This window comes from Thunnus thynnus, chromosome 18 (assembly GCF_963924715.1).
Source record: "Thunnus thynnus chromosome 18, fThuThy2.1, whole genome shotgun sequence".
NCBI classification, from domain to species: domain Eukaryota; kingdom Metazoa; phylum Chordata; class Actinopteri; order Scombriformes; family Scombridae; genus Thunnus; species Thunnus thynnus.
In genome coordinates this window covers 30210093-30498450 of record NC_089534.1, presented here as the reverse complement: position 1 = coordinate 30498450, position 288358 = coordinate 30210093, and the positions used below count along the sequence as shown (strand labels likewise).

Below are 288358 nucleotides of genomic sequence, written 5' to 3'. Positions count from 1 at the left end.
AAAAGTGACTAGTTTGTGTCGAATAACACTGAAATTGATAGAAACATATGAAAATGCATATACTGTATGTGCTGTGACTCTGCTAGTACAGTCAAGCCTTAGGTGTGAGTCTGGCTCAATTTTGATGAAAAGTGACTAGTTTGTGTCGAATAACACTGAAGTTGACAGAAACGTGAAAATGCATATACTGTGTGTGCCGTGGCTCTGCTAGTATAATAAAGCATTAAGTGTGAGTCTTTCTCGATTCTGATGAAAAGTGACTAGTTTGTGTCCAATAACACTGAAATTGATAGAAAGAGATATAAATGCATATACTGTGTGTGCCGTGACTCTGCTAGTACAATAGAGGGTTTTGGATGAGTCTGCATCGATTCTGATGAAAAGTGACCAGTTTGTGTCCAATAACACTGAAATTGATAGAAACATATGAAAATGCATATACTGTGTGTGCCGTGACTCTGCTAGTACAATACAGCGTTTTGGATGAATCTGCATCGATTCTGATGAAAAGTGACTAGTTTGTGTCGAATAACACTGAAATTGATAGAAACATCTGAAAATGCATATACTGTGTGTGCCGTGACTCTGCTAGTACAATAAAGCATTAGGTGTGAGTCTGGCTCGATTCTGATGAAAAGTGACTAGTTTCTGTCAAATAACACTGAAATTGATAGAAACATGCATGTGTGCTGTGACTCTGCTAGTACAGTCAAGCCTTAGGTGTGAGTCTGGCTCGATTCTGATGAAAAGTGACTAGTTTATGTCGAATAACACTGAAATTGATAGAAAGATATGAAAATGCATATACTGTGTGTGCTGTGACTCTGCTATTACAATCAAGCCTTAGGTGTGAGTCTGGCTCAATTCTGATGAAAAGTGACTAGTTTGTGTCGAATAACACTGAAATTGATAAAAACATGTGAAAATGCATATACTGTGTGTGCTGTGACTCTGCTAGTACAGTCAAGCGTTAGGTGTGAGTCTGGCTCGATTTTGATGAAAAGTGACTACTTTGTGTCGAATAACACTGAAATTGATAGAAACATATGAAAATGCATATACTGTGTGTGCCGTGACTCTGCTAGTACAATAAAGCATTAGGTGTGAGTCTGGCTCGATTCTGATGAAAAGTGACTAGTTTGTGTGAAATAACACTGAAATTGATAGAAACATGCATGTGTGCTGTGACTCTGCTAGTACAGTCAAGCCTTAGGTGTGAGTCTGGCTCGATTCTGATGAAAAGTGACTAGTTTGTGTCGAATAACACTGAAATTGATAGAAAGAGATGAAAATGCATATACTGTGTGTGCCGTGACTCTGCTAGTATAATAAAGCATTAGGTGTGAGTCTTTCTCGATTCTGATGAAAAGTGACTAGTTTGTGTCCAATAACACTGAAATTGAAAGAAACATATGAAAATGCATATACAGTGTGTGCCGTGACTCTGCTAGTACAATACAGCGTTTTGGATGAATCTGCATCGATTCTGATGAAAAGTGACTTGTTTGTGTCGAATAACACTGAAATTGATAGAAACATCTGAAAATGCATATACTGTGTGTGCCGTGACTCTGCTAGTACAATAAAGCATTAGGTGTGAGTCTGGCTCGATTCTGATGAAAAGTGACTAGTTTCTGTCAAATAACACTGAAATTGATAGAAACATGCATGTGTGCTGTGACTCTGCTAGTACAGTCAAGCCTTAGGTGTGAGTCTGGCTCGATTCTGATGAAAAGTGACTAGTTTATGTCGAATAACACTGAAATTGATAGAAAGATATGAAAATGCATATACTGTGTGTGCTGTGACTCTGCTATTACAATCAAGCCTTAGGTGTGAGTCTGGCTCAATTCTGATGAAAAGTGACTAGTTTGTGTCGAATAACACTGAAATTGATAAAAACATGTGAAAATGCATATACTGTGTTTGCTGTGACTCTGCTAGTACAGTCAAGCGTTAGGTGTGAGTCTGGCTCGATTTTGATGAAAAGTGACTACTTTGTGTCGAATAACACTGAAATTGATAGAAACATATGAAAATGCATATACTGTGTGTGCCGTGACTCTGCTAGTACAATAAAGCATTAGGTGTGAATCTGGCTCAATTCTGATGAAAAGTGACTAGTTTGTGTCCAATAACACTGAAATTGATAGAAACATATGAAAAAGCATATACCGTGTGTGCCGTGACTCTGCTAGTACAATAAAGCTGTTTGGATGAGTCTGCATCGATTCTGATGAAAAGTGACAAGTTTGTGTCCAAAAAAACTGAAATTGATAGAAACATATGAAAATGCATATATTGTGTGTGCCGTGACTCTGCTAGTACAATAGAGCGTTTTGGATTAGTCTGCTTCGATTCTGATGAAAAGTGACTAGTTTGTGTCCAATAACACTGAAGTTGATAGAAACATATGAAAAAGCATATACCGTGTGTGCCCTGACTCTGTTAGAACAATAAAGCTGTTCGGATGAGTCTGCATCGATTCTGATGAAAAGTGATTAGTTTGTGTCCAATAACACTGAAGTTGATAGAAACATGTGAAAATGCATATACTGTGTGTGCCGTGAATCTGCTAGTACAATAAAGCATTAGGTGTGAGTCTGGCTAGATTCTGATGAAAAGTGACTAGTTTGTGTCGAATAACACTGAAATTGATAGAAACATATGAAAATGCATATACTGTATGTGCTGTGACTCTGCTAGTACAGTCAAGCCTTAGGTGTGAGTCTGGCTCAATTTTGATGAAAAGTGACTAGTTTGTGTCGAATAACACTGAAATTGATAGAAAGAGATATAAATGCATATACTGTGTGTGCCGTGACTCTGCTAGTACAATAGAGGGTTTTGGATGAGTCTGCATCGATTCTGATGAAAAGTGACCAGTTTGTGTCCAATAACACTGAAATTGATAGAAACATATGAAAATGCATATACTGTGTGTGCCGTGACTCTGCTAGTACAATACAGCGTTTTGGATGAATCTGCATCGATTCTGATGAAAAGTGACTAGTTTGTGTCGAATAACACTGAAATTGATAGTAACATCTGAAAATGCATATACTGTGTGTGCCGTGACTCTGCTAGTACAATAAAGCATTAGGTGTGAGTCTGGCTCGATTCTGATGAAAAGTGACTAGTTTGTGTCCAATAACACTGAAATTGATAGAAACATGCATGTGTGCTGTGACTCTGCTAGTACAGTCAAGCCTTAGGTGTGAGTCTGGCTCAATTCTGATGAAAAGTGACTAGTTTATGTCGAATAACACTGAAATTGATAGAAAGATATGAAAATGCATATACTGTGTGTGCCGTGACTCTGCTAGTACAATAAAGCATTAGGTGTGAGTCTGGCTCAATTCTCATGAAAAGTTACTATTTTGTGTCCAATAACACTGAAATTGATAGAAACATATGAAAAAGCATATACCGTGTGTGCCGTGACTCTGCTAGTACAATAAAGCTGTTTGGATGAGTCTGCATCGATTCTGATGAAAAGTGACTAGTTTGTTTCCAATAAAACTGAAATTGATAGAAACATATGAAAATGCATATACTGTGTGTGCCGTGACTCTGCTAGTACAATAAAGCATTAGGTGTGAGTCTGGCTCGATTCTGATGAAAAATGACTAGTTTGTGTCGAATAACACTGAAATTGATAGAAACATATGACAATGCATATACTGTGTGTGCCGTGACTCTGCTAGTACAATAGAGCGTTTTGGATAAGTCTGCTTCGATTCTGATGAAAAGTGAATAGTTTATGTCCAAAAACACTGAAATTGATAGAAACATATGAAAAAGCATATACCGTGTGTGCCCTGACTCTGTTTGAACAATAAAGCTGTTTGGATGAGTCTGCATCGATTCTGATGAAAAGTGATTAGTTTTTGTCCAATAACACTGAAATTGATAGAAACATGTGAAAATGCATATACTGTGTGTGCCGTGACTCTGCTACTACAATAAAGCATTAGGTGTGAGTCTCTCGATTCTGATGAAAAGTGACTAGTTTGTGTCCAATAACACTGAAATTGATAGAAACATATGAAAATGCATATACTGTATGTGCTGTGACTCTGCTAGTACAGTCAAGCATTAGGTGTGAGTCTCTCTCGATTCTGATGAAAAGTGACTAGTTTGTGTCGAATAACACTGAAATTGATAGAAAGAGATGAAAATGCATATACTGTGTGTGCCGTGACTCTGCTAGTACAATACAGCGTTTTGGATGAATCTGTATCGATTCTGATGAAAAGTGACTAGTTTGTGTCGAATAACACTGAAATTGATAGAAACATGTGAAAATGCATATACTGTGTGTGCCCTGACTCTGCTACTATAATAAAGCATTAGGTGTGAGTCTTTCTCGATTCTGATGAAAAGTGACTAGTTTGTGTCCAATAACACTGAAATTGATAGAAACATATGAAAATGCAGTTTGTGTCCAATAACACTGAAATTGATAGAAACATATGAAAAAGCATATACCGTGTGTGCCCTGACTCTGTTAGAACAATAAAGCTGTTTGGATGAGTCTGCATCGATTCTGATGAAAAGTGACTAGTTTGTGTCCAATAACACTGAAATTGATAGAAACATGTGAAAATGCATATACTGTGTGTGCCGTGACTCTGCTACTACAATAAAGCATTAGGTAAGAGTCTCTCTCGATTCTGATGAAAAGTGATTAGTTTGTGTCCGATAACACTGAAATTGATAGAAACATATGAAAATGCATATACTGTATGTGCTGTGACTCTGCTAGTACAGTCAAGCCTTAGGTGTGAGTCTGGCTCAATTTTGATGAAAAGTGACTAGTTTGTGTCGAATAACACTGAAATTGATAGAAACGTGAAAATGCATATACTGTGTGTGCCGTGACTCTGCTAGTACAGTCAAGCCTTAGGTGTGAGTCTGGCTCAATTTTGATGAAAAGTGACTAGTTTGTGTCCAATAACACTGAAATTGATAGAAAGAGATGAAAATGCATATACTGTGTGTGCCGTGACTCTGCTAGTACAATAGAGTGTTTTGGATGAGTCTGCATTGATTCTGATGAAAAGTGACTAGTTTGTGTCCAATAACACTGAAATTGATAGAAAGATATGAAAATGCATATACTGTGTGTGCCGTGACTCTGCTATTACAATCAAGCCTTAGATGTGAGTCTGGCTCAATTCTGATGAAAAGTGACTAGTTTGTGTCGAATAACACTGAAATTGATAGAAAGATATGAAAATGCATATACTGTGTGTGCCGTGACTCTGCTGGTACAATAAAGCATTAGGTGTGAGTCTGGCTCGATTCTGATGAAAAGTGACTAGTTTGTGTCAAATAACACTGAAATTGATAGAAACATGCATGTGTGCTGTGACTCTGCTAGTACAGTCAAGCCTTAGGTGTGAGTCTGGCTCGATTCTGATGAAAAGTGACTAGTTTGTGTCCAATAACACTGAAATTGATAGAAAGAGATATAAATGCATATACTGTGTGTGCCGTGACTCTGCTAGTACAATAGAGGGTTTTGGATGAGTCTGCATCGATTCTGATGAAAAGTGACCAGTTTGTGTCCAATAACACTGAAATTGATAGAAACATATGAAAATGCATATACTGTGTGTGCCGTGACTCTGCTAGTACAATACAGCGTTTTGGATGAATCTGCATCGATTCTGATGAAAAGTGACTAGTTTGTGTCGAATAACACTGAAATTGATAGTAACATCTGAAAATGCATATACTGTGTGTGCCGTGACTCTGCTAGTACAATAAAGCATTAGGTGTGAGTCTGGCTCGATTCTGATGAAAAGTGACTAGTTTGTGTGAAATAACACTGAAATTGATAGAAACATGCATGTGTGCTGTGACTCTGCTAGTACAGTCAAGCCTTAGGTGTGAGTCTGGCTCGATTCTGATGAAAAGTGACTAGTTTGTGTCGAATAACACTGAAATTGATAGAAAGAGATGAAAATGCATATACTGTGTGTGCCGTGACTCTGCTAGTATAATAAAGCATTAGGTGTGAGTCTTTCTCGATTCTGATGAAAAGTGACTAGTTTGTGTCCAATAACACTGAAATTGAAAGAAACATATGAAAATGCATATACAGTGTGTGCCGTGACTCTGCTAGTACAATACAGCGTTTTGGATGAATCTGCATCGATTCTGATGAAAAGTGACTTGTTTGTGTCGAATAACACTGAAATTGATAGAAACATCTGAAAATGCATATACTGTGTGTGCCGTGACTCTGCTAGTACAATAAAGCATTAGGTGTGAGTCTGGCTCGATTCTGATGAAAAGTGACTAGTTTCTGTCAAATAACACTGAAATTGATAGAAACATGCATGTGTGCTGTGACTCTGCTAGTACAGTCAAGCCTTAGGTGTGAGTCTGGCTCGATTCTGATGAAAAGTGACTAGTTTATGTCGAATAACACTGAAATTGATAGAAAGATATGAAAATGCATATACTGTGTGTGCTGTGACTCTGCTATTACAATCAAGCCTTAGGTGTGAGTCTGGCTCAATTCTGATGAAAAGTGACTAGTTTGTGTCGAATAACACTGAAATTGATAAAAACATGTGAAAATGCATATACTGTGTGTGCTGTGACTCTGCTAGTACAGTCAAGCGTTAGGTGTGAGTCTGGCTCGATTTTGATGAAAAGTGACTACTTTGTGTCGAATAACACTGAAATTGATAGAAACATATGAAAATGCATATACTGTGTGTGCCGTGACTCTGCTAGTACAATAAAGCATTAGGTGTGAATCTGGCTCAATTCTGATGAAAAGTGACTAGTTTGTGTCCAATAACACTGAAATTGATAGAAACATATGAAAAAGCATATACCGTGTGTGCCGTGACTCTGCTAGTACAATAAATCTGTTTGGATGAGTCTGCATCGATTCTGATGAAAAGTGACTAGTTTGTGTCCAATAAAACTGAAATTGATAAAAACATATGAAAATGCATATTTTGTGTGTGCCGTGACTCTGCTAGTACAATAGAGCGTTTTGGATTAGTCTGCTTCGATTCTGATGAAAAGTGATTAGTTTGTGTCCAATAACACTGAAGTTGATAGAAACATGTGAAAATGCATATACTGTGTGTGCCGTGAATCTGCTAGTACAATAAAGCATTAGGTGTGAGTCTGGCTAGATTCTGATGAAAAGTGACTAGTTTGTGTCGAATAACACTGAAATTGATAGAAACATATGGAAATGCATATACTGTGTGTGCCGTGACTCTGCTAGTACAGTCAAGCTTTAGGTGTGAGTCTGGCTCGATTTTGATGAAAAGTGACTAGTTTGTGTCGAATAACACTGAAATTGATAGAAACATATGAAAATGCATATACTGTATGTGCTGTGACTCTGCTAGTACAGTCAAGCCTTAGGTGTGAGTCTGGCTCAATTTTGATGAAAAGTGACTAGTTTGTGTCGAATAACACTGAAGTTGACAGAAACGTGAAAATGCATATACTGTGTGTGCCGTGGCTCTGCTAGTATAATAAAGCATTAAGTGTGAGTCTTTCTCGATTCTGATGAAAAGTGACTAGTTTGTGTCCAATAACACTGAAATTGATAGAAAGAGATATAAATGCATATACTGTGTGTGCCGTGACTCTGCTAGTACAATAGAGGGTTTTGGATGAGTCTGCATCGATTCTGATGAAAAGTGACCAGTTTGTGTCCAATAACACTGAAATTGATAGAAACATATGAAAATGCATATACTGTGTGTGCCGTGACTCTGCTAGTACAATACAGCGTTTTGGATGAATCTGCATCGATTCTGATGAAAAGTGACTAGTTTGTGTCGAATAACACTGAAATTGATAGAAACAGATGAAAATGCATATACTGTGTGTGCCGTGACTCTGCTAGTACAATAAAGCATTAGGTGTGAGTCTGGCTCGATTCTGATGAAAAGTGACTAGTTTCTGTCAAATAACACTGAAATTGATAGAAACATGCATGTGTGCTGTGACTCTGCTAGTACAGTCAAGCCTTAGGTGTGAGTCTGGCTCGATTCTGATGAAAAGTGACTAGTTTATGTCGAATAACACTGAAATTGATAGAAAGATATGAAAATGCATATACTGTGTGTGCTGTGACTCTGCTATTACAATCAAGCCTTAGGTGTGAGTCTGGCTCAATTCTGATGAAAAGTGACTAGTTTGTGTCGAATAACACTGAAATTGATAAAAACATGTGAAAATGCATATACTGTGTGTGCTGTGACTCTGCTAGTACAGTCAAGCGTTAGGTGTGAGTCTGGCTCGATTTTGATGAAAAGTGACTACTTTGTGTCGAATAACACTGAAATTGATAGAAACATATGAAAATGCATATACTGTGTGTGCCGTGACTCTGCTAGTACAATAAAGCATTAGGTGTGAGTCTGGCTCGATTCTGATGAAAAGTGACTAGTTTGTGTGAAATAACACTGAAATTGATAGAAACATGCATGTGTGCTGTGACTCTGCTAGTACAGTCAAGCCTTAGGTGTGAGTCTGGCTCGATTCTGATGAAAAGTGACTAGTTTGTGTCGAATAACACTGAAATTGATAGAAAGAGATGAAAATGCATATACTGTGTGTGCCGTGACTCTGCTAGTATAATAAAGCATTAGGTGTGAGTCTTTCTCGATTCTGATGAAAAGTGACTAGTTTGTGTCCAATAACACTGAAATTGAAAGAAACATATGAAAATGCATATACAGTGTGTGCCGTGACTCTGCTAGTACAATACAGCGTTTTGGATGAATCTGCATCGATTCTGATGAAAAGTGACTTGTTTGTGTCGAATAACACTGAAATTGATAGAAACATCTGAAAATGCATATACTGTGTGTGCCGTGACTCTGCTAGTACAATAAAGCATTAGGTGTGAGTCTGGCTCGATTCTGATGAAAAGTGACTAGTTTCTGTCAAATAACACTGAAATTGATAGAAACATGCATGTGTGCTGTGACTCTGCTAGTACAGTCAAGCCTTAGGTGTGAGTCTGGCTCGATTCTGATGAAAAGTGACTAGTTTATCTCGAATAACACTGAAATTGATAGAAAGATATGAAAATGCATATACTGTGTGTGCTGTGACTCTGCTATTACAATCAAGCCTTAGGTGTGAGTCTGGCTCAATTCTGATGAAAAGTGACTAGTTTGTGTCGAATAACACTGAAATTGATAAAAACATGTGAAAATGCATATACTGTGTTTGCTGTGACTCTGCTAGTACAGTCAAGCGTTAGGTGTGAGTCTGGCTCGATTTTGATGAAAAGTGACTACTTTGTGTCGAATAACACTGAAATTGATAGAAACATATGAAAATGCATATACTGTGTGTGCCGTGACTCTGCTAGTACAATAAAGCATTAGGTGTGAATCTGGCTCAATTCTGATGAAAAGTGACTAGTTTGTGTCCAATAACACTGAAATTGATAGAAACATATGAAAAAGCATATACCGTGTGTGCCGTGACTCTGCTAGTACAATAAAGCTGTTTGGATGAGTCTGCATCGATTCTGATGAAAAGTGACAAGTTTGTGTCCAATAAAACTGAAATTGATAGAAACATATGAAAATGCATATATTGTGTGTGCCGTGACTCTGCTAGTACAATAGAGCGTTTTGGATTAGTCTGCTTCGATTCTGATGAAAAGTGACTAGTTTGTGTCCAATAACACTGAAGTTGATAGAAACATATGAAAAAGCATATACCGTGTGTGCCCTGACTCTGTTAGAACAATAAAGCTGTTCGGATGAGTCTGCATCGATTCTGATGAAAAGTGATTAGTTTGTGTCCAATAACACTGAAGTTGATAGAAACATGTGAAAATGCATATACTGTGTGTGCCGTGAATCTGCTAGTACAATAAAGCATTAGGTGTGAGTCTGGCTAGATTCTGATGAAAAGTGACTAGTTTGTGTCGAATAACACTGAAATTGATAGAAACATATGGAAATGCATATACTGTGTGTGCCGTGACTCTGCTAGTACAGTCAAGCTTTAGGTGTGAGTCTGGCTCGATTTTGATGAAAAGTGACTAGTTTGTGTCGAATAACACTGAAATTGATAGAAACATATGAAAATGCATATACTGTATGTGCTGTGACTCTGCTAGTACAGTCAAGCCTTAGGTGTGAGTCTGGCTCAATTTTGATGAAAAGTGACTAGTTTGTGTCGAATAACACTGAAGTTGACAGAAACGTGAAAATGCATATACTGTGTGTGCCGTGGCTCTGCTAGTATAATAAAGCATTAAGTGTGAGTCTTTCTCGATTCTGATGAAAAGTGACTAGTTTGTGTCCAATAACACTGAAATTGATAGAAAGAGATATAAATGCATATACTGTGTGTGCCGTGACTCTGCTAGTACAATAGAGGGTTTTGGATGAGTCTGCATCGATTCTGATGAAAAGTGACCAGTTTGTGTCCAATAACACTGAAATTGATAGAAACATATGAAAATGCATATACTGTGTGTGCCGTGACTCTGCTAGTACAATACAGCGTTTTGGATGAATCTGCATCGATTCTGATGAAAAGTGACTAGTTTGTGTCGAATAACACTGAAATTGATAGTAACATCTGAAAATGCATATACTGTGTGTGCCGTGACTCTGCTAGTACAATAAAGCATTAGGTGTGAGTCTGGCTCGATTCTGATGAAAAGTGACTAGTTTGTGTCCAATAACACTGAAATTGATAGAAACATGCATGTGTGCTGTGACTCTGCTAGTACAGTCAAGCCTTAGGTGTGAGTCTGGCTCAATTCTGATGAAAAGTGACTAGTTTATGTCGAATAACACTGAAATTGATAGAAAGATATGAAAATGCATATACTGTGTGTGCCGTGACTCTGCTAGTACAATAAAGCATTAGGTGTGAGTCTGGCTCAATTCTCATGAAAAGTTACGATTTTGTGTCCAATAACACTGAAATTGATAGAAACATATGAAAAAGCATATACCGTGTGTGCCGTGACTCTGCTAGTACAATAAAGCTGTTTGGATGAGTCTGCATCGATTCTGATGAAAAGTGACTAGTTTGTTTCCAATAAAACTGAAATTGATAGAAACATATGAAAATGCATATACTGTATGTGCTGTGACTCTGCTAGTACAGTCAAGCATTAGGTGTGAGTCTCTCTCGATTCTGATGAAAAGTGACTAGTTTGTGTCGAATAACACTGAAATTGATAGAAAGAGATGAAAATGCATATACTGTGTGTGCCGTGACTCTGCTAGTACAATACAGCGTTTTGGATGAATCTGTATCGATTCTGATGAAAAGTGACTAGTTTGTGTCGAATAACACTGAAATTGATAGAAACATGTGAAAATGCATATACTGTGTGTGCCCTGACTCTGCTATTATAATAAAGCATTAGGTGTGAGTCTTTCTCGATTCTGATGAAAAGTGACTAGTTTGTGTCCAATAACACTGAAATTGATAGAAACATATGAAAATGCAGTTTGTGTCCAATAACACTGAAATTGATAGAAACATATGAAAAAGCATATACCGTGTGTGCCCTGACTCTGTTAGAACAATAAAGCTGTTTGGATGAGTCTGCATCGATTCTGATGAAAAGTGACTAGTTTGTGTCCAATAACACTGAAATTGATAGAAACATGTGAAAATGCATATACTGTGTGTGCCGTGACTCTGCTACTACAATAAAGCATTAGGTAAGAGTCTCTCTCGATTCTGATGAAAAGTGATTAGTTTGTGTCCGATAACACTGAAATTGATAGAAACATATGAAAATGCATATACTGTATGTGCTGTGACTCTGCTAGTACAGTCAAGCCTTAGGTGTGAGTCTGGCTCAATTTTGATGAAAAGTGACTAGTTTGTGTCGAATAACACTGAAATTGATAGAAACGTGAAAATGCATATACTGTGTGTGCCGTGACTCTGCTAGTACAGTCAAGCCTTAGGTGTGAGTCTGGCTCAATTTTGATGAAAAGTGACTAGTTTGTGTCCAATAACACTGAAATTGATAGAAAGAGATGAAAATGCATATACTGTGTGTGCCGTGACTCTGCTAGTACAATAGAGTGTTTTGGATGAGTCTGCATTGATTCTGATGAAAAGTGACTAGTTTGTGTCCAATAACACTGAAATTGATAGAAAGATATGAAAATGCATATACTGTGTGTGCCGTGACTCTGCTATTACAATCAAGCCTTAGATGTGAGTCTGGCTCAATTCTGATGAAAAGTGACTAGTTTGTGTCGAATAACACTGAAATTGATAGAAAGATATGAAAATGCATATACTGTGTGTGCCGTGACTCTGCTGGTACAATAAAGCATTAGGTGTGAGTCTGGCTCGATTCTGATGAAAAGTGACTAGTTTGTGTCAAATAACACTGAAATTGATAGAAACATGCATGTGTGCTGTGACTCTGCTAGTACAGTCAAGCCTTAGGTGTGAGTCTGGCTCGATTCTGATGAAAAGTGACTAGTTTGTGTCCAATAACACTGAAATTGATAGAAAGAGATATAAATGCATATACTGTGTGTGCCGTGACTCTGCTAGTACAATAGAGGGTTTTGGATGAGTCTGCATCGATTCTGATGAAAAGTGACCAGTTTGTGTCCAATAACACTGAAATTGATAGAAACATATGAAAATGCATATACTGTGTGTGCCGTGACTCTGCTAGTACAATACAGCGTTTTGGATGAATCTGCATCGATTCTGATGAAAAGTGACTAGTTTGTGTCGAATAACACTGAAATTGATAGTAACATCTGAAAATGCATATACTGTGTGTGCCGTGACTCTGCTAGTACAATAAAGCATTAGGTGTGAGTCTGGCTCGATTCTGATGAAAAGTGACTAGTTTGTGTGAAATAACACTGAAATTGATAGAAACATGCATGTGTGCTGTGACTCTGCTAGTACAGTCAAGCCTTAGGTGTGAGTCTGGCTCGATTCTGATGAAAAGTGACTAGTTTGTGTCGAATAACACTGAAATTGATAGAAAGAGATGAAAATGCATATACTGTGTGTGCCGTGACTCTGCTAGTATAATAAAGCATTAGGTGTGAGTCTTTCTCGATTCTGATGAAAAGTGACTAGTTTGTGTCCAATAACACTGAAATTGAAAGAAACATATGAAAATGCATATACAGTGTGTGCCGTGACTCTGCTAGTACAATACAGCGTTTTGGATGAATCTGCATCGATTCTGATGAAAAGTGACTTGTTTGTGTCGAATAACACTGAAATTGATAGAAACATCTGAAAATGCATATACTGTGTGTGCCGTGACTCTGCTAGTACAATAAAGCATTAGGTGTGAGTCTGGCTCAATTCTGATGAAAAGTGACTAGTGTCTGTCAAATAACACTGAAATTGATAGAAACATGCATGTGTGCTGTGACTCTGCTAGTACAGTCAAGCCTTAGGTGTGAGTCTGGCTCGATTCTGATGAAAAGTGACTAGTTTATGTCGAATAACACTGAAATTGATAGAAAGATATGAAAATGCATATACTGTGTGTGCTGTGACTCTGCTATTACAATCAAGCCTTAGGTGTGAGTCTGGCTCAATTCTGATGAAAAGTGACTAGTTTGTGTCGAATAACACTGAAATTGATAAAAACATGTGAAAATGCATATACTGTGTGTGCTGTGACTCTGCTAGTACAGTCAAGCGTTAGGTGTGAGTCTGGCTCGATTTTGATGAAAAGTGACTACTTTGTGTCGAATAACACTGAAATTGATAGAAACATATGAAAATGCATATACTGTGTGTGCCGTGACTCTGCTAGTACAATAAAGCATTAGGTGTGAATCTGGCTCAATTCTGATGAAAAGTGACTAGTTTGTGTCCAATAACACTGAAATTGATAGAAACATATGAAAAAGCATATACCGTGTGTGCCGTGACTCTGCTAGTACAATAAATCTGTTTGGATGAGTCTGCATCGATTCTGATGAAAAGTGACTAGTTTGTGTCCAATAAAACTGAAATTGATAAAAACATATGAAAATGCATATTTTGTGTGTGCCGTGACTCTGCTAGTACAATAGAGCGTTTTGGATTAGTCTGCTTCGATTCTGATGAAAAGTGATTAGTTTGTGTCCAATAACACTGAAGTTGATAGAAACATGTGAAAATGCATATACTGTGTGTGCCGTGAATCTGCTAGTACAATAAAGCATTAGGTGTGAGTCTGGCTAGATTCTGATGAAAAGTGACTAGTTTGTGTCGAATAACACTGAAATTGATAGAAACATATGGAAATGCATATACTGTGTGTGCCGTGACTCTGCTAGTACAGTCAAGCTTTAGGTGTGAGTCTGGCTCGATTTTGATGAAAAGTGACTAGTTTGTGTCGAATAACACTGAAATTGATAGAAACATATGAAAATGCATATACTGTATGTGCTGTGACTCTGCTAGTACAGTCAAGCCTTAGGTGTGAGTCTGGCTCAATTTTGATGAAAAGTGACTAGTTTGTGTCGAATAACACTGAAGTTGACAGAAACGTGAAAATGCATATACTGTGTGTGCCGTGGCTCTGCTAGTATAATAAAGCATTAAGTGTGAGTCTTTCTCGATTCTGATGAAAAGTGACTAGTTTGTGTCCAATAACACTGAAATTGATAGAAAGAGATATAAATGCATATACTGTGTGTGCCGTGACTCTGCTAGTACAATAGAGGGTTTTGGATGAGTCTGCATCGATTCTGATGAAAAGTGACCAGTTTGTGTCCAATAACACTGAAATTGATAGAAACATATGAAAATGCATATACTGTGTGTGCCGTGACTCTGCTAGTACAATACAGCGTTTTGGATGAATCTGCATCGATTCTGATGAAAAGTGACTAGTTTGTGTCGAATAACACTGAAATTGATAGAAACATCTGAAAATGCATATACTGTGTGTGCCGTGACTCTGCTAGTACAATAAAGCATTAGGTGTGAGTCTGGCTCGATTCTGATGAAAAGTGACTAGTTTCTGTCAAATAACACTGAAATTGATAGAAACATGCATGTGTGCTGTGACTCTGCTAGTACAGTCAAGCCTTAGGTGTGAGTCTGGCTCGATTCTGATGAAAAGTGACTAGTTTATGTCGAATAACACTGAAATTGATAGAAAGATATGAAAATGCATATACTGTGTGTGCTGTGACTCTGCTATTACAATCAAGCCTTAGGTGTGAGTCTGGCTCAATTCTGATGAAAAGTGACTAGTTTGTGTCGAATAACACTGAAATTGATAAAAACATGTGAAAATGCATATACTGTGTGTGCTGTGACTCTGCTAGTACAGTCAAGCGTTAGGTGTGAGTCTGGCTCGATTTTGATGAAAAGTGACTACTTTGTGTCGAATAACACTGAAATTGATAGAAACATATGAAAATGCATATACTGTGTGTGCCGTGACTCTGCTAGTACAATAAAGCATTAGGTGTGAGTCTGGCTCGATTCTGATGAAAAGTGACTAGTTTGTGTGAAATAACACTGAAATTGATAGAAACATGCATGTGTGCTGTGACTCTGCTAGTACAGTCAAGCCTTAGGTGTGAGTCTGGCTCGATTCTGATGAAAAGTGACTAGTTTGTGTCGAATAACACTGAAATTGATAGAAAGAGATGAAAATGCATATACTGTGTGTGCCGTGACTCTGCTAGTATAATAAAGCATTAGGTGTGAGTCTTTCTCGATTCTGATGAAAAGTGACTAGTTTGTGTCCAATAACACTGAAATTGAAAGAAACATATGAAAATGCATATACAGTGTGTGCCGTGACTCTGCTAGTACAATACAGCGTTTTGGATGAATCTGCATCGATTCTGATGAAAAGTGACTTGTTTGTGTCGAATAACACTGAAATTGATAGAAACATCTTAAAATGCATATACTGTGTGTGCCGTGACTCTGCTAGTACAATAAAGCATTAGGTGTGAGTCTGGCTCGATTCTGATGAAAAGTGACTAGTTTCTGTCAAATAACACTGAAATTGATAGAAACATGCATGTGTGCTGTGACTCTGCTAGTACAGTCAAGCCTTAGGTGTGAGTCTGGCTCGATTCTGATGAAAAGTGACTAGTTTATGTCGAATAACACTGAAATTGATAGAAAGATATGAAAATGCATATACTGTGTGTGCTGTGACTCTGCTATTACAATCAAGCCTTAGGTGTGAGTCTGGCTCAATTCTGATGAAAAGTGACTAGTTTGTGTCGAATAACACTGAAATTGATAAAAACATGTGAAAATGCATATACTGTGTTTGCTGTGACTCTGCTAGTACAGTCAAGCGTTAGGTGTGAGTCTGGCTCGATTTTGATGAAAAGTGACTACTTTGTGTCGAATAACACTGAAATTGATAGAAACATATGAAAATGCATATACTGTGTGTGCCGTGACTCTGCTAGTACAATAAAGCATTAGGTGTGAATCTGGCTCAATTCTGATGAAAAGTGACTAGTTTGTGTCCAATAACACTGAAATTGATAGAAACATATGAAAAAGCATATACCGTGTGTGCCGTGACTCTGCTAGTACAATAAAGCTGTTTGGATGAGTCTGCATCGATTCTGATGAAAAGTGACAAGTTTGTGTCCAATAAAACTGAAATTGATAGAAACATATGAAAATGCATATATTGTGTGTGCCGTGACTCTGCTAGTACAATAGAGCGTTTTGGATTAGTCTGCTTCGATTCTGATGAAAAGTGACTAGTTTGTGTCCAATAACACTGAAGTTGATAGAAACATATGAAAAAGCATATACCGTGTGTGCCCTGACTCTGTTAGAACAATAAAGCTGTTCGGATGAGTCTGCATCGATTCTGATGAAAAGTGATTAGTTTGTGTCCAATAACACTGAAGTTGATAGAAACATGTGAAAATGCATATACTGTGTGTGCCGTGAATCTGCTAGTACAATAAAGCATTAGGTGTGAGTCTGGCTAGATTCTGATGAAAAGTGACTAGTTTGTGTCGAATAACACTGAAATTGATAGAAACATATGGAAATGCATATACTGTGTGTGCCGTGACTCTGCTAGTACAGTCAAGCTTTAGGTGTGAGTCTGGCTCGATTTTGATGAAAAGTGACTAGTTTGTGTCGAATAACACTGAAATTGATAGAAACATATGAAAATGCATATACTGTATGTGCTGTGACTCTGCTAGTACAGTCAAGCCTTAGGTGTGAGTCTGGCTCAATTTTGATGAAAAGTGACTAGTTTGTGTCGAATAACACTGAAGTTGACAGAAACGTGAAAATGCATATACTGTGTGTGCCGTGGCTCTGCTAGTATAATAAAGCATTAAGTGTGAGTCTTTCTCGATTCTGATGAAAAGTGACTAGTTTGTGTCCAATAACACTGAAATTGATAGAAAGAGATATAAATGCATATACTGTGTGTGCCGTGACTCTGCTAGTACAATAGAGGGTTTTGGATGAGTCTGCATCGATTCTGATGAAAAGTGACCAGTTTGTGTCCAATAACACTGAAATTGATAGAAACATATGAAAATGCATATACTGTGTGTGCCGTGACTCTGCTAGTACAATACAGCGTTTTGGATGAATCTGCATCGATTCTGATGAAAAGTGACTAGTTTGTGTCGAATAACACTGAAATTGATAGTAACATCTGAAAATGCATATACTGTGTGTGCCGTGACTCTGCTAGTACAATAAAGCATTAGGTGTGAGTCTGGCTCGATTCTGATGAAAAGTGACTAGTTTGTGTCCAATAACACTGAAATTGATAGAAACATGCATGTGTGCTGTGACTCTGCTAGTACAGTCAAGCCTTAGGTGTGAGTCTGGCTCAATTCTGATGAAAAGTGACTAGTTTATGTCGAATAACACTGAAATTGATAGAAAGATATGAAAATGCATATACTGTGTGTGCCGTGACTCTGCTAGTACAATAAAGCATTAGGTGTGAGTCTGGCTCAATTCTCATGAAAAGTTACGATTTTGTGTCCAATAACACTGAAATTGATAGAAACATATGAAAAAGCATATACCGTGTGTGTCGTGACTCTGCTAGTACAATAAAGCTGTTTGGATGAGTCTGCATCGATTCTGATGAAAAGTGACTAGTTTGTTTCCAATAAAACTGAAATTGATAGAAACATATGAAAATGCATATACTGTATGTGCTGTGACTCTGCTAGTACAGTCAAGCATTAGGTGTGAGTCTCTCTCGATTCTGATGAAAAGTGACTAGTTTGTGTCGAATAACACTGAAATTGATAGAAAGAGATGAAAATGCATATACTGTGTGTGCCGTGACTCTGCTAGTACAATACAGCGTTTTGGATGAATCTGTATCGATTCTGATGAAAAGTGACTAGTTTGTGTCGAATAACACTGAAATTGATAGAAACATGTGAAAATGCATATACTGTGTGTGCCTTGACTCTGCTATTATAATAAAGCATTAGGTGTGAGTCTTTCTCGATTCTGATGAAAAGTGACTAGTTTGTGTCCAATAACACTGAAATTGATAGAAACATATGAAAATGCAGTTTGTGTCCAATAACACTGAAATTGATAGAAACATATGAAAAAGCATATACCGTGTGTGCCGTGAATCTGTTAGAACAATAAAGCTGTTTGGATGAGTCTGCATCGATTCTGATGAAAAGTGACTAGTTTGTGTCCAATAACACTGAAATTGATAGAAACATGTGAAAATGCATATACTGTGTGTGCCGTGACTCTGCTACTACAATAAAGCATTAGGTAAGAGTCTCTCTCGATTCTGATGAAAAGTGATTAGTTTGTGTCCGATAACACTGAAATTGATAGAAACATATGAAAATGCATATACTGTATGTGCTGTGACTCTGCTAGTACAGTCAAGCCTTAGGTGTGAGTCTGGCTCAATTTTGATGAAAAGTGACTAGTTTGTGTCGAATAACACTGAAATTGATAGAAACGTGAAAATGCATATACTGTGTGTGCCGTGACTCTGCTAGTACAGTCAAGCCTTAGGTGTGAGTCTGGCTCAATTTTGATGAAAAGTGACTAGTTTGTGTCCAATAACACTGAAATTGATAGAAAGAGATGAAAATGCATATACTGTGTGTGCCGTGACTCTGCTAGTACAATAGAGTGTTTTGGATGAGTCTGCATTGATTCTGATGAAAAGTGACTAGTTTGTGTCCAATAACACTGAAATTGATAGAAAGATATGAAAATGCATATACTGTGTGTGCCGTGACTCTGCTATTACAATCAAGCCTTAGATGTGAGTCTGGCTCAATTCTGATGAAAAGTGACTAGTTTGTGTCGAATAACACTGAAATTGATAGAAAGATATGAAAATGCATATACTGTGTGTGCCGTGACTCTGCTGGTACAATAAAGCATTAGGTGTGAGTCTGGCTCGATTCTGATGAAAAGTGACTAGTTTGTGTCAAATAACACTGAAATTGATAGAAACATGCATGTGTGCTGTGACTCTGCTAGTACAGTCAAGCCTTAGGTGTGAGTCTGGCTCGATTCTGATGAAAAGTGACTAGTTTGTGTCCAATAACACTGAAATTGATAGAAAGAGATATAAATGCATATACTGTGTGTGCCGTGACTCTGCTAGTACAATAGAGGGTTTTGGATGAGTCTGCATCGATTCTGATGAAAAGTGACCAGTTTGTGTCCAATAACACTGAAATTGATAGAAACATATGAAAATGCATATACTGTGTGTGCCGTGACTCTGCTAGTACAATACAGCGTTTTGGATGAATCTGCATCGATTCTGATGAAAAGTGACTAGTTTGTGTCGAATAACACTGAAATTGATAGTAACATCTGAAAATGCATATACTGTGTGTGCCGTGACTCTGCTAGTACAATAAAGCATTAGGTGTGAGTCTGGCTCGATTCTGATGAAAAGTGACTAGTTTGTGTGAAATAACACTGAAATTGATAGAAACATGCATGTGTGCTGTGACTCTGCTAGTACAGTCAAGCCTTAGGTGTGAGTCTGGCTCGATTCTGATGAAAAGTGACTAGTTTGTGTCGAATAACACTGAAATTGATAGAAAGAGATGAAAATGCATATACTGTGTGTGCCGTGACTCTGCTAGTATAATAAAGCATTAGGTGTGAGTCTTTCTCGATTCTGATGAAAAGTGACTAGTTTGTGTCCAATAACACTGAAATTGAAAGAAACATATGAAAATGCATATACAGTGTGTGCCGTGACTCTGCTAGTACAATACAGCGTTTTGGATGAATCTGCATCGATTCTGATGAAAAGTGACTTGTTTGTGTCGAATAACACTGAAATTGATAGAAACATCTGAAAATGCATATACTGTGTGTGCCGTGACTCTGCTAGTACAATAAAGCATTAGGTGTGAGTCTGGCTCAATTCTGATGAAAAGTGACTAGTGTCTGTCAAATAACACTGAAATTGATAGAAACATGCATGTGTGCTGTGACTCTGCTAGTACAGTCAAGCCTTAGGTGTGAGTCTGGCTCGATTCTGATGAAAAGTGACTAGTTTATGTCGAATAACACTGAAATTGATAGAAAGATATGAAAATGCATATACTGTGTGTGCTGTGACTCTGCTATTACAATCAAGCCTTAGGTGTGAGTCTGGCTCAATTCTGATGAAAAGTGACTAGTTTGTGTCGAATAACACTGAAATTGATAAAAACATGTGAAAATGCATATACTGTGTGTGCTGTGACTCTGCTAGTACAGTCAAGCGTTAGGTGTGAGTCTGGCTCGATTTTGATGAAAAGTGACTACTTTGTGTCGAATAACACTGAAATTGATAGAAACATATGAAAATGCATATACTGTGTGTGCCGTGACTCTGCTAGTACAATAAAGCATTAGGTGTGAATCTGGCTCAATTCTGATGAAAAGTGACTAGTTTGTGTCCAATAACACTGAAATTGATAGAAACATATGAAAAAGCATATACCGTGTGTGCCGTGACTCTGCTAGTACAATAAATCTGTTTGGATGAGTCTGCATCGATTCTGATGAAAAGTGACTAGTTTGTGTCCAATAAAACTGAAATTGATAAAAACATATGAAAATGCATATTTTGTGTGTGCCGTGACTCTGCTAGTACAATAGAGCGTTTTGGATTAGTCTGCTTCGATTCTGATGAAAAGTGATTAGTTTGTGTCCAATAACACTGAAGTTGATAGAAACATGTGAAAATGCATATACTGTGTGTGCCGTGAATCTGCTAGTACAATAAAGCATTAGGTGTGAGTCTGGCTAGATTCTGATGAAAAGTGACTAGTTTGTGTCGAATAACACTGAAATTGATAGAAACATATGGAAATGCATATACTGTGTGTGCCGTGACTCTGCTAGTACAGTCAAGCTTTAGGTGTGAGTCTGGCTCGATTTTGATGAAAAGTGACTAGTTTGTGTCGAATAACACTGAAATTGATAGAAACATATGAAAATGCATATACTGTATGTGCTGTGACTCTGCTAGTACAGTCAAGCCTTAGGTGTGAGTCTGGCTCAATTTTGATGAAAAGTGACTAGTTTGTGTCGAATAACACTGAAGTTGACAGAAACGTGAAAATGCATATACTGTGTGTGCCGTGGCTCTGCTAGTATAATAAAGCATTAAGTGTGAGTCTTTCTCGATTCTGATGAAAAGTGACTAGTTTGTGTCCAATAACACTGAAATTGATAGAAAGAGATATAAATGCATATACTGTGTGTGCCGTGACTCTGCTAGTACAATAGAGGGTTTTGGATGAGTCTGCATCGATTCTGATGAAAAGTGACCAGTTTGTGTCCAATAACACTGAAATTGATAGAAACATATGAAAATGCATATACTGTGTGTGCCGTGACTCTGCTAGTACAATACAGCGTTTTGGATGAATCTGCATCGATTCTGATGAAAAGTGACTAGTTTGTGTCGAATAACACTGAAATTGATAGTAACATCTGAAAATGCATATACTGTGTGTGCCGTGACTCTGCTAGTACAATAAAGCATTAGGTGTGAGTCTGGCTCGATTCTGATGAAAAGTGACTAGTTTGTGTCCAATAACACTGAAATTGATAGAAACATGCATGTGTGCTGTGACTCTGCTAGTACAGTCAAGCCTTAGGTGTGAGTCTGGCTCAATTCTGATGAAAAGTGACTAGTTTATGTCGAATAACACTGAAATTGATAGAAAGATATGAAAATGCATATACTGTGTGTGCCGTGACTCTGCTAGTACAATAAAGCATTAGGTGTGAGTCTGGCTCAATTCTCATGAAAAGTTACTATTTTGTGTCCAATAACACTGAAATTGATAGAAACATATGAAAAAGCATATACCGTGTGTGCCGTGACTCTGCTAGTACAATAAAGCTGTTTGGATGAGTCTGCATCGATTCTGATGAAAAGTGAATAGTTTATGTCCAAAAACACTGAAATTGATAGAAACATATGAAAAAGCATATACCGTGTGTGCCCTGACTCTGTTTGAACAATAAAGCTGTTTGGATGAGTCTGCATCGATTCTGATGAAAAGTGATTAGTTTTTGTCCAATAACACTGAAATTGATAGAAACATGTGAAAATGCATATACTGTGTGTGCCGTGACTCTGCTACTACAATAAAGCATTAGGTGTGAGTCTCTCGATTCTGATGAAAAGTGACTAGTTTGTGTCCAATAACACTGAAATTGATAGAAACATATGAAAATGCATATACTGTATGTGCTGTGACTCTGCTAGTACAGTCAAGCATTAGGTGTGAGTCTCTCTCGATTCTGATGAAAAGTGACTAGTTTGTGTCGAATAACACTGAAATTGATAGAAACATATGAAAATGCAGTTTGTGTCCAATAACACTGAAATTGATAGAAAGAGATGAAAATTCATATACTGTGTGTGCCGTGACTCTGCTAGTACAATACAGCGTTTTGGATGAATCTGCATCGATTCTGATGAAAAGTGACTAGTTTGTGTCGAATAACACTGAAATTGATAGAAACATGTGAAAATGCATATACTGTGTGTGCCCTGACTCTGCTATTATAATAAAGCATTAGGTGTGAGTCTTTCTCGATTCTGATGAAAAGTGACTAGTTTGTGTCCAATAACACTGAAATTGATAGAAACATATGAAAATGCAGTTTGTGTCCAATAACACTGAAATTGATAGAAACATATGAAAAAGCATATACCGTGTGTGCCCTGACTCTGTTAGAACAATAAAGCTGTTTGGATGAGTCTGCATCGATTCTGATGAAAAGTGACTAGTTTGTGTCCAATAACACTGAAATTGATAGAAACATGTGAAAATGCATATACTGTGTGTGCCGTGACTCTGCTACTACAATAAAGCATTAGGTAAGAGTCTCTCTCGATTCTGATGAAAAGTGATTAGTTTGTGTCCGATAACACTGAAATTGATAGAAACATATGAAAATGCATATACTGTATGTGCTGTGACTCTGCTAGTACAGTCAAGCCTTAGGTGTGAGTCTGGCTCAATTTTGATGAAAAGTGACTAGTTTGTGTCGAATAACACTGAAATTGATAGAAACGTGAAAATGCATATACTGTGTGTGCCGTGACTCTGCTAGTACAGTCAAGCCTTAGGTGTGAGTCTGGCTCAATTTTGATGAAAAGTGACTAGTTTGTGTCCAATAACACTGAAATTGATAGAAAGAGATGAAAATGCATATACTGTGTGTGCCGTGACTCTGCTAGTACAATAGAGTGTTTTGGATGAGTCTGCATTGATTCTGATGAAAAGTGACTAGTTTGTGTCCAATAACACTGAAATTGATAGAAAGATATGAAAATGCATATACTGTGTGTGCCGTGACTCTGCTATTACAATCAAGCCTTAGATGTGAGTCTGGCTCAATTCTGATGAAAAGTGACTAGTTTGTGTCGAATAACACTGAAATTGATAGAAAGATATGAAAATGCATATACTGTGTGTGCCGTGACTCTGCTGGTACAATAAAGCATTAGGTGTGAGTCTGGCTCGATTCTGATGAAAAGTGACTAGTTTGTGTCAAATAACACTGAAATTGATAGAAACATGCATGTGTGCTGTGACTCTGCTAGTACAGTCAAGCCTTAGGTGTGAGTCTGGCTCGATTCTGATGAAAAGTGATTAGTTTGTGTCCAATAACACTGAAATTGATAGAAAGAGATATAAATGCATATACTGTGTGTGCCGTGACTCTGCTAGTACAATAGAGGGTTTTGGATGAGTCTGCATCGATTCTGATGAAAAGTGACCAGTTTGTGTCCAATAACACTGAAATTGATAGAAACATATGAAAATGCATATACTGTGTGTGCCGTGACTCTGCTAGTACAATACAGCGTTTTGGATGAATCTGCATCGATTCTGATGAAAAGTGACTAGTTTGTGTCGAATAACACTGAAATTGATAGTAACATCTGAAAATGCATATACTGTGTGTGCCGTGACTCTGCTAGTACAATAAAGCATTAGGTGTGAGTCTGGCTCGAATCTGATGAAAAGTGACTAGTTTGTGTCGAATAACACTGAAATTGATAGAAACATGCATGTGTGCTGTGACTCTGCTAGTACAGTCAAGCCTTAGGTGTGAGTCTGGCTCAATTCTGATGAAAAGTGACTAGTTTATGTCGAATAACACTGAAATTGATAGAAACATATGAAAATGCATATACTGTGTGTTCCGTGACTCTGCTAGTACAATAAAGCATTAGGTGTGAGTCTGGCTCAATTCTGATGAAAAGTTACTATTTTGTGTCCAATAACACTGAAATTGATAGAAACATATGAAAAAGCATATACCGTGTGTGCCGTGACTCTGCTAGTACAATAAAGCTGTTTGGATGAGTCTGCATCGATTCTGATGAAAAGTGACTAGTTTGTTTCCAATAAAACTGAAATTGATAGAAACATATGAAAATGCATATACTGTGTGTGCCGTGACTCTGCTAGTACAATAAAGCATTAGGTGTGAGTCTGGCTCGATTCTGATGAAAAATGACTAGTTTGTGTCGAATAACACTGAAATTGATAGAAACATATGACAATGCATATACTGTGTGTGCCGTGACTCTGCTAGTACAATAGAGCGTTTTGGATAAGTCTGCTTCGATTCTGATGAAAAGTGAATAGTTTATGTCCAAAAACACTGAAATTGATAGAAACATATGAAAAAGCATATACCGTGTGTGCCCTGACTCTGTTTGAACAATAAAGCTGTTTGGATGAGTCTGCATCGATTCTGATGAAAAGTGATTAGTTTTTGTCCAATAACACTGAAATTGATAGAAACATGTGAAAATGCATATACTGTGTGTGCCGTGACTCTGCTACTACAATAAAGCATTAGGTGTGAGTCTCTCGATTCTGATGAAAAGTGACTAGTTTGTGTCCAATAACACTGAAATTGATAGAAACATATGAAAATGCATATACTGTATGTGCTGTGACTCTGCTAGTACAGTCAAGCATTAGGTGTGAGTCTCTCTCGATTCTGATGAAAAGTGACTAGTTTGTGTCGAATAACACTGAAATTGATAGAAAGAGATGAAAATGCATATACTGTGTGTGCCGTGACTCTGCTAATACAATACAGCGTTTTGGATGAATCTGTATCGATTCTGATGAAAAGTGACTAGTTTGTGTCGAATAACACTGAAATTGATAGAAACATGTGAAAATGCATATACTGTGTGTGCCGTGACTCTGCTATTATAATAAAGCATTAGGTGTGAGTCTTTCTCGATTCTGATGAAAAGTGACTAGTTTGTGTCCAATAACACTGAAATTGATAGAAACATATGAAAATGCAGTTTGTGTCCAATAACACTGAAATTGATAGAAACATATGAAAAAGCATATACCGTGTGTGCCCTGACTCTTTTAGAACAATAAAGCTGTTTGGATGAGTCTGCATCGATTCTGATGAAAAGTGACTAGTTTGTGTCCAATAACACTGAAATTGATAGAAACATGTGAAAATGCATATACTGTGTGTGCCGTGACTCTGCTACTACAATAAAGCATTAGGTAAGAGTCTCTCTCGATTCTGATGAAAAGTGATTAGTTTGTGTCCGATAACACTGAAATTGATAGAAACATATGAAAATGCATATACTGTATGTGCTGTGACTCTGCTAGTACAGTCAAGCCTTAGGTGTGAGTCTGGCTCAATTTTGATGAAAAGTGACTAGTTTGTGTCGAATAACACTGAAATTGATAGAAACGTGAAAATGCATATACTGTGTGTGCCGTGACTCTGCTAGTACAGTCAAGCCTTAGGTGTGAGTCTGGCTCAATTTTGATGAAAAGTGACTAGTTTGTGTCCAATAACACTGAAATTGATAGAAAGAGATGAAAATGCATATACTGTGTGTGCCGTGACTCTGCTAGTACAATAGAGCGTTTTGGATGAGTCTGCATTGATTCTGATGAAAAGTGACTAGTTTGTGTCCAATAACACTGAAATTGATAGAAAGATATGAAAATGCATATACTGTGTGTGCCGTGACTCTGCTATTACAATCAAGCCTTAGATGTGAGTCTGGCTCAATTCTGATGAAAAGTGACTAGTTTGTGTCGAATAACACTGAAATTGATAGAAAGATATGAAAATGCATATACTGTGTGTGCCGTGACTCTGCTAGTACAATAAAGCATTAGGTGTGAGTCTGGCTCGATTCTGATGAAAAGTGACTAGTTTGTGTCAAATAACACTGAAATTGATAGAAACATGCATGTGTGCTGTGACTCTGCTAGTACAGTCAAGCCTTAGGTGTGAGTCTGGCTCGATTCTGATGAAAAGTGATTAGTTTGTGTCCAATAACACTGAAATTGATAGAAAGAGATATAAATGCATATACTGTGTGTGCCGTGACTCTGCTAGTACAATAGAGGGTTTTGGATGAGTCTGCATCGATTCTGATGAAAAGTGACCAGTTTGTGTCCAATAACACTGAAATTGATAGAAACATATGAAAATGCATATACTGTGTGTGCCGTGACTCTGCTAGTACAATACAGCGTTTTGGATGAATCTGCATCGATTCTCATGAAAAGTGACTAGTTTGTGTCGAATAACACTGAAATTGACAGTAACATCTGAAAATGCATATACTGTGTGTGCCGTGACTCTGCTAGTACAATAAAGCATTAGGTGTGAGTCTGGCTCGATTCTGATGAAAAGTGACTAGTTTGTGTCGAATAACACTGAAATTGATAGAAACATGCATGTGTGCTGTGACTCTGCTAGTACAGTCAAGCCTTAGGTGTGAGTCTGGCTCAATTCTGATGAAAAGTGACTAGTTTATGTCGAATAACACTGAAATTGATAGAAACATATGAAAATGCATATACTGTGTGTGCCGTGACTCTGCTAGTACAATAAAGCATTAGGTGTGAGTCTGGCTCAATTCTGATGAAAAGTTACTATTTTGTGTCCAATAACACTGAAATTGATAGAAACATATGAAAAAGCATATACCGTGTGTGCCGTGACTCTGCTAGTACAATAAAGCTGTTTGGATGAGTCTGCATCGATTCTGATGAAAAGTGACTAGTTTGTTTCCAATAAAACTGAAATTGATAGAAACATATGAAAATGCATATACTGTGTGTGCCGTGACTCTGCTAGTACAATAAAGCATTAGGTGTGAGTCTGGCTCGATTCTGATGAAAAATGACTAGTTTGTGTCGAATAACACTGAAATTGATAGAAACATATGACAATGCATATACTGTGTGTGCCGTGACTCTGCTAGTACAATAGAGCGTTTTGGATAAGTCTGCATCGATTCTGATGAAAAGTGATTAGTTTTTGTCCAATAACACTGAAATTGATAGAAACATGTGAAAATGCATATACTGTGTGTGCCGTGACTCTGCTACTACAATAAAGCATTAGGTGTGAGTCTCTCGATTCTGATGAAAAGTGACTAGTTTGTGTCCAATAACACTGAAATTGATAGAAACATATGAAAATGCATATATTGTATGTGCTGTGACTCTGCTAGTACAGTCAAGCATTAGGTGTGAGTCTCTCTCGATTCTGATGAAAAGTGACTAGTTTGTGTCGAATAACACTGAAATTGATAGAAAGAGATGAAAATGCATATACTGTGTGTGCCGTGACTCTGCTAGTACAATACAGCGTTTTGGATGAATCTGTATCGATTCTGATGAAAAGTGACTAGTTTGTGTCGAATAACACTGAAATTGATAGAAACATGTGAAAATGCATATACTGTGTGTGCCGTGACTCTGCTATTATAATAAAGCATTAGGTGTGAGTCTTTCTCGATTCTGATGAAAAGTGACTAGTTTGTGTCCAATAACACTGAAATTGATAGAAACATATGAAAATGCAGTTTGTGTCCAATAACACTGAAATTGATAGAAACATATGAAAAAGCATATACCGTGTGTGCCCTGACTCTGTTAGAACAATAAAGCTGTTTGGATGAGTCTGCATCGATTCTGATGAAAAGTGACTAGTTTGTGTCCAATAACACTGAAATTGATAGAAACATGTGAAAATGCATATACTGTGTGTGCCGTGACTCTGCTACTACAATAAAGCATTAGGTAAGAGTCTCTCTCGATTCTGATGAAAAGTGATTAGTTTGTGTCCGATAACACTGAAATTGATAGAAACATATGAAAATGCATATACTGTATGTGCTGTGACTCTGCTAGTACAGTCAAGCCTTAGGTGTGAGTCTGGCTCAATTTTGATGAAAAGTGACTAGTTTGTGTCGAATAACACTGAAATTGATAGAAACGTGAAAATGCATATACTGTGTGTGCCGTGACTCTGCTAGTACAGTCAAGCCTTAGGTGTGAGTCTGGCTCAATTTTGATGAAAAGTGACTAGTTTGTGTCCAATAACACTGAAATTGATAGAAAGAGATGAAAATGCATATACTGTGTGTGCCGTGACTCTGCTAGTACAATAGAGCGTTTTGGATGAGTCTGCATTGATTCTGATGAAAAGTGACTAGTTTGTGTCCAATAACACTGAAATTGATAGAAAGATATGAAAATGCATATACTGTGTGTGCCGTGACTCTGCTATTACAATCAAGCCTTAGATGTGAGTCTGGCTCAATTCTGATGAAAAGTGACTAGTTTGTGTCGAATAACACTGAAATTGATAGAAAGATATGAAAATGCATATACTGTGTGTGCCGTGACTCTGCTAGTACAATAAAGCATTAGGTGTGAGTCTGGCTCGATTCTGATGAAAAGTGACTAGTTTGTGTCAAATAACACTGAAATTGATAGAAACATGCATGTGTGCTGTGACTCTGCTAGTACAGTCAAGCCTTAGGTGTGAGTCTGGCTCGATTCTGATGAAAAGTGATTAGTTTGTGTCCAATAACACTGAAATTGATAGAAAGAGATATAAATGCATATACTGTGTGTGCCGTGACTCTGCTAGTACAATAGAGGGTTTTGGATGAGTCTGCATCGATTCTGATGAAAAGTGACCAGTTTGTGTCCAATAACACTGAAATTGATAGAAACATATGAAAATGCATATACTGTGTGTGCCGTGACTCTGCTAGTACAATACAGCGTTTTGGATGAATCTGCATCGATTCTGATGAAAAGTGACTAGTTTGTGTCGAATAACACTGAAATTGACAGTAACATCTGAAAATGCATATACTGTGTGTGCCGTGACTCTGCTAGTACAATAAAGCATTAGGTGTGAGTCTGGCTCGATTCTGATGAAAAGTGACTAGTTTGTGTCGAATAACACTGAAATTGATAGAAACATGCATGTGTGCTGTGACTCTGCTAGTACAGTCAAGCCTTAGGTGTGAGTCTGGCTCAATTCTGATGAAAAGTGACTAGTTTATGTCGAATAACACTGAAATTGATAGAAACATATGAAAATGCATATACTGTGTGTGCCGTGACTCTGCTAGTACAATAAAGCATTAGGTGTGAGTCTGGCTCAATTCTGATGAAAAGTTACTATTTTGTGTCCAATAACACTGAAATTGATAGAAACATATGAAAAAGCATATACCGTGTGTGCCGTGACTCTGCTAGTACAATAAAGCTGTTTGGATGAGTCTGCATCGATTCTGATGAAAAGTGACTAGTTTGTTTCCAATAAAACTGAAATTGATAGAAACATATGAAAATGCATATACTGTGTGTGCCGTGACTCTGCTAGTACAATAAAGCATTAGGTGTGAGTCTGGCTCGATTCTGATGAAAAATGACTAGTTTGTGTCGAATAACACTGAAATTGATAGAAACATATGACAATGCATATACTGTGTGTGCCGTGACTCTGCTAGTACAATAAAGCTGTTTGGATGAGTCTGCATCGATTCTGATGAAAAGTGATTAGTTTTTGTCCAATAACACTGAAATTGATAGAAACATGTGAAAATGCATATACTGTGTGTGCCGTGACTCTGCTACTACAATAAAGCATTAGGTGTGAGTCTCTCGATTCTGATGAAAAGTGACTAGTTTGTGTCCAATAACACTGAAATTGATAGAAACATATGAAAATGCATATATTGTATGTGCTGTGACTCTGCTAGTACAGTCAAGCATTAGGTGTGAGTCTCTCTCGATTCTGATGAAAAGTGACTAGTTTGTGTCGAATAACACTGAAATTGATAGAAAGAGATGAAAATGCATATACTGTGTGTGCCGTGACTCTGCTAGTACAATACAGCGTTTTGGATGAATCTGTATCGATTCTGATGAAAAGTGACTAGTTTGTGTCGAATAACACTGAAATTGATAGAAACATGTGAAAATGCATATACTGTGTGTGCCCTGACTCTGCTACTATAATAAAGCATTAGGTGTGAGTCTTTCTCGATTCTGATGAAAAGTGACTAGTTTGTGTCCAATAACACTGAAATTGATAGAAACATATGAAAATGCAGTTCGTGTCCAATAACACTGAAATTGATAGAAACATATGAAAAAGCATATACCGTGTGTGCCCTGACTCTGTTAGAACAATAAAGCTGTTTGGATGAGTCTGCATCGATTCTGATGAAAAGTGATTAGTTTGTGTCCGATAACACTGAAATTGATAGAAACATATGAAAATGCATATACTGTATGTGCTGTGACTCTGCTAGTACAGTCAAGCCTTAGGTGTGAGTCTGGCTCAATTTTGATGAAAAGTGACTAGTTTGTGTCGAATAACACTGAAATTGATAGAAAGAGATGAAAATGCATATACTGTGTGTGCCGTGACTCTGCTAGTACAATAGAGCGTTTTGGATGAGTCTGCATTGATTCTGATGAAAAGTGACTAGTTTGTGTCCAATAACACTGAAATTGATAGAAAGATATGAAAATGCATATACTGTGTGTGCCGTGACTCTGCTATTACAATCAAGCCTTAGGTGTGAGTCTGGCTCAATTCTGATGAAAAGTGACTAGTTTGTGTCGAATAACACTGAAATTGATAGAAAGATATGAAAATGCATATACTGTGTGTGCCGTGACTCTGCTAGTACAATAAAGCATTAGGTGTGAGTCTGGCTCGATTCTGATGAAAAGTGACTAGTTTGTGTCAAATAACACTGAAATTGATAGAAACATATGAAAATGCATATACTGTGTGTGCCGTGACTCTGCTAGTGCAATAGAGCATTACGTGTGAGCCTGGTTCGATTCTGATGAAAAGTGACTAGTTTGTGTCGAATAACACTGAAATTGATAGAAAGATATGAAAAAGCATAGACCGTGTGTGCCGTGACTCTGCTAGTACAGTCAAGCCTTAGGTGTGAGTCTGGCTCGATTTTGATGAAAAGTGACTACTTTGTGTCGAATAACACTGAAATTGATAGAAACATATGAAAATGCATATACTGTGTGTGCCGTGACTCTGCTAGTACAATAAAGCATTAGGTGTGAGTCTGGCTCAATTCTGATGAAAAGTGACTAGTTTGTGTCCAATAACACTGAAATTGACAGAAACATATGAAAATGCATATACTGTGTGTGCCCTGACTCTGCTAGTACAATACAGCGTTTTGGATGAGTCTGCATCGATTCTGATGAAAAGTGACTAGTTTGTGTCCAATAACACTGAAATTGATAGAAAGATATGAAAATGCATATACTGTGTGTGCCGTGACTCTGCTAGTACAATAAAGCATTAGGTGTGAGTCTGGCTCGATTCTGATGAAAAGTGACTAGTTTGTGTCAAATAACACTGAAATTGATAGAAACATATGAAAATGCATATACTGTGTGTGCCGTGACTCTGCTAGTGCAATAGAGCATTACGTGTGAGCCTGGTTCGATTCTGATGAAAAGTGACTAGTTTGTGTCGAATAACACTGAAATTGATAGAAAGATATGAAAAAGCATAGACCGTGTGTGCCGTGACTCTGCTAGTACAGTCAAGCCTTAGGTGTGAGTCTGGCTCGATTTTGATGAAAAGTGACTACTTTGTGTCGAATAACACTGAAATTGATAGAAACATATGAAAATGCATATACTGTGTGTGCCGTGACTCTGCTAGTACAATAAAGCATTAGGTGTGAGTCTGGCTCAATTCTGATGAAAAGTGACTAGTTTGTGTCCAATAACACTGAAATTGATAGAAACATATGAAAATGCATATACTGTGTGTGCCCTGACTCTGCTAGTACAATACAGCGTTTTGGATGAGTCTGCATCGATTCTGATGAAAAGTGACTAGTTTGTGTCCAATAACACTGAAATTGATAGAAACATATGAAAATGCATATACTGTGTGTGCCCTGACTCTGCTAGTACAATACAGCGTTTTGGATGAGTCTGCATCGATTCTGATGAAAATGCAGTTTGTGTCCAATAACACTGAAATTGATAGAAACATATGAAAAAGCATATACCGTGTGTGCCCTGACTCTGTTAGAACAATAAAGCTGTTTGGATGAGTCTGCATCGATTCTGATGAAAAGTGATTAGTTTGTGTCCAATAACACTGAAATTGATAGAAACATGTGAAAATGCATATACTGTGTGTGCCGTGACTCTGCTACTACAATAAAGCATTAGGTAAGAGTCTCTCTCGATTCTGATGAAAAGTGATTAGTTTGTGTCCGATAACACTGAAATTGATAGAAACATATGAAAATGCATATACTGTATGTGCTGTGACTCTGCTAGTACAGTCAAGCCTTAGGTGTGAGTCTGGCTCAATTTTGATGAAAAGTGACTAGTTTGTGTCGAATAACACTGAAATTGATAGAAACGTGAAAATGCATATACTGTGTGTGCCGTGACTCTGCTAGTACAGTCAAGCCTTAGGTGTGAGTCTGGCTCAATTTTGATGAAAAGTGACTAGTTTGTGTCCAATAACACTGAAATTGATAGAAAGAGATGAAAATGCATATACTTTGTGTGCCGTGACTCTGCTAGTACAATAGAGCGTTTTGGATGAGTCTGCATTGATTCTGATGAAAAGTGACTAGTTTGTGTCCAATAACACTGAAATTGATAGAAAGATATGAAAATGCATATACTGTGTGTGCCGTGACTCTGCTATTACAATCAAGCCTTAGGTGTGAGTCTGGCTCAATTCTGATGAAAAGTGACTAGTTTGTGTCGAATAACACTGAAATTGATAGAAAGATATGAAAATGCATATACTGTGTGTGCCGTGACTCTGCTAGTACAATAAAGCATTAGGTGTGAGTCTGGCTCGATTCTGATGAAAAGTGACTAGTTTGTGTCAAATAACACTGAAATTGATAGAAACATATGAAAATGCATATACTGTGTGTGCCGTGACTCTGCTAGTGCAATAGAGCATTACGTGTGAGCCTGGTTCGATTCTGATGAAAAGTGACTAGTTTGTGTCGAATAACACTGAAATTGATAGAAAGATATGAAAAAGCATAGACCGTGTGTGCCGTGACTCTGCTAGTACAGTCAAGCCTTAGGTGTGAGTCTGGCTCGATTTTGATGAAAAGTGACTACTTTGTGTCGAATAACACTGAAATTGATAGAAACATATGAAAATGCATATACTGTGTGTGCCGTGACTCTGCTAGTACAATAAAGCATTAGGTGTGAGTCTGGCTCAATTCTGATGAAAAGTGACTAGTTTGTGTCCAATAACACTGAAATTGATAGAAACATATGAAAATGCATATACTGTGTGTGCCCTGACTCTGCTAGTACAATACAGCGTTTTGGATGAGTCTGCATCGATTCTGATGAAAAGTGACTAGTTTGTGTCGAATAACACTGAAATTGATAGAAACATGTGAAAATGCATATAATGTGTGTGCCGTGACTCTGCTACTACAATAAAGCATTAGTTGTGAGCCCGGTTCGATTCTGATGAAAAGTGACTAGTTTGTGTCGAATAACACTGAAATTGATAGAAACATATGAAAATGCATATACTGTGTGTGCCGTGACTCTGCTAGTGCAATAGAGCATTACGTGTGAGCCTGGTTTGATTCTGATGAAAAGTTACTAGTTTGTGTCGAATAACACTGAAATTGATAGAAATATATGTGTCACAATACATGAAAAAAACCAGTGTTATGAAAGTTAGTCACAGTTATTAGTTCTAATGTACTGAGTTACAAGAAGTTGTTTAGTGTTATAGAAGATAATGAAAGTTGTTAGAGACCATTAATTGATTGAAAATAATATGCTTTCATGTAAATGTCAAAACAATTAGCAGGACACTGCAGGGAATTGAACCCCATCCCAGTAAACCAGGAGTACCATTACAAGTGCCTTTTGCTTTTTGACGCTACATGGAAGGTAAAGCAAAACCTGCATTAACAACAGCATTTCAGTGACAAGAATTTTTATTATGACATAAAAGTATTGTGGATAATTCTGTAATTAGTGTAGTTTAAAATCGGCGATATATATGAGCTAAATGTTTGTCAATACTTTACTTGAAGTAGCATTTGTGTATTTCCACATTTGTATGAGTGACAGTATTTCATAATATGGCAAAATTGTACCTGTGGATAATTATGCAATTAGTGCAGTTTTGAATAAGCACTATATATGAGCTAAATGTTTGTCAATACATTTAGCATACATAGCATTTTTATATTTCATATTTGTATATCTCAATCGTATAGAATTCTTTTTTTTTTCATTATTCTTATTACTACCATTATTGTCATTTTTATTCTTATTATGTTATTCTAATCTGTATGTTGTTATCGTTGCTGTAAAAAAGAAATTTCCCTCTGTTGATTAATAAAATACCTGCCTACCTATTCACCTACATACAAGTTTTAATTATAAATGCTGTTGTGATGCAGAAAAAGAAACCTGTTTTAGTAGCAGTGAAATCACAGCAAAAAAGTTCAAGTTCAGAGGTCAATGTCTCATCATTATATAATCCTCTTTGTATATTTGACCACATAAAAGCTAACAATTGAATAGAGTATTAATTTTGGTAATTGTATGGCGGAGTGACAGTACCACTGCAATACAGCTTTATTTGAATCAGTAAAGATAAAGAATCCCCAGTGATGTGAACCCTCTATCGCATTTGTTGTCAAACAAAGCTTAACACATGAGTTAAACCTACAGCTGTTACAGCCTGAAGTTATTTCACCTTGTCATTTTGGAAAGTTGTACATTTAAAAGAACATACAATCATGATCAATTAGCATGCCTTACTCTGTTACGGGTGTTGTGACATGTTGAACATGTCCTTTGTTTGTTATAAACTTGAAGATTGCTGATGATTTTAAAATGTCATCATTGAAATCTCTCATAACAGCAATTGTGTTTCTTTCTGAATCTAGCCAATTAAGTAACTTGCCTAGTTTGCCATAGTTACAAACTAAACAATCCAAATTGACATGTGTTACTTTGATAATGTTATATGCCACATTGTCTGCAGTATACATGCCAACTCACCATGCTGTTGCTCTTGCAATGAGATCAGCTTTGGGTTGCTGCTACTCTATGATGAACTTTGTGGACAGTTATGAAAATTATAGTCATTCATCTTTATCTTTTCAAAGGAGAAAGCTTCAGTTAGCCATGTTTCTGCTGTGTACACAATGCCAAATCTGATACATGACATTTCAAGTTTTGCACATTCATCAAAAACACAGTAAAGTATATGTATTCAATGTATGTCTTGTAATATTTTCTGTCAAGACGGGGGGCATACTCTGAATTGTATCCTTAATGCTGCCATTACAATATATGTCCTTGTCTTAAAAATATTTAATAATTAACTGGCAAACTGACAAGCTTCTAACTCAACTTAATGCGACACATGCCTGTCCAGCTGCAAATATTTTCTTCAGGGATGCAACAGCTTCATCAACAGTAACACCTTGTACTTTATGTACTGTACAAGCCCAAGCAAGTTTAAGAGGGAACTGTTGTTGCAACTCACCTTTATTACTGACTTTTCCTTATTCTGCTTCGATACCAATAGAATTCATTAAGTCTGTTGAGGCATATGCACATTGTTTCTTCCTCTGAGTGCCTTGTTTGTCATCAAATTGAACATACACTGTTTGAGGAAACTTGTTTTTGTTAGAACCAGCTATATGTGTTACTGTGCCACATACTCCATTAACCAGACCATCCATAGCATCTATATATTTCCCTAAAATCAACTTTTCAGCCAAACATGTATTATATGTTTTGGCATGATGTCCTTTGTTAGTGTTATTATTCACAAAATCCTGAGCATCTCTACATATTCAGGACAAGTTTAAAATAACAGCTCAACATTATGCTTGTTCACTTGCTTATTTGTCGGGAATATGTATAAAGCTGAGCTGTCTACACCAGTTTCACACTGTTTCAATATTTCAATGTCACTGTTTAACATGGGTGTCCCTTTGGAACGTGTTCTCAACCTGTTTAACAACGTTAATCTTTCTGCCTATCAATTATTTGCAATTCAACAACTTTAAATACACTAGACCACAAGTTAACACCTACCTCATCTATATACAGGGGTTTCTCTTTCACTGAGGGCAACTGGAAAAAAAATCTCCAACACCAATTACACTTACATTTCCAGATGGGGAAACATCAGCACTTTGTCTTATCTGTCTTAATCTACCATGAATATATGCCAACAGTTTGTTATCAACCATGGATTTTCATCTATTAAAATTTGTAGATTACTATATTTAGCACATAAAGAATTAAGCTTCTCTTCACCCAAAGGTGTGTAAGGTAAGCATGTCTCTTTTTCAATGCTAAATGTGTGGTGAATAGTGGTTGCATGCAAATTGTGTGCAACAATCCCTGTAGGAGCAGTTAACACACAAATCTTGTCAGGATGCTGACACACAGTTAATAATAACCTCACTGCTTCATATTGAATAGCCTTGATTAAATGACTTTTTCCTGTCCCTGTCCCACCACCTGTAATAAAAACATATAATCGCACTTGCTTTTTCCCCATGACTTTGTTTAAGCACCATTGTCTAATTTGATTAAAAAAAAATAGACAGCTGTGTCTCATTCAAAGATCTAATCAATGCCAAACTGTCACGTCTGATGACACATGATGTTATTGTTTTTCTTCAAATGTGCAATTTCTTGACTACTAACTGCTAAATCTGGAATGTTCTCCACAAGTTTGACCAGTATCTGTTCTTTTTCTTTCTGTTATTGTTCACACTCTAAATGTTCAAGTTCCTGTTCTAGGCACAGCTCACACCAAGCATCTTCAATCACACCATCACACCATTATCATCAGTCGAATTTTTGATATTATCCAATTCACCTACATCAATTTCAAACATGTTTCTATTTCTGTAAATGACTGACTTGACCAAATGCTTTGAGCCATCAATAAATGTTACATGACCATTTGTAAAACTGTTCAAAAGATTCAAAGCTTGAAGGTTTTAGTTCATTATCTTCATGATATAGCAGGAACATTTGCAAATTAGTTTGTTAAAATGATTCTGGATTCTTTGTCACAGAAAAGCATGTATGACATACAACTGCTGGTTGTATTCGTCTCCTTTTTATAACATAACAAAAATCTTTTTTTAATTTAATCCTGTTTTGAGATGTTTCATTTTTGTACAAAAAACAATATTCTGATATTAATGTTGCAATACACGTCATTGAAAGTAGCATCTTTTGGCCTGTTTTTAAAACGATCAACAGTGCTAGTCATCCACACATCTTCTGTGGTAAGGTCATGTGATGACGCCTTTTTCAATTCTCTTAAAGGCTTACTAATTTTAACTATTGTTACCTGTTGGCACAAAATCTACTTTTCTAGAACATTCTATTAGATGCATATTTATCAATCTATATACAGCTTCTTGAGCACAAACATTTCTGCTCTGTAAATGAATACTTCTAGTGCATTTTTAGTGCATCTTTTGCATTAAGATTTCATCCTTTAGATGCTTCTCTTTGTGCATTTTGTAACAACATTTCCATTATATTTTCTGCTTTACTAACATAAGAAACGATATATACTACACATGCGTATGCATCAACAACATATTGGATATCTATGTTAGCATTCCAACATTTTTACAGTGGTTTGCTATATTGATTTACCCAAACATCATTAATCTGCCTTTTCAACAATAAGGCAGACTGTTCTCCCTTCCTGTTTCAAAATACTATAGAGAAGATTTCTCCAGCGCATATCAGCAGAGGAAAACGAAAAAAACCAAGTAGGTATACCAAGTTGACTAATACAAGCTAGCAGGTCACTCTGTGCTCCAGCCAAAAAGCTGGAGTACCTCTGATTGATCAAAGTAAACAAAACCCATCATCAAACTGCAACCTATTCCTTAAAGATTTTTCATTGTTCAACATATCACAAATTTTTTGAGATGTACAACCTCCTTTCCCTTTCCTTAAAGCTACTGATACATTTGACACAACCTGTTCAATCTAGGACATGTATTGTGTAAATATATACTCTACATTTTGTGCAAACTTTCTGTCAGCATGTAAAGTTCTTTTACTGAAATAACAAGACAATGGTACTGAGCAGCAGTGCACACAACTCCAAATCTTGAGATTGTATCAGGTGCACAGTTGTGATAAAGACTAAATAAACAAAACAAAACAATAGCCCTCATCTTCGTGTGTTTTTTAATTGTGGACAGTCCACAATTAAAAAACACAAGAAGATGGATTAGTGAGTGCTGTTGTTTTGTTTTGTTTATGACAAGACAATGTCAATTGATACTGGATGTAATACATACCATGATACAGCCATGGTATGTATTACATCCACGTGGAAATAACACAGGGAAGCATTTAGCTTCATTTGAATGATATGAGAGCAATTTAACTGGGCTATTCCCTTCTGCTGGAGCCAGATTCAATATATCATCAAAATACTGATCCAGTGCTTCCTGACCGATATCAACAGGCATGAGACATTTGTCCTGAAAAATACAATGTTGCAGTCTATCATGTAAAAGCTCGTCTTCATTAACATCTGTAGGTGTTTCACCACCTTCTACATTGGAGCCACTGTTCTTTATAATGCACATTTGTCTGTTTTAAATATTGCAATGCCTGCTTTATGTGCATACTGTCAACTACATGGAGAGTTGAATTACAATGGTTTGTTTTGCAATGGCGAAACATCAAAATTCGCTGCATCACCGCGGCAACGGTGTTCAATGAAAACTCACAAGTTTCACAATATGGCATCATCAACTTCTTAAGGCTTTTCTGACCAAATTTGAAGTGGATCTGTTAAACCTACTAGACAGAGGTCGTACAAGTATAGCACCTGTAACTTCCTGTTTCCAGTAGGTGGCGCTATGACTATAACTCAATATTGACACATAGATGTGTTCAGGTTAGAACCCCTATGAAGCATGAGAAATTTGGTGCAGATTGAACGATGTACTTTTGAGTTACAAAAACTTCCTCTTTCATGGCATAAAAGCGAGAGAGAGTTATCAAAAGATTTTGATAACTTTTCATCACAAAGATCTTTAGATGACACTGACCAAATTTGAAGTCGGTGGGGTTAAATCTCTAAGAGAAGTTTGTTAAAATACGCCTGGAAATGGCTAAATCTGCGCAAGAATTGAAGTTAAATTCAAAATGGCTGACTTCCTGTTGAATTTAGGGTATGGCTCTAATAGGCTTTTTTGGACAATCTGGACAAGATACATGTGCATATCAAATTTCGTTAATCTACATGAAATTGAAAGGACGGGCTTCAGATTTTAAATTTAGTAGGGCACATTCTTGAACCATTTTGCCACGCCCCTGTCCAACACCCATAAAATATTAAATTATTCACCACTTCTGCCGAATGTGCAAAGTTTTAGAGCATGTTTAGGCCCTCAAAAATGTGTTTCTTTAGGAAGAATAATAATAATAGAGAAGACTTCCTTCAATTACAAGAGGGCCTTCTCATCATTCGATGCTCAGGCCCTTATAATTAAAGCTGCAAGCAGCAATGAATGGGCCCTCGCACCCCATGCACATTGGGCTGTGACATGGTCAGTGGGTCTGCATGTGGACTTCTTCATACGCAGGCGTTTTTCGGACAGTGCATGAAGTGGTGAAGCTATTTGGAGCTAGAAAACATCCACAAAATAACAAACACACCTGTGAAATAAAGGTATGTTGTGGTTTATGTTGTTTAGAACATACTATATAATATCATGCTAAACTGATGATGTGTGTTGTAAGGCAGACTTTCTGTGCACAGTAGGTGGCACTATGAGAAACAGACAATACAGAAGCATAGTGAGTTTGTGTCTAAAATAAATTAATTTCCTAATTTTCATCAAGTCTATTTTTGGAAAAGTAAAGACTTTTAACCCACATGACCTGGTCAAAGTTTGATTGAAATGTGTACTGTCAGGTGTGTAGAGACAATATGTAACCGCAGCTGGACACAGAAAAATACTCATATATTTGAATTCTTTTCTTGCTTCTCCTGTTATTTTATAATGATTGTGTATTGCGAAATGTGTCACAGCACTGAGGAAGTGACATGACGAGGAGCAGTTGGAGAGGAGAATTTTAGAGTACACTTCTGGTTAAATATCCTCATAAATCCCATTACTTTGGCCAAATCTTACATTAAAAATCATATTTTAGCAGGGAATTTCGTGGCGAATCCATTGATACAGGTTTGAAAGTTGTCAGACTTATAGTTAAGATGTCAGAAGCCTCAGTTTGACACAAAGTCCATGCCTCCCCCATTGTTTTACATTGTAAGGGGTAAATTTGATGTGATGTGGCGCTGCAACTTTCAGGGCTTATAAAATTCAAACCGTTTGAGTTATTACAAAGTTTTTAACAACTTTTTTTCAGCACAGTGTCAGAAGTCATCTATTAAAGTTTGAAGCCGATACCATTAATGCCCTCGAAGGAGATAGCATTTGTTCGGAGGCCAAAATTGAGGCAAAGTCTTATTTTGAAAGGCTAACTGCAGACTTCCTGTTGGTTTTGGTCAGGGCTGTTAGTGTATGATTTGTAGGTCTTGATGAGACGAATAATTGAATTTTGGTTTGATCTCTCTACAACATTCCTACGGGCCGTGGCGGCCAGTTAACCCTCCTGTTGTCCTCGGGTCAAAATTGAAATGGTTTCAAAAAAGTATCCTGAGCATATTTTGGCACTTTGGGGTTAATTTTTACATTTTATCAAATTTTTCACCAGACCTGATATGCGTGCCAAATTTGGTGAGTTTTTGAGCATGTTTAGGGGGTCAAATGTAGGTGTGAAGTGGCGTAACAATAAAGAAAGACAGAAACAAACACACAAAATACAATAGGGCCTTTGCCTTTTGGTGGGCTCGGACCCTAATGAAGAAAGAAAGGAACAAACAAACAAAGGACTGGACTCTTATCGAACATGGAACGAAGGACTTAAATATCATTTTCTGTGTCCACTCTGTGCTGCTAGAGGACACCCATTAAGTATACATCATGTTGCTGTTTTTATCAACTGTAGACCACACCTTGAAAATTTCATGTGAATCAGATGATGTTTGTCATGTAAGGCTGACTGCCTGTTGTCAGTAGGGGGTGCCATGACAGTGCCTCAACACTGACATGTAGAACAGTTCAGGACAGGATTCTTATCAAGTATGAGAAATTTGGTGCAGGTTGGACAATGTACATTGAAGCTGCAGCAACTTCCTGCTTCATGGCGAAACGTCAAAGTTTGGCACATTGCCACGGCAAGAGCGTCCAGCGAAAACTCAAGATTTTGATAACTTTTCATCACAACCTAGTCTTGATGACACACACTGATTTTGAAGTTGTTATGATGAATTCTGTAGGAGTTCGTTAAAATGCAAGGCATGCAAAATCGCCAAAATTGAGCAATAAATTTAAAATGGCCGACTTGGGTTTAAGCTATTGTTATAACTGTTGACATTAGGTGGCGCTCTGCCTATGACTCAATGTTGTCATGTGGATGTGTTCAGGCCAGGACCCTCATCAAGCATAAGAAATTTGGGGCAGATTGGGCAATGTATGTTAACGTTGTAACAACTTCCTGTTTCATGGCAAAACATCAAAGTTTGCCGCGTCGCCATGGCAACAGCGTTCTGTGCATCTGGCAATGATACATGTCCCTACCAAATTTCGTTCATTTACATCAATTTTGAAGGAGGGGTTTCAAATTTGAAATTTTGTAGGGGGTGCCTTCAAGCCATTTTGCCACACCCACACTGTTCGGTGCTCAAGCCTTAATTATTCCTTCAGATACAATGGGGCCTTTGCACGGCTAGGTGCTCAGGCCCTAATTACAAGAGGGCCTTTGCACTGTTCGGTAGTCAGGCATCTGTTGACAATCATATGACAACGTACCAGTAACATTACACCTTGCACTATGGTTTCAATGTCTATATCTGTAGGAATATGTCACAGACATGAAGTGTCACCACTGCGGGTCAGCCTATGCGGTGCACGCCAGGGCAGGGAGCCTCTCTGGCAGGGAACTCCAGTACAGAGAGTCGGTGACACATGGAGCTTCAGCAATATAATAAATAATGAAAAAAAAAAACACGTCTGTTTTGAGGAGTGTATGTGGCTGACAAAAACAGCCCCAACCACACAGTGTCCCAGGTGTCTCCTGAATGAAACATATAAATGATATTTATAATTAAATGATATGAAACAAGCTATTATTGATGGCCATTATCAAAGCCAAACTCTATGTAGAAAGATAGAGCTGGCAGCAGAAGCACCGCAGCAGCAACGCTGTCTGTGTGGATGCTTCAAGCGTGCGAGACACAGCAGTTAAGCGACACACACGCACTGCTGAGGTTCACACAAGCTGTGTTTCCCAGGCGTTACTCCAGACAGGAAAACCTGAAAATAACTCCCAGTGATAACATTGGATAATAATGGTGGAGCCACAGGGTCATGACTAAAATATTAATATCTTCCTGCTTGAAGCTTTATAAAATCACAATAGTGTTCAATTTTCTTACCTATTAATTTCCACCTCTAACTGATTTTTATTCTTTAAAAGTCTTAATACTTTCAATAAGAATTCTAATAAGACTGAATCCAGTCTTACCTGAATTCCTATTCATTTCTGATACTGTGTTTTATGGCACTGAAGACATTTTTCTCCAAATGTATCACAAATAAGTCAAATTAGAACCAAACTTTATTTAAAGGCTAAATAAATTGCTTAACTTCAATGCATTACCTATAAAGATACACATCATAATATATGTGAAGAGTTAAGGGACACAAACCAAGCACCAAGGAAACAGAATAACAAAAAGCATGTAAAAAATCTGACATATATATACAGACAGGTGACAAATTAAAGAAAAAACCGGTGGGGGTACTGCGGTGGGGAATGGTCTATTCCAGGATGACATTGCCCCAATTCATAGGGCACAAGGGGTCACTGAATGATTTGATGAGTATGAAAATGATGTGAATCATATGCTATGGCCTTCACTGTCACCAGATCTCAACCCAATTGATCACCTATGGGAGATTTTGGACTGACGTGTTCGACAGTGCTCTCCACCACCATCATCAAAACACCAAAGAGGGAATATCTTTTTGGAGAATGGTGTTCCTCAGCCGTGGCATTGATTCTACAAGTCTCTAGAACTCTTCTGGAGGGAGGAACACCATTCTTCAAAAAGATATTCCCTCATTTGAAGATGATGATGATGATGATGATGGTGGTGGTGGAGAGCGCTGTCTAACACGCCAGTCCAAAATCTCCCATAGGTGTTCAGTTGGGTTGACATCACATCATTTTTATACTCATCCAAACCATTCAGTGATCCCTTGTGCCCTGTGAATTGGGGCATTGCCATCCTAGAGGAGACTCCCATCAGGATAGAAATGTTTCATCATAGGATAAAGTTGATCACTCAGAACAACTTTGTATTGATTTGCAGTGAAACTTCCCTCTAAAGGGACAAGTAGACCCAAATCATGCCAGCAAAATGCCCCCCACAGCAACAGAGCCACCAGATCCCCTCACTGTAGGGGTCAATTCAGTCATTCAGACCTATACCAGTTTTTCCTTTTATTTGTCAGCTGTCTGTATATATGTATATATATGTGTGTATATATATATATATATATATATATATATATATATATATATATATATATACACACACACATACACACATACACACATATACATACATATATATATATATATATATATATATATATATATATATATATATATATATATATATATATATATATATATATATATATATATATATATATATATATATATACATATATATATATATATATATATATATATATATATATATATATATATATATATATATATACACACATATATACATATATATATGTGTGTATATATGGTGTACTCATCTTGCTTTGGGCCAGAGTAACACATGTAAGATCTGGGCACAATAATGTATTCAATCACTATCTTTGCAACAGCACATTGATGAGGCCTGTGTTGATTCAACTCACTTACTAGTTTAGATTTATGGTTGGTTGTATTTTACTGCATTATACTGTGAGGTGTTCCTGTCAAAACACAATGTGTTACAATAGAATGTAACGCGACACAATAAAGAAAACAATGACAGTATATGGTGTACAGCAATTAGTGTAAGTTGAGAAAGACCCCATTCTTAAGAATGACTGTACTGGATTACATTATATCATAACAAGTGTTATTGTGCCCACCTCTGTATATTCAACATACAGTACCATGCCCAAAAATGTCAGTGCTGGAACAAGGTTAAAAAGCTTTGGCGGGATAACAGGGGGTCACTGGAACATCTACATTAAAGTCACAACCTAATATTTAGAACATAATATCAGGACAGGGTTTTGAGTTCATAGACTAGTATGAAAAGTACAGTCACTGAAATAATTACACTGTCCTAAAGGACTTGGGAGAGTATTTGCAATGTAAGGCATTCAATGTTTTGACATGCTTTTTTGTGTTTACATCAAAAAAAAAAAAAAAAAAAAAAAAACTACAAGAGGGAAAATGACCGTCAGTGTTAAATGGACATATGGCATTGTCTTCATTGTTTGTTTTGCTGAATGCTGACTCTGAAGGGCCTTATGACTTGACAAGGACCCCCTAAAAAAATTGGGGATGGGAGTACTACTAGGGCTTTATAGGACATGAGTTGTTGAGAAAAGAAGGCCGCGGTTCTAGATTGGATTTGGGGGAGCCTTTGAAATGGTACTTGTCAGACCTTTATGACACATTATGCTTTGAAATACCAACTTCAAACGAAGGAAACCCCCAAAGTGAGAATCAGCTAGAATTATCCGTTTCTTCTCAGCCACTGTTGCCAAAGTCCAAGAGACCCTCTCTCACCAGAGGGTAAATTCATCACCTGAAAGTCCTCTATTACAGATTTCCCAGTTGGATAAGAGGGAAAAAACAAACAAAAAACAGAATACTAATAAGATTGTTGGTTTATTAAGTAAATGTACGTATGTATATTTGATACACTATAACCATAAAAAAAATTCTGCATTTTAACGAATCTGAATTTCAATTTAGAGCCAGAAGCAGCTCCAAAGAAATTTTGCCCACTGTTTTTTAACTTTTAGTGTATCCATTTATGTGGTTTGATACGGTTTTAAATGTGTTTCAAAAAAGTTTGAAAAAGGCAGGATTTGATCACATTTTCCTATTTGATATTTGACAGGGTTTTTCCAATTCAAAATTTTATTTAACATCTCATTTGAAGCATGAAGCATGAGCATGAATGGTCTTGCTCTTGCTAGCTAAAGTGATCACATCTGAGAAGGTTAATAGATTTATTCTCTTTTTTTTAAAACAATGAGTATAAAAATTCTCTGCCATTTTTCATTCACTTTCTCTTTAAGATATTTTCCTAGCCTCTCCCAGAGTCCCTATAGGACAATATACTGTAGTCTTGTCATAGTGTTACCAAGACCAGATGAGTAGCTATACAAACAGAAGCAAAACACTCTTCAAGTGTCCTGAAAAGTGGCCCTTACAAGTATTTCTCAATAATTGGTAATCTCTTCCTCCCTGATGTTACTGTGCCTCCATGACAGCTTGATGACTTCTCCTTTTTCTGCCATTTTCTAGCATGCAGCTGTCCTGTTAATTCCCATTAGTATCATAGCTAAATATCAAATTCACACTTTCAGTGTGTTTTCATCCATTTAAGTAACCAGGTTATTTAGAGAAACCAGGTAATATCAGCAATTGGGGAACAAGTTTACCTGCGCTCTTTACTGTGCACTAAAGCATGGCTTACTGATTTTAAGTGTATTAGTGATAGAATACGCTACTTTCTGACTTTGTGTGTGTGTGTGTGTGTGTGTGTGTGTGTGTGTGTGTGTGTGTGTGTGTGCGCGTGTGTTTGTGTAGGAGCTAACTGACAGAGTGACAGAGTGAAGCTTTTCCTTCACAGCACAAATATGTCTGAATTTAACAGACCAACTTATTTAGACTTATACAGGCCACTTTGAGTTAGTCGATCTTTGGATGGAATTATTTTAAATATGAAAATGCATCACTCCATGTAATTACCTCTCCTTTCATTCAGCCACTCCACTTACTTTCCCTGTCTGCAGTCTTTTGTCACATGCATGCATACATGTAAAAAGCCAATTAGCAAACTGGTAACATGTATACATAGCCAAGATACATAGCTGATTGCATGACAGTTAAGAAATCAGCTTACTGGAGAAAGCTGACTGTAATCTGGTTACTTCAGTGCATGTTAACAGACTGATTACCACATGCCCAGACTAAAACCCCAAATCCCACCACACAAGAATACCAAGAGGAAAATGGGAAAAAAGAGGGGGATTGTTTCTGCTTGTCATAGAATTCTTTGATTCAGTTCTTGAAAGGGATTTTTCCACCAATCCTGTTGCTATCTCCCCTAATAACGATGGCTTGGCTGGGACTCTAGGAGGAGAAGTCAGTGTCAGGAGGCTTCGAAGGGGTTTCCTCTGAAGGTGTCTCACTGGAGATCCCAGTATCTCCATTCTCTGGTCCATTGCTCAGTGACATCTTCTCCAGAGCTGCAGGTTGGACACAGATTCAGATGTATAATAAATTATATGTTGTTGTACATCAACCAGAAAGCATCCCTCACAGCAGAGTTATTGACTCCTGCTAATGAATGTTGGTATTTGGGCACTACACTCTGTGTCACTATTGCCAAATGTCAGCTAAAGTGAGCTGTGATTTAAAAAAAAAACAACACAAACAGTTCTGTTGTACCAGTATTTCCGTGCTGGAAATTGAGTTTTTAAAAGGATATAACCAATTCCTGATACAAAAAAGTTAATAAGAGATTGTTAGAAAAGCAGCAAAATAACTTAAAAACATCCATCAATACCTCTCAGTCTAATCATGGATCATTATTCAACTCTGGGGTATCCAACTATAGGCTCTTTACATCCCAAACACATGTATTAAAACTATAGAGGAAGAATATTGAGAAGTCTGTTTAGCATGTGTTAGCACTATGATAACCTGGGGTCCTTAATAAAAAAAATATGTGCTCATCCCATTTGTTTAAAATTTTTTTTGTAAAGAAGCTAGCTCAATTCGAGAGATATTTGTAGTGGTGTAAATGGTTATATGTCTCGTTTTCAACCCGGGACTTAATTTCTCTAGTTTCTGCCATTGTGACAATGGTGTCCTCTGTAAAAAAAAAAGTTACTCATAACTCCAACTGTCAGATAAATGTAATTGAGTAAATATATTATTTCTCTCTAAAATGTTGTAGAAGTATAAAGCAGAATTACATGGTTCAAGTGGCCCTCTTTCAAGAATGAATAACTACCATTGGTAGTTATTCAGACAGACAGTGACCTGTCTGAAAGCAGCAATGGCACCAATGTCCAGGATACACTAACTCTATAACATAAAGTGTGCTTGTGTGTGAACTTATACACAATTACTACAATTAACACCATACAAGTTAAAGTTCTGCTTCATGGTCTGTCAGACTTTTAAAAGGACAGCTTTTTACATTTTCAGAGTGAGTGAAGGAATAAGGAGAGAAGAGATGAAAGTGAGGAAGAATCACAGGATGTAATATTAATGGTGTTGAAAGAAAAACAAGGAGAAAGTGAAGAACTGATTCAAGAGGGAAGAAGGTGCAATTGATTCAAGATTTAAAGAAAGAGTTAAGGAGGAAAGAGAAACACATAGAGGCAGCCCAGATGCCAGGTGATGGAGAGACATGAACAAATTCAAAGCAGGAGGCAGAAACAACTGGTAAGGTCTGACTTACACCTCTAGATAAATGAATGTTCTGGTAAATATTTTTAAAAGCACAGTCTGTTATCCAAATGTAAACATGAACCACTAAAACCACACGAACAAGGGTGTCTACTCAAAATAGGGCTTGAGGAGATTCACATGACAGACCCTGGTCTTCTGTCTATGCTCTGGAGTGCTGACAATGTAACAAATCCCTCCTTGGGCTCCAACAATTTCTCTTTTGCCGTCTTAGGAGGAATTTAGTGGGTGAATTAACTGGGTTCAGCCCATTTGAACTTGTGTATGGGCATGAACTGAGAGGGCGGCAATAACAATGGCATGGCTACATCCCAGTCTCCTGGACAATTCACAGTGTAGGCTTTTATCATGGTCTTGAGAGTCTGATGGTAGCATTCAATGCCACGTTGAGACTGAGGTTAGTAGGCAGAAGGTATAATCTGCTTGATCGCTAGTTCATGCACAACTTCCTGGAAAAATCTTGAGGTAAAATTCTTTCCACAGTCATGCTGAACCTCAACTGGATGGCCTTGGTATTTCTTAAGGTTACAACTTCAGGGAATCTAGTGGCTACATCCATGATAGTCCCTAGATATTTGTTACGTTTTTCGGTTTTGGCCATGGTCCCCACACAGTCAGTCAGGACAAAGGAAAACAATTCCTGCATTATTGGTGGAGAACACAAAGGTGCTACTGGAATCACCTCATTGGGTTTACCAACCGACAGGCTTGACAACTTTGGCAGAATGGAAGCACAGCATAGTGCAATTCTGGCCAGCAGAAATTATCTGAAATTATCATTATCTTCTCCTGAGTTTTTTCATATCCCAAGGTGACCAGCCATAGCAGTTTCATGAGCCAAGCGCAACGCTTCCAGCCTAATATTTTAGGGTAACACAGTCTGAGCTACTGTGGTCCAGTGCTTATTGGCAGGATGGCCCAGTGAGATCCACTTCTCATCAAGACTCCCTCCTGAAAAAAGAATCTTTTTGCCACACCCTCGACCTTGCTCTGACATATGGCATCAAAATTGAACATTTAATAGTTTTTCCACAAAATCCTATTTTATCAGACCATTACTTAATGACTTTTGAATTCCTGTTACTAGACTACTTGCCATTAGACAAAAATGTCTTCACTAGATGTCTATCTGATAGTGCTGTGTGAATTTAATGCCATGTATAAATACAAGAGGACTCTTATGCAAATTTTAGTCCCTCCCAAATTGATCATTTTGTTGATAGTGCCGCACCTCACTAGATACTGTTCACTGCAAATGACACTCAACTCCATCACCCCTTTAAAAAAGAAGATAATAAAACAAAAGTGGTTAGCTCCATGGTATAACTCAAAAACCTGCAAATTAAAGCAAACATTGCTAAAATTTCAAAGAATATGGTATTCCACCTGGGAACGTTGCCTAGGAGTTATGCCCAACGGGTCTACTGCAATTACTCTAGGCTGAGTTGCAAGCAGAGCAACTGATTTTCCTTCTTTTCTTTTCAGAGCAAAGCAAATGGACAGTAATAATGCTAATGCTAACGCTAATTTCTGCTGTTGAAAAACAGGCCTAAAACCATTAAAACAAAATGTACTCACTGGAAAAACTGAACATCTGACTCCTTAGAGGGTCTCAGATTAAACAACCAAATGCTGAACAAGACTTTTTTAGGTGACCAAAATGTTATAATTAATTTTCATGAACTGAAAACACACTGAAATAGCGATGGCTATTTCATATTTCATCTATAATACAGCTATGCCTATACTCTGTCAAAATGAACATAATGATGCATAAAAGAAGACCTGAAACTAGCAATTAAGACCATAAACTCATTAGGAAAGTGTTTACTGAGGTAATAAATGAAGTGAGAAGTAGGGTCACTTTCTCATAGACTTCCATACAATCAGACTTCTTTTTGCAGCCAGTGGAGTCGCCCCCTGCTGGCCATTAGAAAGAATGCAGGTTTAAAGCACTTCCACATTGGCTTCACTTTTCAGACCGGGAGCTACCTGCTTGGTTCCACCAAAATCAGCTGACACAAGTCTTGGAATGTAAAGACCTAACATGCTGCTAGCCACCTGTCAAAAGCTGCTCCCTGCTGCTATGCAACATCAAGGTAGGTCTCCCCTTGCTTCTGATGGAGTGACCTAAACTTGTGCTTTACCTTCAAGCACACTCTGAATAAGCAGTGTCCACTTATTCTCTGGCCGATCCAAATGTTGCATCATTTTTTCAAATGCCTCAAAAAATTACCCAATTTCTTCCTGGTTAAACTTAGGCAGCAATTTCAAACAACTGTTAACATCAAATCAAGCCTCATGTTTCCACTGGTGATTTTGTGCAGTGTGTTTTAGTTTGTCGCTCTCCAATGCAGTCTTTGCAAATTCAACCTGAAGCTTCTGCTTCTTTATTTTAACTTGCCATGCACTGTCCCTTTCCTGCTATTCCAGCGGAGGATCTGGCAACCATAAAATTTCTACAAGGACATCAATAATCTCTCCTTTTTACCTCCACTTCAAAGACCTGAGCCACTGAAAGCAATGCAGGATATTCCTAAGCAGAACACTGTCTAGCTTAATGAGTGGGGGCTTCCATAACACCCAATAAAATATCCAACAACACCATTATACCAACAGAACCAAGGATGGAACTGTGCTAAAATGTGTGGCTAAACACATAATTGTATAACCACTCCCCTTCTTACCCTGGGACGCTCCCCCCCCCCCCAACAATCAGAATCTCTCCCCCCGCGTTCTGATTGCCTCTCCTCTTCCCCTTTTTTCAAACCACGAGACTATTGTCAAAGAAACCTGCATGCTTTTAAAATGCTATAACACCATTACTTGTATGTGTGTTAAAATCAAGTAATTAATATCTCAATAACCATTAGAGATAAACATGTGCTGTTTGGTTGTAAACCCCTGAGCATAAGAACATCAGATTTTTAGTTATGGTCGTTATTTAGTAACAAGGTACAGTTGTATAACAGATGGCTTTAAACACACAATATGTAATTTCTGCCAATAGGGTTTCTCAATCAAAACAATAACAAAAGATGGAAATTGATGACGCTGTGATGAAGCATGGGATCATGGGATTTGTTGTCTTCATTGTTAAACAACCGGCTTCTCCGAGTTAGGATAACTTCAGTGTTCATCGTTCAGGGTGTTTTTACCGGGAGCCAAATTAGCCACAGAGGTCTTGTCCTCACCAGAACAAACAGACCTGGTGATTAAAACTGGTAAAAACACTGTATAAAGCAGTTTCACATAAAAAATAAGTGTTTCTCTGATGGTATTCCGTGGGCACAGGACATCCAGGAGGGGTTGCTAGGCGAGCTGCTGCTAACGTTTGCTCAGCTTGTTTCTCTGATAACTTAAGATCCAGATGTCTGATGACTAAAATCCTCCATCCGGTTAAAAGATATAGTTAAAAAATACCAAGATCTAAAAAGTTTATCATAAAAATGTGGCTTAAAACTAAATAAAAGTCAATTTATGCTGACGTATTATCTTATATGCAAATACTCTGTGGTAGACGCCATTTTGGCAAATAGCCAAAACACCAACGTATTATCTTGTAAACGTATACTCTTTGGGAGACACCATTGTGGCAAACAGCCACAATGCCGACATACTATCTTGTATGCCTATACTCTTTGGCGGATGCCAGTGTGGCAGACAAACCACAACACCGACTCATGCATCTTGTGCACGTATATTCTTTGATAGAGGGGGTATGAATCCATTGACAAGCGACCAAATGAAAAAGACAGTTAAAATGGATTAAACTGATTAAAATTACAGATTTCTCTGGGTTTGAAAATTAAAGGAAACATTTGGGATAATCAACAAAATGTATAACACAGGTCTAGTTGTTTTTCAGATGCTTTAATGTGGAATAGTTACATATTATAGCTTTAAAATTAATACAAATGATCTGACCTCCAGTGGAGGCATGCCCTATGAGGGGTTCAAACACTGACACCACCCCTGGGGGGGTCAGCACATCCTCTGATTGGTCAGATGCTTCTCTGAATTCCCTTACCAAACTGTGCCTATACAAGACTGTCACTGGAATGCAGCAGGGGATTCTTCTTGTTAACAGTGCAAAGTGTCCCATTCTTTCTCTGCGTTAAAACTAACTTTAACTGACGAATCTTCACCTCCACTTCCTGCAGTGACAACACCGTTTACATCACTCCTGATGTCACTACACTGCTCAGCAGCCACCAGCCCACGGACACACAAGTAGCACACTTCTTCTCTGCTAAGTGGGTGAATTCAGAAATCCTAAGTTGCGTCTCTATCAGAACTTGATTCCAAATTTGCCATCCCGGTTTACCAGCTGCTTCAGGTGACGGTCACTAGTCCTCTTGTGTTTATTCATCTGCTGCACACTTTCCCTGACAAACTCCAGTTCTGCATTCATTTATTTCTTCACTGTGGGGTTACTATGTTAGGTCAGTCTGTTAGTAATTAATGTTTTGTGTATAAAGTCATTGTCTTTGTTTTCTTTAACTTACTTTAAGTTACTTTACATATCCGATTCCTTTCCCTCTGTCTACCTGAGTGCAAGTTAATTCCTTCCCAAAGCTGATTTGTGCATTAAAGATTTCCTTGGCTGATCACCAAGAGAAATGATTAATTAGAGGTGTTATACTGACTCTGAGGTTATATCACTGGATGAATAATTCAAGTGGTTCTGTGTAATAATTCTGATTAACACTATACTTTCCCAAATTCAGCTTAAGTTTCCCTTAAGCAACTAGTCTTTCTTAAGTTTGCACAAGTCACTACACTCAAAGTCAGTTTGACAAAATTTGTTCACTTGAAAAGTAGCTATCTTTACGAACTTAATACTAACACAGAAGCCAACACAAGTGACAAGTTACTGAACAAAACTAGCATATACGCTACTCGAAGTCATCCACGAGTTGCAGGCAACACCAAAACAGCCCCCACAAAATTCGATACTTGAACAAAACAAAACAATTTCACCCCGTTGTCCAGCTAATAAGACACACCTCCATGAAATGCACACAACCAATATGTGAATGTTAGCTAGCACACCTAGCCTATTCTCACTCAACACAATAATGTGACAACCAGTATACACCACTATATGACATCAGCAACTAACTAAATACTTGCAGTGCTGATATATGTCAGCCTAACTGGAGATAAGTTCTCTACATACAGACATCCGTTTTAGCAACACTCAACACAGCATAGCTAGTCCATACTCCATACGCCTGTCTACTCTAACAGCCTCACAGTGTATGATTCTTTGGCAAGCTGAATGCAACTCCAAGTATCACTGTCTGCAGAAGGAATGCCTGTATGTCACTAGCTACTGTCTGTATGTCACAGCTACTCTAACAAGGAGCAAAAATCTCCAAGCTAGAGCAGTTAACCAAAATCAGCATAATGAACAGATTCAAGACAAGCCCTCAAAAATGTTTAAGAGAATGACTGGCAGCTTGGCTCCTGACACTCATCTAGGCTATGCTCATTCTCTAACTAAGTGTGTGTGTGAGTGTCAGAAGAGTAATGTTAGTAATTACAGTGAAGGAAATAAAGGCTGTCTGGCAAGAGTGCTGCCCATGAGTGACCAGCCCAAACGCAATTAGCAGAAGAAGTTCTTGCTCAAGTTTTTTTTTTTTTTTGGTGGTTGGTCCACCAAAACGGAAAGGAAGCTGGGGGTAGTCAGCTTAACAGTTCTCAAGGAAACAGATGTTTTGCAGGACTGATTCTCGGATGTTAGCTCTTTCTCTGTCTCACAGTAGTTCAGTGCCAAAATCACTTCCAGGACACTACTACCCAGAGCCTTATTACACCTGGACCACTGGATTAATTGATAAGTCCCACCCACTACCAGCCAGCCAGAGGGAAGAAGGATTGATAATGTGACTAATCATATGAGCCTACTACTCAATCCAACACATGGTAAAGACAGGCGGTGATGCTGTTGAGCTTTGATTTTGTCCGCAGGCATCAATGACAACGAAAACTCTTAAAACAGAGTTTATAAAATACCATTATGTATATACAGTGTGCACTTCTATGCAGGCCTTTGCCTGTGTGACAATTAAGTTCAACTTAAAATGTATTGTAATATACTGGCACATGCATTGCCTTTTATTGTTTGGCATTCTTTGCCTTTTCCTGAATGCCTGAATGACTGAATCAAGTGAAACTCAGTGACTTGTTTTATCCTTTTGCTGAGGGAGGAAGTACAAAAGTCTACTGAAATTCAAATTGATACCGCCAATGCTCCAGCAATTTTAAGATGAACCCCTATTTCAGCCCCCATTATTCAGGTGACATGATGATTTCATCAATACTGACCTAATACGTCCATATAATTACATAAAATAATTATATATTGTTATATTATATATTATATATTATATATAATATTCTGCTGTATACAACTACAACAGAATCAATACCACAGTGAAAGGTATTAAACCAGTTCCCTACCAGAATATTCTTAGTCTACAAATCATTTAAAATACAACTGGCAACAACATTACCAATACCAATGCTATCACAATATTCCCTTCTTTACCTAAAGAAAACCAGTAGTAAATCCACTTGGCTGCATATAGCAGTACATCTCTACTATATATCCTCCAAATTGCAGTTCCAATATTTGCTGGAGAAGTTGAAGGTATAGTAAGTGACTCTATCTTTTTGAATACATCCAAAGTGGGAAATGTTCTTATCAGTACAATTGCCATATTAAATTTGCAAGCAAGCCTTAAACTAGGGAAATAAGGGCAACAACAATGAAGAAAAGCAATAAGAAATAGAAAAACAACTACACATCCAATGAGCAGGAGGAGAGTGAACAATACAGTTTCTTAGTTAATGAGAAATTCCAGTATTCTTCAACCTGAGTTATCTTTTCTTAGGACAGTGTACAGTTTTTAACATAAATGATGCACTGCACCAGAGTTAGCTCAAAGCTAATTTACTTCTGCAGTCCCCCACAATCAAAACATTCAACAGCACAACAACAAACAGTACAAAGTAAGAAACAAATTAAAAGCAAGACTACCTGCGCTAATGAGAAGACCATAGATGAAATTTAGATTCAGTGGTTACAGAGCTGAGTGGTTTTTAGTACATTTTTTAAATTGGTTTTGAATGTATTGATGGAATTGCAGCTCTTCATATCATCAGGTAGGGCATTCCACTGAGTTGTGGCTTTCACAGAGAAAGCTGACTGCCCAAATGCAGTGCAATGAAATGGCATGGTACAAACTGTCTGTCTGTCTTGTCCTTCACCTTTTAATAATAAAAAATATCAATGATACATTGAAAAAACACAATATTTCTGACTGCAAAAGGAGATGATTAAATGTGATTTTGCTTGGACAATTTTTTCAATACAATAGTCCAGTGCCTCAGAGAAATTACTAATAATACTGTAACTGCGGAAGATATCCACTTTATTTGACTAACTCAGACGGCTAAAGCTTTATATTATCTTCTATTATCTAAAAACTTTTTTTGGTTTGTCCATCACTCACATTGTAAGTACATTTGGAGGATCTCCTGATGATCAGAATGAACAGAATGAATGATGAAAGCTCAATATTCTTATGGGCACCCGACTATTATTTTAAGACAGACTTGAAAAATGGTGTTTAAGCTTTTCATTTTTATCTATTAAATTTAAAGCATTCTGAAAGGCCTTTTATGGATGTGTGAGCATCCTGTTTGTGGTAAAAACAGGTTTTGAAAACTTACCCTGCAGCGATGCTGAGCTGTCACCAGGTGGCGCTGTACTACCATCCTCCAGTTCATCCAAGTAGAGTCGGTAGCGATGGCCACTGTCATCTTCATACTCCACATTCTCATCATCGCTGTCCACCTCTGGAGCCACATACACCACCTCAAACTCTATCTGCCCTCCCTGATACCCAGAATGAACACTTTGAGAGAAACAGAAAAACAGTGTGGTGTGGTGTGCGTATATGTGTGCACACCTGTGTTACCTGCTGAGACAGAATGGTGACAGCCTCCTTGTGTTTGGCATCACGCAAATTGATGCTATTGACGGCAAGAATGGCATCTCCGACATGCAAACCTCCACATCTATCTGCAGGCTGACCAGGATGGATCTCTGAAATTAGAATGGGAACACCGTGCTCCTTCCCACCCTGACAAGACAACAGACATACAAAGGTTAACTCAGCTCATTTGGCCAAGTACTCTTCCTTTTAGGTTATTTTATGGTAATGTCAAAAAATATCTAAGTGTGAGATGTGCTGACCAGCCAATAGAAGTGCCTCACCCCAACTATGTTTACTAATCACTCACAGCAAATTTGACTTCAAGTGTTGAACATCCCAAATGGGCATGCACCCCAAATGGGCATACATGTAGGTTTGTTTATAAATGGCTGCAATTATATAATGCTTTCAATATAGCGTTTCTGCTGGCCATTCACGCATTCACATTCACACACTGTTGGCAGCAAGCTACCATGCAAGGTGCTGGCACAACCATCAGAAGCAATTTGGGGTTCAGTATCTTGCACAAGGACACTTTAATTGCAGACATGAGAAGCTAGGGAATTGAACCACCAACCTTCTGATTAGTGGGCCAGCTCTACCTCCTGAGCCACAGCCGCCTTGTATATTGTTTGTTTTTGCATACATGATCAATTGACAGGCAACATGATCAGACATTATTTTAATCTTACAGTTCATCTCAACAGTTCTACTTAGTTTCCAAAAGTGCCTTTAGACAATGATCAGTTGTCGTTGCATCTGCTGCCTGGTAACACTGAGGTTCCGTATTTTGCTTTGAAGGCAGCAGGGAGAAGCTCCCCCACTTCCAGCTACCTCCAATTCTACTAAAACCCATCATCAACTCAGATAGCAGTGGCAAATGCTGTGCATGTTAACAAGATCGTCAGTGATTCCTCCCTCTCCCAATGGCTGCCATCATGTGTACATTGAAAACAGTGATGGCAGCAGGAGCTGGCTGTCTGAAAGCACCTTTAATGCTTCACGATATGGAAATCACAAGCTTGAGGCACTTTCCTTGCAGTGTAAGGGTCAATTTTCTTAATTCCCAGATCCTTTGTTAGCTACTTAGAGGATTTTCTACAGCTTTTTAAACACATCTTGATAAGTTCAGAAAAGCCAGGACTATGCACGAAAACTTGCACAAACATGATCTGTATGGAATAGTTAATTAGGACATGTTCCCTATGATCTATTGACAAAAGACTTCAATGTGCACTTTTTGCCTACAATCACAGCAGATAGAAGGCTCCTCTCCCAAAGCTACTAAGCTACTGAAGAATACTGCAGCTGAAAAGACATTACAATATTACAACAAGACATGCCTCAATCAACAACTCACAACAAGAACAAGAACTCTTAGAAACACGAGAAATAAGGTATGATCTAAGGTACTGTCTTTACAGTGCCTAAAATTGACTGATTCTGGAAAATGTTGAAACATGGTCTGCTTCTTGCAACTGTGAATTCTTGTATGTCTGAACTCTTGGACATGAAACATTTACTGTTCTATTGTTGAATTTAGCAAATGTCATTGTTGTGCATTAGAGTTAGCAGAAACATTTTGTGTTCAAGTTTATTCCCTGCTGCTTGCACATTGTTAATGTTTAATTTGAAGTAAGGAGGTTTGCATCCATAGATCTTAGGTGCAACATCAAGAGGCTGTCAGGAATGAAAAAACAAACAAAAAAAAAAACGATTGTGACTTCTTACTGTGATGGAGATTCCCAAGCCCTCGTGGTCATCTTTGACTAGCACCACCTTTCTGATAGGGCCTACTCCCTGGGTTTTCTTTAACATGTCTGAGTCCTATAATCACATAAACAAATACAACTTTGAAAGCACAATTAAAGGAAATAATATATCAATATCAATATATAATAATATATCAACAGTTTCAACTGCTTTGTATTTTTACACTCACATGCCCTACAGGAGAGGGAAGAGGTTTCTTAGGATCATTGCGACCCCTACATGCTCGGATGACAGTCTTATGGCGGTGAAGGTGAATCTCTGCCTCCAGTTGGTTCCACAGCTTGTCATGTGCTGGCCCTTTCATGTCACGACCCAGTAATTGGATCTGCTGCACCCTGAAAGACAAACCGAAACATACTGCTGTCAAAGCAAATTTCAGACAGTCTATCCATTTTCTTGTAGAACAAGAACTCTGCCCCCTCCACCTACCAGGGATGGAATAGAATAGAATAGAATAGAAAATACTTTATTGTCTACCTTTTGCATGCAAAAGGCAGAAATTTGTCTTTGGCTTGCATGTGCAAAAATCCGCTATTAAAAAGAGTGCATTAAAACACCTATCACATTCAGACAAGACACATTTAACACATTTACATAAAAACACAACAGAAGCTACATTAAAGGGAGCACCAGATACTTGATGGTGAGGACTGAATCAGCGCACAGTTCCAAGCCATGGGTCGCTGACAGTGTTGCGCCCTGGAGTTGAGATGGTTGAGATTTACTGTATTCCCACTCATTCAACGAGATGTACTGTGTTCTATGGCTGTACACAAATCAGAATTTTCCAAGTTTAATTTGATGGGCTACTTTGGGCCATCATTCAAATACTGGGGTGGGGAAGATACAGTAAAAATATTAAAAATTAGTGACACATTTTCATCAATATGCCTTACATGCAATAAGGAGAAATATTGTATTACTCATGGCCTCCATGTATTACACAACAGACCAGTGCGGGCACCCTAGACTCAAATAGCTTACATATTAGGCATGTCTGTGTGTTGGAGGATGAAGGAAGAGAGATAATGCCTCAACCAAGTAGACTTCATCTTACGATATGTGGCCCTGTGTTGTTTACTGCCCTTCCAGTGCGTATAATGTTGTAAAGAGGCTAATTAACACTCAGATGGACTAAGATTCTAATAAACTGTATGAAATTGAAGTTCAGTATCAGAGAGTTTGAGTAGTGTGTTGAATTTTGTTCTAAAAGTGAGTATACATGCACTTGTACACGAGTAAATGATTCCCGGTTATTGTTCAATGTATTGTTAATAATGTAATGTATTGTAACATTCTAACCTCATATCGTTTTGGCAAACCCACACCTTTAATCTAGAAATGTTATGAGATCTAGTTCATTACCTGCCAGCCAGTTCCTTGTCCAAATATTTTGCAGCCAGTCTGGCTCCATACACTTCAGCCTGAAGTACTGCCATGTGCCTGCGAAGGGCCTCATTTTCCTTCTTATATAGTCTCACTTCTGCCTCCAGCCTTGCCTCTGCTAATTTTTCTTTCTTGCTGGCCTCGAGCTCCTGTTCCTAGAACAAGCACATCACATGTGAACACCACACACAACAAGCACCATAAACACGGTAAGTGGATGAGTAAAAATCTTGCTAAACTCTGTAAGCACCAGTTAGTGGAGGTGGTTGTCACACCATTTATAATTTAGAAATTTTAATTCATACATTATTAGTTTTAACAGAAAAAGTGGTAATCAAATAAGAGTATTACTCATTCATATTCAGATTATGGTTGAATGTTTTCCTGTGATTTAAATGTATTACTTCCAAGGAGGTAATTCCTTTTGAAAACTAAGAAAAGTAATGGGCTACAGCTGAAAAGTTGATCCAGTCCATAATAATTGCATGTCAATGACAGCATTTGGCTTTAACAGTTGTGTAGTATCCTTAATGAGGTTTGGAGAATATGTCTTTGTTTCAGTACATACAATGGTCTTCAGTTCATGAGCACACAGGGCACACAGACATACATAATCCTGGGATTCATGGTAATTTCACAGGGAAAAGGGAGTAGATTCGGTGAGAATTCTGAGTAAATGCCAGGATCTCGGTTTTCGGTATGAAGCTCTAGCTGAGATTCCACTTATGTTTATAATTTTAATTGAAGTTTTATGTATCAAAAATGTGTTGAAGCAGAATTCAATGATTTTTAAAAATTCATTTAAAAAGAGAAATTTTCTTTTAGTTCTGGTTTGGTCTCCACCAACTCCTGAGAAAGATATCTCTTTAGCTGCTAAATTCCCCAATATGGTTACCAGCTGGTAAAATTTTGTCATTCAGGGGACTGCAGAGTTGGTGATCATTCTCTGTGGATTTGTTATAATGACCTGTTTTACAGTACACAGTCATTTGACCTGTTGTTCATATAAATATTAAGTAGTTTTGTTGTGCTGGGACAAAGTCCAGCCCACTGTGAACCTGAACAGGATAAGCAGTTTAGCAAATGAATGGATGTCATTAGAGAGTATTGCTCTGTGGGCTGTAAAGTATGGATTATCAAGAGGAACCAGAAAATTATTCATTTTATTTTTATTTAGGAAGGATGCATCACAATTTTCTTTAGCAGCAAAAAGGCTCAGTCAGCAGAATCAAAGACAGAATCTAAGCAAATAAAACCGAAACTAGTCAAACTCCACTTAGATGTACAAGAGAAAATGCAATATATGGACAAAGAGTAAATCAATGTGAATTACAGGGGACAGTAAGCGGAGGCTTTACAAGTTTTGTCAACAGTATTCCTTAAAGTCCAATATGGTTAATGGTAACGTTAATAGAAAAGTTTCCTGGTTCATCATATTTGTTAAACCTTGATTGCCGTCTAGGGTGGTACTCCAGTATCATTTGGGCTACCACTTACTCTTATCAAGATCCTTGTTTTACAAAAACAGTAAACCTGATTTTTCACTTTTGGCTGGCAAGCTGAGCACAAACTGAGCATTCTTTCCCCCTTCACCATAAATATATCAATTACATTTAGCTGCGTATTTCAGCCTAATTCAGCATCTGTAATTTAGTTTTTCTGACATAATTCAGTGGTACACATACTACACCACATAGGAAAATCAGTTGCATCATGATTAAATAGTACTTACAGTCAGAAACAAGGACTCTCAGAAAAACATGGAACATGTAACATTACATTACACTTTCATTATGTCTTCAACATATGTTTTCCATTATCAGTGGACTTCCCCTTAGTATGTTGAATTATGATATGGACCTGTGAACATCTCAGACATCTTGGCACCGTTCCTATCAAGCTACTGAATTTACACATAAGGGCCCCACACTAGATGTTATTCCATGTTTGTCTTTATGACACATGAACATAGTGCCTCAACTAAAGGTTTCTTACATTCCTTAAGATGTATGCAACACAAAGAAAATACCTAATATCAGTAGCGTAGCTCATTTAAGGAATAGGGCAGTGCGGAATGGATGTGCATGGCGAGTGTGTGGTTGAGTGAGTGTGTGTGGCAAAAAAGTGATGGTGAATGCTAGCAGAGCAGAGGAAAAGGTTAGCATGAAGTTGTCAGTCTGGCAGTAAGTGTACAGGATAGACTACAGTGTGTCAGTTAATAAATGCTGCAGCTTCTCAAGACAAAGAAAAGTCTTGTCTGTTGATTCCCTGAATTGCTGGAAGGGTGTTAGCTCCAAAGTTAGTGACAATGGGTTTGCCTAACCTGACCAGGCTCACTTAAGGTGGACTGACCTTAAAGGTGGACCAGCTATTCTCATTTTAGTGTCAATCTCACCCGCCCTAAACAGAGGACGTAGAAATATCTGGCTGCCGAGTCCCTCCTGAGTTTTGTTCAGCGCCCACCAATCCCCCACAAACTTTGCATCCATTTTTGAACCCGTAAATATTTCAATTTGATATTGTAATTGGGCTTGGGCAAGGCATGTCGATGCGACGGGTGCTCGAAAAGTCACAAATTTTTGCACATGCATCAGAAGTGGCAAAACTTTTACAAAAATCCCCCACCTTTAAGTTTGATGTAGATGAACGAAATTTATGTGGGCACACGTATCATGTCAAGCCTTTTGGAGCCATATCCTAAGCCCAACAAGAAGTGAATTTACTTTGCAATTTTGGTCCAGTTTTTGCCATTTGCAGGCTTATTACTTGAATGAACTCCTCCTAAAGAATTAACCAGAGCGACTTCAAATTTGGTCTCTGGTAAATGTATTGCTGCATCACTTTCCTCTGCAATAACAGCACTTCATCTGTGGCGCACCGCAACATGCATGAAGGTGTGAGGGCCAGATCATTGCTGGTTGCAGCTTTAATTAGGGCCCGAGCAACGAATGGTGCGAAGGCTCTATTGTATCTGAAGGAATTATTATTATTATTTTTATTGTTCGCGATGAATTGCATTTTTGAGAGTTTAAGGCTGCTCTAAGACTCAATAAACTTAAGACATTCATCAGAAGTGGGGGGATAGTGTGTCTTTTATAGTGATTGGGCTTGGGTGTGCCCAGTGGGCTCAACAGCGCTCCCAAAAATGCAGGGCCATTTTGGAACAAAGTTGCTTTTATGTTCATGGGTTCATTGCTCTCATCATTCTACCCAGAAGACTTTTTTTTTTAATTTGTTGTGCCTTGGTTACAGGTTTGGCTGTCAGCAATAATTAGTGATTATCAAAGATAATTATTAATTATTAAAATCAACAGAAATTATTGACAAGAATTAATAATAAGGGGACACCACCCTGGGGTCAGGGAAAAAGATAGCCAACCAACTGATTCAGTCTCATAAAATTTACTAAGCTATCAATTTGGAACTAGCTAGTTAAGGTTGAAGGATTTTGGAGTTTTTTGCAAAGCAGAGATTGGCAGTATTCATTCTTGTAAAACATTAAACAGACCAGCAGGTATATTCGAAAGCATTTATTAAAAGATAAAAGTAAAAACACACAATATGTAATCCTCCTAACTGTACTTAACTAAGGGATAAAAGAGAATAAAACACAGCATCTGTAAGCTAAATGTGTCTATATAGAAGTTTATGTGTGTATATACTGCACCAAGAGAGGACAAAAACAAAATGGCGGAACTCAGACCATGTGCTGACTGAAATAAAGGAAACTACAAAGATGGCAAAATCAAAGATGGCGCTGGAACCACAATTTCTTTTGCTCTGTGAACAAGGGAAAACAAAGGCAAAAGGGAGTGTGTCTTCTTTCTTCTGCCTCTGAGTGTTCGAGCATGAACATGTGTTAGGTTAGAACAAAGAGTTTATAAATGTGTGTCTATGTTAAAGCCAATTTGTGTAGGATATGATGGCAAGTTAGTAAAGAAGATGCATGCAATGCCCAGTAGTCACTGTATGTGAAGCATGCTAACACCAACTTCATGGTGTGGCTATCCAATAAGCTAACTATGAACAGACATCACAACAAAACAGCTCAATGAATAACATTAGCCAAATCAATACATGTACAGTACATTAATTAAATTAAACAGTCCTGTGCTTAAGCCATGTGCTGTTATATGCTATGCCCAGTACACTACCAAGTCCATGTAGAGAGAGATGCTTTGGTTTGCTGCTTTGTTGAGTCCAGCGAGTCTTTGCTAGGCCGATCATGCAGCCTTTGGAAGAAAACCAGTCGCTCCTTTGTCCTGCTTACAGAGTTGGCAGCTCGGTGCCAACTTGCTTTGTGGCTTCTGTGGCTTGTAGGGTCAGCTGGCAGTGTCATAGCAGCTGCTGCTAAACTTGGCCGGCTCTGCATTACTGCCATTCAGAAGAGAGAGTTCTTTGCAGCTACAGGCTGCAGGAGAAGCTAGTAGCTCCTGCAGTTAAGAGCATGAACGGGGGCCCATGCTGCAACGACTCTGCTGCAGGCTGAGCCATGAGGAGAAAAAAGACAGAGAAGAGGGGAACCTCTACTTTTGTTAGCCTGGGTCCATGAGTGGAGTTCACACTTGGGTGCAAACAACAAAGGACTCTGGCGAATTGAGTTTCTTAAGGACTCCCTTTGGATGAGAAACATGCGGTCTGGCCTGTGAGGCTAAACATTTTTTTCACCTAACAGGAAGTCAGCCATTTTGGATTTTGTGCGTCAATTTCCATTTTACAAACACGTTTGAGGCCTTTAGGATGCGCAAAAACTCACGAAACTTTGCACCCATTCTCAAACTAGTGAGTATTTCAATCAGATATCACAATTGGGCTTTGGCGTGGCACTTCGGCTCTATAGCGCCCACTAATTACTTTTAGCATTCTTGAGGTACTAGGGGTGCTTGAAAATACACGAAACTGCACATGCATCAGGAGTGGGGAAACTTGACAAATGATATGGGTCTTGAGCTTGGACTTGCAAAATGGCTCGATAGCACCTAATACTAAATTTCAAAGTCAAAGCCCCCACATTTAAATTTGATGTAGATGAACGAAATTCGATAGGCACATGTATCATGTCCAGACACACAAAAAAGCTTCTCCTAAGTCCAACAGGAAGTCAGCCATTTTGAATCTACTGTGAATTTTTTTTTTTCCACAAAATGAAGCCACTGACAGGCGTTGTACTTAACAAATTCCTCCCAGAGATTTAACCCAAGCAACTAAACTACTCTAAAGACCTTTGCAATGCTAAATTGCAAAGCTTTTTAGTTTTCATGGAACACCCTTGGCATGGCATGCAGGTTTTGCATTTAACAGGAAGTTGTTGTAACTCGACTTAACATACATTGTTATACCTGCCCCAAATTTCTCATGCTTGATAAGAGTCCAGGCCTGTACATATCTACATGTCAATATTGAGTTATAGTCATAACGCCACCTATTGACAACTGGATGTCAGCCTTATGAGACAAACATCATCCGATTTACATGAAATTTACATGGTTTGGTCTACACATGATATACAGCATCATGAAGTATAATTAGTGGGTGTCCTCAAGTAGCACATAGTGGACATAGGAAGTGATAGTTATCTCCTACACGCAATTTCCAATATTCATGAAAATGTATATCCATGTCAGTTGCCTTCTGGTGAATGTATTGCTGCATTAATATTTCAGTTATGTAGTATTGTCTACGGGCAACAGGAAGGTAAGCCTAAATGACACATAGTTCATCAAATCTATACACAATATCCAATATGTCATCTCCAACGCCACATACTGCAGACAGGAAATAATATTTTACCCATTCACACAGTGTCTGATAATCCTGAAAATTCAGAGCCATATCGACCCACCTCCAGGTGTGATACCACGGCTGCTTCTCCTCTGACACCCGGACCATTCATTGCTGCTTGCAGCTTTAATTTTGGTATTTATGTATTTACTGGGACCATGTACAGTGTTAAACATAAATATTAACATTTGATGTACTGCACGAGAGTTGGCTTATAGCTCATTTTCATCTGCAGTCCCTTACAATTAAAATATATAACAGCACAACAACAGACAGTACAAAGCAAAAAACACAGGACACATTATACAAAATACAAAGCTACACACAATAGCACATCACATACACCGACAATGTCAACTAGAAACTAATAATGTAAGCTTGTCAAATTAAAAGCAAGATTACTTACATTCATGAGAAGACCATGAGATGAAATTTAGATTCAGTGGTTACGGAGCTGAGTGATTTTTAGTAGATTTTTTAATTTGGTTTTGAATATACTGATGGAACTGCAGATTTTAACTGTATTGCTTTTACCATCATTTATTTGTTTATGTTTTTTGCAACTCAGCAAGGTAACACTGTCAAAAGATGGGATTTTGTACTGTAATTTAATGGTAATTGTAGCTCTGTATGATCAGTCATACCTTTTTTTTTTACTTTGTACTAAAACTGACATGGTATGTGAGCTAAACTATGATGTGTATTTGTGTGAGGGACAGGCCTCATTAAGCAAGTGTGTCCTAGTGTGCTCTGAAAAACCTCTACATGGTTATGGTCTTAATGTGCAATTGAGCACTGTCGCTATTAAGTACCAAAAACATGTCACACAAGTAGACACATAAGTAATTGCAAATACTGCAAGTATAAGTTCTGAAATAAACCCATGGACAGCTGAATATTTGGTTGTGTCAGCAATAGGATTGCAACAGTATGAGATTTTCAAGATATAACCATCTCAGAAATTATCATGGTATTTCACAATTATTAGGGCCTGAGCACCTAGCGGTGCGAAGGCTCTATTGGATCTGAAGGAATTAAAGCTGCAAGCAGCGTTGAACGGGCCCTCGCGCCTCTGCGCACGTCGGGCCACGACGCAATCGAAGGGCTTCTGTCACGGGTATGTAGATGTCTTCAGACCCGGGCTGTTTTCAGACAATGCAAGAAAGAGATAAACATCACTTCCTTTGTCCGCTATTATTCCTGCTGCTGAGGCTGCTTCGCTGAAATTTCGTAACTGTGAGATTTGTGATCCGTTGCACCCCTAGTGTTAACATGTCAGCTTTGTAGACTATATTTTGTATGTCGTGCACATAGATAAGAGTGTGTAAGTCATGTATTTGATACATGCATTAATACTTTCTGATGTGAACCTACACTTTTAGATCTGTGAATGTTTTTAGTGTTCAGTCTTTCTAGTATTCAGCACTGATCTGTTCCTGTATCACATTATAAGCTTTGTGGTATTTTATATATTTCTGTATACTAAGAAAATACATAGGAAATACGTGTAAATCATGTGATATTTTGTCTGTCTTTGATGAGAACATAAATCTGTTGTCACAATAGAACAATACTATAAATTTGAATTTCACTTTTTTGGTAAAATCACACATCTAAACCACTCAATGACTAAAATGAGCTCTTCTTTGTTTAGAAACAATGTGTATATGCTAAATGTCTATAAAGAAGCAGCCTTTACACCACTCAGGGGTTTTTGTTTTTAAAAGCAAATTGTTTTATTGGCATGTAAAATTCCCCTCCACCCCTCCGATTTCATCAGGTGGTGGACAATGAGGCCGATATAGTTTGATAAGGTTTGTTGTAAGATTCCATGTTGGTTTTCCTCCTGAAAGTACACATTTCAATCAAACTTTGACTAGGTCAAGTGGGTAAAAAGTCTTTACTTTTCTAAAAACAGACTTGATGAAAATTAGGAAATTAATTTGTTTTACAAACAAACTCATTAAGAGTTTTCAATTTACTAAATGACACGGATTGTCATAGAAGAACAGAATTCGGTATGCATATGTATCACGACCAGACGCAACAAAAAGTCTCTTGGAGACATACCCTGAGTCCAACAGAAAGTCGGCCATTTTGGATCAAATTTGCGATTTTGACGCCGATTTTGCCATTTCCAGGTTACATTCTTCAACAAACTCCTCCTAGAGATTTGACCTCAGCAACTTCAAATTTAGTCAGTATCATCTACAGACCTTGGAGATAAAGTTATCAGAACAGTGAGTTTTCGACATTGCCAAGGGGACGTGGCCGGGCAGTAAATTTCGATCCTTCGCCATGAAAATTGAAACGGCCATAACTCCGGCATACATGATCCTAAGAGACCCAAACCTTTTGTGCTTGTAAAGAGTCCCCCCCTGAACACATCCATGTGTCAATATTGGATCTGAGTCATAGCGCCACCTACTGGCAACAGGAAGTAACATGTTTTACGCTTTGACGCCCTGTGGGTAGCACGGTGATAGGATCCACCTCAAATTTACTCAGAATAGCCTCAAGCAGGTTAGTCAGAAACACATCAAATTTGGTAAGCCAAGGTGTAAGACCTTGATGATGATAACTCCTGAAGCCTTTGAGTTTTCATCAAAAGTCGTTGCCATGGCAACACATTGTTCACCACAAAATACAAAGCTGTTTTTAAGGGCCAAGACATGCTTTAAAACTCACAAAACTTTGCACACACATGGCAGGTCTTACAGTCTATAATATCGTATCGGTGGCGGACATAAGTGTGGCAGAATGGCACTACAGCGCCCTCTACGATATTTCAACAAAGCAGCCCCCGCGCCACATTAAACCTACATGTATGAAAATCGGTACACACATGTATCATGCCAGGGTGCACAAAAAAGTCTCTTGGACCCATAGCTGAAACCCAACAGGAAGTCGGCCATTTTGAATTTAGTTGTCAATTTGTCTTATATTTTAACGAACTCCTCCTACACAATTCATCATAACGACCTCAAAATCAGGGTGTGTCATCTAGACTAGTTTGTGATCAAAAGTTATTAAAAGATTTACTTATTATTGAAGTGTGTGGCTGTGGCGTGGCGTTGAGTTTTGATGTTTCGCAATTACAGAGGAAATTGCTATAACTTTAGTGTAAATGCTCTAATCTGCCCCAAACTTTCCATGTTTGATAAGAGTCCCGGCCTGAACACATCTACATGACAATATTCACTGAGTAATGCAAACTGGCTCCAGAGCGCCCCCTATGAAAGTTCAAGGAAGCTGCCAGCAAGCAAAATAGAGGACAAAGAAAGTGATGTTTATCTCCTTCTTGCACTGTCTGAAAACAGCCTGGGTCTGAACACATCTACATGCGAGTGACAGAAGCCCTTCGACTGCGCCACGTGGCGACGTATACAAGGGTACGAGGGCCCGATCATCGCTGCTTGCAGCTTTAATTCTCTATTATTTTTCGTCCAAAACAAATGCATTGAGGGCCTAAATGTGCATGAAAAGTTGTTAAACTTTGCACATACATCAGCAGTGGTGAAAAATTTGATACTTTATAGGTCTCCAACATAGGCGTGGCAAAATGGCTCGATAGTACCCTCCAGAAAATTAAGAAAATTGAGCCCCTTGACACGGATTGTCGTAGAAGAATGAAATTCGATATGTATATGTATCATGATCAGATGCACTAAAAAGTCTCTTGGAGACATACCCTAACTCCAACAGGAAGTCGGCCATTTTGGATGAAAGTTGCAATTTTGACACCGATTTTGCCATTTCTAGCCCACATATTTGAACGAACAACTCCTAGAGATTTGACCTCAGCAACTTAAAATTCGAAATTTGAAAACTCTGGCATACATGATCCTATGAGGCCCAAACCTTTTGTGCTTGAAAAGAGTCCCGCCCCGAACAGATCCATGTGTCAACACTGGATCAGAGTCATAGCACCACCTACTGGCAACAGAAAGTTACATGTTTTACACTTTGACACCCTGTGGGTAGTGCGGTGATTGGATCCACCTCAAATTAACTCAGAATAGCCTCAAGACCTTGGAGATTGTATATTCTGTAGTTGGTGACTCTCTGTTGAAAGGTGTTTCCATTACGACGTGGTGCATTCCATGTTTCACCATGAAATTTCAAAGCCTTATAACTTTACTCCACATGGTCTGATCTTTTCCAAATTTCATATGATTGTTAAGAGTCCCAGTCTGTAGACATTTAGAGGTCCATATTTAGTGACAGTCATAGCGCCACCTACTGTCGACATGAAGTAACATGCGTCATACTTTGTCTAATTACTCCTTGTAAGTTTGGCTGATGCACCTGAAATTGACTCAGCTAAGATGTAAGACCTTGGTGATGTTACATTCTGCAGCTCATGACTCATAATCAAACGCCGTTGCCATGGCAACACATTGTTCGCCATAAAATACTAAGCTGTTTTACGGGGCTACACATACTTGAAAACTCACAAAACCTTGCACACGTATGACAGGTCTTAAAGTCTGTAATATTATATAGGTGGCGGGCATGGGTGTGGCAGAATGGCTCTATAGCGCCCCCTACAATATTTCAACGAAATAGCCTCCACGCAACCTTAAACCTACATGTATGAAAATTGGTACACACATGTATCATGCCAGGGTGCACAAAAAAGTCTCTTGGACCCATGGCTTAAACCCAACAGGAAGTCGGCCAATTTGAATGTGCTTAATTTTGGTGATTTTGCATGCCTTGTATTTTAATGAACTCCTCCTACAGAATTCATCAAAACGACTTCAAAATCAGTGAGTGTCATCTAGATTAGCTTGTGATCAAAAGTTATTAAAAGATTTAGCTATCGTTGAAGCGTGTTGCTGTGGCGTGGCGTTGAGTTTTGATGTTTTGCCATGACAAAAGGAAATTGCTATAACTTAAGTGTAAATGCTCCACTCTGCACCAAACTTATCATGTTTGATAAGAGTCCCGGCCTGAACACATGTGCATGACAATATTCTGTCAGTGATGCACATTGGCTCAGTAGTGCCGCCTACAATATTTCAACTAGCCAGCCCCCGCCACACATTAAAACTAGATGTATGAAAATCGGTACACACATGTATCATGCCAGGGAACACAAAAAAGTCTCTTGGACCAATAGCTTTAACCCAACAGGAAGTCGGCCATTTTGAATTTACTGTTCAGTTTTTGTGATTTCCATACACTATATTTTAACAAACTCCTCCTAGAGATTTAACCTGACTGACTTCAAATCTCTGTCATCTAAAGACTGTTGCGATGAAAAGTTATCAAAATCCTAAATTTTCATTGAATGCCCTTGCTGTGGCAACACAACAAACTTTGAGGTTTTGCCATGAAGCACGAAGTTGCTGTAGCTTGAATGTACATTGTCCAACCTGCACCAAATTTCTGGTGGAGCTCTCTTGAACTATTTTGTATCCAACTGCAACTTATGATTATTTTTATTATGGATTAATCTGCAGATTACTTTCTCCATTAATCAATTGTTTGATTTGTAAAAATTCTCAAAATAGTGAGAAATACCGCCACAAGTGCTCTGAACGATTATCAAAGTAGTTGCCAATTTATTGTATGTGTGCGACAGCACAGCCAGACTGATCCTGAGGACAACTCCATGTTTGTTTTTGCGATATCCAAAATATTCCCTTGCTGTTGATTTCAACTTATTTTTGGGAGGATGGAGATTGGTGGCAACAGTTTTGAGGTCTCTATCGTTTTCTCTGCTGCATGTGTGCCAGTTGCCGAGTCTGACAGGCAGTCAAGGAGGAAAGGAGATGTGCACATGCAGGTGAGATTCTCTGTTCAGTTGCATTTTTTACAAAACCAGCAATAAGCAAATGTACATGGTTTGATAACCATCAATTTCCATACCATGGTATACCGTGAAACTGGGATACTGCTGCAACCCTAGTCAGCCAGTAGGAAAACAGCTATGATTCATGTTCCAATCCTTCCTATGCCAACCTTCAAGAATCACTGAATCACTATGAGTGTGAAGTGTAGCTAGGCAATTTATTTTCAATCCAAACAACTTATTTTAAAATCAATTTTTTTGCAATATACACCCATACGCAAACTTACCCTCTCACCCAGTGTTGGTGCAGGCTTTGGTGGAAAAGCAGCAAAGGAAGAAGAGAAAGAGGTCACAGGTTAGAGAAATTCTAATTTCAAGCAACAGAGATGGTAAGTAAGTAAGTAGATTCAATACAATTGTATAGCAATAAGCACATCAGTACTGAAAAAAGTAACTGAAAGCAGTGGAAGCAAAGGGAAAGCTGGAGTAAGGAGCACCATAATTATATGAAATTTTGTCTCCTTGGATTCAATACTGTATATCAGTTGTTCTCAACCCTTTTTGAGCACTTGATGATATGGAATGAGTGGACATCCCCTCCCTGAGGCGGTACTAAAGTATTCAAGTCCTTTAGCCTGTTGAAACATCTGTAGATAAACCAAGCATCCACTTCTGCTGTAAAGGAATGAGAGTGCTCAAAAGGGAAAGGGTACTTTTTTTCTACAAACTTTGGTAATTGACAAACTATTGCTGGGGGGTTGTAGCTTAGGGTAAATTAAGACTCAAGAGTGAATTACTGCTTATAATGTGAATTTAAGAGATAGGCAGGAAGACAATGAGACAATACTGAGTTAGAAGTACAGTACCAGTGAATAAAGTGGATGTCCTCTGGAAAAGAGGAAAAAAGGAAGGGAAACCAGGGGGCACGAAAGTGCTATGTTGATACCACAGCACCCTCAGATAAGTCTTTATGTCGGAGCCTGTCCCCAGTTAAACAGTGAACCCAAGCTGGTGAAAAGGGACAAATGCAGCCATATCTGCCAACAAGGCTATTCTAGTGTTAACATTAGTACGGTCACAGCTGGAGTGCCTGTCATGTCTAAAGTAACCCTATCCGAAAAAAGCTGCTCTAAATTTGATGCGATAGTAGTCACAGCTTTTAGTTTTTATTTACATTATTTTAATAAGTTACAAAGCAAGCAAACTTGTATTGTTTTGTTAAGCAGATAGAGCATGTTTACAAAGTAAAATGTTTACATTATATCATTCTATTTTTTATGTTAATAAACTATTCTAAAGTTTAACTAATGAACCCTCTGGTTTTCAAACTGGCAGCATTATCAAATTACATATTGTGATAAATAGCAATATTGATCAGTATGGAAAAAAATATTGTTATCCCATTTTTTGCCAGTCCTATTTGAAGCCCAAACAAGAACGAACAATATTGCAAGATCTGGCTGCTGAAGTTCCGGGTACTTAAAGATTGAATACTTGGGAAATGCTTCTAATGCACATTGGAACAGCAGCTGAGATATGACAGCCATGAAGCAATTGAAACGCAATGTAGCAACATGCAGCAGTTTTTCAGATGCATTTTTTTCCCCCATTCGTCTCACGTATGTATGACAGAGCAGATGTGCTTCAGTTTTAATCAAAACAGTGGTCTACATTGGCCCCATAACAGCAACTTTATGCACATAATTGCAAACTGAAATATAGTTTTAGGCTTCATGTCAATTTTCTTCTGACTCACGAATTACCTCAGTGATTGTGTATGTTAAATGGACTACATTTATATAGCATTTCCTAGCCTTCTAACTACTCAAAGCACTTTACAACACATGCCAACATTCACCCATTCACACACACATTCATACACTGATGGCAGAGGCTGCCATGCAAGGTGCTAACCTGCTCATCAGGAGTGATATAGTGCTTTTTATACAAAGTGCTTTATAATGTTTCTAATGCTCACTCACCCATTCACACGCACACTCACAATTTGGGGTTCAGTATCTTGCCCAAGGACACTTTGACATGTGTGCTGGAGAAGCTGGGGATTGAACCACTGATCCTCCTGAGCCACAGCCATTCCATAATGAGCACTGTCAAAAAGCTTCTTGTACACAGCACTATTGTGGCTGATCATTATTGTCTTACTGAAACCTGGCTGTGTCATGAAGAATATGTCAGCCTTAGTAAATCCACTCCCCCGAGTCATATTAATACTCACATTCTTCGAGATAGGGGCTGAGGAGGTGAAGTTGCAGCCATCTTCAACTCAAGCCTAATTATCAACCCTAGACCTAAATTTAATTATAACCCATTCAAAATCCTAGTTCTTAATATCTCTCACCCAACCTGGAAACCTTTACAGCCAATTCTGTTTGTTATAGTGTACCATCCTCCTGGCCCATACTCTGAATTTTTATCTGAATTCTCAGAGTTTTTATCAAACTTAGTCCATAGTACAGATAAAGTAATTATAGTGGGTGATTTCAATATTCACATGGATATCGATAATGATAGTCTTAGCACTGCATTTATCTCATTATTAGACTCAATTGGCTTCTCTCAGAGTGTAAATAAACCCACTCACTGTCTTAATCACACCCTTGATCTTGTTCTGACTTACGGCATCGAAACTGAACATTTGATAGTTTTTCCACAAAATTCTATTTTATCAGACCATTACTTAATAACTTTTGAATTACTATTACTGGACTACACATCATTAGACAAAAATGTCTTCACTAGATGTCCATCTGATAGTGCTGTAGCTAAATTTAAGGAAGCAATTCCATCAGTATTGAATTCAGTGCCATGTCTCAATACTACAGAGGACTCTAATGCTAATCCCAAATTGATAATCTTGCTGATAGTGCCACAGGCTCACTGCAAATAACACTTGACTCCATCATCCCTTAAAAAGGAAAATAATAAAACATAAGAGGTTACCTCCATGGTATAGGCCTAACTCCCAAACCCACAAATTAAAGCAAACATTGTGAAGATTAGATAGGATTTGGCGTTCCACCAAACTAGAAGAACCTTGCTTAGGCAGGATAGTCTTAAAACATATAGGAAGGCCCTGTCATGCCAGAGCCACCTATTACTCATCATTAATAGAAGAGAATAAAAACAGCCTTAGGTTTCTTTTCAGCACTGGTCAGGCTGACAAAGAGTCATAACTCTATTGATCCAAGTATTCCTATAGCTCTCAGTAGTAATGACTTCATGAGCTTCTTTAATGATAAAATTGTAACTATTAGAGACAAAATTCAACCTCCTGCCCTCAACAGGCACCGAATTATCCCCAAACACAAGAACCTTAGAAACAGCTGTAAAACCTGATATATATTTAGACTGTTCTTCTCCAGTTGACCTTCCTGAATTAACTTCAACGATTTCTTCATCCAAACCATCAACCTGTCTCCTAGATCCCATCCCAACAAGGCTGCACCTACAAAGCTCTTAATGGTCAGGCACCATCATATTTTAAGGAGCTCATAGTACCCTATTACCCCACTAGAACACTGCGCTCCCATAATGCAGGCTTACTTGTGGTTCCTACAGTCTCCAAAAGTAGAATGGGAGGCAGAGCCTTCAGCTATCAGGCTCCAATCCTGTGGAACCATCTTCCAGATTTGGTCCGGGGGGCAGACACCTCCTCCACGTTTGAGAGTAGGCTTAAAACTTTCCTTTTGAATAAAGCCTATAGCAAGGGTCGACCAGGCTCACCTTGGACCAGCCCTTAGTTATGCTGCTATAGGCCTAGACTGCCAGGGACTTCCCATGATGCACTGAGATCCTTTCTCCTCCTCTCCATCTGTATGTATTCATTTACCATTAATGCATGTTACTAACTTGGTTTCTTCTCCAGAGTTCTTTGTGCTTTCTCATCTGTAGGAAACCCCAGGGACTGGGCTATGGGCCTTCGCCACAGGGATATCCTTCTCCAGCTGTTGCTGCTGTTTGTTGTTGCTAGTCATGTATCTATTGTTGTTGTTGTTGTTCTGCTTCTCTGTGTCTCCCCCCCGTCCCTCTTTTTTTCTCTCTCAACCCAACTGGTCAAAGCAGATGGCCACCCACCTAGAGTCAGGTTCTGCTTGAGGTTTCTTCCCATTAAAGGGGAGAATTTCCTTACCACTGTCGCCAATTGTCGGGTCTATGTAAATTAAAGAGCACGGTCTAGACCTGCTCTATGTGAAAAGTGCCCTGAGATGACTTTTGTTGTGATTTGGTGCTATATAAATAAAATTGAATTGAATTGAACTGAACTGAATAATCGTTTAAGTAATTTTAAAGCAAAAATGCGATACGTTTGCTGGTTAAAAGCTTGTGGGAATTTGTTTTCTTTGTGTTACATTGCTGTAAATGTAATATTTGCAGTTTTGAACTGTTGGTTGGACAAAAGGACAAATAAGACATCCCCTTGGACTCCAGATTACTTAAAAGGGTGTTTAACCATTTTCTAATGTTTTACTGACCAAATGATTAATCTGAGAAAGTAACTGCCAGTTTAATGGATAATAAAAATATTCATTAGTGGCAGCCCTAGTCTAAATATTGTTGGTTGTCTTAAGGAATGAATGTTAGATAATTCACACTGAGTGCCTTTTGTTATCCAATTAAGATAATTTCATTAAGCAAATAAATTATATTAGTTTATGTCAAATTTTAATAAGCAAAGATCAGTTATTTATATTGAAAAATCTTGAATGGACACAATGCAATAGCCTTCTAGCATGTAAAGGCATCAGCATCAGATGCATTACACATTCCTATCAAAGAAAATTGCCACTCTGCCAAAGACATGTACAAAAACTGCAGGAACAGAAGATGTACTGAACACAGACTTCAATTTGATTGTATTCCTTTCAGTAAATATCACAGAGATGTATGGACATCAGCACTGCAGAGGGGAGGAAAACTGTAGAAGAAACCAGCTGTTGTGGTTAAATTTAGCACCCTGAGTTTGCATGTCTCTGCAGTGATCATGTTATAAATGATGACTGATATTAATGATAGCTGTAGATATTCTTTGAGAAACAACATTTGGATTTGTTAAAGACAGTGTAATACAATGAGTCAGGAAACATAGGCTACGGTTGTTTATACAACAGGGCTCGTCATGTAGGATGAACCGAAACTTATATATTGATGAGATGTGGAGACGCGTCAATAGCTGCTTGATATGTATAATTTAGTTTTTATTTCTTTTTCAATTACCTTGGCAGCGTTTCCTACTTACCAGTCTATCTTTGATGGAGTCAGAGTCCTCAGCTTGGCCTTGCTTGGCATGGATCTGCAGCTGGAGAGCATGAAGCTGCAGAAGTTGGTCATGGACCTCTCTTTCTACCACCACACGCTCAGCCTGAGCTTCAGTAAGCTCAGAACGCAGGTCCAACAGCTGAGCCTGGAGTGAAGAAGTGGATGAACAGAGGGAAAGAAGTATGGACCAAGGGGGTATGGGGGAAGGACACCAGAAGCAGATATGTTAGGTCAGAGTCAACTGTGTTGGCTTTAGACAATACAGAACAGTGTGACTCCCTCTCACAGGAGATTTGACCGGGCTATTCTACTCACAGAAGCACCATCCAGAATACGCAACTGGCAGCGCCTCATTATGACACGCTGTGAGGTGATCGACACCCCACTGTTCTGAGTGTTATGATGAGCTCTGAGGAGAATCCACACAAATCAAACCAGTGTTCAGCTGGAACAGAAGTCCCAAGAGATGCACAAATACTGTCACTCCAACTTTATCTGGAAATTTGTCAACATTTAGGCCTTCTGCCACCACTAATATGTAAAGCAGAGGAGTGTCACTTATACAGTTCATCACTTTAGTTTTTATTTTTTGGAAGCATGCTTAGAGGACGAGTTCCACACATACACAGTAGATCGGCATACATTGATTGTAGCATAGGCTGTTGTTGTGACCACGCTGTCACAACAAATTAGTGGTACGCGGATGTCCACACAGAGCCTAAGTGTGCACCCTGTGATGGCAAAATTTACATCACGCGGACCCTCACGTACTCACGGACGTGGAAAGTATAACACCGGCTGAAGTCTCGGTTAGCTCGCTAAACCAGACAGCCATCAGACAACAACTCCATGGATTTTCACAACTTTATGCTGCAGTGTCCATCAACAGGACTGCCACAGTGAGCAGAGCAAGGCATACTGCAACTTTTTTCTTCAGGTGGCAGGGAAGTGTGTTTGTTTTACAATTTGTACGGCCCTTACAGGCGGTCACCAAACACACCTGTAACTCCATCTCATTAAACAGTAAGGCGCACCAACTACTGGTGCAACCACTACAGCAAATCTACCGTACAGTACAGTTACACCAAAAGTCCCTTGTCTTCTGGATCACTGGTTAATATATTTTTAATCTATAAAAATATTAATGCCAATTAATCTGTAATTGATTAAACATCAAACATCCTAGTCTGTAATGTGTGTGAAATGCAAACTTTTTCACCACACTTTGTTTTGATAAATAAAAGTTTGTGTGTGTAAAATTGTGTATGCATAGTTTTTGCTTGTATGCATCATCTACACATCTAGCCACAGATCTTCTTTCCAACTAGGGTTGCAAACCAAATTATTCCAGTAAGAATTTATGTATGAAATTAAAATAAATATCCCTCTGGAACAATGGGCGTTCAAAGTCTGATTCACCAAATTCTCTGCACCAAGCTGCAAACACTTGTGGTGAATTGATTTGACTGAGCTTGGACTGAAGCCACCTGTCCATGAGGAGGTATGCATTTGTGAGATTGGATCAGTCCCATAATTGACGTGCCTAAAATTGCCATATAAGGCTACCTGTTCCCACTCCAAATGTGGGCAAGTGTCGAGTGACAAAAAGAATTTCACTCTGCGGGCCTTCAAGTCTACACAAAAATAAAAATCTGCCATTTACCACATATAAGCTGGTATTTATAAAAATAGAATGTGCATGAGAATGTGTTCACCTCATGCAGAATTCATAACAGCATACACATGTTCTTCCAAGGCCAGCCACGAGTTATGTAATAAAGTGGAGGTTGAGATGGGATAATAAGGTGAGAGACAGAATCTAAAATATTTTTCAAGTTGTTAACCAACTGCGCTGATGTTTGAGTTCTATACAACGATCTGTAAAATGCCAATCAAAGGTGCATTTATAAACTTACCTGCAATAAAACAATAACAAGTATTATCTTGATATAATTTTCCTTGATAGACATATAATAAATGTTCAATAAATGTTATAATTAAACTGAGAGAGAAAGAGAGAAGCCATCGCTAACTGCTACGCTATTGCTAACTGCTACGCTATCGCTAACTATTTACCTTGCCATTTTTATATAGAGGGTGCACCAAACACAGTAACTCCTAACTCTAAAGTAATATCATTTGGTGTGGTATAGTGTTTCTGATGGCTGGGTTTAAGAAGCTATGGAGCAGTGATGCCAGTGAACATTATGCTATTTATACACATTTTTCAGAGCATCACTCATTAAGTATTCATTATTCTATGTATGGTTAAACCTTTGCTTACCTATCTGTGACAAGTCAAAATGGCAGCTGTGCAAAGGGCAAATGTTGAAAGAATCGACAGATCTCAAGGAACTGTTTGTTTTGCCTCTCCATAGATTAAAAGATGGAGAGTTGACAGCACAACCCATGACATAGAGCATGCCATGTCTGACCACTTAAAGCATGCTCCAGGAAGAGCAGGGGGTGGAGGGAGAAGGAGGTAGTGGTAGCACCAGGCAGTCCAGATTCTTTTTGATTAGTTCAGTAGATTGTTCATCAAACTTAAAGAACCAGTACAATTATATTAATTCAGTCATAAATATTCTATTGTGGAATGTTAATGTCAGCAGTCTCATATTTTCAGTTTCAGATGTATAATTTCATTGTTATAAGTGTTTTAGTACACCCTCTATGAGCACAGCCAAATCTCAGTATGTTGAGTATGTTGAAAAGTTGAAGACTGCACATTGAAACAATGTGTACCTTGTGCGTGACATTGTGGAGGCGTTTAACACTGCAGGTGAGACGACATCAATGTTGCAACCTGACGTTGGTTCAACTTTCATTTTGACTATAAATATTTCAGCCCCCTGACAACATCTAGGTTTAGAGATCGTTTCAACTTTTTTTTTTCAACATCAAAATGTTTGCTGGGTTAATAATGATGAATTACTTTTGTGTATCAATTTTATCACTCTTCAAATTTACATAGGAGGCATCATCTCACTCTAAAATATCTTTTTTTTATCCTTAAAGGAACAGTGTGTAAGATTTAGTGGCATCTAGCAGAACGGATTCGGCAGAAACAGAATAAAATATTTGTAACTATGTTTTAATAAGTCTGTAATCCCATGAAAATAAGAATAGTGTTTTTTTTATCTTAGAATGAGCCCCTTATATCTACATAGGAAGCAGATCCCTCATAGATGTATAAAGAGAACTGGATACGGCATTGGAGTGGGGCCCCATTCACTCTTACACAAGTTGCTCAGTGGCGCATGAAGCCAAAAAAGCCACTTTGCGCTGCAAAGGAATTACCTTGATGAAAGCACATTGCGCACACTCTACGGGCCCCAGCACCTTTAGAGCATGCTCACTAGATACTTCCGTAGGCCGAGACAGCCAACTTCCAGTTTACCCCTGTGGCTAACTTGAATGGGAATAAAATACGTCGATCATACAGCTCTTCTAGACTTTCCAAATGTTATCGACCCAAATGGATCAAATTCTGATACTGAAACAAGTAATTTTGTGAGGGTTGTGAGGCTCAATAAAATATCCACCGTTTTACAGCTGCTTCTTTTCCAATGGTTGTGTGTGGGCAAAATGCTTTTTGGGTCCCTGTCAGACCTGGAAGCTGTAATTCCACAGTTTGGTCACCATGTTAAAATCGGCTTCAAAGCCTGTTGCAATTCCGGGGAACTTGGAGCATGGATGTATGAAGAGAACTGGATACAGGAACAGCGCTGGGCTTTGAAGCAAATTTGACATAGTGGCCAAACCATGTAATTATAACATCACCTGATGCCCACTGGCCCAAAAAGACTTTTCCCCACAGATTTACATTGTGAAAGAGACGTCTGTAAATCAGCAGATACATTTTTCTGAGCATCACAACCACCAGGAAATGACTCGTTTCACTATCAGAATTTGACCCATTCAGTCTGATCACATTTCGAAAGTCTAGAGGAACCACACGATTGCACTGTTATATCCCTATTCAAGTTAGCTATAGGGCTAAACCAGAAATTAGCGGTGTCAGCCGGTGGAAGTCTCTTGTGAGCATGCTCCATGGGCACATGCAGCCCATAAAGCGTGCACAGTATGTTTTCATCCAGTTATTTCTTTACAGTGGCAAGTGGCTTTTTTGGCTTCATGCACCACTGAGCAACTTTCATAGGAATCGACACAGCTCCACCTCCAACGCTGTATCGAGTTCTCTTTATAAATCTATGGCTTGGGGTCATGGATGTATGCTTAGGGTCCCCTTCCACAGAGGCTGCTATGTTGCACCGCCATGTTTCTACTGTAGCCCAGAATGGACAAACAAAGCACTGGCTCTAGAGAGAACCTTTCGCATTTTCCGCGAGTTTTGCGGCCACCATACATTCTCCTACATGCGTGGAACGGGAGGTGGTAATCATTTGGTTGCAATCTGCAACCTCACTGCTAGATGCCACTAAATCTTACACACTGGTCCTCTAATTGGGACACACACTTAAGTCTTTTTCAGAATGAGCACTTCAAACTAATTCTTGATTACATTGCGGACTTTTAAGAATAATAACACCGCTGTTGATGGTTAACAGGTCCATGTGATGAATTAATGATATGGACAGTACAAATAACGTTAGCCGCTGCTATGTGACAGGCTGCTGCATACTAATTAGAGTGGTAACGTATACTATCCACTTCGACCTCGATCAGGCATTCTGTATGATGACAACCTTCACAAATAACTTTGAGGTGTAAAAACCGTGAATCATAGAAGAGTCATACTAACCTCTAGTTTATGGTTGAGTTGGAAAACCGTCTGGGTTTTGTGACAGAGCTGAGCAAAACAGGAGCTTAGGCTGGTCATCTTCTGCCGACCCTCGTACGTAATATCGACTTGATCTGGGTCTATTTCTCCGAGCAGCAGATCCACATCCACGAAGGCCTTGTCAAATTCTTTTTCCAGCACTTCTAGCCAGCGAAACATAGACATACCGGGACCAAGGCCCGAGCTCTGGCCCGCCGGGGAGCATCCAGCTGAAGCGGACATGGCTAGAGCACAGCAGAGCCTAACGTTGACGTTAGCTCACTAGCTAACTTTGACGAGTAACGTTAATGAATCCTCTCCCTGTAGACCACTGCGAAATATCACAATTGGAAATGATATTGAAACCTGATGACTGAATTGCACATTAGTTTAGAAAGAAGATGTCTGACAAATTGTGTTCTCTAATTCTAATAAAAAGCACTGCCCGACCAGGAAGTCCAACATCGGACTCACGATTGTATCTGTGGGACAACTACTACAGTCTGCCTGACTCCAGTGAAAAGCAATAGATAGCAGAGCGAATGTTGCTATTTCTTTTGCATTTAATGAACCGTACTGGCTTTGTTCTGGCTTTATTAACTAGCCATATTCATATTTCCCCTTCCCCGACATGGAAAATACCCCTCCCCAACAACTCAAAACAATACATTTGTGGCAAATTCTCAGAATGACGAATTTTTGGTCGTAGCCTAGTTTTAAGACTAAAGTAAAAGCATTCCTTCTATCTCCGATCTCCTCGTGTTCTAACCTAGGAATTTCCAGGACATGGTGTTCAGGCAAAAATATTTCGTGAGAGGAAAGATGTTTTATGAAAGCTTGATGAGAATAAAAATATTTATTTAAAGGGGAACATGCAGCTTTGTAACGGTGATAACTGAAACTTTGGTCGCGCTTATACAGATATTGCCCGTGTGAGAGCAACTAAAACTACGGGGCACCGAATGTAAAAATTCAGTGACAATTTTCTAGCTGATATATTTTGAATATTTAGCTCGTTTTCCTCATATTTAAGACAAAAAACGTATATGAACACAATAACATCTCCTTGGCCGGATATAGGCTAATGAATGTCAACAGATCAAACATTTTTTTTAGGGTCTTATATTGGCTATGTTCATACCGTGCATTTTCCAAGACTTGCATGGCCATCACATAAAAAAGTGGCCGTCATGCAGGGAATAGAAGTTAAAAGGAGGTGTAGTTCAACGGGAATTGGACAGTGGAAGAGAGGATGTCCTTGCAGCAATGTGACGGCTACTATCCTGTCTTTGGTTGTGCTGTGCATTATAGACAACCTAACCTTTGAAGGGCAAAAATCCCCGTTGGTTACAAATTATGTCTTTGCATAGGAAATCACTCCTATCTCTGTCGATTTTTAGCAGAGCTACAGAGGAGTCCTGACCTTAGTTTCCAGAGATTTTCCGTGAGAGCAGAGATATTTTGTGAAAGCTCGATGAGAATAAGCGTATTGAAAGGTCGCTTTTACCAACAAAAAAAGAAAAGAAAAAGAAAACCATACATACATGGAACATACATGCTTTGTAACAGTGATGAATCAAACTTTGAATGCATTTACAGACATTGCGCACATGAGAGCTCACTAAAATATGAACACAATCATGTCCACCTGGCTGGACAGGCTGATTTAATTTACTTCTGGACAAAATAGACATGCATATCTGATTAGCTGATTTATTTGCCTAATCATTATACAATATAGGAGACAGCAAGCAAATTAAATGGGTCCTGTTCTTCAAATGTGTTTTAACTAATTCAGGCTGTTGATGCTGTTATCAGGCTAAAATAAACTTCTTAATTCTCATCCAGCTAATTTGCTTTTTTGAAGGTAGTTTGAGGATAGATTTCTTGATCATCGACATATTGAATAACAAAGGCAGAATGAGTAGAGTTGAAACCATGATCAGCATTTATATGATTGCTGATCCTGTGACTGCAATTAAATGAGGTAGGTGTGTTGGGAATCCTGCCAGCATTCACTGGGTTTCCAGATTCATTCACATAAGTCTCATTCTATGTGTGTTCCTGCGTTGTTACTGCTGTTATTTTGTGCTCCACAATGTTTCTGTTCATTCCACACTATCATCACTGTTAAACAATTAGATTGTTTAACATGATTGTTGTATCCCTAACTAAATTTTTTCTAGTGTATTTTCATGTATATTTATCATGTCTAAGTATAAATGTATTAATTCTTCATTATGGAATTGAATTGGGATGATTATACCAGCTAATCATAATGATTTATCATTAAACTGTATGTTCTCATCTAAAATCATAATTATATCATCATTATTTTATTATAGGTCTTCCATTATAAAAGTGAGACATTTGGATATGAATAATTAGTTCTTGAGGTTAACCCTAAAATGTTTTGGTCATGATCTAGCTAATTGTCAAAGAGCTGTGCTGTAGCAGGTTTGGGTTTAAGGACTTGTTGCTCTGACAACGGCTCCAGATGGAATTTAAACCAGCTTCGAAAACCACAACCAAGATCCAGACTCACATTAATCGTTAAAAACATCCTAATCTGGATGTCTATGTATCTATAAAGGAAGAACTGGGCACAGGTGTATTTGAAGAAGATAATCTAATCAGGAGATGTGATTGATAAACTGATCATGAATACAGGCAGCCTATATGTTCACTTCTTAAGCTTTACCTGAGGAAGATTATCTGTGGTTGAAATAATGTCAGTCATATCCACATAAAATAAAAGAAGTGTGAAATAGACAGTAGTGTGCCATTTTTTTCTTTTTTTCCTTTACTCATTAAGTTGCTCGCTACTCAAATCGTTTTTGCATTAGATAATCAGATACTCTAACTCATTTTTTTTTTAAATTTCTTTATTTTGATGACTACTTCTACTTGAATACTTGTTTTTCAAAGTAGTACAGTTGAGTACAGTTTCTGGCTACTCTACCCACCTCTGTAGGTAGTGAATGGCTATATAGTGAATTGGATTAGCACTGATTCGAATCCTGATGCTGTGAAACTTGAGAGTCAATTCAAAGAATTGTCAATGATATGTAAAACATACTGTCAGTGATCTGTACAGTAATTGTGTCCAGCAATGGACACTATGATTTTTTTAAGTGGACCTAAGAAAGAAAACAGGAAAAGAGGGGATAGATGAGATGGGGAATGATATGCAACAAAGGTCCCCAGCCAAAGTTGAATCAGGGTTGATGCAGTTCATGGTTGACGCCTTAACCCCTTGGCCATTAGGGTGCTCCACCTAGTCACCGTGGTGAAATCAGTTTGAAGTTGGATATTCAACAGACATTCAGCTCAAAAGACCTCCGGACAGCTGGTTTCTCAGTCTGAATATGGCAACAAGACCATACCTACCCCAACCATGATAACATTAAATTAGGGACCACCTGTAAATAATTACTGTGACTGAAATGTCACATAGGCTATTTTTAATACCTATAAGCTGATTTGTGTAACAATTCATATTTTTTTAAAAACATGTTACAACTTAATTTTAATTGTAAACTTTTCATTTTGTTAATTTACATAAATATTACATTGGAAAGTTATTTGTCAGTAGATCATTAATGGTATATCACTACTTTGACTATTATTTTAATAGAATGATTATGACAGTTTTTAAAATAGCTTCCAGTTATGTGACCCAGTGGTTCAAAATATATTTCTAAAATATGTAATCACATGGCCCACAGGGGGCACACCTGTTCATGCTAGATATTAGTACTTTGTCTATTTATTAATACTTTTTTAATAGAAATGTGATCTTTTTCTCAATAGCTTCCATGTCAAGTGACCCCGTAGTTCAAAATCTATTCTAAAGTGTTATCACATGGTCCACCGAGGGCACATCCTTTATCATTGGGTACTATCTATTTTCATTTCTTTCACTAGCTTCATTTGACCCAGCTGACAAGAGCATAAATGTAATTTCAGTGTATTCCTGGGTATTTTAGAATGCCTCAGTACTTGTTTTTCCTTTACGCTGTTGCCAAGTGCTTGCTCATGGCGGAATTGTTGGGTCTCTGTAAATTAAAGAGTACGGTCTTGACCTGCTCTATGTGAAAAGTGCCTTGAGATGACTTTGTTGTGATTTGGCGCTAAAAATTGATTGATTGATTATGAAATGGGGACCCTGTTGTGTCCATTGCTAACATAATGGGGGGTTACTGATGCCAGATTTCTACTCTTGCCAGCAAGTATTGTAGTGGATAAGAATTGACCTCATTTGTAAATGGACTGTACTTGTATAGCGCCTTTCTAGTCTTCCGACCACTCAAAGCGCTTTTACACTACAAATCACATTCACCCATCCACACACATTCATACGCTGAATGGGCACAGGGGCTACCATGCAAGGTCCCAACCTGCCCATCAGAGGAAACTAAGCATTCACACACATTCATACACTGATGGCACAGCCATCAGGAGCAATTTGGGGTTAAGTATCTTGCCCAAGGACACATCGGCATGTGGACTGGAGGAGCTGGGAATCGAACCGCCAACCTTCCAATTAGTGGATGACCCGCTCTTCCTCCTGAGCCACAGCTGCCCGTTTTGTGTATGCTATTTGCAGAATGATGTGGCTCTTGCATTCTTAATAGTATAGCATAAGATCAGATAGTTATGTACTATTTGTTATGTAGCTGATAAAATGTGATAATGGATATTGGCATGTCTCTTTAGGACTTGATTTTTGGAACCTCAGCATAATGGAGTACACCTCTCAGCCTCAATGTTTGACATGCTTCTTGAAATAGGATGAAATCCATTATATCTGGTTTCTCCCAAGTTGTGATCGTTTCAATTTAAACCCAACACTACTGTTTGAACCATTTCACTGACAGCATATTGTGTAACTAGCTTATCAACATGGTCACTGTGAGATGTTTGCAAGATAACCTAAATTACAAATTTCTAAATCCTGAATTGTTCATCCACCAAGATGGTGACCTAATTATGTTTGTGACACCTGACTTACGCATCACTAACTGTATTATCTTTTCGTCTCAATTGGCAAAGCATCTTTTAATACAAAGAAAAACGCGGCATGAATTTGATTTCAAATCTATATCTCTTTACATCTTTATAGGGCATCAAGGCCATCTCCACAGGCCAGTACCAATGGCACCTGTGTCCTTCACCCTCTCCCCTGTAAGTCTGCGCTACTGTTGGAAATGAGCTGATAGTGATCATTGTGGATGGCCCAACACTACTACTGACATCTATTTTAACACATAAGCTGTCCCTCTTTATATTCCCTTTTCTTATTATGTTAACCAAATTAAGCTGAAGTAATTTTGACTTATTTTATGGTAAACATTTGCTAGATTTGATAAGATTGATTGCATAGATATGATTTTGATTATTTTTACTTTTTAGGTTACTGCATTGTTTATTGTATGTATGACCTTTCTGGGAAAGGGATCCCTCCTCTGCTGCTCTTCCTAAGGTTTCTTCCATCTTTTCCCTGTTAAAGGTTTTTTTTAAAACAGGGATTTTGTGTGTACAGAACAGACCAAGAAAGCAAAATTACAGAAATACAGCATGGAAAAATAGGATGACAAATGGATGGATTAATAACATATATGAAGAATCTGATTAGGAGGACGTTGAGCAACTTCCTGGTGCCACCAAAAACAGATAGGACTTGGGTCATGTGACCTTGAAAGAGGACAGACTCCACATACACGAGAAACTCACAACACACCATGTGTTACACATTTGTTACAATTATGTGGGCACAAAATCAAGACTTATGTTTTCAAATGAATAAATTAGAAATAAATAAATCAAGAAAGTTATGTTTGTTTCAAATAATTTGAACCAGAAATTATGAGAAAGGCATAAAAATCCCCCTGGCCTCAGTTTATTTTCTTATATTCACTTGCCATGCTGCTGCAGCCAGGTTCTCTTGTTTTGAGACCCCAATTTGGGTGATTTGGGTCAATGTGTTACTTTGTTTCATGTGTGAAATCTGTAGCATTTGAAAAAATAAATAAATGAATTTAGATTTATAGTTTTATTTATTTGCACAGAGGTTACAATAAAATATTACACAGTAAAAAAGTTATATTAATTGTGCAGGAGAGGAAGGAAGCCCTGAGGGCTTATACAAAGTCCTCCCCTTCATTTCAACAAGTCATTAAAAACATGGTCAAAAAACAATAGAACATCAAATAGACAAAAAAAAAACAGGTATAGCAGAAAAGAAAAAAAGAAATATAGAAAAAATAATCAAAACAGAAATTTGAACACTTTACGTGTGCAAAAGGTATAATACATACCAGTCACAAAAAATTCTATTAAGATTTTTTTTTTTTAAATGTGTTTTCAAAGTTATTAAAGAAGATGATGACCTCAAAGTTGTACTTAGTGAATTCCAGAGGTGAGGACCTCTAAATTTGATAAAAAATTGATGACTGGAAGTGTGACAATAAGGTAAATGAAAGTCCTTTGAGTGCCCCATTGAATAAGAGTAAATGTCTGATGATAAAAGGAAAAAAATATGAAATGTATCTGGGAGGTTTATATATGAATTTGAACATAAACACACATACTAAAAGAGTATTCACAGAATAAATTGACAAAAGTTTAAATTTCCTAAACAATGGTGCAGATGGCTCTTGGCTAGTGGAGTTTGAAAACATTCTTAAAAACCTTTTTTGGATTAAAAGTATCTGATTGAGGTGTGAAAGATATGTAGCAGCCCAAACAATATTACAATAATTGATATATGGATAGACTATAATACAGAGTTAAATTAGAAGAGGGATGAATCAGAGAACAAACTTTCCTCAATATTCTGTTCATTTTCACTGACCTTTTGCATCACATGTTCAATGTTTTTTCCAGGTTAGTCTTTCATCTACAATAACTCCAAAGAATTTAGTAAATGGGACTTGAAACATTTCTGTATCATTAATGAATATTTAAGCGTCATGTTTAAAATATTTTGTTTTTATTGCAAAATATCATAAAATTTGATTTTTCGACATTGCATGAGTTTTTTCATCCAAAACCATTTTGAAATTAAGGACATTCCATTGTTTGCATGCTGGATTAGTGCTTTGAAATCATCATGAGTGGCTATGAGATTAGCATCATCAGAAAATAAAATAGGAAAAAAATCTTTGCAAACTATGGGCAAGTCATTCATTTCAATCAAGAATAGAAGTGAAATCTATCTAATCTATCCTCGTACAAAAATGAATTTTCTCAGTTATGCTCTCAGCAGCTTTAGTATCAGTCTAAAAGGATAACAGCCATTACATTTTCAGTCTAAGCCACTGCGCATGCGCAGGACTGTGGTTCTGACTAGCATCGCTACCTTGTTGTGCTACATATGACAACCTCTTGACTTTGTACTGAAGTTCTTTGAGAAATTTACAATGTAGCACAACTGCTCTCCTGATACTGAAAATGTGATCGCTATTGAGTTTTTGGAGCTGTTTCTAAACACACTACTGTAACCACTGTCTTTGGGGTGAAGGAACATGTCACCCAGTGCAATGGTGTAGCTCACTGATGTGTTTTTAATAATTTTTGGATATGATATATCAGGCTTTGGATACACACACACACACACACACACACAATACTTAAAGTAGGATCAGTTCATTGTTAGTTTGGCTCTGCACATGAGATTTGTTGACAATAAGAAAAATATAGAAAATCTCCAGCCTTTATCTTTAACAGGAAACTTTGCTTTTTTCTTGAACTTTTAGTGCCATTTAGGTGGAACTCCCACAGGTAAAATGACACCCTTTGCATTAAGTAAAAGAAGCAACACTACGAGGTTAAAATACTGCATTACAAGCAAAACCCCTTTATCTAACAAAAGATATAACACACAATGGGATTAAACAATGTTTTTATTGCCATACACTTGTTGGTAAATCATGTTCTATAAACTTAAAGTAAATACAAGTTTGCATTGACAATTTATGTACTGATGATGGTATCTGTCATGGTGGTTACAGGCCAATAGAAGTGTGATATTCAGACACACGTGTAGTTTTCATGCCTAGGTGAGGCAAAACATGACACTGACACGGTGGACCAGGGGGTGTATTACATGCTTTGGCATGATACCAGGTTGAACAGTATCACTGACAATAAATAAACACAATCATCACAGCTGGACTGACACATTAAAGCGATGACAATGATACTCAGACCCAAATTCACTGAAGGTGCAAAAGAAAGAACAGTCAGGTCACAGACTTTGGAATGGAAATATAAAACCAATCCTAGTGTACTTCTTTAAGTCTTCATTATGCCCCAAATGGATTTGCAAAAAATGTAAAATATCAAGCAACTATGGCAGCAAAAACAAAAACATAGGGAATCTGAACCTGAGCGTAACAACAGCACATTTGATTTTCTCGTCAAGTACAACACTTTAGTCATACTCGCTGTCTTTGTTTGACTTCTGCCCAGCAAACGGCCGTCTGTTCCTCTGAACCTGGAGCTGAAAACAAAAAACAGGGAGAATGAACTCTGATATGGTATATATATCATTATCTTTCAGGTTCTGCCTATGTCATTAAAACTCATTTTTAGCATGATTCCTAAAAACATACTTCTTTGCCTACTTTCCATTCATGTTTCCGTCAGATGTGTTTTTTACAACTCTGAAAATGCTAAAATTTGTTTAATGTTGATCACTGTCAAAAATATATAGTGTAATTACATCTACTGTAACTAAATTTGTATTATATTGTATTTGTATTATATTTTTACTATACTGTATTATCATTATAGTTTAGTGCTATCTCTTCTTAATACAATTCCATTTTATTACAATGGAAAGATTGTCATCATTTCCAAGTGAGTATAAACCAATTTAAATGTACAACAGAACTTTGAATATCAGGGACGAACATAGACAACTAAAAGTTAATTTGTTTATTTTACTATTCTTGATGATGATGATGATGATGATGATGATGATGATGATGATGATGATGATGATGATGATGATGATGATGATGATGATGATGATGATGATGATGATGATGATGATGATGATGATGATGATGATGATGATGATGATGATGATGATAATAATAATAATAATAATAATAATAATAATAATAATGGTCCAAGGATCCCAATGCAATTAGGACCCAAAGCTTCACTGATCCAAGGTAATCAAGAAGCTAAGAGCACTGACCAACAAGGCTTTAAAAGGTGGTTCAACTCCTTGTATATTAAGCATGCTCTAATCTCTATAACAGATATGGTAAATGGTAAATGGACTGTACTTATACAGCGCCTTTATGGTCTTCCAACCACTCAAAGCGCTTTTACACTACAAACCACATTCACACACACATTCATATGCTGAAGGGGTACAGGGGCTACCATTCAAGGTCCCAACCTGCCCATCAGAGGAAATTTGATCATTCACACACTGATGGCACAGCCATCAGGAGCAATTTGGGGTTAAGTATCTTGCCCAAGGACACATCGACATGCAGAGGAGCCAGGAATCAAACCGCCGATCTTCCGATTAGTAGACGACCCTCTCTACCTCCTGAGCCACAGCCACCCCTGCATATGAATGCAGAATGTGTAGGCAACAGGACAAGATTTTGGTATCACAAGCGTTCTGTTTTCCATTTGTAGTCCGAGTAGTTTGACCAATCACGTGTGAGCTGCCTTTGGCTGCATGCAAGTAAACAGGCGAACAAAAGAGGTGGAACACATTGGCCAAAATGCAATCCCGGAACTCACTGGCTATCATCTCCTGAGAATTTCCCTTTTTGTAAGCTTTTCCTTTCATTTATCTACATTCATATGCAGATACCTGTTTACAGAGATTAGCCGTAATGTCATCTGGACCTAAAACACCTGCAAAAAGTTGTTGATCAAGTTGTGAACAATGAACCGCGCATGGTGGAGGAAGTTTTGGACCGAATATCCATTATGCAAGAGTAAACAGGATGGATAGCAAAACAGCAAAAGCTACCATTATGCCGCTACAGGTACTGAACTTGCAATGTCTGGCATGTAGTCAGGACCACTATCCATATACCGACGACACTACACTAAATGAAGAGAGTATAGCAAAAGAATGCAAAAGAGGACCATGGGATCAGAGCCCTAACAGAAAAACATGTGTAAATGCTTTCTATCCCCTTACACAGTGGGCAGCTGCAATGACAGCATGAGACCATGGAATTACTGTCATATTAAATATGAAAAAAAAGTATGGTTAGAAGATAAAGTATACTTATATTAGACTGAAAATATAATTTTCATATTCCTCTAAATATGATTGGAAAAATTAGAACATCCTAAGAATAATATAAGGATTGTTAATCTATTAAAAAAAAAACAAAAAAAACAGCATCTTCTTCAAATGCCTGGCTCAAGATGGAACTGAACCATTTATCATTTATGCATTCATGATTTAGATAGTGACACAAGTGTGAATACTCCCACAGATCAAAATGAAACTATGTTAGTTATTTTTCACAATCAATACACCCCTTCAAAAAGAAATGAAAATGGAAAAATGTGTTCAGAAAACCTTTTTAGTAGAAGTTCAGCTTTCCAGCGATGCCTTTATGAGGGCGTTGTAAACTAATAATGCATTTCCTGTGGAAAATGCATGTGAATGCTGAAAGCTGAAATAAATTGCATAAATTAAGTATTGCTGAAAACACTACACACTTGTTCAGCATCCCCATCTGTACAATTTTGCAGAATTTTGTTACCATGGCATATTACATTTAAGAGATATGGCAGTTATAGTAAACAATCGTGATCTTAATATTGAGCAAAATAATGGTGATTATAATTTCTGCCATAATCAAGCACCCCTGAAGACAACATAAATTTTGATTTACATACACACACACACACAAAGAGTTTAAATATGTATGTGATAAATTGTAAATATGTATTTAATGAATTGTTTTCTTTAATAAACTGTTACTTGAACATTTTTTAGTGTGCTCCAAAATGTGTATGTGTGCTCCTCAATTTTTTCCATTCAGGAGCACATGTACTCCTTGAGAAAAAAGTAAGCATAGAACACTGCTGTCAGATGTGTTGAAACAATAAGTAACTGCAGCTGGACACAGAAAAAACTCATATATTTGAATGGAGAGTGTAAGAGTGCTAGGTGCTTGGGCCCTAAGAAAGGAAAAATTGCAGTACAGAACTACAAAATTTAATTTTGATTGTATATTTCTATAGCACTTTATCACTAAACTGTCACCCTCATTCCATTTTTCCCTTCCCCTCATAGTTTCCCCACTAATGAATTATACATATAAGACCTATAATTATTGTAAAATACATGATCATAACACCAAACTTCATACAAACTTTGTATATAATGTACTGTATGTCTATAGACATTTCTGCTTTATCCTACACAAATTACCTCTATTCAACTGTTACACCCATCCCCCCCTTTCTTCCTTGCTATTCTCTCTCTCTCCCTCTGAGTTGGAGAGGAGGATTTTGAGTACTCTTCTTGTGAAATATCCCATGACTTTGGCCAAATCTTACATTAATAATAATATTTTTGTAGGAAAATTCGTTGCGAATCCATTGTTACAGGTTTGAAAGTGGTCTGACTTATACTTTAGACATTAGAATCATTTCTTTGACACAAAGTCCATGCCCAGAGATTGCCTCCCCATTGGTTTACATTGTAAGGTGTGATGTGGCACTCCAACTTTCGGGGCTTATAAAATCTAAACCGTTCAAGTTATTACAAAGTTTTTAATAACTCTTGTTCAGCACAGTGTCATAAGTCATGTATTAAAGTTTGAAGCCGATACCATTAACTCCCTCGGAGGAGATAGTTTTTCTTGGGGGTCCAAAATTGGCGCAAAGTCGTACTTTGATGGGTGTATTGTGGACTTCCTGTTGGATTTAGGTCAGTGGTGTCAGCGTATGATTTGTAGGTCTTGATGAGACAAATAATTGAGTTTTGGTTCGATCTCTCTACGACACTCCTATGGGCCGTGGCGGCCATTTTAGTGACATGGGTGGCGCTGTAGAGCACATTTTGACACTTTGGGGGATCATTTTTACATTTTATCAAATTTTTCACCAGACCTGTTGTGCCAAATTTGGTGAGTTTAGGGGGTCAAATTTAGGTCTGAAGTGGAGAGATGATAAAGAAAGAAAGAAACACAACAGATACAAGAGGGTTAGGGTTACATAATTTTGTCTCAAACAAATATGTAAGATTGGATAATTATCCCCATTAAATGAATGAATAATGTAATAAGTAATGTTTTTGTCCATTTGCTTAATAGGGTTTCTCTCATCTAGTTTTAGGATTAGGAAATATGATCACGTTTTACGTCATATATATGCAGAAACAGAAAAAAAATTCTAAAGGGTTCATAAACTTAAAAGCACCACTATATAAGGCTGGGTTAAACCCCCGAGTATCTGCTCTTTGCTTGGGCAAGAGTTGCCTTGAAAGGTAAAGATGGTTAGGGGTTAGGCTGAACAATTTAGAAAAAATATCTAATTGCTATTAGTAGATTGGCTATGTGTCAGACAGATAGCCAATCAACTGTGAAATATTTCAAATGACAATGCAGTGGGGTTTCAGCGCGAGCTTGGAATTTACAGTCAGCAAAAAAGAGGGCAGACTTTCTTAGCTACACCAGCTAACTTTAAAAAATTAAGTGTTTGCATTTGTTTAATTGATGTCTCTTTATCTAGTTTTTGGACTTGCATGGAAATCTGATCATGTTTTAGGTCATATTTATGCCTAAATTGCACTCTGGTGGATGCCAACTGCATCTTGTTCATTGACAATTAAGTTGAATCTAATCTAATCTACAGTAATACAATAATTTAATATTTTATGCATGTTTTCAATGTTTAGTCTAAACATTTTGAATATTTTTGTTTCCAGCCTTACTTACTATCAATTTTAGGCTACCGTTTGAGTTTTTTGCGCAACCTTCATCAGTGTTTCCTCATCAACTGCAGATCAGAATCACATAAAACTAAGATATACTTAGTAAAATATTTACCAAGATCCTTGTGTCTATGCATGTTTGTAAATATGTTAAATTTTGCTATGTTGTATTAATTAAGCTTCCAATACCCACAAGACCTTGCCTTAATTATTAAGATAATTCACTGCATTTTCTGCAAGGCAGCAGTCATCTGTTCATTACTGCTGTTAACTTTGTATCCTCAATTGATACTCTTTATTTTCATGTCATTCCTTGTCACAGCCATATGTACATACTATACATATCCACCACCAACTTCAGTGACCTCAGTGATATATTTACCTTGGTTCCCTCCAGTATGTGTGGGTCTTTCTGCAGCGCATTGTTCAGTCCTTCCTCTGTTGTGAATCCAATCCAGCAGAAGCCTCTGTGGAAACCTGTGTCTTTATCCTGGTACAACACAACACAGCACAGCACACACAAGTAACCCTTACAAGATTTTGCAAGTTTGGCAAGAATAAAGATAGACATTATGTTCATTGAAATAGATGACTTTAAAGTTTCAAGTCTCCATATGTAGATTTTTAAACCATACAGCAATAAAAAGGAAACAAAACGCTGCCTGGAAGGAAGAATACACTCACTAACCAAAAACATATATAATGAAAACAGTGTTTCCCAAAGGACTTTTTAGGGGGGGTTGGTAAGCCACCCGAAACTTACTCTTTTTGGCTTTTTACTCGCAACGTTTTATTGAGCTTACAGTAACGAACGTCCAGCTATCATCAACTTGAGTAAAATGTTATCTTTCACTTCTCCACCTCTCTGCCCTGCTGTCTAGTCTGTGTGTGTGGGGGGCTTGTCACAGATAAAGATATGTGGTGTCAACAGTGTTGTCATCGATATATACAGTAAAGCAGTTGTTCATGTCAGTGTATTTCTCTACACTAAGCTGAAAGGAATCAAGTGCCCATAAATTAGGTAAATAAACATTAACATCAGGTTTCAGTGCGAGCCTGTCACGTACAAGCCTATCCTCCCGCTATCCTGGGGGGGGGGGGGGGGGGGGCGTTCAAGGCAATGGTAGGGGAAACACTGGAAAAGTATTTTTTATTTGGAGTAATAATAGTGGCATTGGTAGTGAAAGATCATTTTAATTAGAATTATCTTTATTGTCGCTGAACACACAAACATAGGCGCCTGGGCAACGGAGCAAATGCACCCCCATTATTCAATTAGTTGGAGCAAAGTTATGGTTTTACGATGATAAAGTTTTTTTTTTTTTAAAAATAACTTTATCATCATACAGTCCCCGCAATAAGGTGATTATATTTAAGCAGCCTATATCAATGATATTTTTTCTATTTTCAGCAACTGACAAAAACAAGTAATAAGAAAATCTGCATCCTTGGTTGGTTCAGTCCAACCCATCATGAGAGACAGACAGACAAAGAGGAGCTTTTCTTCACAGCGTCAAAGTGTCTGAATTAACAAACAGCCAGATGTTCAGCAGTGGAAAGTAACTCGTTTAGACTTCCGCAAACTACTTTGCTTTAGTTTCAGTTTTAGTCAGACTTTGGAAGGAATTATTTTTAAATATGATGATGCATCACTCCATGTAATGATCTCTCATCCAGCTTCTCTGCGCTGTGCTTTCATTATTATGATCAATCTTTCATTTTCTTATACAAGGTAAATGAGAGCTGCAAGTTTACTGTTAGGGGGAAGTAAGGTCTAGTCCTCAACTAAAATGGCCCATTTAAGTCTTGAGGAGCAAAAGTCACCTTCTGAATTGTGCATTAAAATAGTCCCTGATTTAAGTTAATGTAAGTTAAAATAATCAGCTTTTGAAGGTATGATTATTCATTCCTGTATAACAATACAACTGCATCAGCTAGTAGTGCTAACAGCTACCACTAGAACCTGTGTGTAGGATTGGTATTAGATAGTTGTTGTGAGGCCGTTTCATTCATCCAAACTGTTGGTACTTTGTTGCAGTTGTTAGACTTTGAAGATGGCCTTGTGAGTTTTGAGAATAGCAGTGCTCAGGTTTAAGAATGTTTAACCAGGTTAAATTATCCTAATCATATTGTGATGTGTTGTAAGACCATTTGTTTGATATGATATGAATGGTTTGTCCTTGTTTAAGCTTGACGGTGGCCTAGTAGCCTGCAACTTACTACCATTTTAGGCTATATGTTTTTTATGAATATAACATCGCAATTTTTTTTTTTCCGGGGGAAGACCACCAGAACCCCCCCCCCCTCCCCTCCACACACAAATTATGTATCTTTCCAAGTTTGCTTCCCCATTTTAATACATAATCAGGCGCCTATGCACGGAAGAACTATATATATGGGTGTTATATAGTACAATAGATAGAACTATGAGTAAAAGTAGAATTTATAGTAGAGCAGCTGTATTGCATTGACTTAGATTGCATAGGTGTTCCTAATAAAATATGTTGTGTTTAGATACGTGTGTGTGTGAGTGAGAGTAAGAGAGAACTTACAAATGGTAGAAGACACTTCTTCACTGGTCCAAACTGCCCAAAGTACTCCTTCATCTCCTCTGAAGAACAAAGCGCAGCATTTCATTGAAGAGCTCTCGAGCACAACCTCTGAATTTACCTTCAACCCTCTAACATATACTGTATTGATACCTGAGGTGAGAGCTACAGCATTTGAAGCGGTCACATACATATTCCTTGTTGTATTAGATGCATATCGAGATGAAAAGAGGTTCTCTATGAGAAAGCACTGTAATATTGTTTCACATCCCACGGACTCTCCTGGTTCCAGGTTGTGCTTCTCATGCAAGAGCACACGTTCTCTATACGTGCATAGGCTGTTAGCTAACGGAGGTTACAATGTGATAGTGATGTTTAGGGTATAAGTCACGAGAGAACGATGTAAAAAATAAAGTGAGTGGCTACAGAAGCATATTCCGCAGCCACAAAATGGGAACGATACTTTAGAACAATCGACTTACTGCCAGCTATAGTCCATGGTATTTTAGACACGAAGACTTCGAAAACTCTCCTGGACGGCGCAGCCATCTTTCGTCCTTGGTGTGCCACTCTGACCTATGACGCATATTCACGTGATGCAAAGGGTACATCTCAAGTCTCTTAATTTATGTCTCCTCGCTCCTCGCCTGAACCGGAAGTTGTTCCTGATGCGCCATTTTGACGAGCGTCCCAAGTCTCTTATTTTGCGAGGAGGAGCGAGGAAACATGAGAGCAGCCTTCACGGAAGTCTTTTACCAGCCGACACGCCCCCTTGTTGGATATCAGTTATTGATTGGACGCTGCACCTGATCTGACTGATCTGATACATCATTGCAGTTTCATACCGAAGTGGAGACAGATTATAGATGCAATTTAAATGTATCACTCGCAAGTTTTCTGCTTTACTTGTTTTCTGATTCATCATATAGTTAAAATCTATTAATTGTCGGTCTGATCAACAAAAGAACCATTAACAACTTTCTTCATGTATTAGAAAGATTTTTCTTTTCATGATCTATTATTTCCTCCATTAAACTGTTTCTTGCTGACAGACAGATTCTACCTGACTTTAATTTTATCCATAATAACAGTTAAACTCATTCATATTTTACATAATTTATCGTCATTTCCATTCAGTCACATGCGAGGCTGAAAATTCCTGAGCGTCGGGTTTGATATGAGTTACATCATTTCCATTTTCCCTGAAACATTTAGCCAAATACATATTTTCCAGTGTTCAGAAGAAATGATCATATTCTGGGTTATTGAATGATGAATTCACTATCAGGATTATCAAAAAATACAGATACAAATAATCAATAAATAGTATAAACGCATTCTGCTAGTAGAAATGGTTCCTGTGCGTCTGAGCAGGACACACTACAAATACAGAATGCAGGTTTTTATTTAGGTGTTTGTTAAACAGGTAACAGGCTGCAGAGAGGAAACAGCTGCTCTAGCGGTGATAACTGTGAACCTTTATTAGTATTAGCACAGTGCACATGTGTGCAGACACAAACTCCATCAGAAGTTTCTACAGCTGTTAAAGCCGACTGACAGCTGATTCAGCTGTGATCAGCTGTTGCCGTCATCAGAAACGGACGTCGCTTCTCATGACGCTTCAGAGGAAAGCCCGTCTCAAGTCTCTTAAAACAAATTTCCTCGTTTCCTCTCTCCTCGCTTGGTTAGCTTGCGTCTCTTCTTGCATCCACGGTGGGAGGGACTAAGACGCAAGGAAAAGACGCAAGTGAGGGAAACGTGGATGCAATTTAAGAGACTTGGGATGCACCCAAGGACTTGCGAAGTAGGGGGAGGTATTTCGGGTGTCAATGGGTGGAAATGGGAAGAGTGGGAAGTGGGAAGAACCAGGGGGTGTGTCGGTCAGTTAAGTGAAATGAAGCCTGCGGAAGAAACACCGGGACCATCAGGGTGAAACAGTCCGTGGAGGAGTTGCTGTGTTCGACTGCACAGATAGGGAATCCCTCGGCAGTTACTTATTATCTCTAAACATCTGACGGCAGGGTTCAATGCTTACTTTTTTGTCAAGGAGTACATGTGTTCCTAAATGAAAAAATTAGGAGCACACAGAAATTTAGGAGCACCCTGAAAAATGTTCAAGTAACTGTTTATTAAAGACAACAATCTATTACATTCATATTTAAATGCTTTGTGTGTGTGTGTATGTAAATCAAAATTTATGTTCTCTTTAGGGGTGCTTGATTATGGCCAAAAGCATAATCACAATTATTTTTGCTCGATATTGAATCACGGTTATTTAATACGATTACCTCATTTTTGGCGATTGCCGATATATGCAAATATTTTTTCCCACTTGGCTGAGGAAACTATTACACATGCAAGCATGGATTGTACTTGGTATGATCAAAAAAGACAATATATGAGGGAAGAACTCAGGAAGACTAGAGTTCCAGAGCTCAGCATTAAAACCTTAATGAACCTGGCAAGTGGGTGGAGTAGCAGTTTTTTGGGGTTTTTTTTGAGTTTATTAGACAGACAGGATTGATGTGTAGGATTTAATATTTGGTCTACAGTCCAAAGCGGAGGGTGGCGGTAATGTGCCTAATATGCAAGTTGCCAACTGCTGTTATAACCCAAAAAGAGGAGAATAAGAGGTTTTTTCAGACAGAGTGGTACATCCTGTCAGCCGAGGGATTTCCTATCTGTGCAGCTGAACACAGCAACTCCTCCACGGACTGTTTCACCTTGATGGCCCCAGAGTTTCTTCCGCAGGCTTCATTTCACTTAACTGACCGACAGACCCCCTGGTTCTTCCCACTTTAATCTGAATAACAAACCGGGGCTCGGTGGTCCGGTTGGATCCAAACAGAGAGCCAGTGCTAGCTGAGAGCCGAGCGGAGGCTAACTGGTTATGCTTGCTTCTGGTCATGCTGCAGCTAATGCTCCATTAACCTTATTAGTGTCGCCACTTTCTGTATCCGTTGTTTCAACTTTAAATCCTTCTAGCATCTCATATAGTCTTATAGTTGTAATTTGCAGTCGCACAGTGTGCGAGTAAATTATTTTTCCACTTTGCACATATCTATTTTTAGGTACAAACTCGCACTGTAGAGCCCTGTGGCAGTACACATTTCAATCAAACTTTGACCAGGTCATGTGGGTTAAAAGTGTTAAAAGTGCACAATGATGACACAGCTGTGAGCAAGTGAGCCTTATATGACAAACATCATCTGATTCACATGAAATTTTCAAGGTGTGCTCTACAGTTGATATACAGCAACATGATGTTTATTTAATGCATGTTTTCTAGCACCATATAGTGGACACAGGAAATTATATTTAACTCCTTCATGCAATGTTAGATAACAGACAACTAAAGTTACACGTCTTTGTCCAGCAAGTACTCATGGCACCATACATTAAAACGTACGATAGACATGAAGTGCAATCAGGCAGATTCCCAGAGCCATGGAGACAAGCTTTGTGATACGTCAGCTTTCAGAAAGTCCCAGAAAACGCCATTTTATTGACGTGATTGGTACTACTGGTGGCTCGATTACTGGGCGTCGTGATGGCCTGATGATGTGTCACCATGCCAGCTTACAAACACAGCCGGCTTGAGCTTGGCTCTTCCTACTTGGTCACACCGACATCGAAGTAAGACATGTTTCTGTATCTGACATGTATCTGTTACCGTTGAGATTTGATGTTACACCATGACAGGAAGTTGCTATAACTTTATTGTACATGCTCCAGTCTGCACCAAACTTTACATGTTTGATAAGAGTCCCGGCCTGAACACGTCTACATGACAATATTTATCAGTGATGCAAACTGGCTGAATAGCGCCCCCTACGAAAATACAGTATAGCAGCCCCAGCAGCAGGCAAAATAGTGGACAAAGGAAGTGATGTTTATCTCCTTCTTGCACTGTCTGAAAACAGCCCGGGTCTGAAGACATCTACGTGCCCGTGACAGAAGTCCTTTGACTGCGCCGCGGCCCGACATGCACAAAGGTGCGAGGGCCCGTTCAACACTGCTTGCAGCTTTAATTATTCTGCCACTTCAGATGTAAATTTGACCCCCTAAACATGCTCAAAAACTCACCAAATTTGGCATGCACCAGGTCTGGTGAAAAAATTGATAAAATGTAAAAATTAATCCCCAAAGTGCCAATATGTGCTCTCTAGTGCCACCACCGCAGTGCAATTGAAAGGCTTCTGTCATGGGAATGTAGATGTCTTCAGACCCGGGTCTGACAGGCAGCTCAGTGAAGTGGAGCCTGAGGAGGAAGCACCAGGACCGTCAGGGTGACACAGTCCATTGAGGGAAGCACAGTCAGGCGGCGGAGGGGAAGGTGACATATTGGTCTCTCATAATTGGCAGCATTCGCTGATGCCGATATTTCATTTTAGAGCTTTTATCGGCCGATACTGATGATGTGCCGATAATATCGTGCATCCCTACTTTTAACCCACATGACCTGGTCAAAGTTTGATTGAAATGTGTACTGTCAGGTGTGTAGAGACAATAACTGCAGCTGGACACAGACATGTAAAGTTTGGTGCTATTGGAGCATGTACAATAAAGTTATAGCAATTTCCTCTGTCATGGCGACACATCAAATCTCAACGGTGCGAGGATGACAATTTTCTGCAGGGTGAGACATGTCTGTCTTGCTCACCCATGTGTCATCAAAATTATTGATGTTTTGGGCCCATTCACTTTAATTTCAATAAATAATTTGAAAACTTTTGATGAGTTTGTGTGTAAAAGAAATTCACTTCCTAATTTTCATCAAGTCTATTTTTAGAAAAGTAAAGACTTTTAACCCACATGACCTGGTCAAAGTTTGATTGACATGTGTACTGTCAGGTGTGTAGAGACAATAAGTAACTGCAAGTGGACACAGAAAAATATGCATATATTTGAAGGGAGAGTGTGAGCGAACTGCTAGGTGCTTGGGCCTTAATAAAGGAAAAAGAGCTACAAAATTTAGTCAAAACAGTCACCCTCACTCCATTTTTCCATTCCCCTCATAGGTAATCCCCACTACTGATTATACATATAAGACCTACAATTATTTTAAAATAAATGATAATAACCCCAAACTTCATACAAAGTTTGTACATAATGTAGTGTAAGTATATAGACCTTTCTGCTATATCCTATAAAACTGAGCTACATTCAACTGTCACACCCATCCCCTGCCTTTCTTCCCTCCTTCTCCCTGTCAGATTGAGAGCAGGATTTCAGAGCAGTCTTCTAGTGGAAATATCTTCATAAATCCCATGACTTTGGCCAAATCTTACATTAAAAATCACATTTCAGTAGGAATTTTCGTTATAAATCCATTGATACAGGTTTGAAAGTGGTCTGTTTTATAGTTTAGATGTCAGATGCCTCAGTTTGGCACAAAGTCCATGTCAAGAGATTGCCTCCCCATTGGTTTACATTGTAAAGTGCAATGTGGCACTCCAACTTTCGGGGCTTATAAAATCTAAACCGTTCGAGTTATTACAAAGTTTATAATAACTTTTGTTCAGCACAGTGTCATAAGTCATGTATTAAAGTTTGAAGCTGATACCATTAACGCCCTCGGGGGAGATAGCGTTTCTTGTGGGTCCAAAATTGGCACAAAGTTGTACTTTCATGGGTGAATTGTGGACTTCCTGTTGGATTTAGGTCAGGGGTGTCAGCATATGATTTGTAGGTCTTGATGAGACAAATAATTGAGTTTTGGTTCAATCTCTCTACAACATTCCTATTAGCTGTGGCGGCCATTTTAGTGACATAGGTGGTGCTATAGAGCACATTTTGGCACTTTGGGGGATCATTTTTACATTTTATCAAATTTTTTAGCAGACCTGATGTGTGTGCCAAATTTGGTGAGTTTTTGAACATGTTTAGGGGGTCAAGTTTAGGTCTGAAGTGGCGAGAAAGAAAGAAAGAAAGAAACAGAACAGATACAAGAGGGTCTTCGCCCCTTTGGGGCTCAGGCCCTAGTATTCCTTTGGTTCCAAGAGGGCTTTGCGCTAGTCAGCGCTCAGGCCCTAATAATTCCTTTGGATACAAGAGGGCTTTGCGCTGGTCAGCGCTCTGGCCCTAATTAAAGCTGCAAGCAACGATGATCGGGCCCTCGCACACTAGCGCACATTGGGGTGCGGTACAGTCAAAGAGCTTTTGTCACAGGCATGTAGATGTCTTCAGACCCATGCTGTTTTCAGACATTGCAAGAAGGAGATAAACATCACTTCCTTTGTCCGCTAATTTGCCCGCTGCTGGTGCTGCTTCGTTGAAATTTTGTAGGGGGCACTATTAAGCCAGTTTGCATCACTGATAGAATATTGTCATTTAGATGTGTCCAGGCCAAGAATCTTATCAAACATGTAAAGTTTGGAACAGACTGGAGCATTTACACTAAAGTTATAGGAATTTCCTCTGTTGCGGCGAAACATCAAATCTCAACGCCACGCCACGGCAACGCACCTCAATGACAGCTAAATCTTTTGATAACTTTTGATCACAAACTAGACAATAAACAAACTAGATGACACACAGTGATTTTGAAGTCGTTATGATGAATTCTGTAGGAGGAGTTCGTCGAGGAGGCATGGAAATCACAAAAGATACCCAGTAAATTCAAAATGGCAGACTTCCTGTTGGTTTTGAGCTACGGGTCCAGAGACTTTTTTGTGCGCCCTGGCATGATACATGTGTCTACCGATTTTCGTACATGTAGGTTTAATGTGTGTCGGGGGCTGCCTCTTTGAAATATTGTAGGCAGCGCTATTGAGCCAGTTTGCATCACTGACAGAATATTGTCATGCAGATGTGTTCAGGCTCGGACTCTTATCAAACATGCGAAGTTTGGTGCAGATTGGAGCATTTACACTAAAGTTATAGCAATTTCCTTTGTCATGGCAAAACATCAAAACTCCACCACGCCACAGCCACACACTTCAACGATAGCTAAATCTTTTAATAACTTTTGATCACAAACTAGTCTAGATTACACACCCTGATTTTGAAGTTCGAGTTCGTTAAAATACGAGGCATGCAAAATCGCCAAAATTGTCCACTAAATTCAAAATGGCTGATTTCCTGTGGGATTTAAGCCATGGGTTCAAGAGACTTTTTTGTGTGCCCTAGCATGATACATGTGTGTACCAATATTTATTCCTATAGGTTTAACATGAGGTGGGGGCTGCTCTGTTGAATTATTCTGGGGGGCGCTGTTGAGCCATTCTGCCACACCCTCAAACTCAAAAGCTTCAGGAGTTATCATCATCAAGGTCTTACACCTTGGCTGAGCAAATTTGATGTGTTTCTGGCTAACCTGCTAGGAGTAGTTAGCAAAAGAGTGATGCTTAGGACTTCCTGTTGCCAGAAACATCGAAATTCGCTGCGCCACCACAGCAAAGGTGTCAAGTGAAAACTCACCACTTTCTCAATATGGAATCATCAAGAACTTAAGATTTTATTGACCGAATTTCAGACAGATTTGTTAATCCTGCTTGGTACAGCTCATAAAAGTACAGAACGTGTAACTTCCTGTTGCCAGTAGGTGGCGCTATGAGTATGTGTTGTTATTGATACATAGATGTATTCAGGATGCGACCAGTTAGGGGGCGTAGATTAGAAGAAGAAAGGGTGATTTCTAAAATAGTTGCTCTGTCACAGAAAAGCCCAACAAGTATGTCAGATGGGGAAAGATTACAGTCATAATATAACTCAAAGTACTGCCAGCAATCTGCAACCTCTTTCTTGAATTCTATTAAAAATGTCACCAGACTTAGTCCAGACGATAAAAAATTATGTGACGGTAATGTAAACATAGATGAAGTGACCTATGCAATTGAACATCTTAAAATGAACAAATCTCCAGGTGTTGATGGACTCTCTGCTGAATTTCATTAGGCCTTTACAGAACACTTATCTCCCCTCTGCTTGAAGCATTTTTAGAAAGCATTGGAAAAGGAACTCTTCTCCCTTCAGTGACACAAGGCTTGATTTCTTTAATCCCAAAACCCAAAAAGGATCTCCTTTTTATTGATAATTGGTGGCCTATTACCTTATTGAATAGAGACTACAAAATTGTTGCCTCAATAATTGCTAAGCGTATTGAAAATGTGTTGGATCTAGTTATTGATGAGGTTCAGTCAGGTTTCATGAGAAAAAGACATATCTCCAATAATATCAGGTTCATTTTAGATTTAATTGATTATTGTTTTTTATGTTCTGAAGATAATTTCATTCATTATCTGGACTTCTATAAAGCCTTTGACACAGTAGAGCACAACTTCATATTTCAGTCCATAGAAAAATCTGGATTTGTTGAGTTCTTCTGTAAAGTCGTTAAAACAATGTACACAAATGGTAATAGCTCCATCAGGTTGAAAAATGGCACATCACTGAGGTTTGATATAAAACACGGAATCCGTCAGGGTTGCCCGGCTTCCCCATATTTACTACTCTGTACACAACTTCTTACCAGTCATATTGAAAATAGCACGTTAAGAGGAATCTCTATTGCAGACAGAGAAATTATAATCAGTCATCTTGCTGACGACACTACTTTATTTCTAAAAAAGTACCCATTGCTATCAAAATAATAGAATCATTCTCTGCAGCATCTGGACTTTGTTTAAATCTGAAGAAATGTGAGCTTCTCTCTCTTAAACACTGTAACTCACCATCTATCTGTAACATACCGATTAAAGAAAAGGTTACTTATTTGGGGATTACCATCATGAAAGATGAAGAAAAAAGATGTACTGAGAACTTTGATGTAATTATTGATAAAATGAAGAAAAAGCTTATCCAATGGTTATAAAGAGACTTATCCTTAAAAGAGCAAGTGTTACTGACAAAAGCTGACGGTTTATGCTGTCTCACATATGCAGCAATCTCTCTGTTTGTCAATAAGAAGATTGGTAACACAATTGATAAATTACTCTTTGATTTTGTATGGAAAAATAAGACTCATTATATAAAAAAGTCTGTTATTATGAATACCTATGAGTCTGGTGGGCTCAACTTTCTTGATTTTACTACTCTTGATAATACCTTTAAAATTAATTGGATAAAGCAGTTTCTAAACAAACCTACATCTATTTGGAACTTCATACTCTTATATTTTCTCTGCGATTGGAGGACTTGAATTTGTTCTTCTGTGTGACTGCCTTTTTTCACTTACGTAATATCACAAAAATCAGGCACATCCTGTCCCTAAAAGATGCAGAAAAACTAGTTCACGCATTTGTTACTTCTAGGCTGGATTATTGCAATTCCTTATTATCAGGCTGCCCTAACAAGTCTCTAAAGACTCTCCAGCTGGTCCAGAATGCAGCTGCATGTGTTCTGACCAAAACTAGAAAAAGAGACCTTCTCCTAACTTACAAAGCCCTTAATGGTCAGGCACCATCATATCTTGAAGAGCTCATAATACCGTATTATCCCACTAGAACACTGCGCTCCCAGTATGCAGGCTTACTGGTGGTCCCTACAGTCTTTAAAAGTAGAATGGGAGGCAGAGCCTTCAGCTATCAGGCTCCTCTTCTGTGGAACCATCTACCGGATTCAGTCCGGGGTGCAGACACCCTCTCTATGTTTAAGAGTAGGCTTAAAACTTTCCTTTTTGATAAAGCTTATAGTTAGGGCCGACCAGGCTCGCCTTGGATCAGCCCTTAGTTATGCTGCTATAGGCCTAGACTGCTGGGGGACTTCCCATGATGCACTGAGCTCCTCTCTCCTTCTCCTCCTCTCCATCTGTATGCATTCATGTAACATCAATGCATGTCACTAACTTTGCTTCTTCCCCGGAGATTTTTGTGCTTTCTCATCTCACAGGAAAACCTGAGTCCCGGGCCGAACCTTCACGGTCCTTCACAGTCCTGATGGCATCCTTCCCTGGCTATTGCTGCTTGTGCTTGTTGTTGTTGTTGTGATTGTTTTTCTTCTGTCCCCCCTCCCCCTTTCCCTCTCTCTTTCTCTCTCTCAACCCAACCGGTCAAAGCAGATGGCCGCCCACCAAGAGCCGGGGTCTGCTTGAGGTTTCTACCCGTTAAAGGGGAGTTTTTCCTTACCGCTGTCGCCAAGTGCTTGCTCATGGGGGAATTGTTGGGTCTCTGTATATTAAAGAGTACGGTCTTCACCTGCTCTATGTGAAAAGTGCCTTGAGATGACTTCTGTTGTGATATGGCGCTATATAAATAAAAATTGATTGATTGATATAAAATAGAAAAACTCCCATTATCCTTATCTAAATTCCACAGACAAATGCTTTTAGCATGATCTTTAATTAACAAACATAACTTCTCCCCCCTTATAGATTCTTTATTTGGAATAGTCGGCATATAATAATCAAAAATCCTTATTCTTTCCAAACTGGTTTAATAATAATATAATTTTAGTAAACCAATTAATTAATGCCAATGGACTGCTATTGAGCTATTCTGAATTTCTTGATACTTTTGGCATTCCTGTTACCCCAAAGGAGTTTGCCACAGTTATGGTTGCTATTCCTTCTGGGATTCTACTACTCCTGAAGGGGACAGAAACACCAGTTTGTTTACCAACAGTTGACACTAAGGTAACTTCTATGAGTAGTGTCTGCCTGACTCGACTACTACTTTAAGAAATAATAATCGTAGCATACAGTCATTGTTTCAAAAAGATATTACTAGTACCCCTTATGTTGTATCTTACTGGTCTAAATTTGTCAATAACCTGAATTGGAAATATGTCTGGAATCTCCCATATAAATATCTTCTTACTAATAAGATGAGGGAAGTTTCTTTTAAAATCATACATAGATATTATCCTGCTAATCATTATCTTCTTAAGTTCAAAAAAGACATCTGTGTTAACTGTTCAGTTCGTGAAATGCATCCAGAAACGATGCAACACCTATTCTGGCAATGTCCTTACACTAACAAATTCTGGAAAGATGTAAACCAATATATTGTTGATAATATTGACTATGACTTTTCACTCTACTGGAAAAATATATTGTTTGGTTTCTTCAATAAAAATAATAATAAAATGAATGATTTATACACAATCAATTTTATCATTCATTCATCTTAGCAAAATTTCATATTCATACATCTACATTTAGCAATTCTAAACCCTTAATGATAATATTTGAAAATGAAACTAAATAATTTAAAACTATATTTAACTCTAAAAATAAGAAAGCTGCTAAAACTGTTGATTTATGTACTTTGTTTAATATCTTTATTCAATTATTGTCATCATTGGCGGCAATCTCAATGCAGAGAGATATTGAGATGAGATTCTGCAACCAGTGGCAATCCCATATCTCCACAGTCTGGGACCGAACTCTATCCTCCAAAATGACAACGCTCACCCCCACAGTTGGGGTTTATCAGAGACTACCTCCTGAATTTGGGAGTGGAGAGGATAGAATGGCCTGCCAGCAGTCCTGACCTCATTGAACACTTGTGGGATCAGCTTGGGCGTGCTGTTTATGCCAGAGTGACCAACACAACAACGTTGGCTGACTTGCAACAAATGCTGGTTGAAGAATGGAATGCCATCCCACAGCAGTGTGTGACCAGGCTGGTGACCAGCATGGGGCGGAGGTGCCAAGCTGTTGTGGCTGTGTATGGTTCTTCCACACACTACTGAGGCTCCTGTTTGTTAAATGAATAAATTGTTAAATTACTAATATGTCTTGTTTCTTCAAACTTCAATCATCTAATCCACCAAACACCAAACAAGAGTCAATGGCAGAATAAGCTGTTTGGCATTGGCAGAGAAGATTTGGCAAATTTTTCATGGGTGCAACCCACATACTCAGCTTTGCTGCTCATCCCACAAATGCATGTTGCTTACAAATATGGCACCGTTTAAAAGGGAAATAAACAGGCTTTCCAATGCTATAAGATTTATTGCCAAGAAGCATTGTTACAACAAAGAAATAATCTACCTAACATAAATTTCCTTACTTTTTGTGCTAAGTTTGTTTGATATCCCTGTTTGTATGTGAATTTGAATGTCAATAAAGATATTGGGAGGGGGGTCCTCAGTCCCACATGGCGGAAGCGGAGCTCTGCTGCTGAGCGCTGATGTTGCAATGGAAAGGCCAATCAGCTTCCACTTCTTATCAATATAAATTTTTTGATTAGGATAGGAACAGGGTAAGGTTTTATCTGGGTAAGAATATTAGGTTAGGCCAATCAGAGACAGAGTAGGACGGGTCATGACTTCGTCATCCTGGAAAAAAACAATATCCCTTCCGGGGCAAACCCGCCCACTGTTAGCCCGCGGAACAGAAGTTGCTTGTTGACATCGGTGAAGGAAAATGTGGTGACAAGATACGGTGAGAAGCCTTCTGTTTGTGTTCATTTATTAATGTTGTAATTCGCTAGGTAAGGTGATGTGACGGCAGAGTCTGTGTAGCTAACGACCGTTAGCAATCCCCATCCGTAGCTAATTTAAGGTTGTAGATTTTACCTAAAATGTGTTCAAGTTAACAATTTCAACGCGCAACTCCTTAGTAGAGGTGGGGCAGTTAACTAGACGTGCTACCAAATAAACCGCTCAGTCCTAACCCTTACTGTCTTGTCTCTTTTAAAAATAAATCTCACCTATGTGTGGCTTGAATGTGTCTGATTGTGCGGCGTCTTCTTCGCCTCGTTTTTAAGCAAACTTCGCCAATAGGTTAATACTTAATCAGAATTGTTGTCAAATAGCACTTTTTGTTTTTACTTTACAATTATATTTCATAAATATAAAGACTTTAAGTATGGAGAATGTAATAAAATAAATAAAAGCAACCTTCCGGTGAATGTGACTTCACATCCATCCATTCAGTCAGTCAGTCTGCCAATAATGAATGAATGAGAAAACAAACAAATAAAAATACACAAATAACTAAATAAAACAAAATGAATAAATAATAGATAAAATGAGTAACTGTAAAAATAAAATAATGACTACCGGCAGTCTTTATTTCAAAAATTTTTTGAGGTTTTATCATTTCAATTGTGTGAATAATTAGACCGTCATTGAGAAACTTCCTGTTTCCGAAGACCAATTGTACTGTTTATATCCTGTGTGCAGTACGTGGTACTGGAAATGACATATTGGAAATTATATATACATTTGATGAACTATGTGCTATTTAGGCGTCACTTTCTGTTGTCCGTAGGCAATACTACATAATTGAAATATTAATGCAGCAATACATTTACCAGGGGCAACTGACATGGATATACATTTTCATGAATATTGGACATTAGGGCTGCTTGATTATGGCAAAAATCATAATCACGATTATTTTGGTCAATATTGAGATCATGATTATTTAAAACGATTACTCATTCACTCGGTGTAGGCCTAAATCAACTGAAAAACAAATTAAAAAAATAATTGTAAATTAAAGCTGCAAGCAGCGATGACCAGGCCCTTGCAGCTTTGTGCAATTCGGGGTGTGCTGCGGTCGAAGGGCTTTTATTGTGGGCATGTAGAAGTATTCAGCCTGGGCTTTTATCAGACGTTGCACGAAGGAGTTAAATATCACTTCATGTGTCCACTATGTGACGCTAGAGAACACCTACTAATTATAAGTCATGTTGCTGATTATCATGTGTAGTCCACACCATGTAAATTCCATGTAAATTGGATGATGTTTGTCATATGAGGACAGGCCTGGAATTAAGTCATTTTTAGGGCGAGGCCACTTTGGCCCTTGATAAATACAAATTTAATGGGCCTCGCAGCCAAAATATAGGGCACCAAGGCCAAAACCAATAAGAATAAGTGATAATAACACTGTATGAAGACAAAACTGTATAAAATCAACAATTAGGACTCAGACAGTGTATTGAAAAACAGTGCTGAATTTATTAAAACTGTACGCTGAATATTTGGTACTGTCTGACTGAATTTTTAAAAAAAATATGAACAATTCATTATATTGTTGTTTTTAATGTTATTATTTTAATGATAAAATAAAGTCTGTAAACAGACTCAGGGGGATCAAAATTAATCAGAACAAGTTTCAACACTTTCAACCCATGCAACGATTAGCATTTGAGTCTGAGATCATAGGAGAAAAATGTAGGGCTGTAGTCTGCTGGTCAACTGGTCGATTAGTTGGTTGATATCCTCTCGTCCAACTAAATTCTCATTGGTCGAATAATCTCTGTGTTACGGAGAAAAATGCTACATCAGTAGCCTTCCAGGATTAATCCATTATTTCCTTAGGCGGGAGGGACAGACTAACAAATTACCTGTGAAAACGGGGATGTATTCAAAACACCATACATTGCGTAGTATGTTTGCGTAGTGAGTGGGAAAGAGTGAGCCGCAGAGAAGTGCCATTGGATGTGAGCGGAGCAGAGGAAAAGGTTAGTAGTAAGTTGTCAGTCTGGCAGACTCTTTGCTGAGTCTGCAGCCTGGATGTCCTGATGTTGGCCAGATGCATATCTTGAAATGGTGTTATCCTACTTTTGAGGTTGGTGGTGAGGCAGGTCAAGGCCGTCCTTCGATGGTCGAGCCATCTGGTGCCCTGGCAGCGTGCTGGTTTGATGACATGTTCATTGAGGATGGCTGCCACTTCTGTCAGCTCCTTCCATTTCTTTGCTGACCCTCTGTAGAGGTAGTAAAGCTGCATCAAAAGTTCATCAATTTGTGTGAAAAAGGTTTCCTGAAATGCATCTTTTAAGCACAACTCAAGCCGATGGGTAACACAATGCACGTTCACCATCCATGGTGCGTCATGGTTTTGTAAGGACCCCATTTACTCTACCAAAGTTAACTGATGCTCCATCAGCTGCAATAACACTGGTGCTGAGGTCAAGCTGATGTTCTTGACATTTTTCTTTAATGGCCCGATATATATTCCTTCTGCATCACATGTGGTGGGTTCTGCTATTCCAAGCAGTTTTATTTTTGGAGTGTCACTCTCAATTAACTTGACACTGTTCATCTCTTTCTCTGATGTTGACTTATCAGTGCTACTGTCAAATAGCACAGAGTAATATGAAAAAACTGCTCCATGTCTCTTTCATGCTACCAGCAGTATGCCCTATGAAGGCACAGCAAGCCTTGGTGTTTGCATATGTTTCACCTAGCTGAACTCCATGTTTGCGTTCCACTGAAACCAATGTACTGTACATTTTAAATAGCTGTTCACAATAAGCTACTGTGTCCGCAATGTAGAACGGTTTGCACATTTTGTCCTGCGTCTTTGCAGTTTCTGTACTGCTTCTTGTACTGCTTCTTTTGAGGCTGGTGGGTTTAACAAAGCCTTTTCTGCATCAGTGTGAACTTTTGAGTTGCGTGTTGTAGCTTGGGTGTGCTGTTCATGCCAACAGCTTATTTTGCTGTTGCTACTTACTCTTGTTTTGAGCTTCTGGTACCCCCAGGTCCTGCCAATCAGGCATGTGGCAGCCTGTGAGCATGGGCCCTGCTACAGTGGTCAGTAGGTGTCTGCTCCAAGAATCGGCATGCCACGTTTGACTGATCATGATAGGGACCGTGCGATAGGGCAACTTCAAGGTGGTGTTCCGCATAACCAAGTTGTGGCATTATTTGGAGTGAGCCCTAGTACCATCTCCAAAGTGAAGGCCAAGTTCCATATAATGGGGGATGTCAGAGACAGGCCGCAAAGTGGGCGTCCCAAGAAGACAACACCCCAAGAAGACCGTTTCCTCATCCTGTCAGCACTTAGGTACCATAGGCTGTCTACAGATTTGCAGTCAAGGTTTGAGGACGATATGGCCGACGGCTCTCTGCCCAGACAATCCGGAACAGACTGCACGCAGCCAATCTCCGGTCTCATAGGGCTGCCAGGAGGCTTGCCATGACTGCCCTTCACCGTCAGGCCCGTTTGCGCTGGTGTCAGCAACACGTGCACTGGAACGTCAACATGTGGAGGAACCTTATGTTCAGCGATGAGTCCAGATTCTGCCTACAGCAGTTGGATCGTAGGGTCAAAATGAGGATAAGATGCGGAGAACGCTAAGCTGATTGCTGCACTGATAGAGTAACATCTTTTGGTGGAGGCGGTGTGATGGTGTGGGGTGGCATCTCCCTCACTGGAAAAACGAGGCTCGTCATCATTGGAGGCAATCTCAATGCCTAGAGATATCGCGATGAAATTCTGCAACCAGTGGCTATCCCATATCTCTACAGTCTGAGACCAAACTCTATCCTCCATGATGACAATGCTCACCCCCACAGAGCGAGGTTTATCAGAGACTACCTCCTGAATTTGGGAGTGGAGAGGATGGAATGGCCTGCCGGCAGTCCTGACCTCAACCCCATTGAACACTTGTGGGATCAGCTTAGGCGTGCTGTTCATGCCAGAGTGACCAACACAACCACGTTGGCTGACTGGCGACAAATACTGGTTGAAGAATGGGATGCCATCCCACAGCAGTGTGTGACCAGGCTGGTGAGCATGGGCCCTGCTACAGTGGTGGCTACAGTGGTGGGGGGATAATGTCATATTCAGACCTCCTACAAGTCAAAGCCAGTCTACCGTTGTCATTGTGGGTCTGATGTGTTGTATGCCACAGTTTTATAATATTACAGACTAGTAGCTACAAGTACTGTCAAAAGAGCCTAAACAAGTGTAATATTCCTTCTTTATTGATGCAGTTCTGGAAATGCCTTCAGATTAAGTTTTTTTTTAGCATTCTTTATTTCATCTCCAAATTTATCCCTGCTGAGGTTTTGACCAGGATGACATGATGAAAATAACATAATCTCGATTATCCAGCACTGCCTTTTTGGTTAGTAAAAATATGTTCTAGATTTGTGAATAAAAGCTCATTTCACTCGGTGCACTGAGCCCATTAATGTTAGTTGCTGTCCTTTTTACACAGCCTGTTCAAGGCGGGAATGCTGCGCCTTTATTCCGCCTCGCTGTTCTGTATAAAAGGTATGGACACGCAGTGGGGGGCAGAGTTGCTCCTCCAATAAGCTGGCTGTGGAGGTAGTTACAGCCAGATGGACGTCTGTGTGAAGCTTCGGGATAGCTGGCATGGCTGGACAGGGAGCTGATGCTATTGTGTTACACAACATGCCGGATGCTATGTAAAAGCACACACGGTGGCATTATGCCAGTTTTGTTTGGAGCGAAGGTGGCTTAGTGACGGATCTCCTTTACAGCTATAATGCAGTATATCTGTATAAAAAAATGAGAATATATGAGATGAAAGTATAAAACAGCCTCTGTAAAACTGCAATGATCACCCAACCGGGCGGCAAGACCCACTTATATTAACATTAACGTTATTTAGCCAAATTACATACACTATATTGGCTAACGTGCCAGACAAAAGACACTAGTGTTAGCGTTAATATTACTTATCATAAGCAAATCGATTATGTTTGCTGGCTTGGTGCCGATGAGCCGAACACTTTTTTGACCTTTTCGCTTCCTTTGATAAAGTCGTGATAACTTTTTTGTGGTTCCAGGCCATTTTTGGGTGGGTGAGCCCTGCATGCGTGCAGTAGAGGAAAGTTGTCTTATTCATTTATTCGACACCAAGCCAGTCTATTTTCCATTTGGTGTGGTGTTGGTGACGGCCTGGGACTTAAGTTGCTTTCATCGGTTGTAGCAGTTAGGGTTTTTGTGAGGAGGTAGCGGCCCATCCTGGCAGCAAACGTCACTGCAGGTACAGCATGAGTGCAACACCTCTGTCAGGTATCGTAGTGCATAGTGTGAACAACAGCACTATTTATGTTTGTGTGTTACAATTGAAAGTAAATGAATTGGATGAAAATAAAATGATGGCATCATGTAGAATTAGGATATTGACCTAAACTGGTAAAGATAAAATTATTTTTTTCAAATTTTTGGGGGCAATTTCTGCCCCTCGATCACGGTTTTTAGGGGCATCCTGAGATTTCTTGGGGCATTTTTGCCCTTGCCCCCCGCTAATTTCCGTCGCTGACTCCTAGTAGGTTAACCATATCCATGTACAATTTGGTCTGCTAAGTTGTAAGACGTTGATGATGCTAAATGGTGCAGCTTTTGAGTTTTCATCAAAAGCTGTTGCCATGGCGAAGCATTATTCACCATGAAACATGAAGCTGTTTTCGAGGGGCTTGTTCTGATGGATGTGCAAACTTTCGCTGTATTTCAATGAACTCCTCCTAGAGATTTAACCTGACCGCCTTTTGGTCAGATTTGGACAGATTTGGTCAGTGTCATATAAGGACTTTTGCGATGAAAAGTTATCAAAATCTTGAGTTTTCATTATACGCTGTTGCTGTGGTGACGCAGAACTCTACTACTCTACGTACTCTAACATTCTCCTCTCCAACTGCTCCTGGTCATGTGACTCCCTCAGTGCTGTGACACATTTTGCAATACGCACTGAAGATAAAATCACAGGAGGAGCGAGAAAAGACTTTAAAAGTCACACTCTAATATCTCAAAAACAGTAAAAGATAGAAAAAACATGTAAATTCAAGATTTGTAGGTCAAACTCTCGTGACTCATTTAAAGTTCAAATGAAATCTGTATCTAAAACTATGTGGAAGCAATAAATATTAAAAAAGGTGTGGGTTTGCTCACACTCATTTCACATTACACATTTCAATCAAACTTTGACCAGGTCATGTGGGTTAAAATTCTCTACTTTTCTAAAAATAGACTTGATGAAAATAAGGAAATTAATGTGTTTTACACACAAACTCATCAAGAGTTTTCAACTTACTAATTGAAATGCAGGTGAATGGGATCAAAACTTGCATAACTCAAGCCAGATTACTGTTGAAGAGGAAGTGTACATGTGTGCCTATTCCCCTTTTTCTTTGGAGCTTCTCCCCCTCGCTGGACGGGACAAGACGAGACTTCGACCCTTGTCTGCCGGAACACTTTTAACGGATACGCAAGAGACTGTTGTTTCAGCACAACACTGTCACCGTTACCTACAGAAGGAAAAAAGAGTTTCTTCACGGAGAAGCGGATAACTTCTACGCCCCGCTGTCTACTGACTGACTTGACCATCCTGCGTTTCTTCGCTGCCCTGCAAAGAAACCAACACCGTCAGTCTCCAGGAACAAGGATGGCACCGTTTCTGGATCCCTTTTATGGACTCTGACACACACACACACACACACACACACACCGGTTTGCTTTGGAGAGCAACACAAGTAAGAGGTTGTCTGAGCAGAGATATTAGATTTGTGTGTTTATAAGCTTAGTGGTTGTACTATTGTGTGTTTATAAGCTTTTTGCTTGTACTGTTGTGTGTTTTCAACGGACCGCCGAGTCCCGTTTGCTGCTATACCCTGTGGAGTATATTTTAAGTTGTTGCCTGTTTAGTTGTGTTCACTGCACTAGACTGTTTGTTTATCCCGTTCCGGATTTTTGTGTTTGTGCCACCGCGAGTGAAAAGTAAGTTTCTTTGTCAGTTCACAACCAGACAATGTGCGTACAGACTACCGTCCGTATGAGTGTTCTCTGCAGATAAAGCAACCACTGCTCTGCTCTCACGGTTGCGGTACAGAGAGTCGGTCTTCCCTCTTCTTTCCCTTTCTCTTTTACTAACATAGACACACACTCACACACCTACACATCCACCTAATTACGCACGTTTTCCCACACATCTGATGGTCAGATAACGTAGAACATAGTGCCCCCTTTGTTCCTGTGTTATCCGCCATCAGACACGTGTGTGCAGAAACGCCACCAACCACCATTCGGCGCTATCTGCCATTAATCGGAACTCTGTGGCGTCTTCCGCCGGTTAGTTCTCGCATGACGTGACTTCCCCTGGAAGCCACGCCATCTTGAATCATGTGCACCGTCACCTGGCTCGATCACGTTGGCTATCTTGTGACTGACACACACACACACACACACACACACACACACACACACACACACACACACACTCCCACATGCTTTGTTTACCTGTTTGACTTTACACAGCTGCTGTTTTATGTGTGTTTTCACTTGGTATTAGTTGGTAGCATAGTGTTTATTAATTGAGACAATTGTTGACTTTGTTGGTTCTTGTGGAGATTAATAAATACCGTTTATAACTTTAAAGAGAAGTCTTTCTGTCATTGTGCATATTTTATTGTGATAAGTGGCTGATTGAGATAGTCAAGCCTCGGACTTTCACCTTCACTGTTCACTTAGTGGTACTGATATTTCAGGTATTAGCTCCCCTAATTGAACAACTTGTTTATAAGACTACTTTACAGTTTAGTTATTGGTCCCGGTTTCCGAGTGGTGCCCCTCGTTAATTCAATTTAATAATTTCTCAGTTTCTTAATTCATAATTATCTCAGGTAATTAGGAATTATTACTAATAACTAAACATAGCCTACTATTTGATAAGACTCCTGGCCTGAACATGTCTACATGACAGTATTCCATCAGTGGTGCAAACTGGCTGAATAGCGCCCCCTATGAAATTTCAGTGAAGCAGCCCCAGCAGCAGGAAAAATAGTGGACAAAGGAAGTGATGTTTATCTCCTTCTTGCACTGTCTGAAAACAGCCCGAGTCTGAAGACATCTACATGCTCGTGACAGAGGCCCTTTGATTGCACTGCACAGCCTAACGTGCACAGAGGTGCGAGGGCTTGTTCAATGCTGCTTGCAGCTTTAATAAGGGCGCGAGCGCTGACCAGCGCGAAGCCCTCTTTTATCCAAAGGAATTATTATTTTTATTATTATTATTATTACCGAAAGGAAGGATGTGTGATGATATCGTTCAAAGGAAGAGCTGACGAAGTTCTTATTTTGTAGACGTTTATTAGACGATGGCCATCGGGTCCATTCCATGTACAAAGATGATCTGGGCAACATACCACTGTCGGGGCATAGCTATATGGGGTTACACATCTGTATCTTATCACATGAATAACATAGGTTTTCCATGGGCACTAGGTCAGTTGGGAGCCATCCATCAAGTAATTGACAGCTACCTCACAACATATTATGTGTCACAACATACCACATCTGGACCATGGATCCATTGTTTGTATTTCTAAGGTCCCCCCGAAGGGCTATACCATATTACCTAAGGTGACATGCAGACTCTGGAATGTTTATGTCACATGTCCAACACCCAAAATCAGTAAAGAATATAGGGTCAGATAAAAATCATACTAACAATTACAACTCTTTGATTGGAATATATAGTTATCAAAAGATCTACCTATCGTTGAAACGTGTTGGCGTGGCGTTGAGTTATGATGTTTTGCCACGAAAGAGGAAATTGCTTTAATTTTAGTGAAAATGCTCCAGTCGGCACCAAATTTAACATGTTTGATAACAGTCCAGGCCTGAACACGTCTACATGACAATATTCAATCAGTGATGCAAACTGGCTGAATAGCACCCCCTACGAAATTGCAACGAAGCAGCCCCAGCAGCAGGCAAAATAGTGGACCAAGGAAGTGATGTTAATCTCCTCTTGCACTGTCTGAAAACAGCCCAGGTCTGGAGACATCTACATGCCTGTGACAGAAGCCCTTTGACTGTGCCGTGCCCTGACGTACGCAAGGGTGTGAGGACCTGTTCATCGCTGCTTGCAGCTTTCATTATTATTTTTCCCAAAAAAACTCATTTTTGAGGGCCTAAACATTCTCGAAAACTTTTCAAAGTTTGCATGTTCTCCACAAGTGGTGGACAATTCAATATTTTATGGGTCTTGTGGATGGGTGTGGCAAAATGGTACGATAGCACCCCCTAGAAAATTAAGATTAAGCCCCTCGATACGGATTGTCGTAGAAGAATGAATTTGGTATGTATATGTATCATGATCAGACACACCAAAAAGTCTCTTGGAGTCATACCCCAAGTCCAACACGAAGTCTGTCATTTTGGATTAAAGTTGTGATTTTGACGCAGATTTTGCCATTTCCAGCCTGCATACTTTAACGAACTTCTCCTAGAGATTTGACCTCAGCAACTTCAAATTCAGTCAGCATCATCTCCAGACCTTGGAGATGAAAAGTTATTAAAATTGTGAGTTTTCGACATTCCTAGGGGGGGGCGTGGCTGAGCGTTGAATTTCGATCCTTTGCCATGAAAATTGAAATGGACATAACTCCGGCATACATGATCCTATGAGACCCAAACCTTTTGTGCTTGAAAAGAGTCCCTCCCTGAACAGATCCATGTGTCAATATGGGATCTGAGTCATAGTGTCACCTACTGGCATCAGGCAGTTACATGTTTTACACTTTGACACCCTGTGGGTAGCACGGTGAGTGGATCCACCTCAAATTAACTCAGAATATTCTTAAGGCCTTGGAAATTGTATATTCTGAAGTAGGTGACTCTCTGTCAAAAGGTGTTGCCATGATGACACTGCGAATTTCGATGTCTCGCCATGAAATTTCAAAGCCTTATGACCTGACTCCACATGGTCTGATCTTTTCCAAATTTCATATGTTTTTCAAGAGTCCTGGTCTTAAGACATGTACAGGCCCATATTTAGTGACAATCATAGTGCCACCTACTGTCGCTATGAAGTAACATGCGTCATACTTTGTCCAATTACTATTCCTAGTAAATTTGGCCGATGCACCTGAAATTGACTCAGCTAAGATGTAAGACCTTGGTGATAATAACTCCTGAAGCTTTTGAGTTTTCACTGAAAGCTGTTGCCATGGCGATGCATTGTTCGCCGCAAAGTACAATGCTGTGTTTGAGGGGCAAGGGATGGCTTTACAGTCACAAAACTTGACAGACACGTCTGGTGTGACACCAGTTAAACTCCTCAATGGCTCAACAGCGCCCCCTTGAAAATTTCAAAATTGAAGCCCTGCCTTCTAGATTAACGTAGAAAAATGAAATTCACAGGGCACATGTATCATGTCCAGACGCACAAAAAAGCCTCTTGGAGCCATATGTAAATATATCATAAATATATATAAACATATCATAAATCTAAACAGGAAGTCAGCCATTTTGAAATAACTGTGCAATTTTTGCTCTGTTTTTGCCATTTGCAGGCATTGTAATTTAACAAACTCATCCAATTTACATGAAATTTACATGGTGTGGTCTACGCATGATACAACATGACATATACTTAGGAGGTGTTCTCTAGCACCACATATTGAACACAGGAAGTGATAATTATCTGCTACATGCAAAGTGCAATATTCATGAAAATGTAAATCCAGGTCAGTTGCCCGCTGGTAAATGTATCGCTGCAGTATTTCACTTATGTAGTATTGCCTATGAGCAACAGGAAGTGAACCTAAATGACACATGAAGTGCACAATGGTTGTTCCACAAGGGTCAGTGTTGGGTCCCCTATTATTTAGCCTATATATTAATGATCTCCTACAGTGTCATGATGTAGAACTACAAATGTATGCAGATGACACCATTGTGTACAAAAAAACGGCTGGGTTAGCTGCTGCTAAGGTAACAATTGCATTTGAAAGGATCACACATTGGCTTGATCAATCATGTCTGAGTATAAATGTAAACAAGACTAAAGGTATGTTTTCTCTAAAACTATGGTACAACGCTGATCTTTTCATCAAAGGTGAAAAATTGACATAGTTACTGATTTTAAACATCTTGGTGTGACACTGGATCTAAATTTGAATTTTAAGAAACATGTTACAACAGGGTTAAAACCATAACGTATAACTTAGCAAATTTTATACATATTAAAAACTGTCTGTCTTTGGATGCAGCCAAGATATTTATGCATGCTATGATTCTTTCCCATATATCTTATTGCATCACATGTTGGGGGCAGGCTGGATAAACAGCCATAAAACCTCTTGAGTTCTTATACATACAAACTCTGAAAACTCTGGACAAAAAGCCAATGCATTTCCATCACTGCAGGGTACTAGAGAAATACAATTTACTGAGCTTTGAGAATTTTAGATTATTTTCAAATTTGTGCCTAGTTTATAAAATTTTAAATGGTTTGGCCCCTCTTCCACTATGTGACTTTTTGTATACTCACTCAGTAAGTTCTATTAGATCCTCCAGAATATCCTCTATACAAGATTGTACCATACCATTTCGTCGCACTGCATTTGTGCAGTCGGCTTTCTCTGTGAAAGCCACAACTCATTGGAATGCCCTACCTGATGATATGAAGAACTGTAGTTCAATCAATACATTCAATGCCAAATTAAAAAAATCTACTAAACACCAAAAATCTACTAAACACCAATCAGCTGTGTGACCACTTGAGTCTAAACTTTATCTATGGTCTTCTTATTAGCGCAGGTAGACTTACTTTTAATTTGACAAGTTCACATTATTAATTTCTAATTGACATTGTGGGTGAATGTGATGTGCTGTTGTGTGTAGCTTTGTATTTTGTATGTGTTCTGTGTGTCTTTTGCTTTGAACTGTTTGTCGTTGTGCAGTTGTATGTTTTGATTTAGGGGGACTGCGGATGTAAATTAGTTTTGAGCTAACTCCGGTGCAGTGCATCATTTATGTTTAAAACTGCGCACTGTCCCAATCAATAAATAAATACAATAGTTCATCAGATTTTTTCGCAGTTTCCTATAGCCTATGTCATCTCCAGCGCCATGCACTGCACGCAGGAAATATTTTACCCATTCATAGTGTTCGAGCCATGTCAAAACACAGTGATACCACAGCTGCCGTTCCCTCCATCGCATGCAAGTTGCGAGGGCCCATTTATTGCTACTTGCAGCCTTAGTTTTTGATTATTGTTTAACTCCAGTTAGCATGACATTTGTACATTCTCACACCATAGAAATGTCAAACCCTGATCGTTGTATTGTTCATTTCTTTTCTTCCAGGGGATCATATCACTTCACTATGTTGATAAGCACAGAGCAGCAGGCCCTGATTGGTCGGGTGTTTGAAACCTATGTGACAGAGCATCATCATGGTGACATTTACCAGCTCATTGAAGATACTAAGGATGAGACCCATCACCCTGTTGTTGTTAATGCAATGACATTGTTTGAAGCCAACATGGAGGTAATGGAAACATAATTCAAAACATTCTACTGTATTCAAAAAAATAGAAGTAACAGGCAGTAAATCAGGATATTTAGGGGTCCAAGCAGCAAAGCTGCTGGAACCCTATTGTATTTATTAGGATTATTATTACAGCCCAAGCACTGAAAGTGCAAGGAACCTATTGTTTTTCTAAAGATTATTAGGGCCCGAGCACGAAAGTGCCAGGGGCCCAATGGTCCTTGGCACTGAAAGCGCAAGGAACCTCTTGTTTTTGTAGAGCTTATTATGAGGGCCCGAGCACAAAAGTGCCAGGGACCGTTGAAAGTGCAAGGAACCTATTGTTTTTTAGGGGATTATTATTACTCTTATTATTATTATAGTATGCTATTGCATTTTTTAGGGTCTTAGGATGCTTGAAAATTCACAAAAATTGGTATACACATCAGAACTGGCGAAAATTGCAAAGTCAGTAGTGATTGGACTCGAGTGTTGCCAGGGGGCTCCATAGCGGCCCCAAACACAGGGCCATTTTGGAACAAAGTTTCTTTGATGTGCATGAAATTCAGTGCATTCATTGCTCCTATCATTATCGACATAATACATGTTTTTTCACCCAACAGGAAGTGAGCCATTTTGGATTTCGTGTGTTAATCTTCATTTTACAAACACATGTTTGAGGCCTTTAGGATACAAAACTCATGAAACTTTGTACCTATGTTTGAATTAGTAAGTATTGTGAGTAAAGGTTAAATCTAAAGACCTTAAAGATGCTGAATTGCAAAGCTTTTTATATCCCACGGAACATCCTTGTAATCACTCATAACACTGTTACCTTTGAGAACCATTTCTCTATGACCTATATTAAGGGAAATATGGCAAGTCAAAGTTGCCAGATTGAATTGACCTGGACTTACCCAGGTAATGTCTAAAGACCTTTTTTTTTTTTTTTTTTTTTTTGCTAAATTGCAAAGCTTTTTAGTTTTCATGGAATGAAACTATATGACAAACATCATCTGATTTACATGGAATTCACATGGTGTGGTTTACACATGATAGATAGCAACGTGATGTATAAGGCTGTATTCAGACCAAATCAGGTAGTGCTGCGAAAACGCCAGTCCTCCCGTTCATTTGGATGGGGGTAGTGTGTTTCGGCTGCGGCTTTTTTTGCTGCTGCAGCACTGCACTTGACTGCGGCTGAAGGCTGCGGTGACCAATCACAGCTAGAGATCAGACTGATCAGAGTTGTAAACTCTGCCATGAGGGAGTACAAAGACGTTACTAAGTGAGGGGAGGACATTTCTCTTTGTTTGATAATGTTAAAAGTTAAGTTAGACTTTTCTGATGGCTTCCCGACTCATTTTGAAAGACAAGAGAAAGAGAGAGAAAAAGAGCACCAGAGAGAGAGAGAGAGGTTACATTCTAGAGCACAAATACACACACCCACAACCCCACACACCTCCGCTCGACCCTGCGACTGAACGCCACAGCGCCTGATTCGGTTGAATAGGGCCTAATTAGTGGGTCATATCTAGCGCCAAATAGTGGACACAGGAAGTGATATTTAATACCTTCATGCAACATCCAGGAAGACCCAAGGCTTGAAGACATCTACATGACTTCAATAAGAGCCCTTTGACTGTGGCATACTCAACATGCACAAATTTGTGAGGGCCCAATCATCGCTGCTTGCAGCTTTAATTATTATTATTACTAGTAATAATACAAGGTGTGTTAATATTACACGCCTTGTCAGATCTAAAATCACAGATGTGCAGGTACAAGATTATGAGATTGTATTCATAATATTAATATAATGTGTAATGTCTATGGGTGAGATAGAGTGCATGTCAGTGGGGGTTCCAGGCCTTGTTGACGAGGCCGGCTGCAGATGAGTAGAAAGTGTTCTTGTGGGTTGAGGTTTTTGTCTTGACAAATCTCAGCCTCTTGCCAGAGAGGATCATTTCAAAAAATGTTTGTCAGGTGTGGGAGGGGTCAGCCTTGATCTTTCCTGTTAGCCTCAGTGTCCTGGAGGCATGCAGGTCCTGGAGGGATGGCAGGTTGCAGCCAGTCACCTCCTCAGCACAGCAGATGCTACACTGCAGTTTGCCCTTGTCCTTGGCAGTTGCAGCAGTGTACCAGATGGTGATGGAGGTGAGGATGGAGTCAATGATGGCGGTGTAGAAGTGCACCATCATTGCCTTTGGCAGGTTGAAATTCTTCAGCTGCTGCAGGTAGCAGTAGTGACGGGGGCTGCATTCCTTCTGAAATTCACAACCATCCCCACTGTCTTTAGAGTGTTGAGCTCCAGCTTGTTTCGACCACACAAAGTCACTAGATGGTCAATCTCCCACCTGCAGGCGGTCTGATCCCCATCAGCAATGAGGTTTGAGGGAGAAATAGAGTCTGGTCCGGCTGCTTTGCGGGCATTCTCTCGAACAGCCTGTTAATGTCTCTCTCCAGGATACTCTATCCTGGAGAGAGAGAGTCGTTGTATTTGGTGAGGGAGGAGCAGGGGGTGCTCCAAGAAGGCCGGTTGAACACCAGCCCAGGTGAGCTGGAGATTATGGCTGGAGTCAAGGGTGTCAGGACTGTCCTTTTGTCTTTAAAATCAACAGTAGAACTCGTTCAGGTTGTTGGTCAGGCATGAGACCTTAATGGAGTGGGGGGCTTTAAACTTTAAGTTAGTGATCTGTCTAAGACCTTTCCAGACAGAAGCAGAGTCATTAGCTGAGAATTGTTGTTGAGTTTCTCAGAGTACAGTCGTTTAGCATCTTTCATTGCTTTGCTTAACCTGTATTTCGCCTATTTAAACTTATCCCTTTCCCCAATTCTGAACACTTCTTCCAACTTTATCCATCTGAGTTTAGCTATGAACCAGGGTTTGTCGTTGTTGTACTTCACCCTGGTGTGTGATGGTATACAGATGTCCACACAGAAGGTAATGTAGGACATCACAGCCTCTGTGTACTCATCGAGACTGTTGGTGGCAGTTCTGAAAACATTCCAGTCAGTACAGTCCAAGCACTCACATAGGTTATCCACAGCTTCAGTGTTCCACTTTGTAGATACCCTCACTACAGGCTAAGAGTTTTAATTTCTGCCTGTATAAAGCGATCAGGTGGACCATAACATTGTCAGAGTAGCCCAGTACAGGGCGGGGGACAGGCACTTGTGACAATAGTGTAACGTTGATTCAAAGTATTCTCCTCTCTGGTTGGGCATTTCATAAGCTATCTATATCTGAGGAGGCTGTGGCTTAAATTACCTTTTGTTAAAGTCACCAAGGACAATAATCAAGGAGTGCAGGTTTGTCTGGTCCACATACAGTATCTGGTCAGCAAGTTTGCGCTGTGCCTCCTGCGCGTTGGCCTGCAGTAGAATGTAAACACAGACCAGTATGAAGTAGGAAAATCTTGATCGACTGAAATCATACATAATCTTCGATTAGTCACACAGTTCTTCTTTCTCTATTTCTCTGTTTAGCGTCTTCAGATTAGGCTAACCCATTGTTGCTAACTTTGGAGCTAACCCCCTTCACTTTTCCAGCAGTTGGGGAAATAAAAGATGTGACTTTTCTTGGTCTTGAGAAGCTGCAGCATTTATGAACTGACACACTGTAGCCTGTACTGTACATTTACTGCCAGACTGACAAAATGGTAAATGGTAAATGGACTGTACTTGTATAGCGCCTTTCTAGTCTTCTGACCACTCAAAGCGCTTTTACACTACGAGTCACATTCACCCATTCACACACATTCATACGCTGAATGGGTACAGGGGCTACCATGTCAGGTCCTAACCTGCCCATCAGAGGAAATCTAATCATTCACACACATTCACACACTGATGACACAGCGATCATGAGCAATTTGGGGTTAAGTATCTTGCCCAAGGATACATCGACATGCGGACTGGAGGAGCCGCGAATAGAACTGCCATAATTATCAGAGATAATTATTGATTATAAAAATTAATAGAATTACTAATATGAATTAATAATTATGGGGCACCACCTGGAAACTGGGACCAATGACCAAACAAAGTAGTCCCATAAAAGAGTTCGCCTAGAATGCTAATAACCGAGGGATATCAGTATTCACAGGTGAACAGAAGGGTTGAATTTGACCTCTGACTCCCTCAATCGGCCAATTTTCATGATATATTAAACACAATAATGACAAAATAATTTCTTTTTAAAGATATAGCAATGTCCATTAAGCTTAGCAGAATTAACAAAGTTAATAAACACTTTGATCAATAAACAACTATTCTAAAATCTAATTCTACCAAAGCAAACACGAACAGCTATGTACATTGTTGAACACATGCAGATGGATGCAGGTGTGTGTGTGTCAAGATGGCGACATGATCTGACGTGATGACGTCCAAGGTTAAATGCAGACGTGACTATGGGAGGAAGTCACGTCATGCTAGAACCGAATGGCGGAAGTGACAGCGGTGTCTTGGCTAGACAATAGCAAGATGCACTCACCCAATGCCATGTCTGATGAAGGATAAGGACAGATAGAGCAGCACTTTGCCCAACGTTATCTGACCATCAGATGTGTAAAGCGATGTGTGTATATATGTGCATGTGTGTGTATGTGTTAGTCAAAAGAGAGGGAAGAAAGAGGAGAGAAAGCGACCGTGAGGAAGGAGAGAAGCGGTACCTTTGTCCACAGAGAGCATGCGTATGGACGGCAGACTGTAACAAACATTGTCTGGTTTCTGATTGACAAAGCAACTTACTTTCTCACTCACAGTGGCACAAACACAGCAGTAGTCCTGAGCGGGACAAACACAAAAACAGTCTAGCGATGCAGACACAACTAAATAGGCAGCAAACTTTAAATACTCCTTGGAGTACAGCAGAACAAATCGACTAGGCGACAATTCACACAACAAAATAGCAATAAAGCTTAAGAATCTAAACGCTAACAACAGCCCTGAGGCTGAAAAGAACACATAAACTAACACTGTCTCTGCCCAGACTTCCTTCCAGACCTCTTACTTGGTCGCTTTACAAAGCGAGCAGGGTGTGAGTTAAGACCGTCTTTCGGTCCGGCTCAGTTCCTTGGCTCGGATGCTGACAGTGCCGTCCTTGCGCTCTGTAGGCAGGTCTCATGACAGCTGATTCTCAACAGCATGGTGGAGAACAGCAGAGTCGACTCAGTTGAAGAGGAGCGGGGCAGAGAAATTATCTACGTCTTCCTTAAGAAAAATCCTTTTCTTCCTTCTGCAGGGAAATGAGAGCACTGGTTGCAGAAGCGGTCTCTCTTGGATCTGGTAATGGTGTTCGGTTGAACACAGGTGAAGTCTCATCTTGTCCAGTGAGGGGAGAGTCTTCCAGGCAGTGGGGGGAAAAAACATGTGAACGGGTTACCTCCTTTAGTGAAACTGGCTCACAGAGGGACAGAACATCCCCTCAGCTCAGTTCAAAATGGAGTGCATGTTTCTCTGTGTGCCTTCAGTTTTTAAAGGGGCGGTGATGTCACGGCTGTGTCATCACGACACTCCTCTGTGCAGGAGTGTCTCTACCAATGAGAGACTGTTGAGACCGTTTCCTGTTTAGCACCTAGGCGCGAACTTGCAAAGCATTATTGGAAATGGAGTTTTTGAGCAGCATTTTGGCGCTGTTCCTTCATTTCAGGGGAACAAAGGAGGAGGCGGCCTCATGGCTAGGCCTCAGAGTCTACATGTAGGCCTTTCTTTGTGCGACCCCATGGTTGAGGCCCAACAACGCAAACATATTACTACTGCCCTATTCCTTAACAGAGCTATGCTACCGAGAGTTTCCTAGGCAACAACACATACATTGACTCACTTATTTGAACAGTGCTGCACAGAGGCTCCCAAATGCTATTGATTTCTGAATGAATGGATATTTGGTGTTATTTTTGGCATTAATTTTTTTTTGTTTTTTTTGTTGTGAAAACAACAGGGGTGTTTTGAATACACCCATGTTTTCACAGATAATTTATTAGTCCGTCCCTCCTGCCGCAGGAAATAATGGATTAATCCTGGAAGGCTATTGATGTAGCACATTTCTCTTTATGAAAGTAACACGGCGATTATTCGACCAATGAGAATTTCGTTGGACGAGAGCATATCAACCAACTACTAGACCAGTCGACTACATGCCTAATGTAAAGGATGCCAACTCACGGTGGGAGCAGAAAGGTTTGCAGTTGATTTAAAAAAAAAAAAAAAAAAAAAAAATTCCAGATCAGGAGAACAGTACTGTAAAATCACTGTCATGTTGTTACACCCTTTGTTTTGCTGGAGAGTTCTGTGTTGCAGTTCGCTCTGAAAGGAAGCTGTAGCCCAGAGTCCTGTATCGATCCACACAGCCATGTCTCCATGAAGCACAAAATGGAAGATGAAGAAAAGTCAAATTTTTTCCCCACCGGCAACTGAAGTTCTTCCAGTTTGTTGCACATCAATCGTATGTTGGAGAGAAATATTCCCTCGAGCAGTGTGAAAAGTCAGTGAGTCACACGAGCACCCATGCACAATTTCCTCTCCACCTGCGTTTCACTACCTGGCTGAAGGTGAGGGCACCTTTGACCAGAATGCCCAGTAATTCCTCAGATGAGGCGAGAAAAGTGGGTTATTTCCCTGAAGTTCTCTGGTGTAAGAATTCTGGGTACCGAGGCAAAACACTGAATTTACAAACAAAACAAAATAAAACAAAACAATGCGCACCAACACACTGAGGCAGCCCTCTGTGGCGACAACTTGATGATGTTATCTCGGTTAATGAGAGTTATGAAGGATTTTTAATTGAATCACATAACTTCATAATTCTGTCTCATGTAGTATGTTTATGAGCAGTGCATCATTTTCGTGAGAATACATCTAATTGTGTCATCACAAGAGGTGAGACTTGCGCATGTACAGAGTTGCACTCGCTTATGTTGAAATGCTACAAGCACAAGAGGACAGAGACTATACTATCCAAAGATATTAAAGTAAAAAGATTTACAGGAGTTTTTCAGTCATCAACTATGCTTTTTTATTTGCACTTCATGGATGTAGCTGCAACCTGAAGTGTATTTTTATGCTTCAAGTCTGCCTCCTTCCTGCCCAGTACACAGTCACCCGTGATTGTGTACTGGGTTGAGTGCTGCCAGAACTGGGTGACCTACACAGCAGTACTGTGCTTGAACACATCCTCTGTGACACTGTCAGGGGACTGAAGCTGGTGCTGCTGGGCTGCTAATGTGCTGCTCTAACCACGCAGCCTGTGTAGACACAGTGTGAGCATTTCTGGAAGTTGTCCCTCGGTCCCTTCTCCTACGTATGCCTAGACAGGTGTATCTAGTAATGTGGCTACTAAGTGAGTGTGTGTGTGTATGTGTATGTGTGTGTATGTGTATGTGTATGTTTGTGTGTATTTTGTAGGACAGTATGTCATTTTTACTAAATTTAATCTATGTTTGCACTAATGTCATGGTATCTGTACTACTTGTTGCCACAGGTTGGGGACTATTTCAACGCCTATCCTGACGATGTCCTGGCTATATTTGACCAAGTGTTACACAAAACAGCCATGGAATTATCTGAGATTGCTTCTCCCAAGCACTATGGAGGACAAAGAACAAAAGAGCAGAGAATGAGACTCACTCTTCATGCCCGCGTTACAGGTGAGACATCTATGATGGGGAATGACAGTCAGATGTTACCAGATGTTGCTCAAATCCTGCACTGTGTATTAGTTTTTGGTTTTAGAAATATATTCCTCTGCAGTATACTTTGTTTTAATGAATAAAGCATCATCTGTTAAAACAGGGTGTTTCCCTTAAAAAATGGGGTCGCCCCGGCAGCTCTCTAGATTGATGCTTTAAGTTGTTATATTGACCAGCATCAGATACAGACAGGTTCTTGAAACTAGTACATAGCTGGTACTTACTGTAAAAGGAGTTTAGAGTAAAATCCCTCATAGTCCAGGTGATATCTGCCAAATTTGAAGTGATATGTTCACTTTTTCATAAAAGCATGAAACTTGGCACACTTGTACAGTTTGGGGCCCTGAACGTTTTCAGAAATGGAGCCATCGCAAAAATGCCTCATGGTGGCCATGGCAACCAATTTACTTTCCGCCATAACCTAATTATGTATATTGCATCATATCTCCTGAACCAAACATGATAACACAGAACAAGTGATGTCTACCCCTATGTTTTGATGGCCAAGGTTTACAATGATACCATAATCAACATCATAAACTGTTCAGGTTAATAGTTAATGGTGAATTCATTAATGCTGTGAGAAGGAAATCACAGTATCAGAATACCTAGGCTAGACTTTATAATATCATGTCTGTTGCATGCATGTTGTGTAAAGTTTTAAAAGCTTTAATGTCCAATATATGACAATTTGAACATCAATATAGCAGCAAACAAGTATTTGCTATGTAAAGATACAGTGGAGTGATGGCATCCTGAGCAGAGAATGAAGTCACACTCCCTCCGTATGTGTTGTTATCCAAGCTTCTATTTTCTTTGTTCTGATAGCTGGTCCAGTCGGCACGTGCATGTTAGTGCATGTGAGTGCATGTGAGTGTGCATGTTAGTGTTAGTTTGAAGAAGTTTTCCAGGTTCCCATCATGGGTCTGACAGGCAATGCTTCCCCCTTGTGGACATTAATATAATAACCCAGAGAGTTATTGTAAATTAAAGATTACATGAATTATACTTGAAATGTCATTCTGCATCTTCCCAGATACTGCAATTTCATTATAATCCTTTTCACAACATTACTGAATTCACCATTAACTATTCACCAGAACAGTTACTGATGTTGTATATGGTATTATTGTAATCCTTGACCATCAAAACATGGGGGTAGACATCACGTTTTCTGTGTTATCATGTTTGGTTCTGGTGATATAGTGCAAAATACATAATTAGGTTATTGTGGAGAGCAAAATGGCCGCCACAAAGTGTTTTTGAGATGGTTATATTTCTGAAAACGTTCAGGGCCCAAAACTGTACAAGTGTGCCAAGTTTCATGCTTTTATGATAAAGTGAACATAATTTTCACATATGACCTGGACTATTAAGGCTTATGTTTTTGTCTCCCTGTGAGTGATATGATATGTTTCCTCTCTTGGTTGCATGTGTTTGGAGATTGCATAGTTTTGTGTTTGCAGCTTGCTTATTTGCCTGTTGAATTTCCTTGACTTTTCTGTTGTTTATTGACTCTCAATTGTGTTTCCAGGTCTGCCAGTATGTCCAGAGCTCACCAGAGACACTATTCCACGATCCAGAGATGTAGGACACTTCCTGTCTGTCACTGGTACTGTCATACGCACCAGTGTTGCCAAGGTAACAGCATGGCACAATTTATTTAGTTTTCAACAATTTGCTTTTTTAAGTAAACTTAATGAAACTGCTGTTTTTTATTACATGTGCAGAACAAGTTGGTAACTCTTTATCATTAGTGGTTATAATTCATGTATAATCCCTTAGTTAATGAGGAGACAGTGAGTAATTTCAAGTAGTTTAGGTACATGGTAAGTTTGGTGATGACTAGGTTAGATGTAGAGAGCAACAGCTGGGTAAGTTGGGGATTAAGACAACTATTTGCCAAGCTGGCAACCCCCAGTTGAATCCGAATTAGGGTTTGAATCCCAGTTAGAACACCCCCTCAGTTAAATGAGATGGCAAATCATTGACATACAATATTGTAGGTGGCTGGGTTTGTGAGATAGATGACGCTTTCAGTAAGACAAATGAAATAGGTAGTGAAAAATGGGATAGGAAGACAATTATTGGAAAGTGAGTTAGGTACATTGGATAGGTGGATTACATAGAGCGTGTAATAAGTTTAGTATTATATAAGAAAATGATATGTTACCTTACTAAAAGCTATGCATTTTCACATCATTTTGGACCATTATCATCACAAAATATATTGGAAAAAAACAACACAGTTTGTAGTTTTTCACAGTACACTCAGATGTTAGAAAGAAGAAAAGCGAAAATATGTCACTAATGAAGTAAGTGCTATGTCCTGAATTAACCCTTGATATTTGCACTATGATTTTCTCATCCTCCCACAGTCAGGGTGTGGCCACTAGCCAGCTGCAGGGATGGATATTGTTTGGATTTTATCAATACTACTACTCTTATCAATACTCCTTATCGGCCCAGTTCTTCACTTATTTTAAAGTTAACCAAATATTGTTTGTAGAGCAGCAACAGTGATATTTACAACAGGGAAGTCATTATATAAACTCAATAATATCTCACTGGAAAAAAATCGAACATGTCAATAAAATAAATCTTCCTGTCCGCTATCAGTCATTCATCCTGTCCTCTGTCCTCCTCCCTCTGCCGCTGATGTGGATTCACTGCTTGCAGGTACCGCTGGTAGAGGGGGCTGCCATCTTAGCCTGTAGCTAAGTTCAGAAGAATGAGACTAGTTTAAAGATACGTGGCAAACTAATATGAACAGGCTACATACAGACAACTTTCATTTTAGCTTGTTTGCAACAATTTCCTTTTAGCCTAACCAGCGTGCTGTAATTGTGTAAAACATACCTGGTGGATGGGAGACTGCGGGCAAAGCAGTTGAAAATGGTTTATAAATGCATTTAAAACTACTGAAGATATATCATTACCAATATGTTATACTTTGTTATCAAACTTTGTTTGAAATTAAGTGTTTATACACCAGTAATGGCTGCTTCATAAGGAGTTATAGTTGTTAACACATTAATAAAAAATAAAATGTCCTTAAATATGTCTACCACTACGCTGCTGTGTTTTATAGTGATTTAAACATTTAATAATGTTTATTTACAGCTTATGAATTCTAAATAGAAAAAAAGTTGAAATGATCTTGATTAATAGGTCAGACAATGTAACCATACTATAATACTAAAACACACCGGAATAGAACATAAGTCAACGCTTAGACAGTAAAGGACAGTGCTCTTGATACCAGAATTCATTTTTGTTGACTAAATATTCTTTCTTTGTGTTCTGTTTGTTTGTTGTTGTTTTTGCATTTTTTTCTTTTGGTCACATAGTAGAGCCTGATACAGGCCTTAATATATGTTTGAATCATGTTTTGAGCTTTTTGCTTTTGAGTAGGAAGAAAATATTAAATTTGTGAATTATCTGTGAATTTGAGCATGAATTTAAAATTTGAATAAAGATTTTAGTTTTTCTGGCTTAGCAAGAGGTTGCTCCTTCCAGTCCTCAATGTGAGAACAATAATCTTTTGTAATTCAAATGACTCACTTAAAATGGAAAATGAAAATGATCTGTCTGCTGTAGCTCTTTCACTGAACAATTGGAGCTTAATGTCTAGTTATATGTGAATGTCATCCTCTCTTCATTTTTTTGGTTTGAGTTGCAAGAATCAGTGCCTTCTCCACCTCTCATAGGTCCTGGAGCACAAGCGTGATTACATTTGCGCAAAGTGTCGCCATGTTTTCAAGGTGAAGGCCGATTTTGACCAGTTATATACCTTTGTCCCACCGATGGCCTGTCCTAATCCTGATGGCTGTAACTCAACCAAGTTTAGCCATCTGTCTGGAGGATCTGAGCCTGCTGCCTGCAGGGACTACCAGGAGATCAAGATACAAGAGCAAGTAGGGCAATCACACATGTGATCCTCACATTTTCTAATTACTAAACAATTAATTTTTGAATTAAAATTACTCCCCAACCCACAGGTGCAGAGGCTGTCAGTGGGCAGTATTCCTCGTTCTATGGTGGTGGTTTTGGAGGATGACCTGGTTGATAGTTGTAAATCTGGTAAGAATTGTAAATAGCAAGGTTTGACACTGGGTAACACTTCATTTTACGGGTCCACAAATTTCATGGTAATTGGGTGGTAATTAGTAAGTAGGTAGGACACACAGAGTAGTAGTAAGGACACACAGAGAAGCAGAACAGCAACAACAACAACAATAGATACGTGACTAGCAGCAACAAAAAGCAACAACAGCAGGAACTTTTGTGGATTATAGCAGCTTAATTTGCAACTAGTTTCTGTCTAATTTCTACTGAGTGGACCCCTAAATTGAAGTCCAATGTTGCAGCTTAATTTCCGAGTAATTTCTGCTTAACTTCTGCAGGCCAGTAAATTGAAGTATGATTTACATTTACATTTACATTTTCACCTATTTCTGTATAATTTCAGCAGATCAGTCCAACCTTGTAAGAAATTTCCTAAATATCCTTTTTTTAAAAAAATTGAGCCACCATAAATTGCTAGTTATCAACAAATACAACTTCATAATCAAAAATCAAGTTACAAATTGCCCATTTTAAAAGTCCTTGCTTGCTTATCGAGGCCTGATAATAATGTCTTCACACCACTCAACAAATGTCACTTTTATATTTTGAGACAATACATTAACAAAGAAATTCATTTCTGATATGAAAACACAGCATTTGTGTTGTGCTACTTTTACATCTTAAATAACACTCTGATGTCTTTAAAAAGGCATCCAACCACTCCATCATGTTTTTTGGCCAACTGGTGGTTCCACTTGATGAATCTGAGGTTCATCTTATGAGCTGTGGCCGTTCGGTTCCCCCTGAAGCAGTACAGAACACCAGGCTCTCTCAATATGTTGTGTATGAGACCCTGTCTGTGGATACACAAAGTGTCGCCTATGGTTGACATGATAATGGATGGAACCATCTTGTGACAGTCTTTGATAAGCTCTCCAACAATCTGTGATAAAAACAAGACTAATAAAAACAAACTACTGAAAATTAAACTGAAGCTAAACCAAATTTAGCAATATGAAATTCAAAAATAGTATAGAAATTAAAGCTGCAAGCAGCGTTGAATGGGCCCTCGCGCCTCTGCGCATGTCGGGCCACGACGCAATCGAAGGGCTTCTGTCACGGGTATGTAGATGTCTTCAGACCCGGGCTGTTTTCAGACAATGCAAGAAAGAGTTAAACATCACTTCCTTTGTCCGCTATTATTCCTGCTGCTGGGGCTGCTTCGCTGAAATTTCGTAGGGGGCGCTATTCAGCCAGTGTGCATCACTGATGGAATATTGTCATGTAGACGTGTTCAGGCCGGGACTCTTATCAAACATGTAAAGTTTGATGCAGACTGGAGCATGTACAATAAAGTTATAGCAACTTCCTCTGTCATGGCGAAGCATCAAATCTCAACAGTGCGAGGATGAGAATTTTCTGCAGGGTGAGACATGTCTGCCTTGCTCACACCTGTGGCATCAAAATTATGCAAGTTTTAGGCCCATTCACTTGAATTTCAATTAGTAAACTGAAAACTCTTGATGAGTGTGTGTGTAAAACCAAATAATTTCCTAATTTTGATCAAGTTTATTTTTAGAAAAGTAAAGACTTGTGTGCTGTCAGGTGTGTAGAGACAATAAGTAACTGCAGCTGGACACAGAAAAATACTCATATATTTGAAGGGAGAGTGTGAGTGAACCGCTAGGTGCTTGGGCCCTAATAAAGGAAAAACTGCAGTACAGAGCTACAAATTTTAGTTTTGATTTTATTTTTCCGCAGCACTTTATCACTTAACGGTCACTCTCACTCCATTTTTTCCCTTCCCCTCATAGGTCAACCCCACCACTGAATTATACATATAAGACTCATAATTATTGTAAAATAAATGATAATAACACCAAACTTCATACAAAGTTTGTATATAATGTGCTGTATGTATATAGATCTTTCTGCTGTATCCTTCAAAAAAGACCTCCATTCAACCGTGACACCCATCCCCCCACTTTCTTCCCTCCCTTTCCCTCTCAGCTAGAGAGAAGGATTTCAGAGTACTCCTCTTGTGAAATATCCTCATAAATCCCATGACTATGGCCAAATCTTACATTAAAAATCACATTTTAGTAGGAATTTTCGTTGCAAATCCGTTGATACAGGTTTGAAAGTGGTCTGTCTTATAGTTTAGATGTCAGACGCCTCAGTTTGGCACAAAGTCCATGCCCAGGGATTGCCTCCCTATTGGTTTAATAACTTCTGTTCAGCAGTGTGATAAGTCATGTATTAAAGTTTGAAGCCGATACCATTAACGCCCTGGGAGGAGGTAGCGTTTCTTGGGGGTCCAAAATTGGCGCAAAGTCGTACTTCGATGGGTGTATTGTGGACTTCCTGTTGGATTTAGGTGTCAGCGTATGATTTGTAAGTCTTGTTGAGACAAATAATTGAGTTTTGGTTCGATCTCTCTATGACATTCCTACGGGCCATGGCCACCATTTTAGATACATAGGTGGCGCTATCTAGCACATTTTGACACTTTGGGGGTTAATTTTTACATTTTATCAAATTTTTCACCAGACCTGATGTGCGTGCCAAATTTGGTGAGTTTTTGAGCATGTTTAGGGGGTCAAATTTAGGGTTGAAGTAAATGGTAAATGGACTGTACTTGTATAGCGCCTTTCTAGTCTTCCGACCACTCAAAGCACTTTTACACTACAAATCACATTCACCCATTCACACATTCATACGCTGAATGGGTACAGGGGCTACCATGCAAGGTCCGAACCTGCCCATCAGTGTATTCACACACATTCATACACTGATGGCACAGCCATCAGGAGCAATTTGGGGTTACGTATCTTGCCCAAGGACACATCGGCATGTGGACTGGAGGAGTGAATCGAACCGCCGATCTTTCGATTAGTGGACGACCTGCTCTACCTCCTGAGCCACAGCAGAAGTGGCGGAATAATAAAGAAAGAAAGAAAGAAAGAAACAAAACGGATACATGAGGGTCTTCGCCCCTTTGGGGCTCAGGCCCTAATAACAGGCTAATTCAAAAGAGAAAAATATAATACCTCTACAAGGAGAAAAGACCTCTAGGCCACACAAAACACACACGACCGCTGACTTAGGAAAAATAATAGAAAATATATTTAGGGCCTGAGCCCCAAAGGGGCGAAGACCCTCTTGTATCTGTTCTGTATCTGTTCGTTCATTTTTTCTTTCTTTCTTTCTTTATTATCTCGCCACTTCAGACCTAAATTTGACCCCCTAAACATGTTCAAAAACTCACCAAACTTGGCACGCACATCAGGTCTGGTGAAAAATTTGATAAAATGTAATAATTAACCCCCAAAGTGCCAAAATGTGCTCTATAGCGCCACCTATGTAGCTAATATGGCTGCCACAGCCCGTAGGAATGTTGTAGAGAGATTGAGCCAAAACTCAATTAGTTGTCTCATAAAGACCTATAAATCATACACTGACACCCCTGACCTAAATCCAACAGGAAGTCCGTAATATGCCCATCAAAGTACGACTTTGAGCCAATTTTGGACCCACAAGAAATGCTATCTCCTCCTAGGGCATTAATGGTATCGGCTTCAAAGTTTAATACATGACTTATCACACTGTGCTGAACAAAAGTTATTAAAAACTTTGTAATAACTCGAACGGTTTAGATTTCATAAGCCCCGAAAGTTGGAGTGCCACATTGCACCTTACAATGTAAACCAATGGGGAGGCAATCTCTGGGCATGGACTTTGTGCCCAACTGAGGTGTCTGATGTCTAAATTATAAGTCAGACCACTTTCAAACCTGTATCAATGGATTCGTGATGAAACTTCCTACTAAAATGTGATTTTTAATGTAAGATTTGGCCATAGTCATGGGATTTATGAAGATATTTCCACTAGAAGACTGTGCTGAAATCCTGCTCTCAATCTGACAGGGAGAAGGAGGGAAGAAAGGTGGGGGATGGGTGTGACAGTTGGATGTAACTCAGTTTTATAGGATATAGCAGAAAGGTCTATATACTTACAGCACATTATATACAAACTTTGTATGAAGTTTGGGGTCATTATCATGTATTTTACAATAATTGTAGGTCTTATATGTATAATCAGTAGTGGGGATGACCTATGAGGGGACGGGAAAAATTGAGTGAGGGTGACTGTTAAGTGATAAAGTGCAGTAGAAAAATAAAATCATAACTAAATTTTGTAGCTCTGTACTGCAGTTTTACCTTTATAAAGGCCCGAGCACCTAGCGGTTCGCTCACACTCTCCCTTCAAATATATGAGTATTTTTCTGTGTCCAGCTGCAGATACTTATTGTCTCTACACACCTGACAGTACACATGTCAATCAAAATTTGACCAGGCAATGTGGGTTAAAAGTAGGGATGCACGATATTATCGGCACGTCATCGGTATCGATCGATAAAAGCTCTAAAATGAAATATTGGCATCGGCGAGTTCTGCCGATTATGAGAGGCCGATATGTCACCTTCCCCTCCGCCGCCTGACTGTGCCTCCCTTAATGGACTGTGTTACCCTGACGGTCCTGGTGTTTCCTCTGCAGGCTCCACTTCACAGAGCTGCCCATCAGACCCGCTGCTTCTTCCCACTAACCTGAATAACAAACCGGTGCTCGGTGCTCCGGCTGGATCCACATGGAGATCCGAGGCTAACAATACGTGGGAGGCTAGCTGGCTGTGCTTCCCTCCGGTCATGCTGCGGCTAACGCTATGCTAACCTCCCAGCTAACGTTAGCCCTGACTCTCCAGGTGGATCCAACTGGAGCACCGAATCCCGGTTAGTTATTCAGGTTAAAGTGGGAAGAAGCAGCGGGTATGTTGGGCAGCTGAGTGAACTGGAGCCTGCATAAGAAACACCGGGACCGTCAGCGTGAAACAGTCCACAGAGGAGCTGCTGTGTTCAGCTGCACAGAAATGAAAGACTTCGGCTGCCACGTTGTACCACTCTGTTTGGGGGAAAAAAAAAATCTTCTTTTGGTTTATACTGGCGGTTGGCAACCAGCGTATTAGGTGCATTACCGCCACCTTCTGGTCCGTAGTGTGGACTAGAGATTAATCCTGTCTGTCTAATAAACTCAAAGAAAACTCTACTGCTCCACCAATTTAGCAGGTTCATTAAAGTTTTAATGCTGAGCCATGAACTCCAGTCTTCCTAAGTTCTTCCCTCATATATTGTCTTTCTTGATCATAGTATAGCCTATGCTTGCATGCATGATAGTCTCCTCAGCCAGCTGGAAAAAATATGTGCATATATGGGTATCGGCATCAGCAGTCGGCCACAATGAGTTGGAAATATCAGCATATCGGATATTGGCAAAAAATCCAATATTGTGCATCCCTAGTTAAAGTTCTTTACTTTTCTAAAAATAGAATTTGTTTTACACACAAACTCATTAAGACTTTTCAATTTAATAATTGAAATTCAAGTGAATGGGCCCAAAACTTGCATGATTTTGATGACACAGATGTGAGCAAGACAGACATGTTTCACCCTGCAGAAAATTCTCATCCTCACACTGTTTAGATGTGATGTTTCGCCATGGACGTTGCTATAACTTTATTGTAAATGCTCCAGTCTGCACTAAACTTTACATGTTACACTTTCACGGCCTGAACATGTGTACATGACTTGTATTTTATCAGTGATGCAAACGGGCTGAATAGCACCCCCTACGAAATTTCAGTGAAGCAGCCCCAGCAGCAGGAAAAATAGTGGACAAAGGAAGTGATGTTTATCTCCTTCTTGCACTGTCTGAAAACAGCCCGGGTCTAAAGACATCTACATGCCTGTAACAGAAGCCCTTTGACTGCACCATGCCCCGACGTGCGCAAGGGTGTGAAGGCCAGTCCAACGCTGCTTGCAGCTTTAATTATAAAGGTATTCTTTTTCATTTTCCTGCTTCTTTTTATACATTCAAAGCATCTCTTTAGAAAAAACAAAATTTCTTTGTTTGATGCAAATCTTCAACTCAATTATACCACAAGAAAATAAAATTAAAAACAAATGAATGTACAAACAAAATTGCAGTAAATTAGAAATTAAGAAGTATTCAACTCTCAGTGCTTGATACACAAATTAAATGTATCCTCTGTTGGACCAAAATGCTTTTATTATCAATTATCGGTTCTTGACAGTCTTTGTTTTCCCTTAAGTTATCTTAAGGTTATTAGTCTTATTTGGTCTTTTTAAGTCTGTCTTTGGCCCAAGAAGAACAAAATAACAAAATAACCTGAGATCTCAGGAAAAATTAAAATAAAATAGAATGCTCCTTAGTTAGGTTCCCATTGATTTGGTTCCTATTGCCCCCTTGGAACGGTGCAACATCCACATGTCAGCATCCCGCCAAGATGAAGGTATCCACAAGCAGCGATGACGATCTGTATGGCAGACGAAGCAGCTCCACTCACAGATAGAATCGTCCCTCAAAAAAACACAAAATGGCCCAAACACAAGTGTTGCAGAGCAGTTATCACACAGTCTGAATTTCCTTGTTTTATCAAATTAGAATTATAAGAATTAAATCTGTACACACACAGAATTAAACCCTTACAATGACTAAAATAAACATGGTAACAGTTTCCATGATGCCCATGTCTATAATGCATCATAAATATACTTATATGTTATAATCTGCCTATAGCACTGTATAATTATAGTTATATGCACTCATAAATACTCATAATGCTTTATAACAATGATCATAACACATTAATATAGCATTATGTAATGACTTATAAAAGTATTATATCTATCATTTTATAATGCATTATCAGTGCTTTTCGCTCATCAGGCAACGAGAACCCCCGCCAGGCCAAAAGAATATTTTTTTAATGCCAAAAATAACGCCAAACATCGATTCATTCAGAAATCAATAGTGTTTGGGAGCCTCTGTGCAGCGCTGTTCCAAAACGTGAATTAACCTCTGTGTTGTTGCCTGGGAAATTCTTGGTAGCGTAGCTCCTTTTAAGGAATACTACGGCACTTACTTACCATGAAATTCTGAAATTAATTGGATTTATTTATTTATTGAATGGGACAGTGTGCATTAAAGATGCACTGCAACAGAGTTAGCTTGAAGCTAATTTGCATCTGTAGTCCCTGACAAAAAACATACATTGAGACAAATTTTGAGGTAATTTTGGGGTAATTTCAAATAACTTACTTGCTAATTACCACCTAATTACCTTGAAATTTGTGGAAGTGTTACCGCAAATGTGTGTGGTGTGAGTTGTGAAACTCAATCTGTGTGTGCATAATCAGATTAGATATGTGAGTGTATAAAATAATCTGTAAATGTGTATTGAAATGTGTGAATGTGTATAGAAATCTGCAAATGTGTATTCATATTTGCAAGTGTATCAAGATTTGTGAATGTGTAGACAGATCTGTAAATGCAACACAGATTTGTGAATGTGTAGATGAATTTGTAAAATTTGCATTAGACTGTGCATTACACGTGTAAAAGAATCTAAATATGTATTCAGAAAACACGTGCAAATGGCCTTTTATGTATGATTGAAAAGTATTTAGTTCTAAGAGCTGGAAGCACAGACAAGTCATCAGTCACAACTCAGGTACGCCTCTCAATAGACTGTTTTTACAAACTGCTAGCACAAGCTAATGTTAGCTCACAATGGAGCAGTATTATCACAGTATTTCCCCTGAAAGAATGTCAACTGTAAGTAAACACTAAAAAAAACCAAAAACCTAAATAAATATTCCGTTAGTGGCTAACATTATTACAATGAATGTGTGCAATCTCATCTATATTTTATTGCTGGGGTTTGATAGCGTTACTGTCTAGCTTGTTTCTGTAAACAACCACAACATGATTGTCTGCGGTCATCTGATCACTGCAGTGAACAGATTTGTTGATCTGCTACTCTGAGAGCCACTAGTATCTAACCCAGCAGGTAAGAATGTTGTTCTGACACAGAATATCCCAGAAAAGGCAGTTAGAAATTTTGCAGCAGTGATGACCTGTTGACAAGAAATCTTCACAATGTTTGTCTACAAGTTAATATAATTATATATTAATATAAGTTAATATAGAATATTACCATCAATATTGATTGACAGACATTTTTTAATATAATAAATTTGATATATATTTTATACTTACTATACACATTACAAGACCTGATCATTCCATTGTATGATTTTAAGCTCAGCCAGTCAGGTCAGTCAGTTTGTTCTGCTGTCACCACTCACACTCAGTGTAACATAAGAAATTGATTTTAACACTGCCTCATTAATTTCTTGCGACTTTTGATACAGTATTAAAACTTTTATAGCAGTAAGAACTTTTAAAACCATTCTGCCAAGTGATATTGTATAGTAATTCTACAAGATGGCTGATGTCAGACCAACAATAATCATCTTAGCTTACTGGAAATTTATTATGCAGCTTACTCACAGTGTTGTAGTGGAACAAAATGTTAATTAAAGCTGCAAGCAGCAATGAACAGGCCCTCGCGCACATTGTAGGGAGCTGCAGCCATGGCATCGCTACTAGAGGTTAGTTGACAGCTCTTAATTTTCAAGATTATCGGACACTGTGTGAATGGTTAAATATTATTTCCTGTGTGCAGTACGTGGCACTGGAGATGGCATATATTGGAAGTTGTTTATGAATTTGATAAACTGTGTGTCATTTAGGCTTCACTTCCTGTTGCCTGAAGGCAATATTATATGAGTGAAATATTAATGCAGCAATACATTTACCAGAGGGCAACTGACATGGATATACATTTTCATGAATATTGTACATTGCATGTAGGAGATAACTACTGCTTCCTGTGTCCACTATGTGGCGCTAGAGAACACCCACCAATAGGGCTATCACAAGATCAGATTTTCACAACATAATTATCATGGCCAAAAGAGCGATAACGATATTATCACGATACCTATAGAAAACTTGAAAAAAAAATGCTATCAGTCAAATCATCTTTAACTTTGTTTATTGTGTTTTGCCTCTTTTCTGGCAAATTAATTGCACTCAAAATATGAGTGTAGGGAGGTGGAGAGAGAATCGGTAACCATAACTGTGCAAAGTTTGAAAGAAGTTTGAACACATTGAAGTATAAGGTTTTTATTTCCGCCTGACAATTTTTTTGTGAACAGATGCCTGTAGATGACCTATAGCTGTGACTTATTAGCTGGAAAACACAATGGGACCACAGCATGGAGCCTTACCTAGTCCAAGTTCAAATTTAATAACAATACCACAGAAAATTAACATTTAACACATGTTTTTCTAAGGGTATGTCTAGGTATCTTCCAAAAAAAGTCCATTTAAAGACACCAAATAACCCCTGCTTCAGAGTAATGAAGCATAAACACATTATAGTGCTTTGTTCCCTGTCGAAACTATACTTTGTGCATATAAAAGAGTCAAAATAAGTGCTATGGTGGAAAAGCAGCTCATATATAAAGTAAATCACAACAAACTATTTATATTTACATAATTTCCATGTTGTGGCTTTATAAAAAGCAATAAAGCAGCATATGGTCATTTTTGGAATTTTGATGGCTATTTGAAGCGTCAGTCATCAGAAGAATCTGTTCCAATTGGCTTGATCTTTACACGAAAGAAGAGGGACAGGCACCTCCTTCAACACGGATTCTTGTTGGCTATTGTAGGCTGTGGACAGGACATGGAAGCTCCCGTTGGGTCAGGTGAGGTGTCAATCGAAAGGTCAGGTTGCAGCTGCCATTTTGATACCAAGATGTGGCTAATGTTTACATGCTAACGTGAGTTATGATGGAGAATACATTGGAAGATTAAGACATCTGGCTGGCTAATTTGAAATGATGCAACAGTTGTTAGTTGATATTTATTCATGTAAAAATGTGTTTTGGAGTAAGTATTTTACTGGTTTGGATCAACTGGACCTTTGCCAATGTAACAGGACCGTTTTTGTCGGAGTTGTATCAGTCAGTGGAGTAATATGAGGGAGTAATATGAGGCTTCATAGGTGAGTAGCATGAATCTTGTAAATGTTTGTTTGTTGATGGTCTGACAAGAGTTGATTGTACCTGCTGTTGTGATTGTATCTTGAAATGGTTTGCATCAATGTGTCGCGTAAGTACCCCCTTAAAGACAAGAGTTGTATATATAGCATACTTGTGTACTTAACAGTGTGACAGGCCTTGGGAATGTTAAGGGGTTTCAAGAGGTCTTAAATTATTTATCATATTTATTATCATATATGTACGTACATGATAGCAATATTTAATGTTTTGAATATCACGGTAATCGTCAATACCGCTGTATCACGACACCCCTACCCACTAGTTATTCGTCACGTTGCTGTATATCATCGGTAGACCACACCATGTAAATTTCATGTAAATCGATTGATGTCTGTCACAAAAGGCTGACTTCCTGTCGTCAGTAGGTGTCGCTATGACTATGACTCAATATTGACATGTAAATATGTTCAGGCCTGGGCTCTTAAAGCATGAGATATTTTGGGGCAGATAGGACTTTGAATTGAAAAGTGGAGTTACAACTGTTTCATGTTTTGGGCAGAACTGACTGAGCTCAAAAGCTTCACAATTTAGCATTTGCAGAGGTCTTTAGATGTTACATACCAAATTTGAAGTCGCTTGTGTTAGTTCTCTAGGGGGAGTTTGTTTGAATTTGAATTTGAATTTATTAATAGGATAGCCCCTTGAGATGTAGCATCTCATTTTCAAGGGGGTCCTTGAAGAACACAAAATACAGAATATAACATACTTACAACAACAACGTTACATAACAAACATAGACTACAAATACACAGATACAGACAGCTCTCTCACCATCTCCCAACCACACCCCCACCCTCAGCAGTTATACAAGAAGCTAGATACAAGACATGAGAAATGACCTGTAAAAACAGATCAGTTTCATCATTACCGAGAGCACTTGAAACAATTCATCTTCTAGTTGCAAATTCACACAAATTAAAAGCATGAACAGGTTGTTTTAAGATGACAAAATAAAAAAGTCCTGAAGCAGCGAAAATAGTTAATAGATCTAAGAGAAAGAGGAAGATTATTCCAGTTGGCTGGAGCTTTGTACTGAAAAGACCTGCGTCCAACTTCTTTAAAAATTCTGGGGACAGAAAAGAAGGGATATTGCATATGTCTGAGTGAATAAGAAGATCTATATGGAACCAAAAACTGTTTCAAATAGGAAGGACAATTAAAGTAAACACATATAAAGATGAACTGAACCCAGTGAAACCTCAAAATAAATCTACACAGAGAGTTATACAATACATTCAGGGGTCTAAGATAAGTATCAGAGGTGTTCAGATAGACAATGTCAGCATAATCAATTATAGGTAAAATTAACTGAGAGATTAGAGTTAGATGTTAATTAGCTGTGAATGGCTTCACTATGCGAAAAAATTACACAGTAAATTCAAATGGCTGACTTTCTGTTGGACTTAGGGTATGGCTCCAAGAGGCTTTTTTTAAAGTCTGGAGTTACATCTGACTGGGAAATTTTGTTCATCTATGTCAAATTTAAAGGTGGGGGCTTTGACTTTGAAGTTTTCAAGGGGGTGCCCTTGAGCCACTTTGCCACACACAAGTCCAAGACCCATATCAGATATCAAGTTTTGCCACTTCTGATGCATATGCAAAGATTTTTGAGTTTTCGAATAGCCCTAGCACCTCTAAAATTCTAAAAGTAATTAGGGGGCGTTATAGAGCCGATATGCCAGGCCCAAGTCTAATTGTGATATCAAATTGAAATATTCACTAGTTTGAAAAAGAAATTATTTTCTGTGCAGATTTTGGTTTGAGAGTGTTTAATTGAAATTGTAGCATGCCTGTAGCAAGTATTTAGTCTGCTGTTGTTGATAAAATCATCAAAGAAGCAGCAGATTGATGTCGTGCCAGAAACAGACGTGGTTCTTAGAAGTCTGTTTTCAGTGCAACGTCTCGGACCAAATGTCAGCCAAAATGCAAAAGCTGGATATTGTGCTGCTTCATTTTATTGAAGCTCCCACCTATTTGTGCCCCCCCCCCAATCTGTGCACCATGCACTCTGCGCTGGTCACTAAAAGACCACACAGATGGCCAAAGCCAGTTTCAAGGTCAGGAAAATACTAAACAGTTTGAGCGCTGCTTGCGCTGGTTGTTGCACTACTAACTAACTAACAACTAACCACTAGATGTCGCTGTGATGCAGAATTTAAAGCACCCAAGCTTCAAATCTTTTAATCTTTAGAAAAAAAGCCCCAAAGCATCAAAGCTTCATCTGTCACAATGTCTTCTGTATAACTATTTGAATTGTCATGGTGTTGAAAAGTGTAATAAAATAGCCTTGCTTCATCTTATGATGCACCAGTGTAATAGTTTTCTGGGGAGGGACGTGTGTTTGAAAATGTATAAATATTAAATCGCAGAAATAGCTACACACTATGACTTGGAACGCAGTGATCTGCTTTTTCTTTTTTTTCTTTTAACATAACTGTAAATCTCCCTTAGGCAGTACGTCTTTGAACTTGGTGTGCATTTACCATCATGTCCTTTTATGTTGTGATGAAACACTATAACAGACTAGATGCTGTTTCGCAGTTCTCTCTCTCGGTTCCTTTCAGGTTTTAGACTCGGCGTGAGTAGTGACAGCACAACAACACTTGACTTGGCTGAGCTTAAAATCATATGATGTAATAATCAGGTATTGGAATTTTTAAAGCTTATTAATAGTTGTCAATAATATTGATTTTAATATTCTAAGTTAATTTGTAGACAAATATTATGCAGTTTTCTTGTCAACTGACATTTTAGAGCAGTGATGACCATCGATCTAACTAGCTTTTCTTGGATCTTCTGTGTCAGAACAACATTCTTACCAGCTGGGTCAGATACTGGTTGTTCTCAGTGTAGCAGATCAAGGAATCTGTTAAATGCATTGATCGGATGGCTGCAGACAAACTCATCATGGCTCCTAATGGTTAATTAAAGCAAAAGTAACTAATCTATCTCTCTGCAGTAGGCATACACTGGTAGGGGTGCAACGGATCATGAAACTCACAGTCTGGATTCTGTCACGGTTTGAGTCACTGGTCATATCATTTTTCAGATCAGCAAAAACAAAAAAGGGAGGCAAATATAACTTTGCTTTCCATTTATTCTGTAAAACACAAGGAGCTTTTGCCCATGGTCTTAAATGAAAACAACATTCAAGATGTCCAATGGTTAAACAAAATCTTAATATATGTAAAATATCCAATACTCAATTTTTAAATTAAAGTGCAATATGAGGCATATACATTCCTCCTTAAAACATGGTGGTGAATGAAACAATAGCTTGTGTCCACATCATCAAAACTTGGTGACAACAGGAACACACGTCCTGTCCTGCTCCCTAGCTTGTTGAATAAGCCACCAAACAAACATTGACCCGGGAAAAGTGCACCACTATCATCAGTTAGCAGCTAGATAGCCAATTAGCTGCTCAGCTACAGCACATTAAACAGCATATAAACATATCCAAAAATGTCATGTCGGACCTGTTAGATGCTAATTTGGCTGTTGCTTCTCAAAATCCATGACTTGTAGCTACAGCAGTTTGTGTATTTTGTCTCCAATGAGACAATCTGCAGCCGAATTGTGGGGGGTGATCCGTACAGATCACGGATCAACTACGTTCCATTACACCATTATGCACTAGTGTAAGTTTTACCTATCATCCTCAAACAACCAACACCGGCTTTCAGGCTCTGTCTCATGCTCTTGTGCTGCCCAAACAAGTTAATCCATAAAGCCACGCCTTGATGATAAAATATACATAGCTATATAGGTTTATATATTTATTAAATATTATATATTTGTAGACATCAGCACTGATGCTCTGTTTGTTGCCCACAACTGAATGTACAGTATGTTGAATTTGGTGCTTTATTATATAACAAACATAAAGCAGCAGGATTGATATGTGTATCTCCAATCGAGGCAGCACTGTGCACATTACGCATGTGTCACAGTATCATTAACTTCATTCATTATTTAAATGTCTCAGCCTGGCGACAGGCGTTAGTGAGAATATAACGGTAATTGATGTTCTGTGTTTTTCTGCACATCAGATCGGCAAGATATTAAATAGATTCCAAGTTTATGCAATTAAATCACTTGGAATCAAGTATGAGTCCTCAGAATGAGCCCTGAGCTCCATCAGAGCTGTCAGGACATATTTACAAGTAAAAGTTCAAACTCAGTTTCCTCTAGAGAATAAAACTTAATTTTGTCCTGTCAAGTTATTACAGGGAGTTTCAAGTTTTGATACTTAAATACGTTGCCTCATAATATTTGCAGTGATAATTAGTGGCATACTGCGCACATGAAAGCATAACCATATACTGAACACACCCTGTAATCATTGAATGACAGTATTTAATATGGTAACAGATAACATTATTAACACATTTCACTGTACCATAACTTACTTTATGTTGTTTCATTGCACAGATATCATAACACATGGACAGGAATATCAATGTTTTGTAGGCTAAATCTTAATAGCTTAATTCAGCTAATGAAAGGATTGTCAGCATATTTATGGTGATGTTTATTAAAATTTAAGGCACAATATTGAGTTTGGGACCTCACAGTGTTCCACGGAGGATAACGTTTTTGTTCCTCAAAAAACATTGACCACAGGGCTTCTCTCCTCTTGGCCCATTTAAATGGTCAGTTCAATCTGCAGATTACGCTCACTTTCATACACTGTCATTGGGACAGTATTCTATCTATCTATCTACAGTGAGGCCTGTGAAAATTCTGTTTACCTCCATTGTAGTGGGATGGAGGCAGACACCTCACCTTGACAAATAACCTGTGAGACGCAGTTTCAGAACTCTCCACACACGTGTGAATAATATTGCTACAATAATACCCCCATACCAGCTCCTTGAAACAGCCATTAATGTGGCAACTCAAGCTGAGCCCAGTTCCATGTCAAGTCATGTCAATTTTATTTATATAGCGCCAAATCACAACAGAAGTTATCTCAGGGCACTTTTCACATTAAGCAGGTCTAGACTGTATTCTTTAATTTACAAGGACCCAACATTCTCTCATGAGCAAGAACTTGGTGACAGCGGCAAGGAAAAATTCCCCTTTAACGGGAAGAAACCTCAAGCAGAACTAGGCTTTAGGTGGGCAGCCATCTGCCTTGACTGGTTGGGCCGAGAGAAATAGGGAGGGGGAGAGGATAGAGAGAGACATATAAGCGCAGCAACAACAATAATAACAATAACAAATGGTAAATGGACTGTACTTGTAAAGCGCCTTTCTTCTTCCGATCACTCAAAGCGCTTTTACACTACGAATCATAATCACCCATTCACACACATTTATACGCTGAATGGGTACAGGGGCCACCATGCAAGGTCCCAACCTGCCCATCAGAGGAAATCTAATCATTCACACACATTCTCACAATTAAGTTAAGGTTTAAGTATCTTGCTCAAGGACACATCGACATGCGAACTGGAGGAGCCGGGAATCGAACCACCGATCTACCAATTAGTGGACAACCCGCTCTACCTCCTTAGCCACAGCCGTCCCCTCAATAATAATAGAAATACAACTAAAATTAAGAGCAGCAGCAAGAAAGCACAAAACTATTGGCAAGATGTCAAGTTAGTAACATGCATTAATTGTACATGAATGCGTACAGATGGAGAGAGGGAGGAGGAGAAAGGAGCTCAGTGCATCATGGGATGTCCCCTGGCAGACATATAGCTCTAGACATATAGCAGCATAACTAGGTACTGTTCCAAGGCAAGTCAGGACTGGCCCTAACTATAAGGTTTATCAAAAAGGATTTAAGCCTACTCTGAAACATCAAGAGGGTGTCTGCCTCCTGGACCGAAACTGGAAGATGGCTCCACTGGAGAGGAGCCTGCCTCCCGTTCTACTTTTGGAGACTGTAGGAACCACAAGTAAGCCTGCATTCTGGGAATGCAGTGTTCTATTGGGGTAATAGGGTACTATGAGGTCTTTAAGATATGATGGTGCCTAACTATTAATGGCTTTGTAGGTGAGGAGAAGGGTTTTAAATTTTATTCTGGATTTTACAGGGAGCCAGTGCAGAGAAGCTGAAATGGGAGAAATATGATCTCTTTTGCTAGTTTTTGTCATTACACATGCATCTGTAATCTGGACCAGCTGGAGAGTTTTTCGAGACTTGTTGGGGCAGCCTGATAATAAGGAATTGCAATAATCCAGCCTAGAAGTAACAAATGCGTGGACTAGTTTTTCTGCATCTTTTTGGGACAGGATGTGCCTGATTTTTGCAATGATATGTTGGTGAAAAAAGGCAGTTTATGAAGACATATACTGATCAAAAATAACTCCCAGATTCCTTACAGTGGTGCTGGAGGACAGGGCAATGCCATCTAGAGTAGCTATATCAGTAGATTATGTGTTTCTAAGATGTTTAGGGCCGAGCACATTAACTTCAATTTTGTCTGAGTTTAGTAGCAGAAAATTGCAGGTCATCCAGGTCTTCATGTCCTTAAGGCATGCTTGGAGTTTAGTTAACTGATTGGTTTTATCTGGCTCCATTGATAAATATAATTGGGTATCATCTACATAACAATGAAAATTTTATGGGGTGTTTCCTAATATTACCTAAAGGAAGCATATATAAGGTGAATAGTATTGGTTCAAGCACAGAACCTTGTGTCTAACTTTTGCGTACATGGATGATTCATGATCAGCGTGTACAAACTGAAATTGATCTGACAAATAGGACTTAAACCAGCTTAATGTAATTCCTTTAATGCCAATGAAATGTTTAAGTCTCTGTAATAGGATGTGATAGTCAGTGGTGTCATATATATATATATATATATATATATATATATATATATGTATAAATGTCAAGTAAACTATTTATTACTATTGTTGTTACAGTCACATAACTGATTGGTGACTGCTTTCTCAAGGATCTTAGAGAGAAAGGGAAGATTAGATATAGGTCTATAGTTGGCTAAAACACCTGAATCAAGAGTAGGCTTTTTAAGAAGAGATTTAATGACAGCTACTTTAAAGGACTGTGGTAAATAGCCTGTTACTAAAGACAGATTTATCATATCTAGTGCTAACTAAGGGTAAGACTTCCTTAAGCAGCCTAGTTGGGATGGGGTCTAAGAGACGAGTCAATAGATTAGATGAAGAAATCGTTGATGTTAGTTCAAGAAGGTCAATTGGAGAAAAACAAACTAAATATCAGGTTTTACAGCTGTTTCTAAGGTTCCTGTGTTTGGGGATAAATCAGTACCTGGAGGTGATGAATTTTATCTCTAATAGTAAAGAAGCTCATGAAGTCATTACTATTGAGAGCTATAGGAATACTTCAATAGATAGATCAATAGAGTTATGACTCTTTGTCAGCCTGGCCAAAGTGCTGGAATGGAACCTAGAGCTGTTTTTATTCTCCTCTATTAATGATAGGTAATAGGCAGCTCTGGCATTACAGAGGGCCTTCTTATATGTTTTAAGACTATCTTGTCAGACTAAGTGAGATTTGTTCCATTTTGGTGAAACGCCATATCAAGTTTTGGCGATGTTTGCTTTAATTTGCAAGTTTTGGAATTATACTATGGATTTAACCTCTTTTGTTCTATTATCTTCTTTTTTAAATGGGCAATGGAGTCAGGTGTCATTTGCAGTGAGCCTGTGGCACTATCAACAAGATGATCAATTTGGGAGGGACTAAAGTTAGCATAAGAGTCCTCTGTTGTATTGAGACATGGCATTGAATTCAATGCTGATGGAATCGCTTTCTATAACTTTGCTACAGCACTATCAGATAGACATCTAGTGAAGACATTTTTGTCTAATGGCACATAGTCCAGTAATAGGAATTCAAAAGTAATTAAATAATGGTCTGATAAAATAGGATTTTTACAGAAAGCCAGTTGAGTCTAATAATGAGATAAACGCAGTGCTAAGGCTATCATTATCGACATCCACATGACTATTAAAGTTACCTACTATAATTACCTTATCTGTACTAAGAACTAAGTTTGATAGAAACTCAGAATTCAAATAAAAGAGTATGGGCCAAGAGGACAGTACACTATAACAAATAAAATTGGCTGTAAAGTTTTCCATGTTGGGTGTGAAAGACTAAGAACAAGGTTCTCTAATGAGTTATAATCAAGTTTAGGTTTGGGTTGATTAACACAGGCTTGAGTTGAAAATGGCTACAACTCCACCTCCTCGGCCAGTGTCTCGGGGAATGTGAGTATTAATGTGACTGGTGGGAGTGGATTCTTTTAGGCTAACATATTCTTCATGACATAGCCAGGTTCCAGTAAGACAAAATAAACCAATATGATGATCTGAGATTAGATTGTTTATTAACAGTTTTAGATGACAGAGATCTAAAGTCCACATTAAATTCTCCTAGTTTTGTCGTCAGATTGAACCTCCATGCACATGAGTAATACCAATACAAATAATAATTTAAAAAAAAAATAATAAAAAGAAATAAAAAATAAGAGGTTGTGTGAATTTAAATCCACAGCACACAGCACATTGCCAACTACCCATTCTCACTGTGATCAGAAACAGAACATTCTGGAAACCACAATATTCACTTCTACCTGATGGTGGCAGTATACAGTGTCATGCTCATGCATATAGCTTTCAGTAATTAAGGACTGTATGTGGTGCTCCCAGGAGATGATGTGACTGTTTACGGGGTGATGTGCCAACGCTGGAAACCCTTTTATGATGGCAGTCGCTGTGATGTGGAGCTGGTCCTTAAAGCTAACAACATAGAAGTCAACAATCAGCATGGTGCTGCTGCTCTGCTCATGGAGGATGTTCAGAAAGAATTTGAAGACTTTTGGGATAGCTACAAACATAATCCCATAGCTGGTATGTAAGAATTTGCCTCGTAACACTAAAAATTCTACTGTATGCCCTGTTTTATTTTAATTTCTATTTAAATTTATTTAAAAATTGTTATTCTCTATCTGTAGGTAGGAACCAGATCTTGTTGAGTCTATGCCCACAAGTGTTTGGCATGTATGTGATTAAACTGGCAGTGGCTATGGTGTTGGCTGGTGGGGTACAGAGAACAGATTCTTCTGGGACCAAGATCAGGGGTATGTCTCTTGTTTCTTTTGTGTTTAGATTAGGCAACTGAAAAGGACACCTATATCTCAGTTTTATTGGCATTTTGTGATAATTACTGTGACTTTATGGTTTTAAATACATCTCAGCACACTTATTATAAATTATTATGAGGTATATGTAAACTGCCACAAATGATTTCCATATGTTGATTTTTATCACTGGAATATACATAGTCCTCTGGGGAATGCTGTCTCACTGTGAAGTTAATCTTGTCTTCTTTAGGTGAATGTCACATGTTGCTCGTTGGTGACCCTGGCACAGGGAAGTCTCAGTTCTTGAAGTATGCAGCTAAGATCATGCCTCGCTCTGTACTCACAGCTGGAATTGGATCAACAAGTGCAGGTATACCCTGTTCAACTGTCAGCTCTCAGGTTAAAGGGGTTTGTCTTAAATGCCTTATATTAGCTATTTATCAGGAATTTGTTATCAACAGCTTGATGTTCTAAGATAAAGATTTGTATATGCTTACATAAAAATCCAATCAGTTTATGTATTTCTGGATTTGTTGATACATAATGTCATTTGTTGAAGGACTGACAGTAGCAGCGGTGAAGGATGGAGGTGACTGGCATCTGGAGGCAGGAGCCCTGGTCCTGTCAGATGGTGGTTTGTGCTGCATTGATGAATTCAACAGCATCAAGGAACATGACCGCATCAGCATCCATGAAGCTATGGAGCAGCAGTCTATTAGCGTGGCCAAAGCTGGGTAGGACAGTTGTGCATATATCCACACGCTCATAGAATGCAACTCTAGGCGAAGAACACCACCATGCATCAAGTTTTAAATGGGGCTGGGTGGTAATGAGGTATACAAGGTAATAGTTCTTTTTTCCATTGTAAGAAAAATTAGATTTTGACAGTATTGGATCTAGACATCCTGTGTGAGTAATCACACAGGATGTCTAGGATGGAATCAAACTACTGGATCTGCGAAAAAAGTCACCATCCCTAAAGCATTTGTTTAAAGGCCCAGTGAAGTGCAACCATCCAGTTGAGGCAAGAGACATAGCAGTGACCAAAGTTCAGCATTTAGTGATTTGATTCTTCCTCTAGTTCCCCACAACATTATTCAAAATAGCTGGTAATACTCAAAAACATAGTACTGCTAAACCCTTATTTACCCTTATATAGACCACACACAATATTCTTATTGGTAAGCAAGGTTAAAGATGGACAGCAACACTTTTCTATTCACCCTTGTATCCTCCTTTACATTGTCTCTCTTCTCTACAGTATGGTGTGTAAACTGAACACTCGAACCACCATCCTGGCAGCAACCAACCCCAAAGGCCAGTATGATCCCAACGAGCCACTGTCTGTGAATGTAGCTCTGGCCAGCCCTTTGCTGAGTCGTTTTGACCTGGTTCTGGTTCTGCTGGACGCCAGAAATGCAGAGTGGGATCGCATCATCTCCTCTTTTATTCTGGAGGACAGAGGTAGAGAATTTGCTTTTGAATTTAGTAGAACATTGGAAATAAAATGCTTAAAGCAAAACAATTTAAAAATGAATTTGAATTATATTAATATTTTAATGAAGGTTATTGTGATACTTAAAACAATAACATCATTATCATTATGTTTCTGCAATGCCAGCTGTATGTTGATACGTCATCCCAGGTAAAAATCAGTATATCTGTAATGTTAAGTATATCAGTAGTATTTATAAATACAGTTCTGAAAAAAATACACATTGAAAATAGATCTTCAATACCTATGAACATAGATTTATTGAAAATTTCAGTTGTTTTAGCAGAACGCTGAAAAATGGACTCAATAAGATAAGCAGTGTTTCCCCTATAATTGTACAGGCCTGGTGGGCCGCCAGGCCAAAAAAGATCTTTTTTTTAATGCCAAATAATGCCAAATATCCATTCATTTGGAAATCAGTAGTCTTTGGGATCCTCTGTGCAGCGCTGTTCCAAAACATGAGTCAACCTCTGTGTTGTTGCCTGGGAAACTCTTGGAAACTCTAGTGTAGCTGCTTAAAGGAATAGGGTAGTGCATTGCGTGTGCTTAGTGGTTGAGTGAGTGGCAGAAAAGTGACGGTGAATGTGAATGGAGCATAGGAAAAGGTTAGCAGTAAGTTTTCTATCTGGCAGTAAATGTATAGTATAGGCTACAATGTGTCAGTTAATTAATGCTGCAGCTTCTTAAGACCAAGAAAAGTCTTGTCTGTTGTTTCCTCAATTGCTGGAACAGTGAAGGGGGTTAGTCTTGAAGTTAGTAACAATGGGTTACTTGACCAGACTCACTTAAGGTGGACTGGCCTTTAAGGTGGACCACCTATTCTCATTGTAGTGTCAATCTCAGCCGTTCCTAAACGGAAAACGGAGAAATGTGTGGCTGCTGAGTCTCTCCCAAGTTTAGCTCAGCACATAAGGATGAATTATTAGTGGTCCAATAGCAAGTAAATGCCAGAACAGTTGAAGGAAAGGCTCTTTCTGATGCTAAAGCTAGAAAGAAAAAGTAGAGATAGTCTGTGTGAAAGGAAGCTTGAAAAGTTGATGAAAAATGTATGCCTATTAACATCTATTTGGCTGATGTTACACCTATAAATTACTCTGGGCTAATAAACAGTATGTAAATATTTTTCTAATAAAAGGGCAGCAGATGGCATACATTTTATTATTCATCATTATGTCACTGAGTCCTAAAAGATATTCATGTGCAGAATGTCACCTCATATTATCCTGAGCTGCAATGATGAATAAAAGTGGAAAAGTTATCTACACTAAAGCACTTCATTAGTGAATTATTCATTTAGATAAATTTGGTGCAGACACGGGCAAAACAGTCCCTGTGGTCTAACGCCGAGTCGGCACAGCAGTTGTTTCAATTGTGTTTCAGTTGTCTATCACGGGTCTGAGGCAACAGTTACACCTCTATTTTAATCAATACAGCTGCCTGTTGTATGTCTGTTGTATGCTTCAAATCTATTTTCCTCTGTTTTTGGCATGTACAGTACCAGTCATTTTTGTCACAATGTCATATATCTATACCGGGGCTCGGTGCTCTGGTTGGATCCAAACGGCGAGCCGGGGCTAGCTGGGAGGCTAGTGGAGCGTTAGCCACAGCATGAGGGAAGCATAGCTGTTAGCCTCCCAGCCCCGGCTCTCTGTTTGGATCTAACTGGAGCCCTGGTTTGTTATTCAGGTTAAAGTGGGAGGAAGCAGCGGGTCTGTCAGGCAGCTGAGTGAAGTGGAGCCTGCGGAGGAAGCACCGGTTAGCCCCGGTGGGTTAGCCCACACTACAGTGGGCAAGGAAATAAAACCAATTAATCAATAAGTACAAACACTGTTGATTTCTTCCCGTGGAGCCAACATGCAAACTATTTTGGTTCAGTAAATTTCAGCTGTCAGTTAGCCTGGTGAAGGCAGGTTAGCTGGGCCTCCATCAGCAGCTGCTCAAGCACCGCCTGTTGGAGGCGTTTAGGGTGGGGTCAAAACGCACCGCTGTAAAGAAAAGGGGTGTGCTAGATTTGTAACACAAAACAAAATGAGAGCATCATTACGAAATGACAATAATAAACAATAATTGTTTCATCTCAATTATCTTGTTTTCATCATAGTTGGAAGCCAAAATCGTAATCGAAAATAAAATTTGATTAATCGCACAGCCCTACTTTATGTTGGTTTTTCCATTAATTTGTAACTTTTCTGTATATATATCAGCATAAAAATTTGAGTGAAAAGTTGAATCTTTGAAAAATGAGCATGAATTTTAGAAAATCTCAGTATTTGGTATGCCCCCCTTTTTGCTTTAATAACACTTTAATGCACTCAAGCTGGCATGGACTCCACAAGTTTGTACAAAACCTGATGACCCATGTTATACTAGTATGATTTGACAATGTTCCAAAGAGCTTCTTGTGATGTCACAGAATGTTTGTCTTTCTCAGTGTATAAGTATCCCCATAAATGTTCAGTGGGGTTAAGGTCAGGTGACTGGAGGAAAGTCCATGACAGTCAGGACTCCTTGTTCTTCTTTGCTCTATAAGTAGTTCTTGCAAAGCTTTGAGTTGTGTTTGGGGTTGTTATCCTGAGGATATGAACCCTGAATGAACCCTGAGGAAAATGTGTTGCCATGTGTAAAGGTGATACCAGCAATACATGGTGCTCAAGCATACACTGATTACATGACTTGCCCACTGACCCCACTGTTGTTTTGCTTTTTAAAAAAAATAGAAATAAAACCCATTTAGTTCATTTTTGCTGGTCAGTGCACATTTCATCAAATAAAAAACTTGCTAACTAAGCTTGTTATCAATACTTAGTCAGACGACAGATGCTGAAATTATAAACTGAAAGTGCCTGCTCCATGACCGTCCGCAGCTGCAGGAGAGTTGCAGAACAGTGTAGCAGAGTGAGATGTCCATCATCCCTCCTGCTCTCTGCTGTAAACATATGTAGCTGTTAGCGAGCAGCTGCTCTCATGTCTCCCCAGGCTTGGTGCTTGTCTTTGGCAGAAACTCTCCCACTGTCTGCCTGCTCAGCCTGCTCTCGGATGGTAAGCGGGTTACACCGGTAGCTGCAGCCTCACTGTCACATGCTCTCTCTCTCTCTCGACTGCACACTCACTACACACTGAGCTATTCCTTAAAGAAGCTATGCTACCAAGAGTTTCCCAGGCAAGGACACATAGGTTGACTTGTTTCACAATAGTGCTGCACAGAGGCTCCCAAACACTATTTATTTCCAAATGAATGGATATTTGGCATTATTTTTGGCATTAAAAAAAATATTTTCTGGCTTTGCGGGGGTTCTTGTTGGCCTGGCAGCCGGCCAGGCCTGTATAATTATAGGGGAAACACTTTGTTTGAGAGTTCCATGCACTGCCCCCTTACAAACCTTTGGTCTAGCCATGATTGTCATAACTTTTTTTTTTTTAAATGGTTCTATCCTCAAACTTTCTGATAATTTCCAGGTTTACATGAAAATATTAGAGATGTTCAATGTGTTCTCAGTTAATTGGAATTTCTTGCTTCTTAATGCTTTGAGACCATCAGTTGTGTTGTGTTGAGGTAGTGTTGGTATTCAGCAAATAGCCTTATTCCACCACTGTAGTAATCCATATTATGGCAAGTATTGCTCAACTAAGTAAAGACAAACAACAGTCCATCATTACTTTAAGACAAGAAAGTCATACAATCCAGAAAATTTCAAGGGAGAGACTGCGTGAATTTAGTCTCGCATTACCAGACAATCGGCGATCTCCCCACCTATGTATCATCTGGGAATTTCTAAATGCAATGTAGTTGCTTGAACAGCAGCATGTACGGCTGCTAACAAACCTACGTCCCTTACATTTTGTCAAGGACATGCCTTACTGGAAATGATGCTCCTACCCCATTCTCCTCTTTAGTGATCTGCATGTTAACGCCTCAATATGAAGGGCCGCCCTAAAGACTTTGGATTGGTTCTGCAATTAAGGTTTTTTAAAACTCTCAAATTGTTTCCACCCACTTTTAACAACAAAAGCTGGGAGATTATCCTCAGTCTCTGGTTGAGTAACGCGTTTAGAGAGTGTCTTGTGAGTCTAGCTTGAATCAGACTTTCATGGTTGAATTGCTGCAAAGAAACCACCACTGAGGGAGACCAAAAGGAGAAAAGAATTGCTTGGGCCATGAAACACAAGGAAATTCTGCACTTTGGTCTGATGAGTCCACATTTGAGGTTTTTGGTTCCAGCTGCTGTGTCTTTGTGAAACACACACAGAAGGAGACTAGATGGTATCTGTATGTGTGGTTCCCACCATAAAGCATGGAGGACAAGGTGTGATGGTGTGGGGGGGCTTTGCTTGTGACACTGTTGGCAATTTATTCTGAATTCAAGGCACACTTAATCAGCATGGCTACCACAACATTCTGCAGCGACACGCCATCCCATCTGGCTTGTGCTTAGTGGGACCATCATTTGTTTTCCAACAGGACAATGACCCAAAACACACCTCCAAGCTATGTAAAGACTGTTTGACCAAGAAGGAGAGTGATGGAGTGCTGCATCAGATTAGAGGGCTGCATTGGGATCGAGGTCCTGCGGGACCCAATGCAAATCTTGCGGTAGTGGGCGGTTTTAACTTTGCTGTGGGTGGGAGCAGGCGGTCAAAAATTAACTGCGGGTCCTGGGATTTAGCCAGCGCAGCAGGCAGGCTCAGTGCTCAGTGCCAAGTACTCAGTCAGTGCTCCTCTTGGTGCTCCCTGACACCGCTACCTGCTGCTGCTCCTCCTCACACACATACTCATACACACTCGTGAGTGCGCACCACTGGCTGCTGCATCCTGCTGATTTAACCTGAATGAACAAAGAACAGAAAGACCAAACAATGTGTGCATATTGCATCATGCGATTACTACTTTTGCACTCTTTTAGGATGTAATGGACGAGTTGTAAGCTTGCATCAAATTACATGCCATCATCATCAGGAGCGCTACTCCTGATCAGTGCGTTAAAAGACACAAGGGAAACAAAATGAAACAACCTCAGCAAAACGAACAACCACAGTAAACAACACATGGTCTAAAATAATAAGAAGGTTAAAATAAATAAATACAATGTAATTTTGCCTAGAACAGACGTAGCTTACTTATTGCAATAGAATAACTGTAATTATTGCATTAGTTTAATTAGTTTGAATGTAATTATGCACTAGAACGTAATTTCACTACTTTATTACCGACAGGTATGCTCTCTATTGTGTGGGCATGAATGTTCAGAATGTTTGCGAGTGTGGGCGGGAGTGGACACAAACATTGCGTGAGGGGGTGGGAGTGTATCTCACACTTTGTGGGAGTGGGCAGTAATGGTCAGAAATCGGACAGGAGCAGGAATAATAAAACAGTCCCGCGCAGGGCTCTACATCAGATGGCTGTTGAAAAAGCATTCCAGGTGATGACCTCATGAAGCTGTCATGAAGCAAACAGTGGTTACTTTGAGGAATCTAAAATATGAAAGATATTTTGGTTTGTTTAATACTTTTTTGTTTACTACATAATTCCATATGTGTTATTTTATATTTTTGATACCTTCAGTATTGTTCAACAATGTATAAAATAGTAAAAATAGAGAAAACCCTTGAATGGGAAGGTCAAGTCAATTTTATTTGTATAGCACCAAATCACAACAGAAGTTATCTCAAAGCACTTTTCACATAGAGCAGGTCTAGACCATACTGTTTAATTTACAGAGTCCCAACATTCCCCATGAGCAAGCACTTGGTGAAAGTGGTAAGGAAAAACTTGCCTTTTAATGAGAAGAAACCTCAAGCAGAACCGGACCAAGGGGATGGCAGGTGATCTGCAGCCACAGGGAGCAGGCAGTTTGCAATTGAAGGTCTCCTGTTAGACGAGAAAGCACAAAGCTCCAGGGAGGATGCCAAATTAGTAACATGCATTAATGGGGCATGAATGCGTATAGATGGAGAGAGAAAGGAGGAGAGAGGAGCTCAGCGTATCATGGGAAGCCCCCGGCAGTCTAGGCCTGTTGTGTGAGACCACATTCTACTGTGTTTTTATTGCACTAACCAGGAGTAGCACTCATAATTTCGTTGTGTATATACAATACAATGACGGCAAAGGCTCTCTATTTATATTTCTATTTTCTATAGCAACATAACTAGGGGCTGGTCCAAGGCCAACCTTGGCCGGCCTTAATTGTAAGCTCTATCATGGCAGGTGTGTCCAAACTACTGACTGGTACTGCAGTGATAGTGTGTTGGGCTCTGAGTGTAGGTCCAATGGGTGACCTGTGCCTGATGCCAAACACACAAATGGAGCACTAGCTGCTGGTCTGCTAATGTTCTGCTCATACTACGACTCCTGTGCAGACATTGCACAAAGCTGTATCTAATCTTGGCAGTGTGCGGTGTCTGAAGTCATATGAACCTGCCCAAAGGTGTGTTAACACAACAAACATCATGCTTTCTGTTATTTTATTTTATTTTTTTACTGTTATGATGTTGAATGTCTACATTAAACATGATTTTGGATGTTTGTGTTGATAATTGATGTTTGATGTCAGTGTTAAAAATTATGTCAAAGGGCTATGTTAAACATGGTCAAAGGTCCAAAACTTGAGGCTTGAGTTTTTTTTAACTGTAAATCATGCAAGAGATATACCAGTATTGCTTTGGGGTGCTTGTATCCTGTTATTGGTATGGTTTTGTTAAGGTATGGTTTGAGTACCTTTATTGTAATCCTATATTGTAACATCAATAATGACATAATGCTTTTTATTTTTTTCCATCACACATCCTGTCCTTGAAATGCTTTATGATGAAAGTGGTAAAATATCAGTCCTCTTAATTTTTTTCTCAGTGCTGCCTGCTGAGTCCTCCAGCCTGTGGTCCATGGAGAAAATGAAGGCTTATTTCTGTGTAATCAAACGCTTGCAGCCACAGGTGTCTGAGGAGGCCAACTGCATCCTGACGCAGTACTACCAGCTACAGAGACAAAGTAACAGCCGCAGTGCTGCCCGCACCACAATCCGCATGCTGGAGAGTCTCAGCAGACTGGCTGAAGGTGAGGATGGAACTTTGACTTAATTTTAATTCAATGATTTTGAAATCAATTTAAACCTTAAGTTGGTTGACTTTGAGTTGATCTCAGCCTTTGCTGCACAGAAAAGATTGAGCCGGGCAGGAAGTCAGACACAGAAACAGCATAGGGCGTCTGGTCAATTTTCAAAACAAAACACACTGTGCAGACTCCCAATCGTATATCAACAATAAACACAATTAAAGCAGGCAAATAAAGAAACCATTTAACTACGTAGCCTACTTACTCATAGTAGACGCATGAAAATCAAGGAAAAAATACCAAATCAACAAAATCTCAGCAAGTCAACATAATCGGGCAGTTCAATTGTGCTGCTTCTGTAGTAATTACGGTAGCCTTGGGCTTGTTGGCTTTGCCTTGGGGCTACTGTAATTACTGTAGCAGCAGCACAACTGTATTTAAAAGGTGGCTGGTTTGACCGCAGTTAAAATGCTCTGCTTCTTAAAAGCTCCCATTGGGGTATGAAGCCATGTGGAGGACGGAACAAACCCACGTCATAGCTGGAAGGCACTGTAGCCTTGCCCAGTGGAACTAAGGCATAATACTGGTGATCCTAGATAACCATTATCACAAAACTGGTTCCCTTAACTCCAGGGTTTTCCAATACGACTATGGATGTCTTCATGTGAAAGAGGTAGAGCTGATAATTAACAACATCATCAGAGCCATAAGTTTGAGTATTTAATATAATGAAACAGTGATACCTGTGGGGAATTTCAGTTTTTGCAGCAGCAGTGAAAAGTGATATGTGAGGTGAACTTCAGTGAGGTGAAAATGTATACACATTTTTGAATATGTTTTTCAAGAAAAAAAAAATCATCATAATTGTATCTTTCAATAAATGGCATGCACCTGCAGTATGTCTGTATGTAGTATTGCCATACAAATTCTGGTGAAAATCTGATGATGGTTGACATTTTCAAATAATTTATGTATGAAGAAATTATATCACTTTGCTGTGGTCTCAGGGTGTCCCCCTACTATTTAGTTATCTGTTCCTGCCATCTGATGGTCTCATTGCTCATCCTCCACTTACAGAGGTAGAGAAGTGTTGGTTTCAAACTTTGGGAAGTGTTTTTCTTCAATGGCTGTCAATACCTCTCTCTTTCTTTCTCTGTCGTAAAGGTGCAGTGTGTAGAATTTAGTGGCTTCTAGTGGAATGGACTTGGCAGAATTTTCATAAGTGTGTTACCTTAGAATCAGCCCTTCATATCTACACAGGGAGTAGGTCCTCTTCCACGGAGCCTGTCATGTTGTACCGCCAAATTTCTATAGTAGCCCAGAATGGAAAAGCTGAACACTGGCTTTAGAGAGGGCCTCTCACACTTCTTGTGAATTTTACGGTAAGTTCTCCTACACGCTTGGAAGGGGAGGGGCAGGGGTATTCAGTTGGTTGGAGTTTGCAACCTCACTGCTACATGCCACTAAATCCTACACACTGCACCTTTAATCTTTTCAACACAGAGAGAGGAGGTCACTACAAGTCACTACTTGTACTGAGGACTACCACAGGGTCTATAAGAGCTGGCCCTTTTCTGGGCTTGCACAGTCTATTGCGGTTTCAAACCTTGGCCAAGGAGCTCAAGACTATCAAACTGTTATCAATTAAATGAAAACATCTATGTAAAATACCCATCGCCTGTCCACTCAACGATTATACCAAGAACTTAATGTTTCAATGTATTGTGTAGCTGGTTTACATCTTGCTTGTGTTACACTTAGTTAACCCTGGTTACCCATCATACAAGCAAGCAGCGATTTACGGGTTAAACATTTTTGCGCTCAACAGGGGGAAGCAGATCAATCATAAATTAAAGCTGCAAACAGCAACAATCGGGTTTCAACCTTCACGAAGATGAGCAGCATTTTGATAATTGTATACTCAAAGTGCTGCCATTTGTCCCTCCTTCATCAGATGTGAACGAAACTCGGTGTGTATGTTCAGGAGATAGTCTCCAGTGAGTTTAAGCAGGATTGCTCAAAGGCATCTTGAGTTATGAGCAAATATGTGATAGGCCATGCACTGATCAATATGACACGTCAGGTTTTGGTTAATACTTGCCAACAGAGCATGCACACCAATTTTGGTGAAATTCTGTCCACCAGGTTTTCTGTGGTCAACCTGTTCCCAATGACGAACTGAACATATGTACCAAGATTAATGATCGGACAAATGGTTAATGAGTTATGGCCAATATTCTCCCCGCCCTTTGCAAAGATATTTTGGTTGATGGCAGCCATGTTTTTCAACCGATCTCACTAATTTACAATAGAAATGTGTATCTCTGTCCCCCAAGGCTGTATACCATATTTGGTGTTGATCAAGTCAAAATCCAAAAAGTTCTATTCATTTAATGTTTTTGAGTTTAGGCAAATTAGCAAAAAAATCTGTCATGGTCATGTCAAGTTTTCTGTTTGAGTGCAGGACTGTCATCTGAAAACCATGGCGCTGATTTAATCCGAGTACGTTTTCTGGTTGTAAGAGGAGCAACAGTGTCAAATGTTTTGAGCAAGGCACTATTCAGATTGTCTGTGAGATGATTAAGGGAATCAGAATTTGCACTACAGGAGTCAAGTATATGAGGTCAATACTCAGCCAGTATGGACCTAGCAGTGGTGTCAATACAGTAAGTATATGTGTCAGGCTCTGAACACTTAGTTGGAGTGCAGAGAGAAGCTTTGAAAAAGACACAGGAGTGATCAGAAACTGGAACCTGTAAAATAGATGACACGTCGACATCAATACCCTTTGTAAAAATAAGGTCCGGTGTATTTCCACTGTTGTGAGTAGCATTCTTCACATGTTGAGTAAAGTCTAGACTTGTAACAAGGTCCATAAATTCCATTGCTCTAAAATATGAACAGTCATTTATTGGCAAGTTGAAATCACCCAGTAAAATTACTCTATCATATTTGACAAGAGCAACTGACAAAAATTCTGAAAACTCAGACAGAAAGCTGTTCTTTAGTTTTTTTTAAATAAACAATAACTATAGCAACTTCTGATCAACCCAAGTCAGTTTCAGGCTTAAAATAACATCTTCCAGTTAGGCCCTGCCCACTTCTGGTTTAAGTCCCACCTTACTGACCACCTTCCCTGCCCTACATCTCCCCAACTGTCCCCCACTTAGCCCCTAGTCTCAGTTCTCCCAAGTCTGAAGCTTTCCAACCTCATAGTAGGAATGGAAAGATCCACTAGTGTTCTGGATCCCATCCCATCCAATCTTGTTAAAGACTGTCTCCCAGACTATCTCCTCACTCATTACAGAAACTCTTCTTTCAGCGCTCAGCTCTTCAGTCCCCCAAACACTCAAATAGGCTGTTGTCATTCCCATCCTCAAAAAAGTTGGACTCAACCCTGATATGTTGAGCAAAATCTGGCCCATATCGAATGTCCTGTTTTTGTCAAAGATACTGGAACATGTTGTCGTTTCTCAACTTAAATCCCCAGTGATCTGTTCAAACCGTTTCAATCTGGTTTTCACACACAGCATAGCACAGAAACCGTCCTCCTCAAAGTCACCAGCATCCTCCTCCTCTCCTCAGACTCTGGTCACCTCAGTGTAACACCTAGTTCAATAGGTAGAATACAAATTTCAGTATTGAGTTTGATGGTGGACCAAATGCCAAGGCTTGACTGCTGGAGCAGGATGGATGATAAAGAGACCAACTCAGTAAGTTTCGTTTAACGTATATTGAAAATGCAATACAACCTATCACCTCCAACTTGGTGTCAGCACGCACCATTAAATTGTGAGACTTCAGTGTTAAAATCTTTTATTCTCCTTGCGGGATATGCAGGAGCAGTGAAGGCACGTCTATCCTACCACTCGAGCAGAATCAGCAAAGTTCACAGTCCATCCAATGAATTTCAGATTCTCTTGACATCAGTCATCATTACAGTGGATCCTTTTACGGAGGCTTGCCATCTTTGGATTTGATCATTGTTGAATCATACATGAAAAATCTTACCTGTACAACACAGTCACATTGATATTCAAAAATCTACATCCAAATTCCTTATCTTTTGTTGATTCATCACACTAGTAAATTTTGATGAATTATTTTAACAGAGGGAACAAGAAACGGGGCTCTCCTTAAGCTGCAAAATGGTGGCCGTGTGGTGCTGCGGAGCAAAAAACTTTTATGAGTGCATTGCATTGCACTTTCAACAATGTCAATATGACCCTTTATTATTTACATATGATTTTACAACAGGCTAAGTACATCTTGTAGAAGATCCAGCCTTTACAATTTCACATGTAACACTTGCCACTTGCTCAGTGCTAGCCGATAGCATATCACGGTTATGAGTTTAGGTTAACAATTTCTGTTTGTGATCAAAAGTTATTAAAAGATTTAGTTATCGTTGGAGTGTGTGGCCGTGGCGTGGCATTGAGTTTTGATGTTTTGCCACAACAGAGGAAATCGCTATAACTTCATTGTAAATGCTCCAGCCTACACCAAATTTCTCATGCTTGATAAGAATCCTGTCCTGAACACATCTATATGTCAATATTGAGGCATAGTCATAGCGCCACCTGCTGACAACAGGAAGTTAGCCTTATATGACAAACATCATCTGATTCACATCTTGAAAAAACTGGTGATTTTTAGCGTTTTTTGGCCATTTCGCATACCATGTGTTTTAACAAACTCCTACAGAATTCATTGTAACGACTTCAAAATCAGTGTGTGTCATCTACACTAGTGTATGATCAAAAGTTATCAAAAGATTTAACTAGCGTTGGAAGCGTGTGGCCGTGGTGTGGCGTTGAGTTTTGATGTTTCGCCGTGACAGACGAAATTGCTATAACTTTAGTGTAAATGCTCGAGTCAACACCAAACTTTACTTGTTTGATAAGACTCCCAGCCTGAACACGTCTTCATACCAATATTCAGTCAGTGATGCAAACTGGCTCCATAGCGCCCCTTACGATATTTCAATGAAGCAGCCCCAGCAGCAGGCAAAACAGCAAACAAAGGAAGTGATGTTAACCTTCTTCTTTCATTATCTGAAAACAGCCCTGGTCTGGAGACATCTACATGCCCATGACTGAAGCACTTCGACTGCACCCGACACGGCGTATGCAAGGGCGCGAGGGTCCGATCATCGCTGCTTGCAGCTTTAATTCTTCTTCTTCCAAAAGAAACGCATTTTTGAAGGCCTAAACATGCTCAAAAACTTATCAAACTTTGCAGGTTCATCAGAGGTGGTGAAAAATGTAATATTTTTGGGTTTGGGCATGGGCGTGGCAAAATGGCTCGATAGCACCCCCTTGAAAATTTCAAATTCAAAGCCCCCACCTTTAAATTTCACATAGATGAATGAAATTTGGTAGGCACATGCAACATGTCCAGATGCACAAAAAAGCCTCTTGGAGCCATGCCCCAAGTCGAACAAGAAGTTGGCCATTTTGAATTTCATGTGCAATTTTGGTGCTTTTTGCCATCTCCAGGGGTTGTATTTTAACGAACTCCTCCTAGAGCTTTAATCCCGCAAACTTCAAATTTGATCAGTGTCATCTAAAGACCTTTCTGATGAAAAGTTATCAAAATCTTGAGTTTTCACTGAATGCCATTGCCGTGGTGAATTTCGATGTTATGCCATGAAACAGGAAGTTGGTGTAACTCGAAAGTACATCGTTCAATCTGCCCCAAATTTCTCATGCTTCATAAGGGTTCCGACCTGAACACATCTATGTGTCAATATTGAGTCATAGTCATAGCACCACCTACTGGCAGCAGGAAGTTATGGGTGCTGTACATTTATGACCTGTGTCTAGCAGGATGAACAAATCCACTTCAAATTTGGTCAGAAAAGCCTTAAGACCTTGGTGATGCTATTTTTGAAGATTGTGAGTTTTCATTGAACGCTGTTGCCGTAGCAACTCAGTGAATTTTGATGTTTTGCCATTGCAAAACAAACTGTTGTAGCTCTACTGTACATGGTCAGATCTTTTCCAGATTTCACATGTTTGATAAGAGTCCTGGTCTGAAAACATGCACAGGCCAAAATTGAATCATAGTCACCTACTGGCAACAGGAAGTTATAGGCCCCATACTTTTTTTAACTACTCCTAGCAGGTTAACCAGATCCACCTAAGATTTGATCAGCTAAGTTGTAGGACATTGATGATGCTAAATGGTGAAGCTTTTGAGTTTTAATCAAAAGCTGTTGCCATGGCGAGGCATTGTTTGCCATTAAACACAAAGCTGTTTTTGAGGGGCTAGGGATGCTTGAAAACTCACAAAACTTGGCCCACCTGTCAGAAGGGTTGTCTTTAGTTGTCTGATATAGCTCTTGGGTTTGGGTGTGGGAAAGTAACTCGAGGGCGCCCCCTAGAAAATTTTTAAAAAAAGTAAAAGCCCCCACCTTTAAATTTGGCGTAGATGGACGAAATTTGGTAGGTACATGTATCATGTCCAGATGCAGAAAAAAGCCTGTTGGAGTCATACCCTGAGTCCAACAGGAAGTCAGCCATTTAAAATTTACCTCGCAATTTTAGCGCTATTTTTTGCAATTTCCAGGCTTTGTATTTTAATGAACTTCTCCTAGAGGTTTAACTCGACCGACTTTAAATTTGGATTATATGCTGTTGTCTTGGCGATGTGCAGGCCTTCAATGTTTCACCATGAAGCGGGAAGTTGTTGCAACTTGAATGTACATTGTCCAACCTGCACCAGATTTCTCATGCTTGATAAGAGTCCCAGCCTGAACACATTTACATGTCAATATTGAGTCATAGTTGTAGCACCATGTACTGACAACAGGATGTTAGGCTGATATAACAAACATCATCCAATTAACATGTAATTTACATGATGTGATCCACACATGATATACAGTGACATGACATGTAATTGTGGGTGCTCTCTAGTGCTACATAGAGGATGCAGGAAGTCATATTTAACTGTTTGGTGCAATGAGTAAGAGCCCATACCTGAAGACATCCACATCCCCTTCGACTGCAGCAAATTCCAACATGCACGAGGATGCGAGGGCCCAATCATTGCTGCTTGCAGCTTTAATTTTCTTTTCTGTTTGTTAGAATTAAGTCAATCAGAGATGACTTAGAGGGGTCTTTTAAGTTTGGTCTGATAGGGTCAGTCATTATTTGAGAAAGATTAATATTCCCACAGGCCTCTTTTAAATAATCAGTCAGATTATTACTAGTCAAGTTAAAATCAACAAGTATAATCAACTCTCAATTTTTATATGGAGCTAAAAGATCAGCTATCTTGTCAACAGCTGAGGAGGAATCAGAGGGAGGTCTATATACACCAACCACAATAACAGAATTATTTTTTGCAATACACACTTTCAGAGTGAAAAACTCAAAACATTTTTCTTCTGTGACTGCATTAACAACAGTACAGGTAAAACAAGCTCTTCGTCTACTGGTAAATGGCCACACCTCCTCTTGAATTTCTGTTCATCTAAAAAGGTTGTAGTCATCTAAGGCTACCTCAGAATCACTCAGAGTGCATCTTAGCCAAGTTTCTGATAATACCACAATGTCAGGATCTGTTTGTGTTAAGATTTTAAGATGATCCAATCTGTCATGCTGAGATGTTTCTAATATTTCAATAAATAAAACCTAAACCTTTCCTATTCTTAAAATCTGAAGGATTAAGGATAGGGTGTAGAGTAGAGTCTGAGTTTAAAGGAGCAGTGGGATTAGACTTTAAAAACCTGTCAGGCTGAGGAAGGCATAGATGTACACACCTGTAAGAGAGAATAAGGTTTGGTATAACTGAACTAGCTGGTACAGATGGAAGTTCTGAAATCATGGGAGTTCAGTCATTTCATGGTGGTATTCAGCACTGTGTAAAATATATTGTCCACTAAGACTTGTGCCCCTAGGTTGCTGGAATGAATGCCATCATTCCTAAAGAAGGAAGGACGGTTCTGGAAAAGTCAATAAAAATTGTCAATGAAATCTAGATTGTGTGAAGGGCAGGTCACCCGGAGCCAACTGTACAAGCTTAAGGTGCAGTTGAAGCACCCAGATCCTCTTCCAAGGGGTGGGATTGGGCCAGAGATGAAGGCAGACTTTCCACAGGATTGAAGGGAGCTAAAAAGCGTGTTAAAATCCTGTTTCAGTATTTCTGACCTCTGGTCCTGAATGTCATTACACAGTGTCATACAAACTTTAGCTGAGATGTCATAGGTTTTTTAAAGAGCATCTTTCTCTTTCTCATAAAGCTGCAACAGTTGAAGCCAACTGTTGTATACACAGTATTGTGTTCTAATGTAGTCTAAATGTGGCTGAAAAGCTTTTCTTGTAGCTTGTAGTTCTTGTAATATATGTTATTCCATATATTACTGCCTTTTTGTTGGTGAGTTAATAGGTTAACAATAATTATCTGTCAATTAACTAATTTTATTTCTTAAATTTAATACCACACTTTGTCTTGGGCAAAGCAAAAATACAAATACATTTAAATCTGTATGAATTGTTGAAACCAACGGATCACTACAGAAGAGGATTAGGGCCACATGTAAAAAATATTATTTGAGTTCTGAGATTAAAGTCAGAATTTTTATTCGTATTATTCTCAGAATAAAGTCAGAATTTACAACACTCAGACTTCTTACTTTTCTCTCAGAATTCTGACTTTAAACTAAGAATTCTGGCTTTAAACTAAAAACTCAAATAAACTTTTCACATGTGGCCCTAATCCTCTTCCACAGGATGACACCACTCTCACAGAACTATTTTTATTTTAACCTTACAGCCCATGCCAGGCTCATGTACAGAGAGACAGTCACCATAGAAGATGCTGTCATGGCGGTCTCTGTCATGGAGTGCTCCATGCAGGTAAGGAGAAAACAAAATAACCTTCAATGCTACATGTTTTTCATACATATTTCATACCTTAGAATGTCAGTCATGTATTTTGTCCACTATGGAACAATTTTCTATTGACAAGGTACTGGACAATAGAAATAGTATGTATGTATCATAATGAATTCACTTAAGGTGAGTATTTATTGAACATGTCTGTGTTTCCTCATGATATCATTCCTTTAAACCCATCCACACCATCCCTCCCCTCCAATTCCTCCGGGCAAAACTATACAAAGTACAGGGAACAAATAGTAAAAATTCATAGCACATTAACCTCTAATCATTCACCAGATCGCCGGCAACCGACTTAAGCCAGTTGTAAGTGGTAGCATCACACAAAGCAATTGGCACAATTTGGCCAATTGGAGATAACTGGAGAGGTTCGGGGACACCAGTGATACCACAAACTAAAAACTCCCTAGCTCCCATAAGGTTAGGCCTAGAGGTCTGGAATTTTATATAGGTTGACAAGATGTAGAAGGTATGTGGTGATTTGCATGGTTCTGGCATAAAGCATGTCCTAATTATTGTTATTCAAATATGACTCATGATAAACATGGACCAAAACACTTTTTTGAGCTTTATTTGAACTGATGTAGTTTTGTTTGTGTTTTAGCCACACGCTAAACAAACACATTTCCAGAAACTAGAAGATGTCACTTGTCAAACGAAGCCTAATACATGCATCTTGGCCTTACAGTTCTTCTGTTATAAGCTTTTCTGTTTGGGTGTGCCAAATATGTGAAAATTCTATAAAAAGGGTGGATGTCAAAGGGTTAACAATTAATATTTAGATTTTCACACCAGAAAGTGATCAGCTAACATAGAAACTCGGTTTAATGTATCAGTAATAAATACCTGTTGGAAACAGACCACCAACCTCTTGACTGGAAATATTCAGTCAATGAAATGAAATAGTGTTCCTTTGTAGGGGTCTAACAGTACACAAAACTCATGGTTTGGCATGTACCTTGGTTTTGGGGTCAGTGTTCAGTACGATTTCAAAAAAAGAAAGGTAAAAAAATAACATTTTGGTCTTTTATTTTGAAAAAACATCCAACAATGGCTCATTGGCCATAACTATTACTTAAGCAGTTGTGCTGCAATGGGAACTATTACTGAAATGGTAAATGGACTGTACTTGTATAGCGCCTTTCTAGTCTTCCAACCACTCAAAGCACTTTTACACTACAAGTCACACTCACCCATTCACACACATTCAGTTGCTGAATGGGCACAGGGGATACCATACAAGGTCCCAACCTGCCCATCAGAGGGAACTAACCATTCACACACATTCATACACGGCACAGCATCAGGAGCAATTTGGGGTTCAGTATCTTGCTCAAGGATACTTCGACATGCGGACTGGAGGAGCCACAGCCGCCCTGAACAGTTCAGTTGTGCTGCAGTGGAAAAGGAAAATAACTTTTCTGTTTCTGCAGGGAGTCAGGACACTTGCTGATAGCTGTTTTATGCTGATTTATGGTCTAACTATATATAAAGTAGTTACAGCTACAACAGTAACATGCTTTGCATATGCATCAGCCACTTATATTAAATTAACTAAAGTGAGTATTTACTGAACATGTCTGTTTCCTCAAATAATTTCTTCCAATCATATATATGTATATATTCAGAATATATATATATATATATATATATATATATGTATGTATGTATGTATGTATGTATGTATGTATGTATGTGTGTGTGTGTGTGTGTGTGTGTGTGTGTGTGTATGTATATATGTATGTATGTATGTGTGTGTGTGTGTGTGTGTGTGTGTGTGTATATATATATATATATATATATATATATATATATATATATATATATACAGTACAGACCAAAAGTTTGGACACACCTTCTCATTCAATGAGTTTCCTTTCTTTTCATGACTATTGACATTGTAGATTCACACTGAAGGCATCAAAACTATGAATTAACACATGTGGAAATATGTACTTAACAAAAAAGTGTAAAACAACTGAAAATACGCCTTATATTCTAGTTTCTTCAAAGTAGCCACCTTTTGCTCTGATTACTGCTTTGCACACACTCTGCATTCTCTTGATGAGCTTCAAGAGGTAGTCACCTGAAATGGTTTTCACTTCACAGGTGTGCCCTGTCAGGTTTAATAAGTGGGATTTCTTGCCTTATAAATGGGGTTGGGACCATCAGTTGTGTTGTGCAGAAGTCAGGTGGATACACAGCTGATAGTCCTACTGAATAGACTGTTAGAATTTGTATTATGGCAAGAAAAACGCAGCTAAGTAACGAAAAACGAGTGGCCATCATTACTTTAAGAACTGAAGGTCAGTCAGTCCGAAAAATTGGGAAAACTTTGAAAGTGTCCCCAAGTGCAGTCACAAAAACCATCAAGCGCTACAAAGAAACTGGCTCACATGAGGACCGCCCCAGGAAAGGAAGACCAAGAGTCACCTCTGCTGCGGAGGATAAGTTCATCCGAGTCACCAGCCTCAGACATCGCAGGTTAACAGCAGCTCAGATTAGAGACCAGGTCAATGCCACACAGAGTTCTAGCAGCAGACACATCTCTAGAACAACTGTTAAGAGGAGACTGTGTGAATCAGGCCTTCATGGTAGAATAGCTGCTAGGAAACCACTGCTAAGGACAGGCAACAAGCAGAAGAGACTTGTTTGGGCTAAAGAACACAAGGAATGGACATTAAACCAGTGGAAATCTGTGCTTTGGTCTGATGAGTCCAAATTTGAGATCTTTGGTTCCAACCACCGTGTCTTTGTGCGACGCAGAAAAGGTGAACGGATGGACTCTACATGCCTGGTTCCCACCGTGAAGCATGGAGGAGGAGGTGTGATGGTGTGGGGGTGCTTTGCTGGTGACACTGTTGGGGATTTATTCCAAATTGAAGGCATACTGAACCAGCATGGCTACCACAGCATCTTGCAGCGGCATGCTATTCCATCCGGTTTGCGTTTAGTTGGACCATCATTTATTTTTCAACAGGACAATGACCCCAAACACACCTCCAGGCTGTGTAAGGGCTATTTGACAAAGAAGGAGAGTGATGGGGTGCTGCGCCAGATGACCTGGCCTCCACAGTCACCGGACCTGAACCCAATCGAGATGGTTTGGGGTGAGCTGGACCGCAGAGTGAAGGCAAAAGGGCCAACAAGTGCTAAGCATCTCTGGGAACTCCTTCAAGACTGTTGGAAGACCATTTCAGGTGACTACCTCTTGAAGCTCATCAAGAGAATGCCAAGAGTGTGCGAAGCAGTAATCAAAGCAAAAGGTGGCTACTTTGAAGAAACTAGAATATAAGACATATTTTCAGTTGTTTCACACTTTTTTGTTAAGTATATAATTCCACATGTGTTAATTCATAGTTTTGATGCCTTCAGTGTGAATCTACAATTTTCATAGTCATGAAAATAAAGAAAACTCTTTGAATGAGAAGGTGTGTCCAAACTTTTGGTCTGTACTGTATATATATATATATATATATATATATATATATATATATATATATATATATATATATATATATATATATATATATATATATATATATATATATATATATATATATATATATATATATATATATATATATATATATATATATATATATATATATATATATATATATATATATATATATATATATATATATATATATATACACACACACACACACACACACACACACACACACACACACACACACACACACACACACACACACACAGTCTGAATGACATTCCAATGTCGTTGCTGTAGATCCTGCTGAGGTGGATCAGTGAGTCGATGTCTCACTCATTCCTGGCATACAGCTTGATGTCATCCATGTAGAGGAGGTGATTGATGGTTGTTCCGCTTTGGAACCGGTACCCGTAGCCACTCTTTGAGATGATCTGGCTGAGGGGGTTCAGACCTATGCAGAACAGCAGCGGGGATAGTGCATCACCTTGGTATATGCCTCACTTGATGGTAACTTGTGCAATTGGCTTTGAGTTGGCCTCCACAGTTGTTTTCCACAGCCCCATTGAGTTCTTGATGAAGGCTCTTAGTGTCCTGTTGATGTTATACATTTCCAAGCATTCCAGTATCCATGTGTGTGGCTTTGTGTCATAGGCCTTCTTGTAGTCAATCCAGGCGGTACACAGGTTGGTCTGCCTGGTCTTGCAGTCTTGGGTGACTGCTCTATCGACCAGTAGCTGGTGCTTAGCACCCCTGGTATTACTACCAATTCCTTTCTGGGCCCTGCTCGTGTATTGGGCCATGTGCCTATTCATCTTAGCCACTATGATGCCTGACAGAGCTTCCATGTTGTACAGAGTCAGGTTATTGGCCGGTAGTTGGATGGGATCGTGCCCTTCTGGGGGTTCTTCATGATCAGGACTGTCCACCTCTAGGTTAACCACTCTGGGTGCGTCCCATCCATCAGCAGCTGGTTCATTTGTACTGCCAGGCGTTCATGCAGTGCAGTCAGTTTCTTTAGCCAGTAGGTGCGGATCATGTCTGGGCCTGTTGCTGTCCAGCTCTTCATACCTGACACTCATTCTTGGATGTCTGCCATTGTAATGGTTATTGGATCTTGTTCTGGGAGATTGCTGTGGTCTGCTCTTAGATCCACTAGCCACTGAGCATTGGCGTTATGTGATGCCTCCTTCTCCCATATGCTCTTCCAGTATTGTTCAGTCTCAGCCCTGGGAGGATCTGTTCTCATGTTATTACGTTGCCACTGAGAGTACACTTTGAATTGTTTGGTGGAGAACATCCTATTTACTCTCCTGGCTTCTGCTTCTCCTGTGTATCTCTTCAGGCAGGTAGCCAGAGCTGTGAGCCCTTGCTTGGCAGTCTCCAGTGCCTCAGGTATAGACAGCTTGTTGTACTTCTTAGGTATCCCTTTTGTTCCCACACCTTTCTTTAGCTCTGAGAGTTGACTAACTTCTCTTCGTGTTGCCTTGATCTTGGCCTCCAGCCTCCTTCTCCATTGGGGGTAATGCTCTTTGTTTATGGTGTTCATCTTGTAGCCAAGCATCTCTAGGATCACTGTTGCTGTGCTGTATATCAGCTGATTGGTCTCAGTTACTAGACTTTCAGAGGGTATTGTGTCACTTAGCCTTGGTAATCGGATAGGGGGGTGCCAGGTGTCCAGCTTAGTCATGATAGTCATTCTTAGGTCAGTTGCCCTTGTGTTAAGGTCGTAAGGGCTTGTTGGGGCTTGGTAGAAGAAGGAACATGAGAAGATCGAAAAATACCAAGGGCTGAAAGAGGAGCTAGAAAAGATGTGGGGAGTAAAGGCAACAGTTGTGCCAGTGGTAATTGGAGCACTGGGGGCTGTGACCCACAAAATGGTAGAGTGGCTCCAGCAGATTCCGGGTACAACATCTGAGGTCTCTGTCCAGAAGAGCTCAGTCCTAGGAACAGCTAAGATACTGCGCAGAACCCTCAAACTCCCAGGCCTCTGGTAGAGGACCTGAGCTTGAGGAAGACACATCACCACTCCCCCATGCAAATCAATACAAAGTTGCTCTGGATGATAACCTTTATCCGATGATGAAACATTTCTATCCTGATGGGAGTGGTCTTTTCCAGGATGACATTGCCCCCATCCATAGGGCACGAGGGGTCACTGAATGGTTTGATAAGTCAGAAAATGGTGTTAATCATGCTATGGCCTTCAGTCACCAGATCTCAACCCAATTGAACACCTATGGGAGATTTTGGACAGATGCGTTAAACAGCGTTCTCCAACACCACCATCAAAACACAAAGAGCTCCAGAGACCTGTAGAATTAATGTATTGGAGCTGTTCTGGCAGCAGGTGGTGGCCCAACACCTTACTAAGACACTTTATGTTAGTAAAGTAAAATACAACTTGATTGTGTTTAGTTATGCTGCCCAATAGGTACCACTGCAAATTTGGGCACTCCCTTATCATATGGAAGGCACAGAAGCAGTGAACATAATCTTGGGCATTTGTTGTTCAATACAGAATTGCTAACAGCCCTCCCAAGTGTAATGCTTTTGCAGGTTAGCCCCCAAATAGAAACGCCTGGAAATTACTTCTCACTGCAGTGTCCAAAAATAAAAATAAAACGTGCTACAAAACATGTAAATTCAAGATTTGTAGGTCAAAGTCTCGTGACTCATTTAAAGTTCAAATGAAGTCTGTATCTAAAACTAGGTGGAAGCAGTAAATGTTCAAAAAGGTGTGGGTTCGCTCACACTCTCCATTCAAATCAAACTTTGACCAGGTCATGTGGGCTAAAAGTATTTCCTTTTCTAAAAAAAGACAGAGAAAATTAGGAAAATAATTTGTTTTACACACAAAGTCATCAATAGTTTTTTTGACTTTTTTCAATTTACTAATTGAAATTCAAGTGAATGGGCCCAAAACTTGCATGATTTTGATGACACAGGTGTGAGCAAGACAGACATGTCTCACTCTTTTGAATATTCTCATCCTGTCAATCAATCTTTCAAAATAAAAGCACACCACACTTGTAATAAATATCCCTCATTTTTAAAAAGCAAAATGATCTGATCCCGACGGGCCAGAGTGCGAGGTCCCGACCAACGCTGCTTGCAGCTTTAATTTTTATTTTTATTTATTTTTTTCAAATTTTCTATAGATATCGCATTAATGTCATTATCGTGAATTCTTTGGCAACAATAATCATGTGAAAATCTGATCGTGACAGCCCTATCCTCAACCCAGCGCGGGACTTCCATCTAATGTCAAAAGCAGTGAGCAGTATCTAAACATATGACACAGTTCTGCACCACCGTAAAACTCTCAGCTGCAATGCCTTACACAACCTTTAGAAATAAGTGTCTTGGCGGGCGTAGACGTATATTCTGAAACAAATGTAAAAACTTTTACAGAATATCCATTTTAAAAATATGAATTCCTCTAATTAAAGAGATTAGTAATGTCATAGTAATGTCCAGAAGTTTGGTAATCTGCTCTAACACTAGGTCATAATTAGTTTGTATTGTATTGTCTAGATCAAGTAAGTGAAACAATTGGATACTTTGAACTGTGCCACATTCTGGCCGGGATTTTTCCTTTCCCTTTCATTTAATAATGTAATAGAAGACGTATTATTATTGACCTTATAACCTAACATTTTCTCAGTCTATGCTATTCAGGGCTGTTGTATTATATTGCATTCATTTTTGTGAGGTGTGTCTAATAACCTGGCAACAGAGTGTATATTCGACTGATTATGTTGATTAACTTTTGACATTGACACTCTAGTGACCATTGACATGTATTCATCCTGATCATGGCCCATCTCCACGTTTTCCACCATGACACTGCAACTCACTGATCCTGCCAGCAGTCTGTAACTATGTGGTACACACCTCTTTTAGGGCGGTGGCCTGATGGGAAATGTAAATGCAATACTCACCTCATTCCCTGCTGACCCCAGTCAGCAGTATCAAACTCAGTGTCAGATACTGCTCGAAGGACTGAACCTGCCACTGCTACTTCAGAAGGAAATGGAAAGACTGTCCAGGTGAGTAACTGATTTGTTTTTCCATTTGTTGAGTCTCAGTTATAATGTTGACATCTTCCTAATCCTACTATGTATTATCAGTGTAACCTGATCTATGCCATCAAACTCAACTGTTGTACAAAAACTATTAAAAACACATAAAATAACCATACTGTTGCACCGGATGACATATTCCTTCATTATGATGAACATATCCAGTGTATCCAGTAGGGCTGAATCAAGGACATCTGGACTAATATTTTGTCCTTTAACATACATGAGAGGGGCAAAATGTTTAGAATACTTTATATGATTCACTCCAGTACACCACCATCACAGATTTAAACATTTACTGACACCAAATAAGTTAATCTGTTTTTATTTTGTTCACTAGGCTAAAGCGCAACACCTCAGAGGCTTCTCGGTTTGACCAACCAACTGATAATCACCAGCATCAACTCATAGACTCAAACTCCATCAACAAAATACAAAGTCATAACATCACCAGTAGCCACAAGGGTAATGTCACTGTGGACAGTGGCTTGGATTGGTTCCACTCCAGAATTCCATCACTGTCACTAGACATGCCCTCACGAATAATTACATCAACTCAAGAAAACTTCCATAGCACACCAAGCTCCAATTGGTCAGAAATGTCTACAGTAGCCAAACAGCCAAACTGTCAAGCTGAGAAGGAGAATCTAAGTAACACTGGCTCATTATTAAACAGTGATGTTGCTTTAAATACTGGTAGTACAGTCACATCTGTTTCAGAAGAAGACAGAAAAAGTGAGAAAAATGAAAATATTAAAGAAAAAAACTCTTTAACCCCAGAAGACATGAAGCAGTCTGGTAGACAAGAAGACAGAAAACACCCAGAGTCATCAGGGTGTGTTATTCAGAAAGCCTCTAAGAATCTGAGAGACAGGAAACTTGGGGAGCTGGAGCTGACACATCAGCAATGTGACAAAGAAGGAGAAGAGGGGCATGGAGAGAGTGTGGTGTTCAGAGATAGTGCAAGTAAATTTGTTACTAATGTTTTAGATACAACTTCAAATTCCCACTCCAGCAGTACACCGTCAAAAGGGAAGAACTGCCCCTCAAATAACCAAGTACAGGGTAATCTGTCATCTGTCAAAGAAAGTAGATCTGAGATAGAGGACAGGAGCAAATGCACTGGGACTAAGAACATTAGTACTGTGAAAAGGGAAAAGATAGGAGCTGATGTTGAAACAGATAAAGACTTGCATGCTAGGTTGTCAGGCTTTATATTCAAGCCAAGGAAGATGAGACCTTTAGTCCACAATCAGGGCCTACATGCCAGCTCAGATGTGAGTGCAGAGTTCCACACTGAATGCAACCCAGGCAGCAGAGATCTCCACACCAACAAAGAAAGCAGAATAAGTCATCAGAAGGCAGTTAGGCATAATGAGACAGCCAGCACAGAGAAGGATAGAAGAAAGAAAAAACAGAGCCAGTGCCAGAATCCTTCGGAAGGTGGAGGCATGAGAGAACAGGTGAGCTGTGTCAGTGAGATGGTAGAGTGTTGGTCTGAAGCCAGTATCTGTTTTACATCAGAGGAGCTGGAAAGAGATCTTTTTTCATTTGGAAAGGACAAATTGACCGAAGGAAAAACAGTATTTAGAATAAAAGGGAGTAACAATACAGAAAATTTGTGTCAACAACAAAGAACCAGAGTTAACACTGGTATGGAGACTAAAGTAGAAAGCTATACTTGCACCGCCCCTTCAACACCAGTTACTTCAAAATCAGGCCTCACCAAGTCTGCTGTGGCCTCCTCAACCCTGGCTAAACTCTCCGGATTCTCTTTCACCTGCACAACTGAACCCAAGACCACAACTCAAACAAAAGTGGAAAAAAATCCTCCCTTGAGAATGGAAAGAATTACATTTAAAAGAGACAGTGTTGAATGCTTGAGAGTCAATTCCCTTAAAAGTCCCTTAAAAAAGAAGATTAGAACTGCAGTCAGCATGAGCAAAGCAAAGGACATATCACCACCCCTAGCCACAGAGCTCACACCAGGATGGGAACATGAACCAGGGACAGCGTCACCAACTAAAACAAAGTCCAAGTGCAGTGCAAAGCAGACAGAGCCTGTTCGTGCTGTAAACCATAGTAACAGTGTAAAAATGGTGACTGATGGTTCTGTTGACTATCAAAGCACTGGCAATATGAATAAGAGAAAGTGTTTTGAGCTGGAACCTCTACCAAGTAATGCTGCTGGTTCCCAGGGTCCGTTCTCTAAACTGTCTCTGTTTGGCTCTGTTGAGTTAAATGATGATGTTCTTGACACTGACTGGGACCAAGAGTTTTTAAAGAAAGCCAATGTCTGATATTATAGGCTGCTGTCAGAATGTGTATACAGATAAAGAAGACGACCACAATAGTGTATTTCACATCACATTTTGCTGTGAGGTGCATCAGTTCAGTTCTTTGCCTGATGTATGATTTAGTTACCTTCTATAGTATGAAAATAAGAGTTAAAAGCTCAGTGAAGTTCAGATGTTCATCCTGGAATTGTATTTTTCTCTTTCTCTATTTATGCCTGAAAAAAATGTAGATCTCCACTGCAGCTGCTAGAGCTCAGGCAGATTAATTTGCTGCATGGTGGAATCATGCAAATGACTTTACATTTTAGCAAGTTATCAATGTTACACACAAGATAATTCTGGATCCATACATGTATCACCATGGTTCCCAAACTTTTTTTGACTACAGCATCCTATTAGCAATTTTTTGTCATGGAACCATTCCTGAACACAAGCCACAAAGTGTGTTGTGTTACTATGATAACCAGCAACTGTGAGTGTTACTACATTATACAAAATTTTTAATAAGGTGATTCTGATACTTTTTGCCTTTTCTGTTTTAATATAATTAGAAAGGTAACATAAAACAATTAATGTAAATGTCACCTACGTTTAATGCAAAACTATATTAAAATTGCACAATAAATGTAGAATGACAAGGAAAATTTGTGGTATCCTTGCCCCATCCTCAAGGCACCTCAGGGTGCTGCAGTAACCCACTTTGGGAACCACGTAGCATATATTAAATGAAACTAAATTATACTGTGCAGATAATTCAGCAGCATGCCAGTGGTTTAGCTTGTTTTAGCCTATTCACTAGAAATTGTTTACTTTTCCATGGTACCTGCATCCAGCTCCTGAGGTATCTCCATGCACAGGCCAGCTGGATGTAATCTTTCCAGCATGTTGTCATTATATGACTCAGTTTGTGTACTTTTCATCACTGTCTCTGAGACTGTATGGAACATGCAAGTCATTGGTTTCCATTAGTTTCACTGTGCTATTGAAATCAACTTGAATTCTTGACAACTGCTACAGTTGGTAACCCATCACTGTAAATATTTTGTTGCCTTTATTTCTTTTCTTAATTCTAATGCTGTTGTGAGTAAAAACTCATTCATCAGCAACCTTTTTATCCAGGAAACAGCATGTCTGTAGGATCAGGTTTTCAGGCAACAGCTTCATGGTACAATACTGTTTCTGATCATACTGTTGTAAAAACCTGTAAATATGTAGAACAGACATTAAATACACCACCAAAAGGTCTTGACTATGTTAATGTGTTGCCTGTCTCAATTAAGTTACATTTTACTGAAATTAATGGTTTACTTTGTCAGTTCAGCCATAAAGGTTATTATTATGGATGTATTTTTTTTGTTCTGCATTGAGTATAAAATCTGGATTTGATCAAGGTTCTCAGCATAGCAGCTCAAGTTGCCTGTTGTTAGCCTTGTAGCTAAGTTATGTGACTTAATTTCCAACCACTTAACAGTTATTCTAAACATAGAATGTTTGCTGGGGACTATCAAAAAAGTAGCAGCCAAAAATGTGACAAAGACCACATACATTACAGAGCAAAGCAAGCAGAGCTTTTGGATAAAGTAAATAGTCTCATTGACTCCAATTCAGCAACATTTCTGAGATGGACCACACCTTTTGTTACTGACATTAAAAAAAAGTTTTCTCACTTAGCCCCTCTAGTTTTAATAGTTTTTGGTCATGCACATGGTTTTGGCTTTATTTTCTGAGGTTTTGAGATCTCAAGTGATATATTCTGGGACCATCTCAAAACATTGGGAAAGGAATTATATTTGTGAAGCTCAAAGCATTCCAGGGGTCATTTGGAAGAACGAAAATATCAAGGGGAAATCTATGTAATCAACAGTTGTTAATATTTTGAGCTTGTGAAATGGCTTGTGAATGTGTAATAAAATTTGCAGCTTTACAAATATTTTGTGCATGTGTGAAAACATTTTGTGCAGAGTCAATCTGTCCAATCAGAGGGCAGATGGTTCCATTGCGCTCAGCCCCCTGCAGGTCCTGATTTTTAAGATGGACGATGGTGCGGACTCTCCCCAAGCCCCCCAGGAACAGTGCCAGGCTTTGAAACCAATTTGACATAGTGGCCAAACCATATAATTAGGACTTCAGTGTCTGTCATGTGATGCAAAAAGACTTTTGGGCCAGAGTGCATCTCTTATGAAAGAGATACATTTTTTTGAGTGTCACAACCCCCGTGAAATGACTCTTTTCACTATCAGAATTTGATCCATTCGGTCCAATAACATTCGGGAAGTCTAGAAGAGCTGCATGATTGAATTGTTTTATCTCCATTCAAGTTAGCCAGAGGGCTAAACCGAAAGTTAGCCATGTCAACTGGTGGAGATCTCCAGTGGGCATGCTCTATGGGCACATGGGGCCCAGTGCACAGTATGTTTTCATCCGGGTATTTTCTTCACAGCGGGAAATGGCTTTTTTGGCTTCATGTGCCACTGAGCAACTTTTATAGGAATGATCAGGGCCCCACCTCAGACACTGTACCCAGTTGTCTTTATACATCCATGGCTCTCCCATGACCCAAGTGGATTTAATTGTACTTGAGGAAGCTGTAGATAATAGTGGTAAACATTTAATGTGTTGTGTATTTAGCTTGCAGTTAAGTTTGCTGTTACTGTAAGGCAACACAGTTGTCCAAATGCATATTTTCAAGTTCAGGGAGGCTGCTTTATGTACCCAGAATAGAACAGTAATGTAGCTTTAAGATGTTAGCAAATGTCTGCCAGTGTTACCTAAGTAGCAGGATCAGTGCTGACAAGGAGTGTGAATCTTTGAGTTGAGATAAATTTTTCACACATCCTCATCCCCCATTTTTCGTTAAATATGTGATGTTTTAATGTATACACTGTATAACTGTATAAAGATGTTTTGATGTATACTGTATAACTCTTAGTCAGCTGTCATTGTCATTTTAAACTGCTTGCACTGAAAATGAGATTGCCATAAACTAACAGACTTCCTCATTTTCTGGGAAGTTCACTTTTTTGGAGATGCATGATTTGATGATGAGTGGATTCTGAGGCAGATGTCATGGAACAGTGTCATGGAAATGAAACCTGCAATGTGATTATTATGCTGTGCTGGTTTCTTGGATACTATGCTTCTCGTTTTTTTGTACATTGTGTACAAAAAAGTTTAAACTGGAATATATTATAGCTCTGATACAATACATACATTATTTTATTACATTTCAAAGAACCACAATTTAAACTAAACTCATATATGGCATTTACAGTGAAAAGCAGCAGCTGGAGGAGCTTCTAGCTCTCTGGGTAAAGGACAGCAGTTAAATCTGTCAGTTCAATAAGTGTAAAAAAGAAGCTGTAATTGAAAAAACATCTCAGTGAAATGACAAAGCAAAATGATAAAACAATAATTAATTTAACAAAAGTAAAATAAAATCCATCATACTTTTGCTGGATACACACTTCTGACTGACCTGATGCTGATATGCTTCACATCTAATAATACAGCACTATAACAAAATTAATTAAGGTGATTTCCAATTAAAAACATTTTGCTGAAAACATGTTAATCATACTATAGCATGTGTGTGGCTTTGCTTTTAGTGGAAGACTGTTTGTTATTCCTGCCTTTAATTTTAATTTAAATTACAATCAATATTTAATGTCAAGTCATTCAGGTCTGTGGCAAATGTCAATGAAGTCATGTAAAGAATGGGATAATGTACTATTGCTTTGATTCACCCCTGGGATTAATACTGATGTCCATCCCTCATTTATTTAAAAAAAAGTGTATCAAGCAAAGTACATTATTCCAATTTTAGCCTGCTTGTTTGATTAATTTATATATATTTATAAATACACCAACACCGCTTAAAACACTACTCTTGACCATATTGATACACACACAAGCACAAACATCTGCATATATAAAAACATTGGGCATATTTTAAAGTACAATCATCAGTGTACCAAAAAGAAAAACAGACTCAAAACACTGTGCTGTGGAACTCCATATTCAGTAGTTCTTAGATCAGATTGTGTCCTTTACATCGACCACCTGTGTGTAATTTGATAGATAGCAGTGAGTATGATTTATCCCACTACTCACCACAGACCTGATTTATTTAAAGCCTGAAGCAAAATATATAATAGGCACACAAGGTACATGTAATACTCTGACAATTTAAATCTGGATGTGACTTTTTATGTCAAACAACATTGAGTAAAGCAAGACTCAAGGCACAGGCTGGCTCAGGATCCATCTGAAAGCTGAAAACCTGAAAATCTAGACCTTCAACAAAATGTAACTCTCTCACTTAAATTGTGGTTTGGTTTATTGAAGCAGTGCATCTCCTTTGGGGGGATTGGGCCATTGTTCCTCCTTTTTCTTTCCTGCATCTTTGAGATCATCAGGTGGAACATCTCCACAAAGTTGAGGAACACAGAGAGGACAGCCATCGCCAACATGAAGACAATAAAGATGTTTTTTTCTGTGGGACGACTTATGAAGCAGTCTACTGGTGATGGACAGGGGTAGTCCGAATATGAAATCTTATTAGGCATAAGTATGAAGCCATAGAGGTAGTACTGGCCTACGATGAATGCCACTTCAAGCACGATCTTGAACAGCAGCTGTATCATGTAGCTGACCAGCAGGACACCTTTGAGCTGCACTTTGCCGTGTTCATTGGAATATTTTGGAGCTTTAATCATCCCATTCTTATCAAGTTTCTGCTCCAGACGTCTTCTAAGCTTGTTTTCTCTGCGAATCACCAGCAGGACATGGCCCAGATAAATGAGTGTTGGTGTTGAGACAATGAGGATTTGGAGGACCCAGAAGCGTGTGTGAGACATGGGGAAGGATCGATCGTAGCAGGCGTTCTTGCAGCCAGGGCTTTTGGTGTTACAGTTCATGTTTGCTTGTTCATCTCCCCATATTGTATCTATGCCAGCAGCCAGAATGAAGATCCTGAAGAGGAAAAGAACACACATCCACACCTTCCCCACTACAGTGGAGTGAGACTGCACCTTATCCAACAAACTAGACAGGATGGACCACTCCCCCATGATGAGCCAGACTCCAACAGCACTATGCGAAAGAAGATATGTCGGTCAAGTCAGTCCCTTATGTAGCACATTTTACACATAGGACAATTCAAAGTGGAGACATGACATGGCAGAATAATCAGAACAAATATGTACAGCAGTAAAACCAACAAACCAGTCCATATTTACAAACCTGACATGTTGGTTTATGTAACCTAAATTTTAAAATTCACATAATTGCTGTAGCAATTCAGGAGAAGGCAAAAATAAATCAAGCAATTAAAAAAGAAAAAAAATTACAAAATTAGAGAGCATCCCAAAGGTTATATGGTAGAAAAAGTCCATGCATACTGATTGTAAAGCGCTCTAAAAATTAGGAAAAACTGAAGATGCTATAATATCCCATATGTGGTCTACCCGAATGACCTTGCACTCAGCCCTATAAAATATGTGATGTTGTAGTTTGTAATCTGGTAGTGTGAAAACAATACAAAAATACCAAGCAAGGTGATGGCACACACTAGCATCATGTCTTCTCCAAAGAAATCAAGTCAATTTTAGTATAGCCACAAATTGAAAATGACACATTTGCTTCAAAGAGTTTTACAACAGGTGACATCCTCTGTCCTTGACTTGAGTTTAATAGGAAGGGCAACAGAGGAGGGATCCCTCTTCCAGGTAATACACACATGCATATGTACAGAACAGGGCTGGTATAATTGGCTATGGGGCCCATGGGGCAAAATTGCGGTGTAGGCCCCACACACACGCTCAGAGCCCTTGCCATTTAAGTTTTAATTGTGCCTCAGTGGTACATATTACCAAACAAATTTGTAATTAATTAAATTACCACAAACTAATCAACAAAGCCTTGATCTAGTGCATCACTATTTTATATTTTGATATACTCAGCTTTGTTTAGTCTTACAAATCAAAGCACCAGTGCAATGAATGAACAATAGCTCACTCAGATCTTTTCAAGAGAGCCAAAAAATTCCTATTACAGAATTTTAGCTTGCTATATAGAAACAAATCAGAACAGGTTACAACAGACCACACAGACACTCAAACGCAGCCTGATTTCCTAATAAATACAATAAAAACAAAACACCAGTATTATGAAATTATTAGAGATTAAAGATTATAGGATGGAAAGATTTTATATGCAACCCTAACCCTCATGTGCACTTGTTTACAAATGTATTTTTTAGTGCACAAGGGCCACTACATTTTTAATTTGTTAAGGATTTTGAACTTTCAATGACTGGCTAATGCCAATCACAATATTATTGGATTGTAACTGCCAGATATTTGTGCCATCTCAACATACATAATATTTCCAGTTGAAAACATTTTTCAGGCGAGTTATTAACATTTTATGACAATACATTTTATCCTAGACTGTTCATTCACCAAACTTCCATTACTGAAGCATGTGAAACATAAACAAATAATTTAATACTCTGTCATGGTTTTCACATTTAACTGATTAATAATTGATATTATATTTGTACAATAACTCTTCACACAATAATAAATTTTCCTACCGAAGTATCTGCTTTCTTCAGTCAGTCCTTGTAGTCTGACTGGTATTCTCTCACTTCCTTCTTATAATTCAGACTGACATTGCAGAATCATCAGATTCCTCCCAGGTCTGACGAACACACCCACACTCCCCAACAATGTGCTTCTCTGTCACTCAAGCATGGTGTTGAAATGGACTTATGTTGAGCAATCACAGTTCAGTTACCAACTGATGACAAAAACGGACATCAGATCAGCTGTTCCAATGTGGATGAATAACCCTTACTCCTTTTAAAAATGGCTGCTCAGGTACCCATGAGCACCATGCAGAATTTCTGGCTGCTCTAGAACACCAGCCAAGCTTCGATGAACCAGCCAAAGGGGCAGAAACAGTTTGCCTCTAGTGGGACTAATAAAGTTGTTTGTTTTGTATTTTATTGCATTGTATCGTAGAAATCCAGGGGCCCTGAAGGCTCCAGGCTTTCTGTTTATCAACTGGTTAGTGCTAATTGAAATGGTATTCAGGCATATGTACTGCAACACTACAACACAGCGTCACCGGACATAATAGGGGCCTTAAGGTTGGCCCTGCTTTACCTGATCTTGAGGCCCTGTCTCAATAGGGTCCTTTTCCTCAGGAAAAATGTAGTCTAGTAGGGTTAATAGGGGCCCAGTACATCATTTTGGCCCTGGGCCATGACTGTAGTTGAACTGTGGCAAGCAACAAGTGCAGTCACATCAAAAATATTCAGACTGACATTGCAGAATCATCAGATTCCTCCCAGGTCTGACCAACCCACCCATACTCCCCAACAACGTGCTTCTCTGTCACGCAAGCATGATGTTAAAATGGACTTATGTTGAGCAATAACAGCTCAGCTACCAACTGCTGACAAAAACTGACATCAGATTAGCAGTTCCAATGTGGATGAATAACCCTTACTCCTTTTAAAAATGGCTGCTCAGGTACCCATGAGCACCATACAGAATTTCTGGCTGCTCTAGAACACTGTAGCCAAGCTTCAATGAACCAGCCAAAGGGGCAGAAACAAATTTCCTCTAGTATTAAAAATAAACTTCCTTGGAATGCCTCCACTGCTTTAGGCTCTGCGGTACGAAGAGTCAGAAGTCAACACAGAAAGGGCCTTTTTCCATCACAGGACCTAACATCACAAAACCTACATATTTATTTTTACATTTATCCAACTTCACAGGCTATGGTTTTGTTTCCACCTTTCTCTGTCAACTTTTGGGGTGAGCTTCTGGAACAAAATTTGGGCACTAACAATGTGATACTAAATGTAAGTTCCAGGTACTTTAAGGGGTGATTGGTCAAGCACAAGGACAACTACAACAAACATGACATCTGACGCAAGGCAGAGATGTTGATACAGCACACAGCCAGACAGTGGAGGGAAAAATGAAAAAGATTAAACAAGATCATAAAAATTAAGGCTTCATAATAAACAGTAACCAAAAAACTTTTATGTCATGTTCACATACGCATAAAGGAAAATCAATAGCAGTATCAGAGCCTCCGCTATTGTTGTCTGTCCCACTGCTTCCTTAAAACAAACAAAACAGGCCATATAAATGATGAGGTTGGTCGTGAGGTTGTATATATTTGAAATGTCCCAGTTTATAAAATACAGAGGAAACACATGGAAGAACCTCACACCAAAGCCTCATAAGGTTCTTAAGTTCGGGTGTGAAGCTGTGGGTTAAGTACCTGCTCCAGGTGCAAATTATCTGTCACAAATACCAGGCATGGGTCTATTGCTGGGTCCTCTGGATGTGTGGAAATGAAGTGTACAATACTGTTCCAAAGTGCATGGACCAGTATGATTTTTTCATGATAAAAAATTTGATGTAGAGTCAAGGAGTCAAGATTGAGTTCATTTTAGTGGAATATCAAATCAATAGATAGTATCAACACTATGTCATTGTGACTGGTAAAGTATCATACATTATTGTTGATTTGCTAACAAATGCACTATTACCTTCAGTACATGTTGACAGTAAGTAGTATCGGTAGTATTAGCATGGACATTAGACACAGTGAGATTGGGAGGAGCCACCAAAAAGCAACTGCTATGAAAACAGGCACTACTAGAGGAGCTCATTTATTCCAAGTATATCCTTGAATTTGTCACCTATCTGCAATTTGCAGTGATAGCAGTGAAGGTTTAATTTAACCTTTATTATACCATGATTGTGGAGAATATCTTCATCATTGATGATGATTTTCAGATTTACCAGCTCTGACATAGTGCCTCACCTGCATTCCCAGCAACAAGTCCTCCAGATGAAATGAGAAAATACAGCATTTGTAACTGCCCTCTAGAAAGACATGTAGAAGTGTTTGCTGATCTCACCCCTCTATTGGCAGGATGACATCGTCTGTTCCTTACAAAACCATTACAAATCACTGTTCAAGTGTTATGATGTGACAACATTACGGTAAAGGTTTGGTTAGACATAGATCAATGTTTGCGTTAAAATGATTACTTCATGAAGGTTAGGACATCTTTGTCACCATGAGTACAGTAATGATAACTTGGTTAAGGTGAGGGAATGATTGTACTCATGTCTGTTGGTGGAAAATGGGAAATGAACAGCAGTTTCCTGGGTTACTGTCAGATGTTTTGTTGAACATCCATCCACCCCCCATCCCTCTGCAGGTGTGTACATTTGGGATGCAATGTAAACATTTTGAGTAAAATGAACATATTTTACATTATTCATTATATTTAGCCATACAGTAACCTCTGACCCCCAGGCAGAAATTGTAAAAAATAAATTTTGACAAAAATTAATTATTTTTCAATAAAGTAATGCTTTTTACCTCGGAAGACCCTCTTCTCATAACTGCTATTCATTCATTCATTCATTCATTATTTGTTCTGCTCATGCACAGCTCCAGAAAAAAAAACCAAAACGATTCAAACACAACTCTCAATTTACACATTCCATGATCAAAAAACAGGAGAAAGAAGAAAATCTTATTTTGCCTGCCCCTTGCTCAAGACATAAATAAACAATAGAAATAGATGATCTGTCAATTACAGTTACTTAACAAACAATACTTAGAATAACATGAGAAAAAAAGAATCAAAAGCCATACACATTAGTTCACCAGTTCACCATCAACTAAGGAAACCCATTACCTGACAACTTCATGTAGTCAAATTATTCTTTCTTTATACATTATGTACTGATGCTTACATGTATACTGATGCTTAGAATTAAATTTCCTTCTATAGTCCTCGTCCTCTGAACTAAAAACAAACAACTTCTGTAAAATGTCATATGTTCATATGTTCATATGTCTATAAGTCAACCAAATCTTTAAGATTTACTAGTCTCTACTTTATGTTGCTCATGTTGCGCCATCAGTCTGATGCTGCTCACCATGACACATAGTGAAACATGTAAATGTTAACTTCCTCCTAATTGTCCTTAACTTGCAATTTCAGATCTTCCCTTTGAGACTAATATACCTTTCTGCACATTTGCATTCCACATAACCAGGGCGTATCTTGAATCATGTACAGTCTGGGTCAGTCTGGTCACGTACAGTCTGGGTGTGCTTTGCCTCCCCCTCAAAGTGGGAGGTAAAGCAAAGTATGATTTACAGTGTGAATTAATCATAGAAAAATGTGGTGTTAAGTGTCATTAAGGCTTCCTTGACAGGAACTGGTTTTCACAAGATTCGTCAAAATCACGAGTTTGACTGAGTGAAACAAGAAGCTGTTGAGCAGCAGACCAAACCCACAGGACTCAACAGTATTTAAGTCTTATCCTGGTCAGCGACTCACATCATTCATTGTATTGTGCTCATGGAAAAGAATGTCTAATATCTGAGTCCTGACAGGCAAGTACATTTCATATTTCTGTAACAATGAATTAAAACACCTGCTAATTAACACAGAATTGTGTCACTGGAGGTATTTTAGTGTTTCTTTAAGGCAAATCACTTGCTGTTCCAAGATACCATATCAGCATACTTTAGTTGTTGCATATTTTGAACGTCTTGCTTCCATCATAGACATGAGCTATGTCTGTAAATTATATTGTATTTATAAAGCCATGGCTTTGAGACATCTGGGCCTGTATTTATCAAACTGCTAAAAGTGAAATTTTGGACTTAAAAAACCTTCTCATTGAATATCTTTGGAATTAAATTAAATTTAATGTTACTTTTATATTTAAGGTGAGCACACACCTTGTCAGACATGTTTTGGATTGACTGTATGAGATATCATTCATCGCTCATTATGTACAATATATTATATGAAGCAATATGTATTATTCACAACAGGGTAGCTTTAGTTCACCAGATGCAGCTGCTGTTTTCTTGTTTGTTATCTAAAGATGTTACACCACTTTTTATTCTTGCACTTTTAGATTTGCAAACATCTTTTTTTGTGTGGTGCTAGATTCACCTTGTCACCTGTTTATTCGGATGTCATCTACCAAACTTTCTCTCAATTTTGTGTCATTTCCTATAATTCCTTCTCATGTATATGGTTGGAGGCTACCATATACATGAGCTAGTGCTCTTAGAAGTTTAATAAATATAGCTCCATAAAGGCTAAAGGGCTCATAAGACTCAGTTTTATGAATGTTAGAAATCCTAAGCTTACTTGTTGAATTATTTTCTGGTTTGCCTTTCACAGTGACATAGCTTTTGACAGACTATTGTTGTTTTCATTTTTAATATTTTTTGAAAAATCTAAGTATCTCTGGGTTTTTATCTGTTAGTAACATAAATGCTCTTTGTACTAGTCTCATTTATTTTTCAACCCACAACTGTGTGTGTTTCTCCACTTCAGATATTAGTTTCCAGACATGGGTGACTGGTCTTACCTATCCTCGCTGCTAGACAAGGTTCAGTCTCACTCCACTGTAGTGGGGAAGATCTGGATGAGTGTCCTCTTCTTGTTCAGAATCTTTGTCCTCGGTGCTGCTGCAGACAAAGTCTGGGGAGATGAAGTGTCTGAATTCTACTGTGACTCTCTAGAACCAGGTTGCGAACATGCCTGCTACAACTGGATGTTCCCAATGTCCTACGTTCATTACTGGGTCCTGCAGATCATCTTTGTGTCAACACCCACCCTGGTCTACCTGGGCCATGCTGTTCACATCATTCACAAAGAGAAAAGGATGATAGAGCAGTTGCGGGGCAACACTAATGGAAATATACTGAAGAAGCCCAAATATACAGATGACAGAGGGAAGGTGAAGATAAAAGGCATCCTCTTTTGCACTTACATGACCCAGCTGGTCCTTAAAGTCATTCTAGAGGTGGGATTCAGTGTGGGCCAGTTCTACATCTTTGGACCTGTGTTCATAGTCTCCTACTTCCACTGTACTATCTCTCCACCTTGTGCTCATCTCAGCGGTGCCCAGTGTTACATTTCTCGTCCCACAGAGAAGACAATCTTCATCCTCTTCATGCTTGTAGTTTCTGGCATTTCGGTGCTCCTCAACATCATTGAAATCATCTACCTGCTCTGTAACAAGAGGAGAGACAGCAGGAAACAGATTCTAGCTCAGCAGCATGTGCTCAGTTCACAGAAGTACCCATCCAACCCAGCATGGGAGCCTATGAGCAGCCAGTGTGGAGGCTTCCCACTGCTGCCTCTGCCTGCTCAGGGTGTGTCAGGCTTCTGCAGTGATGAGAAAAACATCGACTGCATAAGTAAAGAGAAGGACACCTGATACATGAATTATACATTATACAATGTTAGATGTTCTTTTGCATACTTCACTCTAAAATGTTAACTGTTTCTTTTATATGGTCAATAGTTGGATCGTGTGAAAGGTTCTTAATGATTAAATTACATGTGCTTTGGGACAATAATGTTAATAGTTTAGAAATGACCTTTGCCGTATTTTTTCCTCAACTGAAGTTCAACTGAATAAATTAATTTACAAAAATAAGTGTTCACCATACTGCACTCTGATTTGTCAATAACACCAGTTCCCCTGTGTCAGAGATGGTGAGTAGAGGCTTTACAGTTATAATAATGGACTGGACCATCTGGAAGAATTTCAGTCATTCTCCATTGAAAGTATTATTATATACATCATAATATGGCATATGTATTGTATTGACAATATGAGTTACATTGTGCTGCAAAAAATGTTCACAATTTACAATAATTATTTATTATAAGTCTGTTGGAATTAATGTTGTAAAGCAGCAGCTTTGATGTGAACCCAGTTGTTGTAAACAGATGACAGTAGCCATTTTAAAATGTAATTACAGAGTCCAGAGCACCTCCTCAGTGCGATGAGACAGTAAATTATTGATTCACAGTAGACTGACAAGTTGTAAGTTTGGTAAATGACAATGATAGTGGGTGATTAAACAAGTTCCATTAGATAAAGTCGTAAGGTGTGGTAATGTAATGCTACAACACAGGGGTGTCACTAGAGATTTATGGTTAGGGGGGCTAAGCCTTTACCGGGGGGGCTGGGGGGAGGATTTTTTTTTTATTGGCCCCAAAATGTTTGTTTGTCATGAATTTTTAGAGTAGCAATAGGTATAAAATCAGCACAATAGATCTGTCTCTTCATAGTATGTATTAGGCACAGATCTAATATGACTTAAATGCTTCCATCCACTTACAGCAGGCACAGATCAAGCTAAAGGTATTGAAGTCAAGGAAAGCTATCTCCTCTCTCTTAGATACGTTGCAGGTCCTAAGTATGTTACTGATACACAGACTGATGTTTGATGTGTGAACCTCTAAAACTAAAAATCATTTAGGCTAGTTTATGCCTAGTATAAGTAATAGGCTTATGTCATAAAATTCAGTATTAATTTTAACTCAAAGCTTAAACAACTCCCACTCGCTTTCTTCTTGATCACTATCCTCCTCCTCTCCCTCTCCTCACCTGTTTTCAGTAACATGTTATTTTATTAAACTCAGATTGACTCAAGGCTTAATGAGTGATCAACCAAATTAAATTTGTATTTGTCTGAACTGGCAAAATCTTCTCATCTGACCGGCCTTCGGCACTGACATTAACTGATTATAAACAACAATCTATGCCTACTGATATGATTGTTTTGAAATACTTAAGGGGTATATAAAAGCATAGTATGTAAAGAGCTGTCAATAACATTATTTCTATCTCTTTGGTCGTTCACACTTTGGCTGGCTGGCTCATCAGTTAGTTAGTACAGTGGAAAATGCTTATAGTGATCACGCCGTCTGGATCAAATTAATCACTATAAGCAGATAATTATTATAACCTTTTTCTTTTTCTTTATTTCTCATGCAGATAACCATATAATTGACATTTGTAAATTTATTACACAAATAAAAAAGTAATGAAATGGCCAGGTTTGCTATTCACTGTAGCTATTTCAAAATACAGTACAGCTGTTTCACTGCTGATGCCTCCTGACTCATTTTAAGATGGAAGCAGTGGTCGAGTGAGCTAGAGAGTGGATGAGGAGAGCGAGCAGTGGTAGCGTGAAAGCCGGTGAATGAAAGGAAGAAAACGTTATTTTCTGATTGTTTCACAGTGGTTACAAATAAACACACCTAAACCCCGCACCTCCATAGCCCTGATAATGGTGCAGCCACTAATTACAATATCATATGTGTATCATGGGAGTAAGGTAAAAAAATAAAAATAAAGTTACTGTAATTTTATTTTCCCCCCATGTTTTCATGTATGAAAAGACCCAAAATGATCACTGTAAGCAGACAATTGATTACTATAAGCAAATTATTTAAACAGCATTTAGGAATGATTCTGTCCTGAGCTTTTTGATCCATATAAGTGGTTTCCACTGTATAATGTTAATGTTATATAGCCTATCCACTTGTCTTTTCCTCACTTAAACCTAAAGTTAGCAAAAGTTAAGCAAGTAACAAATGAGTAACAACTTGATAGCTCGCTACATTGACCATAATTTGCCACAAATTCATATTAGAGCCTTGTATCTTCACTCTGTTACAACTTACTATTTCACTCTGTATATTATGTTTATCTTGGTAAAGTTTTAGCCAACATCTTGTCACAACTACAGTGTTTTCTGACTACCGTTACAGTCTCTACTGTGGGCTCTGAGTGGGCAGCACAGCCAATGGAAACGCTGGATTAGAGCAGCAGCACTAGGACCTCCCCCAGGGCGCTAAAGAAGATTTTAGCAACGCCCCTGCTACAACATGTACACAGTAGTGTGATTGTAATGTTCCCACATACACCTGCATTGCATTATTTCAGTCACTAGGTGGTGCTATGCACTAGTCAAATGCAATATGTGAGACCCAAGTGGTTTAATGGAAAGTTACAAAATACACATGAACAGTTCACTATCAACAGGTTTTAGTTTGATTTTAGGAGTGGTGCTTGCTGAGTGTATTTCAGTTCTTTTCACTTTAATTTGTTTTATTTTATTTATTTATTTTTTTCCATAATAGAAATGATAAGATCTTTTAAGACCTCATAACCACACTAGGATCTTTATCATAAACCAAAGCTAGAGAACACTGGAAGGCATCAGAAGCAAATACTCAAACACATGGCTTTGAGGAGAAAGAGAACATAAAACAGCATACAGCCAAAATAAAAACAATCTAAGAACTAGAAAGCATCATAGGAGCTATAGGGCATCATTGGCATGATATGACAGAATAAAGCATTATAAGAATAACATTTAATAGAGAGATTTTTGGTTAAACTAGGGATTAGGATAGCAATTATTTACACTTGTTCATTATGGTTTTGTGTCAGGATTTATCTTAAAACAATAATGAAAACAGCTGGTCAATGCACTAAAATCAACAGAATTCTTGACATCCATTGAGATGAAATCCATGCCATTAAAGTTGTTTTCAGACTCATTGACTTGTTAAAAGCAATGTAATAATAAATGTCTGCCAATTTATTACAATCACTAGTGGATGAATTAGCCAGATCTTTTACTCAATAATCAATACCACAATGTAAAAATACTCCATTACAAGCAAAAGATCTAGCATTCAAATTTATCATCAGCTAAATGTACTTAAGGAGAGGTACTCATTATGCAGAATGCCCTCTGTCAGAATGTTACATTAGTGTTAGTGTATTTTTATAATTAATAGATTCATGTGAAAGCAGCATTTTAATGTTGTAGGTGGCAGAGGTAGAGCTGTTTTGAACTATTGTTTGGGTATTTTAATCGGAAACAATGTTGTAAAATTTAATCTACACAGAAACCTGTAATTCCAGCTGTGACCTAAATGAAGTGGAGTAGAAGTAAAGCAGCAAAAATGGAAATAATCAAGTAAAGTAAAACTACCTGAAAGTGCACTACTTGTGTACATATATATATTTAGTTGTCCTTCACTAGTCACATTACATTTCCACTGTGCTACTGTGACAATATAACATCAGAGGCCCTGCATCTGTTTTCCATTTTAAGTCAGGACTTTTAAGAAAGGGATAAATTCTCTCTTTTAGTTTTAGTTCGTCATCACAGCTTGTATTTTTTATGGAACAAAACAAAAAACAACAAAACAAACTAACAAACAAAAGACAAAAACAAAAACAAACAAACAAAAAAGAATCCACACCTTGGCTGTCTGAGTCTTTTGTCTTCGTCCTCCCAGCAGACGGGGGCTTCGGTCTTGACGTAGAGATCAGGTGACTGTAAATTCTCTGACGGGACTGTTATAAGGGAGGTTTGACAAGTTGGGCTCAGTTTCCCTCTTGGTCTCAAACTTGGATTTCAACTTCGCTAGGGAGTGATCTCTACAAGTGACGGAGAAAGTCCCTCCGGGCCCTCTTCTTTCTATCTGTAACTTTCCAGGTAAGTTTAAAGCATTATTGTGTTTTTTTAACGTGTCTGAAGAAAGTTTCCTCGTCAGTAACCCTGTTAAAAATAGTCGGAAAAAGCTACGGTGCGCTTCAAACTACATGCAGTGCAACTAAGAAAGTAGGGTAAAAGAATTTTCTTTCCTTTTCCTTCACTTTTAGGAAAACCGCTCCGTTTGCCTACTTCATTAATTATCTTCAACTAAATGTAACGTTCAGGAAAACTACCTTTGGCCCTCATCTACAGAGAGAAAAATGTGAAATACGACAAAGAAAAGGAATCAGAACTTAGTGGAAAAACTATTGATTCATTTATCAAACGAGGTCCGCAGTAACTCTTATAAACGTTTACTATCATTTTTTCCATCCAAAACCTCATTTTGCTGTCGCAGTGTGAGCCACTGATCTGTCCTCTGGACTTTACAACTTAAAGTAAAGTTCTGTTGTATATTTAAAGAGTCACGCCCAGAACCCAGTGACAAATTTACTTTAAAAACACTTGTTCAGTAGCCACCAGGAACCTAGAAACTAGAGAAATGCTAAATAATTTGGACTGTTTTTCATTCATATCTAGTGACTTCTCATGGAAAACCACTTCACAGAGTCGTCAGTGGGATTTCAGAGGTCTGCTAATTGGGCCATTGTGTTGGAGTCTATTGTTCTGCTCTGTCTTCGTCATTTTCCACCAGACAAACTCACTCATGTAGAAAGTGGCGGGATTTTCTCTGTCTAATAACAAAAATAAAATCACTTTACTATTTCCCTCACCTCATTATCTCCCATTTTTTACTCTTCATGTTTGACTCTCCTGAAGATTCACGTGGTGAGGGGAATTTCTACAGAATGACAATGAATTCTGGATATTGGCTATTCTGGATATATTCCAGGTTGCAGGAGACATTGTATGTGCTTTATTATAAGATAAGTGAGAGCACATGCTGTTTGGCACCATGTGGATTAGACTGAAGGTTCCTACTTATCCACATGAACCTCCTTATGAAGGCATGACCCTGTCCCTGCTCTCTTAAGTAAAATGTATTTTTGTATATCTGTTGGAGGTTTTTCCTTGCCACCACACACTGCTCTAAAACTTGTGACAGCCCTTCTCAGTTATATGCAAGGGGCAAAGAGACCCGATTTGGAGTCTACAAACCTCCATCCATACTTTTCATATGGGATGGTTGAACAGTGAAGGTGAGAGTGCAACCTGGATTAAAATTTACAATCTGTCCTTTATCATTTAATTATAGTAAAAATCACATTGCGCTCTGCTAATTTTGCTGAAGACCCCTAAAGAACTCCAAAAATTCCCAAAAGTCTCATAGAACCCCTTAAAGGACTTCTTCTTTGTATATGAACTGAATATTATCAGTGTATTCATTTCTATTGTTCTGGACCTTTGAGACTCTTGCATGGATACTGAGTCTACAGACAGTTATAGTTACTTTTGACCAAGGGTGGCGCTAAGTTTCAGGGGATGAGCCCAAAGGAGCACAGTGCTGCAGAGTTAACTAGTCAGTGTTTTACATCCCCTGACTAAGATTGTACTTTAATGTCAGTGAAATGTTAGTGTAACTTAGTTGGAAAGCCAGTCTATCGAGACTTTGATTGAACTTTGTCACAATGGTCAGACTTTGATTGAACTTGTCACAATGGTCAGGACTACATTTTTAATAGGAACTCAGCTGATCCCAGACCTTTGTAATGGGCTGATTTTCCTTGAGAAAATGTTCTGTGGATCTGCAGGGCTTCTCTGTAATCACTGAGCAAAGAAGCTCACAACAGGCCTAACTGAGTAGACTTAGCTGCAGTGTCTGTTCTGCCACACACACTTATCAGATTGGGTACACATTCATGCAGCATAGTGGCTTTTTTCCAGCAACCTCATTCTCAACAGCTTGGCTAAGACAACAGCATTCAGCAGATTTTCTTCTCTGAAGTTTTTTTGCATTTCTGCCCAGCAGACAAGCTGCGTCTGCTGATGATCAGCTTTGTTTCTTTTATTCCTTGTTTAATCTCTCCTCCTCACTGTATTTCACAGACAAGAAAACCTGTTGAGGAATAGCTGGACTAAGGCTTGCAACAGAGTTTAAAACTTGAAACAGCAACTTTAGTTTCTGCACGAATGGAAGTAGAGGTTTAAAGACTACTGAAAGTTGTAAACATGTATAAACTCTGACATATACATTTTTAAAACAGGTTTAAAGCTGTACAACACAATAGTTAGCAGGTTTTCTTACTTGATATTGTTTGAAGGTCTGAGAAAGAAGTTTAGACGTGCAGCAGAAAAATAATTTAGGTAGAATCCTCTCATGTGACTGAAATATGTTTTTTTTCCATGAGTGCTGACCAGGTTGATAACTGTGCTTGAGACTGAGAGGAGTTGATTACCTTTCTGATGCAAGAAATCTAACAATATTAAACTTTCTGTATAAATCCGATCTAAAGCACTTTTTTTGATGAATACTAAAAGGTTGTTAAAGATTTTTCTCAGTTAATGAATGAGAGATTTAATTTCAGATTTTCACATCCTTGTCTCAATTTAAAGGGCAGTGTTGCATAAACTGACCAAACTGTGTTTTCTGTCTCTGCTCTCAGTAATTGGATTAGCTTGTGTTCTGCGTCATGAAACATCTAGTTTTGTCTCCTCCAATAACAATGCTGTTTAATCACATAACGCTGCCAAAAATACCAAATGTCAAGAACGCTGAGGATGTTAATCTTCCCTAAAAATCAAAAGTTTAATTTAGATATGTTGCACTGTAGCTGTGTAAGCTCAGTACAGCAGCATGTGAGTGGTGAACATTTATGATATGTTTTAATAGTTGATACTGTCTATATATTATTGCCAGTTCAGCATTGCCCTTTTTGTTTCACCAGCTAACGCTCCCTGAGGATGGGTGACTGGAGTGCTCTTGGTCGTCTGCTGGACAAGGTCCAGGCCTACTCTACTGCGGGGGGGAAGGTTTGGCTGTCTGTCCTCTTCATCTTCAGGATCCTTGTCCTGGGTACTGCAGTGGAATCAGCCTGGGGAGACGAGCAGTCTGCCTTCAAATGTAACACCCAGCAGCCTGGTTGTGAGAATGTCTGTTACGACAAATCCTTTCCCATTTCCCACGTTCGCTTCTGGGTTCTCCAGATCATTTTTGTGTCAACGCCCACGCTCCTCTACCTGGCTCATGTCTTCTATCTGAACAGGAAGGAACAGAAATTCAAAAGGAAGGAGGATGAGCTTAAAGCCGTGCAAAATGATGGAGGTGATGTTGACATTCCACTGAAGAAAATTGAGATGAAAAAGCTTAAGTATGGCATTGAGGAGCATGGCAAAGTGAAGATGAAGGGGGCCCTGCTCAGAACCTATATAGTCAGTATTTTCTTCAAGTCTATGTTTGAGGTGGGCTTCCTGGTTATCCAGTGGTACATGTATGGCTTCAGCCTAGCTGCAGTCTACACTTGTGAGAGGGCCCCATGCCCACACAGGGTGGACTGTTTCCTGTCTCGTCCCACAGAGAAGACCGTCTTCATCATCTTCATGCTGGTGGTCTCACTGGTGTCCCTGCTGCTCAACGTCATTGAGCTTTTCTATGTGTTTTTTAAGAGGATCAAAGATCGTGTGAAGGGCAAACAGCAGCCCACGCTCTACCCCAGTGGAGGCACTTTGAGCCATACCCCGAAAGAACTGTCCACCACCAAGTATGCCTACTATAATGGCTGTTCATCCCCAACTGCCCCACTTTCACCCATGTCCCCCCCAGGCTATAAGCTAGCCACAGGGGAGCGAGGAACTGGCTCATGCCGTAATTATAATAAGCAGGCAAATGAGCAGAACTGGGCCAACTATTCCACAGAGCAGAACCGTCTTGGCCAGAATGGTGGAGGAAGCACTATTTCAAACTCCCACGCACAAGCCTTTGACTTCCCCGATGATACCCATGACCATAAGAAACTGTCCTCAACAGCAGGACACGAGCTGCAGCCGCTGGCACTGATGGACGCCAGGCCTTGTAGCCGGGCCAGCAGCCGGATGAGCAGCCGAGCCAGGCCAGACGACCTGGATGTGTAAGCCCTGGTTCCACCTCCTCCCACCTCTGCCTGGCTGACGACATGTGGCAGCAGCCAGAGAATCAGGAAACACTCAATCACATAGGTTCATGCAGGAGGTGGGGCTAACCTCAATCACTGTCTTCAACATAGACTCTTAGTTCATCAGAGAGACATTAAAACTTGTTATATAACACTGTCAAAGGTACAAGTTGCAAATAATTTTGATGACTTTTACCATAACTTTTTAGTGGAGCTAACACAGCTTTAAGAAAATAGAACAGCAGGAATGGCATCTAACAGAGGTATTCCTTAGAAGCAGTTACTCCTCAGTTCAAGAACAGAGGAGCACACTGGTCAAAGTGACTTGTTTGCTTTTAACTTGCCAAGCTTACATTGAAGAAAAATTCTGTTTTTGTAGTTTCTGCTAAGCTTCCTATTGGTGACGGAATTTTACTTAACAATGAAGGTATAGTGACAGCTTTACAACAGGGTGACTTGTTAGCTGTGTCTTTTTAACATTTGACCAGGAACACCAGATACAAATTTGCCTTCTAAGCTAACTGTGGTTCATTTTTTTTATAGAAATAAATAAAAGCAGGGTCCAGTAGCGTAAGAAACAAATCCCCATCACCACATGTCCCACATCCCCAATGTTGCTAAATGATCTAAACCACTTGATTTGGAATTTAGAGAGTGAGGTGAGGGTGAACACATTTAGATTGTCCATTCTGATTGCAGACAATAATTATAACCATTGGCAGTTTGGTACAACAAACTCAAACTGCTCGTACTTGCAATTTTTCAGTTCTGACCCATATGGCACTTACAAAATAAACTCGTATTAGAGTTGTGCGTAAGGTATCTAAAACTGCGTTGTTATGGTTAGTGAAAGATCTTCTTTAGGGTTAAAAAAAAACGACACTGAGTTTTGGTAGGACATAAGATATAAACACTCCTGTGCCAAAGCCACTTGCTTTGTACACCTAACTATTCACCCTCACCTCCTCCCTAAGAGCTATTACTGAAGAATGATGTCACACTACTTCCACCTTTGTTCCTGACAGTCATTTCAAGTACGACTGCAACAGGTCTCTTACCAAGAACGCATAAACATAGATGTTTATGTATTAGATGTTTGCACAAATGACTAATGCTGTTGTTTTTCAGGTGAGGACAGTCCCTCGCATTGATATTCACTTTTATTTTCACAGTCAAATAAGTGGTTTCTGTGATTTATTTACCCATGTGATCACTTGTATGGTGACCCTGTGCACACTGTTATAAAGCTGTGTAGCTCAGCATAAGACACTATAATAACCAACAGGAAGGATGGCCAAAAGTATGAAATAGGAAAATGAAAGACAGGTTTTTCTTCACTGATATACACACAGATACACATACAGAGACACACACATACACGTGCGCACGCACACACACACACACACACACACACACACACACACACACACACAGTGTCTCTACATTCCATTTTTACCGACGCTGCACTGCAGTGCTTTTCAGACATGTCTGAATTGAAAGACAGTTTTATGGATTCAGCCACACATTGAGTTGCTTGCTTAACAAAGTTGGATTTATGTTTGAATCAGCACGATTTATAATTTTTCATTTTTCTTCTGCTTTCACTCATATCATAAATATCTTATCCCAGTTTTCAATTACAATCACATTATAGTCACTCAGAGAGAGAGGCTAAAATGTCCAGTGCCATCGCATAGACAAAGAGCAACTACATGTAAAGTGTTAACCACCTGGCTCATCCTCTGCATGTGGCTTATAGTAAAACATGGTATTGGGGAGAATGCTTAACAGTTGTAGTGAATATTTATTGCTTGGCATCTATAGGACACCTACCACTTAGGGGAAAAATTGACTACTATCCAGTGTCTCTAAATCACAGAAAACATCTTATAGCAACTCCCCACAAACTGTATATTTATTGACAGTTTAAAAAATTTGCTTTTTTTCTTTAGTAACTTTGTCATTCAGTCTGAACTGTTGTTTCCTGATAAACTTTGAATTTATGTGTTGTCAATCTATGTTTTCATTTTGTGGTTTTATTTTTTTTTTTCAGGTGTGTGTGAGAGTAGCAGGGCTGAGGTTTCAGGCTGCTATGACACAGCAAACATAAAGAAAGGCTTTATTACTGTCATCATTTAACAAGTGCATTCTCTTTTTTCATCATTTGTCAGAAGTAGAGAAAGACAGTAGAATGATTATCTGTGTTTTACATATTTGAGTGAATGATTCTTTTGTTTTGTAGGTAATATTTTGTCTTTCAGACTCGATGTACCCATTGCTGCTTGAGAAATAGATATTTAGTACTGTAAATCAAGCTAACTGTGTCACAATAAAAATGTGAGTTTTTAGAAGACTTCTTATAGATCTGGACTAATATTTAGTCAATTATATTAAAATGTATGCCAATGTAGCTCCACAACTACCAAACACTAGGATAAATCTCAATTTGGGCTTTTTTTTTCCTTTTTATCTGAATTTTTAAGTGTGCATCATTCTGTCGGTACTTACATGTGTCATTGACCTTTCAGCTACAATGGTGTTTGCACTGAGATCTTGGTGATAGAGGTGTAATATGATGCACACAGAAAGTGGTAAGAGTTTTCTGATATAGATGTTACTAATTTATTTTATAACACAGAAATCACTACAGTGCATAATATCAGACATCTGATCGCTGGTTTCATTGATGAGTTCTGTGAGAGATGTCTTCTTCCATTGACAGAACAGGAACAATAGTCATTTGTTGCAGTTATTCAGACAACGCTAATCCATGGGGATCCACTGTTGTACAGTGTAAGTGCATGATAGCAAACCAACAACTCATTCATTGTATCTGTGAAAAGCTATTTTAACCAATAAATATTTTTCTTTCTTAATTATTGGTTTTATTGCAGGCTCTTCTCTTTGTCATCACTGTGGTTTGTATGAAACACAGTGTTTATTTTGGAATCTCATTATAATTTAGGTTTAGTCTATTGACAAAAATGTATATTTGTTTCAGGAACACTTTGGTCTTTCCTCATTGTCTCATTTATTCAGGTCACAGCTGTCACCAACTTTTTTTCTAAGAAAATTTTATATATCAATATCTGACCAGGCATTTCTGATCAGGAAAGATACAGTACAGCAGCTTGTTGACTCAGTATCACAGGTGAGATCAGAGGGGAGAAAAGCCTTTGTCAATGTGTATGCCGAAATGTTTAATGTATAGTCTGAGTCAGGTCACATGCTCAGTTCAGCAGTGCATTAGAATACTTCTGGTGGGACACATAAGTAGCTGACAGCCAGGTGATCTAAACAATCTCCAGTCATATTTGATGTCTCCTCCTCCTTCAGCATTTAGGCTGTGAGGACCACATTCTTGGCTAGCCAGCTGCCAAATGCCACTGCTGACTTTGTGCTGGTTACCTCCATGTATTAAATGTCTCAACATAAGATTTAGATGCCTCTCAGAGGGTTGGAAAAACAACTTCTAATAAAACCATTGTAAGACCTGCTGGTGTGTGTCAGTAATGCATTTTCATCAAACTTAAAACAAGTCTAAAGTTGGACATAGGACATCAGTCTTCACATTGCTTACTCTAATTGCCACACGTTGCTGTGTCAAACTGTGCTGGCCTGTCTCCATCATGCCAGCCTTGCTCCTCTTATTATAATAAATCAGATTTACAACAGCTGTTCTTGCCCAGTCCAACTGTGTTTTTCCCATTCAAATATGGAAAATATGTCATTCATACATAATCCTTTCAATTTATGATGAGAGTTTTTCTGACTTAACAATTGTAACATTCATGGAGGATTGCGACTTGTGCTTAAAACAGAGGAAAACTCTGTCCAACTAAAACTGGCAAGGCCCTCTGAACACCACATATACCAAGTCATAATCCAGATAAAGGAGAGTAATAGAACTCTAGGTTTTCAGTCCTAAGGTGTGCTGTAGCTTTGATAAAGGCTTCCAAGAGACGCAGTTAAATTTCATAATATGAAAGGACATGGCTCTTTTTCACTTCTCCAAGTTTCCTATTTAATCTTTCCACAGTGCTAAATCAAACCACATGTGTGCAGAGAGCCAAGCTACAGTCTGAAGACCACATGTGGCTCAGAGACAGAGAGGGGAGGAGTGAGCGGGTACATTTAACTTTTATTAATTATTTATTCATTAAGCAGTTCTAACAGTAAGCTGAAGGTGTGAAGACCAGCGCAATAGATGTCAAATAATTCCTTTATTTCTTGTGGAACAAAAAGCTCCCTTTAATTCCATTGTTATATGGAAAGTACATACTGGGAAGAGCAGTGGATGCTTTTATTTTAGTCAGGTTTATTGAAAACATTCAGATATATTTATTTAAAAAAAAAAACAGTACAGACTTTGTCAGGAATAGAACAATAAAGTCCTGGACTTACTTTCATCATTGTCCCTAATGTTCTCATAGACCACAAGTCTCAATTAGACAATCAATGTTTTTTTAATAAGCAGATAAGGTAGAAGGTGTCCTAGATAACCAATTAATCATGTAACGAAAGACAAGCATTACATGACATTATTTGAAGTACAGTCTCACAATCAGTGAGATAAAAATAATGCATTAAGATAGCCACATTCTGTTTACTAATGTAATGTTGTTTGTCATCACTGACTTTGCCAGGCAACCAGGGGAGACTCTGGTAAGTCACTGCACCAGACAAGAAATAGGTTGTGTTCGGAATAGGGGTGTGCCCGAATACAAATACGTTATTCAGCAAAGCACAAATAGTGCTGTTCGTACAAATATTTTAAAAATTATTTGTTATTGGGAAGAAAAAAAGAAACATGTCAAATACCAGTGCGCAGGTTAGTTACATTGCTATCTCGGTCTCTACTGACACAAGTGAAGTACTTACAAGGGACTCTCCATAACCTGTTTTTCCCCTTCTCCTTTCCACAAAGTTTGGTTGTAAAAAATAGGCAATAAATAAAAAGTGCAAAGCAAGAATCGCCTTTGAAGTTCTTCTCTACACGTTACATGCTGAACTGTCTCTGTGTTATGGGTGTATAAATAAGTAGGGGTCTGTCTGCATGTTGGTGATGCACTTGGTTTAGCTCAGTAGTCAGCGCAGTCATTTATGATCTAGGAGACTAGAGTTCAACACCTGGTGTGGGGACCTCCTTTGTAAGATAGTTTATTCATAAGCACTTATTTGAACACTTTAATATCCTAAATTAAAAGCATAATAAAAACAAAAACTGGATTTTTAAGCCTATTTCCACTTTTATTCGAATACAAATACAAATATAAATAATTTTGCTGCCTCAACAAATATACATACAAATATAAATACCGGGCTTGTGTAGGTGAGAAATGCCCAGATGTATATTAGATTAGCAATAATTTCTGAGTATGTGGCATGAGCTTACTGGACAAACTCAACTGTCCCAAAATGCATCGTGTCTCTTCAGACTGTGCAATGGAGCAGATGAGCCAGGCTAAATGCTGTTGCAATTTTTGCTATAAGACTGTTAATATGTCACTTTATTAAGTTTTAATATTTTTTCAGACGAGAAAGTAACTGTGTAGCTTCTGAATATGTGGTCAGTTTATTTGTAAATCTGCTCCGACGTTTTCGAACACGTGAGGAGCAAGTTGCCGGGTGAGACCAGCCAGGTCATCTCAGCTGCTGGCAGCCTGACTTATCTGGGGAAAACATGATCCGATGAACTGATTGATGAATTGTGCAGCTCTTTGGTGATTTATCACTGGCTGTATTTTCCCCATAGCATTTTGATAAATGATATAATTCCTTTTTGAAGATAAATGTTGGTCTCACAGAATTGTAGCTGCCACATTAGTTTGTCTGAATGTAAAGTGAAGCTTCATGTTTTTACTGGACAGAACAACAGTGCTGCCTCTGGGGCTCTATTTGTACAGATATTACCACATTTACATAATATAAATGTATGAAAATGAACAGATAAGTCTATTTTGAATTTCATTTTATCTTACTAAGCATCCTCCTCTCGTCCTCGGAAGTTTGTTCTCCTGAGTTGAACTTGCCAAGTTCAACACACCTACCTGACTGTACTATGACAAAATAATCTCAACTCAAAGCTCTGAAATGTGGCTATAATAAAAATCCAAACTGTTCTGTGGCTTAATAACATACAAAACACATAAAAAACATATATAATAAAATAAAGTATATAATAAAAGCCATCTTTAAGTTTTTATTAAAGTACAGTGTCTTTCAATGATTGTAATTTCTGCTATGAAGACATAGTTTATATTATTACAACTGTTTTACTATATTGTCATTAATGATCTGTTTATACAGCAGCCTCCACAGGAAGAGTTATAGGTGTTGACAAATACATTAATACTCATATCTGCTAACAACATTATAGTTATTAACTGTTTATATACTGCTGATGAATGCTAAGTAGGAGAACTTAAAGTAAAGTGTTACCAGATTACTTTGTTTTACTACTATTTCTAAGGCAAAGGATGAACCTTTATTCTCAGAACCTAACTGTATAGTACACTCAAAGCCCAAAGCCCAAGGACAATGTTATTTTAAAAGGGCTAGACACTGTGCATGCGTGTTATGGTTGCTGGCTTATTTTTAGTGTGTAAATGAACATTGAGGGTGGCAGCTGTTGGACATCAGTGACTAACTTATAACCAAACACCTCAGAGCCGGGGAGGAACTATGGCTTACTTGACAAAATGTGTAGGTTGTGTGTGTTTGGGAGTGTGCTCTCTAAAAATGGTCTTTAAACCAGCTGTAAGGACCATTTCTAGAGAGCAGACTCTCCAAAAAAGGTCCTTAAATTGTGACGTCATGTTCAAACCAGAACCAGCCGGCAGCAAGGAAAGGCCACAGGCCTTTGATGTCACACATTAAACTGAGCAAAGGCAGTATCAATCTGATAGATTTTACATGGATTGTTCCTATGAAGAAAAAAACATGCTTTACCACGCAAGTGAAAAGTAAGTATATTTTTCTATACTTAAATTATACTTTTAGCATAAAAAGTGTGTTAAAAGTTTAAACAAGTACATTTCTACTTATGCTGTAACAGTGCATTTTTTGGTATATCCCCAAAGTATGTAATTAATAAAAGAGCTACAAATACAATTAAAGTGTATTGAACGTAAATTGTTGTAAAGCATATTGATAAGATACCATAACTTAATTTCCAATTTAGTACATTTGTTAAAAGTGCACTATATCTAAAATAAATGTTTAATAATATGAATATATACTTTTCAAAAATGTATTAATGTCATGTTTTTTAAAGTTTAACTGAAGTTTTAAAATCTATTTTTTATTATTGTATTTAATGTGCTTTAACAGTATATTTATAGCAAGTTCACTCCAACATGCACTTAATTTAAGATACACTTTACTTTACTTCTTAAAAGTATACATTTCAAAATTATTATTTGAAATGTGTTCAAGTATATTTTTAATAAGTATGTTAATGCCTGTATTGCATTTAAGTTGTACGACATCATAAAAGTAAATTTCTTGTTAGTGTATGTTTGTGCTTTTATAGTACAAGTCTGAAAAAGTTTACTGAAACTGTCATTTAACTTAAACTATGCTTTAGTATACTTATTTAAAGTGCACTATTTATGAATGTGATTCTGGATGTGATTAAATATATTCTTTTCAAAGTGTATTAATGTCTGTATTAATACAAAGTTTCACTTAAGAAATACTCTTCAATAGTACATTTTTATTCAGTATATTTTCAATCAATCAATCAATCAATCAATCAATCTTTATTTATATAGCGCCATATCACAACAGAAGTCATCTCAAGGCACTTTTCACATAGAGCAGGTCAAGACCGTACTCTTTAATTTACAGAGACCCAACAGTTCCCCCATGAGCAAGCACTTGGCGACAGCGGTAAGGAAAAACTCCCCTTTAACGGGTAGAAACCTCAAGCAGACCCCGGCTCTTGGTGGGCGGCCATCTGCTTTGACCGGTTGGGTTGAGAGAGAGAAAGAGAGAGGGAAAGGGGGAGGGGGGACAGAAGAAAAACAATGACAACAACAAACAACAACAAGCACAAGCAGCAACAGCCAGGGAAGGATGCCATCAGGACTGTGAAGGACCGCGAAGGTTCGGCCCGGGAGTCAGGTTTTTCTGTGAGATGAGAAAGCACAAAAAACTCTGGGGAAGAAGCAAAGTTAGTGACATGCATTGATGTTACATGAATGCATACAGATGGAGAGGAGGAGGAGGAGAGAGGAGCTCAGTGCATCATGGGAAGTCCCCCAGTACTCTAGGCCTATAGCAGCATAACTAAGGGCTGATCCAAGGCGAGCCTGGTCGGCCCTAACTATAAGCTTTATCAAAAAGGAAAGTTTTAAGCCTACTCTTAAACATAGAGAGGGTGTCTGCACCCCGGACTGAATCCGGTAGATGGTTCCATAGAAGAGGAGCCTGATAGCTGAAGGCTCTGCCTCCCATTCTACTTTTAAAGACTGTAGGGACCACCAGTAAGCCTGCATACTGGGAGCGCAGTGTTCTAGTGGGATAATACGGTATTATGAGCTCTTCAAGATATGATGGTGCCTGACCATTAAGGGCTTTGTAAGTTAGGAGAAGGATTTTAAATTCTATTCTAGATTTTACAGGAAGCCAATGTAGTGAAGCTAAAATGGGAGAAATGTGGTCTCTTTTTCTAGTTTTAGTCAATACACGTGCAGCTGCGTTCTGGACCAGCTGGAGAGTCTTTAGAGACTTGTTAGGGCAGCCTGATAATAAGGAATTGCAATAATCCAGCCTAGAAGTAACAAATGCGTGAACTAGTTTTTCTGCATCTTTTAGGGACAGGATGTGCCTGATTTTTGTGATATTACGTAAGTGAAAAAAGGCAGTCCTTGAAATTTGATTTATGTGGGAGTTAAAGGACATATCCTGATCAAAGATAACTCCCAGATTCCTTACGGTGGTGCTGGAGGCCAGGGTAATGCCATCCAGAGCAGCTTTATCATTAGATAATTTGTTTCTAAGGTGTTTAGGGCCAAGCCATTTTATATGCTTTTTATACTATATATATGAAACGTATGCTGAAATTTGAACTTCACTTATATACATTGGAAATCGCTTATAGTGATCACGGTTACAGTGATCAACCGCTTATATGGATCAAAAAGCGTTGGGACAGAATCATTCCTATACAAACACTATTTAAATAATTTGCTTATAGTAATCAAGTAGTCCACTTACAGTGTTCAATTTGGGTCTTTTCATACACGAAAACATGTGGAAAAAAACATTTTACAGTAATTCTATTTTCTTTTTACCTTACTCCGGTTGTAGACCTATGGTGTGCGCGGCTGCGGCACCATTATCAAGTGTTGTGGTGCACCTCCACAGGGTTGTGTGGAGATGTGGTTGTGGACATGTTTATTTTTAACCGCCATGAAACATTCAGAAAATAATGTTTTCTTCCTCTCATTCACCGGCTTTCTTGCTATCACTGCTCACTCTCCTCATCCACTCTCTAGCTCACTTGATCACTGCTTCTCTCTCTCTCTCTTTCTCTCGTCTTTTTTAAAATGAGCAGCAAAGCCTAACTTTACTTAACGTTATGAAACAAAGTTTTTGTCTTTGTCTTCCCTCATGGCAGGGTTGTACAGTGTTATAGATTGCATTTCTCCAAAAGTTGATTCTGGTTCAACTTTCTTGCTTCGGTGCCCCTGCGGGCCCCCCCGCAGCCTAAACACACAACCATCTGCTCCCAGCTGGTGACCTGAGGCTGGTGAGGCGTGCACGTTGAAATCATGATGGAAAAAGGAAAGGAAAAAGTCATGTTCTCTCAATTAAAAATGTAGTCTCCTTGAAGCTTAAGAAAAACTGTCAAAAACGAGCCAACGAGATGCAGCACCGAAACAACAAGACGAGGCCTCCTTTATTTTTTGGGTAAGCTAACAATTTCAATTTAATTCTATGTTTCCTTTTCTGCCATATAAATGTGGAAATCAATCTGTCCAGCAATTTAAAGACCAATGCTAGTATCCAAATAGGTAATGACTGAAAAAGGTATAACAGCCCAATTCTACCAAATAATGAGAGTGGGGGAATCTCCCATTGTGCCAAATCTGATTTTATTTGAGTACTTAATCTACCATAATTAGCTTTGTACAACTGTGATGTTTCTGGGGTGATCATGATGCCTAGATACCTAAATCCCTGTGCTGACCAGTTAAATGAAACCTCCTTATCCAATTGAGATGGCCATTTACCTATCAACATCATAGCCTCCGATTTGGATTCATTGACTTTATAACCAGACACTATCCCAAACTATTCTATCAATGACGTTATCTGCATATAGCGAAATTTTCTGTGGTCCTCTTCCATCTGATATCCTGTGTATTCCAGGATCCTCCCTTATCATTTCTGTTAGTGGCTCTATACTAATTGCAAACAATAATGGAGATAAGGGAAACCCTTGTCTGGTCCCCCTTTTCAATTTAAATTGTTCAGACATATACCCATTGACTCTAAATCTTGACAGTGGTCTGGAATACAATACTTTAACCCAATTAATAAAATCTGAATGGAATCCCATTTTCTTAAGTATATGTTTCAAATATAGCCAATCTATTCTATCACATGCTTTCTCAGCATCTAGGCTGAGAAGCATTGATGTTTGTTTAATTTCACGTGCCACTCAGGTTTTATTTAGGGTCCGTCTGATATTATTCATTCCTTGTCTTCCCGGTATGAAACCGGTCTGATCTGATTTGATTATTTTCTTGATACACGTGAGCATTCTTTTAGTCCTTATTGTACTTAGTATCTTTACGTCACTGCAGAGCAAGCTTATGGGTCTGTATGATGCACAATTCGTACGGTCATTCCCTTCTTTGGGAATCACGGAAATTATTGCTTCAAACCATGTTTGAGGTGGGTCTCTCTCATTGAGAGAATAATTGAATACTCTTTGCAGAAGGGGTGTGACCTCCTTCCTAAAATATTTGTAGAACTCCCCATGTCTATTCCCGGTAACTTGTTATTTTTCAAAACTTCAATTTCCTCTTTTGTGAATGGTTCTGTCATTGCTTTTGCCTCATTTTCGTTTAATTTAGATAGATTAATTCTTCCAAATAGAATAGAATAAATCTACTCTATCCTCTACTACTGGTGGGTCATAGAGTGCCTTATAGTAAACAGAGAAGGCTTCTGCTATATCTTTAGGGTGAGACACTGTTTTTTTGGAGGAACTACTCAACTTGCTTGTGCTTTTCGCAATTGAAATGCCAATAGCCAGCTGGCTCTGTTTCCTGATTTATAATATGTCTGATTAGCAAATCTAAGTGCACCTTTGGCTTTGTATGTCAGTAGGTTGTTTAATTTCCATCTGTATTGGTCAGGGGTTTTCAGAGTGTTTTCATTGTTCATTCTTTTGTGTTCCTGTTCCAATTTCTGTATGCAGTTTTATAAGTCTATTTGGTTCTTCTCACGTTGTTTTCTCGATCTAGAGGAGAGTGCAATTATTTTCCCCCTAAGTACTACTTTTGCTGCTTCCCATAAAGTAGATAATGAAACCTCTCCATTATCATTCTGTTCCAAATAATTATTTAATTCCTCTCTTATGTTTTGTACTACATCGGGATCATTTAATAGAGAAACATTCAACCTCCAGTATTTAAAATGTTTCTGTTTCCAAATTCATTGACATTACCACTGGTCCATGATCTCAAATAGTTATGGGCTCAATGTGACAATCCGTGGGCATTGTGTTTTGAAACACAGAAAAATTCAATTCGGGAGTAGCTAGTATGTACTTTTGAAAAAAAGTGAAATCCCTGCCTCTAGGATGTTTTAAGCACCATATGTCTGCTAGCCCAAGCTCCTCTATCATACTGTGTAGTGCTTCAACTTTTTGTGTTTGAGGTTCTTGTTCAAATGGGCGTTTATCTATTTTTTGATTTTTAACACAATTGAAATCCCCTCCCAGTATAATTGCTCCCTTTGCGTTTTCCGCTAGTAGTGCTGCAATTTCTTAAAAGAAGCCTGAATCTTCTTCATTTGGCGCATACAAATTTAAAATAGTTATATATATGTTCCCAGCTGTACCTACAACCATTATATAGCATCCCTTTTTTATCCTCAAACACTTTTTCTGGAACAAGACATAATGATCTATGACACAAAGTTGCTACTCCTCTTTTCTTTCCATTATCACATGATGCACTAAAAACCTGCCCCACCCATCCCCTTCTCAACTTCTTGTGTTCCTTGTCATTCAAATGGGTCTCTTGCAGTAATGCTACTGAACAGTTATGTCTTCTCAACTGCTTAATAGTTTTTTTCCTCTTCATGGGATGATTGATTCCATTTATATTATAACTAATAAAATTCAACATATTAATACAAATATTAATATACTAAACTGCAGTACTTTCTATATTTTGGTTTGTACTTTGCCTTACAGTTTTGCCATGTATAGATCAAAATCCAAATGTTTTTCCTCTGTGTAAACATGTTTGCTGAGAAACACTGAACCTTAAGAACAAATAATCAATCAATCAATCAATCAATCTTTATTTATATAGCGCCATATCACAACAGAAGTCATCTCAAGGCACTTTTCACATAGAGCAGGTCAGACCATACTCTTTAATTTACAGAGACCCAACAGTTCCCCCATGAGCAAGCACTTGGCGACAGCGGTAAGGAAAAACTCCCCTTTAACGGGTAGAAACCTCAAGCAGACCCCGGCTCTTGGTGGGCGGCCATCTGCTTTGACCGGTTGGGTTGAGAGAGAGAAAGAGAGAGGGAAAGGGGGAGGGGGGACAGAAGAAAAACAATGACAACAACAAACAACAACAAGCACAAGCAGCAACAGCCAGGGAAGGATGCCATCAGGACTGTGAAGGACCGCGAAGGTTCGGCCCGGGAGTCAGGTTTTTCTGTGAGATGAGAAAGCACAAAAAACTCCGGGGAAGAAGCAAAGTTAGTGACATGCATTGATGTTACATGAATGCATACAGATGGAGAGGAGGAGGAGGAGAGAGGAGCTCAGTGCATCATGGGAAGTCCCCCAGTAGTCTAGGCCTATAGCAGCATAACTAAGGGCTGATCCAAGGCGAGCCTGGTCGGCCCTAACTATAAGCTTTATCAAAAAGGAAAGTTTTAAGCCTACTCTTAAACATAGAGAGGGTGTCTGCACCCCGGACTGAATCCGGTAGATGGTTCCATAGAAGAGGAGCCTGATAGCTGCAGGCTCTGCCTCCCATTCTACTTTTAAAGACTGTAGGGACCACCAGTAAGCCTGCATACTGGGAGCGCAGTGTTCTAGTGGGATAATACGGTATTATGAGCTCTTCAAGATATGATGGTGCCTGACCATTAAGGGCTTTGTAAGTTAGGAGAAGGATTTTAAATTCTATTCTAGATTTTACAGGAAGCCAATGTAGTGAAGCTAAAATGGGAGAAATGTGGTCTCTTTTTCTAGTTTTAGTCAATACACGTGCAGCTGCATTCTGGACCAGCTGGAGAGTCTTTAGAGACTTGTTAGGGCAGCCTGATAATAAGGAATTGCAATAATCCAGCCTAGAAGTAACAAATGCGTGATAGATAACTCCCAGATTCCTTACGGTGGTGCTGGAGGCCAGGGTAATGCCATCCAGAGCAGCTTTATCATTAGATAATGTGTTTCTAAGGTGTTTAGGGCCAAGCACAATAACTTCAGTTTTATCTGAATTTAGTAGTAGAAAATTGCAGGTCATCCAGGTCTTTATGTCGTTAAGGCATGTTTGGAGTTTGTTTAACTGATTGGGTTCATCTGGCTTCATTGATAAATATAGTTGGGTATCGTCTGCGTAACAATGAAAATTTATGGAGTGTTTCCTAATAATATTACCTAAAGGAAGCATATATAAGGTGAATAGAATTGGTCCAAGTACAGAACCTTGTGGAACTCCGTGTCTAACCCTTGCCTGCACGGAGGATTCATCATTCACATGTACAAACTGAAATCGGTCTGATAAATAGGACTTAAACCAGGTTAATGCAGTTCCTTTAATGCCAATTAAATGTTCCAGTCTCTGCAAAAGGATTTGATGGTCAATTGTGTCAAATGCAGCACTAAGATCTAACAGGACAAGTATAGAGACAAATCCTTTGTCTGATGCAGTTAGGAGGTCATTTGTGACTTTCACCAGTGCTGTTTCTGTGCTATGATGTGCTCTAAATCCTGACTGAAAATCCTCAAATAAACTATTGTTATGTAGAAAGTCACATAACTGATTAGAGACTGCTTTCTCAAGGATCTTGGATAGAAATGGAAGGTTAGATATAGGTCTATAATTGGCTAAAACACCTGAATCAAGAGTAGGCTTTTTAAGAAGAGGTTTAATTACAGCTACTTTAAAGGACTGTGGTACATAGCCTGTTACTAAAGACAGATTGATCATATCTAGTAAAGAAGTGCTCACTAAGGGTAAGGCTTCCTTAAGCAGCCTAGTTGGGATGGGATCTAAGAGACAGGTTGATGGTTTAGCTGAACAAATCATTGAAGTTAGTTCAGACAAGTCTACTGGAGAAAAACAGTCCAAATATATGTCAGGATTTACTGCCGTTACCAAGGTTCCTGTGTTTGGGGAGAGAACGGTGCCTGTTGAGGGCAGGAGATGGTTAATTTTGTGTCTAATAGTTAGAATTTTATCATTGAAGAAGCTCATAAAGTCGTTACTACTGAGAGCTATAGGAATACATGGATCAGTAGAGTTATGACTCTTTGTCAGCCTGGCCAAAGTGCTGAAAAGGAACCTAGGGCAGTTTTTATTCTCTTCTATTAATGCTGAGTAATAGGCGGCTCTGGCATTACAGAGGGCCTTCCTATATGTTTTAAGACTATCTTGCCAGACTAAGCGAGAATCTTCTACTTTGGTGGAACGCCAAATCCTTTCCAATTTTCGCGATGTTTGCTTTAATTTGCGGGTTTGGGAGTTATACCATGGAGCTAACCTCTTACGTTTTATTATCTTCTTTTTTAAGGGGGCGATGGAGTCGAGTGTTTGTCTTAGTGAGCCTGCAGCACTATCAATAAGATTATCAATTTGGGAGGGACTAAAGTTAACATAAGAGTCCTCTGTAGTATTGAGACATGGCAGTGAATTCAGTATTGACGGAATTGCTTCCTTAAATTTATCTACAACACTATCAGATAGACATCTAGTGAGGACATTTTTATCTAATGGTGTGTAATCCAGTAATAGGAATTCAAAAGTTATTAAAAAATGATCTGATAAAATAGGATTTTGTGGAAAAATTATTAAATGTTCAATTTCAATCCCATAAGTTAGAACAAGGTCTAGGGTGTGGTTAAGACGGTGAGTGGGATTATTTACACACTGAGAGAAGCCAATTGAGTCTAATAATGAGAGAAATGCAGTGCTGAGACTGTCACTATCAACGTCCACATGAATATTAAAATCACCTACTATAATTACTTTATCTGTACTAAGGACTAAATACGACAAAAACTCTGAGAATTCAGATAGGAATTCAGAGTACGGGCCAGGAGGACGGTACACTATAACATATAGAACTGGCTGTAATAAATAAATGATAGAACATTTTTAAACATTGCAGTAAACAATACTGAACTTCCAATTGTCCGATATTTTGCTTCAAAAACAAAGAAAAAACAACCTTTTCCTTACAAAATTGAAAGGAAGGATGTGTGATGATATCGTTCAAAGGAAGAGCTGACGAAGTTCTTATTTTGAAGACGTTTATTAGACGATGGCCATCGGGTCCATTCCATGTACAAAGATGGTCTGGGCAACGTACCACTGTCGATGCATAGCTTATATAGGCTTACGCATCTGTATCTTATCACATGAATAACATAGGTTTTCCATGGGCACTAATTTAGTTGGGAGCCCTCCAATCAAGTGGTTGACAGCTACCTCACAACATATTATGTATCACAACATACCACATCTGGAACAGTTCCAAGCTCGACCATGGGCCCATTATTTGTATCTAAAAGGCCCCCCAGAAGGGCTATACCATATTTCACCAGGTGACATGCAGACTCTGGAATGTTTATGTCACATGTCCAACACCCAAAATCAGTAAAATACATAGGGTCAGATAAAAGTCATACTAACAAAAATAAAATTTCAAAAGCATTCCATCCCCGATCTGAACTGGGCAGAGAGCTGTGACTCTTTGGGAGAAATACACAAAATGCAATTGCAACGGCCCACCAGGTTGCCCTGGGTTGGAAGACTCGTCACCTTGTTTGCAATACTCTCACCAGAGTATGCGGCATTCTTTTGCATCCCCCTCCTCATTCAGATCCTAAAATATCAGCTAAATCACTCATAGTATAGTCTTAGCTATTCTTCACTGTCTGCATATAAATCTTTTGTCGTCCGACAAATGGCTATCATATAGTATAATTGTCCACTTGGTCAACACTTTACAGTCTTTGTAATCCAGAATTATAACTTTACTCACATCACTTTAATTAACTTGTGCTGCTCCATTGTCTCCATGGATGATGGCTCTGACATCCTCCGACTCTCCTGGGTTGTCCACTTATCTTGTATCAACTCACTCTCCGGTATGTCTCACTCCTACACTTCTGTGTCAATCCCGAGCTCTTTCAGTATTGGCTGCACCTCCAGTAGCGAGGGGAACACTCTTAGTCCCATCTCTAGGAAAAGTTTAAGTTGGGCCGGGTACGGTGAATGGGCTTTGATATTCTTCTCCTTCACTTCACTTCCCGTACTCGCTTCCTTTTCCTTTGCACGTCAGGTGAGTAGTCCTGATCAAAATACACCCTCTGGCCCTGGAACTGGATGTCTCATTTTTTCCATGCCTGCTGCAGTACTATTTGTTTCACACTGAAATCCAAAAATCGTACAATTATGGATCTTGGGGGGGCTGTCGTCTCCTTCGGTTTCAGCACGAAGGCCCTGTGTGCGCTTTCCAGTTTGATATCCAGTTTTCCCTGCTGTTCCAGTGTTGTTTGTAAAAAGTCAGTTATGAATGTCAGCATGTTGCTTCTTTTCTGCGCCCTCTCTTATTCCATACATCCTAATGTTGTTGAGTCGAGGCCTGTTTTCCATGTCATCACATTTAGCAGTTAGGCTAGCCTCTCTCTTCAGCAAATAGCCCACAGCCCATTCTTGCCGTATGATTCTATCTTCTGTGGCGCTCACTCTGTTCTCTGCTGCGGTAACGTTCATCTAGTTTCTCCATTTGCTGTTTTATTTCACCCATGGATGATTCCAGTCTGTTTAGCTCCTCCACCTACTTGGAGTTTCCTCAACTCCATGAGCATCTCTGCTTCACTGCTTGATTCATTGGTGACACTGGCCATGAGTGATGGCGTTGCTGCTAGTGTTAGCTGCTTCGGGCCCACCTTTATTTCGTCATGTTTTGCTGTTTTAGTGTCGTTCTTGTTAATTCTCTGGTTACCGCTCATTTTAGTGGAAAGTTTGCTGTGTAGTCTGGTGGTCATTAATCAGTTTTATCTTAGTTTTAGGCTAATTTAGCTATGGGTCTGGCAGAGCTGGGTATCATGCGGCTGCCTTGGCCATTACGTAGTGGGAAGTCCCCTATTAAAGTGTATCTTAACTACAACTTTTAATACACAAGGTCATCCTAAGTGTTTTTAATTAAACACAAACTAAGTGTGCTTTTTTTCAGCACATGAATGAATACTAAAATGCTTTTAGAAACCTGAGATAGTCTGTGTGCATACCAACTTCCACACCAGGTGCTCAAGCTGTAAAGACTGATAATTACACCTTGAGGTGGATGGGCAGTCCACGCCTTTACTTGAAGAATTTACCAACTTTTATGTAAACAGTGTCACGGCTCTTGTCAATCAGATGTATTTGTCTTTTTAATGAACTTTCTCAGTATGCTATTCCCATATTTCCAGCACACTTTAATTGTATTTTGAATGCAGTAAAAATGATGTTAAAATTCGCTGACAGTATATTTTCAGTAATACACTATAAATTCAATATCAGTATTACTAAGTACCTAAGTACAACTTAAGTGGTTTCAATTTAACACAACTTCAAGTATAGTAATTTTAAACATTTTAAAAGTACACTAAAGCATATGAAATATATTTTAGGAAATTTTCTTAAGTATATATTTTTTTTCACATGAGCAATCTGCTATGTCCAGAGTTATTTTGTCATGAAACTACTGTACCTTAGTTTTATGAAGAACTGACCTTCCCGCTTCTTCTTCCTTGAATTTATAGGCCTAGATATTAGGGTTGTGCAGAGAGGCCAGCATTGGTATTTGTATCTGTAGCAAAATTATTTGTATTTGTAAGAGAACAGGTACCTGGATGTGCTGACATGCTACAGTAAGCATATTGTGTCATTTCAAGTTGCCGACTGTGGTTACTGATAGTGTTTTTGCTGCTCCCAGCTCAGTTAACTTTGCTATATTTCTCACTACTGTGGATAAATACCTGCTGTATATATAAACCTATGCTAGTTCTACTCAAGCACTCTTCGCTCTCTCCTTCTTTTAACGACTTTTCTGGCTAATCCCACAGTTGTTAGTTATATTTAGCTCAACAGTTAGCTTAGCAGCTAAACCTAGCGAAACAGTTAGCGATGGCTTCTCTCTCTCTCCCTCTCACTCTCCTGCTCTCTCTTGCTCAGTGTGTCAAATGTTTAGTTATTCCTCTGCCTCCTTTAGTGAAAACGGTACATGTAATAAATGTAGTTTATTCGCAGTGTTGGAGGCGAGACTTAGTGAATTCGAAACGCGGCTCTGCACCATGGAAAACCAATCAGTAGCTAATGTAGTTAGCCAGCCCCCAATATCTGGTGTGGGCCGACCTAGTGTAGCTCCTACTCCCCCAGTAGTTCCCGAGCAGCTGGGAAGCCAGGGTGGCTGGGTGACTGTCTGAAGGAAGTATGGCTATACTTCCTTCAGACAGTGGTGGTGAACTGTGGGCTTCTGCTTTGGGCTCTAAGCAGAAGTCCACGGTTCACCACCAATCAGTTCATGTTTCTAACAGGTTTGCCCCACTCAGCAACAAACCTGCTGAGAAACCCACTCTGATTATTGGCAGCTCCATAGTCAGACACGTGAAGTTAGTGACACCAGCAGCCATAGTTGATTTTATTCCTGGGGCCAGAGCGGGCGACCTAGAATCAAATTTAAAACTGCTGGCTAAGAATAGATGATTGTTATTCACGTTGGCGGGAACGACTCTCGATTACGCCAAAATTAATGTTGAGTCGGTGTGTACATATGCAAAAACAATGTCAGACACCATAGTTTTCTCTGGGCCCCTGCCAAACCTGACCAGTGATGACATGTATAGCTGCATGTCACAATTCAACCACTGGCTGTCGAGGTGGTGTCCAGCAAATGATGTGGGCTTCATAGATAATTGGCAGACTTTCTGGGGAAGACCTGGTCTGATTAGGAGAGACAGCATACATCCCACATCTAGAAATATGGCTGAGTTTATTAGTAGACCAAAACCATGACAACCCAGAGTTGAGACCAGGAGGCAGAGCTGCAGTCCTACATGCTTCTTTGCGCTTCCATTAGAGCAGTTACACACCCAAAACCACATAGAAACTGTGTATGTCCCCCGGCCACTTAAATCAATTAAATCCAAAGTAAACAGAAGAGGATTAATTCATAAAAATCTAATAAAAATTAAAACCACTACTTCAATAGTACAACAAAATCAGAGAATTTAATGTGGACTCTTGAACATTAGATCTCTGTCATCTAAAGCCGTTCCCTCATGAGCAAGCACTTGGCGACGACCTCAAGCAGAACCCGGCTCTTGGTGGGCGGCCATCTGCTTTGACCGGTGGGTTGAGAGAGAGAAAGAAAAAGGGGGGGGGGGGGACAGAATGACAACAATCATAACAATAACAGCAGCAATAGCAGTAGCAATAGACTGCGAAGGACCACAAAAGCTTGGCCTGCATTCCAGGGTTTCCTGCGAGATGAGAAAGCACAAAAAACTCCAGGTAAGAAGCCAAGTTAGTAACATGCATTGATGTTACATGAATGCATACAGATGGAGAGAAGGAGGAGGAGAGAGGAGCCCAGCGCATCATGGGAAGTCCCCCGGCAGTCTAGGCCTATAGCAGCATAACTAAGGGCTGATCCAAGGTGAGCCTGGTTGGCCCTAACCATAAGCTTTATCAAAAAGGAAAATTTTAAGCCTACTCTTAAACGTGGAGAGGGTGTTTTCCCCCTGACCAAATCTGGAAGATGGTTCCATTAGTAAACGATTTAATCTCAGATCATCATATTGATTTATTTTGTCTAACTAAAACCTGGCTGTGTCATGAAGAATATGTCAGCCTAAATGAATCCACTCCCCCCAGTCATATTAATACTCACATTCCTCGAAACACTGGCTGAGGAGGTGGAGTTGCAGCCATTTTCAACTCAAGCCTAATCATCAACCCTAGACCTAAATTTAATCATAACTCATTTGAAAGCTTTGTTCTTAGTCTCTCTCACCCAACCTGGAAAACTTTACAGACAGTTCTATTTGTTATAGTATACCGTCCTCTTGTACTCTGAATTCTTATCTGAATTCTCAGAGTTTTTATCAAACTTAGTCCTTAGTACAGATAAAGTAATTATAGTAGGTGATTTAAACAGTCATGTGGACGTCAATCATGATAGTCTTGGCACTGAGTTTATCTCATTATTAGATTCAGTTGGCTTCTCTCAGTGTGTAAATAAACCCACTCACTGTCTTAACCACACTCTCAACCTTGTTCTGACTTATGGGATTGAAATTGAACATTTAATAATTTTTCCACAAAATTCTATTTTATCAGACCATTACTTAATAATTTTTGAATTCCTATTACTGGATTGCACGCTATTAGACAAAAATGTCTTCACTAGATGTCTATCTGATAGTGCTGTAGCTAAATTTAAGGAAGCAATTCCATCAGTACTGAATTCAATGCCATGTCTCAATACTACAGATGACTTTTATGCTAAATGTAGTCCCTCCCAAATTGATAATCTTGTTGATAGTGCCACAGGCTCATTGCGAATAACACTCGACCCCATCGCCCCTTTAAAAAGGAAGATAATAAAACATAAGAGGTTAGCTCCATGTTTTAACTCCCAAACCCACAAATTAAAGTAAACATCGTGAAAATTGGAAAGGCTTTGGCGTTCCACCAAAGTGGAAGAATCTAGCTTAGGCCCTCTGTAATGCCAGAGCCGCGTCACAAACAACCTCCTAACTGCATCGGACAAAGGATTTCTCTCCATACTTGCCCTGTTAGATCTTAGTGCCGCATTCGACACAACTGATCATCACATCTTATTACAGAGACTGGAACATTTAATTGGCATTAAAGGAACTGCATTAAGCTGGTTCTTATTTATCAGACCGATTTCAGTTTGTACATGTTAACGATGAATCCTCAATGAAAGCAAAAGTTAGACACAGAGCTCTACAAGGTTCTGTGCTTGGACCAATACTATTCACTTTGTGTATGCCTCCTTTAGGTAATATTATTAGGAAACACTCCATAAATTTTCATTGCAGATGATACCCAATTATATTTATCAATGAAGTCTGATGAAACCATTCAGTTAAACAAACTCCAAGCATGCCTTAAGGACATAAAGATCTGGATGACCTGCAATTTTCTACTACTAAACTTGGATAAAACTGAAGTTATTGTGCTTGGCCCTAAACACCTTAGAAACACATTATCTAATGATATAACTACTCTGGACAGCATTACCCTGGCCTCCAGCATCGCACCACCGTAAGGAATCTGGGAGTTATCTTTGATCAGGATATGTCCTTTAACTCCCACATAAATCAAATTTCAAGGACTGCCTTTTTTCACTTATGTAACATTGCAAAAAATCAGGCATATCCTGTCCCAAAAAGATGCAGAAAAACTAGTCCATGAATTTGTTACTTCTAGGATGGATTATTGCAATTCCTTATTATCAGGCTGCCCTAACAAGTCTCTAAAGACTCTCCAGCTGGTCCAGAATGCAGCTGCACACTAGAAAAAGAGATCATATTTCTCCGATTTTATCTTTGTTACATTGGCTTCCTGTAAAATCTGGAATAGAATTTAAAATCCTTCTCCTAACTTACAAAGCCCTTAATGGTCAGGCACTATGATATCTTAAAGAGCTCATAGTACCCTATTATGCCACTAGAACACTGGGGGAACTTCCCATGATGCACTGTGCTCCTCTCTCCTCTTCCTCCTCTCCATCTGTATGCATTCATGTCCCATCAATGCATGTTACTAACTGGGCTTCTTCCCCAGAGTTTTTCTTGCAGGAAACCCTGGGTTGCAGGCCAAACTTTGCGGTCCTTTGCAGTCCTGTTGGTGTCCTTCCCCAGCTATTGCTGCTCTTATTGTTATTGTTATGATTGTTGTTATTCTGCTCCCCCCTCCTCACCCTCCCCTCTCTTTCTTTCTCTCTCTCTCAACCCACCACTCAAAGCAGATGGCTGCTCACCAAGAGCCGGGGTCTGCTTGAGGTTTCTACCTGTTAAAGGGGAGTTTTTCCTTACCACTGTCTCGAAGTGCTTGCTCATGGGGGAATTGTTGGGTCTCTGTAAATTAAAGAGTACGGTCTTGACCTGCTCTATGTGAAAAGTGCCCTGAGATGACTTTTGTTGTGATTTGGCGCTATATAAATAAAAATTGATTGATTGATTGATTAATTAATTGAATAAAAGAAAAATCCTGTTTTTGTTTTTACTACACTTCTAATGTCAGGATATTAAAGTGCTAAAGTAAGTGTTCTTCCAGGCCACAGACATCTGCACTGATCAGTCAGCCACAGCTCAACTCTGCTAGAGAAAGAGTTCTGCAGCTATTTATGCACTCATGACACAGAAACAGACAGTGATGGAAACTTGTGATGTTACGCATCTCAACCTGCATGCTGTTAATTTACTTTTTTTTTTATTCCTCAAGACAAATCAAACCCACTATTTGTGCTTTTCCAAATACCATATTCAGATTCAGCTCCACCCCTATTAGAAATATAGTTACTTAGCCAACTATAGTGAATATTTGATTATGGTTATGATCATGGCCTTTAAAGGGACCAATATGTAATATGTTTACTGTACTAACTCATAAAATGACCATGATATGTTATCTGAGATTAAGGAAACATGCTAAGTTGAAATACTGGCTTCTCCAACTATAATACTACAGCCAGTATGTTCTCCATTGAAATTTCCATTCCAGTGCGGAACATCTGTTTTTCGTTTTGACCTGCGTGGATCCACCCACTGCCCATTACGACACCCCTGGTTGGCAGGTATGAAACAAATTGGTGCCCAAACACGGCTGAAACCCACTAGATTGGTTTGTTCAGCGTTGTGACTGAATCAATGAATGTGTTCAATTTACGCTAGCTTTAGATTGCTAGGTAACTTAAATATCTTTGTGAAATTATGTAGCTAATGTTAGCTAGCTAATGTCCAGGTAATGATGTAACTAGATAACATTACATCGCAGGGTTTCTGCCAGTGTATTGCAAGCATCTGGGATTTATTTATTTTTTAATTATTTTAAGATTGTATGTATTTTAAGATGTTCTCTGGACTAAAATGTGTTGTACAAGTAGCGTAGCTCCTGTAAGGAATAGCTCAGTGTGGACACAGAGAGTGTGTATGTGTGTGATGGTGAAAATTGCAGCTACCGCAGCAACCTGCCTAACATTACTATCCGAAAGTAGGCAGACAGCGGGAGAGTTTCTGCCAAAAACAAGAACTGAGACCCGGGGAGACGTGAGAGCAGCTGCTTGCTAACAGCTACGTGTGTTTAGAGAGAGCAGTAGGGAGGATAGAGGTCTCGCTCCACTATGCTGCTGCTACTCTGCTGCAGATGGTGACGGGGCAGACACTTCAGTTTATAATTGTAGCATCCGTCATCCGAGTAAGTATTGATAACACGCTTAGTATTTTACAAATTAGAGTTTTTTTCATTTGATGAACGTGGGTACTGATATGCGAAAATGAACTAAATGGGTTTTACTTCTATAAAAAGAGCAAAATGACGGTGGGAGCAGTGGGCAAGTAATGTAATTTATCCTACAGATAGTCCTTACTGGTCGAAGTCAGTTCAAGTAAAGTCAATTTTATTTATATAACGCAAATCACAACAGAAGTTATTTCAGGGTGCTTTTCACACAGAGCAGCAACAAAAAATTTTTGCTCACTTTTTGCAAACGTTATATTTTCTAAGTAATCCGCCCAACACTGTATGTAAGTCAGCACGCGGCTTGTGTTATTATTAGGTTTATCTCAAGCTGTGTTTTTCTTTGTTGTCTGATTGACAAGGATGATAGTAAGCTCTTATCAAGTCTTGTGAGAATGGTAAATGGTAAATGGACTGTACTTGTATAGTGCCTTTCTGGTCTCTCTGACCACTTAAAGCGCTTTTTACACCACGAGTCACATTCACCCACTCATACACATTCATACGCTGAATGGGTACAGGGGCTACCATGCAAGGTCCCAACCTACCCATCAGAGTAATCTAACCATTCACACACATGGCACAGCCATCAGGAGCAATTTTAGGTTCAGTATCTTGCCCAAGGACACTTTGATATGTGGTCTGGAGGAGCCGGGAATCAAACCGCTGATCTTTCGATTAGTGGATGACCCGCTACCTCCTGAGCCACAGCCACCCCAAGAAGGTATGAAATGCAAAATTACATAGCCTACATTGGGAAAGCTCCCGCTGTGGTCTTGTTTATTGAGTGAGGATGCAGAGAGAGGTTTGTGGCTCCACGTGTGTAATTCATGTAGCTCTGCGTACACAGGTTGATTATAACATATTCTTTTTAGCAATGAGAGTCCACACACCTCCACCCCTAGTAAGAGGCAGAGAAAGAAGCATCACTTGATGGCCCCTGCACTATCAAGGATGTCCATCAAGTGGAACACTTTCAGAACACTTTAATCAATATTCGTTTTCAACACACATTGTGCAATTTATACGGAAATATGAATACAAAAGCATGTAGCTGAAACTAAGTAAGTTGATATAATGCAACTTGGATACATATTGTATGACCTGTGGCAAATGGCAGTTTAATGTCAGTAAAATAATCTTTGTCTCTACAGAGAAGAGCTGCCACATATAGAAGAAGGCATTGAAGTTTTGGAGAGCACCATGGATGCTTCTGAAGGCCTTGAGAGCAGGTACATACGGTCCATCACTAAACATGAAATAGTAGCTGCATCCCTCTTGTTTGTTTTACATTTGTGAAGTTGTTTTTTAGGGGAAGAGGTAGTGGTAATCCGAAAACCTTGCCGCTGCTCCTCTAACTATCTGTCTTGGTTAGTTGTATCAGATGTAGGTGTGGAATCTTTAGCTGCAGGTAATTCCCCTGCTATAAAATTGTTGTCAGCGTCATAAGTGACAGTCTAAAAGTGTTGCTGTTCACTGCTGCTTACTCACATTCCCTGGTCCGTATTGTGATAATCCCATCTTTGTCCATAAAGAAACGAGTATATTTTCAAATAAATGTAATGTCCTGTAATCCAATTTCTTCAGCCGCTCAGTCGCTAAACCATCTTGTTGCAACACTTCATTGATGATAATAATAATAATAATAATAATAATAATAATAACAATAATAATAACAATAATCTTTATTTGTATAGCATGTTTTATACAAGAAATGCAGCTCAAAGTGCTTTACAAGAAATTACGTGCACCGAGTGCCTCACATGAAAAAAGACTTGATAATGATAATAAAGATGAGATAAAACAAAGTGAAAATACAATGCATACTTCAGTGGTGGTAATTTGAGACCTAATAAGCGAAAACTAAGGAGAAGTCAAAGCAAGTGGTCTAAAAACGTGACTTGTGGAAAATAAAAATGGACGTGGATTTTTATTAGACCTGTGGACTGCACCTACATGCTTCATGTGATAAGCTAATTAAAATCCACCTCTAATTAGGGCTCATTTCCACGTTTTTTACATGAGTCATGTTTTTGGACTACTGGCTTTGACCTCTCCTTATCAAGGAAGTGTTGCAACAAGATGGTTGCTCTCTCTGAGGCTGACCACATCTTTATAGCAGTCTATTATGATTCCTAGTATTTCCTAGTATTTCCTAATCTCAAATTTGACAGTATTGATTGGGGAACAGATGATAAAGAGGAAGAGGAAGCTGAGGGTGATAGCTCAGATGAGGAATATGTTCCTCGTCTTTGTGTATGGTATGTTATTATTCAGTTATTACAGCTACTACGTCATGTTGTTCCAATGCGTCAGCTCTTACCAAACCAACCATCAGTGTCACCAAGTGTGTGCATAATGCTACAGAAAACTTGCAAAGTGTTATTATTTACAATAAAATTCAAAGTCACAGTTGACATTTTTTCCTCACTATGTACACACTCAATCCATGACCAAAATGAAACTCTATTTCCCTCTTTTAGTTTGAGCGAGGGATGCTTAGTGACTCAACCAGTATGTTAACTTTTAAATGTGATAATATATTAATATATTTCATGTCCTGACAGGATGGGTGGAACACTGCAAGCACCACCTTGCATTGACCACCTTGCATTGACCACCTTCCATTGGCAGCGAATGAGACGAGACGAGACGAGACGAGATGACATCCCTGACCTAGAGACTCCATGTGGAGTGCCAGTGCCCCCCCCCCCTTTGAGGTCTCCATCACTTCCAGGGGTACAGAAAGCATCATGCAATGGGAGAGTAATTTTAACCACACTACACTGCAACCAAGTTGTCGGCCTGTGTCAATTTCTTTGCATCGAAAATGGTTTTGTGAAACTTGATTATTAGGCTCCACAAGTTTTTGGCATATATACAGAATGTGAAGCACTTGTCATTTTATACTTGTATTTGAGAATGTTAATCGTGAAAGGAAGTTGTTTCCAAGTTGATGTACCCTTACACTTGCTGTTTACTCTCAGACCTGTCCTGAGCCATACTCCAAGCCTTTAGTTCAATACGGGATGCTAGCAGGGGATTTCATGTTGGCCACTAACATCTTGCTGTCTGGGAGCAACTATTCTTAAGTTGCTCTGCTTTTCAAATTTATGAACATGGGCATTGTGGACCACAGCTCTTACTACACTATCCAGGACACCCACTGTATGGACACCATAAAGGAGTGCTGGAATGAGAAAAGAGCGGAGATAGTACAGAGCCTACAAGATAGAGATGTTGCGATCATGAGTAAGGCGCACTTTTTGTTTTTTGCTGTTGTGCTCTAAAACATTAGCTGTATGTTGATATGTAAATTCAGTGTTCAGTAAATAGTGACATTTGTTTTTATTATCTATTTCAATAGCGGATGGAGGAATGGACAGCCCCGGGCACTGTGCCCAATACTGCACATACACCACCATGGAAAATGAGTCACGGGCAATCCTCTCCATCATCACCGGGTTGAAGGAGTCAGGGCTCCATTGTAGCAGTCAGCGTGGTGATGTCATTGGTGTGCATGGGGGTGGCGTTGTTGCCATGGTTGCAGCAGGCAGCGTGGTGACGTCATCAGTGTGCAGCATGCGTCGGGTTGGCGTTAGACCCCTGGCCTCCTCTGCCTCTGCCTCTTCCCTGTCTGGTTCCTCCTCCCCCTCCTCTGCTGCCACCTCTTTCACTAGAACCTGCACTCTTTCCTCTCTCTGTCATTCCTCCTCTGGCTCTTCCTCTCCGTACTATGCCTCTTCCACCAGGACCAGGACCTGCCCTCTCTCCTCTCTCTGTTGCTCTTCCTCTCCATCCTTTTGTACCACATGGACCTGCACTCTTTTCTCTTCCTCCTCTCTCTGCCACTCTTCCTTTAGTTCATCCTCTCCACCCTTTGCCTCTTGTGGCACTGGCACCTGACCAGCCCTCACTGGCTTCACTTGACACCAGTGAGGGCACTTCATAACTGAGGTCTGCATCGGACTGCAACAAGGAAGAACAGTTGGTTACTACTCAGCACTCTGGTGCCATGCCATTAGTCTCTGATATGAAAGCCTGTTGTTCCAAAATACACATTCTCCCTTGATGCGCAAGTGATCATTTTAACCCAAACCATGATCTTTCCCTAACCCTACCCAAGTGGTTTTTGTGCCTAAACCTAAGCACTTTAACTACAGCGTTGTCTCACCATAAAATATCATTAATTTTTAACAAGCATGTCAAATACACTAAGATATTAAAAACACGACGGTTAGCCAAATTGGAGCGCCTAACCCTAAGTAACATTAATGGCAGTGCGTCATTATTGGTTATCAGACACTGATACTGTTTATTACCTGACAAGACAGACTTTATACATTAGTGAGGTCTTCTGCTAAATTCGGCATCTGATTTAATGAAATCACATGTTACAAATATTGTGTATTTGTAAAACCAGAGGTGTCAAACAGTAACACATCTTACTTGAATTAATTGCAAATGTACACATTAGCTGATCAACCTACAGTGTAGGACTTGTTCTTACTTGTCATTTTGAATGTTGTGCCCGTCTTGCGCTTGTGCAGGTTCAATGTCCTCAACCTGGCAAGCTGTGTGAGCTTCAACTCTGGGGAGGAGGGGGCAGGGGAGACAACTCTCTCCAGTATTTTGAATTTGGGCTGCAGTACCTGTTTTAAACGCTTGTTGTCAGTGTTACATATTTCTCCTTTAAGTCAAAAGACTTAAAGGGGCCATATTATGAAAAACTCACTTTTTCAATGCTTGTGCATATATATTTGGGTCTCTGATGAGCCTTCTAACACACAAGCTGTGAAATAAGAGCACCCAGTCAGTTTAGTGTGGGCTGGCTTGCTCTGTACTCATGTGATTCAACAAGCCATTCAGATTTGATGCCCCTTCTCACATCACTAGGCTAAGCTAAACTAAGCTAAGCTAAGGGCAAAAATTTGTCTGTATTGTGGGGCTGGACCAGGGGACAGAGCTGCTGCTTGCCAACAGAAGGCTGCTGATCCCCAGCGAGCTCTGTGGGAGAGAGCAAGTCGGGGGACATAGCCGTTGCTTGCCGACAGACTGTTGCTGAGTCCTGGCAAGCTCTGCAAGAGAGAGGCGGCCGGGGAGCAGAGCTGAAGACAGGAATAAACACTCAATTCTGCTCAGATCTGGATCAGTTTACCTGCAGGAGGACTTTATTTTTTAAACTTTTGGGATTAAGTGGAATTATCTTCAATCTTGCTCCTCAACCTAGCAGGAGCTAAGACTGGAGTCACACACCACCTCCGCTGCTGTCATCAGTAATAAACATCTTGAAATGCTGATGAGTTTATATAATTTTAAGGTTACACAGTATGTAGATATCATTATGTTTAAATAATAACGTTGCTGCTGTATTTATGCCTTTAGATTATGTCATTTTGAGTGTGGATGGAGAAGCTATAATGTTAGCATAGCTCTGATCACTCCAAACTCCATTCAAAAAACAGGCATTTTACAGTTGTTTATTTGTCGTCTTGTGGACAGACCTGACAAAAGATGAATTCAGGCTTTTTTCAAAACGATATCATGATGTAGTTATTTCAGCATCCTTTTGATCAGTTTATTGCAATTAAATCACACCAAAATCTAAGCTTATTTAAACTCAAACCGGCTGTTCTGAACAGGTCCGTTAAGACACAATGAGAAGGCTGCAGTTGATCCTTGTGGTATTTTGACCAAAGCATGTTGGATACATTTTATTAAGACCTCAGGGAACTGTGTTAACTTGTGGAAAAGGGGTATAATATGGCCTCTTTAATACCTTGTGCAGCTACTGAGCTTGCATGTCAACAGATCCATTTTCACGGCAACTGTGCAAACTCCTTCTGTTGAAGAAGACCATGTGATATGGTTGAAAAAAAGCTAGTAAGGGGACCTCGAGTTGGGATTTTTTTGTCATAAAACTGTGATGTTTTTTCCAGGTAGAAAGGGTGTATCTAATCAGGAGCATGGAAGATTTATGTTAATATCTGATATGTGTTCTGATAAATTCAGGACACCATTACTGTTCAGATATTGCAGATCATCCATGTCAGACTAAAACATTATATTATTATTGAGGTATACACAGAAGCAAATATCAGGACAGACTAACAGACAGGGCATGGTCGATGCCAGAACATGAGGAATGGACGTGCAATCAACTTTGACAGGGGGGCATTTTGTTCACCTTAAATAGCTTTTATTTATTATTTTATTTATTTTATTTGTTTATTTAAGTGCATAATTAGACATTATCATGTTTCATGAATGAAATAAACTATGACAGTGGCATACATACATACTGTCACTTATGTGCACAGGCACGCATAGACATGTTACTGCGTACACAAAACCAGATGTTATGAAGTAACGGCTGGGTCACACAGCCTACCTCCACCTGAGCAGTGTGTGTGCGTTAGAGTTGCTGCATCTTGTAGGCCTGCGATGTCCACACAGACAGCGTTGCTGCTACTGCCAGCTCTATCTTTCCACATAGAATTTTATTTTGACAATGGCCATCAATATTGGAATGTTTCATATCATTTCATTATAAATTTCATTGAAACAACAGGCAGGAGTCCCGGTTTGAGCTAATATCACAGAAAGAGACAGGACTCGAGAAAAGAAGCTCTGTGTGTCACAGACTCTCCATACTGGAATTCCTTGCCAGAGAGGCTCCCTGCCCCAGCATGCACCGCACAGGCTGACCTGTAGTAGTGGTGACACTTCATGTCTGTAACATATGAAACTATAGTGAAAGGTGCAATGTTGCTGGTATGATGTCAATATAATAATATATCATTTTCCTTTTCTATCTTTGCTGTTTCACGCGCAGCTCACGCGGGCTGTGTGGATGCTCTAATCTGTTAACATGGACACCGAAATGAAAACCAAGAGGTTCCGCAATGCATGCACGCTGCTCACGCAGCTGTGTGTCCCAGGCATCAGATGCACGGGGTAATCTATTAAATATTTTGCATTTAATACAGTACTGCAGGAGGCAACTCTGTATAACAAATAAACCTATATGTAATGACAGGTTGAGTCCTCCCCACCATTTGGGGTCACTACATAGCTGTAGTATCCCAGTCCCTTCCTGTCCCACACACCTGAACCAAGTTTCCCCAATCAGTGGCACATTAACACAAGGGGTGCATCCCAAGTCTCTTAAATTGCATCCACATTTCCCTCACTTGCGTCTTTTCCTTGCGTCTTACTCCCTCCCACTGTGGATGCAAGGAGAGACGCAAGGAAACCAAGCGAGGAGAGAGGAAACGAGGAAATTTGTTTTAAGAGACATGAGACGTCCTGTCCTCTGAAGCGTCATGTGAAGCGACGTCGGTTTCTGATGATGGTGACAGCTGATCACAGCTGGATCAACTGTCAGTCGGCTTTAACAGCTGTAGAAACTTCTGATGGAGTTTGTGTCTACACACATGTGCACTGTGCTAATACTACTAAAGGTGCACAGTTATCACCGCTAGAGCAGCTGTTTCCTTTCTGCAGCCTGTTACCTGTTTAACAAACACCTAAATAAAAACCTGCATTCTGCATTTATACTGTGTCCTGCTCAGAGGCACAGGAACCATTTCTACTTGCGGAATGTGTTTATATTATTAATTGATTATTTGTATCTGTATTTTTTGATATTCCTGATAGTGAATTCATTATTCAATTACCCAGAATATGATCATTTCTTCTGAACACTGGAAAATATGTATTTGGCTAAATGTTTCAGGGAAAATGGAAATGATGTAACTCAGGACGCTCAGGAATTTTCAGCCTCACATGTGACTGAATGGAAATGATGATAAATGATGTAAAATATAAATGTGTTTAACTGTTATTATGGATAAAACTAAAGTCAGGAAGAGTCTTTCTGTCAGCAAGAAACAGTTTAATGGAGGAAATAATAGATCATGAAAAGAAAAATCTTTCTAATACATGAAGAAAGTTGTTAATGGTTCTTTTGTTGATCAGGTCGACAATAGATTTTAACTATATGATGAATCAGAAAACAAGTAAAGCATAAAACTTGGGAGTGATACATTTAAATTGAATCTATAATCTGTCTCCACTTTGGTATGAAACTGCAATGATATATCAGATCAGTCAGATCAGGTGCAGCGTCCAATCAATAACTGATATCCAATAAGGGGCGTGTTGGCTGGTAAAAGACTTCCATGAAGGCTGCTCTCATGTTTTCTCGCTCCTCGCTCCTCAGAGATCCCTCCTCGCTCCTCGCTCCTCGCTCCTCCGAGCAAAATAAGAGACTTGGGACGCTCGTCAAAATGGCGCATCAGGAACAACTTCCGGTTCAGGCGAGGAGCGAGGAGCGAAGAGCCATAAAATAAGAGACTTCAGACGTACTCAAGGAGTAGCACTGTTATCCATTGTCTTCCTCTTGCTGCTGCTCCTCTGTTTGGTGCCATACTCTCCATATTGATTGGAGTGCCATATTGATTGGAGTTATACAGGCAAGCTGTGACTGCCACTGATGCTTTGTTACTGAAACTCACTTGATTTTTAATTTCTTTTATTGAGTTTTAAGTGCTAGGTTTTATTCAGTGATCTTAGTGTATTTATGTTTTATTTTTTTTTAGTATATTCCTAATTTGTTTTACATTTTGTGGTGGTTGTGAAGTTTACTTGGTGTAATTTATTTATTGTTTTTTAACTAGCTGATTCATACAGAGGTGGTGCTAACATTTAAAAGGTGGCTTTGTGCTTTTATTTATTTATACTTCTTGTGTGCTTATATATTTTGTGATTTGTTTGTAGTGTTAACGCCAACCTAAACCTAAACCTTTGTACGTTTCCCTTTTTTAGTCAATTCCTCCACCTCCCTATTTTATGTATTTTTCAAAAATCTTTTTAGTTTTTTTTTTTTTTTAATTATTTTAGTTGTTGATTTAAAACAACAACTCTTTTTAATACCTTAAAAACCACGTCTCTGTTAATTCTTTTTGTGAAATTTACCTGTGTGATCGAAGTAGGAATTCATTTGATGTATTCCCTGGGTGGAATTCCCAGGGTGGCGTTGTCGGATTTTTAACTTTAACTTTAGTTTTTAGACAAACCCTCATCAGGTTACATATAGATTGAGCCACCACGTTCACAGGCTACACAACAAATTACAGGATAAACACCATCTTTTAAGCCACATCAAGAAGAAGTATGCATAATTATACAACCATTTGCGTGCTCATGCAGAAACTAAGCCACAAGTGGATTTATGCACTCACCACTGGGACAGCTAGTGGTGAGTTCATACCACTAGCTGTCCTAGTCTGAGTGCATTTCCATTCATTTCACAATTTTCAAGTGAGATCATGCCCAAAAGCTAGCTGCCCAAGCTGACTCATGCGACTGTTCAACATTGCATGTCTGTAATTGGTTAAAATGTCCTTTAATACAGAGAATGAATTTCAGCACATGGCGGTCGAGGCACCAAGTGTGACACAAAGTGTAACGCGGTCAGCATGGCCTTGTGTACTTTGCGTTGTTCTGACAGGAGCCTTTTAACAATCTTTGATTGTGATCTGACATTTATTTTGATCGTGAACCATGAATCCCCAATTTCTTTCAGAATTGCTTCGGTCACAACATTGCTCATTATGCAAATAAGCTCATTTTGCATCTCATGACTTGTGTATGTGGCATTTTGGGGAACTGACTTCACAGTTTTGGCCAAATAGGGTTCTTTACTTATGTTGAAGTCAAATAATGAAATATTTTTTTCTGGTGCATTGAAATTTGTTTCCCTTTCTCTATATGCTGCTCTCTTTCTTTTCACTGACTGAAACAGGCCAAATGTTCCTTGGAAGTCCCATGTCTGTTAAGTTCCTTATCAGCCTCAACTGCATGTTTCCAGTCAGTGAAGCCTTTGCTAGTGAAAGCTGGATCACATTTGGATTTAGAAGAATGACATTTTCTGCATGGGTAACAGAAAGTAGCATCCTGCTTGGTGGAATATTCAAAGCTACTCCTGAGACTGTGATACCACGATGACATGAATGACCTCTTCTTAGTTCCAAAGAGACATGAGGGGTACTTCTAAAGCCTGACTTGCATGGGCCCATCTGCTCTCAAATCATCGGGGCAAATGTCAGTCTCCCTCAGCCGCTTAGCCCTGACAGCATTGCTGCAACTTGTCTGTGTGCCAGGATCAACTTGAGCTTCGTGGACACTGCCATGACTTACGTAGGTGCTGTTCCAAACTACTTTCCTATGTGCATATTAATTGAATGATGGCTAAGTTTTGCACATTGCTTTTAGTGAGTTAGTTTTGTTTACCACCAGGAAAATGTCACATCAGTGCTACTAACCTAACGTCTCTGCATAACTATAAGCTCAACCTTGTAATATAATTGATTGGTTAGTCATACAAAGCAGATATGTTGTTTTTAATTGGCTTGGCAAGGGTTTGTTTTTCATAATAAGAAATGGCAAACTATCATTGTTTTGTGCTTTATTTGCATTACAGTGTTAAGTCTTCCATTACCAAATTGTATGACTTAATTTTACTTATAGCTGTAAAAGTATTTCAGTTGTTTTTTGTTTGTTTTTTTATTCTGGAGAGAATTCAACTGAGGGTGCAGAGTGGCATTTTTGGACAGACATGGGCCCCCAAGGCCAGCCCATAATGCCAATGCTGAGACAGGGCCAAGTATTTTCAGTACAGGCATCTTGTCACAGAGGGTCAAAACAATTCAGAACAGAACAGAAACAGAATTTAAAACTAAAAAATGTCTCACATAGGGTAGCCCAACTGCCTTTAGCTTATCTTGAAACCTACCTTACTACAGATACATACACCCAGTATTTACTTAGAAAATGGCATTTTTCTGATTCACGTCAAGCTCGCAAGTTCATTCTTGATCTCTGAAGTAGTGTTTTGGCAGTTTGGGGGGGGGGGGGCGTATAGCCTCCGTTTATACGTGGTCTTTGGCTGATTATGATGATCTTTATTCCATCCACTGACTAAGACAGTGAGAAGACAGTGCAATGTAGTTGAGTGCTATATAAAGCTAGTAAGTGGACCCTGAGTTAAGATTCTGTCAAATCTGCATTCTTGTTCACTTGTGGTGTCTTTCCTCTGTTTAGCAGTCTGGCCTGTTTTAACACAAAGTTTTGTATAATTTGATAGTTTACCAGTGATGTGTCCAGATATACTGTTGCTCTTTCAGCCTTGACCAGGAATTAACCAGCACTCTGGTATGAATAGGTCAAACACAGGTTGAACACTGTAATCCTGCATCAAACATGGGGTCTGTGTGTGGATCTTGTATTGGACTCTTTCTTATAGGTTCACAGTGCCTACATATCAGTGAGTGAATGGGGACTGTTTACCTGGCTGACAACCTAAGCTCCTTATCACATCTACATACTGAATTGTTGTATTTCTGCATGCCTGACAAACACACAAACACAATAGTAACTGCATGTACTATTTTAATACACAATGACCTTACAATGACTACTTTGTGTGCAGTTGTGAAAGAGCTAAAAACAATGTACATTCTCTGATTAGCGTTGCTCACTAGCTATGGTAACTACAGTTAACATTAATCATTAATCATGCTCAGGGCTAAGGACATGAATTTGTGTCCATCCACATTTTCACTTACAATTTAAACTTTACATACATTACACATTTTGCATTTAAAAAGTGCCCTTTGCTGTTACATGATGGCATTTAATTGCATTTTCCTACCTAGAAGTGTTTTGGTCTGCTCACATTTTCTTGAGGAAAAAGAAGTTGAAGGAAGTAAAGCAGCATGACTGTTTATCATTGCCAGTAAAATATTTCCTCTGTCAAATGTCTTTATTGATACCCAAACTATTCTCAGCAAGAGCTTGGTTTTGGTGAAAACCTATATTCAAAATGTGCATAATATTAACTCACAACAGCTCAAACTAGTTTCTCATCTGCAAGTGTTACTGACTGTTGGCTGGGAGTCACATTAACAGTAGTGCTGGGTTAGGTTAAGGTATTTTCTCTCTCTTTCTCTCTCTACAGTGTATATATATGTATATACAGTGGAAACTGCTTACAGTGATCACATTTACAGTGATCAGCTGCTTATATGGATCAAAAAGCTCAGGACAGAATCATTCCTATATAAATGTTGTGTAAATAATTTGCTTATAGTAATCAAGTAGTCTGCTTACAGTGTTCATTTTGGGTTTCATGCATGAAAACATGGGATTTTTTTTTTAAACTACAGTGATTATATTTTCTTTTGACCTTACTCCCATAGTACATGTATAATGTGTATTTAGCGGCTGTTATCATCAAGCGTTCCGGCACACCTCTGCGGTTTTGTGTGGAGGTGCAGGGTGTGGGCGTGATTATTTGTAACTGCTGTGAAACAATCAGAAAATAACATTTTATTCCTCTCATTCACCAGCTTTCCTCATCCACCCTCTAGCTCGCTCGACCACTGCTTCTTTCACTCTTGCTCTCTCTCTCTCTCTCGAGTCGGGAGGCCATCAGCAAAGCCCAACATTACTTTCAACATTATCAAACGAAGAGAAATGTCTTCCTAATGTTTTTGTCTTCCCTCATGGCAGGATTGTACAGCCTTACAGGTTGCGTTTCTCCAAAAGTTGATTCTGGTTCAGGTTTCTTGTTGTGGTCCCCCTGCTGCCCCCACCCCCGCAGCCTAAATGCACAACGCACAACCCATCTGCTTCAGGCTGGGAGGTTGGTGCTGCATGCACATTGAAATCATGACAGGAAAAAGAAATGGAAAAAGTCATTTTCTCTCAATGAAAATTATAGTGTCCTTGAAGTGTATCATAAACTGCCAAAAACAAGCCAACGAGATGCAGCAGCGAAACAATAAGTGTTTAAACAGTTGTAGGCTACTGTATTTTGAAACAGTCAATAAAATTCAGTAAATACCAAAGCTTCCTTTTTCATTACTTTATATTCTTGTAATATATATACAAATGTCGAATAGATGGTAATCTGCATGAGAAATTAAGAAAAAGCAGTTTCCTGTATATATATATATATATATATATATATATATATGAAGGCATCAAAACTATGAATTAACACATGTGGAATTATATACTGAACAAAAAAGTGTGAAACAACTGAAAATATGTCTTATATTCTAGTTTCTTCAAAGTAGCCACCTTTTGCTTTGATTACTGCTTCGCACACTCTTGGCATTCTCTTGATGAGCTTCAAGAGGTAGTCGCCTGAAATGGTCTTCCAACAGTCTTGAAGGAGTTCCCAGAGATGCTTAGCACTTGTTGGCCCTTTTGCCTTCACTCTGCGGACCAGCTCACCCCAAACCATCTCGATTGGGTTCAGGTCCGGTGACTGTGGAGGCCAGGTCATCTGGCGCAGCACCCCATCACTCTCCTTCTTGGTCAAATAGCCCTTACACAGCCTGGAGGTGTGTTTGGGGTCATTGTCCTGTTGAAAAATAAATGATGGTCCAACTAAACGCAAACCGGATGGAATAGCATGCTGCTGCAAGATGCTGTGGTAGCCATGCTGGTTCAGTATGCCTTCAATTTGGAATAAATCCCCAACAGTGTCACCAGCAAAGCACCCCCACACCATCACACCTCCTCCTCCATGCTTCACGGTGGGAACCAGGCATGTAGAGTCCATCCGTTCACCTTTTCTGTGTCGCACAAAGACACGGTGGTTTGAACCAAAGATCTCAAATTTGGACTCATCAGACCAAAGCACAGATTTCCACTGGTTTAATGTCCATTCCTTGTGTTCTTTAGCCCAAACAAGTCTCTTCTGCTTGTTGCCTGTCCTTAGCAGTGGTTTCCTAGCAGCTATTCTACCATGAAGGCCTGATTCACACAGTCTCCTCTTAACAGTTGTTCTAGAGATGTGTCTGCTGCTAGAACTCTGTGTGGCATTGACCTGGTCTCTAATCTGAGCTGCTGTTAACCTGCGATGTTTGAGGCTGGTGACTCGGATGAACTTATCCTCCGCAGCAGTGGTGACTCTTGGTCTTCCTTTCCTGGGGCGGTCCTCATGTGAGTCAGTTTCTTTGTAGCGCTTGATGGTTTTTGCGACTGCACTTGGGGACACTTTCAAAGTTTTCCCAATTTTTCGGACTGACTGACCTTCAGTTCTTAAAGTAATGATGGCCACTCGTTTTTCGTTACTTAGCTGCGTTTTTCTTGCCATAATACAAATTCTAACAGTCTATTCAGTAGGACTATCAGCTGTGTATCCACCTGACTTCTGCACAACACAACTGATGGTCCCAACCCCATTTATAAGGCAAGAAATCCCACTTATTAAACCTGACAGGGCACACCTGTGAAGTGAAAACCATTTCAGGTGACTACCTCTTGAAGCTCATCAAGAGAATGCAGAGTGTGTGCAAAGCAGTAATCAGAGCAAAAGGTGGCTACTTTGAAGAAACTAGAATATAAGGCGTATTTTCAGTTGTTGTACACTTTTTTGTTAAGTACATATTTCCACATGTGTTAATTCATAGTTTTGATGCCTTCAGTGTGAATCTACAATGTCAATATTCATGAAAAGAAAGGAAACTCATTGAATGAGAAGGTGTGTCCAAACTTTTGGTCTGTACTGTATATATATATATATATATATATATATATATATATATATATATGTAAATCTCCCTCTCACCCCCCTCCCATGGGGGGTGGTGGTGGTGTGTCTTCCTCAAGCTCGGGCCCTCTACCAGAGGCCTGGGAGTTTGAGGGTTCTGCGCAGTATCTTAACTGTTCCTAGGACTGCGCTCTTCTGGACAGAGACCTCAGATGTTGTACCTGGAATCTGCTGGAGCCACTCTCCCAGTCTGTGGGTCACAGCCCCCAGTGCTCCAGTTACCACTGGCACCAGTGTTGCCTTTACTCCCCACATCTTTTCTAGCTCCTCTTTCAGCCCTTGGTATTTTTCGATCTTCTCGTGTTCCTTCCTCTTGATGTTGCTGTCGCTTGGGATTGCTACGTCTATCACCACTGCCTTCTTCTGTTGTTTGTTGATCAACACGATGTCCGGTTGGTTAGCCATCACCAGCTTGTCAGTCTGGATCTGGAAGTCCCACAGGATCTTGGCTTGGTCATTCTCAACCACCTTAGGAGGTGTCTTCCATTGTGACCTTGGGACCTCCAACTCATACTGTTCTGCCTTATTAGTTTGGTAATTTGTCAGCAGTTTGTATTTTGTTTAGCACCATCTGCTGGTGAGTTTTATGGCAGTAGTTTGAGGCACATGAGGTGTGTCTCTAGCTGATGACATCATCAATGTGCAGGGTTTCCTGTGGGGGTCCACAAGGGTAAGTTCTTGGTCCATTGCTATTCAATCTATACATGCTTCCTCTTGGTACCATCATACAGAATCACAATGTATTCTATCATTCCTATCCTGATGACACACAGCTGTACATCTCACTTACCTTCAACCTCAGTCCTGTAAATGAGCTTGTCAGATACATTGATGACATCAACCACTGGATATCTCAAAACTTTCAAGAACTTAACAAAGAAAAAAAATGAAATTTTGATAGTAGGCCCAAAAGTACAAAGGCAGGAGATTGTATCCATGTTATCATCATTTTCTCTAAAGCACAGTGAGCATGTCAGAAACCCGGGCGTTATTATTGATGCCAATTTTAACTTCCAGCTAACTGTACACAGTTACTACAGTCGCTAATAAACACTGACAGAACCGAATGCAGTGCCACAGAAGTACAGTGTAAACTTGGTCCTAGTCCAGGGTACCTAAATAACATCACCAGCTCACCTGCAGAATGCACAAATATCACTTTAGGTTGACAATCACACTGTTGACACAGCATTTTCTGCTTTCATCTTGTACACAGAGATTCTCATTATCTGACTTGCTCACGCAAGACTTACCTGTGATTCTCCCTGCGCATACACTGCTGGTGTAGTGACACTGACATTTGCTGGTGATTTACTGGTGCTACTGCCTAACAGTGACACTGGCAATGAATAACATCATATCATAAATTTTAACTACAATGAACACTTTCTTCCCATAAATGTTATAACATATAACAGCTAGGAAACATATATATATATAGTCCAAGAAATTATTATGTTAATAACCTATATAGGACTTACTGTGCCACACAGCGAACTAGGACTAGGAAAATAGCACACATTACACCAGTACTGAAAACACTTCACTGGCTGCCAATACAGTATAGCATTAATGTCAACGTACCTAAATACATTGCCAACCTGCTCACTGGCTATAGCTCAATCAGATCACTCAGATCATCAAGCCAAGTGTCTCCTGAATGTACCTAGAATTAAATCTAAGTCAGGTGAAGGTGCATTTAGTCACTACGGTGCTGTTCACTGGAACAAACTGCCTGGTGACCTGAGATGTGCTGCAACTGTATCTTCTTTTAAAAGCAGTCATAAAACATTGCTTTTTTCTTCAAGATGCCATGCGTCATGTCAAGGGCTTTGACATATTAAAAGACTGTGAGGACAATCCTTGCAATCCAATTATGTCTCTTCATGCCCTTTGTTCATTAAACCTTAGCACTGAGAAGAGAAATCTCAGAGACACTAAGAGAAACAAGGCCAGTGTTCGCACCACTCAAACAGTATCTGACAATGAGAACCAAAGGTCAGACCAGAAAAAGCTACAACTCCGTGTATTCTTTGTCAAGATAATGGACACCAGCTTCATGTGTGCTCCAAGTTCACAGAGATGTTGTTGGTTGGACAACAGCTCTACGTGAAGAAGTTAGGAGACATGGAATGAGAAGTGGCCACAGCATGAAAGACAGCATGAGGACTCCTCTCAAATTGATAATCTTGTTGACAGTGCAGGCTCACTGCAAGTAACACTTGACTCCATTGCCTCCTTAAAAAGGAAAATAATTAAACATAAGAGGTTAGCTCCATGGTTTCGCAAACATTGCGAAATTTTGAAAGGATTTGGGGTTCCACCAAACTATAAGAATCTCGCTTAGTCTGGCAGGATAGTCTTAAAACATATAGGAGGGCCCTCAGTCATGCCAGAGCTACCTATTACTCATCATTAATAGAGGAGAATAAAAACTGCCCTAGGTTTCTTTTCAGCACTTTGGCCAGGCTGACAGAGTCATAACTCTATAGAACCGTGTATTCCAGTGGCTCTCGGTAGTAATGACTTCATGAGCTTCTTTAATGATAACATTCTAACTATTAGAGACAAGATTCAACACCTTCTGCCCTCAAAAGACACTGATTTATCCACAAACACAGGAACCTTAGAAACAGCTGTAAAACCTGACATATATTTAGACTGTTTTTCTCCAGTTGACCTCTCTGAATTAACTTCAACGATTTCTTCATCCAAACCATCAACCTGTCTCTTAGACCCCATCCCAACTAGGCTGCTTCAGGAAATCTTACCCTTAATTAGCACTTCTTTACCAGATATGATCAATCTGTCTTTAGTAATAGGCTATGTACCACAGTCCCTTCAAGTAGCTGTAATTAGACCTCAAGAAGCCTACTCTTGATTCAGGCATCTTAGCCAACTATAGACCTATATCTAATCTTCCATTTCTTAAGGATTTTCAGTCAGGATTTAGAGCACATCATAGCACAGAGACAGCACTGGTGAAGGTCACAAATGATCTCCTGACTGCATCGGACAAAGGATTTCTCTCTGTACTTGTCTTGTTAGATCTTAGCCACATTTGACACAATTGATCATCACATCCTATTACAGAGACTAGAACATTTAATTGGCATTAAAGGAACTGCATTAAGCTGGTTTAAGTCCTATTTATCAAATTGATTTCAGTTTGTATACATTATTGATGAATCCTCTAGGAAGGCAAAAGTTAGACACGGAGTTCCACAAGGTTCTGTACTTGGGCCAATACTATTTACCTTGTATATGCTTCCTTTGGGCAATATTATTCGGAAACACTCCATAAAGTTCATTGCTATGCAGATGATACCCAAATATATTTATCAATGAAGCCAGATGAAACCAATCAGTTAACTAAACTCCAAGCGATCCATAAAGATCTGGATGACCTGCAATTTTCTGCTACTAAACTCAGATAAAACTGAAGTTATTGTGCTAGGTCCTAAACACATTATCTAATGATATAGCTACTCTAGATGGCATTACCCTGACCCCAGCACCACTGTAAGGAATCTGGGAGTTATTTTTGATCAGGGTATGTCCTTTAACTCCAACATAAAACAAATCTCAAGGACTGCCTTTTTTCACTTACACAGTATTGTAAAAATCAGGCAAATCCTTTCACAAAAAGATGCAGAAAAAATAGTCCACGAATTTGTTACTTCTAAGCTGGATTATTGCAATTCCTTATTATCAGGCTGCCCTAACAAGTCTTTAAAGACTCTCCAGCTGGTCCAGAATGCTGCTGCACATGTACTGACAAAAACTAGAAAAAGAGATATTTCTCCCATCTTAGCTTCACTGCATTGGCTTCCAGTAAAATCAAGAATTGAATTTAAAATCCTTCTCCTCACCTACAAAGCTCTTAATGGTCAGGCACCATCATATCTTAAAGAGCTCATAGTACCCTATTACTCCACTAGGACACTGCGCTCCCATAATGCAGGCTTACTTATGGTTCCTACAGTCTCCAAAAGTAGAATGGGAGGCAGAGCCTTCAGCTATCAGGCTCCTCTCCTGTGGAACCATCTTCCAGATTTGGTCCATGGGGCAGAGACCCTCTCTGTGTTTAAGAGTAGGCCTAAAACTTTCCTTTTTGATAAAGCTTATAGTTAGAACCGGCCAGGCTCGCCTTGGATCAGCCCTTAGTTATGCTGCTATAGGTCTGGACTGCCGGGGGAATTCCCATGATGCATCGAGCTCCTCCTCCTCCTCTCCATCTGTATTCATTCATGTCCCATCAATGCATGTTACTAACTTGGCTTCTTCCCCGTAGTTTTTTGTGCTTTCTCATCTCGCAGGAAACCCTGGGTTGCAGGCTGAGCCTTCGCAGTCCTTCATGGTCCTGTGGGTGTCTCTCCCTGGCTATTGCTGCTGTTATGGTTATTGTTATTGTTATGATTGCTGTTATTCTGAATTGATTGATGTTAGCAGTCCAATAGCAAGCCACAAAAAAGAGCCGTGACCTGCGGCAGTGATCAACCCTGCTGTAACTAACTAGGCAAAAGAGGATTTACCTGGGCTATACAGTTACACTTCATGCTAGTCAAACAGTGTCATATATTTTGCAAAGCTCCAGGTCCACTACTCACAAATGTAATGTTAACTTACTACAGACATGGCCAAAAATGTTGGTACCCTTGCATTATGTTAAAATAATGCACCATTTTCCCTGAACAGTGTTGAAATGAAAAGATATTTTATTATCAATGCATGTCTATGTTTGGTTTACAGTGGAATAAAACAAAAAAGTTGTGAAAATAACTGAATTCATGCTTATTCTACAAAGACATTCTAAAATAGCCTGGTTAAAACTATTTTTACCCTTTAGAAGTTGTAAGAAATAACTGATTTGTAGTGATACTTTAAGCAGACTATTGTGTTTTAATTATCATCACAGGTTTTCTTATAATAATCTTATAATCATTCATGCAGCCAGTTTAAAAGGAGAAAATTACTCAATCTGCGGTTTTGTGCCACTGTGCATCACACTGACCATGGAAAACAGAAGGAAAACCAGAGAGTGGTCTGAAGAAAAAAGGCTATAGCCAAGCATGGTCAACATAAAAGTTACAAGACCATCTTCAAAGAGCTTGATGTTCCTGTGACTACTGTTGCCAATATTATTAAGAAGTTTAAGGCCCATGAAACACTAGCCAACATCTCTGGACGTGGTCACAAGAGGAAAGTTGGCCTGAGATTGAAAAGAAGGATTGCTCGAATGGTCGAGGAAGAACTAAGGAAAACTTCATTACAGGTCCGGCCTGATCTTCAAGTTCAAGGTACAATAGTTTCAAGTCGCACCATCCGTTGCTGTCTGAATGAAAATGGGCACCGTGGTAGAAGAACCAGGAAGACCCCACTTCTAAGAGGGAGACACAAAAAAGTTAGACTGGACTTTGCAGAAATGCATGTTGACAAGCCACAGTCCTTCTGGGAGAATATGCTTTGGACAGATGGAACAAAAGTAGAGCTTTTTGGTAAATCACACCAACCCTATATTTACAGAAGAAAAAAATGAAGCCTTCAAAGAAAAGAAAACTGTCTACCGTGAAATATGGAGGCTCAGCAATGTTTTGGGGTTGCTTAGCTGCCTCAGGCACTGGACGTCTTGAATCTGTGCAGGGCACAGTGAAATCAGAAGACTATCAAGGTATTTTGGAGTGGAACATTCTGCCCAGTGTCAGAAAGCTGTGTCTTAGTCACAGGTCAACGGTCTTCGAGCAAGATAATGACCCCAAACATACAGTGCTGCTGGAAAGCTCTGTTTCTGCATAAATATGACCTAAAACATGATCAGATTTCCATTCAAGTCCTAAAACTAGATAAAGAGACATCAGTTACACAAATTAGACAAAAACCTTACACTTGTTCATTTATTGAAGAAAATTATCCAATGTTACATATTTGTGCATGGCAAAAGTATGTGAACCTCTAGGATTATCAATACATTTGAAGGGGAAATTAGAGTTGGGTGTTTCAATCAATGAGTTGACAATCAAGTGTGAGTCTGGGAGGTCCTGCCTTAGGGGAAATTAGGGAAATTAGAGTTGGGTGTTTCAATCAATGAGTTGACAATCAAGTGTGAGTCTGGGAGGTCCTGCCTTATTTAAAGAAGAGAAATCTGGGTCTTCACTATCAAAATCTGAGCTTCACAACACAGGTTTGTGGAAGTGTGTCATGGCTCAAACAAAGGATATTTCTGAGGACTTAAGAAGAAGAGTTGTTGATGCTCACCAGGCTGGAAAGGGTTACAAAACCATTTCTAAAGAGTTTGGACTCCACCGTCGTCGACTGTCAGGCAGATCATGTACAAATGGAAGACATCCAACACCATTGTTACCCTCCTCAGGAGTGGTTGAACAACAACGAGCACACAAAGAGCAGGCGTGTAATACTCCGGCAGGCCATAAGGGACCCCAGGATAACATATAGGAAACTAAAGGCCTCTCTTGCAGTGGTTACAGTCAATGTTCATGAGTCCACCATCAGGAGAACATTGAACATCAATGGTGTGCATGGCAGAGTTGTAAGGAGAAACCCACTACTCTCCAAAAAGAACATTGCTGCCGTCTATGGTTTGCCCAAGTGGATAAGCCAGAAGGTGATTGGAACAATGTTCTGTGGATGGATGAGACCAAAATCGAACTTTTTGGCTTGAATGAGAAGCATTATGTTTGACGATGAGCAAACACTGCATTCCAGCATAAGAACCTTAACCCATCTGTAAAACATGGTGGTAGTATCATGGTTTGGGCTGCTTTGCTGCCTCTGAACCAGTACAGCATGCGATCATTGAGGGAGCTATGAGTTCTGAGTGGTACCAACACATTCTAAAGGAAAAATGTCAAGTTGGGAAATGGCACCCATCAAACTTGAGAGAACTGGAGCAGTTTGCTCAAGAAGAGTGGCCTGAACTACTAGTGGAGAGGTGTAGAAACCTTATTCAGAATTACAGAAAGCACTTGGCTGCAGTTATTGCCTCCAAAGGCTGTGCTACAAAATATTAAGTTAAGAGTACCATTTTCATTTGTTTTATTGTATTAATTAATATGATAAGTTGTAAATCAATATATTATATTCAATGTGAAATAAACAATGATGGATACCATATACTTCTGTCAGTTTCAACTTAATGCAAAGAATATGTAGTTTTTTTAAAAAAAGGTGGAAGGGTACCAATATTTTTTACGTCTGTTGAGCAGTGGATTAGTAAATGATATATTTTAGCCTTCCTAGTGCACCTTCTTACGGACTTTGCATTAATATGTAGCAGAACTAAGTAGGCAGGAACTTGTTGCAGGGGGGTAGTTGTAGGCAAAGCAGTTCTTTTCAGTGTACTGAATCACTAGGATCAGTTCATTTAAAAGATTGATTCAAAAGATTTGTTCACCCAATCGTTGGGTGCTTGACTGGACCTCCAATTGTGTAGTCTCATTCACTGAACTGAAACATGGTTGAATGTTCAGTTAAGCTCGCTAACTAGTGAACTGAGAACAGTCGTTCATGAATGATAAGCCAGTGACCTGAGAATTTAGTTGGATAAAGATACTGTTTGCAACTCAAAAACTACTATAAAAAAGTTATGTACTAGGGATGTGCAGAGAACTCAGTATTTGTATTTGTATTTATATTTATTGAAGCTGCAAAATGATTTGTATTCAAATAAAAGTGGAAATAGGTGTAAAAATCCTGTTTTTGTTTTTATTACACTTTTAATTTAAGGATATTAAATTGTTAAAATAAGTATTTATGAATAAACTATCTTACAAAGGAGGTCCCCACACCACGTCTTGAACTCAAGTCTCCCATATCATAGACAACTGAGCTGACCACTGAGCTAAAACCAGGTGCATCAAAAATGTACAGCCAGACCTGTACTTACTTATACACCCATAACACAGAAAAAGCACAGCGTGTAATGTGTAGAGAAGAACTTCAACGGTGATTCTTGCTTCGCTTTTTTCATTTATTGGCTATTTTTCAACGCAAGGTAACTTTGTGGAAAGGAGAACGGGAACAACAGGTTATGGAGAGTCCATTGAGAGCAGTTCATTTGTGTCAGTAGCTCAGCTTTATCTCTGGGGAACACCCCCAACTCTACCCATGTTTTTTTCATATTGCAGGTTTCACCACGCATTGTAAACACACACATACACACACTCCATTCAGTGAGTGTATCCTTATAGCTGTCCTCTTCTCAAAACAGTAACGTTATTTGTGTGTGTGTGTGTGTGCACATGTGCAACACTGCGTGCAGTAACATTAAGGGCCCTATTTTAACAATCTAAAGCGCACAGTCTGAAGTGCATGGCGCAAGTGCAGTTAGGGTGTGTCAAAATCCACTTTTGCTATTTTAACAGTGGAAAATTGGTCGATGTGCCAGGCACATGGTCCATAGTCTCCTAATTAATCATGGGTGTGTTTTCGGCGTAACATGCAATAAACCAATCAGAGTGTCATCCCCCATTCCCTTTAAAAGCCAGGTGCGCTTTCACCTTGGGGGATTGCTATTATGATGGTGCATTTGCCAAGTAGAGGGAACGCTCTGCAGAGGAAACGGATCTGCTCGCACGCAAAGTGAAAGCGCATGATCCATAATGAGCACACTTGGCCCTGCTGCTCCTGGATCCTCCCGTGACCTGCTGGCAGCAGCTAGAAGCTGTCCAGATTTATTTCCTTTAGTTTAATCATTGTTTTCACCTTACTTATTTCCTCATGTCATCATGTATTGATGCAGCAGGAAAGTCGATCTGTGTTTGATCCGTTGCTGTCCGTCTGTTTAAACACCTGTGTTTTGCCATGATTTGGTCAAATAATTAGACTATTTAATCCATCATTTCTGCGATTAGTTAATTCTGATAAATATCATGATTAAGCATCATAACATGTATTTTTAAAAATATGTTAATGTACACAATAACAATCTTTGACATCGTAATCCTTTTATTTATAATGTTTTGCATGTTTGTGCGCTGCTGCGCGTCCTGTGTGTGTAACAAGCAGAGTGCATGTTGTGCACCTGCCTCTGTAGGCGCATATTTAGTGTGAATGCTGAAAGCTTTTGTTATCCAAATCTTCTAACACTTTATTCTTCTTTTTATTCCACATTCCGTACATTTTTTGCCGCGTTTCAACTGCTGCATACTTTGTGCTATAAAAACCATTCAAACGTCAGAGTCATGTTCTAATTGACTGCAATACAGTCTGCAGGATGTGTGTCTCCTCTCACTCCGGTTTCTTAAACTTACATATTCTCTCTTCCTTCAAACACTTTTTACACATATCATTCATTCTCATGTTAAACTAGTCTTGCTTTCACTAATGATGTACAAATCTCTGGGCTTCAAGCTCTAGTTTGAGACAAATACATCTTCCTCATCAAAATGGAGATTTTTTCCTCTCATTTTTGTGAACATCTGTTGGCTCAGTGGTTTAGAACACTGTTCTCCTGATCAGCTTCACCGTAGATGACAAGGTTGTGTGTTCAATAGCCCCTCACTGCAGTGCTCCTCATAATATTGCTCTCATGTACAAAGTTGCTTCACATTTTTATCCTGTACCATAATTCAATTCCACTCTAGCTTACTTTAACACTATTACCTAAAATGAGGATTGATATGTTTGTTAAACACATCTTTTCCTGTGCTACAGAGTATGTCTGAGTAGTCCAGTGATTTAAGCTCATGTCACTTCTGAACTCCTTTTAAATCAAAAGACTGAGTTTGAGTTCCGCTTAGGGCAGAACTCAGTAGAGCTGAAGGATGCAGGAGTCCACAGGTGATGTCAATCTGCTTAATGAGCTGAGCTGAACTGCTTTTTTGTCAATTTCATGCAATTGACAGACTAAACACCAAAAACTGGACTGGCATTGCTGTGTGACATGTTAGCTGGGTGCATCGTGTGTCTGTCTTTCTGTAATATTCCAGTGATTTTATATAATTTTTTAAAATATTAAAATTCATAATGGGAAGTCTATGGGAGGTATGTTTGAAAGCTACTGTCTCAAAAAGTAAAAGTGGTGAACTCTTCATATTTGATGTACAGTTGTCCCATGGAGAAATGCTTAATATAATAAAACATGGTATCAATGGTGCTAATGCACTTAATGGTCAATAACTCCTCAATACTGAATCAGATTGCGACCAAATTTTGGGATGTTATACACAAGGTGACCTTAAAGAAGTGTGTCACATTTCATAAAGTTCTGCCCAAAGGGGGCGCTAAGGTAACTTTATAACATGATATTTCAACAATTCTGTTGTGTTTAATGAAATTAAACTTGGTACACAACTTTTCCATGAGAATCTGCACCAATAGCCCCACCTTGTGGTCATAAATAAAACACCACCATACTACTTATTAACTACCAAATCTCTTAAGTGTAACATGCCATGGTAATCAAATTCTATTTGTAGAGATGGGGATCCTGAACAAGTGTTTAGTATTTTCAGCAATGCTTTGCGATTCCTTCCAGTTTCAGCATTCACATGCATTTTCCGCAGGAAATGCATTTCTAATACTATAATGATAATGCGCCCTTAAAATAAGAGTGAAACACTGCGCCATTGACTTTAGACCAGGTTTTTGTTGGTCAATAGCGCAATCGCTTTCTGCTGCCTCAAGACAGCAATGCACCAACAATGCGCCTGACCACATCTCATTTTAAGACCAACATACCCATGGGTGCTCTGAGTGGCACAAGTGTATTTGCTATTTTAACAACTTGGGCACTGGACGGAAAAATGACAACTGTGTCCGTCTTAAACTAACAAAGACACTTGCGCTGTGCTTGGCGTCGCTTTGCGCTGGGCGTAAGATAGGGCCCTATATGTCACCTGTTTTTATGAAGCCATTTTACACGTTAATTCAATCCACTGTTTAATATTAGACATAATGGAGGATTTCCAATGATGTAAAATTATTCAAAACCAATAACCATGGTTAGACGAAACCACAACCTCCCTTATTTTGATAGTTTAATACAACTTTGTAATAATCCAAATAGACGCAAAGTGGAGGATTTGCTCAATAACATCTTATTCAATCAATCAATCTCTTTCGACAATTTTTCTGCTTTTTTCCAAAAATATAACAGGTCCACACCACTTTACCACATCTCCAGCATGTCCTTTAGTTTTAGTTTTACCAGCACCAAGCAGTTGTAATTATTTGCAGGCCATCACAGTTTCAGCTTACATATCCTGTTGTACAAGATATATATCTAGGTACCAGGAGTTGGTTGTGGCAATCATATGTTAAGAACTCTATTAACTGTGCTGTCTACCCAGTGGGTTCACTAACATGACCTGCTGCTAAGGCAAAACCTTTCTGAGCATTTAACCTGATAAAATGCTGCCTAAACTAAACTTTCTTATAACCATAACCATAGTTTATTTACAAAGACAAAAGCATCGGCTGCAGAGAGTGACTGAATGAATGAAATATGAATGTAATTTCTAGAGATACTTTATGCTGTATTATACACACCTAACAATATACAGTAGATGCTCATGAACATATCATCAGTTCATTATGATATTAGAGTCAAAGTAAACAAAAGCTCTAAAAATCTTTATGACAGTCTTCTGTTCTCAAAAATGCAAACATAATAACGTTTGCATTTTTGAGAACAGCAGTACTATTATGGTGAAGCAAACTAATTGCCACTCCATCCACCACTCCTTGCTTGTTGTCATGGGCATTTCAACTAATTTTGCTTTCAATAGACTGACATCCATTAACCGGTAACTAATCAGTTAGGGACTGTTAGTTATTTATGAGAGTGAAGGGGGTGGTGCAAAATGGGGGAGGTACATCAAATATTTTTTTAAGCTCTGGGGAGGGACTAGTATTTTTCATTTAGATTTAGGGGAGGGACATGCAAATTTAAACGGTTGCATTGGGTATTTATTTTAAAGTTTTTTCTTTTCAAAAAACGTGTCCTACTGCTATATGATGACAGGACTCACAAAACGTTTCTGATGAAATAAACCATTCAAACCTGCCTATTCAGTTTGTATTGGAGTGTGAAAGGTTAAATGAAAGAAGCACTTTTTGTTAGCCTATCAGAATTTTTTGCCTCCACAATTTGCTGGGAAGAAAATGCTGCTTTCAGCTCCGTGATTGGTCGTCCAGCTATAATTTTACAGAGGGCTGAGTAATTCAAATGACAGTAAAATTGACCAATCATAACCATATCTTCCCTCTAAATGGGCAGGCTTTGTTGTCACTACTTTATGAAAGTTCAGCCCGCTGTACGCTGTGAATGGGTCTGGACCATTACCACTGGTAGTGTGACGAGTAGCCAGAGTCTGCACACCATTGGACAGTTATCATAACCTGCAGATATGCCAGATCCACTGCCAAATTTCAGCATCGAGAGTGGTATTTACGATACCATAACCACATGGCCCATACAAACACAAACAAGTCGAGGGAGACTGATAAGACAGAGAACTGATGAATGTCATTCATTACATAAAATCATATTGTGAACATTACTGTCCATGCTGACAATTGCTTGTCAGCTAGGAAAGCTACCATGGCTTTGCCCTGTAGGCTGACATTGTTTTGTCAGCTGACAATTACGTGGTTGCTGCCGCACGCTGACAGATTACACTCTATTTAAACAGTTTTCCTGGCCTTCGCCATTAGATGAAATGGTGCACCGGCACACTGAAATGGAGCAGACACAATCACAAACTAGTGGGGAAAAAAAACTAAACAAGCTGGGAGTAACCATGGCTAGTGAGGATTATCCATGCCTTTTTCAAGATTAACTTTTAATGAAAAGTTGGAGTTAGTCGGCAAAGGAGGACCTGCACCAGAACTAATTTATTACAGAAAACCAAGGTTCTCTTCAACTCCAGGATTTTGTTTTCAAGTAACTTTCGTTAATGCAATCATCAAAGGGTATGTTTTTAAAATCTAATAATGGCCGCCGTACCAGCTGATATTATTCTGGCCGCTGCTGCCACTGTTGTGCATGTTATGGGTTACTTTGGAAAACAGTCATTGATATGCACATGTTGCTAATGTTGGTTGTGTGTGTGCTGTGACGTGTATGTGTGTGATGTATGTGTGTGTGTCATGTGTAGGCTTATTAAATGTTGGTTTTGTGTGGTAGGAAAGGGTGGCTGTCATGCACCCATATTCTGCTCACTCACTCTCAGTTCCGCAAGGTACTGAAATTTGGCACTGATTGACCTAATGTGAATAACATGAAGTAACAAATGCAAGTTAACCCACAGACCGACCTGCGTAACTGGTCAAAAATATTCTCAACAGTTAACCGATTAACGGTTATCCGTTGACACCCCTAATTTCCCTTGCAAGCTGTAAATAAGTAACTGACTTTCTCCAACAATTTACATGACTTTGTGCCAAACAACAATCTTTTTTGCTGCGTATCTATGATATTGGAGGCAAGAGATTTTCAAAAGAGGACTCATAGAAATTATAGTCTGCTCACTTATCTCTCATCACATTTTCTTTATTTAGCAAATCACTATGGAGGCAAATTACACCCTCATTTGCATAAAGTATTAATTTTAAATTGACACATTATTTGGAATATTAAAAACATTATTCAAATGCTAAAGTGTTTTCTTGGTTTTCTTTATTTGTCATTGTGAGTTTATCATGCGTGTTCTCCTGCAATAATCACAAATCCTCAAACACTTTCAATTCTCTGTTATTTTCTTCAGGTGAGTTTCCATCTGTGCTCTAATAACTGAATCTGGAATTCAGTTCAGGCTATGTATGTATACATTTGTCAATGTACTGTGTCAGAAAATGGCTTAAAGTGCATTAAGAGGCTAAACCAAACAGTTAAGACATTTAAGTCCAAACACAAGACCATTTGTAAAGGAAGGAGGAAATGGACACAGGCAATTGAGTTTAGTTAGAATAGGTTCAACCCCAGGTTTTGGGGTCACAAAACTAGCCTGTACACACACAAAACAACTGTCCCATAGTGACTGTGTGCCTTTTTTATTGCCAATTTATTTCAAACAAGAAAACATGACTCTCACCTGTCATTGGCTTGCTTACGATGCAATCAGTAATGTCTTGCTGGCTCTTTTGTAAATAAAAATGGCTGCATTTATATATATTTGTACAAAATGTCCATGATTTGTGAGCAAGAGTTTAAGAAGTTTGCTTATAGTTTCTACTCAGTCCTTTGTTTCTATGGAGCCCATAAGGGGACATGGGCAAAAAAAAAAAAAAAAAATATATATATATCAAGGCCACATTTTACTACATCATGTGCACGCAATGCTATTTCTCGCACATGATGTCGTAATGATGATGATGACATACAATTAGTTCCCACATTTTAAACAATTTGTGTGCATGACATATAATGTATAATGTGACATATATTTTATCAGATCATTTTTTAATAACTTTTCAATTCCTATTACTGGATTATTACTGGATTATACACAATTAGACAAAAATGTCCTCACTAGATGTCTCTCTGATAGTGTTGTAGATAAATTTAAGGAAGCAATTCCGTCAGTATTGAATTCACTGCCATGTCTCAATACTACAGAGGACTCTTATGTTAACTTTAGTCCCTCCCAAATTGATAATCTTATTGATAGTGCTGCAGGCTCACTAAGACAAACACTCGACTCCATTGCCCCCTTAAAAAAGAAGATAATAAAACATAAGAGGTTTGCTCCATGGTATAACTCCCAAACCCGCAAATTAAAGCAAACATCGCGAAAATTGGAAAGGATTTGGCGTTCCACCAAAGTAGAAGAGTCTCGCTTAGTCTGGCAAGATAGTCTTAAAACATATAGGAAGGCCCTCTGTAATGCCAGAGCCGCCTATTACTCAGCATCAATAGAAGAGAATAAAAACTGCCCTAGGTTCCTTTTCAGCACTTTGGCCAGGCTGACAAAGAGTCATAACTCTACTGATCCATGTATTCCTATAGCTCTCAGTAGTAACGACTTTATGAGCTTCTTTAATGATAAAATTCTAACTTTTAGAGACAAAATTAACCACCTCCTGCCCTCAACAGGCACCGTTCTCTCCCCAAACACAGGAACCTTGGTAACGGCAGTAAATCCTGACATATATTTGGACTGTTTTTCTCCAATAGACTTGTCTGAACTAACTTCAATGATTTGTTCAGCTAAACCATCAACCTGTCTCTTAGATCCCATCCCAACTAGGTTGCTTAAGGAAGTCTTACCCTTAGTGAGCACTTCTTTACTAGATATGATCAATTTGTCTTTAGTAACAGGCTATGTACCACAGTCCTTTAAAGTCTCATCCACTGATATGGACCAGGGTAAACCAACTACAGGTTTGAAAATGCCATAAGATACATTTCCCCCTCTTTCACATAAATAAAAGTATCCTTCCTCATTGTCCTTCCCTCCTCCACCCTCCTTTTGGCCTGCTGGCTTCTCTGTTTGAAACAACAAAGACTTTGACACATACTTAAACTACATGCCAAACACTGGATGCTTTTATAGTGGTTCTAAAACAAACACCCTCCCAGCCCAGAAATATATATTCCATTTGCTTTGTTGTTTCCTATTAATGCAGCAATTACAGTTAATTATTAATGTTTGTAATGCAGCCTGTTAGTGTGCACATGTTGTGCACGAAAGAAGCCAATGAAGTCACACTGTTAAACAAGGTGATATAAATCATGACCTCTTCATGGTTCCATTATTTCTGCATTTCCAAATGTATATGTGTTTGACTGTAGTCTTACATTTCTTCAGTGGTGGAAGAATCCTTATCTTAAGTAAAAGGGCAATACTGCACTGTAAAATACTTTTAAAGGAGTTTTTTTCTGCAGTCTGTCAATTTGTTTTCTGTTTTTCTAGACAACAAATTGGCCCCTTTTAAACGATTTTATATATATTATACTACTGGGTTATTATTACTGATGCATTACTGTGAAGCAACCGTGTCTCAGAGAAATTACGTTTTATATACGGTTATGTTTAAATATAAGCATTTTATATGTGTATTTTAAAAGTGTATTTTCATATACTTTTACTTCATAAAAATATATGAAGAAATTCATTTTTGTGACAGTTTTAAATAACAATTTTAATACTGTATTACAGTGGTGGTATTTGACTGTATTTTACACACTTTGTACACTTTATACAGTATAGTAATAGTCAGTACCACACTGTAAATTCTAACAAGTTAAGTTTACTTAAAAAAATGACCAATTACCTTGGGGAAAGTAAGTAAATGAACTTAACTCTGTCTAGTTGTGTGAAATAATTATGTGTTTAGAATGAACATGTGATATTTGAGTAAGCTGTACTTTTTAAATTTGTGAACACTTAATGTATCTCAGTATAGTCAAATTCAATTAATTAATCATCAATTAATTTTTGTGGGAGGGATCATTCTTGCTGAGTTGTGTGCCAAACAAACCTGTTTTCTTATTTCTGGATATGTAGACCTGGACAGCAACATAAAACATTTATAATAGTATTTTGTCACAGTTTACCTTAATCAAAACATGAAAAAAAGATGTAAATAAAATATAATATTCAGTTCAGTAAAATAAATGCATAAAATATTCAATAGTTTTGTTAAATTGTTCAACCCTATCATATACTCACAATCAGTAAAGCTATCTCTAACCACTACTACATCTAGCTCAAAAGAGCATTTTTTAATGTTTGCAGTTTTGGGCTGAGCTTTTGTTGTCCGAGGTTCAACAGTATCTTCTGGATGAATTCAAATGTGTTACAGTGCATACTTTTTGGTGTGCAGATGGAGTGCATATATTAAGCCAAATAGAAAGTTCAAATAGGCAAAGTTCCTGAGTGTGTGTGGAAATGGTATCCATGACAATGTTTCCTTCAAGGATGATTGCAATGCTGTTTAGCTGTGATGGCGTGTCTTCAGTCATGACTGCAAGAATCCCAAAAGGCACCTGGGTGAAGTCAGCTACTGTGTCCGAATCATGCATTCAAAAATAAAAGAACACAAGGAAATAAATTTAGGTAGGATGTTATGACCCACGGTCGTAGTGTGTTCACTCCTGTAATCAAAGTGACTACAGAAGACACAGTTAAAAGTCAACCAGAAGAAACAAGCACTCCAGAATATTGTCTTGCAGAGCTCTTTTAAAAGCATATGGGTTGAAATGGATGTGTTTCAGCACTAAGCCATCTATACATCTCTACATTGATTGTCGTACTTGCATTTGACTATGTTGTGCAGTTAGGAACTGTCTTTTTCTTCAGACCAAATGGCATTACTGTTTCAGACCCAGCGACCTCAAGCCAAACAGAATCAGACCAAACAGCATCAGGCCAAATAGTGTAGCAGCAAATTCTCTTCATCTGGGAAGCTCAGATTTGGCTAAAACTTAGCATGCATATACAGAACTGTTTGTTCAGCAAAATCATATAAAACATACATATGTAGGTGCAATAAGAGATATAACCCTTTAAACACAATGTTGCATCAGGTGGAAATGGAAATTAAACACTTTCACCATGGATGAAATGGAGAATTACTTTCCCACAACATCATGCATTATCACAGGTGAGACATCAGATTTGTTTGTAACTGCCAGCTGAATAAAATCTGACATTTGTTTAATGTTAGACTATAGGCTTCAATATCTAACTTGACTGCAGTTTTGGGGAATTTTACTATTTTGTCTGAGGCTGTTTTGTGTGATGCTGTTCGTCATGATTCAGTTTGACCTGAGGCCATTTGGTCTGATGCTGTTATGTAATTTGGACTGTGGCTGTTTTGTTTGAGGTCCAGTTGTACTAGACCCATGACTTGACAGAGTTTTTTCTTAGACCTGAAGCCTTTTTGTCTGTAAAAAAAAATGCTGTCTTTTCTGAAAACTGAGAACTGAAGCTGAGGTCTGACGATGTCCTAAAATGTATATCATATGATGGACATGATGTGATCATTATAAATGACTGTACTTACTGAGCAGCTGAGGAAGAACTCACTGGAAATATCTCCAAGATACAGTGGCAGGACAGCAGTGCGTGTTGTGGTGATGTCTTGGGTCTAATAGAAAAGATGACAAAAGACTATTGTCGTTTTTTTCTAACAGAAGACTAGAAAAGGCTAATTTATCTGAAAATATATATATATTATCTATCTGTATATATATATATATATATATTTGTGTGCTCAAGTTACAACATTGAATTTTAACTGCTTGAGGTACTTGAGGTGCAGTAGTAGTAGTAGTAGTAGCAGTAGTGGTAGTAGTAGCAGCTAATATATATATATATATAAACCTAGCACAAAAAGTAAGGAAATTTGTGTTTGGTAGATTATTTCTTTGTTGTAACAATGCTTCTTGCAATAAATCACAATGCAATAAATCTTATACCGTTGGAAAGCCTGTGTATTTCTCTTTTAAATGGTGCCACATTTGTAAGGAACATGCATTTGTGGGATGAGCAGCAGAGCTGAGTATGTGAGTTGCGCCCATGAAAAATTTGCCGAATCTTCTCTGCCAATGCCAAACAGCTTATTCTGCCTCTTGTTTGGTGCTTGGTGGATTGGATGATTGAAGTTTGAAGAAACAAGACATATTGGCAATTTAACAATTTATTCATTTAACAAACAGGAGCCTCAGTAAGGTGTGGAAGAACCATACACAGCCACGACAGCCTGGCACCTCCTCCTCATGCTGGTCACCAGCCTGGTCACACACTGCTGTGGGATGGCATCCCATTCTTCAACCAGCATTTGTCACAAGTCAGCCAACGTGGTTGTGTTGGTCACTCTGGCACAAACAGCACTCCCAAGCTGATCCCACAAGTGTTCAATGGGGTTGACGTCAGGACTGCTGGCAGACCATTCCATCCTCTCCACTCCCAAATTCTGGAGATAGTCTCTGATAAACCCCACTCTGTGGGGGCAAGCATTGTCATCTTGGAGGACAGAGTTTGGTCCCAGACTGTGGAGATATGGGATTGCCACTGGTTGCAGAATCTCATCTCAATATCTCTCTGCATTGAGATTGCGTCCAATGATGAAAAGCCTAATTTTTCCAGTGAGGGAGATGCTGCCCCACACCATCAAACTGCCTCCACCAAAAGGTGTTACTCTATTGGTGCAGCAATCAGCATAGCATTCTCTGCGTATTCTCCACACTTTTACCCTATGAATCAACTGCCGTAGGCAGAATCTGGACTCATCGCTGAACATAACGTTCCTCCACATGTTCAGGTTCCAGTGCATATGTTGCCACCACCAGCACAAACGGGCCTGACCGTGAAGGGTAGTCATGGCAGGCCTCCTGGCAGCCCTTTGAGACCGGAGATTGGCTGTATGCAGTCTGTTCTGGATTGTCTGGGCAGAAAGCTGTCGGCCATGTCGTCCTGCAAACCTTGACTGCAAATCTGTAGAAGACAGCCTATGGTACCTAAGTGCTGACAAGGTGAGGAAACGGTCTTCTTGGGGTGTCGTCTTCTGGGGACGCCCACTTCGCGGCCTGCCTCTGACATCTTACGTTATATGGAACTTGGCTTTCACTTTGGAGATGGTACTAGAGCTCACTCCAAATAATGCTGCAACTTGGTTTTGCGGAACACCAGCTTGAAGTTGCCCAATCGCATGGGCCCTATCCAGATCAGTCAAACATGGCATGCTGATTCTTGGAGCAGACACCTACTGACCACTGTAGCAGGGCCCATGCTCACAGGTGCTGCCAATCAGCTTGCCTGATTGATTGATTTTGTGAGTATTTCTTAACACCACGTCTTTCGTTTCCTTCACTTATTAGAAACCACAAAAGCAAGTGTGACTTTTTCATGAGCATTTTCATACCTTCCACTATTGTCCATTCCCAGAAACTTTGAGAATGTTTGTCATTGTACAGAATTGACATATCCATTATTCATTTGCATTACAGTGATCAGATATTGGTTTCATTAATACTGGTCTATAACTGCTTCATTTTTCGTTCAAATAATCAAGGCTTAGTTCTTAACAAGCCTATATCTAATGCATTTTCTTTTCCTACTACAGCCTTATTTGTAAATCCTGTTTGTGCTATGTTTACATGTGGTCTTCAAAGGCAGAGAATTTTACCCGCAAAACTGACAAATTGAGGGATCTTTGTAAATTCAGTGGAATACATAATCAACCTCTGTTAACATGTCTTCTCCTATTATTTTCACAGTCCTCCCTCAAATGCATACGCAATGAGGAGAGAGATGCACCTTGCGAAAGCCACGCAAACTGTGACTTAAGCCTTCTGTGACTGTTTGATAATTACCGTGCGTGTATTTGGGGGAGAATGAGTCAAACCGGAAAAACAGGCACAAAAGCTGCAGTAAAAGTGGCCTTTAGACAGGTGACATGTAAAACATGGGGAGGCTGTGGCTCAGGAGGTAGAGTGGGTTGTCCACTAATCGGAAGATCGGCGGTTCGATTCCTGGCTCGTCCAGTCCACGTGTCGATGTGTCCTTGGGCAAGACACTTAACCCGGAATTGCTACTGATGGCTATGCCATCAGTGTGTGGATGTGTATGAATGATTAGATTTCCACTGATGGGCAGGTTGGGACCTTGCATGGTAGCCCCTGTACCATTCAGCGTATGAATGTGTGTGAATGGATGAATGTGATTCGTAGTGTAAAAGCGCTTTGAGTGGTCGGGAGACTAGAAAGGCACTATACAAGTACAGTCCATTTACCATAAAAGCCATGAGACCTCCAACCTTGTCTTGTGTTTTGAAGCTGAGCTTTATTAAGGTTTTTAATTAGTGAGTGGTGTTGTTTGAATAGGCTCAAACATTTATCAGAGACAGAAAGGTGTTTATCAGGAAGCCCAGAGGCCCCCTGCATACTGCCTCCTTAGTTACCGTCTTCAAACACTCTGGGCCAGATTTACTAAGAAAATGGAATTGCACAAGTTTGCGGCTGCAATCTGCATGTATTCAGCAATTACTAAGACAGCAGCTCATTACACAGTCGGCTCTTGGACTGATCCTGGTACTGCCTCCAGCAAGTGAAGGAGAGTGCTAACAGATGCAGTACAGAGGAGGGATTTCTATGAAATCACTAAGATCAGAGAAGAAATGACATCTTGATTTTGATTCCAAAATATTTATTTCCATAATATACTCCACCTGAGAAGATGTTATAAAAATGTATATAAACACATTCATGAGAAAGGAAGACAAATCAAAGACGGTCTCTATCGTCAAAGTCCTGTGCCCTGTATACCTGCCATCCTCCCTACTTCAGTGCAGTACATAAATGTAGCACTTTATTCTTTTGAAAAACACATTGCCTGTGAACATAATCCAGGCAGTGATTATGTTTCTTAATGCAATGTAATTGGGAAAACAATTAGTTAGTATATAAACATAATTTCTAGGAGACAGGGTTGCTCATGCAAAGAGCTGCACACACATTGATATATGAAAATACAAAACTTGATGGGTCATTGGATTTTTATTTACCGTTATTTCTTACAGGCTATCAGCTTTAAGAGTGCACTGTGACAGACAACTCACAAACAAATCTGAGCAACAAGCATGTGTTACTATGATAGATTAAAATAAATTTAGATAGAGTTGGATAAAGTTAGACAGAGAAATATAAGTTACTATAGAAAAAAATGTAAAACTCTACCAGATCTGTCATAATAGGAATTTATTATTTAGGGCTTGAGAGTAAAAAGTAACTGTGTTGTGGCTGTTTGCCACAATGGCATCTACCAAAGAGTATACTCATACAAGATAATACGTCGGCGTTGTCGTTGTTCGACAGAATTATAGAGTTATAAATTGACATTTATTCAGTTTTAAGCCACATTTTTATGATGAACTTTTTAGATCTTGGACATTTTTAACTATATCTTTTAACTAGATGAAGAATTTTAGTCATCGGACTTCTGAATCTTAAGTTATCAGAGAAACAAGCCGGGCAAAAGTTAGCAGCAGCTCAGCTAACAGCCCCTACTGGACGTTCGGTGCCAGCTGAACAGTGTGAGAGAAACACTGATTTTTTACGTGAAACTGTTTTATTCAGTGTTTTTGCCTGTTTTAATCACTGGGCTGGTTTGTTCTGGAGAGGAAGAGACCTCTGCGGATAATTTGGATCCTGCTAAAAAACATCCTGAATGATGACCACTGAAGCATAGGCACCTGGTTATGTATTAAAATGGGGGAGAAAACTTGGAAAGGTACATAACTGGGGAGGGTATCTGGATGTCCTCCCCCAGAAAAAAAAAATTGTAATTCTGCAAAACTGCATTTCTACACCACCTAACCTCTTGGATTAAGTCAAGAAACAGCCAACTGCTCTAGTCTAGATTACTTAGATTGAGGGTGCTATGAAGACCAGGAATGCATCAAGAACAATATATAATTGGGTGGATGAGGACAGGAAATGATTATTAAAAGACTGGCGATTTCATATTAGAAATTATATTCATAAAAACATTATGTAGCCTAAAATGTTAGAAGGTTGCAGGCTACTAGGCCATCTTCAAGGTTAAACAAGGACAAATAATTTATATAAATGAAATAGTCTTACAGCACATCACCATATGATTTGTATAATTAAACCTGGTTAAACAATGTTAAACCTGAGAGATGCTATTCTCAATACTCACAAGGTCATCTTCAAAGTCTAACAATTGCAACAAAGTAAAAACAATTTGGATGAATGAAATGGCCCCACAACAACTATCTAATTCCAATCCCACACACAGCTTCTAGTGGTAGCTATTAGCACCACTAGCTGATGTAGTTACAATGTTATACAGGAATGAATAATCATAACTAACTGCAAAAACCATACCTTTGCCCCCCTATTTGAATAATGGGGATGCATTTGCTCCACTTGCTTCATTGCTCAGACGCCTATGCATTGGAGTAATCCTAACCCGAAGAAGCTGGTTGTTTAACAATGAAGACAACAACTCCCATTATCCCATGCTACTTCACAATGTCATCACACTCCGTCTTTTGTTATTATTTTGATTGCGAGGCCCCTAGCGGTAGATATTACATATTGTGCATTTAAATAGTTTTCATTAAAAATAACTCATGAATTGTGAAGTACAGAAGGAAAGTACTTTCCTCTCTTGATTCCATGGATTAAGACAAGCTAGTCAAAGAAGTTACCAACAGTACCACCATGTGACCAATTATGCAGCACAGTAATGACAAACCAGCTACCACTTTGAAAGTGCAAACAATAGCATGGCAATTCAGCAGCAGCAAAGGAACAAAATGAACGGTGCATATGTGGACACATAAGGGCCGGCGGGGGTGCTGGGGAAAGCGTTATGAGATGTTCAGTGGGAATGATTAGTGCCAGAGAGCTCTTCTGGCATTGTACAGAGGATCACCAGACTGTCAGCAAGAGAGAGTTCACCAAGATAATAGTGTAGCTGGAGCACCCCAATGTGGAAAGGGAATAAAGAACTTGTGTTTTAAAGCTTGGTTTTGTTTCTTTTAAACTACAATTGATTTTAAATGAAAGGATGGACTTTTAAGACTGGCTGTGGACAGGATTAGCTCTCAGATGATTGTATGTGAACTGCACAATAAACTACTTACCATCTTGTAGAAATTCAGCAGATTTTTTAAGGAAGGAACACCAGCAATTAACAGGAGCCACTAGCCCAAATACGACTGACCTGGCAAGCAAGGCAACCTGATGGAGAGAGAGACTTTGACCAGGGGTCCGTTTCACAAAGCAGGTTTAGTGAAAACTCAGAGTCTGTTAACCCTGAAATGAGGGAAACTCTGAGTTTTCCGTTTCAAAAAGGGACGTAACTCAAACCAGAGAAAGAGGGATAACTCTAGCCTGTTTCAGAGAGAGAGGTAACTTAAGCTCTTGGTCAGTTACCGTAGTAACAGACTCTATGAACCTAACCTGGTCGGGACCAGGTTTTTCTCAATGAACCTCGAGTTTCTCTCAGTCTCCGCCCTCTTTCAGAGCCACACACTCCATTTGATTTCCTCATTCATTCAGTCAGCAGGCGAGTTTTGGCGTAGCCTAGTTCTGCCGTCTGTCATTTAAAAAAATCATTAAAAAAATCAGAGTCAGTATATTAGAAGTCCATTAGGCACAGTAGGTGGCGACTTTTTCACTAACATGGCATGTCCTTTTGATAACAATCCCGTGGATGAAGGTGCAGCATTACTGCGCAGAGAATTAAATATTCGTTGAGAGATGGTTATCAGACCACGCATAGATGTTCTAGCATTTCCAGACAATTATCTCTTTGAGAGATACCGTTTCACGTCACAGTCCATCATCTACATACACAACCTAATCCATCCTTACATTTGCAACATTACCAATCGTAGTCATGCTCTCACATCCCAGCAGATATTGTGTGTTGCGCTGCATTTCTTTGCAATAAACTGACTCAAATCAGCTGTTCTGGAACCGGAAACTCAGAGTTTCCTATCTCAGAGTAGATCAACTCAGAGTTCAGGATTAGACACCAAGTTTGTTGAACCTGCTTTGTGAAACGGACCCCAGGACTCCTAGAAAACTGAGCACAGCCCTTACCTTGTATAGACCAGCACCTTCCAAGGTGGGTCACAATTTCATGGACAACTGGAAAGTGATTGAAAAAAATACATTGAAGCCTTAAGTAACCACCCCTTTTCCTGTGCCATAGAGCCTGAACCAATCTGGGTGTACTGCCCCATGAACTGAGTTTGGCCCGAGCTGATTTTGTAAAAAAAAAAAAAAAACTTGTTTAAATCTTTATTTCAGAGTTGTTGTGGTGGTTTTATGTGGTCACTCTAAAGACTCATTATTTAACAGTGCACAGAAGCTACTGTGTAACACAAGCACACCTAAAATGGAAAAAGGATATATTTACTTAGTTACAATATACTTTATGTCACGCCCCATCTGGATAGTTAAGTTACTGACCTGTTTTTGCCTTTTAACTTTTCATTTTGCCTGTTGATTTGGACACTGTTGCCTTGCTGACTACCACTGTTGCCTTGCTGTGTACCAACCTCATTCTGATTAAAAGGACTGATTTTTGAACTGAGTCTGTGTCTGTGTTTGAGTCCAAGCCTGTGGTTCAGCATTGACACTTTATAGATGAATATTTATTAAATTTATGTGAAGTGCTGATTCACTCTGGTGGAAAGTCAGCAACTGGTAACACTGGTGTGATGATCAACTGAATTTTCAAAATTGTTGGTGAGATCATCATCCATGTGTCTGAGATCAATGATTCCAAGCCTTGGCCTACACTGACTTTGTCAGTACTGTAATGAAGTCCACCTACCCTGTCATTACAATGGAAACACAAAAAGACAAAAAAACACAAGACACACAGAACCTTTATGCAAAGGTCTGCTGCAATCAGTCTCTGATTACACAATCATAGTTCCTCTTACAGGCAATCTTTCGGTAATGTTGCTATGTTTTAACTTCGCACAGAAGGAAAAACCTGGTCAAGAATGGCAATGTTAAGTTGCCATACATTTGATGATCAGTGGAGGCTGGTCCATAGAGGTGGAGGAGGTTGCTCCTCCTCTATTTTTTGAGAGGCAAGAGGGAGATCAAAATATAAAAAAAGAATATTTGGTTGAAATAAACCATTACCATTACTCAGTATTATTTACAAAATATTTTTTCTCTCTTCTTCGGAAAAAATCCATTATTGAAATTCTGGTTAGAATGCTTCAACAGCGACACCTGCAGGGCAGGGGGAGAAAAGGCAGTGTGTGTGAAGTGGTGGTGGGGGGCAGTAGGAGAGAGTGAGGGGGAGTGGGGGACAGAGGAGGACGGGTGCCTGCTGTCCTCCTCAGGGCGGGATCTCTTACATCAATTTAATGTACATCTTATTTTTATGCTAATCTATGATTGGTCAAGACGCGTAAAATGACGCTCCAAGGGAGGATGTCCTCCCTAGCCAATCAACAACCAGAATGCAATATTGACATTGTATTGGTCCAATGATAGTTTACAGATTTCATCTTCAGTTCTCTCCACTGTAAGGCAGAATAGCAGCAGTAGATAACGAGCAGTAGATAGCTCCTTGTTAGCCAACGCAACAGTTAGCTTGTTGTAGCAGCCTGAAGGACTCTTTATACATCCATGGAAGGACTGTTAAGGACTGTTGTTAAGCTAACGGACGAATGGATCTGGACTGTGTGGCGCAGCAGTGGCAGGATGCCACTGGGGAGGCTGGAGAGAGAAGCAACCGGAGAAACAACCAGGAGAGTTAGCTTGTTTGTCATTGTTGCCAATGATATCAGGCTGGTTAACTAGCAGCCACAAAGTTCTGTTAACTAACAAACAAGATAACCAACAGCCACAAATGGACGTTATGACATGGATACTTAATCTCCATAATAGAAAGAAGAAGACGTCAGATACAGCTTCTCTCTCTCTGTCCCTTTGGTCACTAATTTCATCTCTGATGGTTAAATGTCTCTCTGGCTGTTGTGTGAATTTATCTCCTTAACAAGAATGCAGAGATCATATAATGTGCTGTAGGTAGTTTGCTGAAGTTACAGTGAGCTGTCTGAACTCACTAATTCATTTGGAATTGATCCAGTTTTTAATTGAGTGGTTCAGTCACCTGTTGATGTTGTGTGATTAGTGAACGAGTGTGCAGGAGGTCTGGCTGCTTGCTTGTGACAATTTCTTCAGTTGGATTTTAAGCTGAGTCGCATGTTGAGTAATAAGCTTAAAGTAACTAGAATAACGTGTTAACATGTCAGCTTTGTAGACTATATTTTATATGTTATGCATATAGATAAGAGTGTAAGTCATGTATTTGATACATATATTAATACTTTTTGTGAGCCTAAACTTTTAGATCTGTGAATGTTTTTAGTGTTCAATCTTTCTAGTGTTCAGCACTGATCTGTACCTGTATCAGATTATAAACTTTGTAGTACTTATATATTTCTGTATACTAAGAAAATACATAGGAAACATGTAAATCATGTGATATGTTGTCTGTTTCTGATGAGTACATAAATCTGTTGTCACAATAGAACAATACTATAAATTTGACTGTCACTTTGTTGGTAAAATGACCCATCCTGAACCACTCCACGGCTAAAATGAGTACCTCTTTGTTGAGAAACAATATGTGTATGCTAAATGTTTTTAAAGAAGCAGCCTTTTCACCACTCAAGAGTTTATGTTTTTGAAAGCAAATCGTTTTATTGGCATGTAAAATTATCCACCACCCCTCCGATTTCATCAGGTGGGGGACAATGATATGTATGATGTAGTTTGTTGTAAGATTCCATGTTGGGTGTCCTCCTGTCCTCCTCAATTTTTTGAGTCACCAGCCACCATTGGTGATGATATATTTTAAGGAAAAATGAAACAAAAAGACAAGGGATGTTGACATAAGTAAGTTGCATTCATGATGGGAAACAATGATTCCAGTTTTCAATGTTGAGAGCTAAATCACGTGGTGACTAAAGTCTGCCTTGACTTACTGTGCTGTCATTGGCCATTGGCCCTCAATGTTCAGGGCCCCGTCAGGTGGAAAATATTCAATTTGAATGTTGAGACTATGTGTAAACCTCTCACACTACTAAACTCTCCTGACCACCAGCCCTGAGGTCTGTTGTCCGACTGATGGGCAGTTCTGCTGTGTGTCTATGGCCTCAGAACTGGGCTCCATCAGCTGACAAAAGTCATTGTGTTTTCACTGTAAAATGGGCTATCATTCTGTGAGTTGCAGTTATTTTAGACTGAGTTCTGTCTGCAGAGGAAATATTCACATGAGGTGAACTACCAGCTGAACACTTTACATGAGAGGGGGACAAAAGCACTTATGGAGTAAAACTTTTCTGGCCCTGCTAGAAAAGTGTTGTCATGTCTTGAGTTAATGAGAATATTTGTGTCCTGAAACACAAACTGAGACTGAATGTTGATGTAAACCTACCAAACCTAATGCATGTTTAATCTTTCTCAAAGATTTATTCCAGTCACTTCCATAACATCACTGAAGTGGTTGAAAAGCCTCAAGAATTGCTGATGGCATCTGTGTTACTTATCACCATAAAATGTGCTTTAGGATTTTTTTCAAGCAAGGCATATTCTCCCTAATTCTCGATTTTAACTTCTGAATATATAGGTACTGTGTGCACTGCTAACAGAACTTTAAGGCAAGCTGAAAACAATGATGAGATAATGTCTGAACACGGCCTACAGGCTGTAGTCCTTTTATAAGATTAATGATTAATCTTGCGATCTCCATAGTAGCAGTGAGACACAGTAGCAGTATCAGTAGTAGTAGTAAGAGGTCAGCAATTTGTGCAAGATAATAATTAACATGAAATTCACAAAAGAAATGTTGTGTGCTTGGAAAAGGTTGAGAGGTGAACTCATTAGAAAGAGTCTGAAAATCTTGAGAAAGCGATTGTTTGGAGCTGAGGCAATTTATTTGGTTTCCTAGCTATCATGTTCCTGGGTCTTAAATGCTTTGTGAAATTCTTTGGGGTTTCCAGGCAGTGCAGTCAGCATGAAGCAGAAACAAAGAAATTATCCCTTTTATAGCTAAGTGTTTTTGGCTGTTGAAACACATGCACACACACTCACATGCACGCACGCACACACACACACACACACACACACACACACACATCCTGCCATTCCTCCTTTCTGTACCTCCCCCTTCTCTTTCTTTCTCTCATGTTCAAAGGACTCTTTCCCACTGCACCACAAGCTCTGAGACAAGTTTTAAAGTCCACAGTCTCAGCAGTTAAAGCATCTTATCTAAACCACTATTTTGAAGCAAACACTGGGGCAAACATTAAAATGATTACCCTAAAAATCTGTTTTAATCTAATCGTAACAGTAATTAGATTACTGCTTGAAGTTTAACCTACTGCTCTGAAGGTACTTTCAGACAGTGAGTGTTTGTTCTGCATTTTGAATGTGTGGCAGCAGGGTGCAACGCCACCACTGGCAGCTCCGGGCTACCTCAAATCCAACAGCCTAAACCATTCATCACAGGTTGCTGCTCCCAACCCTTCCAGAAATTACATCCATATTGTTTTCTTGTTTATGTTGCGTTGGCAAATGTAATTGCTGCCTGGATTCTTTTTTCAAATTAATGAAACTCTACATTAATATATTGCTCAGATGCCAGACTTATTAGAGGGCCCGAATTTAGAGATTGAGATCATAATGACTGACAGAATGATTGACTTAGTATTTCTGAAGAGAAGTTGAAGCTTTTTGAACGGGAGTCAGTTGGAGCCAGCATCTAGTCACCATCAGCGGTGCTTTAAGGTACCGCTGATGGCGGTACCTTAAAGGTAAGGTTCTACATTGGTTCCACATTGGCCTCAAGTTGTTGCCATTTGGTGTGCAGGGACCAAATAGTTTTCAGCTTTTCAGCTTTCTCTCCATATTCCCACAGCTCTCTCAACATAATCATTCAGGAAACACCATCATGTCATTGGCCATCTCCAAACCACAAGCAACAGATAGGATTAGCAGACTCCCAAGACTACACCATTATCTGTTAGTTGTTTGTATAATTATGGCACAACATCTTTTGTGTCTGTTAACATTTGTTGTGAACAGCTGACCATAAAAAAGTTTTTTCACCTTTTCACATCCCATAGTGTGTCTTTTGGTGTGTGTATATGTATTGCCTATTTGCAGGCCTGTCCTGCCGCACACACACAGGACTGCATACACAACACACCTCGTCTCTGAACAAATCAACATCTATGAAAGCACATGAGCACTGAGAAAATCATGGATGTGAGCATAAAAACAATTACTAAATACACTATAATGTAGTTTTAACTATATATGAGGACATGTTTTATGTGTTTATTCTAAATAACAGTCACAGTATTGCGGAATAGTTAATAATTGCTACCCTACTAACTGGGGTGTTTCTTTGTGGAGTTTACATGTTTGTTGTTTGTTTGTGTTTGTGTGCTTTTTACTCCCACTGCAGGTTAGGTCTGGGTGTTCCCATGCATGCTCCTCAATCACCCCGAACAGTATATGTGGTTTACAAAATGCAAGCATGGATGTATATATATATCTTTTTACATATTCACTTATACATAAAATCTATAGCAGAAAGTTTTAAGTAGACGCACATCTATAAACAACTGTAATCCTACCTATGATTGATTTGTACATCTGTACAGTATGAGCACTTAATAAATACTAAAAATTACTAAAAGTTTAAATATGTAAAATTGTTTTGAGAAATTATATGGATTTATTTTATTAGTTATTTATATTTATTTACAACAAATAAAATAAGTAATCTAATTCTAACTTTGCTTAAATACAGTATTTAAATAAACAATTCTGTTTAAAATTCAATAGCTTGATGTTAATAGTGTATATAAAGTCCATCTCACTTGAATACAAAATTAACAGCTTGTTTTTGAATTAAAATACAGGAGGAGCCACTTTACAGTGTGTTACAAAGTTGTTTTGTTTGTTTTTTTTGTTTGTTTTTTTGCTTTTTATACATTATACAAATCTTGAAGTTACTACTTCCTTAGTCGTTATGGTTCCAGTAATAACCATTTGGTTAAGGTTATGGGACAGTCGTAGTAATCATTTTTAAAAATCCCTCTCGACTCTGGATTATAAATGGGAAACCAACAGTGGTCTCCTGAAGGGTCTCTCTGCAGTCTTGCAGACCTACACGACACACCCACTTTACTACATGACACACACCCCCTCATGTTGTCACCATAATGGCTACATGACACACCTCCCTGACCCCTAACCCTAACCATCCCCCTCCTCATGCCTAAACCTCAACAAGTGGGCATGTCATGTAGCGATGTCTGGTGTTTTGTTGAACTGCCCATCCACCTCAACCTCCTCCATATGCAGACTTTGTCGCTATATATTGACGTTGTCTGATGTCCTCTTTTACTCTGGTCAATTACTGCAGCTTGATAGCATCTGTCACTTAAACATAAATATAAGGGTAACCTTTCTGTAGTACTCGGCTCCTAAACATTACTAGTTAGTAAGGATTACAAAAAATTTGGACTAGAATCAGAGTATACCAGATTTGAACAGGAGGCAGTGATGGCAATTTGCAACATTCAATGACCACATGAGACAAGGAGCTGTGAACTGTTACATTGTAATGTTTTTGAAAATAAAAAAAATAAATTAAATAACCTTAAGTTCAGTATAAAGTGAAATTCCACAAAAATACCTCAGTTTTAATTTAGCAACAAACTATTTCTTTTGTCACTTGTCTTTGGTTTTGAACCACTGAGTTCTTTTCAACTACTTTTCTGTTTTGACTGGGTGCACCCTTATATAGGTAATCTCAATTCTCAATATTTGGATCCAACTTTAGGTAGGTAAATATTAGAAAAAAAGGGTATTGTTCTAATAAATATTATCACTTCACAATTCACTTCAACCTTACAATAGTTCATTGGCTGTGCCATCAGTGTGAAAATGTGTGTGAATGATTAGATTTCCTCTGACGGGCAGGTTGGGACCTTGCATGGTAGCCCCTGTACCCGTTCAGGGTATGAATGTGTGTGAATGGGTGAATGTGATTCGTAGTGTAAAAGCGCTTTGAGTGGTCGGAAGACTAGAAAGGCGCTATACAAGTACAGTCCATTTACCATTTACCATTCACTATTCACTGCTTCAGCAATAACAAAATCACTTTAACCAAGACACAACAATAAATGGTAAATAAATTGTCAGTACACCATATCAACAATATGAATACTCAGTCCACTCATTTAAACAAATGATGGTTACCGTTACAGTGTCACCCAGTGTCTGACTAGCATATGCTGTGTAGCCTGCCTAAAGTGCTGTGGACCTGCGTTCTGATTGGCTAAGACCATGACCTGGGTTATACTTCCTTTTACATTCCCCTAATTTCTAAGTATGTACCTGGTGAATATATGGTAAATGATAGCATATTGGGCAATTACCACTGGCAATAAGTAGGTAAATACAGAGAAACAGCTGCCACAGTAAGAAAAACCTCCACTATTACCCATCAACTCAACTAAGTATATGGTTGTGACCATTTTAGGTTGGTAATAACTCAGATATAATTGCATATTTCCTGGAAAAGTAAGGAACCAATTCTTAGAAACATCCCCTCTATTACCTATTAATACAGGTTACAATTGTAGTTATCCAAGGTTTATGTTGGTAACAGCCCAAGTTTAATTATGTACTATCTAGAAATTAACATAGTACTTCCCATTAAATTACTTTTTCTTACAAAGTCATTATTCATGGTTACACTCATTTATAAAGGGTTTATTAGATTGACCTTATACTTACCTGGTAACAACCTCCACAGGAACAGTTTTCCTCAAGTGTCATGGCACATCTTAAATACTGGATACGTTTAACGTTTTTACAATTTACTCCATAAGTAAGCTGAACCTTCCACTGGGTGTGTCTGTGTTGCGTTCTGGCTACGACATGGCAGTCGAAGCTGATCATGGCCAGTCCCACCAGAGGCGCTGATTGACAGTGTGATTCAGAAGCATTCCAGAAGTGGCTCTCTGCTCTGCACTGCTTAACATGTGCCTAGTCTATTTTTGATAGAAGTTGCATCAAGCTGCACAGAGCTGATCAAGCCGGGCAGCGAGTCAGACACAGGAACGGCATAGAGTAGCTGATCAATTTTCAAAATGAAACATCCTATGCAGACTCCCGATTGTATATCACATCACTACATCAACATTACATTATAACCTGTTGGACCAGGCCACTGCTGCCATGACTGCCCCGGTCTCTGGCCGCCTCTTCAGGTAGATGGGTGGCTCTCTTCTCTCTGATGCTGCAGGAGCAAAATGCTTCACTTCTGAAATGCTCCCAGTGGGTTATGAAGCAGTGCGGAGGACGGAACAAAATCCCATCGCAGCCGGAACACAACGCAGACATAGCCGGTGGAATCAAGACATTAAAATGAACAGAGTAAGTAAACTGAAACTGTACTGTAAAACAAAGCAATGTTTAATCCCATAGTATTACAAAGTCCTTACCACATCCTTTCATCAAAATGGCTGGGTTCCTTTCACATACAATACAGACAAACCTGTTCTATATGTTTCATAGTGTTACTAACTAAAACATGACATATTATTGAATAAGTACGCTGAACCTGTAAAAGAAAGTAACGCATAATGACAAGGTAATTACGTTGACATTCCTTTTATTTTCAGTGGAAATGCATTTTAATAGCATTTGTAGTGTGAAATATGCATTTTATTTTTATAATCTTCATTCAGTGAATGTATATTATGTTTAGTTTGTTATTACGAAGATTTTTTCAGGCTTTCTATCATCGGAGGTTGCTATGGACACTGCTATCACTGAAACTGCTTAGTTGCATGTTTGAATCATTGCCTTTGTGTTGTGTAGTTATCTGAACTGTTATGTGTGTTATTTTATGAAACTGATGATATTGTTTGATGATATTCTTTCAATAAAAAACAGATTTTAGTGTGCTGCAGGGATGAATGGAATTTGAAATCAAGAATTTGAAAGCTTTGCGATTGGCTGATTGGAGGACCTGCTGCCTGGAATTATTTTCCACACTGTCATGTGTTAAGGTTTTCTTTTAATGATAATTTATAGCATTCTTCAACGCAAAAACAGGAAAGTGTCCTTGATAACTAAACAATGCGATAAGTTAATATTAAGGCCATCAGTTTTAATTATTTCTTCTTCGATTCTGAGAAATAAAGGTTTTTTGTCAGTTTTTGTAGTAGAACACTATAGAAGGGTTTTTTCTATCTACATTGCCCATTAGCCTCATAAACTGTTACTATGGAGACAGAGACAGTCCAATTTGCGTTACACTACAAAACTTTATTAGGGTCCAAGCAGTAAAGCTCACTGCTCGACCTTGTTCTGACTATTAAATTGAACATTTAATAGTTTTTCCACAAAATCCTTTTTTATCAGACCATTACTTAATAACTTTTGAATTCCTATAACTACACACTATTCGACAAAAATATCTTCACTAGATGTCTACCTGATAGTGCTGTGGCTAAATTTAAGGAAGCAGTTCCATCAGCACTGAATTCAATGCCATGTCTCAATACAACAGAGGGATCTTATGTTGTGTTCACACCAAATGCAAGGTGAATTTTTCACGCTATGAGATTACATATAAAGTCAATGTAAAGACGCGAATAGACGCAAATTCATGTGCATTCACTGCGGGTGACGTGAATGACGTGAATGGTACGAGTTAAAAATATTCAACTTCAGCAACTGCCAACAGACAGCTGCTGAAAACCGGCCAGCTCTGGAGGAGAGAGCCAGAGCACATTGGTGCTGCTGTTGCTGATTTCTGGAGGAATAAATACACACCGGACCACCACACAAGTCACACTGGATTCTGCTGTAATCCGGAGCCGTTTACCAATGGGAAGAGTTTATTTTTTTTAACTTTTGAACTGATTTATCTTCACTTTCACATCTCAACCTAACCAGAGCTAACACCAGAGTCACACCCCCCCCCTTGGCTGCTGTCATCAATAACAACCAACAACCTAAATGCTGGTGACTTTACATAGTTTTAAATGTAAACTTGTAGATATCTATGTGTTTAAATGTGTCATTGCCATATTTATGCCTTTAGATGACGTTATTTCGTGTTGATGTAGCAGCTACAATGTTTGCAAAGCATAACTCCATTCAGAAAATAAGCATTTTACAAGTTGTTTGCTTATTGTCTTGTTGACAGACCTAAAAAAGGATGAAATCAGACTTTTTACAAATCAGCATCATGTTGTACTTATTTTGGCATCCTTTTGATTCATTTATTGCAATTAAATCATAGCAAAATCTAAGTTTATTTTGGGTTCATACCGCTTTAAGGTCTGTAGTTGTCATCTGGGAAGTGTAGTAAATAAAGGGCTTTTTGGGGGGAGTTTTGTGTGACAGGTTAATGCAGTGTCAGTATGACTGTTGTTAACAGGAGGACTGAGCTGACAGGCAGGCTGAGCTTCAGTAACATCACTGGCTGGCTCCCATTGTCCAGGTGGGGACAAGTTGGTGCCTGCCATTGTTAATGATATAAATGATCCTGTGGCCAAAGTTGCGCAAATTATGCGAATAAAAACAAACATTCCTGCATTCAAACTCGCGTGAGTAACACAAGGTGAAAGTTCGCTTCGTGTTTGGTGTGAACACAACATTATGCTAACTTTAGTCCCTCCCAAATTGATCATCTTGTTGACAGTGCCACAGGGTCACTGCGAATGAATGTTAAATGGACTGCACTTATATAGTGCCTTTCTAGGCTTTCAACCACTCAAAGCACTTTACAGTGCATGCCAACATTCACCCATTCACACACACATTCATACACTGATGGCAGGGAGCTACCATGCAAGGTGCTAATGCCAGAGCTGCCTATTACTCATCATTTATAGAGAGGAATAAACACAGCCCTAGGTTCCTTTTCAGCACTTTGGCCAGGCTGATAAAGAGTCATAACTCTATTGATCCATGTATTCCTATAGCTCTCAGTAGTAATGACTTCATGACTTCTTTAATGATAAAATTCTAGCTATTAGAGACAAAATTCATCACCTCCTGTCCTCAACAGGCATGAATTTATCCTCAAGCACAGGAACCTTAGAAACAGCAGTAAAACCTGATATATATTTAGACTGTTTTTCTCCGGTCGACCTTCCTGAACTAACTTTGATTTCTTCATCTAAACCATAAACCAGTCTCTTAGACCCCATCCCAACTAGGCTGCTTAAGGAAGTCTCACGCTTAGTTAGCACTTCTTTACTAGAAATGATAAATCCGTCTTTAGTAACAGGCCATGTGCCACAGTCCTTCAAAGTGGCTGTAATTAAACCTCTTCTTAAAAAGCCTACTCTACTCTCGATTCAGGCGTTTTAGCCAACAATAGACCTATATCTTACCTTCCCTTTCTCTCTAAGGTCCTTGAGAAAGCAGTCACCAATCGGTTGTGTAACTTTCTACATAACAATAGTCTGTTTGAGGATTTTCAGTCAGGATTTACAGTGCATCATAGCACAGAGACAGCACTGGTGAAAGTAACAAATGATCTCCTAATTGCATCTGAAAAAGGACTTCTCTCTGTACTTGTTTTGTTAGACCTTAGTGCTGCATTTGAAACCACTGACCATCACATCCTATTACGGAGACTGGAACATTTAATTGGCATTAAAGGAACTGCATTAAGCTGGTTTAAGTCCTATTTATCAGATCGATTTCAGTTTGAACACATTAATGATGAATTCTCCAGGAAGGCAAAAGTTAGACATGGAATTCCACCAGGTTCCATGCATTGACCAATACTATTCACCTTATATATGCTTCCTTAGGTAATATTATTAGGAAACACTCAAAAAAATTTCATTGTTCTGCAGATGATACCCAATTATATTTCTCAATGAAGCCAAATGAATCCAATTAATTAACTAAACTCCAAGCATGCCAAGCAAGCAAGAACATAAAGACCTGGATGACCTACTATTTTCTGCTACTAAACTAAGACAAAACTGAAGTTATTGTGCTAGGTCCTAAACACCTTAGAAAACATTACTGAATGATATAGCTACTCTAGATGGCATTGCCTTGGCTTCCAGCACCACTGTAAGGAATCTGGTAGTTATCTTTGATCAAGATATGTCCTTCAACTCCCATATAAAAGAAATTTCATGGACTGCCTTTTTTCACCTACATAATATTGCAAAAATCAGGCACATCCTGTCTCAAAAAGATGCAGAAAAACTAGTCCACACATTTGTTATGTCTAGACTGGATTATTGAAATTCCTTATTATCAGGCTGCCCCAACAATTCTCTAAAGACTCTCCAGCTGGTCCAGAATGCAGCTGCACGTGTATTGACAAAAAATAGAAAAAGAGATCATATTTCTCCCATTTTTGCTTCTCTGCACTGGCTCCCTGTGAAATCTAGACTAGAATTTAAAGTCCTTCTCCTCACCTACAAAGCCATTAATGGTCAGGCACCATCATATCTTTTACGAGCTCATAGTACTCTATTACCCCACTGGAACACGTGTGGTTCCTTGAGTCTTCAAAAGTAGAATGGGAGGCAGAGCCTTCAGCTGTCAGGCTCCTCTCCTGTTGAACCATCTTCCAGTTTCGGTCCAGGAGGGAGACACCCTCTCTACATTTAAGAGTAGGCTTAAAACTTTCCTCCTGCTATAGGCCTAGACTGCCGGGTGACTTCCAATGATACACCTCCATGAGTTTCTCTCTCCTCTCCCCCCTCTCCATGTATAAGCATTCATATACCGTTAGTGCATGGCTTCTCTCCAGGACTTTTTGTATTTTCTCATGTTGCAGGTTTCTATGGATCATTGTCGCAGACCACCTGGTTCTGGATCGTGGGCTTCCGTGGATTGCGATTGTGGACTGCCTGCTGATGCCCACGCCTGCAATTACTATTATTACTCATATTTCTATTGTTATTATTGTTATTATTGTTATTGGTGTGCTTCTCTGTGTCTCTCTCTCCTCTCTCCCCTCCTTCTTTCTCTCTCAGCCCAAACGGTCAAGGCAGTTGGCCACCCACCTAGAGCCTGGTGTTGCTTGAGGTTTCTTCCCATTAAAGGGGAGTTCATGCCACTGTCGCCAAGTTCTTGCCCAAGTTCTTGCTGTAAATTAAGGAGTACAGTCTAAAACTGCTCTATGTGAAAAGTGTCCTGGGATAACTTCTGTTGTGATTTGGCACTGTATAAATAAATTGACTTAAATTGTCATGTTATACTTCGTAATGTTGTGGAACATATATGATAGAAGTTCCAGTAACTGCATGGACAATGGAATATTCTGTTACAAAGGATGTGGTAAAAGCCTGTTAATACCATGGAAACAAACAAGACTTCCTTTTAAAGTACAGTTTCAGCTTACTCACTGAGTAAATTGTAAAAACATCTGCAAGAATGTACCTAGTATTTAAGATGTACCATGACACTTAAGGAAAACTGTTCTTGCGGAGGTTGTTACAAGGTAAGTATAAAGTCAATCTAATAAACCCTTTATTAACGTACATAATTAAACTTGGGCTGTTACCAATATAAACCTTGGATAGCTAAAATCACTGAATTGATGGGTAATGGAGGGGGTGTTTCTAAGAATTGGTTGCCTATTTTCCTAGGAAGTACACAATTATATCTGCGTTATTACCAACCTAAAACGGTCACAACTACACTGTACTTATTTGAGCTGATGGGTAATAGTGGATGTTTTTCTTACTATTTCAGCTGTAGTTTCTCTGTATTTACCGCCTTATTACCAGTGGTAATTACCCAATAATATACTATAAGTTACTTAGTGGGTAAATAATTAGTAATTAGGGGTTTGTAAAAGGAAGGGTTACCAATATAGGTTGTTTTGAACTACTGGTCTATTGTGTGGTTTTTCTTGGGAGGACAGCCACATGTCAAAACCATAAAAAAGTGGACGTAGTCATGACGTCACCCATTGGTTTGTGAATTGCCATTTTGAAGCCTTGAGTGTCCCCATCTTGGATTTGGCCATCGCCATGTTTTATTTTTGGAGTCAGAAGTGACCATATTTGGACGAGAGCATGGAGCTGACCGTAGTGCTAGCTACTAGCTTGGTTAGCACGGTGCATTTACAATCTATGGTTAACAGTGATAATGCTAATGCTACTGCTAATTATCGCTAGAGAAAAACAGGACTAAAACCATTAAAACAAAATGTACTCACTGGAAAAACTGAACATCCGACTCATTGGTGGGTCTTTTATTACAACCAAATGCTGTACAATACTTTTTTTAGGTGACCACTATGTTACAATTAACTTTCATGAACTGAAAACACACTTTGAAATAGCGGCAGCTAAGCCTATACTTGGTGAATCTGGGGTTTACACCATGGTTATGTTATGTAATCAGTATTGTTGCTGTGGTGGCGACTTGTCAATCCATGCCCTAAAGCATACACTGCTTTATTGTCTATGTCACTCTAAATGGGACCATAATTTACAAACTGAACATCATGCTGTATTGAAGAAGACTTGAAACTAGCAATTGAGACCATAAACTCATTAGGAAAGTGTTTACTGAGGTAATAAATCAAGTGAGAAGTAGGGTCATTTTCTAATAGACTTCCATACAATCAGACTTCTTTTTGCAGCCAGTGGAGTCACCCCCTGATGGCCATTAGAAAGAATGCAGGTTTAAGGCACTTCTGCATTGGCTGCACTTGTCAGACTGGAAGCTACCCGCTTGGTCAAAACATGTCAAAATATTCTTATATGTGCTAAAAATTGCATTATAGTGTATTACAAAGATTTTATTAAATGTTTATGTAATATTAGTACTAAATATACATGGTAAAAGTATTTCTGCTTTATGTGTGACTTTGTGATCACACTTAAAACCCTGATTAGCTCTGTCTCTCTTCAGTCTTGGTTTGATGACTGTCCGTCCGTCTGTCTGTCTATGTGTCTGTCTGTCTGTCTGTCTGTCTGTCTGTCTGTTATACATCCACGGGCCTCATTTTGAAATTTTTTTGTTGTACAATGACATTCCTTCTGAAATCGTGACTTAAGCGAAGTCCTTAACCAAACAATTGTATATTAATTGCTTTCACATGGATAACATTCAATTAAAATCACAACAATAATAATGTTTAGTATGCAGTATGCACACAATAACCAAACCTTTTCTGGTTATGTCAGGAAACTGCTTGCTTGAAAGTCCTTTTCACCCTTAGGTGACCTTACAGAGCACACAGTCTATAAACAACAAATTACAAACAATTTAACTAGCTGCCATCACTTTGTTGGTTGAGGACCTTCAGTTGTGAGGTTACACTTTTATAAAAATCTGGAACACAATATGTGCAATTATTATACATTATTACAAATGTTCCTCTTACATCTTGTTTCATAAGAAATATACTATATTTATCAGTAATCCTGCAACACATGAGGATCCACATGCATCATATTATATAAAATATACATATACATACATGATTTGTATCTTTGTGTAACTGATAATTATGTGCAAATAACAAAAACAAGCAGTATGACTGAAAGATTCTTTACTTTTATAATTTATTATTATGAACTTTTATCATCTTTTATCTTTGCCAATACCATGGCCACTTGTCAACAAAAGGCCTTAGGCTATGTTATCAATTATGAAACATCAGTATCAGCGCATAAGGTATTATGATCACTTTAATTAATGCTAAGGAAATAAAACAGGCTGCAAAGATGCCTACGCATATAAGCATATCCAGTAGACTTCTGACACAATGCATAGGCTACTATTTACACAACTGTGGAGATTTTTTGTATCTTTATGACTGTTATTGTCAGCATGACATAGCCCATTCAGTCAGAATCAGAATCTGTTTTATTAGCCAATGAGAGCACACAAAGAATGTGTCTTGATGTTTGCTCCCACAAACACAACACAGAAGAATACAAATAAGGTAGTCATAATAGTAATTAAATAATTAATCAATTTAAATTAAATGTAAAATTTATTTACAGAATGGAATAGTAATAGTTGTGAAATGGGTTATAAAACTTGAGATGAAATACCCTCCTAGTTTTACCGCCTTGCAAATAAATCCTTTTCCAACCCCACTCGCTGCCTCCTGCCTCGGTGTCCTGCTCATGGGTTCATTAGCCTAGCCTTAACAGTACGATCTGGCCACACCATGAACCCAGCAGACGCCGAGGCTTTCCACCGAGCCATTCTCCAACAGGGCACGTAACTAGAGCAACACGATGAAGTCCTTAAGGGGATTATGGACAGTCTTAAGGACCTTTCTGTGAACCTTGGCAGCATCAGAGGACAGTTACCACCTGTAGCTCCCAATCTGGACCCCACTCATGACCAGCCCCCTAGCCCTTCCCCCTCTCTCCGAGAGCCCTTTGTCCCCACCCCGGAGCGATATGACGGCAACCTTGGCTCCTGCAGGGCTTTTCTAGTTCAGTGTTCCCTGGTTTTTGAGCAGCAGGCCCACACTTATGCCTCCGATCGGTCCCGTATTGCTTACCTGCTCGGCTCTCTCAAAGGAGTCGCTCTTGCTCGGGGCTCTGCAGTGTGGGAGAGGCAATCAACCATCTGCTTCTCCTACGAGGACTTCACCACGGAGATGAGGAAGGTGTTTGATCATCCTGTGTGGGGCAAGGACGCAGCCAAGCGCCTCCTCTCCCTCTGCCAGTTCTGCCATCGCGTTCCGGACTCTTGCTGCGGAGAGCAGGTGGAATGACGAGGCACTTCAGGGTGTATTCCAGGATTTCCTTAGTGACAGTGTGAAGGATGAGTTAGCCTCCCGTGACGACCCTCCCGACCTTGACCAGCTCATAGCCCTTGCCATCCGGGTGGATAACCGCCTTGGGAAGCGCTGCAGGGAGAAGTCCGCCAGAACTCAACATCCTTCCCCTCCCCCGTCGGTTGCTTCTTGGCGTCCACTTCTGTGTCTTCCTGAGTCAGGCCGTGACGTCACGGTCTGCGCCAAGCCTGAGCCCATGCAGCTGGGCCGTGCCCGGTTGAGTGCAGAGGAGAGGGCTCGCTGTATTAACTCCCAGTCCTGCCTGTATTGTGGCCAAGCTGGTCACTTCATCTCCACCTGTCCAACGCGCCCAGTAAAAGAGTCAGCTCATCAGTAGTGGGAGAAATACTGATGAGCCAAGTAGCCAGATCATCTCCCTCTCAGCCACTACTCAACGCCAGCATCTGCTGGCGCGCCCAGTCATTACATCTCCCCACTCTCATTGATTCAGGAGCCAATGAGAGTTTCATTGACCGCAACATGGCCATGCAACTGGGGATCGAGACGGAGCCCCTCGATTCGGCTCTGGAGGCCAGAGCCCTTAATGGTCAGCTATTGGCCCTGGTAGACCACAAAACAATTCCTGTAACCCACCGGTTGTCTGGAAACCATCAAGAGGTCATCAGTTTTCACATCATTGACTGTCCTTGCACTCCTCTGCTGCTCGGCTATCCCTGGCTCACTTTCTGTCATTCTAACTGCTTGCAATCTGCCCTAGCCCCTGCCATCATTGCCCTCCTGATCTTTCCTCTGTTCCAAAGATTTATCATGATTTGGGCCCAGTTTTCATTAAACATCTTGCCTTGTCCCTGCCACCACACCGCTCATATGACTGTGCTATTGACCTCCTGCCCGGGGCCCCTCTTCGCTGCTGTCGGCTGTACAACCTCTCCCGGCCAGAGCGGGAGGTGATGGAGAAGTATATACAGGACTCTCTGGCCGCAGGTATAATTCGACCTTCATCTTCTCTGGTGGGTGCTGGTTTCTTTTTTGTGGGTAAGAAGGATGGGACCCTGAGACCATGCATTGATTTTCGTGGCTTAAATAATATCACTATAAAAAACAAATACTCTCTGCCTCTTATCAGTTCTGCTTTTGCCCCCCTCCATGGAGCCACCATCTTCTCCAAACTGGACCTGCGGAACGCCTACCACCTTGTCCGTATCCGGGAGGGGGACGAATGGAAGACAGGTTTCAACACACCTCTGGGGCACTTTGAGTACCTTGTCATGCCATTTGGATTAACTAACGCTCCTGCTGTCTTCCAGGCTCCAGTTAATGATGTCCTCCGAGACATGATCAACCGCTTCATTTCCGTCTATCTGGATGACATCCTGATTTTCTCCCAGTCCCCTGAGGAGCATGAGAATCATGTACGGCAGGTACTCCAACGCTTACTCGAAAACAAACTCTATGTCAAACCAGAGAAGTGTGTGTTCCATGTCCCCACAGTGTCGTTCCTAGGCTATGTGATCACACAAGGAGAGGTGTAGATGGACCCCGCCAAAGTTACCACTGTGTCAGAGTGGTCAGCACCCACTAACCGCAAGCAACTGCAACGGTTCCTGGGGTTCGCTAATTTTTATCGGAGATTCATCCGGAATTATAGCTGCATCGCCGCCCCACTCACTGCTCTCACCTCCATCTCCACTCCCTTCCAGTGGATGCCTGAGGCTGAAGCAGCCTTCAAGGAGCTCAAGCGCCGCTTCCTCTCTGCTCCAGTCCTTGTCAAACCTGACCCTGCCCTTCAGTTCGTGGTGGAGGTGGATGCCTCTGACACTGGGGTGGGCGCTGTCCTGTCACAATGTTCCTCTGCCGATAATAAACTCAATCCCTGTGCCTTTTTCTCCCGTAGACTCTCTCTTGCTGAGAGGAACTATGACATCGGCAATAGGGAGCTTCTCGTGGTTAAGTTGGCCTTGGAGGAGTGGCGTCATTGGTTTGAGGGCTCCGACCAACCCTCCGTCGTTTGGACCGACCATAAGAACCTCTCCTACACCCAGTCAGCTAAGCGGTTAAATGCAGGGCTCGGGCCCAGGCTGACCACCACCGCACCCCGGCACCCGTCTATTCACCCGGCCAGAAGGTATGGCTCCTCTCTAAGGACCTCCCTCTTCGGATGGAGTCCAAGAAATTGTTTCTCCGTTATGTTGGTCCCTTTGAGATTGACTCTGTTATCAATCCCTGTGCTGTCCGTCTGAAACTCCCTCCTTCTCTTCGGATCCATTCCACTTTCCATGTGTCCCAGCTCAAACCTGTCTCCTTCAGTCCCCTGTCGCCCCCAGTGCCGGCTCCTCCCCCTCCCCGGCTTATCGACGACCACCCGGCGTACATTGTGCGGCAGCTATTGGATGTGCGCCGCTGGGTATTGGATGTGCGCCGCCGGGGCTGTGGCCTGCAGTACTTGGTGGACTGGGAGGGCCTGATATTGGACCCTTCCCTCATCCGGGACTTTCATCGGCAACACCCTGGCCGTCCCGCCTGTGCGCCAGGTGGCGCCCGTGGGGGGGGGGTTACTGTCATGCCCTCCACTTCTGCCTCCTCCTAGTGGGTGTGTGTGCATGTGTGTGTGTCTCTCTCTCTCTCTCGTGTCTGGGTTCTAATTGCAGGAGTGGAGACAGGTGTGCGGGAGACGGGCGAACAGCTGCCATTCATCAGGAGGTCTGCTTAAATATTGGGTGCAACCTCCTACTCGCCGCCAGATCGTAGACTCTGTTCATACAGTCAGTCACGCTTCCAGCCTACTTGTTACTGTTCTGTCAGTATCCAACAATTGCCTAACCTTTGTTTCTCTGTGCCTGCAGAAGACCTCAGCCTGACCCCGGCCCTGTCTCCAGTCCTCCTGCCTCGCCGGCTCAGCCCATCCCTCTACGTGGCTCCCCACTCCATCCCCTATACCCAGCCTCACGCCCAGCCCAAGCCCCCAGGTTCCCCAGCTACCAGTCCAGACCTTGGCCCCAGCCTCCCAGTTTTACCGCCTTGCAAATAAATCCTTTTCCAACCCCACTCGCTGCCTCCTGCCTCGGTGACCTGCTCATGGGTTCATTAGCCTAGCCTTAACAAAAAATCTTAATCAGATTGGAATAAATTCTGTAATTACAATTTTGTAACAAGTAACACAAAGCGGACTGTCTTTTTCTCCATAGCAATGGTGGTTGAGGATCATGGGTAATGTAGCCTTCTGTGGTCGGGTTAACATTATGTCAGTAGACTGCCTCAGCAGTTGCTCTGAGCATCTAATATTGCTGCAAATGGGTTTACATTGGAGTTAGTTGAAAGCCCAGTGTGTATCCAAAGGGTACCCTGTGCATCTGTAAGAGATGCAGAGGGGCATGACAAAGCATCTGTATTTGATGACCTGGGAATGACAACGGGTTGAAATGGAATAGATACTGCATAAATTAATCAAACAAAGTAAACCCTAAACTGGCTAAAGGGCAGTATCAGTAAAACAGCCAACACAACAAACATCTTACATTTCCATATAATGCTGCTTTTCCCTTTCGGAGGTAACAGTCTTTAAGTTATTCCACACTCATAACTAATGAAATGCCACTAAGAGATTCGGAAGGAGCAGACTCCCACTATCTTCCCCTCATTCAGTTCTTTGATAAATGAGAAAGATTGCCAACATAGATATTTGAATGATGAGTTCATCAAATATTATAAAACCTTTTATCAGATACTGTACTTCAACCTTCATATAGATGTTGAAAATGGAACCATACCCTAAACACTAGCCAGCTTCTTGTTTATCCCTGTGGTGAAAATGCTTTGAGGCTGACAGAGGAAGGCGATACCTCGCTCCAAACCTCAGCCTGTGATTACGGTTTTTGATGATTATAGTTTACAATAGGGTTACTGCAGGGCTTCATCTCAGCCACCTCACCACACTAGGACTGCAGGGGCGTTGTCCACAGAGCAGCCAGGATCTGTCCTACACTGGAGTCCAGGCTCCTTCATCACCTTTGGTACTGGTGAACAGTAGCATGTGGTATGAGGTTAAAATGACGTTCAGTGTAGAACATAGTTAATATACACTTCACCAGACAAAATCATGAACTCTAAAAGAAGATGGGAAATTGCTGTCTGTTTCTAATATTAGTCATTCAAACTCTGCATTCTAAAACTCAGTTGATAAACCAAGTTTGGGGCTTGCCTCAACGTTTACTGGCCTACAGTACTTTAATAAAAGGGCAGTTTTGAAACAAATTAGGACAAGGACGGAAAAAAAGAAACTATTCATGCTTGTTTAGCCTTTTTATACCATAGAAAAAAAGACATGAGACCACATCAGACAAGAAAACAATGCCTACAGCTTGTAATTATGTTTGAAATGTGGTAACTAGAATATTGAGATTTCCAATTATTTTCAAAGAAGACAAGAAAGGAAACAACCTTCAGGAGATATACGTCTTTGCTTCACATGGTTCCACTTTACAGGCTTGAAGAGAAACAAACAAATTGCACCTCATTTGGTTGGGCTGGGTATTTTTAACTGCTTTTGGCTGGCAAAGCCACAGCACAATCAATTGCATGCTCGAGAACAGCACTGACTCGGCAGAAAAAGCCATGCCATGTGTACAGCCTCTTACACACACACACACACACACACACACACTGTATACAGTATCCAGTGGTTTTACATGAGAAAGTTGCAGCTCTTTCTCTTTGTGGCCTGGCTTGACTCTCCCTAACAAGACTGAGTCAGCAAGTTGCTAGTTGCTCCAGCAGTAAACTGACTGACTGGACTGGATGGATGCTGTGCCTGGTGAGTAATACTGACCACTACAATGCTTACTCATGCTCGTTCAACTTAAAGGATATGGCTGGCGATTTCTTTTCTTTTTCTTTTTTTTTTTACATAGTTTGTATTATAAACAATGATATTTTTCCATGGCTTTTCAATGCTAACATATGATATTAGCTTTAGAAAATGAAGTGCTGTGTACCTGGTTGTGGGTTGTGGTCCAAACCACACAATTATATACACGACAGAAATTCCACTTTTTCCCTTCGAATACTTTTTTGCTTCTATGAATACATCAAATCCCACCATTTCTTCCTGTACGTCCGATGTCTATTTATATTCAGGGGATCAACTCTGATCCTGACATTGTACATTTCTCAAAGAACTTAAATACAAAGTGAAGAGGTTGTGTTATGGAGCACAACAAGTTAGTGAAGCTCTGTAAATGGAACAGCACTCTTGTGCATGCTCAGTGGCATCTACCTTACACAGAACTACTCTCTAGAGTTTGAAATGTGATCGCTCTTATAAGTCTTTGGATCTGTTTCTAAACAACCTAACATAACCAATCTCTTCATAATGAAGGAACATGTCACCGAGTGCAGTAGTGTGACTCATTGACATGTTTTTAATAGTTTTTGGACAATAACAGAGGTCTATGGCACAGAGGAATATGACATATCGGACTTTGATACATACACAATACTTGTAATTAGGATTATTTCATTGTTGGTTTGGATACAAACATGAGATTTGTTGACTAGAAAAATATAGAAAATCGCCAGTCATATCCTTAAATGTACAGATGATAGACCCATCTGCATAAAAACAGAGAGTGAAGTCCACACAGTCAAAAGCACAAACAAGCACTCTTGTTTGTGCTTTTGACTTCAACAGAAAATCCTGATACCTTTCTCCTGTGTCCTATGTGCAGAAGCAGCTGAAACACTGATCGGTGCTGTGAAACATCTGAAGTCCTCCCACCTCTTGATTCCCCTTCTGAGAATGTGTGGGCTTTCAGAGAAGTGCTTTCTCAGCCATTCTGTATGTGTGTGTGTGTGTGTGTGCGTGTGTGTGTATGTATGTGTGTGTGTCTCTGTGTTTGTTTGTTAAAATAATGTATCTTTGAAAGTACAGAATAGACTAGCATTTGTTCTCCCTGGTCCTCTTAAGCACAGCCAAGATACTCTTGGCTAATCTCTGTGTGTTTGTGTATATTTGCATTGTCTTTATGTTACCATATGTTCCTCTTATAAAGAGTACATTAGTGATTTAGTATTGCATTTCCATAAGTTGGGGGGACTTGCTACAGACAGACAGAAATAAAATGATCAAATACCAAGCAGCATGGACTAAATGTCAGGAATCCCTATAGTGGTTAAAGCTCCAAAACCACTGGCCTACACTGCCCATGATACAATTCGATAGTGCGTCTTGATAAGACCCTCCACTTCAGTGTTTTCTCCATCTGAAACAAATTAACAATAAAAAAAACTTGTAATGTGACATACTGTGTGCACAATTTAAAAACAACAATGAACTATAATGTAATGGGGCATTCCACAATTTACCATGTCAAAGTCAGTTTTCTAGACATAGTTAGTACAACTCAGCCTGTGAAAACATTTGTATAATACAGATTTGGCTCTGGAGGAGCTTGGTTAAGTCTGAGAAAATAACCCTGACAGACTACTCACCACATGTACTACATTTTTTGATCACATCTATAACATTACTGATTCATTTTTGTTAATCTTTCAGTACTGACTTCTTTTCTTTTGCAATTTCAGACCCTCAAGATAACCATCTGTGCAGTATACACATTGGAAATTATATATTTTTTATGTACTATACATACTGTGTATTCAATGTACAGTCAATTCTGTTTAATGTACATGGACAGTTCTGTACCTTACTGTTTTTTAGCTTTTAGCTATATCCATTTGACTTGCTGTAATGTACAATATATTACAGTATATTATCATTGTGCAGTGTAATAATAATAAAAATAATAATAATACATCAAACTTACATAATGCTTTTCAGGATACTCAAAGACACTTTACAAAGGAAGCAACAAAACAAAAAGAAATAATGTCCATGAGTAAAGTGAACATATTAGAAGGTGTATATTCACAACATATTACAGCTAGTGTTACAGTCCTATCTTCTGTTTTCGTTATTCTATTTTATATTTTATTTAGTATATTGTAGTTATTGGATACAGTTTGGCTCTTAGTTGCTTTTGTTTCTCACCTACCTCATTTGTATTTGGGTAAGACTTTAAGTCCACCTATTTAGCATTTATAATCATATAATATAATATATTAATTAATGGTTTCCAGCAGGTAGATATAAGTGTTTGATAATGTATTTGGCAACAACTACAACTCCTCCTGTGGGTATCCATAACTGGAGGCTGCTGTATAAACAGTGAATGACAATACAGTAAAACACAGTGGTAGTAATATAAAATGTGTCTTTATCTGAGGTGTTATAAATGTTGATGAATATTGTGTGTAATGGTGTGTTATAAACCTTTTTTGAAATGTTTATATACTGTTTATACGTCTTAAATGGGGGCACTTAAGTAATGTGTTATTGTGGCTGCTGTAACACTGCAATTTCCCTTTGGGACTACAGTAATAAACCACTGATGTGATAGTAGTGTCACACAAAAGCTGTGCTACAAACTTGGGTGTGGGCATTTACCCGGTAGGGAAGGTCTAAGGTGAGATGCTATTAAATTGTATTATTAGAAATGTTTGTGTTTTTAGAGCTTGATTCACACTAGGGAAATTTTCAGTCAGGATATCTTGCCTCTGCTGCTTCAATTTTTGCCATTCTTTAAATTTGTCTCTAATAAGTTTCCCAACTTTATGGGGTTGCAATACTAAATCACCGGAGTACTCATTTGAAACTGTTCAGTATTGTTTACTTTTAATGGAAAGTGTAAATAGAAAAAGAGTACATATAAATGCTAACCCCATGTCTAGCAAGCTTAGTGTGAGCAGCATGTTTATCAAAGCAGTGCTCCGTCTGTGTGTCTACTAGGGATGTACAGAGAGCCCACTATTTGTAATTGTATCTGTATTTATTGAGGCTGCAAAAT

At 39.2% G+C, this 288358-nt stretch overlaps 6 protein-coding genes across 9 annotated transcripts; 3 read left to right on the top strand and 3 right to left on the bottom strand.

Annotated features, from left to right (window-relative positions):
- Positions 1–45293: 45293 nt before the first annotated feature.
- Positions 45294–82030, bottom strand: gopc (golgi-associated PDZ and coiled-coil motif containing). 2 transcript variants are annotated; one of them, XM_067571784.1, is made up of 9 exons: positions 81499–82030; positions 76714–76878; positions 71744–71767; positions 59855–60030; positions 58659–58824; positions 58448–58543; positions 56699–56863; positions 56451–56616; positions 45294–47476 (listed from the first exon to the last, which is right to left on the bottom strand). In XM_067571784.1, the coding sequence occupies exons 1-9, from the start codon at positions 81757–81759 to the stop codon at positions 47361–47363; spliced, it is 1335 nt and encodes a 444-aa protein (XP_067427885.1). In that variant the 5' UTR covers positions 81760–82030; the 3' UTR covers positions 45294–47360. The 2 variants fall into 2 exon arrangements, with proteins under 2 accessions (XP_067427885.1, XP_067427886.1); XM_067571785.1 differs by lacking the exon at positions 71744–71767 and having other exon boundaries at positions 81499–82029.
- A 7375-nt stretch (positions 82031–89405) lies between these two features.
- slirp (SRA stem-loop interacting RNA binding protein) lies at positions 89406–97646 on the bottom strand. Of its 2 annotated transcripts, none has more exons than XM_067572130.1 (4): positions 97488–97646; positions 97009–97067; positions 94839–94946; positions 89406–90022 (listed from the first exon to the last, which is right to left on the bottom strand). In XM_067572130.1, the coding sequence occupies exons 1-4, from the start codon at positions 97552–97554 to the stop codon at positions 89954–89956; spliced, it is 303 nt and encodes a 100-aa protein (XP_067428231.1). In that variant the 5' UTR covers positions 97555–97646; the 3' UTR covers positions 89406–89953. The 2 variants fall into 2 exon arrangements, with proteins under 2 accessions (XP_067428231.1, XP_067428232.1); XM_067572131.1 differs by lacking the exon at positions 97488–97646 and adding an exon at positions 97159–97432.
- Positions 97647–109073: 11427 nt separating this feature from the next.
- Positions 109074–181361, top strand: mcm9 (minichromosome maintenance 9 homologous recombination repair factor). 2 transcript variants are annotated; one of them, XR_010924565.1, is made up of 16 exons: positions 109074–109333; positions 121750–121933; positions 129399–129564; positions 131141–131247; positions 133317–133523; positions 133608–133689; positions 152388–152588; positions 152693–152818; positions 153072–153191; positions 153381–153555; positions 154083–154285; positions 161161–161364; positions 170143–170225; positions 177628–177773; positions 178147–180907; positions 181230–181361. XR_010924565.1 is itself a non-coding variant. In XM_067573389.1 (15 exons), the coding sequence occupies exons 2-15, from the start codon at positions 121769–121771 to the stop codon at positions 180104–180106; spliced, it is 3945 nt and encodes a 1314-aa protein (XP_067429490.1). In that variant the 5' UTR covers positions 109074–109333; positions 121750–121768; the 3' UTR covers positions 180107–181361. The 2 variants fall into 2 exon arrangements, 1 of the variants encoding a protein (XP_067429490.1); XM_067573389.1 differs by having other exon boundaries at positions 178147–181361.
- A 1940-nt stretch (positions 181362–183301) lies between these two features.
- Positions 183302–186853, bottom strand: LOC137169947 (gap junction Cx32.2 protein-like). The gene is made up of 2 exons (XM_067573391.1): positions 186699–186853; positions 183302–185194 (listed from the first exon to the last, which is right to left on the bottom strand). Exon 2 carries the CDS (start codon positions 185170–185172, stop codon positions 184399–184401), a length of 774 nt encoding a protein of 257 aa, XP_067429492.1. The 5' UTR covers positions 185173–185194; positions 186699–186853; the 3' UTR covers positions 183302–184398.
- Positions 186854–190430: 3577 nt separating this feature from the next.
- On the top strand, positions 190431–193119 carry LOC137169588 (gap junction Cx32.2 protein-like). Its single transcript, XM_067572857.1, has 2 exons — positions 190431–190549; positions 191511–193119. Exon 2 carries the CDS (start codon positions 191527–191529, stop codon positions 192397–192399), a length of 873 nt encoding a protein of 290 aa, XP_067428958.1. The 5' UTR covers positions 190431–190549; positions 191511–191526; the 3' UTR covers positions 192400–193119.
- Positions 193120–196348: 3229 nt separating this feature from the next.
- Positions 196349–203459, top strand: gja1b (gap junction protein alpha 1b). The gene is made up of 2 exons (XM_067572210.1): positions 196349–196495; positions 199381–203459. The coding sequence occupies exon 2, from the start codon at positions 199397–199399 to the stop codon at positions 200561–200563; it is 1167 nt and encodes a 388-aa protein (XP_067428311.1). The 5' UTR covers positions 196349–196495; positions 199381–199396; the 3' UTR covers positions 200564–203459.
- The last annotated feature ends 84899 nt before the right edge of the window (positions 203460–288358 follow it).

Bases quoted from the DNA above. Each gene is read 5' to 3' on its own strand.
- LOC137169947 (XM_067573391.1), bottom strand. From the start codon at position 185,172: ATGGGGGAGTGGTCCATCCTGTCTAGTTTGTTGGATAAGGTGCAGTCT.
- gja1b (XM_067572210.1), top strand. From the start codon at position 199,397: ATGGGTGACTGGAGTGCTCTTGGTCGTCTGCTGGACAAGGTCCAGGCC.
- slirp (XM_067572130.1), bottom strand. From the start codon at position 97,554: ATGGCTGCGCCGTCCAGGAGAGTTTTCGAAGTCTTCGTGTCTAAAATA. The intron at 97,068-97,487 runs GTAAGTCGATTG...TTTGTTCTTCAG, and splicing joins ACCATGGACTATAGCTGGCA to AGGAGATGAAGGAGTACTTT. The intron at 94,947-97,008 runs GTAAGTTCTCTC...GTGTTGTACCAG, and splicing joins AGAAGTGTCTTCTACCATTT to GATAAAGACACAGGTTTCCA.
- mcm9 (XM_067573389.1), top strand. From the start codon at position 121,769: ATGTTGATAAGCACAGAGCAGCAGGCCCTGATTGGTCGGGTGTTTGAA. The intron at 129,565-131,140 runs GTGAGACATCTA...TTGTGTTTCCAG, and splicing joins TCTTCATGCCCGCGTTACAG to GTCTGCCAGTATGTCCAGAG. The intron at 153,192-153,380 runs GTATACCCTGTT...CATTTGTTGAAG, and splicing joins AATTGGATCAACAAGTGCAG to GACTGACAGTAGCAGCGGTG.
- LOC137169588 (XM_067572857.1), top strand. From the start codon at position 191,527: ATGGGTGACTGGTCTTACCTATCCTCGCTGCTAGACAAGGTTCAGTCT.
- gopc (XM_067571784.1), bottom strand. From the start codon at position 81,759: ATGTCCGCTTCAGCTGGATGCTCCCCGGCGGGCCAGAGCTCGGGCCTT. The intron at 71,768-76,713 runs GTAAGTAGGAAA...TTTCCACCAAAG, and splicing joins ACTCCATCAAAGATAGACTG to CCTGCACCAACACTGGGTGA. The intron at 56,617-56,698 runs GTAACACAGGTG...TCTGGGTATCAG, and splicing joins TCACCATTCTGTCTCAGCAG to GGAGGGCAGATAGAGTTTGA.